Raw genomic sequence first — 248,524 nt, forward strand, 5'->3', positions numbered from 1 at the left:
AACCGTCTATAAATCAATTAATTCGCTCGCAAAAATTTCAAATTTTTTTTTCGAAAATGTATTTTTTTTTTAAATAGTTCTAATTTTTTTTTTTCGAAAATGTTTTTTTTTTTTTTTAAATAGTTGGAGTTGAGAATTTTGTAAAATTAAATTTAGGCCGGTAGGCTGAATTCAATTGAAGTAGTTTATTTAAGAAATTTAATTAATGAATTTGGTTAAAGAATTTAATGAATTAATTTGGTCAAGGAATTTAGTTAAGAAAATTGATTAATAAATTTAGTTCAGAAATTTTGGTTAATAAATGTAGCAATTACTTAAATTAGTCAATCAGTATTTTGTATTGAATAAGTTTTAAGCATTAAATTTTGGGAATTTATGATAATATGGAATTTCGGGAATTTAGTTGATTAGTAATTAAGAGAATTTTAGTAATTTGCAAAATTTGAATTAAGTTAACGTCCGATGGACGATTTTATATAGAATGGAGTGAGAGCGTGTGAGTTTAGTTACTTAGGAAACGTTGTATAGACGCCCGAGTCGGGGGTACAACGAAATAAGTTAGGAAATCGTTGCGTAGACGCCCGAGTTGAGGGCGCAGTCGGAAATAAGGTTTTGATTGTAGTTGGGATGTTATTTGGTAGTCCATCAGGCTGACGATGTAAAATTTATGGTATTCCGTCAGGTTGAGGAGGTTTATGAAAATGGAGAGTTAAGCGATGTTTAGTCTGTAAGATTTTGGGCAAGTGGCTTACGTAGATGAGAGGTTCTCACATTTTACTTAGTTTTAAGGAGAATATTCTTGATGGAAATCGTTAATTTTGTTATTGAATTTGAATAAATAATTTTATTTGTTATTAATAATTTTCTCAGTATTATTTACAGCCCTTTCGAACTTCTCACGACTTTGTCTTTCCCCTCTCATGATTCTCCGGTTTCTGGGACACCGTGTCTAAAATCCCAGTGGCGCTCTTATCAAAGAGGAAAGGGGTGACCAATTGGACCCGGGCTAAACACCCTGGTTACAATATATATATATATATATATATATATGCGCGATATAACTGGCCTTGTCTCTTCTCTAACTCCTGCAATTTTGTACAGATCCGAATAAAACGTAACATACTCATTTTTAGGATAACTTTCGTGATTAAGTTCGAAGATGAGCGATATCGGTCGATTAGCTTAGAATAACAATTGAATGCGATATCCCATCAAATTTTTGTAAATTGCATCTGAAAGCTTATTAAGTAAGTTTTAATTTGCACACTGAGATATTTTTCTTACTAAACAGTTTAGGAATGACAAAAATTTTAATTCTTCAAAATCCTCAAAAATTGGAACTTTTACTGTTGTTTTTTCTTTTTAGTATTCACCCTAATTAAAAAAACAAAAGTATTGAAAAGAATTGGTTTTCTAGTCAATACAATTCTTTTCAATACTTTCTTCTTTGTCTCAATACTTTTTTTTAATCAGGGCAAATTTTAATCAGGGGCAAACAATTACATGTGATCTGAGGCTTTTCTTATTTTCCTTCCCAAGGGGTGTAATATACTATTTTTTTTAGTAAATTAAATGCACATACACATGCTGTTAAAGTTTGAAATTGATTAACCTCACCAAACGTGAGATAACTGCCACTGAAAATGGTATCTTTACTCAGGTGGCATGCGAGAAAAGTGAGAAAATCATAAACTTTTATTGTTACATTAAAGATATGTCAAGAATATTATGAAAAAGTGACATCTATTTGAGTAATATACTTACAATTACCCTCGAAAATTAAAAAATAAAAACTCTTACTTTTAAATTTTATTTTTTCATATTTTTCTGTTAACAAATATGAAAAAAGAGCGTATAAATGACTACTCGTACTACACGGAAAAAAGTAAACTGTAAAATTCACTTTGATTCCGGTTACTTTTTACAGTTTCAAACTATACAGTGGACATCGGGGTGGCAAAAATGTAAATATTACAAATCTAAATGTAGAAAGTATAAAAGCTACAATTTATAATTTAATCCACTTTTATAATTTAGATGAAAAATATGAAAATATATCATGTAAGCAAACTATTCGTAACGTGATTGGTCAAATATATCATAAGCATGAAAATATATGCAAACCCGAAAATCAGACGCGCGCTTGCGCGCGCAAATTTGAATTCTAGTATATATTATATATTTATTTTATAATATAAAATTCATGACTGAGTTGAAGTTGGTTAGTATCGAAATATATCGAAATATCGAAAAAATATGGTCCCCGATTCCTTATTGGTCGAAATTAAGGCGCGCGTATGCGCGCAATTTGAATTCCTAGTATCTAAAATAAGTGATTAGTAGCGGTCACTATAGTAAATAACGACTCTTTCATCTTTAAAAATTACAGTTTCAAACAGTAAAAATTGCCATTTCAATGTGTATTTTATAATATCACGCCAAGTAATTTTTAAAAATAATAATAGTAAATAACAACCCTGACTATTTAAATTTTATAGTTTTAAATATTATTTTCGGATATAATTTATTAAATTTGCTATCGGGATTAACAAAAAAATTAACAATAAAAAAAACTATAAATAAAAAAATTTTTTTTTATTTTGTCTTTTTTTGTTTTTTGTTTAATTAATATTTTTTTTTTACATTTTTTATTTTCGGAGTTTTTAGAGGAGCTGGAGGAGGGGATAAGATTTCAATCACATTTGCATTCATTCATTGTGAAGAAGTTTTACGCTTGCCTTAAAAATAAATTCAGAAAAATATTGCCCTAACCGAGTTTCGAATAGTAACCTTAACGAACGCGATACTATCACCTAACCGCAACGCTATAAGAACGTTGGAGGGTGATTGTTGTCAAGAGTTTTATTAACCACGTATTTCTGGCTATCTTGGCAGTGTTGAAATCGGTGCTGTCCAACACGTGTTAAAAAAGTCATGCGCATTGGTAAAAAAAATACAGTCGAGTCGCATTATGAGCCCTCCTTGTGTCTCTCTCTTATTAACGCGAGTCTGGTTCAAAAACAAAGAAAACAAGCCGGACTCATAACGCGATTCAACTGTAGTACATGCTAATGCTCTGCAAGAGCACTAACGTTACAAATAAGGAGAAGGAGGAGGTCCTACACACTGGGAGAATTTAACGTTTGAAACAGTAAAAATTCTACTTTTAAAATGTATATTTTACCCGTCGAAGCACATCAATAATTACAGTTCCATCTTTAACGTTGCGTTTAAAATTTACCATTTTACTTTGTAAATATTGACGTTGCTTATATAAAAATTTACTAACTGTAGTTTATATTTTTTAAATATCATACGATCATTTTTTACATACGAAATTATAAATATCAAAGTCAAAGTTCTTAATTATTATACTTTAACATTTTCGACTTTCACATAGCGATTATTACTGTTTGAAATAGTATTTTTTAGCGTGTAAATAATAAATTGTAGCATTTAAATAATAAATATTACATAGTGACTAGTAAAATCACGATTTTACTGTTTGAAATGGTAATTTTTATCAGTTGATAAACAGTTTACTTTTTTCCGTGTACAAACATGTGAGGTTTTCTTTTTTACTTCCTAAGGGATGTAAACTATTTTTTTGTGCGACAAAGGCGGAAAGCGGCAACTTTATTTAGCGCAGCGGGACGAAAGTTGCCACTTTCCGCCCGGAGGGCAAAAAAAAAACATCACTTCAAATTAATTAAAAATTTGATTGAGGGTTAAATAAATACACCAATCAACTTAAAATTGTACTGTTGAAATTAATTTATTAAAAAAGACTATTCGGCAGCCAAAAAAGAAGTAGATTACACAATAAGTAGAAAAAAACACAACTATGATTGCCCTGATTAAAAAAAAGTATTGAGACAAAGAAGAAAGTATTGAAAAGAATTGTATTGACTAGAAAACCAATTCTTTTCAATACTTTTGTTTTTTTAATTAGGGTGAATACTAAAAAGAAAAAACAACAGTAAAAGTTCCAATTTTTGAGGATTTTGAAGAATTAAAATTTTTGTCATTCCTAAACTGTTTAGTAAGAAAAATATCTCAGTGTGCAAATTAAAACTTACTTAATAAGCTTTCAGATGCAATTTACAAAAATTTGATGGGATATCGCATTCAATTGTTATTCTAAGCTAATCGACCGATATCGCTCATCTTCGAACTTAATCACGAAAGTTATCCTAAAAATGAGTATGTTACGTTTTATTCGGATCTGTACAAAATTGCAGGAGTTAGAGAAGAGACAAGGCCAGTTATATCGCGCATATATATATATATATATATATATATATATATATATATATATATATATATATTGTAACCAGGGTGTTTAGCCCGGGTCCAATTGGTCACCCCTTTCCTCTTTGATAAGAGCGCCACTGGGATTTTAGACACGGTGTCCCAGAAACCGGAGAATCATGAGAGGGGAAAGACAAAGTCGTGAGAAGTTCGAAAGGGCTGTAAATAATACTGAGAAAATTATTAATAACAAATAAAATTATTTATTCAAATTCAATAACAAAATTAACGATTTCCATCAAGAATATTCTCCTTAAAACTAAGTAAAATGTGAGAACCTCTCATCTACGTAAGCCACTTGCCCAAAATCTTACAGACTAAACATCGCTTAACTCTCCATTTTCATAAACCTCCTCAACCTGACGGAATACCATAAATTTTACATCGTCAGCCTGATGGACTACCAAATAACATCCCAACTACAATCAAAACCTTATTTCCGACTGCGCCCTCAACTCGGGCGTCTACGCAACGATTTCCTAACTTATTTCGTTGTACCCCCGACTCGGGCGTCTATACAACGTTTCCTAAGTAACTAAACTCACACGCTCTCACTCCATTCTATATAAAATCGTCCATCGGACGTTAACTTAATTCAAATTTTGCAAATTACTAAAATTCTCTTAATTACTAATCAACTAAATTCCCGAAATTCCATATTATCATAAATTCCCAAAATTTAATGCTTAAAACTTATTCAATACAAAATACTGATTGACTAATTTAAGTAATTGCTACATTTATTAACCAAAATTTCTGAACTAAATTTATTAATCAATTTTCTTAACTAAATTCCTTGACCAAATTAATTCATTAAATTCTTTAACCAAATTCATTAATTAAATTTCTTAAATAAACTACTTCAATTGAATTCAGCCTACCGGCCTAAATTTAATTTTACAAAATTCTCAACTCCAACTATTTAAAAAAAAAACATTTTCGAAAAAAAAAAAATTAGAACTATTTAAAAAAAAAATACATTTTCGAAAAAAAAATTTGAAATTTTTGCGAGCGAATTAATTGATTTATAGACGGTTTACAGTCTTCAATGTACTTTATTCAGGGAATAAAAAAGATCAGATCTAAGAATTGTCACAGTTATTGAAAAGTCATTTCGCAATCATTTTATTTAAAAAATTTTTTTTAATTTATTTGACCAATTCAGTTTTAATTTTTGTACAATTAAAGTATAATGAAACAGATTCAAATTCAGCTAATTGCCAATTAAATCGATCTAACATTATTCGTTTAAAAGTTACCAGAGACACTCTCAAAAAATCATTTTAAAATTATAAGTGGATAGAATAGGTCCTTAGGAACTTAAAACATTGCTTTTTTTTTTGGTTTTTCCAAATTTTTATAAACTTACACTTTTCTTGACGATGCTAGATTATTACTGCATGAAAACATATGTATAAATTTATACAAAATAGTTTTCTATTACGTATGAATGAGATTTTAACACCGTAGAAAGTTTGAAAATTTTATACAACTCCATAATATTTACGCCTAAAAGTTTGTTTAGAATTATGAAATTTTTTAAATAGTATTACTTTTATAGTCGGTTTAGTTATTCATTTTTTTTTAACAAGAAATTGAGTAGAGTTTCATACAATTTTATAATATTTCACAAAATTCTATAAAATGAATACAGCAAAAATTTATCTAATTTTAAATTTCATTTTCCATGTTTCACTAACTTTATTTCAATATTTAGTTGTAACAGGGTAAAATTACCCTTAATCGATAAGTCACCGGATATCGATAATTATTCGACATAGCACTGGCGCGTCTCGATCTTCGGGCCTAAAGGGAGAATAGGCGGGGGTGAGTTTGGGTTAAAATAGGTGAGCCGTGCAGTGGAAAAGGGAGAAGTAGTGTGACCGCCAGACTGAGTGCCACGGAAATCAAGAAGGACCGATCCCCGGAGTAGTGACGAGACGAAGGAAGCCAACTACAACTAGGACTTCATCCTCAACGAGTGAGTTAGATCATCGTTTTGTTCGTCAAGGTATCAATTATTACTCTGTGGGAAAGAAGTGGACCGCGGTTCTTCCAATACCCAGTTACTTCTCCTAATTATTTATCAATTGGATCGTTAATCGACGAAAATTTTATTCAATAAATAGATCGTAGAACATTTGCTAGTTTTTGGATTGAGTGATTTTCATGGGGGTTTATACCCGGGGATCGCTCGATCGACCTGGCGGGGGAAATTTTTAATATCTAAAAGTTTTCAATCAATTAACTAACATCTAAGAAAATTCATTAAATTAATTTTTCAATAATTAACTGAGTAAAATTGATTGATTTTTGTCATTGAGAAAAATAGACAAATTTTTATTCGTGGAATTTTGGTCAAGCGTCAGTTTTTGTGTCGCATAAATTCCGATACCCAAGGTCAAGCAAAGACTTGACTAGCGAATGTTCTAGCAATTGAAATTGACTATTTCGACTCGTGTCGAATTTTTATAATTGATAATTGATCAGAAAATTGTTTACAATATTTTATATTAAGAATTAATTACTAAGATTATTATATTTAGAATTTATTATTGAAAATAAGATAGATCGGAAAATTTTTAAGTATTAATTGTGAAGAATATTATAGTAAGAATTTATTATTGAAAAACAATACCGATCAAGGAAAATTTATTAAGAAAATTATATTAGGAAATTTTTATCGAAATGATTATATTATAAAATTATTTTAACAAGTATAAATTTAAGTAAATTAAGGGGATTAGGTCCGTGAAGGAATTAAATTAAAATTACTGACACTTAATAATTATCGGCATGGATGTTAAGTCCAAGAAATCAGTTAAGTGAGTTAGAATTGTCATAGTAAAAGTTTAATCAGAATTAGTTAATTAAACTTATGTTAATAATTTTGAAGTGATTGTAAAGGTTTATATTGTGATTAAGTTAATTCAAGGCATTAAGCCTCTGGTTCTATAGAGATTAGTTCAAAGCTATTTAGAGATTGATTGTAAATAGAAAATTGTCGTTAAAAAAAATTTACCAATGATTGAATGATTGAATATTGTAATTAACTTTAATTCATTCATTCTATTAAAATTGTAAAATCAATTAAGCGAAGTGTGGGTTATGTGTGTGAAGAATTGTATGGGTTATGCGTGATAGAGAGTGTTAATAGTGTTAAATGCGGTAGTCCTGTGGACTTAATTTTAAGTTATAAAGTGTGTAAAGTTAGTTAGTTTTTGTCGTCCGGTGGACGTTTAATTTTAAGTTTAGTTTTAAGACAGGTGTGGGAGACCGTTTGTTCGAAAAAGCCCAATTAGTTTTAAGACAGGTGTGGGAGACCGTTTGTTTGAAAAAGCCCGTCTAGTCATCGTATCGTCATTGGAAGGTTCGTTTGTAAATATCGTTTATTTCGCAGTTATTCTCCGCTTCGTTAGATTATAAGTGTGTGAGTGAGCGCTTAAATTTGTTAAGTTTGAAAAATTTTTATTGTTAATAAATACCGGTATATTGTTAATTAAATTTTTATTATTCAACAGCACCTTCCTCCACTCTCTCTACCCTAAGATAAGTTTTCTCATCTCTGGACCGGTTCCAGGAACCGTGATTAATAATCCTGGTGGCGCCCTGATAATTTTTATTGTTGTTAGTTTTGTTTAGTTATTTATAAAATTGATTAAGGGCTAACCTGAGCAGGTAAAACTGTTACATAGTAAAAAAAGATTTCATTTAATTAAAATTCACTGAATAAATTTTATTTTAATTTTCTTGTTTATAAAATTTGATCGAATCAAATTTTAATTAACAATCAATCATTACGTTTATTTTATGATTATATCTTGTTTAAATAACATAATTTCTCAACTTCAACTATTTAAAAGAAAAACATTTTCGAAAAAAAAAAATTAGAACTATTTAAAAAAAAAAAAAAGGCCATTCGGCAGCCGAAATGGAAGTAGATTTCATGAAAATGAATGTAAAAATCTAAAGTTTTGGATGACGTTTGGTAAAACGAGTGCAACAGCAAATTTCATATTTGGTATAGCGGAATAGGACCTACTTTTGAGATAAAACATATAGTATGGTACTCAAATTGAAGCTTATTTAAAGAGCTTTTAGATGTATTTTACAGAATTTCAATAAGTTATCCCATTCAAAAGTTATTCGAGTAAGAAAGTAAAAAAATGTAAATTTTTATAATTTTGAAAATTTTATAATCCTGGCATTTCTGAATAATTTCAAGTCTACACATATGAAATGGTACTCAAATTAAAGCTTATTTGAAGAGCTTTCAGATGCAATTAACAGAATTTCGACAAGTTATTCCATTCAAGAGTTATTCGAGCAAGAAAGTGAAGAAATATAAATTTTTATGATTTTGAAAATTTCAAAATCCTGGCATTTCTAAATTACTTGACCGATTAAGCTCATCTACGAACTTGACTTCGGTATCTATCTGTAGAATAATTATGTTGAGTTTGGTAAAGATCCGACGCAAATTGGCGACGCTATCGTCGTGACAAGCCGCGTTATATCTGATATATACACTACTGGAAAAAATTAAGGGATCAAAAAAAAATTCCAAATTTTTCGGTAGTTTTCAACAGGCCGTAACTTTGAGAGAAATGGTCGTACAGGAAATAAAAAAAAAGGAAATTGTAGCTCCAAGTGTCTAGTTTTTGGATTAGAACTTCAAAATTTTGTAGCCTCCGCGGTTTCTGAGTAATCGTAGAAAAACCAGCAACAAAAAAATTCTCAAAATTTTTTTAGTTTTTTTTTTTTGGTCTACGGGCGTGGAAAAATTTTTTTAGCTTAACCACCATAAGGATCGGATACTTTGTTCATTTAGCTTTAATTTCTTTTTTAAACACCCTGATACGTCCACTCCTCGCTGAGATATCGGTCTTCAAATGGAAAAGGATCTTTTTGTCTTTGATTATCGATATCTCAGCAACCAATGATCGCACAGAAAGTTAAAGGTGGGTTTCAAGAACTTGAATGAATTCCCTTAACGACTGTCCATTGTTTTTTCGAAAAAAATTTTTTCTTTCCGTCACATGAATTTGAAAATGCAACAAAAAAAGGGCTTTTAGTGGTTTTTGGAAAATCAAGCGCTGGATCGAAAATATTGAGGAAACCACTAATGTTAAGTGTGCCTTTTACAGTTCAATATGTCCACAAAAACCCTACAAAGAATCAAATTAATCCAGCCAGCCGTTTTTTTGTTTCACTTGATCGAATTTTTGAAAAAATTAAAGGATCACGTTTTTTGCTCTGAAAAGCTCATAATTTTTAAAAATGAGAAACAAAATTGTTTTTTCGAGCTTTTTCCACATTTTTGTTCCAGAAAGTGCTTAAATTAAAAAAAAAAAAATTTCCAAAAAAAAAAAATTTTTTCGAAAAAAAAATTTAAAAAAAAAAATTTTTTTTGGAAAAATTTTTTTTTTAACAAGTTAAGGAAACTCAAAAAACCATCGCCCAATGATTTTTATCACCTTTCCACCGCTGCATTCCTTGATTCTACTGATCTCCTTTTAATTAAATTAATAAAAAAAGTTAATACTCCCAATCGAATTTCGATTTTTTTCATACGCTTTTCGGAGTTTTTTTTTTCTTTTCTTTTTATGAATCCTTAGCAAATCGCTTCATTCAACAGTTTTTTTCAAAACTAATCCCTCTGCGCTAAAAAAAATTTTTTTTAATTTTTTGGTCAAAATTGAAAATTTCTGACTTTTGATTCTTAATCATGGTTAGACGACATTTATCGGAGGTGGAAGTCGCTCGGTTAGTGACTCTTATCGACGAAGGTTACACTCAACATGCAGTTGCTATCCGGATGGGTGTAAGTCAATCTGTCGTATCTCGAGCTTATACCAGATACCAAGAGACGAATCAATATCATCGTCGCCCCGGACAAGGTCGCCATCGAGTCACTAATGCCCGCGATGATCGAACAATTGTTAGAGAAGTTCGACGACAACCTTTCGTCAATGCGAATATTGTCGCTCGAAACTTCCCCAATCGCAGACAACAGCAACAGCGACGACGGCATCAAGTGCGAAACATTTGCTCTCGAACAATCATCAACCGTCTTCGTGAAACTGGGTTACACGCACGACATCCTAATCGTGTACCCCTGTTGACAGCAAGACATCGTCGAGCTCGTTTAGCGTATGCTTACGATCATCGAAATTGGAACTTGAGGGAATGGACAAATGTTTTATTCACTGATGAGTCTCGTTTTAATCTGTATGGCAACGATTGACGTCCTCTCGTTTGGCGCCGTCGTGGAGAACGTTTTCGCCAGAACTTTGTCCGTCCAGTCGTTGCCTACGGCGGTGGATCAGTTATGGTGTGGGGCGGCGTTTCACGAAATTGGAGAACACCTTTGGTAATTGTACGCGAAAATTTGACAGCTAGACGTTACATCGACCAAATTTTAAGGCCCATTGTTCTGCGCAGACGACAACATCTGAGGTCGTTCATATTGATGCAAGATAATGCACGTCCACACACAGCCAACATTACCCGGCGCTTCTTTGAGTGGCATGACATCACATTGTTGCGACACCCAGCAATGAGTCCAGATCTCAACCCCATAGAGCACGTTTGGGACATAATGGGCCGTCGGTTGCGCAGAGAGTATCCAAATTTGCAGCACTTAGCTGCTTTGGAGCGCGCGCTTCAGCACATTTGGAATACCATTCCGCAGCCTCAAATTACCGTCTGCATAAACATGGCTGAACATTTGAGAGCCGTTATTGAAAACAGGGGTGGTAATACCCGGTATTGAACCAACAAAAACCTTCAGAGAATGAGTTTGGAGTCATTAAATACGGTGGAACTGACGAGCCACCGGGTCTCAATTCTCCTGAAATACCTTACACACACACACACACACACACACACACACACACACACACACACACACACACACACACACACACACACACACACACACACACACACACACACACACACACACACACACACACACACACACACACACACACACACACACACACACAAGCGTAAATCCGACCGCGCGACCTCCACGTGGTACGCTTTGGATAACGCTAATGCCGGCGGTAATTGTTTTATTAAACTTTTCAAGAGAAAAAATTTCAAAAAAATTTTTTTGAATTTTTTTTTTTTTCAATTTAAGCACTTTCTGGAACAAAAATGTGGAAAAAGCTCGAAAAAACAATTTTTTTTCTCATTTTTAAAAATTATGAGCTTTTCAGAGCAAAAAACGTGATCCTTTAATTTTTTCAAAAATTCGATCAAGTGAAACAAAAAAACGGCTGGCTGGATTAATTTGATTCTTTGTAGGGTTTTTGTGGACATATTGAACTGTAAAAGGCACACTTAACATTAGTGGTTTCCTCAATATTTTCGATCCAGCGCTTGATTTTCCAAAAACCACTAAAAGCCCTTTTTTGTTGCATTTCCAAATTCATGTGACGGAAAGAAAAAATTTTTTTCGAAAAACAATGGACAGTCGTTAAGGGAATTCATTCAAGTTCTTGAAACCCACCTTTAACTTTCTGTGCGATCATTGGTTGCTGAGATATCGATAATCAAAGACAAAAAGATCCTTTTCCATTTGAAGACCGATATCTCAGCGAGGAGTGGACGTATCAGGGTGTTTAAAAAAGAAATTAAAGCTAAATGAACAAAGTATCCGATTCTTATGGTGGTTAAGCTAAAAAATTTTTTCCACGCCCGTAGACCAAAAAAAAAAAAACTAAAAAGATTTTGAGAATTTTTTTGTTGCTGGTTTTTCTACGATTACTCAGAAACCGCGGAGGCTACAAAATTTTGAAGTTCTAATCCAAAAACTAGACACTTGGAGCTACAATTTCCTTTTTTTTTATTTCCTGTACGACCATTTCTCTCAAAGTTACGGCCTGTTGAAAACTACCGAAAAATTTGGAATTTTTTTTTGATCCCTTAATTTTTTCCAGTAGTGTATATATATATATATATATATATATATATATATATATATATATATATACATACATATATAAACTTTTGAACCATATGCATTTTCCGACTCAGCTCGACAAGTATAGTCGAAATATAGCAAAATTTTTCAAAAGTTCCGTCATGAGGGCCAATGCAATAGTTAGATTTCTATGAAATCTACTAAAAAAGTGCTATTCGGCAGCTGAAATGGAAGTAGATTTCATTTTTATTTATTAATTAAAATTACAATTAGATTTTTTTTTGCTAAAGAAGTTTTACTTCGGAGGAGTGTACTCTGCTCACATAATCTTTATTTTTTTATTGAATGATTGAGTAATTAGATATAAAATTATAAAAACATTCGATTTGTAACCCTTATATGACTTTAATTAATATTTTGCTTCCCTCTCCCTCTCTACGTGGTAAAAGCCTACTGGGGACCCGCCACGTAAAAGAAAGGGACGCATCTTAACACACAGTACCTCATGGGTGATGTAGAAATCTGTGTAATGACGAAGTTACTGGCTAATTCACTGCTTTATAGATGAATCACGTTTAACAACTTTATTTTCGACTCAAATAAATTTTTTTCTACTATTAAATTTGCTTTCAGAACGTTTTCATCTCTCAGATTTTACTGTTAAATAGAAAAAAAAAAAAGGAAAAGAATTATTGTACTTCCGTACTTTTCAATCAGTTTTGTATAGACAAAACGACTCCAAGCGTAAAATTTTTTAAAAATGATCATAAGATGGATATTTTTTGCTTCGGAAAAAAATAAATACACATTAATTGAAGCTTAATTTCTCAGCTTTCAAATGCATTTTACAGAAATCGAATATCTTGACGCATTCAAAAGTTATTTGAAGAAAAAGTAGTGAAAGTATCAAATTTTCAAAATTTCAGAATTTTGAAATGCTGTAATTTCTAAACTATTTAACCGATTAAGCTCATATTCGAACTTGACCTTCCTAATAATCTATAGAATAAGTACGTTGAGTTTAGTTCAGATCCCTTGAGAATTCTCCACGCTATCGTCGTGACAAGCCGCGTTATATCGTGGCACATACATATATAAAATTTTGAACCATATGTATTTTCTGACTCAGCTCGTCGAGTTAAGTCGGAATATAGCAAAATTTTTCAAAAGTTTTGTCATGAGGACCATTGCAATAGTTAGATTTCTATGAAATCTACTAAAAAACATTTTCGAAAAAAAATTTTCGACAAAATTTTTTTTTTTTCAAATTTCTCGAAAAATTAATCTCTTTGATTGGAAAAATAAAGATTTTTGAGAAAAAAAAATTTTTTTCACTGAAGAAATGAATAAAAATTGAAAAATTGCTCATAATGAGTGATTTTTGCAAAAACAAAGAATTTAAAGCTTCGGGGCACTACGAAAAAAACATTGCAGCGCTTCAAATTTTTCAGGAATGCCCATGTAGGAAAGAACAACGGGCCCAAGCTTGCCCCAGACTTGGCCCAACTCTGGCCCAAGCTTGTATGCCAGACTTGGCCCAGTCTTTGTTGCCATGACTGGGCCAAGCTTGTACGCCCGAGTTTACCCCGAGTTAACCCAAAGTTGACCCAGAGTTGGCACAGCCTTGGTTACCATGACTGTGCCAAACTTACCCAAATCTGCCAAATTAATTTTAAAAAGTAGAAAATCTTAATTAAATGAGCGATTCTCTGTTTCAATGTAGTACTAACGCAAGTTTGTGACGTGTAATTACTTATTAAGGTTTATCCGATTTAATGTAGAGAAATCAAGTATTTGACGGAACCGAGATTCGAACCCTAGCCGCGCGCTTGCAAGCCGATGCCTAACCCATTACGCCATTAAAACGACAGGTCGATCTAAAGCTTACCATTCTTATAAGCCAAATCTATTTAGAGGTAGATTTTTATGGTTAGTTATTTATATTGATTATTTTTTTTTATGGTGATGATATTTTTAAATATTTATTCCAATCAAATAAAATTAATTAAAAATTTACAAATATTTTCCTTAATTATTGAGGCTTGGCCCAAAGCTGGCGTGTCATGGATCGGCCAAGGTTGGGTTACCCAGTCCCGGGCCAAGGCTGGCGTGCCATGGAACGGCCAAGGCTGGGCTACCGAAGAAACGGCCGAGGTTACTTTACCCAGTCTTGAGCCAAGACTGGGACACCAAGCTTGGTACCCCAGTATTGGCCCAAGCTTGGCCCCGGCGTTCAACTCTGGCGACTCCTATATGGGATGTTGGGGGACACTTGGAGGTTGAAAAATTACCGACGATATCCCTTGTTCATCGATTTTATTCAAAGTTAGACCAAGTTATCCAAATATCCTTAATTATGCGAATTTTTGTCGTTTTTTCAGTTAAAATTTTCAATTTAAAAAAGATTTTTTTGACAAGAGATATTCACGGTATCTTATGAAGAATATCGTACAGTTTTCAAAACCGTTCTTCGATTTTCTATACCACCGTTATTTCCAGAGTTATTGATTGTTAAAGTGAAAAAGTACTTTTTTGCTTTGACTGACGATAACTCCGCGGCAAATCATTGTACAGACTTTTTGATTACGTCAAATTGAAGGGCATTCAATTTTTTAAAAAGCTTTTTAGCGAAACAATGGAAAAATTTTTTTGAAGCCCGTAGAGCTTTTTTAAGACGAGAAAAAATTTGGAAAATTTTTTTTTTTGTAGTTTTCTTAGGATTTCTGCAAGCCCAAACATGAGAAAAAATATTCATGGTCACATCTGAAAACAAGACACTTGAAGCTACAATTTACTTTTTTTTTTGCTATACGATTATTTTCCTCAAAGTTAAAGCTCGTTGAAAATCACCCAAATCACCCGAATTTTTTTTTATATCCCTTAATTATTGTGACTAGTGTATAGATATATTGAATTTCATGTATACAGTACTTAAAATTTTTTTTTATTGATTAGAAATCTACTTCTATTTCGGCTGCCGATTGCCCGTTTTAATGGACACTGAAAAAATATCAAAAATTGAAATTTTTTAAGTTTAAATTCGGCATGGAATACCTTACGTTTATATTAACGTTCGAATCCGTACTTGCAGAAGTACAATTACATTATTAGATCCATTGTGAAACAATTTTGGATCAAAAATCAAGCTTAGTTAGATTTATTAATTGTTAACTTTTTGTTGAATAAAATCTTTCAAAAAGTCAAAATTGAAGTACTTGAAATATTCGCATTTTACAAACCATTCGCACATCCTTACAATTAATAGATATTATTATGTATTAATAAATTATATAAATTAAATTTATGATTAAAGATTTTCATGCTCAAACTGAAGCATTGCCATCAGTTTCGGATGAGTTACCAGATGAGCGGCACGATGCAGAAATTTTTCGAGCAGTGTTTGAGTCAATGAAGAAGTGGGAATTACATAAAAAGAAATCTATGCGAAAAAAAAGAGAAACATCTCGAGTATGCTATGAAAATGTTGGGTGTTTTGAAGATACTGGACCATTTAGTTATTTAGAAATGCTTCCTTCACCACCTAAAGATGTCGGTACAAGGTAAAAATTCAGTAATTATTTACAAGTGCGGTCAACCCCATTTTGGGTCATAACTAGGCGAAAAATTAACATTTTCAAATTTCTTTTTGATTCTACTTGTTTTTACGGCGCACTTATGATAAAAAATGTCGTGAAAGAAAAAAAATAAAGATTTCGATAGCTTCTTTGTCTGTAAATATTTGAATAAATTTCGGCTCTCATGTTTTTAAATATAATTTCTATTTTATCTTTTTTTAATATTTTTGACATATTTTTTTTTTTTTGAAAAGTACATAAAAAAACGAACAATTTAAAAAAGAAAAAAAGTAGAATATAATAATTTTCTAAAAAATATATAAATTTTTTTTAAAAATTGTTAAAATTGTGAAAATCAACTTTTTCTGTTATTAAATTGTTCATTTTTTCATGTATTTTTCAAAAAAAAAAATATATCAATAAGATCAAATAGAAATTTCGTTAACAAAAATTAGGAAAACGGTTGACTCTAAAGGCCATTCCTGCAACTTCCCGCTCTTCAAACTCAAAAATATAATTTTCGTGTCATTTTGAACTTTCTGAGCTCAAAAGTTCGATAAAAGTTCAATAAAATTCTATTTTTTAAATTTCCAAATCGCAATCACTTTTGAATGAATGAACCGATTTTCACGTGGTGGGCGGCATACGACGCAGTTTTTGAAGCTTAATGAAGAACCTTCACGTTTGAATTGATCAAACCAGGAATTTCGGGGTAGTTTTTTGTTGACGATAATTCACGAACGAATCAACCGATTTTAACCGGATGGGCGGCGATCAACGTGGTTTTCTTAAGGTAGGAGCTGATTAGTTTTTAGAATCAATCGGTAGAGCCGTTTAAAAGTTATTCCAAAAAAACCACACATATACATATATGGACATCATCGCGGAAACATTCAGGGAAGCTTCCTAGGACCTCAAACCGTCAACATTAATTGAAAACTCGATTTTTGAAAAACGGGATAAAACTTATAACTTCATAACTTTTGCAAATTTTCAATTTTCTTAGCGGGAAGTTAAAAATAAAAATTAAAATGGTTGACCTCACTTGTAAATATTCACCAAAAATACTTATTCTGTATTAGTTATTTGTTGTGGTATTTATGCACAAATTTTCTTTGATTCAGATTTTACGTTTATGGAAGTCGAAAAGCCAGATCAGTACCGATGGAAGTTTCCGCTGACGATGTAGCAAATGATATAGCAAATAATGCAATTGATCCTCAATTACCTACAAAAATAATTGTTCACGGTTTTGGATCTGATTGTGACAATGTTTGGGTCTACGAGATGCGATCGGCACTTATGTCAGTACATGACTGCAACATCGGTTTGTATTGTGTACAATAAAAAAATTTCCCTTGTTATGATTTAGTTAATACTCAAAATTTTTAATCAGTGCTCTTAAAAACAAATAATAAAATTTAGTATGTGTTGACTGGAGCCCTGGAAGTGCGATACCGAATTATGTAAGAGCGGCAGCTAATACAAGACTAGTAGGAAGACAGTTAGCACAATTTGTACGAGGTCTCAATGTATCTCTGGATATGGTTCATATGATTGGATTTAGTTTAGGGGCACATGTTGCAGGTTTTGCTGGTTCAGAGCTTGCTAATGTCTCTAGAATTACTGGTAATTAAAAATTTGATATAAATTTATAAATTTTTCTATAACTGTAAGGTAACAGTTGGAAAATCGTGGAGCTAAAATGTGAAAAATGTAAATGATATTTACTATATGATTGACTTGATGATTGATCTACTTAAAAAGTTACATTTCAAGACCTGATACAGATTTAGAAAAATTTATACTTTTTTCAGATATTTTAATAGCCTAAATTTTAACCAACAATGAATCGTGGCTCGTTATTTGCGAGTTTCGACCTTTGACTAACTTCAAGACTATCATATATTTTAATTTAGAGGAAAAAACTATCATAATAAATGTATTTGTTCGAGTTTGTAGGTCTGGACCCTGCTGGACCTCTATTTGAAACTCAAGATCCACAAGTAAGGCTCGATAATATGGACGCTCATTTCGTTGATGTGATACACAGTAATGGAGAGCAATTAATTCTCGGTGGCTTGGGATCATGGCAGCCAATGGGTGACGTTGATTTTTATCCAAATGGTGGACGAATGCAAACCGGATGTTCCAATCTATTTTTAGGGGCAGTATCTGACTTTATTTGGTGTAAGTAAAATACTTTCAATAAATTATAACTTTCAAATATCAATTAAACCGAATTAAAACTATAGCTTTCAGTTTTATAAGCTACACAGAGAGAATTTTATATTAACCTTGACAATATTTGTTTTGTAGATTTTACTATCTTTGATAGTAATAAATTTTATAAAAGTTAAATGATAAATATAACGATTTAAATTATAATCAGTATGATAATAAAATAATTATTCCTGAAATAGACCGATCATACCATTTACTATCGAGATGGTTACATTTATCATCACAAGTGGTTAAAGCTACCAATTGTATTATAAACTGTTCAGTGAAAGTAAGCACTGAATTGATCAACAATATTATCAATAACATAATAATAATAATAATCTATAATATTATTAAGAGAATAACGAAAATTTTGTGGCCAGTGTATTTCTATGATAAATAGATTTATATGATAAAATAGCTCTTATGGTTAAATTTGGTATCGTTAGAAAAGTCGAGACCTGGAATTGTGCCTTTTCAAGGTTTTATATCATTCTCACCAATAGTCAATTTATGATGATAAGTATTCAAGCTGCATTCGAAAGTGTTCTATCTCTAGATACATAATTAAGAAATGACCTTGTATTTTGTGGACTATATATATTGACATATTTTAAGCTATAAGCTCATCTCAATGTTACACTTATCAAGGCCTTTCATTTAAGTACCCACATCAATTCTCTATTTTCATAAACCTCCTCAACCTGACGGAATACTATAAAATACCATAATTTACCTCGTCAATCTGACGGACTACCAAATAACATCTCAACTACAATCAAAACCTTATTTCCGACTGCGCCCCCGACTCGGGCGTCTATACAACGTTTCCTAAGTAACTAAACTCACACGCACTCACTAAATTCTATATTAAATCGTCCACTGGACGTTAACTTAATTCAAATTTTACAAATTACTAAAATTCTCCGAATTACTAATCAACTAAATTCCCGAAATTCCATATTATCATAATTCACAAAATTTAATGCTTACAACTTATTCAATACGAAATACCGATTCACTAATTTAATTAATTGCTAAATTTATTAATCAAAATTTCTTTTAGTTAATGGAACTAAATTCATTAATCAATTTTCTTACGTTACGTTACGTTGCGTAACGTAACGTAACTATTTGTTTGCTTAATAAGAAGTTTTGAGATAATATGAACTTATTATGTCACCCTATTATAGATATACAGTTTGTACTAAGTTATTGCTTTTAGATTTTAGTGGTTTTTTTTTTATATTATTAGGATTATTATGTATAGTCACCTTCTATAGATAAAAGGTGACTCTATAATTATTCTAAAACCACGGATAAATACGTCAAATATTTATTTCTGATTATTTATAGCTAGCTCAATTGAAGGAAGATCACTATGCAATCACCGACGAGCATATAAATTTTTCACTGATTCGGTTAGTCCGAAATGTCGATTTCCGGCATTTCCATGTGAAAAAGGATACAATGGTTTTCTACAAGGTGAATGTTTTCCTTGTGGTCCTGATAGACTTTGTGGCGATATGGGTTATTATAGTGACACTTCAAATGCTCGAGGACAATTGTATTTAATAACCCGAGAAGAAGAACCGTTTTGCGCTCTTCAATATCAAATAAAAGTTTACAATAGTCATGGAAAAAGACCTACAAAAAGTTATGGAAAGCTACAAGTTACACTTATTGGGTCTGGGTCTTTCAATGAGACTTTTACTATGACCCGAAAAGACGATGAAGAATTATTAGTTGGAACGATTCTTCATAAAATAGTTGTACCTCATCCATTCATCGTGAACTTAAAAGCAGTCGAGGTAAAAAAGTAGAATAATATTCAAACAGTAGTATTCAACTTATAAAATGATAATTTAATGATTTTTTCAGGTAAAGTATACTGCATATAGTGGCTGGATTTCATCTGGTCTTGTTTCCTGGAACATTGACAAAATCTCCGTCTTAGACAGTTTTGGTAAAAGCATATCTGTTTGCAAAAAAAGTCTTTCTCTCGAATCTGAAAATTCGGTTTATTTATCATTATATCCGGGTGAATGTAACATTCCCATAGAATTAGATGATTCTACGTCAAATAATCACAGTTTGTCATCAACAACTTTAACAAATCCCAAAAAAGATTTAATTGACAAAACATTCCATGAAAAAGTTGATTTACATAACATTGGGCCTTTTGTAAAGAATCAAAATTCTGAATCAGAAAATAAAGTTTCTGTGCAAATGTTATCGGATGAAAATAATTTTCCACAGACAAACTTGGGTCCATTTACAAAAAATCAAAATTTAAAAATGACATTAATCGATAAAACAAATCTGTTTAGTCAAAGTGAGAATCACAAGCTGATTCATCAAGACACAAATGAAGATAACTCTAAATTTTGGTCATCTGTTATTTATAATAATAGATCGAATTTATTAGGAAATCCACTAGTTGAAATGGGAAGAGGATTTTCTGATGCTGGATATGTTATTTCTACTTCCACCACTTCTTCTGTACCTACAGATTCAACACCGTCAATTAATTTTATAAGTGAAATACATGAGCCAGTATTAAAAGTCAATAAACATGAAACTGGTAGATCAATGCGGCTACCTGAGGTAACTGAACCACTTTTAAGACCTCGTATTATCAGACAAAATATTGAAAAATCAGAAGTGCCTAAAAAAAAAGTAGAAAATTCAAATTCAGATGCTGAGAATAAGAAAGAAATAAACAAAGGATTCACTGTCCAATTATTACCGGAAAAGCTTGCTAACATTTTAGAACAAGCGGAAAAATATGCTCGGCGTACGTTTTTGCCGCTTATATCACAATATACACCGAGTTTTATTGATGAACGCGGTGAAAAGCTAAGATATTTTCCTTCGTTGACGAACATTAGTGAAGACAATAGTTCATCTGAAAGTCAAATTGTTTCTACGACTTTACTGCCTACTCAAAATAACTATAAGGATTCACAAGATATAAAAATTATAGATGCAGCAAACAGATCAAAAAAAAATATTAATTTTGAATTTTTAGAAAAAACAGTCGATAATAAAATAATATCGTCTAAGTTTGAATTGTCAGAAGTATTAGGTAATAATACCAATAAAAATAGTGGGCTTAATATTGATAAGACACGAGACTTGGATAAATCTATAGACCAATCAAATAATTGGGTACCTATAAGTAGAAATTTATTTGATGGTCGATCCATAAGAACGAATACCGATAATTTGCCATTATTAGAAAACCCTGTTAAAATATTGGAATTTTATAATAAATCATCACTTGATAAGAGTATTTCTAATAATAGTATAAATAATTATGCTAATAATGATAGTAATAATAATAATAATAATAATAATAATAATAATAATAATAATAATAATATAGATTATAATTATCGTTATAACGGATGGATACCGATTAATAAACAATTGGACATGAAAATATTAAATAAAACGGAAACCAAAGATAAAATTGATGTCACTTCGGTTAATCGAAAAGTTACATTGTCTCTAGAGTCCAAGTTTGACAGCTTTCAAACTCGTGAATTCTATCCGCCATTAACTGCTTCAAATCGTACACTAAAACATTTATCAACTGATATAGCTTTGAACAAAGAAAATTTGTTTAAGATTTCAGAAGTAGCCGATAACAGTGAATCTATCAGAATCAGTCAACAAAAAAATCTTACACGGTCACCAGTTGTATCACCTATAGATGGACGTAAAGAAAGTTTATCAATAGTCCCATTTGTGCCGCTTATTTCTGAGATTGAAACTGAGCCAAAATCAACTATTACATCTAATGACAATTCATGAATTTCTTAATAGTCATGTCTACACGAGTATTTTTCAACTTCCTGTTAAGAAAATTGAAAATTTTCAAAAATTGGGAAGTAATTGGTCTTACGCCATTTTTCGAAAATCGACTTTTTATCAGATCTCGACGTTTAGAGGTCCTAGGAAGCTTCCCTGAATGTTTCCGAGATGATGTCCGCAGGTGTGTGTGTTACACATTAAAAAAAATTTTTTTTTGTAGTTTATTTAGATTTTTCAAAATCTACCAGTTTTAATCTGTTCGAATTGTAATAGAAATCTAAGTTTGGTCAAACCCGTTCGGACCGGCACCAACCGCGATCGAATCAGTCAAGCCGTTAAAAATTTATGAGAGGGCTACACACTATATATATATATATATATATATATATATATATATATATATATATATAAGAGAGAGAGAGAGAGAGAGAGAGAGAGAGAGAGGGGGGGGCATAATGACATCCTCAGGAAAGTCGTCGGGATCGCTTTCTAGGACCTCAAAATGTGGAGATCTGATGAAAACTTGATTTCTAAAAATCGGGGTGAAACCAATAACTTCCCGTTTTTCGAAAAGTTTCAATTTTCTTAGCAGGAGGTTAGGGTGGGATGGCCTTCAGGGTTAACCGTTTTTCTAATTTTTTTTGTTAAATACCTTATACTGATCTTAAAAGATCCTGAAATTTTTAGAAGGGTGATTTTTTTTTTCAAAAATGAATTTTTGAATTTCCAATAAAAATTTTTTATTAGTTTTTTGCAACTTTTAATTAAGATAAAGTTATGCAGATGTATAGAATGGTAATTTTGAGCGTTAAAAAATTCAATGCATGAAGTTGAAATATTAAATAATAAAATAATTATAACTTTTTAACTTCCCGCTAAGAGGATTAAAAATTTTCAAAAATCGGGAAGTTATTGGTTTTACCCCGTTTTGCAAAAATCGAGTTTTCAACAGATCTCGACGTTTTAAGGTCTTAGGAAGCCATTTCGAGGGTTCCCGAAGGTGTCACTATGTCTGTATGTGTGTTTGTGTGTAAGTATGTGACCCTCTTATAACTTTTGAACGGCTCGACCGATTGAAACGCGGTTAGTGGCATTCGATTAGATTCTACCAAACTTAGATTTCCTGAAAATTTGAACCGATTCGGACTGGTAGATTCCAAGAAATCTCAAAAAAACTGCAAAAAAAATTTTTTTTAAAGTGGTTTTTTTGGAACAACTTTTAAACGGCTTTACCGTTCGATTCCAAAAACTAATCAGCTCTCAACGTTGAAAAACGACGACAACCAACGCCAACCGCCTCAAAATCAGTTCATTCGTTTGGGAGATATCGTGAACGAAAGAAATCGAAAAAATCAAATAAATGGAATTTTTTAACAAAAAAACTCTAAAATCTTACATCTGATCAATTTATGTCAACATATTGTTTATAGTACTTAAAAAACTGCATCGATTGCTGCAAACCGCGGCTTATTAAATCAAAAGTTATAGCAGTTTGAAATAGAAAAAAATCGTTTTTCTTCAAACTTTTATTAGACTTTTGGGCTCGAGGAGCTCAAAAGTATCAAATAGCTTATTTTTGACCTTGGAGAGCTCAAAATATGACAATAAATTTTTGAACTCGAACAGCTCAAAAACCTCGCAAAAGCGGCAAAATTGCGAGCGCGTAATAACTGAAGTTAGCGGAAAGTTGCAGGGATGGCCTTCAGGGTTAACCGTTTTCCAAATTTTTTTTTTTGGTCATTATCGTAAAGTCATGCTTAACGCATGAAATAATTTGTCCTTTTCTACTTTATTTCAAGTTTTTGACACCACTTATGGTCCTATCAACATGGAAATAATTTGAAATTTGAGATTGAGAAACAATAATTTGCAGAAATTTGTATGGAAACGAATATTCAAAAGAACGAAAAAAAATTGATATTCTCATCTTATTATTTCTGGTTTTTATTGAAAATTAATGTTTGTTTGAGTTATTAGGCATTAAAAACTGTAATTGAATTGAAGAAACGGACAAAGTATGTCACGCGTTAAAAAAATAAGAAATTATATCATGTGTTAAGCCTGACTTTGAGATTATGTCCAAGAAATAAAAAAAAGGTTGTAATTAATTTATTATTTAATATTCCCACATCATGCATTTAATTTTTTAATGCTCAAAATTACAATACTCTGTATCTACATAACTTTATCTTAATTAAAAGTTGTAAAAAACGAAATAAAATTTTTTCTGGAAATTCAAAAATTCATATTTAAAAAAAAAAAAAACACCCTTCTGAAAATTGCAGTATTTTTTGAGATCAGTACAAGATACTTAACAAAAACAATGAAGCAAAAATGTTAACTTTGAACGTCATTCTTAACGATTTTCAAAAATTCAAAATTTGACAAAGTCGGCATTTGTCAATTTTTTTTTTCCAATAGCTCTAAATGACCTTTTTCAAACAAACAAAAGGTTATTCTTGTATCTAGAATAGCGTTCGAGATCCTCTAAATTAAAATACATGATAGTCTTGAAGTTAGTCAAAGGTGGAAACTCGCAAAAAACGGGCCATGATTTATAGTTAAAATTTAGGCGCGCGCGTAGCGCGCTATTTAAATTTCTAGAATTACGAAAACAAAATTGAAAAACTGTAAAAATTACAAAATTTGGAATTTGCATATCTTTTGAAAAAAATTTTTTTAATTTCTATTCTTTGGGAGAACTTCATTATATGATAAAAGAAAACTTCTGACTAAAATTTGTCCAAATCGAAAGAAGTCGATTCCAACTATTTGTCGATTTGACATGGAATGACCCACTATCCATTTTTTTATTTGTTTTTTTTTTTGTATTTGAAGAGTACAAAACATTAATAAAATTAAAAAAAATCAAATTTCCAAAAACTGCAGACCCTCAAAGTGGGGACTGGTGAAAAAATGACACATCCTGGTATGCAGGATATTAATCCTTCCAGTAACCTGAAATGGAATACAATTAATAACTAAATGTAATGACATGACTAAAGGCATATTCTGTCTTAACTAGGATAAAAATTTACGTATCTTTGCAATTTAACCAAACAGTACTTGAATTGTTGGTTTTGTTTGATTGTTATAATTTCTTATTAATAGTGTTGTTATTTCTAATTTAAATGAGTGCTACAGATTTATAATAACTAATAAAAATCTTTTCTCGAAAACAAACGTCTTTTGCTTCTTATAATGACGAAAATACAGTCTAAAGTCTGATTCGACATGTAAGATATTATATACTCTTTTACCCAACAAATAGCTAAAAATACCCAGGACCGATTATGCTCATTTTTCAACATTTCCACAGTAACATCTCGAAGGATAAATTCACCAAGTTTTATTAAAACCATTTTATACATAAGTTTCATTACTTCAATTTAAGAAAAATTGAGATTATGAGTAGGAAATCATGATATAATCACAGAAGTTTCTCAAAAGACTTTCCAATTATTCAATTTCTATATACTACTATGAGTAAACATCTCGCATTTACTTAGGTATTTTGTTGATAATGGATATGAGGTTATTTTTTTGTTACTGATCATTTTTTAACAAGTTCACTGTGGTTTTTTAGCTGAGTAATATGAAATGAGCGCAGTTATCATTTATTATTTTTCCTATGGTCTTGAAATCTATGAAAGATGTGACGCACTATTTTAATTATTTTTAGTGGTCATATTTGGTGAATGCTGCACCATCCAGGAGATTAAGCTGGTTCTTTCAATTTAGCTCGGTAAATCCTGTTTTTTTTAACCATTAGACACATTTTCCAAACTCAGAAGCACCTGTGGTCCATTACTTAGTATTAGTTCTGTAGTTCTGGTCTACATCCAGTCCAACGGATTATAAGAACCAAAAGCGTCACAATTTTCGCAGATAAGGTCCATGATTTCTTCAACTGATGAGTCCTTACGAGGGCTTAGCTGCTAAGTAGACGGCCGTTTTTTAACTTCCCATTATGGAATGTAATAATTTTCAAAAATAAGAAATTGTAGATTTAAACCCGATTTTGGGAATGCGATTTTTCATCAGATTTCCACGTTTTGAATTCCTAGAAAGCTGTTGCGACTATTTCCGGCTGGATGTCTAGCCGTGTGTGTGTGTGTGTGTGTGTGTGTGTGTGTGTGTGTGTGTGTGTGTGTGTGTGTGTGTGTGTGTGTGTGTGTGTGTGTGTGTGTGTGTGTGTGTGTGTGTGTGTGTGTGTGTGCGTGTGTGTGTGTGTTCAAACATGTAAAGATCTTATAACTGTAACAGAGTATCCGATCGAAAAGAGCTCATATTTTACAAATATCATAATTTACGGTTTTCGAAATTTAGAGTTTAGAAACGGTCAAATTTGAAGGTGGCGAAAAAACTCTGAACATAGGAATATACCCAAATTAATGCCCGCGATTGTATGTATGTATGTATGTACGTATGTACGTATGTATGTATGTATATATGTATGTATGTATGTATGTATGTATGTATGTATGTATGTATGTATGTATGTATGTATCTATCTATCTATCTATCTATCTATCTATCTATCTATCTATCTATCTATCTATGTGTTAAATATTAAATTATTTTCTATTTAAATTTAGTAAGCGCTATATTAGCATCTAATCAACATTGCTCAATCTTTCTGATGGTATCAGGTAGGTCATAAGAGAAAATAAATCAACTTCGTCATTTCTATTATAAAAAACCAAAGTATATTAATCCGTTATTCAATAAAAAAAGTAAATTAATCTTTTTTGTACTTATTAATTCAATCTGAGTTAATTTTAAATAACATTCATAATATTCGATAAACATTTATGCAGTTGAACCCATTGGTAACTTCTTATAACTTTTGAATGAGTCAGTCGAATCTGCTCTAATTTTCAGAGAAACTAAATTTATGGAAGTCCTTTCAGATGCCTCAAAGCGTTTTTTGATCCGTCGATCCGTTAAAGAATTACGAGAGATTTAGAAACGGCTTATTTTACAGTTCACAAAGTTTATAATCGGCTCATTTTACAAGTTTCTGCAGTAAGAATTGGCTAAATTCACGTACCTACAGATTTTTGTTTTTGGCTATTTTTTAAATGACTAAATTTATAATTGGTGAAATTTAAATTTCGCTAATTTCATTAATATCATTTTTTATTTGCGACTAATTTTACAAATGACATTATCAACTGATTTCCAAATTTAGAGTTAATAAACATTCTATTTTACAAACGGCTATTTTCAAATAATATTAAAAATATACTTAAATTAATGATCACGAATGTAGATTGACTCATCACGATATCTCGGGAACCATCGAACCTAGAAACTTGAAGTTTGGTGGGAATATTACTTTTGCCATGTACAGGTCAGCTAAGAACGGATTTTAAGAAATTCCACCCCCAAAGGAGTTGGCGGGGACGTTAATAATGAAAAATTTTCATTTTAAAACTATAGCAACTATCGACTCCAAATTTAGTAGAATTCTTCTGCAAGAAATGTAGAAATAATCTCTGAACGAATTTCACGATATCTCACCCCCACAGGGGGTTGCGGGGGTGGGTATTAACAATGAAAATTTTTAATTTCTGAGGTGTAGCTCTTATATGCTCCAAATTTGGTAAAAATTTGCTATATGTGAGGTAGAAATGATCTAAGAGCGGATTGTATGACAACCTACTTCTAATATGAATTGTGGGGGTGGGTGTTAACAATGAAAATTTTAAATTTCTAAGCTATAGGTGCTACATACTCCCAATTTGGTAGCTATCTTTTATATGTGATGAAGAAATAATTCATAAACGAATTTTACGATATCTCACCCCGAAAAAGATTGCGGGGGCGTTAACAATGGAAAATTCCCGATTTTAAACTATAGCTCTATAGGCTCCAACTTGGGTAAGAAATTTTCTGTGAGAGATGTAGAAATAATATACAAACGAATTTTACGATAGCTCACCTTACAGCGGGGTTTTGCGGGGGTAGGTGTTAACTATTAAAATTTTTAATTTCCAAACTATAGCTCCTATTGTGGCTAAATTTGATGAAAGTTTTCTATTTTCTGTATGTGAAACAGAAATGATTTAAGAGCGAATTTTACGACGAACCACCCGTAATAAGGATCGCGGGGGTGGGCTAACAATAAAATATCATAATTTCTAAAATATAGCTTCTAAAAGCTGTAAATTTGGTAGGAATCTTTTATTATTCACGAGATCATCTCAAAACATATTTTAAAAAATTCTACTTCCGATAGGCATTGCGGGGGTAAGTGTGTTAAAATCTAAAATTTTAATTTTCAAACTGTAACTTTTACAGTCTCAAAATTTAGTTGGAATCTTCGTGAATAATGTCAAGTTTAGCTGAGAATGGATTTTCTCAAATTCTAACCCCAAAAGGGGTTGCGAGGGCGTTTACAATGAAAATTTCTCATTTTAAAATAATAGTTTCTATGGACTCGAAGTTTTGTTGGAAGCTTTTATTTATAATGTAAAAACCATCTTGAATAGGATCTTACGAAATTCTTCCCCAACATAGGAGTGCGGAAGTGATAATTGTCAAAAAATTCATATTCTTCAAATACAGTTCCTACAGCTATAAAATTTGATAGAATCTTAAGAGAAACAGGAAATTACAGGGATGGCCTTCGATGTCAACTGATTTAAATATTCTTTTCTTCATGTCAATTATTATTCATTTTTGGAAGATAGCCATGGGGTTGTTATAGAGATTGCACATTAAAAGTTACAATAAATATTAGCTAGAATAATCACATCAATAAAAGGTACAGGCCAATCGAATAGAATTTAGAATCTGTGCAAGTTAAAACAATACTCCAATTAAATTTCAAGTCTAGATCTAAAAATACAATTCTATTATTCAATTCAATTATTCAATTCTAAGTGCCCAGCGGAGCGGATGGGTAACAGCTAGTATATAATATAAGAAATTAAGACATTCAATCTTCGTTAAGAGTCATTTTTTTTTGTTTTTTAACGTACTAAGAAAAAAAAATTTGGAAAATGGTTGACCCTGAAGGCCACCCCTGCAACTTCCCGCTAGCTCCATACCTAAGCTCTCAAAATTTCATTTATTTTATTTTTCAGCTCTTCCTTAGAGCTCAAATATTTGTTTTTGTGTTTTTTTGAGCTCTTCGAGCTCAAAGAGATGGCTGTTCTATACTTTTTAGCTCTTCGAGCCCAAAAGTCTAATAGAGGTTTCATAGAACACTATTTTTTGAATTTTCAAATTGCAATAACTCTTGAATGAATCAACTAATTTTCTCGCGGTTTACGGTATTCAACGCAGTTTTTTAAGCTCTTTCAAGAATCTTAGAGCGCAAACTTTTCAGACTAAAAGTTTCATCGAAATTCTGAAAATAACATTTTTTTTGACAACGATATCTCGTGAACGAATCGACCGATTTTGATTAGACTTTTAAAGTTAAGAATTGATTAGTTTCTGAAATTGATCGGCAAAGCCGTTAATAAGTTACGGTTCTAAAATAACCGTTTTCCAAATTTTATATTTTTGAAATTTCTTAAAATCTACTAGTCCGAATTTTCAGGAAATCTAAGTCTGGTGAAACTATTTGGAACCCCGCTTAGTTCATTGCAATCGGTCAATCCGTTTAAAAGTAATAAGAGGGTTACATACATGCATTGTCAATATCTTTTATATGCGGATGATCTTGTTATTTATTTACGCTGTAGTATTAAGGTCATGTCTGAATGTATTAGAAGTCTGAATGAAGATATTCCGAGTATTGCTGAGTAATGCTTATTGAATAAGCTAGATCTTAATTTATTTAAAATAAAAGCCATAATATTTGGCAGTGCGCGCAGACACACACACACACACACATACACACACGGATTTTTAAAAATTTTCCATTTTCTCAGCGGGAAGTTAAAAATTAGGAGAACGGTTGACTCTGTAGGCCAGCCCTGTACTTTTTCACTAAATCTATACCTTAAAATTGCATTTATGATGTTTTTGAGTTCTTTGATTTCAAAAATACAATTTATTTTTTTGGTTTTTGAAAAACGGGTAAAATCAATAACTTCTTGATTTTCTTAGCAGGAAGTTAAAAATTCTTCGAAAATTTTCTCTTCAGTTCAAAAAATTGCATTTCCTGTTGAAACATCTTCAAAGTTTTTAAGAAAATTTGTAAATCCTACATTAAAAAAGTATCATTTCAAGCTATAACTGAGGATACGATTCAAGTAATTTTTAATTAAATATAATTTTGAAACTTTTTGTTTTCGTAAGTTTGAATTATTTTTGCTGCCAGATCACGATAATTAATCAAAAGAATGTAAATATAAAATTTTCTTTTCTTTATACTCAAGATTACTATACTGCAGATTGCTTAAAAATGAATATTAATTGTTTTAATTGATAATTTCCAAACTTTATTATTTTTATAAATTTATTTAGTTCTAATATGATATAAAAAATATAAGGCCGCCTTAAATATTGACTAGACCATTTTTACAGTTTTCAAACAATGCATTAACTTCACATTGTCAAAGTTAATTTTTTTTTAACTGTTTTCAATTAAACCTTAAAATAAAAAGACTATACAATAAATGTTGTTATTACGACATTTAAATCTAAATACTGATAAACTTAATATTAAACGTGTATATTTTTTATTACAGATATGGAGTAATACACTAAATATTTCAAATGGTCAATGAACAATTAATAGAATAGTGATGAAAAAATATTTTATTGTAGCTTGTTTATAAGTCAATAAATAATATTCATATAAGAATGGTACGTCAGATAATAGTAGCAAGAAAATTTGCTCATATATTCTTCGTTCTCGTAACAAACTGATAACTAGGGGGTTAAGAGATACTTTAAAACTTTGGTAATTTTATTTACATTCTATTAACATCCTTTTTTGTAAACAATGATTGAAAATCGTTTAATAAAATGTTTTGCATCAACAAACAAATTTATTTAACTGCGATCAAGTTAAATGAAAATTGAGACTAAACAACAGCTAGGGCTTCCATTGAATAATTAATTATTAATAAAATTAACAATTTAACGTAAAATTGCATCCCACAAAAGTACTTCATTCGAGCTTTGATCGGGCAAAGTACAAAATGGTTACATATTATATATTAACTAATAAATATTGATCTATACAAATACAGAATTTTTAACTACTCAAAAACATTCATTTTATGAACAATAGTAATATTTGAGTCATTTTTTATCGAAAAGGGATAATTTATTTTTAACGGCGCCATCACAAATAACTAGTCGTTGAGCAGTAGAGAGGTTGCACGTTGGTAAACCGCCTTCAAAACTTGCTTTTAATAGATTTATTTTATTCGGAGCCTTATCGTTAGTATTTTTAGTACCAATACCTTGTTTTTTTTCGAAGTACTCGACTATTTTTGAAATAGTTGTGCTAGAGGAGCCAATACTGTTTAATTTTTCTTCCCAATAAGACGAATCTCCTCCACTAAGACTCGCAATATCTTCAGAAGAATCTGTAAATATTGAACTCGTTCGATGGTCGTCCAAGAGAAATAAACTACTGGCTGCAGAACTACTTAACGTAGATGTATGCCGATGATTAGATGATTCCGGGCTTGAATCCTCATCGATACAACTCCAGAATCCAGATTCACAGCTGCCTCGTCTCCGAAATTCCCAGCTTTCTTTGAATACAGGGTTAGCAAAGAAATAAGTACCTCCACCTGTTGTTATAACCTGGAAATAATAAATACGTTGTTAAACAACTTTGAGCAAACCATAAACAATTTAATTTCTGAGTACAAGTAAGAAACGTCTCCACTAAGTGTAATTCATAAGTAGAGATGTGCTGATTTCATAATATATTTATATTCTATTAGGAATGTCTCACAAGCTATTTCATCTTAATTTAAACTAAGATTACAAATAAATTATCGATTTGATGTAAAGAAGTCTAGATGTCACTGTGATTTTAAATTGTCTCACCTTTTTTTCCCATTTTCTTCTTGCAGTAGGGCTACTTGGTTCGGAATTAGGTTTTGTTCTCTCTAGAACTTTGGTAATGTTGACACTATTCGTTAGTTTAAATTTAGTATCAACGGTATCGACAATATTGGGTCTAATATCTTCAAGAGATGGAAGTTCAAGGCAGCTGGAAAAAAGATCTCCTAAGATTTTTTTAACTCCTCCTAGAGCTTGAAAAGGATTTGCTGTCATAGGTCGATAATGAGGATCACTTCGACTAGCAAGTTCAGCAACTCGCCTTGATGAGTGACACCGAGCTTTTTCTGAAGGAGTTGCATTATCAAAACTTCTAGCATCCGCCGAATGACTTCTTCGTCTAGCTGTCCAACGTTGAACACATCTACTTTCTCTGACATTATCATCAAGAGTTAATAAAGTTGTTTCAGCACTTCGTGGTATCGCATGATAATGAATTCTTGATTGATGATTATAATTCTTTATTAAATTCTCTAATATTATAACTATTTCCGGAAAAGTTGGCCGAGATTTGGGTTCATACTGTGAACACAAAAAAAGTTTAAGGTAAAAAAATGCTGTATGGATTAGATTTATTAAAATTGATAGTTTTTTACTTTCACTACCAGAATTCCGTAAATTTGAAGAAGTTAAGAAATTTGTTGATGTCAGTAATATTTTTAAAAATTTAATCTTCATCATAATTGTGATTTTAAGATTTTAAGAATTTATTCCAAATATTTTCAAAGTAATGTTTTCATGTTTGAATAATTGTACGTGAACGAAGGTGAACAAATATATTACTTAGAAAATAAATAATAAGGTAACAGTTGAAACTTTTAAAAAGTTTATTAAATCGAAATTCACTGTAGTTGAAAAGGTAATTCAAATGACATTCTTAGAAAATTTTAATTGATTTGTAAATATTTCAAAAACATGCTCTACGGTTACCGGTATATCGTCCGTGTAAATTTTATTTTAAATCTTTTTTACCTGATACTTATAATTATAATGTTTAACTGATTTAGAAGATGATGACATCCCTTGCATTTAAGCAGTACTTTTTATCCTAATAGGATTTAAGTTATTCCAAATTTTCTGTTTCATTAAAACATTTAATTTCTCATGTGAAAAGCTAAATAGTTAGTTAATTTTTTAATCAAATAGCCTTGTATAAATATTTTAAATAATATAAATCATTTATGGGGCATTCCATGTAGAATGGGAAAATGACTAAAATTTTTCAATTTCTCTAGTTAATTCTAATTTAGTCTTAATTTATTATAAAAAGTCTATATTTTACTAATTTATAAAGAAAATTTTTTTTAATCAATAAGAAAATCGATTTTTCTCTCTTAGTAAATTTTCAGTCGTACTAACTAGTATCCGAGTCAAATGTTGTTTAAATCGGCAACACGTTTTTTTTTTTTAATCACCTTATCAATTCCAGCGAGTGAATCAGTTTATTTAAAAAAAAAAAAATTACGCTTGATTCAAACGAAAAGATACGTTAGATTTTGTAAATTTCGTATTTGAATATAAGCTCATCACATGTCCTACCGGTCACGCAAAAAGATAGAATAATTGTTTTCCCATTCTCAAATCTGTCTTGTTCAATTGTTTTTCTTTGTAGAAGTAACAATAAACATGTTAAAAATGATTTAAACTTCTTATAATTGTCAAAAAATCCAAAATATAGTTTTGAGGTTTATTTGAAATATATCCCACCAGTCACATGTAATTGGTGGGACTTTGGGTTATAGTCAATGCATCATAGAATTTAGTTAAAGTACTGAAATTTACAGCTTTGTTTCTATTAGTGATCTTCAGTTAAATGATTAATTTTTTTTTAACTTAAATAATCACTAATTTGGCGATTTTTCTCGCCGAATTTTTTCGCGAGTTATCCTTCCAATTATCCTATAAGTGAATGTGAAACACTTCACGTAATAATTGCCGTAACTCTTATTTTTTCTCGCTTCACAAAATTATTTAATTTTAAAAATGTGGAACGCTTCACGATTTTGCGTGTCATCCTTATTTATGAATCTTCTCCTATTCTCACTTCATTTCTCGTATATTTTTCGGAGTACATATATATATTTCCTATTCTCCTAAGATTCATAACCCGATGAACAGGATAAAATACGGACGAGTTTTAAGAACAAATTTATTTCATGTTCTCTATTAATTAACATTCAAGTTTATCACTATCGTGTTGTCAGCATGCTTAGTCCATTATTTGTGTTCTTTTATTATTTATTCGATTTATCCTAAATAATTAATAGTTTAATATATAAGCAATGTTTCTAAAGTTAGAATAATATAAAAGCTTCTTAATAAACAACTTCATGTACGCATTTTGTACTTGTCCCACCAGTCACAATAAAAAAATTTTTTTAATTGTTCCTACGCAGGTAATCAGTCTAATTCTTCATAATATTGAATATTTGTAGGATAAATTTTGTATTAAGAGGAAAGTATTTTTTAAAAGCTTAGTGGTCTAACTGAAATTCGATTTTAAATATACCGCGGTAAGAAAGAAGGATTTTTCAATGTTCCACCAGTCACACTCAATCAAACGATAATTACGAGAAATTTAAAAAGTAATAGAGGTTTTTGACAAAATGATGTTGTTAATTAGTTATTCTTCTATATTATAGAATACATTTTACTAAAATACAAATTTTAGTCACATAATTGTAGTTTATAATTGATGGAATTCCAGAGTGAAATGTCCCGCCAGTCACTATGGAATGCCCCTTATTTGCATTAAATTTCAAAAATATTTATTTACAAAAAATTAGTATTTCTGTTACTTACGGTGCAACAATTGAAGGCAAGTTGTAAAAAGACAGGTGGTGGATCTGCGGGAGCACAAATTTCTGCTACAGCAAGATAATCAAGGCCAAAGTTATCTGAGCGCGGAAGAACATCAGGATCAGCAGGTACTCGTCCAATTAATTCACATACTACTATGCCAAAAGAAAAAACATCTGATCGGTGATCATACCACTGTCCTTTTAAACATTCCGGTGACATCCAATATGGACTACCAACTGTACTTAATCGATATCCCGAATTCGGGTCTGGAATTTTCGATGCAAGTCCAAAGTCCCCGACAACTGCTGTAAGTTTCTCAGTTTTTTCGTGACATTTGATTAAAACATTTTTTGACGTCAAATCACGATGGAAAATTCCTCGACTATGAAGATATGCCATACCTCGACCTATATCTTGAGCAAGATTCATTTTTGTAAAATGACTTAAAGGTAGATGCCTGGCCATAATAAGTTGCTCTAAACTACCATTGTTTATATATTCTGTTAATGCATGTAACTGACCCTCGTGGACACAAACACCCATAAATCTGAAAAATAATCAGTATTTTAACATTAATTAGAAAGCACTGATTCTCCTATTATCTTAAGGATTAAAAACATTTAAGAGTATATTCTAAATTTTGTTTTGTAAACTTAGTTATTTTCAAAAATAATCGAAAAATATATTCAGATAGATTACTTAAAAATAAACAAATAAAGGGTATAACCGGATGTATTGTAACGTTACATTTTAGATAGCGTTACAGTAGTAGTGTACTTGAGTAATAATGTGAGATTATGTTGTGTGAGTACGGTAATGTAATAGTATTGAGGACTATCGTGAGCGTGTGCTAGCAAGTTAGTTGTCTCGGGGATGTCGAATGAAGAAAAGGTGATTACCGAGGTGATTACCGCGGAGCGATTGAAATGTCGTCACCCCGAAGTACGGGAGTTAGGCAAGCTCATGCGGTAGCTTGCGGTTAACAGGCCTAGATTGCTGTATGCTCAAGGGTAATCACGAGTGCTGCCCAAGCTCCCAGGGGAGCGGAATTACTGGTAGGTCTGGGGCATAAGCTGTGTGAATAGGGAAATAAATATGGAGGTATGCGTGTCTGAGAGTAGCGTGAAAAGGAGTTGAGCGCATGTGGCATGAATGTAGTGGGGGTACCGTGAAAGGCAGTCTGGCTGAAGTAGTGAATGAGTAAGGAGTGTTTGTGTGTTGAAGTCCGGCTTGGGATCGGATTAAAAAAGAGTCTTGTGGCGATACTCGTAGAGGACGGACGTACCGTGGCTGCTAAGCAGCGATAAATGTGTAGCGAAAAGAAGGAGTTGGTTGCGAGCTCTCGTTGAGTGAGCATCGTGTTTGAGGGTCGAGTGAGTCTCTCGTATCGAAGCTGGCGTACCTCACGCCTGCTGTTACTGTAGACGAATGGCCCGAGCCATTGTTTTTGTTTCGTGTTCTTTTGATACTGCTTCCACGATATTTTAGATATCGATTTAGTTTTATTTTTCGACTTGGAAGGTGGAACTTAGGTTTAAGATTACCAATTGTATGCCAGGTACCGTTTGAGTCTTGTTTTGTAAGGAAAATACTTCCTCTGAAAGACCGAATCACGGCCGACTCTCCATAATCAACATAACTGAGCGATACCGAGGTATTCCGTAACCATCGAGGCCGTCTTTGGTCTTTTAGGAACATAAAAATTAAGTTATCGTATCCCGGTTGCCGATACCGGTGAAACAAAAGTCGGGGTTCCTAGAGGATCGAGAGATGGCTGAGATGGACAAAGTGTAACGTAGTGAATTATGGGCTGCCGTGAAGATCTAGCGTTAGGAAAAATCGTACGTTACCGTATATAGGAAATCTGGGTAATTATTCACAAGTGGGGTGAAACGTATTTTTGGCCATATCTAGGTGAAAAATGGACATTTTTTAATTTTCAACTTCCCGCAAAGAAAATAGAAAATTTTCAAAATTCGGGACGTTATTGGTTTTAGTGTGTGTGTGTGTGTGTGTGTGTGTGTGTGTGTGTGTGTGTGTGTGTGTGATCTTATAACTTTTAAACGGTTTGACTGATTTCATCGCGGTTGGCGCCATTCGGAAGGGCTTGACCAAACTTAGATTTTGATACAAATTGGAACGATTCGAACAAGTAACTTTTAAGAAATCTCAAAAAAAACTACAAAAAATTTTTTTTTCAAATGGTTTTTTGGAAATAACTTTTAAACGGCTTTACTGATTGATTCCAAAAACTAATCAGCTCTTACCATCAAAAAACCATATCAATTGCCGCCAGTCTGGTTAAAATCGGTTGATTTGTTCATGAGTTATAGTTGTCAAAAGAAAACTAAAAAAAGTGTTTTTTCGGAATTGCTGCGAAATTTTTTCGTTCGATCAAATTAAACTTAAGGATTCTTCATAAGGCTTCAAAAACTGTGTCGAATACCGCAAACCGCGTTAAAATCGGTTCATTCATTCAAAAGTAAATGTGGTTTGAAAATTCAAAAAATAGTGTTTTATTGAGAACACCTCTGTCAAAATTAAACCTCTATCAGACTTTTGAGCTGTAAATGCATAAAAAAGCAATTTTTTGAGCTCGGAGAGCTCAAAACAACACCTAAATTGTATTTTTAAGTTCGAAAAGCCAAAAAGCGCAATAAGTGCAATTTTGGGCACTTAAATATGGAATTAGCAAGAAGTTGCAGGGATGGTTTTTAGGGTCAACCGTTTTTCTAATTTTTTTTATGTTGCTTGTTTTTACGGCGAATTTACAGTGGTGATATCGAAAACATAAGAAAATTAATATTTCGATATATTTTGTGCCTTCAAATAATGATAGAAATTTTGGCTCTCATGTTTTTGGATAAGATTTTTACTTTATCTTTTTTTGAAAAGAACAAAAAAATGAGCCATTTTGATTATGAAATGAACCATTGGCTGGCGGCAATTGAGGTGGTTTTTGATGGTAAGAGCTGGTTAGTTATTGGAATCAATCAGTAAAGCAGTTGGAAAATTATTGCGAAAAAACCATTTGAAAAAAAATTTTTTGTATCTTTTTTGAGATTTCTCCAAATCTACCGGTCTAAATCGGTTCAAATTGTATTCAAAATCTAAGTTTTGTCAAGCCCTTTCGAATTGCACCAACCGCGATGAAATCGGTCGATCCGCTTAAAAGTTATGAGAAGGTCACATACACATGCACACAAACACATACACACCCAACACACACACACACACAACCCGTGTCGGGCTGCTGAAACTCACATCGGGCGCTTCAGGTGGCGGATAGGGAAATGCCCGGCAGAAATGTCAGGTACCGAGGAAATGAAATACTCGGGGTGTACCAAAACCTAGCAAACAACGATATGGAAATGTCACAGAACTTCCAAACATCGTTTACCGCACAGGGGAGGGATACCTTAGTGCCGGCGAGGGAAGGCGTGCAAGCGGGCCTGAACTCGTCGTTATCAAGCGACCGTTACGACAGCGGGGTGGACCCCATGGCTCTACTGTCTGGAAATGTTACAGGGAACACGAAAACAGCCCAGATGGAAGGGAACGGACAGCCGAGCAATGTTTCTCCAAAAAGTGGAGGACCTTTTGCTCTCTACAATACTCATACTTTCCGAGAACGAATTAGCTCTTTACCGACCATCTCCGGTCAACAACCGCCAATGGAACGGCTCGGTAGCAAGATCGAAGAGATAGTTGATTTCATCAAGAACAAAAAAAATCTTTATCATCAAATCCGTTAATTGGTTACGACTATTAGTACGTCATATAGACTGGCAAAAAAAACACCAACGACGTCGACCACAACTACTTAAACATCGGAACCACTGTCAACAACAACGGAAGCGGAACAGGCTTCGTCTGGATTGAGACTCCCACGACCTACTTGATGAGTTTCTACCTTTTACCCAACGATGAGATTAGTGTGTTTCGCCATAAGTTGGCAAACATACAGGACACCATCGGCAACTTTGATGGCGATGTCATCGTAGCTAGTGATTTCAACGACAAATCAGCTGAATGGGGTGCTGACTTCTCTGACACCAGAGAAAACAATGTAGCAGACTACGCAGCAAGACTTGACATAGTGCTGAACACTGGAACTACTACAGCCTTTATAAGACCGGGGTACAAGGAATCCATCATAGACATTGCGCTGGAAACTCCAAGGAGAGCCAACATGATTGAAGACTGGACTGTATCCGAAGGATACAGTGGCAGTAATTACCAGTATGTGATATTCAGAGTTGAAATGGCACTTAATTCGGCTCCACAACGAGTTCTTCAACAACGGAAGTGGAACGCCTGGAGGCATGATCCAGAGGCATTGTGAGCATCACTTGCACGGAGCTGGTCTACCCTGCAGAACAATCCGACTTCGGATACCTGCAAGGAGACGGAAAAGATAGTGCTCAAAACGATGAAGGAAATTGTTGCCGTATGTGACACCTCTATGCCGCGACTAAAAAATCGGAGTTTTACTGGCTGGCGTACTGGCGGACAACATATATAGCAGAACTTCACAAAAGATGCCATGAGCTATGTCGCCGCTCAACGAGAGCTGCGAAACGCTCACTGAACCAAGACTTATATTCGAACGAGTACAAGCAGGCTAAAAAAACGTTAAACAGAGCCATCAAAGCAAGTAAAGCGAGGTTGTGGAAAGAGATTTGTAACGATCTCGACAGTGACTTCTGGGGTAAAGCCTACCAAATTGTCGCCAAAGGACTTGGAAAGGCTTCAACAGAAGCGCCGAAGTCGCTTGCCTTAATGGACAGCATTGCAGCGGAGCTATTCCCCAAACACCCGCCGCGGGAGAAGAAATACATGATAGAGAAAATCATAAAGACACCAACACAAGCATGGTCTGGTAGCCTCAAAGCTCGTAAAAAATGTCTTCTCCTCACGCTAGACGTCAAAAACGCCTTTAAAAGCCCAAATTGGGAAGATATTTTAGACGCGCTGGAGTACAAATTTGACGCGGACCCAGAGAATCTGGCATTCGTCGACGGCTACCTTAAAGAAAGAAAGCTAATAATGGAAACTACGGAAGGCCCACAAGAATACACCATACCAGCTGGCGTACCACAAGGCTCAATAATGGGGCCCGATCTATGGAACGCGAACTACGACGAGCTCCTTGAAATTTTGTTGCCAAAGCAAATAGAACTAATGGGCTTTGCAGATGACGTTGCGGCCACGATAATAGTAGACAGCGTAGAAGAGGCCGAACTACTAGTTCGGGAAACCATTGACGTCGTCGAGACTTGGCTTGATAAGCACCACCTGAAACTCGCCAAGCACAAAACCGAGATGGTCGTTCTGACACGTCAGAAATGGTTCCCAAAACCATTCGTTGTGAACACGGGAGGAACAACATTGACATCAACAAGAACGCTACGTTATCTAGGGGTAATGATAGATGAGAAACTATCTTTCCGCAAACACCTCGATAGTGCATGCAGAAAAGTCAGCAAGACGGTATCTAGCCTATCAAGGATCATGGCCAACACGATGAAACCACCAACCAAAAAGAGAAGAGTTCTTTTGGAAACAGTTTATTCAGTACTGCTTAATGGAGTGGAGATATGGGCAGACATGTCAAAACAGAAGATCTACCGGCAAAAAATGGCAGCAGTGCAATGGCGAGGCGCTCTCAGGGTTGCCTGTGCTTACCGCACGGTTTCCGAAGCAGCTGTATTGGTCATTGCGGGAGTTGCGTCCATCGATCTAGTAGCGTTCGAGAGAGCAAAATTCTACGACGCTAAACCCAGTGGCGAACACATGAAGGAGGCAAGAACGAGGATAAAGGTTGTAACAGTTTTACCTGCTCAGATTGGCCCCTAATCAATTTTATAAATAAACTAATTAAATTAACAAACAATATAATTATCAGGGCGCCACCAGGATTTTTAATCACGGTTCCTGGAACCGGTCCAGAGCTGAGAAATCTTTTCTTAGGGTAGAGAGAGTGGAGGAAGGTGCTGTTGAAGAATAAATACTATATAACAATACATCGATATTTATTAACAATAAAAATTAACAATTTAAGCGCTTATAAAGAATTAACTAAATTTCACTCACACACACACTATAATTAGTTAAAACTTATAAACTATAGCCTAACTAACGGCTAATCAGGACCACTTATTAACTATAGCCTAACTAACGGCTAACCAGAACCAACGAGTCTCTCTGCGCAAAGACTGCAGTGCGACAGAGACCGTCTAGCCTAACTAACGGCTAACCAGAACAAAACCAATTTAATATAAGCCTAACTAACGGCTAACCAGAACTATTTAGTTACTCTGCACAAAGACAACAGTGTGACAGAGGTCGTCTAGCCTAACTAACGGCTAACCAGGACCAACTTAACACTATTAACACTCTCTATCACGCATGACCCACACTAATCTTCACACACATAACCCACACTTGTATGATTTTATTTTAACAAAATTGACTGTACTTAATTTCAATTAAAATTTTGATTTAATTATTCAATCATTAGTAATTGGTGAAACGATAATTCCAAATTTATAATCAAATCCCAAAATAGCTGAGTTAACTATTACAATTATTCAAATTCCGATGACCAATTTTAACTCTGTATTAAAGTATTAGATAGATTAAAATTCCTAATTAACTTATTGTCATGGTCTTAATAATATAACAATAATTATTTAAAACAAGAGGCTTAATACCTTGAATTAACTTTTGATAATTAAATCAATCATGACATAAATTTTTACGAGACGCGCCAGTGCTATGTCGAATAGTTATCGATATCCGGTGACTTATCGATTTAGGGTAATTTTACCCTGTTACAAGGTGGAAACGCATCAAGAGTAGCAGGTCCGATGGACATCGGGAGAGACGGGTAGATGGACAGCGCGTCTGATCCCAAACATCAACGTATGGTTTTCTCGGAGGCACGGGAACACGGACTTCTTCCTCACCTAACTATTGGCGGGGCACGGACAGTTTAACGCCAAGATGGGGCTACATCGCAGGCTGACGTGCAAAAACTGCCCGGACAGAATCGAAGACGCCGAACACACTTTCTTCGAGTGTGTAGGGTGGAAAGACTACAGAAACATCATCGAAGAAACTATTGACACCATGCTCGAAGAGCTCAAAAACAAAATCAATGGATTTTTAAGCTTTTATATATAAGCTTAGCGGGAAGTTGCAGGGATAGCTTTGAGGATCAACCGTATTTCTAATTTTTTTAATTTTGCTAATCGGTTTTTATTTAAGTACATAGAAATATTCAGAAAATTGAAAATTTTCAAAAATCGGGAAGTTATTAGTTTGACCCCGTTTTTCGAAAGTCGAGTTTTCAACGAATTTTGACGTTTTGAGGTCCTAGGAAGCTTCCCCGAATGTTTCCGCGATGATGTCCGCGCGCGCGCGTGTGTGTGTGTGTGTGTGTGTGTGGCCTTCTTATAACTTTTAAATGGTTTGACCGATTTCATCGCGGTTGATGCCATTCAAAGGAGCTTGACCAAATTTAAATTTTGGTTCTTCATGCGGACTCATATATGGATCTATTAGTTCTCACCGTACACAGTAATGCACGGTCGAGTAAGATTGTGTATGATCATGCATAGTCATGCTTGTTCTTCCGAAATAACGCATGCTTAGAAATACACGATTGAGTATTATCTAACACGATTGTGCATGATTGTACACGATCATGCATGATCGTACACGATCCCTGCATGATCACGCCTGATTCACACTTTATCAAGCACGATCAATCATACTGATTTTTTACCGGGCATTTACTACTGTCGAAAAGTTAATACTATTGTAAAATCTTTATTTACCATAAAAATACCATTTTAACATGACTAAAAAAATTTTTTTTAATTACATATTTCGACAACAAAACCATAAAATGCTACTTTTTGAAAAATTAATTTATCAAAAAAATATTCTTTTTTATTCTGTTAGTTTGGTTTTTCCAATCTTGTCGACGGATTTTTTTTTTCAATAGAACAGACAATATTTGGGTAGTCAGAGTTTTACATGCTTTAACCTTTTCTCGGTTTTGGGCGTTTCTCACAACTCTTTTCCCACTCGCGAGACAAGGGGATTGCAAGCAATCCGGTGAGCGGAGCGCAGGGACGTATAGTATAGTGATACGAGTTATCAAGGCTTTCATGTTAAAGGTTTACATAGTTAAGCCATAAAAATAATAAATACGGCCTTGATAAAACGGCTAAATATTGAATTCAAACGATTAAATATTTTGATACTTCGAGATTTATTAGTAAACGATAACCTTGAACCGTGAAAAAAAAAAAAAAAAAAAATTAACAAAATCTGTCGAAAAGTGGTTTCACGGAGGACCTTCATTAATTAATAAATATATTTATTATGTCTTAAAAAAATACTTTAACGAGCATAAGTAAATTGTATACTATGAATATTAGATAGAAAAATATTTATCAGTTTATAATGTCTTTATATTTTAAATGTTCTATAAAACTAATCAAATACCTGAGTATATTAGGATGATTGAGTTTGTTCATCAATTGAACTTCTTTCAACATATTTGGCCTATTCGCTGGTAGTTGATTCATTTTGAGAACCATGACTTGTCCTGTCACTTTGTGAGTAACCTGCAAGCATATTAATTTTTTATGTGGTTTGAAAGTTTTAAAATTAAATAGCTGATAATTTGCTCGAATTGCGGAGTATTTTTCAGGTTAAATAAAAGGAATGGGTAAATTAATATTTACATGGCTCAATGTACGTACATCGTACGCAAAATTAGCTGTAATGCACCGGTAGTTTTCTTGATTTTGCTCAAATTTTTAATTTCCTGCTAAGATAATCGGGAAGTTATTAGTCTTACCCGATTTTGCAAGAATCGAGTTTTCATCAGATCTTGAAGTTTTAAGGTCACGGGAAGCTTCCTTGACTACCCCCGCGATGTTGTCACTATGTCTGTAGACGCGCGTGCACGCGTGTGTGTGTGTGAATAGCTTATAACTTCTGAGTGACTTTACCGATATGAACCTTCTAAACGGCATTCTAAAGAGTTTCCTCATACTTAGATTTCTTGTCACTTTAAGCCGATTTGGACCGATGAATTTCAAGAAATTTAAGAAAAAAAATTTTTTGAAATGTGGTTTTTTTTGGAATAATTTTTAAACGCCTTTATCGATCAACTTAAAAAACTAATCAGCTCTTAACCTTAAAAAACCACGTTGATCGTCACTAATTCGGTCAATCGGTTGATTCGTTCAAGAGAAATAGTGAACGAAAAATTTCAAAAAATCTGGAAATCGGTTGACCGCCCAGGCCAACCCTGGAAGTTATATTTTGGCACACCCTAGTGTATATGGATGTATGTAAACTTCTCATAACTCTTCAACGGCTTGACCGATCGGATCGAGATAGATGGCGATCCAAAGAGCATTACTGCCATTGAATTTCGTAAAAATTTGAATCGATTCAATTTGCTAGATTTAGAGAAATCTCAAAAATAAAATTGAAAAAAAAAATGGTTTATTTAGAATAATTTCTAAATGGCTGTACCGATCAATTTCAAAAATCAATCAGCTTTTAATCTTGAAAAACAACGTCGATCGCTACCAATCCTGTCAAAATCAGTTGATTCATTTATGAGATATCGTTGGTCGAACAAAATTGAAAAAAATTTTTTTTTCGGAATTTCTATGAAATTTTTAATCTGACGAGTTGGCGATCCAAGATTCTTGAAAGAGCTCAAAAACTGCGTTGATTGACGTAAGCTGCGAGAAAATCGGTTGATTCATTCAAAAGTTATTACGGTTTGAAAATTCAAAAAATTGTGTTCTACGAAACCTCCATCAGACTCCTAAGCTCAAAGAGCTCCAAAGCATAGAAAAGCTATTTTTCAAGCTCGGAAAGCTCAAAATAACGCAAAAATTACGCTTCGAGCTCAAAACCTAAGTAAGTGAAATGTTGAGCGCTTAGGTATTGAGTTAGCGGGAAGTTACAGGGATGACCTTTAGGGTTAACCGTTTTCCTAATTTTTTTTTTTTTTGTTAAGAAGTGAACTTGGAAACAAAAATTTCAAAAAAAGAACGTCTCATTAAATCAAATTTTGAAAAAGTTATAACTATTTAAAAAATAAAAAGAGATTTTTCTGTCGTAAATCAAGCGTTAGAAAAGTTGATTCATTTTGATCTATTATATTCTCGCAATCCCACAAAAAAAAAACCCAATTTAGATGAGTTTTGATTCGTATAATAAACATGTAGGTAAAATTTCATGTGGAACTATTTTACAAATAAATTTATAAAGATTACCAACGCGCAATTTTGAATCAAATTTATTATTCATCATCAGTGTGACATTTTTTGTAGTAAAATATTAATTGGCGTTAAGCATATAATAAGTGGAATTTTATAATTCTCCAACGATTCATCAAGGAGTCAAAACAGAAATTATTTTTATTCGTTCTGAGTGAAGCCATGGTAAGGGAATATAAATCGACTGAAGCGTTAGCAGTGGTTACTTTCGGCGTTACTTGTAAAAATACCAGCAGAAATGTTTGCTGCATTCTTTTTTATTTTTTACCATTATACGTACTGGTTGATTCGTTCAACTAAAAAACAAAACTGCAACTACTACACTGATAGAAAGATTTATTAACTATCAATAATTTAATTTATTTGAAAACAATTATTTAATTTATTAAATTTTAATAAATATTTTTTAACATTCAATAAATATTTATTTGGAAGGAAAGTACATTTATTAATAGTTAACAAATATTTATTAACAGTTAATAAATATTTTATTGAGTGAATTTTTTTTGCTTGCAATGTCATGTGATATGAAGATTGCTTATAAACAAAAATCATTTTTAAAAATTATTTGTATGAATTATATTACATTATAATGTTTATTGTAGTATACCGAATCTTATCACAGCTCATAATCATCTTTTATATTTTTAAATACTAAAAACGTTAGTTTATTTAGTGATTTGAATTATTATCATATATGCCAGCTATAGGGTAATAATAAGTGTCAAAAGAAAATTGCTATTTTTGCTTTTGATTTTGCATAAATATTTGTTATCTGTTATCTGTTATCTATTCATTAACCATTAATAAATATTTACTAACAGTACAAAAATTTTACTCAAGAAATTACCTATTAACTGTAAATAAATATTTATTAAATTCTATGATGTTAAGAAATCATTTATTAACAGTTAATAAAGCTTATTAAATATAAACAAATCCTTCTATCAGTATATAAAACTATTACATTTTTTTTGTAACTTTTTTTTTTACTATTATTGATAATATTTATTTATTTTTATGTTGTTTGCTATTGACATACGTATAAAAACGTACTCTGACAACCTCCCGTAGTTCATATTTTGACTATCGCTGCAGTCACACTCATAGCGAATAGGGAATTGAACACTCTTCAAAAGAGGTTTCCTATGATTTTTTGATAAATTGAATCTTTTAAAAATTATTTAAGGTCAAAGTTCGATTTATACGACACTGCAGGGTTCTTAAACTTTTCTTGTGAATCTATTTGACTAATTGCAAAATTTTACTCTAACGTTGAAAAAGTTATTTTTATCTCCTAGTAATATGATTTAATATATGATTGATTCTTACATGTATACCCTATTTTGTTATAGCAGAGAATGAAAAAAGACAATTTGAAACTAAGATGTGTGGACTGTTCGACGAAAGCGAGATGTAGTATTGACTTAACAAGTTATTTAAAAGTTTTAGAACAATACTATTTTGACCGAATCAAAAGAAGTCAGCAATTTGTGTATAACCAGCCCAAACTGGACATTTTCTGGCTATCAAAATTCACAATAGCTTGAAAATATTTTGTCTTGATGGACTATAAAATTATATGCATCAAAACATGAATTTTCTAGTTAAACTATATGAAAAAATACTTATTATTTTGAGTTAATACCTTAAAAACTTCAGAAAAAAAACCTGCGCCGATTTTCTCCATAAAAAAGTCATCCAACCTATTAAGAGATAAAACAGCATGTTTTAATGCTTGACAAGATGCACCTGTTCTTCTTTTGGCATTATTTTCTTGGGTATGGTCGCTATTACATTTTTCAACCAGACACAGTGAGTTGCTTTCGAACTCTGTAGGCCTCCAGGGATCTCGACATTTTTCTCTATTTTCATATTTTATTCGGGAAGACTGTAATTCTGTAGGTAAATCTAATGGCAAGAAGTTTTGACAATTTGTCTGAATAGTTTGATTATATTTTTCATCTGCTGAAGACATTGATACTAAATTAGAATGAACTAAATGAAATTTTTGTTTATCTAAATTTGTTGGCTGAAGAATAATATTAGAGTTATTACTAGTTAAAGAATCATTATTATGAATTTCTGAGTTATTTTTATCACAATTTTTACATGAAATTTCATCAGATTTTATTGACATAGCTGATTTTGATTTCAATATCTTACTTATGTGTTCCTCTTTATTAATTAATTCAGTAGCACTAAGATTTTTGTTGACATGCATATTTTGATGTATTGGTAATTTTTTTGAAGTAGTTAACGACTCTTTACATGCATCAGCTGGTATATATAAGTAATTTAAACCAGAGGAAGATGTTTTTATTATCGGTTCAGGAGCACCATCAGGAAGAAGATATTTTGATCTTGAATCATCCAAGAGTTTCGAACAATCGATATTAATTGAGCATTTATGAACACTTGAATCAATTATTGAGGATAATTTCGGTTGTGAAATAATTTCATTAGCTTGATTAACATTCAAGTTGTTGGAAAACTGAATATGATTATTGTAAGCATTTTCTGATGTTAAACAATCAACTATAACTGGATTATCCTCTTTGGTTTTCCAAGCCTTTAATTTGTTTTCATTATTTACAGTCGTATTTTCATCCACTGAAAAACATGACAAACATTTATTTGAAGTTCTTAACCCTTGTTTCAATTGTAATACACCAAGAGATCCAGAAACATTTGTAGTAGACGTATTTCCTAACATGTTTTTTTCTCTTTTAATGCTGGAATTACTGTTATACGGTAAATTTATGCTGCACAATAAGATACTACATTGTAATCTTGTTTATTGATTATCTTATTAAGAAACAAACGCATTAGTTTACACAATAATTCGTATTAATAATCTCAACATTCATTTTCTACAAAATGTTCAAATACGAGTATCAAGTTTTCAGAATAAAATGGTAATAAAAAACACTTGATTACTCAACAATAACAATAGTCAAATTTAAGGAAGGCAGTCAACTCGAGGCTTATTTATTTTAGTTATAATTATTATTTAGAAAGTTTAAATTCACTCAAAATTGTCACTTGATCTCGATATAATCACAACATAAAAACTATTATTTGAAGAAATTATCACATTTGACACTTGTTAACGAATTATCTGAAATAAATCAATTTTCTTATTGTGACACCATGAATATTTTTTTGTAGAGTAATATGTTCGAAGATCAACTATATACGTACATTAATAAACAATCACACCGCATAAACATAGGAAGACGACGTAAATTTATTTAATATTAAATTATTAATGAATACATTTCAATTACAATTAAATATTCAAGTTTCAAAGGTAGTTAGAATATATTCAATATTTAGTATCGAAATTTATTGTCATCTTTTGTAATAATTAATTGACAATTTTTTAACTATAGAGAAAGTTGCTGACAACGCCAAACGGTGGCCATTAGATAAATGTAATAAAATGTGATAGGTAGTTGTAATATATGCGTAAGTTGAAAGATATTTTTTCTTGATTACTTACTGGGTAATTGATTTGGCTAAATAACCAGTAAAATGCATTTTTAATATTGGCACCTGTGTTATGCCTCGAGATGCATCCAGCAGGTGACACTACTAGCCAACGAAGTGCGAATTTAAATGTAATTTTGATTATTTTTAATTATTTTATCAATTTATAATTTAAATAATAAAGACTGTCCAAATTAGAAAGTTTAAGTTCCATGTTGTAGAATATTTATCATATAAAGTATATTTTGTTTCAAATAAATATAAGTTATTATCGAGTTCAAAGGGACATTGTAGTTGAATTCTAAGAAACCTTAGGTATTTGAGATTCAGAGGAAAAGTCATGAAAGACACGTCTGAAAAAAATTCTACGATCCCTTGCTTCAACGGCTAAATAATAACGTAACCAATATGTAACTAAAAGTAAGATCGTTAAATAACATATTTTTGTTAAACTTGCTTTAATATAATATTGCAATGAAATATATAAAAATTAAATTAACAACCCATATCCTGTAACCAACTTATAAATAATTATTCATTAATGTTAATTAAAGAATAAGATTTTCTAAAGTAGTATGATTAAATGATATTTATCTTTTATATAAACAAATAAATTATTTCACAGTTTTAGGAGAAAACTTGATCATAGATTGACAGAAATGGTAATAAGTTTAATCTAGTTTGCAAAATACATACGAATGTTAATGCATAATCCACTCTTCTAATATAGATGAAAAATATGAAAATACATCTGCTTATATGTAGTTCTACATTAGTGTACAGAGGGTGTTGTGATCAATTTTTTCGGATTCACAACAGAGCATATGGTAGCTTAGTTAACTTCCGTTCGTTCCTATTGTGTATTTGAGGGATTTGTTTGACGTTATCCCAAACCTAAAATTGTAGTCGACTATTTTTCCGAGAATAGTTATAGTAGTGACAAGATTTTATCTTTAGGTTTTTCGAAGTTGTATGTACTTAATAACATATTATTTGGATTTAGATTTAATGTGACGTTAACACAGAGGTGGTTTTTTTATATACGTTCAATGGTCGGGTGAATCTGATTGAGCTTATAATTACAATCAATTGTTTTGACATAGATGTAGGTGATACATATAACATTGAAATGAAAGCTTGACGTTTCATGCGGGGTAAATTATTAAATTTACCCGTATTGTACATTCAATTCGTATTTTAAGGTATAATATGATGATCGTACTATAAAGTGTTAAAAAAAATTTATAATTCTTAAATTAAAGTGAAAAATGTGTGGTGGTGACATGAGAAAAAGTTACCGAAAATGTTAACACGATCCGAGTTTCATTTCTTTTTTTGTTGATTCTTAAAATTCGAAGTTCATTCTTTCAAATGTGTACTTTTTTGCAAAACTATATTGTTATTAATCCTGGACATTGTTCCGTAAATGTGTTTTTTTTTTTTAAAGCAACAATTGAAAGCAACAATTTTAGTCGTTCAAAATGGCTGAAAATTTCTGAAACTAAGTTGCAATAAGAAAAACTGCAGTGATTTTATGTTGTAGAAGAAATCTTAGAGAATACATCAAAATGTCAAAGACGATATTGAGTTGATTATTGAAAAAAGAAAAACAATAGTGTGTGTGAGTGTGTGTGTATGTAAGTGGTGTGTGTATGTGTGTGTGAATGTGTGTTCGTATGTGGATGTGTGTGTGTCGCGTGCAAAGAAGCGAAAAGGAGAGTGTGACTGGTTACAGGGTGAAAGGTAAGTTTGTTTATTTTTTTTTACCTAATTAATATATATTGACATTAGAATAATGAGAAAATTCAATTTAATAAAATAAATAATAAAAATCTTTCGTAATTTACGCATCTACTGTAATTTTTATGGCATCTTATGGGTTATTTTTCTAATTCTGAAAATAATCTAACAGACAGCGTATATTAATAATGTCGATATACCCATCAGATTAAAGTCATATTACTATAATTATTATTATTTTTATTATTTATTCATGGATTTATTTATCATTGACTTCAACCACTTGGGCCTAGAAATAGGGCTTAAGTACATCACATATATATTTCGGTATATTAATTTTTCTTATATCTTATTATCGTTATATTATTTTATATATATCATTGCAATCTAAGATAGTGACATTATATATCTTATAAATCTAATGAGCATGTTAACTTTAAGACTTTAAACTTTGAAAATTTTATAACCTCGAAAAATTTTTAATTCTTTAAATTTAATAATATATAAAGTAATATATCATAGGGAATCTAAGGGTAGTCCTTGGTCTTTGCACTTCACCTGAAAATTCCCATGATTGCCTTGCAGACACTTGTAGTTCTTTAAGACCATCACGGTCGATTCGGCCTGTGTAGTACTTTTTCTCTCGTATAGTCTAGTCAACAAGAGCAAAAAGAACGACCAGGTTGAGGCGTCCACCTAAAATTACGTTCGAGGTGTCATTTTGTGCGGATTTTTATGTAGATATGTTTTACGGTTGGCGCCATATCGCGCAAACAATTAGTTTAAAAGTTATAAGCAAATTAGCAAAAAAAAAAAGAGAAGTTGGTTTCTTGTAAATATCTCGAAAAGTTCTTGAGATATCGAGGATTTGAAAAAAGATAAAAAAAGGGCATTAAATTTCCTAAAGATAAGTCCTATCTGCCCGGACTGTAGCACCAATTTTAGTAATTTTTATTAAAATGCGTGACTACGCGCACGCTTCAGTCAACTCGGGCGCCTAAACAAAAAAAATTATTTTAACTAATTAATTATGAAAATTTAGGAATGAAAAAAATCAGACACATGTTAGAAAGTTGAATAAACAACAATCTGCATTCAAAAAATTTTTATCGCAATTTTCTTAATTGTGCTTTTGTTAATTAACAAAATTTCTCAAAATTGAAGTAAACAATAAAACAATAATTCTTGAATCGGTAGTCACGAATTCTTTTTATTTTTTGGACTTGTTCATTAAAGGCTTTAGAAAAGATCCTCACTGGAAAAAAACAGAAAATTTTTTATTTGTCATTCTTTTACAAACAATTAAAAATAGTGAAAAATAAAAAACATAAATAAAACAAAATAATTTTTTTTTCAATTTTTTTTTTTGTTTATTTAGAGTCGCATAAACTACTAAGGTCATGAGCGACTTACTAGGGGGGAATTTTTGAGATTGGAATTCGTTTTTAACTTTTTTGGGCTCAGCAGAATAATACACTTAAATATTGAAAATATTCATTGGTGTACGCCGGACTCGAACCCGGTCCAATGCATTTTGGAAAGCAAGGGCCGGATCCTATAGGCTACTGCGCGCCTCAATTTGTTTCTAAAATAAACAATTTGTTATAAACAAATGAAATTTCGCCCTATATGTTTTTTAAATACTATAAAAATATACAGTCGTCGTCATTGATTTGTAACGGTTCGCAATAATTCGAGTAAAATAAAAAATTTTCAATTTAGACATCTCGCACTAAAAATTTAAATTAATAATGTGTTTAGAAAATAAAAGAAATATACGAAGCTATGAAGAAAATTCACATAAAATGAATAATTGTGAGCTCAGACAAACATAATTATAAAAATTTATCCAAAAAAAAAGTACTATACCTAGAGATAATTAAAGATAAAAATTTCCTGTATGGTAAATCACCAGAGAAATAATTTGAATGTTAAAAAATATATAAATAAAATATTTCAAATAAATTTGACGTTTCAATTAAAAGAACGTAAATGAAATATTATAGTCTCCTGATACTTACAGTCTTAAAAATAAACAATATCAAATAACTATAGCTAAATATAAAGACATTGACTAAATTATTAGTTCATATAATATAAAACTAAAATTGAAAAGGCCTGAAATTACAAAATAATCCATTAAAGCAATTTAAATTTCTGAAAAATGCAAATATAAACTGAAAATACAAATGAAATTAAAAAATTATAACAAACCTAAATTCAGACAATTCGAATAAAAGACATCAAGGTTATTTGACTTTTACACTAATAAACAACTCTGAAAATAGAAAAGCTTTACGAATGAACATTTCTGATTATGGACAAAAAAATTAGGAAAACGGTTGACCCTGAAGGCCATCCTTGCAACTTTCCGCTGATTCCATATCTAAGCGCTTAAAATTGCACTTACGACATTTTTGAGCTCTTCGAGCTCAAAAACATAATGTGTGCGTCATTATGCGCTCTCCAAGCTCTAAGAGTTTGATAAGCTCAAAATTCTGTAGCAGTTTCTTAAAACGTATTTTTTGACTTTTCAAACCGCAATAACTTCTGAATGAATGAACCGATTTTCACGTGGTTGGCAGCATTCCACGCAGTTTTTCAAATTGTATAGTATACTTTTGAACACCAACTGATCAGACCATAAATTTTATAAACATTTGAAAAATTCACTTTTTCCGAATTTTTTTCGACCACGATAACTAACGAACCAATTAACCAATTTTCACATTCTTGGCGGCAATCGACATGGATTTTTTGGCTCTAATAATTATTTTATTTCATCAATAACCATCTAAAAAGAAATATCGAAGTTATGTAAAAAAAAAAGTTTTTTCGAAATCTTTCGTTTTCGATAATTCTCGAACGAATCAACCGATTTTGACGGTGCTGGTAGCAATCGACATGGTTTTTCAAGTTTAAGAGCGGACTGGTTTTTGGAATTGATCAGTAAAGCCGTTTAGAAGATATTCAAAAAAAAAAAAACCATTTTTCGCAAATTTTATTTTTGAGATTTCTCAAAATCTAGTTGACCGAATTTATTCAAATTTCCATGAAATTCAATGGTACTAATACTCTTCAGATCGGCACCTTTTTCGATTCGATCGATCAAGCAGTTCAAAAGTTATAAGAGGTTCACATACATACATACGCACACATACAGACCTATGGACACACACACACTAAAGCTTTCTAGGGCTTTAAAACGTTAAGATCTGTTGAAACTTCGATTTTTGGAAAACGGGGTAAAACCAATAACTTCTCGATTTTTTGAAAATCATTGATTTTCTTAGCCGGAAGTTAAAAAAAAGTTTGGAAAATTCAAATGAGCATGCCTTAAGCGATCGTGTTATACACAAATTATTTAGATTTAATGTTTACATTACGATTTGTTAATTTTTTCATAAAGACTTTTGTACTTTTTTATACGTTTTTTATTAGCTTCATTTGTATGTTTGTATGTTTGTTTGTAACCGACTTCTTTGGGCGCGATATTGACCCACTTTAAATTGCTAGATTTCGTTTAAACTTTGTAGATTTATCGAGGATCGATGACAATACACTAATTTGATGAATTTATTCCATTTTTCAATTTGCAAAATAAGATTTTTGTTAATTTATATAATTTTCATATATAGTCAATAAGGCAGAAATTTTAATTTCCAACCATTATCTTTAGCCGATTCATCTAATAACAAATTTTCGAACACCAACTAGAATTTTTAATTCAACAAAGCATATAATAGTTTAAAAAAACTCAAAATAAAAAAGTTTTTATGAATAAACAAAACTAAAAAGTAGAAAATAAATAATAGTTTAAAAAATTAAAAAATACGCTTTTTATAGAAAACCGAACTAAAAAAATAGAAAATGAGTTTTAATAAATTTACATTAAGAATAGTGTTAAAAATTTCAACAAACATTAATAATAGTTTAAATAAAAAAAATGTATTTTATTTAAAAAAAAGCGTGGGGTGCTTTTTAAGATATTATAAAAATGATAATCACTCAACTCATGTCTGTCAATAGAATATTTATATCTATTGACCCATGCACCCCACGCTTTTTTTAAAATAAAATTCATTTTTTTTATTTACACTATTATTGATTTATATTTATTGAAATTTTTAACACTATTCTTAATTTAAATTTATTAAAACTTATTTTCTATTTTTTTAATTCGGTTTTCTATAAAAAGCGTATTTTTTAATTTTTTAAAACTATTATTTATTTTATTCGTTTTTTTTGTCTAAATTTTTCCGCGAGTGGTGTTATCTCATCTAGGTCGAGCTAAAAAAAATTTCAACAGATGATAAAACGGTTAGTATAGGGGTTAGTAATTATACCGTCATGTATGAATAGTTTCTGCTTGGTTATAGTTATTTCAATCCCATTTTATGAAAAATACTACATATGGCTTCCGAAATCGCAGAAAAAGTCACCAAACTGACAGTCGAAAAAATTAACTGTATTGAAACGGAATTATTTTGACACGCAATTTTCACAAGGGTTTTAGCAAATTTCTTAAGAAATAGAACAAAAAAAAAAAATTAAATCGTGAAAATGAATTTTGACAAAGTTGTAGTGTTATCAAGTGTTACGTCGAAAACGCAACTAAAATTTAATTATTTTTATCCTAGCCGTTAGGCTAATAGATAAGGATCTAAAGCTTTATGGGAAGGGGTTGAAGTTATAATATAAGAAAATGAATTCAATTTAATAAATATATTATAAAATTATCATACAAAGATTTGAATTATTAAAACAAACATAAAAATCTCAATTAAGAACTTACTTAAATGTCATTGTTACCGTTTCTTTACATAATTGAAATTTACTTTACTAACAATTGTTTTTGAATCTGACGCGTGGTTTCATTAAAACTTATAAAAACTTTTTCGATGTTAACACTAGGACGTCAGGACAACGAGAGATATTTTTGTTGAAAAATCGTAAAGGTGTCGAATTTTAGGGCGTTACTTATTTTTACTAGATGGGAGAAATAATGTCCAATTATTTTTCTATTTCCTTGAGCTCTTGCCCTCTCTCTTAGATTTTTCTATAATGTTGCATGAGTCCCCTCTACTTGGGTCAGAGTACAATATCGCTTCTCCTTTACTCTTATGCTCTATTATACATCTATGTGTTTGTGTATACGTAAGCGCATTTATGCATAGACAAAGACATACATGTGTACTATTTTACATTAAATTATTTACTGTGACCAAATTTTATATTAAATTAGTTAGATAAAAATTAATTTGTGCATAGATTACAAATTGTCATTAGTTTTTTAGATCTAAATTTTTCCTTTTATTTAAGTCGTTATTTTATTCGAAAATAAAAGAAAACATTTATTTATTATTTTTTTTTTGTTTAAACTTAAATTATAGTTATTAAATTTTGTTCCTTAAATTATCAACATATATATATTTTTTTTTCTTCTGTTGATACTAGAATTATCATAACATTCCTTTTTATTTTTTTCTTTTATCATTATTTACTTTTATTTTATTTAAACTATTGTTTATATATACATTTATTTTGTTATCGAAAACTTCTATTTCGGATCTCGACAAAGTTTAAAATTCTATTAGGGTATTTGTTCAGGCTCAAATCCCTTAGTATGGTCAGGCCCAACTAAAACTAAATTTTTCAAATAAGTTTCTTTTGAAAATGCTATTGATAAATTTGAAGATAACAAAATTTTAAAAATAAAATAAATGTATGTAATTAGTTGTAAGAACATAAAATTATTTATGAATAATTAAATTCTATTTATTATAAAATAAAAATGTCGGACGTTGAGTCCGACATAACACAAGCCCAGTGCTCATGTAAATACCACGCTCTTATTCATTTTATTCGTCAGGAAAACGAGTTTTTCCTGAGAAATCTTATTTAATCGATGAAAACATTTTTCTAACGTGTTCTGTAGTTATTATTATTTTTCTCAATATGCTTCTTATACATAATTTTTTTTGTTTAAATTATGAAAATCACGTTTTAATCGAGAGTAGAAGCATACCTGCGCGCTTCGTGCTTAAGGCATGCAATTCGAAAATCTCAATTTGGACTTTTCTAATAAAAGAAACCAAAAAAAAAAAAAATACAATATATATAAATTAAAAAATAGCTAATAGCTTAAAAAAACACGCTCTAATATACAACAAAATTAAAAAGTATGAAATAATTTTTTGAATCATTCAAAATTAGGATAAGTGGTTAATAAAAAACAAATATCCCTGCAATAAAAATACATGTGAGTGTGAAGTTAGTCAATAATCGAAACTCGCAAAAAAATGGGACCTGATTCCTGATTGGTCAAAATTAAGGCGCGCTATTCAAATTTCTAGTTTTTATGTAAATAAGTGTAGGGATCAGATAAAAATAATTATTTAAGGGCTATAAACTCTGCACCAAGAGATTATAAACGAGTTTTTTTTTTTTTCAAACACGCTCTGTGAGGTAATGTACGATTTTTCAATTTTTTGATCGATTTTTTAGGAATCTCTATTGAATTGGTCTTTTTGAATTTTATTATTGCTTTACGTTAGTATACTACATTAGTGTACTACATTACCTAAGATTAACAAAAATTACTTTTGCAACAAAGTTTTCCGAAGGAGATGTCTTAGTGCAGAGTTTATAACTCTTGAATAATTGTTTTTATCTGCTCCCCACACTTATTCACATAGAATTTTTTTTTTCTTTAATCATTCATTTTTTTTATTAATCATTCTAATTTAATTTTGAATTATAAAAAAAATTATTTCATACTTTTTAGCTTGGTTTTATATTAGAGTGTGTTTTTTTAAGCTATGGGTTATTTTTTAATTATATATATTGTATTTTCTTTGTATTCTTTCATTAGAGAAGTCCAAATTGAGAGTCAGAATTTCCTTGTCCATAATCAGAAATGTTCATTCGTAAAGCTTTTCTATATTCATAGTTGTTCATTAGAGTATAAGTCAAATAATCTTGATGTCTTTTATTCGGATTGTCTGAATTTAGGTTTTTTGAAGTTGTACTTCTGTTGGCGCGTTTGGATGAGAGTGAATTCATGATCTGCGCGCGCACGATGTCCCAAAAAAACGACATGATGAAGTTGGCTACAGAATAGAATTAATAATATATATTTCTTTAAACGACTAACTTAACTAGTGAGTAAGGAAACTGAATATACAGTACTTAGTACAGTACATTCTGTTTTAGTTACCACAAATTATTAAGTAAGTCATTAACACTGTTTTTGTTCGGATTCCATATTATCATAAATCACAAAACTTAATGCTTACAACTTATTCAATACAAAATACCGATTCACCAATTTAATTCATTGCTAAATTTCTTAACTAAATTCATTAACCTAATTTTCTTACTAAATTTATAACCCAATATTTTCATTAATCTATTCTACTAAACTCACTAATTCATTTCATTTCTTAATCTCTACTAAATAATACTTTAACAATATTTATTAATTAATTTTCTTAACACAGTTCCTTAATCAAATTAATTCATTAAATTCATTAACTAAATCAATTGAATTCAGCCCAACGGCCTAAAATTAATTTAAAAAAATTCCAAATTTCAAACACTACAAATTTAACAAGCCTCATTAAATTTTCAAACTACATAGATTTCGAGAATGATCTTCTCTATCTAAATTATACAATAACTTCTACTATTTCAAATTTTATCAAGATAATTTTAACTAAACAATTTATCATAACTAAAAGGCCTGTAACAAACTAACTGAATGACCTTGGCGAATAATTTACGTATAAAAGTAATAACTCATCTAGAAGTAACACCTGAGACAGTAATGCAGCTGAAACTAGCAGCCAAACTAATCAGCAGCCGTGTAAGAAAGTCAGGGTCGAAACGGAAGCAAGGTGCCCCGGGGCTCAAATTTTTTAGAACTTTGAATGATATGTATAATGAAATTAATAAACAAAAAATAATGACAAATAATAAAAAAAAAAAAAAAAACGTAGAAAATTTTAGAACCAAAAAATACCGTACTAGTTTCGAACTTCAAGTTTGTTTAAATTGGGGGATATCCCTGAGGATATTCAAATTAGGGACGAGTTAAAATGATCTAACGTATTTGGACCATTTTACTCCTCCTAAAAAAATATTTTGGGAGGAGTGAGAGGGTAAATTAAATATGGCGGGCGGTTAAATCGGGTCACTATGTTCCGGCATATATTTTAATTAGGACGGACATTTTCCGGAAAATTATAATTTGGGACAAGTCGGGAGGGTCCAAGGAAGTTAAAAAAAAAACATTTTGGGAGGAGTGAGACGATTTATCAATTATGGTGGATAGTTGAATATGAGCCACTACGTTAATGGCATATATTTGAATTGGGTCGGACTCATCCGGGAACTTTTCGATTTGGGAGAAGTTAAGAGGGCCTGAAAAAGTAAAAAAAAAAAACATTTTGTGAGGAGTGAGAGAGTAAATCAAATAAGGTGAATCGAGGAAACTTGGGTCACTTCTTTGATCGCTTTAATTGAAATTGGGACGGATATTTGAGTTTGGAACAATTTGAAAGGGTCCGAGAATGTCAAAAAAAAAAAATTTTTATAAGGAGTGAATGAGGAACTGAAATATGGCGGAACGTGGAGACTTGGGTAACTGTATTTATCGCGTTTATTTGTATTGGGAAAGATATTCTTAGGGATAGTTGAATTTAGGACAAGTCACAAACGTCAACAGAAGTAGAAAAAAAAATTTTATAAGGTGTGAGAGGGTAAATTGAATTTGGCGAACGATTGAAACTTGGGTCACTGTATCGCTTTCATTCATATTAGGATGAACATTCTTAGGGATATTAGAATTTAGGACGAGTCGAAAGGGTCTAAAAGATTAAAAAAAATTTTTTGTAAGGAGAGAAAGAGCAAATCTAATATGGCGGGCCGTGAAAATTTTTAGCACCGTGTTTCTGGCGTTTATTAAAGTTTGAACGGATATTTTTTGGGATATTTCAATTCAGGAAGTGTTGGAAGGGTGCAAAGATGTGAAAAAAAAAATTTTATAACGAGTTAGAGGGTAAATCAAATATGGCGACGGTTAATAGTTGTGTCAGTAGGTTTATGGCGTTTATATAAATCAAGACGTATATTTTCGTGAATATTTTGATTTAGGACAGTTTAGGAGGGTGTAACGGTGTAAGAACAAATATTTTGTGGGGAGGGAGAGGGTAGATCAAATATGGCGGACTGTCGAAACTGAGCACCGTGTTTATCGCGTTTACTTGGGTTGAGACGGATATTCTTAGATATATTTTAATTTTGGACGTGTCGAAAGGGTTCAAGGATGTCAAAAAAAATATTTTATAAGGAGTGAGAGGGTAGAGGAGGGTACCATAAAGCGGGTACCTCACTCAAAGCGGTGCTACCCCAAAGGGTAGGTGCTGTTTTATTGAGGCATTAAAGGCGAATGTCAAAGTATGTATTTGTAGTGATCATGGGAACACTCCTGAATATTTGAAAGTTCTGATTTGGTGTTCGAGTTTTGACCAAAAGTAATAAAATAGTAAATAAAGAAATTGCTAAATTTGTTAAAATTACGAATGAAATGTGTCATCAGATGATTCGAACACTATTACCCTTATGATAATATTGATGAAACCATATTATTTTGGTACCATTTAATTCTAAAGGACGATACAAGTTCGAATGGTTCCCTTTGTATTTTTGATTTTATAATTGTTTAGCAAAAAAACGTGTACTAGGGCAAAGCGGGTAGGGCAAAGTGGGTACCTACTTGCACTGCTCTGATTCAATTCTATATTTATTTTGTCATATTATAATATTATCAAGCAATACCTAAATGTAATAAAAATCAGAAATACATTCTTCATTGAAAATTTATTATCAATTTCAATAGAAAAGGGCTTATTTTGCTTAAAATTAATGAAATAAAAATAAGATCATTGTTTGAATAAATGCAATGTCTAAAAATATTTTTTTTTTTTTTTTTTTTAAATGTTAGTTAAATACACAATTTTATTATCAAAATTAGTTTTATCATTAGATTCATCTATTTGTAGTGCTTATCCACTTTGGGCTAAGGGGTAGGGTAAAGCGAGTTTTTAAATAATTTTTATTTTTTATTAATAAAAAATTTTTAGGCTCAAATTAAGACAATATTCCTATTTAATATTGAAGTTCGATTACTACTACGTCGGATAGAATAATATTCGTTATGAAGTCGAAGAAAAAGTAAAACTTCTAGGCCATTTTTGTTAGCTTACCCGCTTTAAGCCACCCTCCCTTAAATCAAATATGGTGGACGGTTGAAACTCGGGCCACTGTGTTTTTATCGCCTTTATTTAAATTGGTACAAATATCAGGTTATTTAAATTTGAGAAGAGTTGAAGGGGTTTAAGAAAGTAAAAAAAAATGTTTCATGGGCAGTGACAGGGTAAATGAAATGAAGCAGTCGTCGATACTTGGGTCGACTCGATCTTTTAGTTTTTCAATCATGATGGGACCTCCGATGCGGTATTCAGATTCTTGAAAGTAAGTTAAAAAAAAATTCTCGTAAGGAATGAAATATTATCAAAATTCCGCTGATATTTAAAACTTGTTTCACTCAGATTTGATTTTTGAAATGATTTTTTTACTTTTCATTGCTTCCATTGAGGATCTTATATTATTGAAACTATCACTTTCATTATAATAATTTATTTATTAATTTTATTAGGATTTTTTCGTTTTGCAAATAAATTGTACTTTTTTTTCTTTAATACGCTCTTTTCAAATGAATCAGTGGATTGTTATTAATTTCAACCAGTAAAACTTTCTGAATGAATCAGAGAACAGAATATTTATGTTTATGAGCGTAAGTATGTACATCGCTTTAATCATTAAAATGCATTGATTAATTCTAAAAGAGTAGATTTATTTATGTTTTTATTACAATCATTTTATAATTGTTACAATTATAACAATTATATATAATTTAATGCTTTTAACAATTATAAAAATTTTTTATTTATAATTATAAACAATTTTTTAAAATTTTATTCATAACATTGTGTACTTTTATGTACAATATTACTTAGACGCTCATAATTATTATAAAATTTCGCTTACTAATTTTTTTTTTTTTTTAAATAGAACTAAATTTTTTTCTAAAACTATGGAAGTAACAAAAGTTACAAAATTTTTTGGTGATTTTCGACCAGTTGTATCTAAGTACAATATGGTTGCTGACTTTTAAAAAAATCATTTCGTAGCTTCAGGATTCTATCTTTCCAATTTTTACGGATAAATCATGTTCGTAATTACGGTTTTAAGGAGGCCTCCGTGGTCTAGCCGCCTAAAATTAAGCTATTTTTAAAATTTTATTTCTATATGAAGGTAATGACTAATGCTTTCCAACTTTTTTTACACTTATTCTATTACTTATCAACTACACAAAAATAAAAATCAGGACAAAAAAATATTTTTTTTAAATTATAAAAATAGCGCTGAAGTTCTTCTCTCCAACAAAAAAACGGACCTGACTGCTGCAAGTCGATTGATCTCTTCCTCTGACCTGAAATAAAAAAAATGACGGATTTTTAAGTAGTATAAGTATAGTTATCGTCGGAACTAGAATGAAAAAAAAAAATATTTGACAAAATGGCGCGTAGTTAAAAGTACGAATCTGAAACTTGTTTTCAAAAAATTCTTTTAACTACGTGCTATTTTGTCAAATATTTTTTTTTTTTTCATTCTAGTTCCGACGATAACTATACTTATACTACTTAAAAATCCGCCATTTTATTTATTTCAGGTCAGAGGAAGAGATCAATCGACTTGCAGCAGTCAAGTCCGTTTTTTTTTTAGAGAGAAGAACTTCAGCGCTATTTTTCTAATTTAAAAAATAGTTTTTTTTTGTTCTGATTTACATTTTTGTGTAGTTGATAAGTAATAAGTGTAAAAAAAGTTTGAAAGCATTAGTCATTACCTTCATATAGAAATAAAATTTTTAAAAATAGTTTTAATTTTGGGCCGCTAGACCACCAGGTCCTTTAATGCAATATAAAAAAATATTGCAGAAAATTTTTTGTAAATCATTGTCTTGCTTTACGGTTTCAAATAATTTTTTTCTAGTAATTGATCATATGAATAAAATCAACTGTTAATTGAGGGGGAAAATACGTGTAGAAGGACGTTTCTATGCTGATTTTATGTTAATTTTTTAAAGGTACAAAAATTAATGTTATCTATTGAAACTATCAGGTTACTTCCTACATATATTGATATTCTTTCATATTTTACAACAGTATAACTTAAAAAAGAGCGAAGATATCAGCTGATACACATCGTAGGTTGTCATCCGACTTAGCAGTTGGTGTGAAGTATGGAACCCACAATTTTTATCTGAAATGAATGGCACAGAAAAATTACTTTTTTTTATTTAATTACGCTGAATATGAACCTCAATTATAAGCAATATTTTTGATTAAACTATTTTTTTTTAAATAAACAATGTATCAAAAAATGGTAAAAAACCACAACTTTTTTTCACAATCCTCAGAAAAATGAAAATTTTTCCTTTTTCTTTTTTTTTTGGAATTGAGGTTCATATAGAAGATATACATATAAAAAAGTAGTTTTTCTTTGCCATCGATTTCAGACAAAAATTGTGTCTTCTATATTGCACACTAACTCCTAAGTCGGATGACAACCTACGATGTGTATCAGCTAATATTTCTGCGATTTGTTAAGTAATATTTTTCTTAAATACGAAAAATACTCATAAATATATATATATATATATATATATATATATATATATATATATATAATAACCTGATACTTTCAATACGTAATATTGATTTTTTATACCTTAAAAAAATTAATGAAAATCAGCATAAAAATGGCCTTTTACACGTATTTCCTCCTTAAGCTGTCGAAAATCACCGACAAATGTGTAAATTTTGGTTGCTCTCTTAACAGTAAAAAATTTTGTGTCATTGCATCAAAAAATTTTTACGTTTAATATTTTACACTTTTTTGTGTTGATTTAACTCAGTAAATGTTAAATCAACATAAAAAAGTATTAAATATTTAACATAAAAATTTTTAACACAAAATTTTTTGACGCAATGACACAAAATTTTTTACTGTGTTCATTTTATCGAGAATAGTGTTTCAAATTTTTCAAAATTTTTTTTTATTTTCTTCTTGTCACGTAATGGTCGTTTGCTAATAAATATTTAAGAGATGCGCAATATTCAAATGTACTGTTGAAATAAATTGGCGGTTCAGTTGATTCGATCGGCTTGTCAATTTCTATATCTCTTTCTTCTCCTTCATTCGTATCAAAAAATATTTTCCGGAATTTTACTGTCGATGATTTTGCGCGTTCTAATTTTTTTTCATTACAAACAAGTTTAGCGATACCTTTTCTTGCGTTGTTCATATCACTTTCATCAAATGGACACAAGGAACTTGTAACGATGCAGTGAACCCAAGTAATTACATGAACGCCACAATTATCCCACGACTCTCCCGGATTGGTAGTTTGTAAGGGCACATCTCCTGGTTTCACAAGTTTCCATTCCTCACTAATCGATTGCTGATCTTCTTTCCAATATTCTTTTACTAATGTACAATAACCCTCAATTAATTTTTCCGGTACTTTTCTTGTTTTCCACATAGAATCAATATATAAAAATATCTTATGGTCTTTTATAGTAACTAAAAGTGTCCAGTGATTGTTATTATATATAGGCGAAACCCATATACCGTATGATCCCATTTTCACGCTTTCAGCCCAGCATCTGAATCCATTTCCTAATTTTTTTCTATCCATCAGATCAGTAGAAAAAAATGTTTCTAAAACTAATATTTTGAAATTTTTTAATCTTGCGATATCTTCAAATAATTTTAAGCTAGCATTTATTATATTGTCGTCTAATTTTTCATTTTTTTTTAATGTTTCAAAATTTGTTTTTGTTAAATGGATGCCATAAATAATTTTTTCGTTATCTGGAAAATTCTTTGGATATTGGATAGTGTTAGAAAATAGATTTAAATATGTGTCAGTTTTTTTGTGGTCAGAATATCTTATTTTAGATGCATGAATTTCATTTTCTGCAGTCATTTTATTTAACTCGTTGGTATCGTCACAGTTTTCTGTCATGTTTTGAATATTTTCTTCTGATTTAGTTTCAACAATATCCTTTTTTAATTTTTTATTTTTTTTTTCGCAGTCATAAGACAATTTTTTGAATCTTTGCTGCGTAAAGTATGCCCCACCTTTCGACCGATCCCACCCTTCGCTAGCAAAAATCCAATCGTCTGCATAATCTACCTGGTTTTCTTTTAATTCTAAATTTTTCCTTTTTTTTTCTTCATTCTGTCTCTGTCTTTCTGTTTTTAACGTATGTTGTCGTTCAGTTAATTTACCTTCAATTATTTCTCCCATTTTATCAATAAATCTTGGCAATAAAATACGTTTCTCCTTTTTGAAATAATTATTTTTAACGTCATTGAAAAAAGTCTCTGCAGTAGCGTTATTGTATCGTATAAAATTTACATCTTTATATTCCAATAAACAAAGAATTATCCCCGACCAAAGCAAATAAAATGGCATCAAATGTTCCATCACATAATTGATAAAATCTTCCGAAAAATGTATATTTTCAGTCGAGTTTTCTCTTTCTATGTCTAATTTTTTTACATTATCATAAACTTCATTAAATACCATCCAACAAGCTGATCCATGACGTAATTTTTTGTTTTCTTCTTTCGCATCCTTTGTTGCATCATTTTCATTATCTTTTTCATCGCAATCACTAACATCATTTTCATTATCCTCCACTTCCATGTTATCGTCATCGAAAGAGCTCTCATTATCATTTTTTTTCTTTCCAAAATCCGGTAAAATGTCATCTACAAACTTATCTAAATTTTCTGTACACCATTTATGACTGAAAACCATGCAACCATTGGTAAACACTTTTTAGCATCATCAATCGTCGTGCAGTATATGAGCTAGAAATCCAATGCAGAGCAATTTTTCTTGTGGTCGGCTTCATTTTGCAATCTTTAATTTTTCTTCTAACTGTGTTGATTAAATGAGTCGAGCATATATGGACAACGACGAAGTTAATATCTTTAATTGTTTTATTTGTTGCAATTTCATATGTCATTTCTAAATATTTTTTAATGTAAATTGATTAAAACCGAATATAATACCCTGAATACTTGCCAAACAAAAATCAGTTTCTACTTTATCAATTATTAACTTTTTATCTGTAAAATGACGAAAGGTATTATTAATTGTTAAGAAAAAAATAGATTGGTGATGAGCGTCATGTACAGAAGAAATAAACTCAGCTACTGGACAAGGTCCATACTCGTTGTGTTTTCCTGGTAGAGAGAGAACATAATATAAAATTCGTTTGCAGTTCAAATTTTTTATCGGTGCAATAATGGTTCCTGTGGCGTCAAAATGGAGGAAAACTTTTTCTTTTTGAGATAGTAGATATTTAATTTGGCGAACAGTATATAAAATTAAAAAGAATGGTTTAAGGGGGATAGCCACTGTAAAATTTCGGAAAAAAAATTTTTTTTTTTTTTTCATTAAACTGAAGTTTATATATTCAAAATTATGTATTTCAAATTTTATAGAAAAATTCCGAATAGTTTTCGAGTTATAGTCATTTTTATAAGAGCGCGTCGATTGACCGTTTTACGCGCGGCGCTTCGACGAAAACGTCGCCTGCTCGCTCCGTCTTTGATTCGTACGGGTTGGCGATTGTTTTCCCTCACGATTGTCAACCGTTACAATTATTTGACTTTTAACGTATATTTTTTCTTATTGTTGAGATACTGTACCTCATAGTTTAGTTGTTTTGTATGAATACACACTCGTTCTTTAATTTATTGAGTTTCTTAGTGTACTCGTTATTGTTTACTTACTTATTTTTTTTAAATCTTCTGATCTTTTTTTTTGTTTATTTAACAAAAAAATTTGTTAAATAATGGATCGTAAACAAAGTAAACAAAAATCTGATTGTACAATTGATTCGAGTATTAGCTACAAAATTATAAATTTTTTTTCGATATTTAATTTACTAAGTGGCTGTGTATCGTGTAAAAAGTGTGGTGGTGATGTAAACTTTACTGAGACAAGTATTCGAGGATTAGGTTTTAAACTAGTTGTGAATTGCAAAAAATGTGATCCAGTTTTGATAAATTCATGTCCACTCATCAAGAATGCGTATGAAATTAATCGCCGTTTCATCTTTGCAATGCGGATAATTGGTATTGGGTTATCTGGAGCTGAAAGATTTTGTGCTTTCATGGATTTACCACGACCAATGTTCCATAGCTTTTACGATCGTCTGGTCACACAAATCAGAAATGCAGCTAGAAACTGTTGTGATTTAGTGTTGAAAAAAGCTGCTAAAGAAGAAATCCAAGAAACCTGCAAGCATTTAAAATCCAATGACATTCCTGGAATTTCTGTCTCCGGTGACGGTAGTTGGAAGAAAAGAGGGTTTAAATCTTCATTTGGTATATCTTCTCTAATTGGTTACTTCACTGGCAAAATCGTAGATGTAAGTATGAAATCCAGTTATTGTAAGATGTGTGCGCTAATGAGCTCAAAAAAGGAACAGCTGAATACGATCAATTTATGCAAGACCATGCTCTAGACTGTCCAATAAACCATGAAAATTCTTCTGGACAAATGGAGGTAGATGGAATAAAAGAGATGTTTATGCGATCAGAGTTATTACATAACGTTAAGTATGTAAACTATATAGGTGATGGTGACACTAAAACGTATAAAAATATTTGTGATGCTAAACCGTATGGGGACATGGTGAAGATAAAAAAAAAAGGAATGTATTAATCACGTGCAAAAACGAATGGGCAGTCGACTAAGGGCTTTGAAGAAGCAACGAACTAACAAGAAGACAAAAACAGGAAAAGAAGAAAATACACAGAAAAGTTTAGGTGGGAAAGGTCGATTAACGGACAAAGCAATTAATGAATTTACAAAGTATTATGGTTTAGCAATCAGACGTCATTCTAATGATGTTGATGAGATGTATAATGCTATTTGGCAAACATTTTATCACAAGTTTTCATCACCCGAAGATCCGCAGCATTTTCTTTGTCCTGAAGGTGCAAATTCGTGGTGTCAATTTCAAAAAGCTGTGGCAACAAATACTTTGGACTCATTAGTTGAAAAACCACCACTTCCTGCAGATATTGCGGAAGCTTTAATACCGATTTATGAAGATCTATCGAATCCAGAGTTATTGGAACGATGTGTCGGTGGGTTTACACAAAATAATAATGAAAGCTTCAATGCATTAGTGTGGCAGCTCGCCCCAAAAACAAATTCTTCTTATTCCCTTATTGTTGAAATAGCTTTATATATTTCAACAATTACATTCAATGATGGGGCTCTAGCAACTCTGAAGATATTAGAGAATCTCGATGTTAAAGTAGGACCAACACTCTACTCATACTGCGCTGAGCGCGACGCTACTCGGGTTAAAGCTGCTGAAAGCCGCATGGAAACGGCCAGTAAAAAAATAAAAAAGTCAAGGTCAATACTAAAGATAAGGAGGAAGAACCCTCATATGGCCCAGGACTTGATAGTTTGATGTGAGTATGAATATTTTGTGAAAGACTAGATTTTAAAGTTGCGAGAATCTTCTTAAAACTTTACTCGCGTTTTTCTCAAAACGACTTTTTCAAACTTTCCGGTACTGTAACTTTCGTAAATATGAACCGATTCTCAATTTTTTTGTTTCCCCGTATTCGTCTACTTAGTGGCTATCGTCGCACGTAGGGGATTTTGAAAATTTTAATTTTTAAGATTTTTTAAGGCTGTTTGAGTCCAAAAATGAGGAAAAAAGACGAAAAAATTTTCAATATGGCGCCATTTTTTCTCAAATCAAAATTTTCAAAATCCCCTACGTGCGACGATAGCGACATTCCTATAGATTAAAATGCCGTTTGGTTTTTTTGTTTCAGATAATCCGTTTTTGAGTTACAGTACCGGCAATGGAGGGGGAAATTTTTTTGGTGCTCTACAAAAATGTTTATAACTTTGTGATAACAAAATATTTTTGAATAAAAATTTAGGAGAATTATCCTCAACATATACTTTATAAAACAAAAAAAACCCGATCCCCAAATTCCTTTATTATCCTAGTAAAAAAAATTCCCGAAAATTGCCTATTTTTTCCAGCGTCACAGTGGCTATCCCCCTTAAAGCTAATATTTTGGATGTAACCTGCGTATTTGTCATGCGGTCGCAAAGTTTCGTATTTGTCCTGTAATTTTTTTATATACATCATAAAATTGTGATCCAAGTCATTACTAGCTCTGTTTTCACTTGAAATTTTTTGAAGAATTGTACTGCTCAGCGCGCGATTACGGTTACCGGCTTTTAGGCATTCTTTGTCTATGTTTTGTAACATATTTAACTTAACTACTTCGGGTTTTTCTTTTTCTAATTTAGCAGCAACTTCTTCAAGCTCTTCTCCATTGCAAAATCGGCGGTGTACATCGTTCGAGTCATGTTTGATTGTTCCACATATTTCAACATGGATTTCAATGTCAGTAAAAGGTGCTACAATTGGAGTATAACTAATAAATTTAAAATTTGTACATGAACGATTTTTGCACTTTGCTTTAGCAATGAAATATTTGTTATTTTTTATTTTTTTTTCATAGCACTTATTTTCTAAAAATTTAAAAACACAAAGCTTCAATTTTTCATGACTTTCTAAAATTTTATTAAAAAAATTTGTCCAGCCCGTAGTCAAACGAATTCTTCCGTTCCAATACTTTTCCCAAAAAACAGAAGGAATGATTATTTTATCAAAAAAAGTATAAGATTTTTTGTATGAAGTTATGGGAGTGTCAGTAATATCATTCGGATTAATTGTAGTGTCATTTACAGGGGATGATCTACTACCTTCGATAATTTTAGGAGGAAATCGACAAATCTGCATTTAAAAGATCATAATTATTATTATTATCGTGGATAGTTGCAGTAGGGATATCCGAATTATCATCTTCAACTGGATCATTTTCACTATTCTTAGGTAGAACTGTTGGGTGGGATAGAATAAACCCATCAGCGAATTGAATGTCGAGTTCTTCAATATTAATAGATAGATCAGAATGATCAAAATCAGAACATTCGGTGATCATAACATGCGGACTATTAGTTGAAGATTCTAGGTCAATTAATTCATTTAATTTATTAGAATTTAAAACTTTATCGCAATCTAAATTGATATTCTCCCCGAACGGTTCCTCTGTACTACCATCATCGAAATTCAGCAAGTTACTCTGACAATTATCAAGATCAGGAAATTCGCAGGTTCTTTCATTCTCATTAATCACTAACGGTTTAGAATCAAAATTATCAGATAAATCATTTAATTCATCAGAATTTAGAACTTTATCGCTGTTTAAATTAATATTCTCATCAGACAGATCCACTCTAACGGAATCATCGGAATGCAGCAGCTTGTTATTCTTTATATCTTCAGAATTCACTGTAAATTGAATGATTTATTAGATAATTGTATACAGTTATAAACAGCAATAGCCAGAAAAAATTAAAAAATTTTTAAATTTTAGAATTCGTTAGTAGAAATAAAAAATTTAGTTATTTTTACCGTGCTATACATATGTAATTTAATTAATTTGACAAATTTAAATTAAAATTTCAATAATTTTTAAAAGGTTAAACCATAAAATGAGCCTACCCGACCTTCAATGAGGTTACATAAGCTCGAAATACACTTTGAAAAGTTTGATAGATCGCGTCGGCTCAATTTACTCTTTCCCACTGCACACAGTTGCTTCACAGGACTCTATATACTCGTTAAATGAAAAAAAAAATATAGCATGTGTGTGATTTTTCAAGACATTTTTTCTCTCATAAAAATCCTCAAAAAACATCGGAATAAATGATCAATTATTCCAACAAGTACACTAGTCACAAAAATAAAAGGATATGAAAAAAAATTCAAAATTTTTGAGTGATTTTCAACGAGCTGTAAATCTGAGGAAAATTATCATAAAGTAAAAAAAAAGCAAATTGCAGCTCTAAGTGACTGGTTTTTGGATATGACATAAAAATTTTTTATTACGTCTGGGTTTTGAGTAATCCTAAGAAAATTACCAAAATAAAAAATTTCTAAATTTTTTCTCATCTAAAGAAAGGTCTACGGGCTTCTAAAAAATTGTTTTTTTGTTTCCTTCTAAATTTCTTGTAGAAAATTTAATGCCCTTTAATTTGACATAATAAAAAAGCCTGTACGATGATTTTCCGCGGAGTTATCGTCAATCACGGCAAAAAAATTGTTTTTTTTACTTTAATGATCAATAACTCTGAAAATAATGATCGTATAGGAAATCGAAGGAGAGTTTTAAAAACTACGTAATATTCTCTATGAAATGACGTTAATGGCTTTAAACGAAAAAATTTTTTTTTAATTGAAAACTTCTACTGAAAAAAAGACAAAAGTTCGCATAACTAAGGATATTTGGATAACTTTTGACAAAATGAATGAACGAAGAATATCGTTGGTAATTATTTAATCTTGAAGTATCCCGTAAAATCTATAAAGAATTAAAAGTGCTGTGATTTTTTTTTCCTAGTGCCTCGAAGTTTCAAATGCTTTGTTTACGCAAAAATCACTGTTATGAGCAATTTTCTCATTTGTATTAATTTTTTCAGTGAAAATAAATGTTTTTTCTCAAAAATTTTTTCTGTCTCGATCGAAGAGATCGAAGAGATTAACTCTTTAAAAAATTTAGAAGAAAATAAAAATTTTTTTTATTTTTTTCGAAAATTTTTTCGATTTTCTTAAAAATTTTCTAGATTTTTTTCGACTGCTATCTTACCAAAGGCAATAGCATTACCTTAAGCGTACCTCGTAGAGGTTGCTTGGTCCCATTTACGCACGAACACACATACACGCACACGCGTGTATTTGTGTGTGTGTGTGTGTTCCTGCGTAAATGGGACCAAGCAACCTCTACGAGGTACGCTTAAGGTAATGCTATTGCCTTTGGTAAGATAGCAGTCGAAAAAAATCTAGAAAAATTTTAAGAAAATCGAAAAAATTTTCGACAAAAATAAAAAAAATTTTTTTTTTTCTAAATTTTTTAAAGAGTTAATCTTTTCGATCGAGACAGAAAAAATTTTTGAGAAAAAACATTTATTTTCACTGAAAAAATTAATACAAATGAGAAAATTGCTCATAACAGTGATTTTTGCGTAAACAAAGCATTTGAAACTTCGAGGCACTAGGAAAAAAAAATCACAGCACTTTTAATTCTTTATAGATTTTACGGGATACTTCAAGATTAAATAATTACCAACGATATCCTTCGTTCATTCATTTTGTCAAAAGTTATCCAAATATCCTTAGTTATGCGAACTTTTGTCTTTTTTTCAGTAGAAGTTTTCAATTAAAAAAAAAATTTTTCTTTTAAAGCCATTAACGGCATTTCATAGAGAATATTACGTAGTTTTTAAAACTCTCCTGCGATTTCCTATACGATCATTATTTTCAGAGTTATTGATCACTAAAGTAAAAAAAACAATTTTTTTGCTTTGATTGACGATAACTCCGCGGAAAATCATCGTACAGGCTTTTTTATTATGTCAAATTAAAGGGCATTAAATTTTCTAAAAGAACTTTCGAAGGAAACAAAAAAACAATTTTTTAGAAGCCCGTACACCTTTCTCCAGATAAGAAAAAATTTAGAAATTTTTTATTTTGGTAATTTTCTTGGGATTACTCAAAACCCAAACGTGATAAAAATTTTTCATGATCATATCTAAAAACTAGATACTTAGAACTACAATTTGCTTTTTTTTTGCTGCTTTTTTTTTTGGTGTACGATCATTTTCCCTTATCCCATAATTTTTTTTAATCGTGTATTATAAAATTTTTTAATTTTTTCGGTCTGAAAAATTACTTAGACTTTTATTCTTACCTTCACCATCAGAAATTTGAGTATCACATTCAATATCTTTACAATTTAAACTAACAGGAACAGATGCAGTCATTCACAGTGCGATTTAAAATCAATCGAGAAATTATTTCTCGATTGTCTCGCAAACGAGTAAAACATTTATCTAAATGTTTTATAATTGTTTTATCGATGGACTTTTGAGGCAAAATTTCTTTACATAAAATGAATAATTCAGAATTTTTTAATTTTCTTGAAACAGAAAGTAATTTTTTAATCACATCGTCCACATTATTTACAGAATATAATTTTATAATTGCATCTGCACTCACTTGATTCGTAAATTTCATTACGAATAGAAAAATTGAAACATATGTGCAAAAAATATTAATAACATAAAGAAAGAAATTTAATTACAAATAGTTTTTGGCGAACTCACTAACACGTAAAATATAACATAAGACGAAACGTCGAAGACACAAAATATATATATTTATATAATTAAATACAAAAAAAAACTTTTTGCAAATTTGAAAGTCGTATATCGAGATATGGGGATAATCAATTAATACTCACTAATGAAATAAGTTTATGTTTATTTATATAACCATAGAAACTAAACAAAATGCTATCGAAATATATACCTGTCATATAAATACAAATTTAAAAATAAATTATAACAAAAAAAAACATTGAAGTAAACAAAAGACTGCTTGACTTCTTACTATACTGCTTGTATGATAACTTGAAAAAATTTAATAATCGAGTAAAAATGTAAACATAATAAACTCAAACAAAGATATTTAGATATAATAGCATAACATGTTATGTACCTGAAGTTCTGAATTTATTTTCAAATTTCTCAGTCTTTGGGGTGGCTCGAAGGGTAGTTCCGGGAAGTTATCGGCTTGATAATTTTTATATTCCGTGGGGAAGTAAAAGGAGTATTTAAAAAAATCACAGCTCCAAACGACCCTTTGAACTATTCTTTTTGAATTTTTTTGAGATGTCTGTCTTAGGGGTGGTTGAAGGGGTAGTTTTGGTATTTTGAGAATGCAATATACTATTTTCCGGGCTTTTTAACTTATTTTGAAACTGAAAAATAATTTTCAGTCTTAAAAACAAAAAAATTTTTTTTTTGATTTTCGATCATAAAAAAACGTTTACAACTTCAGGTACATAACGTGTTACGATACCATGAGGGCGTATGAAAAATTTTTTTGTTTGTTAACCGATTTTTTGATCTTGATCATGCAAAAATACAAAAAAAAATTTTCTCAAAATGAAAATTTTCTTTTTAGAAAATTAAATTTTTTTTTTAAGTCGAAAATTTTTTTTTATTGCATTTTTGCGCATATTAGTCCTATGTATGTCGATTCCCCTAACAAAATTTTTTTTTTACGCACTTATAGCTCCCAGAAGTAACCTCGTATGTCATCAGGACATTTATTTTTCTAATTTCTGTATAGTCCTGGTAAAAATACGTCGATTTCCAAAACCAAATTTTTTATACGCCCTTGAGGCTTTCAGCGGTATATTTTAGCGCTATACACCCTTATGGCATTTGTAACATGATATAATCGTCTATAATACTATATACCTATTCAGTAAAAAATTATGCGTCTATGCGTCAAAAAATTTTGTGTTAAAAATTTTTATGTTAAATTTTTTAAACTTTTTTGTGTTAATTTAACACAATAAATGTTAAATTTACATAAAAAAAGTGTTAATTATTTATTACAAAAATTTTTTACTGTGTATACAAAATATATAGCCTATTAAGTAGCACAATACCAAGTTTTTTATCAAAAAAAAATATCTTTAGAAACAAATACTTCATTCTCAGTGTAAGTTTCAACAATCCGCCATGATTGATTTATTCTCTCACTCTTGATAAAATTTTTTTTCTAGTCTTCCGTTGACCCTCATGACTCGTCCCAAATTGAAATGTTTTTAAGAATATCCTTCCCGATCCAAATAAACACGATAAACAAGTTGCGCAAAATTTCCACAGTCCACTATATTTAATTAACACTTTCCCCGCCCCCACAACAAATTTTTTACTTACACCGCTGGACCCTTCTAAGTTTAAATTCACTCTGCTAACTTCGAAACTCGCCCTCAATTCGAATATCTCTAAAAATATTTGTCCGAATTCAAATAAACGCGGTAAATACAGTAACCCAAGTTTTCACGAGCGTCATATTTGATTGACACTCTCACTCTTTATAAAATATTTTTTACTGAAGTTATTAATTACCACGAAAATCTGAAGATTCTTCTCCCAAAAAAATTTGTCGAGGGAAAACCACGATTCTTACGAGTATTCAGTATCGCCGAGAACTCACAGAAAATAAAATCAACAAAAAGCAAAAAAAAAAAAAAAAAAGACCTCAATCAAACAAAAAAAAAAAATAAAATCAAAACCGAAGCATTTGAAAAAAAATATTTACAATATAAAAATCATGATTGTCATTGTCTTTATTGTAATTGAGTTTACTTAGAATCATCGATTCAGTGTAAAAATTGTCTCATGATTTTTGCGCAATTATTGAAGAAGATTATTCCGACAAATATTTCTATGATCATTGCGAATAATCGTATATCGACGTTCTAATGAGCAAATCATCTAACTCCATTTTAGAGAATCTTCCATTTGTACGAAACAATACAATTTATTCAAAATTTATTATCACTTTAATAAACTTTAATAAACCATTTAATAATAGAGGTATCATATTTTGGTTAGGATGATTCAAATAATTTATAATTAGACTATTACTATATCAAAATGTTAAAAAATAACCCTCTAAAAAATAAGAAGTCAGACAAATTGCTAATTAGACCGTCGATATTAAATTATCTTAAATTTATTTCCAAATTATCGAAAATGTACAATTCATGTTTGATTCAATGTTGAATTTTTGGTAACGTTTTTTTAAAAATTACTAAAAATTTTATTTTTAAGCTCTTCATTATTTTTGAAGGGATGATAATTGATTTCCTTTATTGCACTTAGAGGTTTTAAACCTACGTAAAAGAAAACAAACAGAGATGATGTTCAGCAATTAATTGGTTAAATTAATTTAGATTATTTGCTATAACAAATTGTCTTTAGATGGAGCTTTTAAAATGCGTAATATCTTGAACCAGACCGTTTGTTTTTTATATATTTTTATCAACCCAAAATTAGAATCATGAATTTTCTAGAATAAGACATACGTGGAGGAACTCAAATAGGACTTTGAGATTGGATTTCTGCCTGACGCAGAGGATATCATAATCAATAGTTAATAATATCATTAAATTACTGGTTTGATTGCAAAAAAATGTGTTTTCAATTTTTAAACAAGCTATGTACTTCAATTTTTTGTTAAATTTTTCAGTTCAACTGAATTTTTTCCTAACACATTTAAACTCAGATAAATACCATCCTAACTGAAATAAATGGCATCCTAGGACAATTTCGTCTCGCCCAACATTTCAATGCCCCTAAAAATATTCGGCCTGATTTAAATTGAAGCGATTGACATAGTGACCCAAGTTTGAACGATTTGCCATACTTCATTTACCATCTCACGCCTTACAGAATATTTTTTTTGTCATTCTAGAATCCATTCAACTTGTCTCAAATTGAACTGTACCTAAAAACGTCCGTTCCAAATCTGATATATGTCGTAAACATCGTGAATCAAGTTCAATCGTCCGCCATGATCCATTAACCCTCTCACTTCTTCCAAAATATATTTTTTTTTGACATCGTCGGAGTCTGTCGACTTGTCCCAAATACTAATATCTCTAAAACATATGTCCAGATTCATATAAACGCAATAAATACAGTTACCCGATTTTCAACTATCCACCATAATTCATTAATCCTCTCACTCCTCCCAAAACAATATTTTTTGACTTCCTTGGACCCTCCTCACTTGTCCCAAATTGAAATTTTCCAGGAAATTTCCGTCCTGAGTAAGATATATGCCGGGATTTAGTGACCCGATTTAACCGTCCGCCATATTTAATTTACCCTCTCACTCCTCCCAAAAGATTATTTTTGACATCCTCGGAGTCTGCCGATCTGTCCTAAATACAAATATCTTTGAGAATGTATGTCCCAATTCAGATAAAGGCAATAAATACAGTTACCCTATTTATAACTATCCACCATAATTGATTAATCCTCCCACTCCTTCCAAAATATTATTTTTTGACTTCTTTGAACCCTCCTGATTTGTCCCAAATTGAAATTTTCCACGAAATGTCCGTCCTGAGTAAGATATATGCCGGGATTTAGTGACCCGAGTTAACCGTCCGCCATATTTAATTTACCCTCTCACTTCTCCTAAAAGATTATTTTTGACATCCTCGGAGTCTGCCGATCTGTCCTAAATACAAATATCTTTGAGAATGTATGTCCCAATTCAGATAAAGGCAATAAATACAGTTACCCTATTTATAACTATCCACCATTATTGATTAATCCTCCCACTCCTTCCAAAATATTATTTTTTGACTTCTTTGAACCCTCCTGATTTGTCCCAAATTGAAATTTTCCAGGAAATATCCGTCCTGAGTAAGATATATGCCGGGATTTAGTGACCCGATTTAACCATCCGCCATATTTAATTTACCCTCTCACTCCTCCCAAAAGATATTTTTTTGACATCCTCGGAGTCTGCCGACCTGTCCTAAATACAAATACACTACTGGAAAAAATTAAGGGATCAAAAAAAAATTCCAAATTTTTCGGTAGTTTTCAACAGGCCGTAACTTTGAGAGAAATGGTCGTACAGGAAATAAAAAAAAAAGTAAATTGTAGCTCCAAGTGTCTAGTTTTTGGATTAGAACTTCAAAATTTTGTAGCCTCCGCGGTTTCTGAGTAATCGTAGAAAAACCAGCAACAAAAAAATTCTCAAAATTTTTTTAGTTTTTTTTTTTGGTCTACGGGCGTGGAAAAAATTTTTTTAGCTTAACCACCATAAGAATCGGATACTTTAATCATTTAGCTTTAATTTCTTTTTTTAAACATCCTGATACGTCCACTCCTCACTGAGATATCGGTCTTCAAATGGAAAAGGATCTTTTTGTCTTTGATTATCGATATCTCAGCAACCAATGATCGCACAGAAAGTTAAAGGTGGGTTTCAAGAACTTGAATGAATTCCCTTAACGACTGTCCATTGTTTTTCGAAAAAAATTTTTCTTTCCGTCACATGAATTTGAAAATGCAACAAAAAAGGGCTTTTAGTGGTTTTTGGAAAATCAAGCGCTGGATCGAAAATATTGAGGAAACCACTAATGTTAAGTGTGCCTTTTACAGTTCAATATGTCCACAAAAACCCTACAAAGAATCAAATTAATCCAGCCAGCCGTTTTTTTGTTTCACTTGATCGAATTTTTGAAAAAATTAAAGGATAACGTTTTTTGCTCTGAAAAGCTCATAATTTTTAAAAATGAGAAAAACAAATGGTTTTTTCGAGCTTTTTCCACATTTTCGTTCCAAAAAGTGCTTAAATTTTCAAAAAAAAAAAAAAATTCAAAAAAAAAAAATTTTCAAAAAAAAAAATTTTTTTTTGGAAAAATTTTTTTTTTAACTAGTTAAGGAAACTCAAAAACCATCGCCCAATGATTTTTATCACCTTTCCACCGCTGCATTCCTTGATTCTACTGATCTTCTTTTAATTAAATTAATAAAAAAGTTAATACCCCCAATCGAATTTCGATTTTTTCATACGCTTTTCGGAGTTTTTTTCTTTTCTTTTTGTGAATCCTTAGCAAATCGCTTCATTCAACAGTTTTTTCAAAACTAATCCCTCTGCGCTAAAAAAATTTTTTTAATTTTTTGGTCAAAATTGAAAATTTCTGACTTTTGATTCTTAATCATGGTTAGACGACATTTATCGGAGGTGGAAGTCGCTCGGTTAGTGACTCTTATCGACGAAGGTTACACTCAATATGCAGTTGCTATCCGGATGGGTGTAAGTCAATCTGTCGTATCTCGAGCTTATACCAGATACCAAGAGACGAATCAATATCATCGTCGCCCCGGACAAGGTCGCCATCGAGTCACTAATGCCCGCGATGATCGAACAATTGTTAGAGAAGTTCGACGACAACCTTTCGTCAATGCGAATATTGTCGCTCGAAACTTCCCCAATCGCAGACAGCAGCAACAACAACAGCAACAGCGACGACGGCATCAAGTGCGAAACATTTGCTCTCGAACAATCATCAACCGTCTTCGTGAAACTGGGTTACACGCACGACATCCTAATCGTGTACCCCTGTTGACAGCAAGACATCGTCAAGCTCGTTTAGCGTATGCTTACGATCATCGAAATTGGAACTTGAGGGAATGGACAAATGTTTTATTCACTGATGAGTCTCGTTTTAATCTGTATGGCAACGATCGACGTCCTCTCGTTTGGCGCCGTCGTGGAGAACGTTTTCGCCAGAACTTTGTCCGTCCAGTCGTTGCCTACGGCGGTGGATCAGTTATGGTGTGGGGCGGCGTTTCACGAAATTGGATAACACCTTTGGTAATTGTACGCGAAAATTTGACAGCTAGACGTTACATCGACCAAATTTTAAGGCCCATTGTTCTGCGCAGACGACAACATCTGAGGTCGTTCATATTGATGCAAGATAATGCACGTCCACACACAGCCAACATTACCCGGCGCTTCTTTGAGCGGCATGACATCACATTGTTGCGACACCCAGCAATGAGTCCAGATCTCAACCCCATAGAGCACGTTTGGGACATAATGGGCCGTCGGTTGCGCAGAGAGTATCCAAATTTGCAGAACTTAGCTGCTTTGGAGCGCGCGCTTCTGCACATTTGGAATACCATTCCGCAGCCTCAAATTACCGTCTGCATAAACATGGCTGAACGTTTGAGAGCCGTTATTGAAAACAGGGGTGGTAATACCCGGTATTGAACCAACAAAAACCTTCAGAGAATGAGTTTGGAGTCATTAAATACGGTGGAACTGACGAGCCACCGGGTCTCAATTCTCCTGAAATACCTCACACACACACACACACACACACACACACACACACACACACACACACACACACACACACACACACACACACACACACACACACACACACACACACACACACACACACACACACACACACATACACTCACACACACATACACACACACACACACACACACACACACACACACACACACACACACACACACACACACACACACACACACACAGAGAGAGAGAGAGAGAGAGAAGCGTAAATCCGACCGCGCGACCTCCACGTGGTACGCTTTGGATAACACTAATGCCGGCGGTAATTGTTTTCTTAAACTTTTCAAGAGAAAAAATTTCAAAAAAAAATTTTTTTTTTTTCAATTTAAGCACTTTCTGGAACAAAAATGTGGAAAAAGCTCGAAAAAACAATTTTTTTCTCATTTTTAAAAATTATGAGCTTTTCAGAGCAAAAACGTGATCCTTTAATTTTTTCAAAAATTCGATCAAGTGAAACAAAAAAACGGCTGGCTGGATTAATTTGATTCTTTGTAGGGTTTTTGTGGACATATTGAACTGTAAAAGGCACACTTAACATTAGTGGTTTCCTCAATATTTTCGATCCAGCGCTTGATTTTCCAAAAACCACTAAAAGCCCTTTTTTGTTGCATTTTCAAATTCATGTGACGGAAAGAAAAAATTTTTTTCGAAAAAACAATGGACAGTCGTTAAGGGGAATTCATTCAAGTTCTTGAAACCCACCTTTAACTTTCTGTGCGATCATTGGTTGCTGAGATATCGATAATCAAAGACAAAAAGATCCTTTTCCATTTGAAGACCGATATCTCAGCGAGGAGTGGACGTATCATGGTGTTTAAAAAAAGAAATTAAAGCTAAATGAACAAAGTATCCGATCCTTATAGTGTTTAAGCTAAAAAAATTTTTTCCACGCCCGTAGACCAAAAAAAAATACTAAAAAAATTTTGAGAATTTTTTTGTTGCTGGTTTTTCTACGATTACTCAGAAACCGCGGAGGCTACAAAATTTTGAAGTTCTAATCCAAAAACTAGACACTTGGAGCTACAATTTACTTTTTTTTTTATTTCCTGTACGACCATTTCTCTCAAAGTTACGGCCTGTTGAAAACTACCGAAAAATTTGGAATTTTTTTTTGATCCCTTAATTTTTTCCAGTAGTGTATCTTTGAGAATGTATGACGCAATTCATATAAAGGCAATGAATACAGTTATCCAATTTTCAACTATCCGGCATAATTAATTAATGCTCTCACTCCTCCCAAAAGGTTTTTTGTTCACTTCCCCTCCCGACTTGTCCCAAATACAAATATCTTTAAGAATGTATGTCCCAATTCATATAAAGGCAATAAATACTATTACCCTCTTTTTAACTATCCACCATAATCGATTAATCCTCCCACTCCTCCCAAAATATTATTTTTTGACTTCATTGGACCCTCTTGACTTGTCTTAAATTAAAATTTTCCAGAAAATGTCCGTCATAATTACGATATATGTCGGAATTTAGTGACCCGATTTAACCGTCCGCCATATTTAATGTACCCTCTCACTCCTCCCAAAATATTGTTTTTTGAGATCCTCGGAGTCTTCCGACCTGTCCCTAATACAAATATCTGTGAGAATGTATGTCTCAATTGATATAAACGCGATAAGTACAGTTACTCAATTTTTAACTATCCACCAAAATTGATTAATCCTCCCACTCCTTCCAATATATTATTTTTTGACTTCATTGGACCCTCTTGACTTGTCTTCAATTAAAGTTTTCCAGAAAATGTCCGTCATAATTAAGATATATGCCGTAATTTAGTTTCACGATTTAACCGCCCGCCATATTTAATGTACCCTTTCACTCCTCCCGAAATATTTTTTTTTAGACATCCTCGGAGTCTGTCAACTTGTCCCGAATACAAAAATCTCGGAGAATATCTGTCCCAATTTATATAAACACGACAAATACAGTTACTTAATTTTCAACTTTCCACCATAACTGATTAACCATTTCACTCCTCCCAAAATGTTATTTTTTGTCTTTATTGGAACCTTCTGAATTGTCCCAAATTAAAATTTTCCCGCAAATGTCCGTCCTAATTAAGATATATGCCGGAATTTAGTGACCCGATTTAACCGCCCGCCATATTTAATGTACCCTTTCACTCCTCCCAAAATATTTTTTTTTAAGATCCTCGGAGTCTACCGATCTGTCCCAAATACAAATATTTTTAAGAATGTATGTTCCAATTCATATAAAGGTAATAAATACAGTTACACTACTTTTAACTATCCACCATAATTGAGGAATCCTCTTACTTCTCCCAAAATATTATTTTTTGACTTCCTTGGACCCTCCCGACTTGTCTAGATTCAAAATTTACCGGGAAACGTCCAATCTAATTAAAATATATGCCAGAACGCGATAATCACAGGTGCCCATTTTTCAACCCACCATGATATTTGATTAACCTACACATTATTTTTCTTAATTCGTTGCACCTTTTTAACTTGTCCTTAATCTTAATATCTCCGGATAAATCCGTCCTAATTTAAATAAATGCGATAATCACAGGGATTCAATTTTCAACTGTCCGCCATATTTGAATGGTCTTTTTACTCCTTACATAATAATTTTTTTTTTTAATACGTTAGACCATTTCAACTCGTCCCAAATTCATATATCCTCCAATTCAAACAAACTCGAAGTTCGAAACTAGTACGGTATTTTGTGATTCTGAAATTTTCTACGTTTTTTTTTTTTTTTTACTATTTGTCATGATTTTTTGTTTATTAATTTCATTATATATATCATTCAAATTTCTAATAAATTTGAGCCGCGGGGCACCTTGCTTCCGTTTCGGCCCTGGCTTTCTTTCACGGCTGCTGATTAGTTTGGCTGCTAGTTTCAGCTGCATGAGACAGTAGCGATCATTAATTTACAAAAATTAATTACAATTGTTCCAGCCTCTCAATTTACCAATCTAAGGTTTGGCCTAAAATAAAAGCAGTACTTAATGGACTGTTTCCAGAAGGACTCTTCTCTTTTCGGTTCTTGGTCCCCTAGTGTTGGTCATAATTCTTGCTTGGCTAGACACCGTCTCGCTGACTTTCTTGCATGCACTGTCAAGGTGTTTGCGGAATAGGTTCTCGTCTATAATTGACTCTAGATACCGCAGGGCTCTTGTTGACGCCAGTGTTGTTTATCCCATGTCCACAGCGAATGGTTTTAGGAATCATTTTTGACGTGTCAAAACGACCATCTCGGTTTTGTGCTTGGCGAGTTTCAGGTGGTGTTCATCAAGCCAAGTTTCGACGGCGTCAATGGTTTACCGGAATAGTAGTTCGGCCTCTTCTACACTCTACTATTATCGTAGCCGAGAATACCAAACCAAGTACGAACACACGGATAGTAAATTCTGCGACGAGTGTAGGCAACAGGGGATTGGAGAAAGTGAGAAAGTGAGGAGTCAGTGAGCTTGGCCGTGTTTTGGTTATGGTGAGAATGGGACAAATATACGTGCGAGTATAGCTCTTTTGAGCCCAGGTATCGGCCTCTTCGGAGGTAGGCGAAAGCCTCACCACATATTCTTCTATTATCGTAGCCGCAACTTCGTCTGCAAAGCCAGTTAGCTCTACTTGCTATGACGGCGGGATTTCAAGAAACTCGTCGTAGTCCGCGTTCCACAGATTTGGTCTCATTATTGAGCCTTGCGGAACGCCCCCCGTTATGACGTATTCTTGTGGCTCTTCCATAGTTTCCTCTATTAGCTTTCTTTCGTCAAGGTAGTTGTCAACTAGTGCCAGATTCTTTGTCTCGGCGTCAAATTTGTGCTCCAGAGCATCTAAAATATCTCCTCAAATTCGCGCTAATAAAGACGTTTTTGACGTCTAATGTGAGGAGAAGACATACTTTACGAGCTTTGGGGCTACCAGACCATACTTGTTTTGCTGTCTTTATGACTTTCGCGATTGCTTCTACTGTCGATCGACCTTTCTGGAAGCCATGTTGGTTGGTGGCAAAGCCTCCAGCACGGTCAATGACGTTGCGAAGTCTTCCTTGTATAAACTTCTCCAGAAGTTTTCCAGCAATGTCCAGTATGCAGAGTGATGCGAAAATCGCGTCAAATTATGAAAAATATCTTTTTTTTTTTTATTTTTTTTTATCTATCATTACTTTCTTAATTTGTTTATTTTTTTTTAAAGATGGAACGGTAAAAAGATTTTTGATGAAAATCTGAAATTACACAAACTTCATCATTAAACATCTCCAGGAATTTTGATTTCAGTGACTTGGTTCTCAGGACCTTTTTTTGTAGAAAATTATATTTTCTACAAGTGTGTGCGTGTGTGTGTGTGTGTGTGTTTCAAATTGCTTAACTGGGAGAGCTCTTGACGCATAACCAAACAATCCGGGTTTTGATTTCCGGTCTGGACTATCCAGATGATATTGCCGGTTTTTGAAAAGCTACCCCTGAGTGGTGCATTTATATGCTTTATCCTTTTTTTTTCTCTTTTCTACGTTCACCATTAAACTTCAAATTAGCTATTCAAATAGCTCAATCATCATACACATCAAGTCTTTGAGATATGAAAGCTTTTTATCGATTGAAAAAATGAGCTAATAGTTATAAATAATTAGTCTGGTTCTTGAACATTAAATTTAAAAAGTATTGCTTTAAATAAAAAAAAAAAAAAATAATAACAACATTTTTCATTTGTTTAAGGGAATGTATGACATGTTCATCCAAACTCAACAGATCAATAGTGTAAACAACAACACCGGTAGCAGTAATAATATTACTGCTCATAATAAAAAGCGCAAATTGGATTATAACGTTAGTCATCCAACGATTCAACACGCATTAGTTCAATCGTCTGGTGACTATCAAGTGGATAGTAATATTTTGCAACGATCTTCAGTAAGTGGTACAAGCGCCGCTTTCGTCACGCTGCATAATAATGCACTCCAAAAAAGCCCTAATCAGCAAACTTTGATGCGAGCATCCACAATTAAGCTTTTAGATACGTACCAACGTTGTGGTCAAAAGGTATTTTTTTATTTTAAAATTTTTTAGTTTGTCAGTATTGAAATTCAAAATGTAAAAACTAAATTTTTTTTTAATCTCTATATTTTTGGGTCTTGATTTTATTGTTCAACTGTTCCATTTTACCAATTTAAAAAAGTAAATGTAAAAGTAAATCAATTACTTTAACATTTAACTCGAGTAGTAAGTAATTTTTACACTGGATTAAAAATTTATCATGCTTAACACCTACTGTTCAAATTGATTTTTCGATTGAGAAAAATCAAATAAACAGACATTTATGGACGTTTCCATGAAAATCACTTTTCTTACCATCTTATTAAAATTTTGAATACACGTACTTTGAAGTGTTCTTTTACGTAGAAATTTTGCAAAATAGTCCCGGTGGTACTAAATTTGTAATTATTGACTATTGAAATTTGCATATTTGAGAGGCACACCTAGTGTGACAGCTTAAAAAAAAAAAAAAAGGATTTTTGAGAATTAAAAAAAAAACCACAATATCAATTGTTTTAAAATGTAAAAGGTATATTTATACATATTTTCAAAATATACAGTAATATTCATAGAGAAAAAAATTAAATATTTTTCAAGTAACACGCGATTTCAGACGACACTAAAAAATAAATAATAGTTTAAGAAAACTAAAAAACACGCTTGTTATAGAAAACCGAACTAAAAAAATAGAAAAAAAAATAAGTTTCAATAAATTTAAATTAAGAATAGTGTTAAAAATTTCAATAAATATAAATTAATAATAGTGTAAACAAAAAAAAATGTATTTTATTTAAAAAAAAAGCGTGGGTAGTCTAGTCAACAAGTGCCTTTTAGGTCAAAATTTTTTCGAAGGCTCGGAAAAATGTGATTGAGGTGTCATTCGATTCGTTATCACATCTAGAAAGTTGGTGAAAAATTTGAAGATGCGCTCGCAAAAATTACAAAAGTTATAAACAATTAACTAAAAAAAAAAAATTAGGAAAACGGTTGACACTACAGGCCATCCCTGCAACTTCCCGATGGTTCTATATTTAAGGGGTTATATCCACTTGCGAGGCAGAAAAAACGCGTTTTTTTGTGAATTTTTTCCAAAGAGGCATTTTATTTTATACATTAATGGAAAAAATGTACTTCAACAGAATTTAATGTATTTTAACAATCAATGGTTTATTTAAAAAAATATTGGATCCCCTAGCTCCTGTAGATGATCTGCGGAGAGACCTCCAAAAAAAGGTGCTTGGCGGTGAACAAGATATCTCTGGTTCAAATTATCTGAAAACCAAAAACCAAAAATATTTAGTTTTGTAATAAATAAGTACAGGTAATGATCGAAGGTCTAGTCAAAATTTTGATTTTTGACAAAATGGCGGCCGTTCAGAAAAAAAAATTCAGTTTTTCATGCAAATTTTTCACTTAAAAGTGGCTTAAAAAATTGAAATTATTGTCCAAAACCTTATTCCTTCGATCATTACCTGAAAAATATATCTGAGTAAGTCGTGTGAAAATTTCAAACCGATCGGTTTAGCGGTTTCGGAGAAATTTTGTTCACCGACTCTGAAAACACGGTTTTGAGATAAACGCGTTTAAAGTTTCGGGAACGATTTACACTAAATTAAAAATTTTTTTTTTCAACTTACATCATATCATCTATTCCAGCACCATAAGAGGAACCCTCTGCTTCATCGTTTGCCTCCAAAATGTTTAACTGTTGTTGTCTACGAGCCATTCTTCCCTCGCGCGTCGACCCTTGCGCTCTTGCGTCCGAAATTGAGATGCGCTCTGCGTCCTCTTTACTCACGTAGGAATGAGCATTGGGTCCAAGTGATAATCCCATAGCACTCATATAATAAAGTAGAGATGTTTTACCTTCATTAAAGACCCCGGCTGCAATGTTTGCAGCTATTTCCACAATTTTAGAGCCAGCTGGAATAATTTTTGGAGTTATTTTCCATATCAGCTGATTATAACTTTCATTATTGTTCTGGGTAAAACCACCAACGCATCGTTCCAATAATTTTTTGTTACTTAGATCTTCGTAAATTGGAAAAATAGCTGTTGCAACATCAGGTGGTAAGGCCTCATAATAAGGCCTCCCATCTCCCGAGACTGTTAAATCACTCGTATGTTCATCACCCTGCTGTTCAGACGTGGCATCCATTTCCTCAACACAAGCTTTTTTTAAAAGTTTATCTGTAACTACTGACACACATTCGTGGATGCTTTTAACGATCATATCATATGAAGTTTGTAGCAAAAAAGCTGGCATGTCCATTAGCCATGAACCTGAAGTTCTGAACGTTTTTTTTTGAACGAAAATCAAAAAAAAAATTTTTTTGCTTTTGAGACTGAAAATGATTTTTCAGTTTCAAAATAAGTCAAAGAGCCCGGAAATCAGTATATTGGATTCTCAAAATACCAAAACTACCCCTTCAGCCACCCCTAAGACTTAGACATTTAAAAAAAAAAATTCAACAAAAATAGTTCAACGGGTCGTTTGAAGCTGCGATTTATTCTAAACACTCCTTTTACACCCCCACAGACTACAAAAAATAATCAAGACAATAACTCTCCCGGAACTACCCTTCGACCCACCCCAAAGACTTAGAAATTTTTTTAAAAATTCAAAAAAAATACTTCAAAGGGTCGTTTGAAGCTGCGATTTTTTTTAAACACTCCTTTTACACCCCCACAGACTACAAAAAATAATCAAGACAATAACTCCCCCGGAACTACCCTTCGACCCACCCCAAAGACTTAGAAATTTTTTTAAAAATTCAAAAAAAATAGTTCAAAGGGTCGTTTGAAGCTGCGATTTCTTCTAAACACTCCTTTTACACCCCCACAGACTACAAAAAATAATCAAGACAATAACTCCCCCGGAACTACACTTCGACCCACCCCAAAGACTTAGAAATTTTTTTAAAAATTCAAAAAAAATAGTCCAAAGGGTCGTTTGAAGCTGCGATTTCTTCTAAACACTCCTTTTACACCCCCACAGACTACAAAAAATAATCAAGACAATAACTTCCCCGGAACTACCCTTCGACCCACCCCAAAGACTTAGAAATTTGAAAAAAAATTCAAAAAAAATAGTTCAAAGGGTCGTTTGAAGCTGCGATTTCTTCTAAACACTCCTTTTACACCCCCACAGACTACAAAAAATAATCAAGACAATAACTCCCCCGGAACTACCCTTCGACCCACCCCAAAGACTTAGAAATTTTTTTAAAAATTCAAAAAAAATACTTCAAAGGGTCGTTTGAAGCTGCGATTTTTTTTAAACACTCCTGTTACACCCCCAAAGACTACAAAAAATAATCAAGACAATAACTCCCCCGGAACTACCCTTCGACCCACCCCAAAGACTTAGAAATTTGAAAAAAAATTCAAAAAAAATAGTTCAAAGGGTCGTTTGAAGCTGCGATTTCTTCTAAACACTCCTTTTACACCCCCACAGACTACAAAAATAATCAAGACAATAACTCCCCGGAACTACCCTTCGACCCACCCCAAAGACTTAGAAATTTTTTTAAAAATTAAAAAAAAATACTTCAAAGGGTCGTTTGAAGCTGCGATTTTTTTTAAACACTCCTGTTACACCCCCAAAGACTACAAAAAATAATCAAGACAATAACTCCCCCGGAACTACCCTTCGACCCACCCCAAAGACTTAGAAATTTGAAAAAAAATTCAAAAAAAATAGTTCAAAGGGTCGTTTGAAGCTGCGATTTCTTCTAAACACTCCTTTTACACACCCACAGACTACAAAAATAATCAAGACAATAACTCCCCGGAACTACCCTTCGACGCACCCCAAAGACTTAGAAATTTGAAAAAAAATTCAAAAAAATTGTTCAAAGGGTCGTTTGAAGCTGCGATTTCTTCTAAACACTCCTTTTACACCCCCACAGACTACAAAAAATAATCAAGACAATAATTCCCCGGAACTACCCTTCGACCCACCCCAAAGACTTAGAAATTTTTTTAAAAATTCAAAAAAAATAGTCCAAAGGGTCGTTTGAAGCTGCGATTTCTTCTAAACACTCCTTTTACACCCCCACAGACTACAAAAAATAATCAAGACAATAACTCCCCCGGAACTACCCTTCGACCCACCCCAAAGACTTAGAAATTTTTTTAAAAATTCAAAAAAAATACTTCAAAGGGTCGTTTGAAGCTGCGATTTTTTTAAACACTCCTTTTACACCCCCACAGACTACAAAAATAATCAAGACAATAACTCCCCGGAACTACCCTTCGACCCACCCCAAAGACTTAGAAATTTTTTAAAAATTCAAAAAAATAGTCCAAAGGGTCGTTTGAAGCTGCGATTTCTTCTAAACACTCCTTTTACACCCCCACAGACTACAAAAAATAATCAAGACAATAACTCTCCCGGAACTACCCTTCGACCCACCCCAAAGACTTAGAAATTTGAAAAAAAATTCAAAAAAAATAGTTCAAAGGGTCGTTTGAAGCTGCGATTTTTTTGTATATATATATTTCATTATAATAATTTTTTTCCTCACCTTAGAGCTTCGGCGCCACTAAACGATAGCAGAATTTTCTGTTTTTTATTATTTTGTTTTTTATCTCTCAATTTAATCAATTTTGTTGTGAAAAGTAAAATTATGAGGCGTGCACTATTGGATTTTCCAAAATTTTGTTATCTACATTACAAAAAAATGAGCTCTCGAAAGAAAATTTTCAAATATAATTCGGTCAGCAGTAATGCGACCAAAAAAACATAATCTGAAATCTAATCTTTATATTGGTTAAGATATTGACTACAAGAAATTTATTCATTCGTATAAATATTAAAAAAATTAGCCAAATACTATAAGTTCAGAAATCGGTCAGCAGTAATGCGACCAAGAGTACTGGTTTTGTAGGCATTAACAAAAAAAAATTTTAGAACAACTTTTTCGGAGGAAACAAAAGTTAAATAGAGACGAACTTGGTGAGTAATTCGGTCAGCAGTAATGCGACTAAGAGTGTATTTTATTTTATATGATTCATTTTAATATTTAGCAATAAACGTAACGGTAAAGTTTGAATCATTAACTAAGAATGATACAAAATGTGATCACGCAAATACACTGTATTTTCTTCGGTTAGCTGAAAAACAACCAATTGGCAAAAAAAAACAACGATATATAACATTATAACAAAGTTATTAAACCATTGAACACTTACCTTACGTAGAAACAAGTAGTACGTACAAAAAATCTAAAATCGTCAGGAAATATTAATCTTCGGTAATAAAATCATTCAAAATTTTTCATTAAGTCAATTTTTTAACATAACTAGAAATAGTATGAGAATATATATCCGAGAAAAGAGTCGGAATGAATATAGATCGATGATAATAGATAAAAAAAAAATAGGGTGGGACACTTGATAAAGGATATTAGAATGACACATAATGTTCGATCGATGCATATCGAACAAACAAAATAAATACTAACATCCCTTATTAAAAATATGGTGGCCTCCACGTGGCGTGTCCTGGGCAACGACCAAAGAACTACAGAACAAGAAATGCAAAAGGATTAAATAAAATTGCATGAATATAAAGCGCAAGAGTCTTGTAATTTGCAAAGTTCGAAATTCATTGGCTCGGCTAACACCATCACATATTAACTAAATCTTCAGTAGAAGAAACCAACGTTAGTAAACGAGCAAATAGTTGCAAATCGGTCGCTTCTAGGAAAGTTAAGAGTCTAACAATTTTTGTCTAATGACGTAAAATAGTTGTCCGCGTAGTTCAAAAAATCGTAGCTTCAAACGACCTTTCAAACTATTTTTAAATTATTTTTTTCCAAATTTCTAAGTCTTTGGGGTGGGTCGAAGGGTAGTTCTGGGGGAGTTATTGTCTTGATTATTTTTTGTAGTCTTTGGGGGTGTAACAGGAGTGTTTAAAAAAAATCGCAGCTTCAAACGACCCTTTGAAGTATTTTTTTTGAATTTTTAAAAAAATTTCTAAGTCTTTGGGGTGGGTCGAAAGGTAGTTCCGGGGGAGTTATTGTCTTGATTATTTTTTGTAGTCTGTGGGGGTGTAAAAGGAGTGTTTAGAAGAAATCGCAGCTTCAAACGACCCTTTGAACTATTTTTTTTGAATTTTTAAAAAAATTTCTAAGTCTTTGGGGTGGGTCGAAGGGTAGTTCCGGGGAGTTATTGTCTTGATTATTTTTTGTAGTCTGTGGGGGTGTAAAAGGAGTGTTTAGAAGAAATCGCAGCTTCAAACGACCCTTTGAACTATTTTTTTTGAATTTTTTTTCAAATTTCTAAGTCTTTGGGGTGGGTCGAAGGGTAGTTCCGGGGGAGTTATTGTCTTGATTATTTTTTGTAGTCTGTGGGGTGTAAAAGGAGTGTTTAGAAGAAATCGCAGCTTCAAACGACCCTTTGAACTATTTTTTTTGAATTTTTAAAAAATTTCTAAGTCTTTGGGGTGGGTCGAAGTGTAGTTCCGGGGAGTTATTGTCTTGATTATTTTTTGTAGTCTGTCGGGGTGTAAAAGGAGTGTTTAGAAAAAATCGCAGCTTCAAACGACCCGTTGAACTATTTTTGTTGAATTTTTTTTTTTAAATGTCTAAGTCTTAGGGGTGGCTGAAGGGGTAGTTTTGGTATTTTGAGAATCCAATATACTATTTTCCGGGCTCTTTGACTTATTTTGAAACTGAAAAATCACTTTCAGTCTCAAAAGCAAAAAAATTTTTTTTTTGATTTTCGTTCAAAAAAAAACGTTCAGAACTTCAGGTACATCATTAGCCCACAAAATTGAGTAGCACCGTTCACACCTAACCCAAGGGTTCTCATCACAAATATAAAGCGTCGATTTATTTCATACGAGTGTTTGACAAAGTTACAAGAGTTTATACTACGAGGACTACATTTATCACATAAGATAATAATTTTAAAACCAAGTCCACGTTCTGATGCTGTTTCGAATTTTACTGGCTCATGGCAAGTTTTACACAATACATATTCACTAATAGCCGTAAACACAGTTATAAAATTTAAAATTCTATATTCAACTGACGTATCGCGAGTTACACATATTTCCTCTTGCGCTTTAAATTTTTTTGCTGAGGCGCTGAAACTGCTCTCATCATATTCCACGGTTTTCGGATTAAAAACGTTCTTCCGTTTCTTCCTTCGAGACAAAATTTCATTGGAATTCCTACGAGTTTTTCTGCTAATTTTACGAGGCATTTTTGACTTTAATTAATTTAACTATACACACTGAGAAATATATAAACTGAGCACAAACACAACTTGTCCACGTGAAAGATCACTTCTAGCTGATGAGTTCACATATTTTTAACCTAAAATTCCTCAACATAAGTTTCAGGTATAAAGTAGATCTTTTGTATTATTATATTAGTGTCTCAAACACAATATAAATCGAGAACAAAAGGATAGAAGCTACCAGAAACAGCTACTACTCCGGCTCGTGCTCCGCCTACTTTCGAACGCTCGGAGACGTTCTTACTAATACGCTCATATCTCCGAAACTAATTGTCGGATCGATTTGAAATTTTCAGAGAATATTCTTGAATATATGTACATTAAAAAAATGAAAAAAAATCGATTTTTTGAAAATCACAAGTGGATATAACCCCTTAAGCGCTCAAAATTGCATTTATTACGTTTTTGAACTCTTCGAGCTCAAAAATATAATTTTCGTGTCATTTTGAGCTCTCCGAGCTCAAAGAGATAGCTTTTCTAGGCTTTTGAGCTCAAAAGTCTGATAGAGATTTAATAAAACACTATTTTTGAATTTTCAAATCGCAATAACTTTTGACTGAATGCACCGATTCTCACGTTCTTGGCGGCGATCGACGCGGTTTTTAGGCCCCATAAAGGACTTTTAAGTTCGAATTGATCGATCTAGGAATTTTGAAGTAATTCCGAGAAAACACTTTTTTTGGTTTTCTTTCGACAACGATAACTCACGCACGAATCAACCGATTTTGATTTTCAAAACGGCATTCGAGGTGGTTATTCAAGGTTAAGAGCTGATTAGATTTTGGAGTTGATCGAAAAAGCCGTTTAAGTTATTCCAAAAAAACCACATTTAAAAATAAAATTTTTCTTAATTTTTTGGGGTTTTTTTGATTTTTCTCAAAATCTATGAGTCCGAATCAGTTCAAATTTTCAGGAAATCTAAGTTTGATGAAACTCTTTGGAACGCCACTAGTTTTGTTCAATTCGGTCGAGCCAGCCATTCAAAAGTTATAAGCGGGTCACATACTTACACACACACACACACACACACACACACACACACACACACACACACACACACACACACACACACACACACACCGATTTTGACCGGATTAGCGACGATCGGCGTGGTTTTTCAAGCTCTCTGTAAAAATTATAAATATTTATCCTGAAATTTCGGGAGTTGAGACTTTTTTTTAGGAAATTTCCTCCTTTTTTTGGAACTTTTTTCAAATTTTGGATATCTCAAAAACTTTTTGAGATATAAGCAAAAGACTAAACCCCCTTTTTTTTTTTAGTTAATTGTTTATAACTCTTGTAATTTTTTCGAGCGCATCTTCAAATTTTTCACAAACTTTCTAGGTGTGATAATGAATCGAATGACACCTCAATCATATTTTTCCGAGCCTTCGAAAAAATTTTGACCTAAAAGGCACTTGTTGACTAGACTAGGGGTGCTTTTTAAGATATTATAAAAATGAAAATCACTCTACTCTTGTCTGTCAATAAAATATTTATATCTATTGACCCATACACCCCTCGCGTATTATGTTTAAAATTTGTCGGGGGTTTTCTCTAACGAGAAAAAAATTTCCTATGTTTCAGCCTTTAATATGCAGCGGTTCTGGAGTTACGATTTTTTGAAATTTTCAAATAAAATTTTTTTAACTTTTTTATTAATTTTTCTGATGCAGAAAACTTTTTTCATTAAAATTCAGGGAATATCGTATCTTGTGATATTAATTTTAATTTTTGTGGATCATATTCAGAAATATGTATCTAGAGTTTTGTATGAAAATTCCGAATATTTTTCGAGTTAAAGTCATTTTTTGTCAAATGATTTTACACGCGCGGCACTCCGACGAAAACGCGTTTTTCTCGAAACTACTATTTTTGAACTGATGAGAACTGTAATTTGCATAAATATAAACCAATTTGTAACTTTTTTTTTTTTTTCATATTTGTTTATTCAGTAGCTATTGTTGCATGTAGGTGATTTCGAAAATTTTGATTTTTAAGATTTTTTAGGACTGTTTGAATTTAAAAAAACGAAAATAACTTTAATATGTCGCCATTTTTTTTTAAATCCAAATTTCCAAAATTCCTTACGTGCAACGATAATCATATGCATACAGATTACAACGCTGTTTCTTTTTCTTGTTTTAGATAATCCGTTTTTGAGTTAGAGATCGCACAGTGGTTGGGAAAATTTTTTTGGTTCTTCACAAAAATGCTAGTAACTTTGTAACAACATGATGTTTTTTGATAAAAATTTAGGAGAATAGTCTTTAATGTATACTTTATAAAACAAAAAAAAACCCAATCCCCAAGTTCACATATCATCCCAGTCAAAAAAATTCCCAAAAATCACCTATTTTTTCGATCCTCACAGTGGCTATCCCCTTTATAATCGAATTAAAGTTGAAATATTAATTTCTCTCGCTGTTCGGCGCAAGGTACTTCTAATTTGACTTGTTTTTCTGAAAGATTAGAGTTTTTTCATGTACTTGAAGTTTCGAACGTTCAACTGAACGAATTATATAAATTGTAAAAAAAAATGATCTGATCCCAACTCAGGTCGGAATAACCTTCAGACTGACATAGAGGTACTCATCGGTAATCATGGAACAATGTAAAAAATATTAAACCCCTGTTTTAGGTTGTCAGACCAATAAAACTCACCCTCCTATACCATGTAATTTAGGAAAGTTATTTTGACTAAAACATTTGAGCCTAGAATAAAATACGTTAAAAAATAGTCGAATTCCTTGAAAATAATGTGTGATTTTCGATATTTTTCTAAAAAAACAAACCACCCCTACGACCCTCTCTTAGATTCTGAGTCGTATTTTTTACTGATAACAATTTAAAAAAATTTTCTAAAAATTCATGTAAACTATTTCGGTTTTCTAAGAAACCATTCCGACCATTTTCGAATTTCGGAACCATCCCTGAACCTCCCTTAAATTATTAAGCCGTGTTTCTCAATATTAACTGTTTTTGAAAATTTTAAAAAAGTTATTGTAAATTATTTCGTTTTTATAAGAATCCATTCCGACCATTTTCAAGTTTCAGAACCACCCCTGAACCTCCCTTAAACTGTTCAGCCGTGTTTCGCACTATTAACAATTTAAAAAAATTTTCTAAAATTTTATGTTAACTATTTCGGTGTTTAAGAATCCATTCCGACCATTTTCGAATTTTGGAACCACTCCGAAGACTCACCCTTAGATTATTTAGTTCTTTTTGCTACCGTTAACAATTTAAAAAAATTTTCTAAAATTTCATTTCAAGTACTGCGGTGTTTGAGAAACCATTCTGACTATTTTCAAATTTCGGAACCATTCTCAAGACTTACCGTTACATTATTTTGTCGTATATCTTACTATTAACAATTTTTTTAAATTTATTTATTCATGCGTACTTTATATGAACTAAAAAATTTGGAAAACGGTTGACCCTGAAGGCTACCGCTGTAACTTCCTGCTAATTCCTTAGCTAGTTTCTTGAAATTGCGCTTTTGACTTTTCTGAGCTCTTCGCGCTCTAAAATACAATTTTTATGTGCTATTGCGCTCTTCGATCTGAAAGTGTTAGCTGATTTATGTTTTTTAGCTCTTCGAGCTCAAAAGTCTGATAGAAGTTTTCTAAAACACTATTCTTAAAATTTTTAAACGTTCATTACTTTTAATGAATGAACCGATTTTCATGCGGTTTGCAACATTTGACGCAGTTTTTTCATTCTATGATTTACTCTTAACGCAAATTGTCTAGACAACCAATTTTGGAGAAATTCGAAAAATTCACTTCCGAATTTTTTCAACAACGATTATTCACGATCGGTCAACCGATTTCCATTTTCTCGGCGACGATCAACGTGGTTTTTTAAGCTCTAAAAATCATTTCTTGTTATCAAAAACGATCAAGGATGAAATGTCGGAGGTATGTAAGAAAAACACCTTTTCCCAAATTTTTTGTTCATGATATCTCACAAAAGAATTAACCGTTTTTGATCGTATTGACAGCGGTCGATGCATTTTTTTCAAGCTTATGAGCTGATTAGTTTTTGGGATCGATCAGTAAAGCCGTTAAGAAGCTATTAAAATAAAACAGTTTTTCGAATTTTTTATTTTTCAGATATCTCTAAATCTACTGGTCCGAATTACTTCAAATAGTATAGAATATCAAGGGATAAAAAAAACTTTTTTGATTGCTACCAATTTTGTTAAAATCGGTAAAGCCAGGGAATAGTCGGGGAAGCTTCCTAGGACCTCAAAACATAGCGATCTGATGATAACTCAATTTTTAAAAAACGGGGTTAAACCAAAAACTTCCCGATTTTTTTAAATTTAATTTTCTTAGCGGGAAGTTGAAAAAACCATTCCGACCATTCTCAAATTTTTGAGCCGCCCTTTACTTCCACCTTTAAATTATTTGGTCGTAATTTTTACCATTAACAATTTCGAAAAATTCTCTAAAAAATCATGTAATTTACTTCGGTGTTTGAAAAGCCATTTCGATTATTTCCAAATATCAGAACCACCTCTAACACCTATATTATTTGCTTTTATCTCTTACAGCTTACGATTACGAAAAATTTAAGTCAATTATTTCGATGTAGAAGATGCTGCATGAAAAATTTCCGGATTTCGAATCAATTACCTATAATTACTTTTTTATCAAAATTAAAATATTTAAATAATAACTATGACTATTATTTTTGTATAGTAAGATTTTTTTTTTTTTTTCAATGAGTAAACTTTATTATTAATTTGTTCATCATTTTTTATTTCATAACAAAGATTCTGTGTTACATACATTGAAGTTTTCGATTCTGATTATTCCGTAATTTTCACATTATTTTTTATTGAATTGTGGTTAATTGATAATATACATTACATTTTTATGATTTTTTTTTTTTCACCAACAATGTGAATTATTGACTCATTCTATTTTATCTCCCGCTATGCTAACATTCTTTTATTTTAATATGGAGAGTTGAATTTAAGTTACGTTTTAAACTATTATTTTTCACATTAAATATTTTTTTTCGACAAATGTTTTAGAACTAAATTTTATATTGTAGATTTCTTTTATTACATCAGTCTTACTTTGCATTATATTTTTAAATTTTATTATTCTAATACTTATAATTCAATACTTGCTTTATAAGATGTATCAATATGCGATTTGATAATTAAAACTACTTTTTCTTTAATGTCTTATGTTTTTATTATACTAATTAGATAATTTGTTACTAATTATTTATGTAACTTCACCAGGATATTTTTATTTTCAATATTAATAACTTTGAAAACGAAAGTCTTTTTTTTTATTATTACGTCTCATTCACTTTTTATTTTTAGATCCATATCATTTATTGGTTCATATAAAATCTTTATTCAGAAATGTTATTTTTCATCGAAAATTTATCACAAAACTTGATGTTTGTTCGAATTCTTCCATTTTTTTGTAGATAATTATATTTTTTGAATTTTTATTTTTACCGATGTTATTGTTAGGAATCATTCAATGTTTTTGTCTATCTGAGGTATAATATAACAATAATATAACAACTATATGGGAACAATTCTTAACGATCTTTTAATAACATTACCGTGAAAATTCCCCGCTAATTCTTACCATGAGTGCATACTTTCGGTGAGACGTCTAGAAATTGATTAAAATTTCACAATGCAAGTCTAAGAAATTTACAATCCTTTCTTGAATATTTTGAAAAGCCCGTAGTAAAATTTAGAACATCACTATCTAAAAATTTATCCAAACTATTTTATTTTAATGAAAAGAAAAAATTACTTCATTAAGTTATTTTTATGAGATTATGATTGTTCTATGAACAGATAATTATTTCATTCTATGCATCAATTTTTCAATTACTTTATTAAGGATTAATTATTTAAATGATCCATAGTAAACGAATGCACGTTAGGTTTGAACTTATGTCTTTGAACCTTTTTTACGGTTGACCTGCATTGAACATGATTTTTAATTCAATCGGCAATTATTGGACTTCACTATTTAATTGTCAAATTCTAGTTCGTAAAAAAATTTGTATGTTACAGCTTTAGGTTAAATAATTTTAATTAAAGCTTTGACATTTTTACCGTCAAGATATCTAACAATTACGTTTGGATGGCTTCAATTTGAAATGCATGGTCTTCTTTATTTCACTATGGTAAATTTCTTTCGATATATCTTTGCTGTAGCTAACTTCATTCGTTATTTAAATTACAATGGGCTATTGGAAAATTTAGAAACAAAGATCAAAAGCTTTTATATGCACCACAGTGGTAAGTTATTCAGATGGAAAGTTATAATTAATGGCAATTTTTCACAGTGTTAATTCTCTTGAACAATAAAATAATTCTATGATAATTTTTATTTATAGTAACTATGATAATCATAATTTACTGTAACAAATTTGCGGACTAAATACGGAGTGATTTGGAAATGAATGTAGATTAAATGATTTTTTATTTAAATAATTCATTAAATTCGCTTCGTGGAATTTTAAATACTAAAATATTGTTAGATTTCTGTAAAAACTTCTATCTTTTCAGTTTTTTTTTTTCAGAAAATTTTAAATTTTCGATAACTTATTTTTTATTAATTTAAATTAAAATTTTCTTTAAATCCGTGATAGAAAATATAATTTTTTTTTATTCCGGTCGAAAAAGTTTACTTAATGAAAAAATAATCTGCATTATTTTTTAAACTGATCAAACAATGTTTCTGACGAAAATAAAATTTCCCCTATGAAGTTTGTTTCAGCTAAATAGTAAAATTTTTTTTTCACGCGTTCATTTTCTATTTAAAAGTTTTGTAAAATACGAAATTTTCAGCCTATTATAATCAAATTAAGTTCGTTTACAATTTATCATACATGACAATTTTTCACCATAAAGTATAATGAAGTTTCACTCGCTCATAAAGATAAGGATGAAACCTACATAGTCAAGATCTATGCACTATATAGGTTATGACCCAGAGATCGGGAAAAAGGGTCTAGCGTAGCGAGGTGGGACTGAGTCGGAGAGAGAGGGCCGATGGCTAGTGCAGGACAGCTGAGGAGTAGGGCGCGGAAGAAGGGACGAGGAGGGAAACGACGGCAGTTATCTACTCTTCATCTTTCATGTTCGCCTGATACTTCGATGGGCGTATTGTCTCGGGAAATTATTATTTAACATTGTAAATAATCCGGTTTTTCTTTATTTAAGTTGTTGTTTATGAGTGCAGTATTATTATTCTAATTATTAATAATGATAATTTACGATATTGAAAATATTATTCACCAAAGACTTGTGAAAATATTATTATTTAATTTAGGTTTGATCATAAATATCTAAAATTATTTGTTTAAAACAAGTAAATGTTTAATAGTTTAGTACCAATGTTGAATATCTAGACGGGTTAATTATTAGTTTAGTTATAAAAGTATTATTTTGTCTACGACGATTATTAATTGTGATTATATTTCTTGAGTCAAAATTTATTGAAAAAAAATTAATGTAATTAATTTTGGAAACAAATTATTGTAAATTTCCAATTTATAAAAGAAATTATTCTAAGTCCCAAGCCGATTTAGTATGGGAAAGCAGCGAATGAATATAAAATGAACGAAATGACGATTATTATTTAAAAGAAAAATATTTTATAAAAGGAATTTTCTAAGTCCCGAGCAAGTTTTAGTATGGGAATGTATTCTGTTGAATTTGTATGTAATTTGTGGATATTTGATTGTCAAAGTGAAAAGTAAAACTCAGAATTTGACGAACCGAATGAATATAGAATGAAGGAATGCCAATTAATTTGATAGTTTGTAAATACCGTATAGATGGCAAAAACGATCATTCCGGTTCACTGTAAGAGAGTTTTTGGAAAAATGATAAAGCCCAAAAACTTTTCACGAAGGAGCGAGTCTTGTGACAGAGTGTTATTGAGGGAATATTCTTCTATCAATAACAGCTGGAGGGACATTACCTTGGTTCGTCTAGAACACTGGTAAGTACCTTTTGAACTCTCAACAAGATTTGACTTCCCCGGATTTTTGATCCTCTGTCGAAAATCCGGTAGGTAATCACAAGCCGTGTAGGTGGGAGCGGAAAGGATACTCTCCATCCGCTCTCGGGGTAGAGATTTAGGCCCAGGGTGACGGCTAGTCTCCTGGGGAACGGGTAACCAATTTTTGGAGTTTTAGTTCGCGATTTTGACGCTCACGAGAGTGAGAATGCGTGAGAGTTTGTTTTGTACAGACCAGTTTTGATCGGGCCGTGATACGCGTGCGTTGACCGACGTCGTGAAGTCATTTTTTTTTGTATTATTGTCGTTAGATTTAGTTGTTGAGGTTTGATAACCAAAAATTGTACTACGAGAGTTTTGTTATTTTTTTGTTGTAACCTTTTTCATTAACCTATTGAATTGATTTTGATAATTAAATGAATATTTTGTTTCTCTATCATAACCTGTTTGACATTTTGAGTTTATTTATTTAGACGTAGTTATTTATAGTTTATTTATAAGTAACTGAGTTCTGCTGGTTTTATTTCACATGGTGTATGTGCGATATTTTCACGAAATTTTCTTGGATCGAAATTATCAAAAGTTTCATTTTTATAGATACATTGCAGATAATACATACAAAATACTCCACAATTTTCGAGGTCACCATCCGGCTGATATGGTCTTCCAGTTGGTCCCGTGGTTACAGTCCAGTAAAAATCTTTAAGTTTTCGGAATGGACTTGTGACATGACAATCCTTTACAAATGACGTAAATGCTTCTTCTACTCTAGTAGTATCTGTACTAACCAAACGGGGATCAAGTAATATCAATTGTTTCAAATTTATATCAACGACTAGCAGCCGCCAATGCGAATCGTAACAGTATGGTAAAAGTAGTTTATTGCCAATATCTTGATTGCGAGTATAGATTGATGATTTATTCACTGTCTTTATTTTTGAAAAACGACCAAGTACTATATTCAATAAATCTGTAGGTATATATGTTATATCACACCAATTTGTCATGAAGGTGGAAGCAAATGCGTCAATTATTTGTCCATCAACCCACGCTTCATAATCAGCAACTGAGTGAAGTTGGAGTGGTGAGATTGTAAATTCTTTCAAATGAAAGAATACCTGCTCATTAGCAGAATAATGTGCAAATTGATGTTTTGAAGAATTCGACATTAGATAATATTTAATATCATTAACTAATCCGTTGACTAGAAACTGTAATGCTTTAGGACTTGCTGTTACTGAAATGATGTTAGTTTTGTTGCGTTTTATTTTCTTCTTGTCATCTTCATTTGGTTCCAATTTCCTTTTTCGACCTTTTTTTCCAGTGGTATTTTGAGAATTAATTCCTAATTCTGATTTTGACTCAGTTGCACCAATCTTTTTATCGACGTTAATCATATTCTCTCCTGAAATGTATACACTGCGTGTTTTCCTCGGTTTTACTAGGTTGTATTCTTTTTTTGATCGTGCCCATATTTCTTTTGATGTATGATCATCAGCAGGATCTTTTGTAGGTGGGTATTTAGCGAATTTCACTGTTTCATCCGTTCTCAATTTAAACAAATATTCTTCTTTTATTTAACATTCATTATGAGCTTTCAATGCTCTTTTTGCATCACCAATAGTCATATCTTTTCTATTCTTCAAAATTTTTTCTTTATAAATTCTGTTGTGTGATTCTACGTAAGCATTCGACACTCTTGAAATACTTTTATCGACTAAATCTAGCATAATTCCAAAGTAAATAGGCGCAAATGCCATAAAAGTTTCTAATATATATTGAAGAAACTTTGGTGTATGATATGTATTTGTTACGTCTGTTAAATTAATCTCGGTTGAGTTTAATGATTTTTGTATTATGTCGACATAACTTCCGAATCGGATATAAAATGGTGATTGACTGAAAATAGAATTTGTAACTTTTAGCTGGACGGAGTCTTTAGTACAATCTTCGTTCGATTTTTCTAAATTAATGCTTTCAGTTTCTTTCAAGAGATCCTGTAAGTTCGATTCATCAGTTGAAAATTGTTCAAGCTCATGTAATGCATTCTCTGCTGTAACTTTATCTTTTTTTAACAATATTGTTGCTATGAATTTAAATATTTCATCTAATTTTTGATTTCGACACAATATCATCTTACCCATACATTTCATTAGAAATGTTTTTATATTTTGAAGGCCCAAATCTTTTATTTCAATTGCCACTCTGTGCATGGCATGGGCGCAACAAGATAACAAAAAAGTTGTGGCTGCAGGTTTCTTTTTTGGATCCACATAGTAACCGTAAGTATCTTCTAAATATTGTGATATGTTCATTCCATTATAGACCGATAGAACACTATGTATTGAAGGCCAACTCCAGTTAGTAATTACGGCCTTAATCGGTGATTTAGTGAAGTTTTGTTTTACTACATCGGCATGTTCTCGTAAGAAATTGGTAATAGATCTTTCATCTTGTTGACTAGTAATCATTTGAGCAAGAGGAACGGTTGATTTTGTAGCTCTATACACTAATGCATAATAATAAAGTCTTTGGCAGTTCAAATCTCCCGGAACTTTGACTTTTGCACCAGTAGAATCCAAATGAAGCACAGCAGGAATTGCAGGATTTATGACTTCTAACTGACTTTCAGTGAATAGTATTATTGATAATGGCAATTGAACAGTCCGAACAAATTTATCTTTGTAAACGTCATCATCAATCCACTGTTGTACAAAATCTTGAATATCTAAGCTTTGAAGCTTACGTCGATTCATAACTTTTCTTTCGGAATTAATTTTATGAATGGTGTGTAGTTGAAATTCCTTGTTGGTATAACCATTTCTTTTAAGTTCATCGCAGCATTTATTGCGATTTTCTTGATATATGCTGTAACTTGAACGATATTTTGTCAATTTATGCAGCTGTTTTCTTCGTTGCCCTCGAACTTGAGTAAATGGTTGGTCATGAGCTTTGTGGACAAATTCTTTGTCTATATTACATGATATATCAACCTGGATGTATTCAGCATCTCTTTCTACAACCTGAAACAAATATTTCGCTCCATGACTTCTAACCTTCCAATTAGCATATCCAACAGAATTATCTGAATTTTCTCGAAAGCCTCCATAATACTCCAATGGACAGTTACATCCCAAGTCTGTACGCATATACTGGTTGATGACCTTCAACAATTCAATGCTCATTAAATTTTGTTTCACAGCTACTCGTTCTGTCAAAAATGAAACTTCCCCTAAGTAATATTGATACGTAGTTTTTGATCGGAGTAATTTTTCATCAATTTCTTGAGTATTAGTCGGTTTATTTTGTGTTTTTTCGTCGCAAGATGGTTTAGATTGACGTTTATCTTTTGTATCATCGAAATCATCATTTTCATCATTTGATGAAATATCATCACTGTCATAATCAATAGCGTTCGAAACTGAAATACTATTACCGGTGTTACTATTGTTAATATTATTATCATTATTTATGATATCGTTACTATTATTATCTAAAATTATGTTATTGTCAAGAGATTTGAAATTATTAGAATCATTGTTTGAATTTTGTTCCGGATTAATAGTGGGATCTAAATTTTTAGCATTATTGTTGTTTGCAGATTTTAAGACATTCTATGGACCAACAGTTGTGTTATGAGAAAATTATTACTATTTTCTATATTAACGGGAGCAATATCAGCATCAATTATAGTGGGGCTACTTTTACGAGAGCTTGTTTCGATAGGCATAGATTTTAAATCATTTAATATACTGGAATTTGTAGCATGGGAATTAATATTATTCATACTTTTAGTGTCAACAGGGGCAGTATCAATACTAATTTTAGCGGGGCTGCTTTTACTAGGACTTGTTTCGATAGGAATAGAGTTAAAATGATTTAATGTGCCGGAATTTATATCATCTAAATTTATATCATAAATATTTTCAGTGTCAACAGGGGCAGTATGAATACTAATTTTAGCGGGGCTGCTTTTACTGGGACTTGTTTCGATAGGAATAGAGTTAAAATTATTTAATGTGCCGGAATTTGTAACATCTAAATTTATATCATAAATATTTTCAGTGACAACAGGGGCATTATCAGCAGAAATTTTCGCGGGGCTGCTTTTACTAGGACTTGCTTCGATAGGCATAGATTTTAAATCATTTAATGTACCGGAATTTTTATCATAGAAATTTATATTATTAATACTTTCAGTAACAACAGGGGGATTATCAATACGAACTTTAGTGGGGCTGCTTTTAATAGGACTTGTTTTGAAAGGCATAGATTTTGAATCATTTAACGTTCCGGAATTTGTAACATGGGAATTTATATTATTAATATTTTGAGTGTCAACAGGGGCAGTATCAGTACTAATTTTAGCAGGGTTACTTTGACTAGAATTCGTTTCAAAAGGTACTAATGTACTGCCAGAAACAGCCACGCGGCTTTTCTTTGTCGAAAAATTATTATCAACAGTACCACTTGTTGAGGAAGCAATAACGGGTTTATTTTTAGAACAATTTTTTCTCGAGTTATTTTTAAAAATGTTAGTGTTAGAAGGAGTGTCATTTGAAACATCAAGTTTATTTGGAACTTTTTTGTTTTTGGTAATTCGATTCAATTTGCAATCATTTTTCATTGAACAATTTTCATAAAAGAAATTTTGTGAAATTTTATTTGAAAAATTATTGGAATCTACTTTTTTGGCAAATTCAAAATGACCATCATGATATGGTTCGATAAAAATTAAATTTATGCAGTCATCATCATTTTCAAAATTATCCGGAGGAAATTGCATGATCAATTTATTATTGTGAGCCTCTTTCTTAGATTTACACGTGAATACTTTAACTGGAATATTAAAAATTTGGACAAATATGAAAATTTCAAAAGGAGTCGCAAATTCTTTAGGTGACATGATATCTTCTATATTTTTCCGGGGTTTTATAATTCGATTTACCATCAAAATTCAACTCTGCCAATTTGTTTTTCAAAATCTTAAAATTTTTGACTACATGTTCTACAACAATAAATCTTAAATGAAGATGTTCATTTTCAGTATCAAATAAAGCTTGCGAAATAGCACGGTAAAAGCCAAGTTTTTCGCAATTAAATTCTAGATTTTTTAGAGTAGGTGCGAGTACCAAAAAGTACTTTAGTGACTTTAGTAAGTACTTTAGTTTAGTAATAAAAATGTTCCTTTTATTACTAGAAATATGTAAAAAATAAAAAATGAAATCGGTTGATTTTTCAGCTTGCTAGCTCAATTTGTTTATAAAATTTCGATTGTTAATAACTGATAAACTATCAGTTTGACGGGAATTTACCTAAAAGCAAAATTGTAGATTTTTTTAAGCTCTACAAATTTTATGTGAAAACTTAACTCGCCAAATTAATAATTTCAGAGATATTTAATTTTTAATTTACGTTTTTTTTGTTTGCCTATTATTTATAAACAAATTGAGACCGCCATTAGATACTCGTAAGAATTTCATATTTACCTACTTGATATCAAAATTTCAAGAAATTATAATTTTTCGATCTACTTGTAGTTAGCATAGCCAAACTGGGTAAAACTGACTAATTTCTATGGGCTATATCTAAAGTTTTTCGCGGTAATTTTACATAGAATTTTAACGAAAATTTTCATCATGGTGGTTACCATTCTACCTGGAAATAAGATTAATTCTTTTCTCTCTGCGATAGAGTTTTCCTTATGTCATAATATAATTAATAGAATATACTTACCATAAATAACAAATATCAGCTGTAACAAATGGCAAAAATATGATCATTAATTCTTTACATAGAAGCAAATATACATAGAAAAAAAAAAGTGTAAAATAAATTTAAAATATTAAAAATATAATTTTAATTGTCCGATCTTTTTAGTTCCACAAAAAAAAATGCGGGAGTACAAAGTACACGTGTCAGGAGTAGTCCATTGAAAAGTTACATTTGGGGTTGCATTTTTTAGAGGACGTAATTTTATTTTTTTGATGTGTAGGGGGGGTCAATGTAAAGCTAAAACCAAGTTTGTGGGGTCGCCACCCTTGTCCCACGGCCGCCATCTTGAAAATAGGGGTTGAAATGGTTTTTACGATATATCTTTTAAACTATTTATTTGATAAAAAAAAGTTTGTTAACATTTTTTGTTGCAAATTAAATTCTCTACAACTTTGGCCTAGTAACTTTTTGTCGTACTATAAATAAAAAAGTTATAAGCGAAAATATTCAAAAATTCGACAAAAAAATTTCTATTTTTCGGAATAACTTTTTTTTTTTATCAATTTTCGAAAAAATTAAATCAAACCATTTTTGTAGATCGAAGCAACATTTTTTCATTAAGGCAATAGCTAAGGTTTTACAGCGCTCCGAAGTGAGTAATATTTTTCAGTACTTTTAACTATACCTATATTATACAATGTTTTTCAATGATTCGTACCGGTCAAGAATTTTCCGGAAAATGGAAACATTAAAATTTGGGCAACTCTAAGTAAAGAAATCACTAAATAAAAAATTTGGATAAATAATATATTGGAAATAATAAAAAAAATTATTTGTAAAAAAAAAAGATGATTTAAAATTTCGATAATAAAAGAGGTAGTAATGTAAAAATTCAGTTACCAAAAAAAATAGAATTGTTTCAAAAAAGATAAGCATAAAATTAAAAAATTTTAAAACAAGATATCCGTGAAATTAGACAAACCATAAAACAAACACGTAAAATGACGGAGATTTAAAAAAATGGAAAATAATAAATTTAAGCAAGTCAATAAAAAGACAATTGAAAAATTTAGAAATTTAGAAAAATAGACAGTTCTAGTTATTTGTAAACTTAATAAAATGGACATCTCTAAATATTTACAAATATAAATTCTTACAATTTATTATAACAATGATGATTAAAAACGTAGTAATCATACGAAATAAGCGCTAAGAAATTTAAAATACAAAAGATAACTAAAAATTAATTAATTTTCTTGTAACTGCTGCTCCTGGAAGCTTACAGTTATTTTTGATCGATTGTCTTTTAATTATAAAAACACACCAAGATTTTGCTTTTAATCGAGGTAAAAAATTTTTTTTACTTCCAGGAACTACCAACAGTTTTTGTGACCGCTGCTCCAGGAAGTTGTAAAGTTATTTTTGACCAATTGTCCTGTAAAATATATACCTAGATTAAAAGCAAAATTTCTGAAATTTCTGTAGGTTTTTAAAATAAAAGGACAATCGATCGTAAAGAATTGTATAACTTCCTGGAGCAGTGGTTGCAGGAGCTGTTGGTAGTTCCGGGTCTTCGAAAATATTTTTTACCAAGATTAAATCAAAATTTCTGTGGGTTTTTAAAATTAAAGGACAATCGATTAAAAATAACTGCACAACTTTATGGAGCAGCGGTTACAGGATCTGTTGGCAGTTCCGGGTACTTGAAAATATTTTTTACCAAAATTAAAAGCAAAACCTTGGTGTGTTTTTAAAATTAAAAGACAATCGATCAAAAATAACTGTATAACTTTCTGGAGCAGCGGTCATAGGAAAATTAATTAATTTTTAGTTATCTTTTGTATTTTAAATTTCTTAGCGCTTATTTTGTATGATTACTTCATTCTTAATCGTCTTTGTTCTAAGTTGTAAGAATTTATATTTGTAAATATTAAGAGATGTCCAATATCAATGATATCTAATTTTACTGGTTTATGTTTAGAGATGTCTTTAGTGATTTCTTAACTTAAAGTTTCCCAAATTTTAATGTTTCTATTTTCCGTGAGTTTCTTGATCTGTACAAATCATTGAAAAGCATTGTACGTGTGTACCAATAATGTGTCATCAGTTATTGTTTTTTTTTTTTTTTATTTTGTTATTATAATTTTTTTAATTATAAATTTAATAATATTGCAAAATTTATAATTAAAAAAATTATAATAACAAAATAAAAAAAAAAAGAATAATAACTGATGACACATTATTAGTACACACGTATAATATAGGTATAGTTAAGAGTACTGAAAAATAGTACTCTTAAAATAGACTACCTATCGGCAGTCAACGTCCCACGAACGATGACCAACGGGGTTCTGGTATTGAAGGACACGCCTGCCCACACCATGACTGATCCACCATTGAAAGCTGTAACTGGTCTCGTAAAACCATCCCGATCTCGTTCTCCACGACGGCGCCAAACGAGAGATCGTCTATCGCTGCCATGAAGACAAAATCGAGATTCGTCAGTCCATAATACACTGGTCCACTGTCTACGACCCCAATGGTGATGATCATGAGCATAGGCCAATCGGGCTCGGCGATGTCGTGGAGTGAGCATAGGCACGCGATTTGCGCGTCTAGCGCGTAGTCCTTGCTCTCGAAAGCGATTTCGAACCGTCGATGCCGATATGTGTTGTTGGGGAGGACGTTGTCGACGATTGCGAAATTGATGAGCGATCGTGTGGGCATGCGCAGTAGGGTTTCGACGAGCATCTCGAATGATAGCTCGATCATCACGCTCGGTAGTGATTCGTAGTCTACCTTGACCCGGACGACGATCGTAACTTTGAGTCGCGTTAAATCGGGCATAGGCCCGACTGATAACGGACTGGCTCACTCCCATAGAAGCTGCTACTTCCACCTGACTGTAGCCCTCTTGAAGGAGGGTAACAATGCGAGCCAGATCTGTGGCAGCTAAATGTCGACGAGGCATATCAAAAGGTGCTTATCAAAGAAAAGCTTACATAAAATTCACGTAAGGAATTTAGGCTAAAAAGAAAACGTAAAATTCAAGTTTTGTGTGAGGAAAAGCCGAACTCCGCGGGGGTATATCAATTTGTTTTTATTGAATTTTTAAAATGAGATTTAAAACTAAGGCAGTTGTAGCGGACAGACAGAAAAAATTGAATTAATTTTTTTGACAATAGTGAAGCATTCTGAAGACGATAAAAAAAAATTAAAAAAAAATTTTTGATAAAAAAATTTCGAAAAAATTTTCGAAAAAATTGAATTTTTTTTTTTTTTTTTCAAATTTCTTGAAAAATCAATCTCTTTGATCGAAAAATAAAGTATTTTGAAAAAAATTTTTTTCAATGGAAAAATGAATAAAAATCACAAAATTGCTCATAATGGTGATTTTTGCGAAAACACAGAATTTGAAGCTTCTGGGCACTATGAACAAAAAATCGCAGCGCTTTGAATTTCTTAGGGATTTTAGGGGACACTTTGAAGTTAAAAAATTACCAACGATATCCTTCGTTCATCCATTTTATCCAAAGTTATAGCAAGTTATCCAAATATCCTTAATTATGCGAATTTTTGTCTTTTTTTCAGTCCGAGTTTTCAATTCAAAAAAAATTTTTTCTTCAAAAGCGGTTTACGTTCTCTTATAGAGAATAGTGTGTAGTTTTCGAAACCCTCCTTCGATTTCCTATACGGTCATTATTTTCAGAGTTATTGATTTCCAAAGTCAAAAAAAACCTTTTTGCTTTGATTGACGATAACTCCGCGGCAAATTATCGTACAGGCTTTTTGATTACGTCAAATTAAAGGGTATTAAATTTACTAAAAGAGCTTTCAAACGAAACAATCGAAAAAATTTTTTTGAAGCCCGTAGACCTTTTTTAAGACGAAAAAAAATTTCGAAAAATTTTTTTTCAGTAGTTTTCTTAGGACTTCTCCAGACCTGACGATGACAAAAAATTTTCATGGTCATATCTAAAAACTAGACACTTGGAGCTACAATTTGCTTTTTTTTTTTTTTTTTTCTGTGCGATCATATTCCTCGGAGTTACAGCTCGCTGAAAATCACCAAAAAATTTGGAATTTTTTTTATATCCCTTAATTTTTGTGACTAGTGTATATCGATAGATTTTCTGAAATGTTTATTTATAAATGGGACCACCGTGAGTTAAAATTAACATAGTTAACGGTAAAAAATACGACTAAATATTCTAAGGGTGGGTCTTAGAGATGGTTCCGAAACTTGGGAATAGTCGGAGTAGGTTTTTGAACACCGAAGTAGTTTACATGAATTTTTAGAAAATTTTAAAAAATTGTTAATGGTGATAAACATGGCTTAACAGTTTAAGGGTGGGTCAGGGGTGGTTCCGAAACTTGAGAATAGTTGGAATGGTTTCTTAAACACCGAAATAGTTTAAACGAATTTTTAGAAAATTGTTAATGGTGAGAAACCCGGCTTAATAGTTTAAGGGAGGGTCAGGGGTGGTTCCGAAATTTGAAAATGGTCGGAATGGTTTCCTATAAAACCGAAATAATTTACATTAATTTTTAGAAAATTTTTTTAAATTGTTAACGGTAAAAAATACGACTCAGAATCTAAGGGTGGGTCGTAGGGGTGGTTTTTCTGTAGGAAAATATCGAAAATCACTTACACATTATTTTCAAGGAATTCGACTATTTTTTAACGTATTTTATTCTAGGCTTAAATGTTTTATTCAAAATAACTTTCCTAAATTACATGGTATAGGAGGATGAGTTTTTATTGGTGTGACAAACTAAAACAGGGGTTAAATATTTTTTACATTATTTCATGATTACCGATGAGTACCTCTATGTCAGTCTGAAGGTTATTCCGACCTGAGTTGTGACCAGATTATTTTTTTTACAATTTATATAATTCGTTCAGTTGAACGTTCGAAACTTCAAGTACATGTTTTTTCTACAAAATATATGGTTTTCACGATGTGCATAAGATAAAAGTACCCATCATGGGACCATGTCCTTATTTATGATTCACTGCTGAACTATATATAAAAAAAAAAAGAATCCCTGAACTGTACTTAAATATAAAAATTTTTATTAATACATATTTTACTAAGTTGCAAAAATAATCAACAAATTTTGCTGTTTACTTATTAGATATTTTAAAAAAAATTTCTAATTGCTGGTTTCATAATCCGTACTCCAATTCACGACTAAAAAGAAAGAATCGATGATGACCATAGAATTTTTCATTTTAATCAAGTAAAATTGTTTTTGTGATATCTATAAAAGTATTATACACCAATTAAAAGCTAATGAATGTCAGATTTCGTTTATGCATGTATTTTTATATTATTTCTTACGAAAATATTTTATTATCGGCTGTCTCAGAATACATAGTTATGTGCTTGAATGTCCGGGTATATGAGACACTTTATTCGGTGTATCGCGCAACATGGACACATGTGTTCTATCTTTTGTGGCGGTTTAATGAGAGAGTGGTTAGTTTCCGTAATTTTTATTAATATAAATTCATAATTAATAAAAAAACAATGCACACATGTAGTGTAATATATTATAAATGTACACAGCTTCAAATTACTATTTTTAAGTAAGTATGTCATATTAATCTAAATAAACTTGGAAATCTAACCTAAACATAATGTTAGAATGTTGATTTTTCAAGCTAATTTTTTACATGTTTTATTTGAGTAAATAAAATGAAATTTTTAAAAATAATATAAATATTCATTTGTACCAAATTTCAGACTATTATACAACGACTAATTATTAGAAAATGTTTCATAAAAATGCCAAAAAAGCAAACTGAGTCAACGACCAAAAGGCATTTAAAATCGAAAAATAGAAATGTAATTATTTCTAATAATATTCATCACAATTCGAAAAAAAAAATAAAAATAAAGGATTGAATTATGATAAAAGTGATATCGAGAAAGCTTTAAAAGCCATCAAGGACGCAGGACTCTTTATAAAAAAAGCTGCTGCTGCATATGAAATTTTAGTAGTTACATTAGGAAGGAAAAAATTTTGCGACCCTGAGAAAATGAAAAAAAGAACAGGCCCTGAAATAATTTTATCAAGCAAAGAAGAAAATGAGATTGTTAAGTGGGTGCTACATCGAGCATAAATCAGAGCACCAGTTACAAAAACTGATTTATTAAATTGCATTTATCAGTAAGTCCAAACTAATTCCAAAAAGACGCCCTTTACAGATGATCGTCCTGGCCGCCACTCGTACGAAGCATTTAGAAAACGACATCCTGAACTATCAATTAGGAAACCTCAACAATTAAACACTAGGAGAGCAGAAGTTAGTAAAGGAGAGTTAGAGGATTGGTTTGAAAACATCGAAAAATATTTAAACAATAAGAATTTATTGAATATTTCTCCCAATAGACTATAATTGTGATGAAAGTAGCATACTTTTATGTTCCGATGCTAGCTGGAAACGGAACTTGAGCTGTATACACGGTTGCAGATGGAGCTAAAGAAGCTTTAACAGTACTGCTCATGTATAATGTTGAAGGTGTTCGTGCTCCTCCTATGATTATGTATTCGTACAAGAAAAATATACCGAAAAAAGTTGTTGAGAATACTCCAACAGGTTGGGGTATTGGAATGTCAGATAATGGTTGGATGACAACGAAAACATTTTACGAATATATAACAAACGTGTTTTATCCATGGTTAGTCCAAAAAAATACACAGTTTCCTGTCATTCTTTGCATGGACAATCACTCATCACACTTGAACTTACCGCTGGTAACTTTTTGTTGAGAAATGCAGATTGAATTGATTATGTTACCTCCAAACTCCACTCATATATAAGTGGAAAAGTCAACAAAGAGAGATACATATTAAAAAAAATTTTCCTTTTGCTCTTCAGTTGACTCTAGAAAATATAAAAAATTCATAGAAGGTAGTTAAAAGTGATTTTCGAAGAACAGGGCTATATCCATTTGATGCAAGTGCCGTGGATTATGATGTTTTAAACCAGGGTAAAAAATCGAAGCAAAAACTCGAAACTAACGACACAAAATATTCAGATGAGGCTATTGAAAAAAAAAACAATTTTTAACACTTTTTAAGAAAAATTTACCAGAGGAGTTAGTTTCGGATTTTAAAGAAGCAGCAATTAATGGATCATACACCGGTGATATAGAGAAAGAAGCTTTGTTCGATTACTGGTTTGGAATTTACAAAAAATCGACGGGTATTTAAAACGAATAATTGCATAAATTTAATTTACAATTTTCAATTATATACTTATACATTTTTTTTTACTATATTAACAATCGATATTTATAAGTAATTTGATCAAATTTAATACTTATAATTTATTTAAATATGTATGTTTATTTATTGTTTACAAGATTTTTACAGTTTCTCGTGTACAACAATCTTTTGAGAGACGCATGTATCAGTGTATTTTACAGTAAAAAATATTAACGAGTAGAATAACAATATATGAGGATATAAAATCAAAGTTTAAGATAAAAATGGAGATAAAGATAAAGATACAGAAGAGAGAACACTAGTTTCGAATGGCAAAAAAAGTAACTATAAGTGGCGAGTTTAGGTGTGGTTAGGAGACATACGACGGCTGGAAACTGCTGCGATGAACCTTGCAATATTTTCCATGTCATCTCTGGTGTGAATGTTGAGGATCATCAGCGTGCGGAGATTGACTGGGTACGATTCTATGTAGTTGTTTAGGAAGCGGACTCTTAGATCATCGTAGGCTTGGCAGTGGGATAGAATATGGTCCACTGTTTCAGAGTCTTTCCCATATGCTCTACAGGGAGCTTTGGGGGAGATTGAGAGGCAATGCTCTGAGCATAAGACCCGGCAGTTATGTATGTTGGCGAGGCAGAGCTGGGCTATCGTTCTGGCTAGGTAGACTGGACATCTTACTTTCAGGTATCTCGGTGTCTCAGTGTTTTCACGCCAGATCAGCTGTAGTTGAAGAGAGGAAAATCGTAGGTAGCTTTCAAAGTCCTGGCGGCGTGCCTGATCGGTGTTGGCTTTTGTGAATCTTTTCTGGTGCTTCTCCCAGTATTCAGGATTGAGGTTGATAAACATGTCGTTTATGCCCACTGACTTACGAGTGATGTCAAACTTGGCCACCCAGTTGTACTTGGTTTGGCAGTTTGGATTTTCAGTCAGTTTGATGAGGTTATAGAGGCAAATATAAAGCTAGCGGTCTGGACTCATCTTTAGTATTCGAACAATCCATTTCCAGGTTAAAGTCAGTGTTGTTACCGAGAGTCGTACAATGCCTGTTTCCAGTCTGGTCATATATCCTGATGTATTGCGTGGTAGTTGGAGGATCTTCTTGAAGTATTCCGCCTGAGCACGGTCAATTTTTTCTAGGTGGTCAATCCCCCAGGATTCGGCTCCATACAGTATGGTGGGTGTCACCAGGCTGTTAAAGAGTTTATTTTTTGTTTGCCAGGTGTCGGATCCGGCTTTGGCAAGGATTGAATGAGCCGCTCCCGTTGCTGCTCTGCCGTTTTTGATGGCATCCTCAGCTGCCATTTTGCCATTTGTTGCCGCATTTATTATCATACGTAGATATTTGCAGTGGTTGGTGGTCGAAAGAGTCTGTTCCTTATAGGTGAATGCCTTGTGCTCAGTTTTTCTAATCCTTCCTGATCTTCGACAGACCATGATCTGAGATTTTCCGGTGTGGACAGTTAATTTATTTTTGTCAAAATATTCTTCAAGTGCAGAGAGTGTTCTTTTGGTCTCGGTTAATGACGAGGCGGGGAACACTCCATCATCCGCCAACAGCAAGGCAACCAGAGTTTTCGATCCTATATTTAGCCCTTGGAGTCCTTTAGTTTTGAGAAAATCTGGGAGATTAGCGATGTACAGGAGGAAGAGCGTTGGGCTTAATTTGTCTTCTTGCAGGACACCCTCTGTAACCTCAAACTCCCTAGATAGGTTGCCGTTTATTCTCAGTCGGATTCTAGTTAGGTCGTAAATAGCCCGTATTGTGCGGATTATTTTGCCGCTGATTCCAATTTCAAATAATTTTTCCCAAAGCAGCTGGTGGGGCACTGAGTCGAAGGCTCTGGTAAATTCGATAAAGATGTTGTAAATCACGCTGCCTTTTGTCTTGATTTTAGTTTGCACCGAGGTTAGTAGGGTGAATATTTGGTCCAGGCAGCTACGACCTCTTCTAAAGCCTGCTTGTTTTTTAGGTAGAAGCTTGAGGTCTTCAATCCATGTGTTCAGTCTTTTTTGGATTAGTGCTGTTAGTAGTTTGAGCAGATTATTTAAGAGGGAAATCCCTCTGTAATTGGCTGGTTCATCTTTAGAGCCCTTTTTATGGATGAGTGCGATTGCAGCTGTCGGCTAGTCATGCGGGATTTTCTCCGTTTCCCAGATTTTGTTAATCAGAGCGACTACATATTTTAACCAAGCAGGGGGTAAATGTAGTAAGTGCTCGTTCAGAATTCCATCCGGCCCAGGTGATTTGCTTTTCTTGCTTCTGGAGATCTCTTTCTTGACTTCATAATAAGAGAAAGCTGAGTCCAGATATGGGTAACGAGGGTCTAGGAAGCTGGTGGTGTCTATAGTTCTTGGAGGGAACATTTTCTTGTAGAAGTTCTCCTATGTAATGGTGGGTATAGGGTTTGGAGGTTGTGATGGTCTCCGTAGTTTTTTCACTGTTTGCCAGAATTCGCTGGGTCTAGATGAATGTGCAATCATGTCTCTAATAGAATGTCTGTAGGCTGCTATTTTGTGCATCTTGGTCTTTCTGAAGTTTTTCTTTAGTAAATGGAGAATATCTAGGTTTGGTTAAGAGAACCCTTCTCTTCGGCAAAGTTTCTGGTGCTTAGACAGGCTGGAGTTCAGGAGTCTTAGTTCAGCATCTTCCCAGGGTTTGTGTTCGGGTCCCCTGCTAGCTTTGTTACTTATGGTGACTGGTAGCCCTGTCGCTGCGGCTGCTTCGTAAATTGCCTCTTTGAGATTGAGTACTAGCGCGTCTATACTCCATTCATCGGTGTTGGTAACAAGGCGTTGAGAAAAATACAGAGCCTCATAGAAGTGTACGGCGTAGTTTGGGTCCCATTTGAGCTTCCTTGTAGGGATACAAGCCTCTTTGTTTGTATCCCTGTGACGGGGAAGTGATCTGAGCCATAGGAGTCGTCTTTTACATGGAGTGATCTGATTATTTTGGCTCCCTCGTAATTTGTCCACATCAAGTCGGTGACGCTCGTTCCTCGTGGGCAACAGAATGTTAGTTTACCTTCACAGTCTTTAGGCATTCTTCCATTTAAGAGAAAGAAATCGTTGCTTGACATAAAACTTAAAAGCTGGAGACCACTTTTGGTTGTCACGGGATCTTGTGACGATCTTGATGAGAAGAGGTTTGTTCCGTTGAGAATTTCCGGGGGAAAGTCTCCATCCTTGTCGCTGAGCCTTGCGTTCAAATCTCCGCCAAGGATTGTGAGAGTCCCTGGATGGTTTTGCTCGCAGCTGTCTAGAATAGTTTGGAGGTTGTCTAGGGCCTTTTCCAGGCCCAAGCCGGGTTTGAAATAAAGTAGACCCAGAATAATGTTGTGTCGGTGCAGTTTGGTGTTGATGATGATCCAGCAGTTAGTGATATCAATTACTTCGGTTGTAATATCTTCTTTTACAAGCATAAGAAGACCTCCACTCGCTTTCTTTATTTTCCTGTTTCTCCGCATTGGACCAGATGCTTTTATAGCCCTTTGCCCAATATAATTGACTAGATGGGGTTTTGATCAGTCATGTTTCTGAAATACCAATGAAGTAGGTTTTCTCCGGGTACTTTAGATTGTTGCAGTTATCATACCCTCTGGAGTTCCAGAACAGGATCTTATCACCACCTAGGTGGTGGTTCTCTCTTCTGGGTTCTATTAGTTTTTTGGAGTGATTGACAATGTTTTAGACTTGTCTTGGTGTGAGTATGATTTACTCTCCACCCAAGTCTTGGAAATTCGATCCCAGTTGAGTGTTTTTCCATTCATTATTATTCAGTTGGCTCTGACTCTGGGGTTGTTACCTTTATCTTGCTTTTCTTTGAGGTTTTTCCTGAGCTCGAAGGCTTCCAGACTTTCTAGTGGTGTCAAATCGTTATCTATAAATATGCGAGAGATCCCGAGAGCCGTTTTCTTTGTCTTCATAATCTGGACTTTGTACTCCGGTTTGTCGAAGTGAACTACATATCGGTCTTTTGCCCTGCTTATCTGTCTGATATTCTTGCATTCTTGTTTGGGCACACTAAATGTAGTTTCTAGAAAGGTAGCGACGTCCTCGGTGGTGTTTGTGGCTGTAAGACCTTTGATAACGATGTTCTGGCGACGAGATTTGCTTTCCTGGTCATTGATGAGTCTGGAGAGCCTGTCCATTTGTGCTTGGATGTCCTTCTTTTGCCGCTCCAGTGTGAGGGGGTCGATTGCATTTTCAACTGTCTCTAATCCGGAATTAAATGGAGTTAACATTCTCTCTAAAGCATTTGTATTGGAACCAAGCTTACCAGATTCGACTGCTTGCAAGCGTTTTCTTATCTCTTCTTGCTCCGTCTTCAGCGTATTTACCTTTTCTGCAGTCGCCGCGAGTTTTCCTTCTAAAGATCTTAGCTGGGTTTGGACTGAGTTTGTCGATTTCGCTATCTTGGCTTGGACCTGCGTATACTGGGCTTGATTTGCTTTGAACAATGCGATAAATTGTTCAGCCATCCATTTAAAGGAGTCCTGATGCGATATTTGATCTAAGTCCGGCATGTTGAGTGTAGCTGGTACGGACTCCAGTTGTGTGGCCGAGGGGGTGTCCCCTTTTTGGTTAGGTGCGCTTGTTTTGTCCGGTGACATTTCTGAAGTTGAGTTGCGGCGCTTCAAGTATTTGGCAGGGTTTAGTTCTGAGCCTTGGGTGTATTCAGAAGGTTTCCTCGGTCGCTTGTAACCGGACAGGAGTTTATCGATGTCACCCAGAGAGTTGGCTCTTTCTCTTAGCCTTAAATCTGCTAGGGAAGGACGGCCTTTTTTACACGCTTTTTATTAGCTTCACTTGTATGTTTGTATGTTTGTATGTTTGTAACCGACTTCGTTGGGTGCGATTTTGACGAACTTTAAACGGCCAGATTTCGTTCAAACTTTGTAGATTTATCGAGGACCGATGACAATACACTAATTTGATAAATTTATTCCATTTTTCAATTTGCAAAATAAGATTTTTGTTAATTTATATAATTTTTATCTATAGTCAATAAGGCAGAAATTTTAATTTTCCAACCATTGTCTTTAGACGATTTATCTAATATCAACAAAGTGCATGCTGGTAAGTTAGTTGCCAAATAATAGTTTAAAATTTAAAAAACAAGCTATTATAAATAAACCAAACTAAAAATAAGAAAATAAATAATAGTTTAAAAAAACTAAAAAACACGATCTTTATAGAAAACCGAACTAAAAAAATAGAAAATAAGTTTTAATAAATTTAAATTAAGAATAGTGTTAAAAATTTCAATAAATGTACTTAATAATAGTGTAAATAAAAAAAAAATGTATTTTATTTTAAAAAAAGCGAATATATAGATTCACATAAGATAGAATGAGCGTGTTTGGCCGAAGTAAGTACTTACTAAATGTAGTAAGTCACTCACTATTCTTACAAAATTTTCGGCCGGGACACAAAATAAGTGCTAACGCAGTAAGCATAGCTTAGTATACGACGCCATATTGCTTATTGTTGATGTAAACAAAACGGACAAGAACAGACCTTGATTCACTAAATTATCGATATTATCCACTGGGTCGTTTAATATTTCTTCCAATAAAATATTTCTCATAAAATTATCCATTTACAAATATTTACTTGAATTAAATTATATTGCTAAATTTAGTACTTTCAATTATATTCAGTATATGAGGTTATGTACGGGATATAACGCAAACCAGTATTTTGTGTTATGTTGAGCCAGTAAGTCTGTCCTGGCCGAAAAGCGCTATAGTCAGCTTGTAAGATTTTAAATTTTTTTATGCTTACTGGCTTACTAAGTTTAGTAAGAACTTACTTCGGCCAAACACACCCAATATTTATAACTATTGACCCATGCACCCCACGCTTTTTTTACAATACATTTTTTTTTTATTTACACTATTATTAATTACATTTATTGAAATTTTTAACACTATTCTTAATTTAAATTTATTAAAACTTGATTTCTTTTTTTTTAGTTCGGTTTTCTATAAAAAGCGTGTTTTTTAGTTTTTTTAAACTATTATTTATTTTTACCCTTCTTTGGATCTATAACTGTCGGTGAAGTTGGAGTAGTACTAGGGGTCTTCAAGGTGTCAGGTTCAGGATCTTCCTGTTGCGTAGTTACTGTGAGCGCTGAAGTACAGTTGGAAGTCTTGTGAGTAAACATGACAACCTAACCTTGCATAATGGTCTCGTGTTACATTTGAGTACAGACACGATGTTCAACTCCAATTTATTTTAATATTTACAATTTTTTTGTACAATTTATAATATTCGAGATCAAATTCCAAGTTCAATGAATTCAATTTTTTTTTTTTTTTATTCATTTTCTACTATTGTAAATACAATTTTTTTTTTTTTTTTTTTTGTAGAAAAGTTGGATGAATAATTTGTTATTAATTATATTTGTCGTAAATGTATACATTTTTTTTAATAGGTGATACCCCGAAGCAAAAACCAATAATCAAGAAAATGGAAATTCTAAATGACCGTAGTATTCTTGATGCTTTAAAAAATAGATCACGCATGAATCGAGGTGATTTGTGTACAGATATTGATTCGAGTATTAATACTGGTATTGATTCCGGTATTGATCTTTTCAAAACAAATGATCAAGAAGGTTTGACAGCTGAAGTGCACACTAATTTATTGAGCAATGTACTTATTGAACCATCCATTGAATTACGAACAAAATGTAATTGGAAATGATTTTAATTATAAAGATATATATGAGCTTACAGTCTAAATAGGTAATGAAGAACCAGTTCGAATAATTAATGAAGAATTGAGTGATACCAATACAACAAAGGCTGACTCCTTGTAACGGAGACGTAACTGATCGCTATAATGAGACAATTGCTATTGATATCAGTAACGCATATTTACTCTCTCAGAATTACGCAAACAATGTACAACTGATAGTTGAAAACCATTCTACTAACCATAATCATCAGACAGGTATGTAAATTTTACAATGTGTTAGTTATAATTCAATAACAAAAAGTTATAAATTTAAAAATTTTACAGCACTTATGAAAGAAAATTTGGAAAATGATTGTGAAAGAAGTAGTGGACAAAGTTCTAGCAGAGAGGAAATTTTATCAGTTACTGTAAGAAAAGGTAAAGCAAAACTCTTTTTGAAAAATTATTTATTATGAAATAAGTTTTTGATGAAATTATTATAATTTCAAATTTTAGATAAAACACCACTTGAAGAGATCTTCACATCGCCGGTAGAACATTTACCTAAAAAAAAGGACTAGAATTGAAAAATTGGGTAAATCCAAACTACCTTCAGTAGGAACCTCTGATGAATGGTATAACCTTCAATTAGAAAAAGAATATTTAAAAAAAAAAGCAAGAAGAAAAAAAAACAGAATAAGAAAAAATTACAAGAAAAAAAAATTATTAATAGAAAAAGTAAAAGAAATCCAGAAAAGAATAAGAGAAGAAAAATAAAGTTCAATTCAAATTTTTTGTGAATCAATTGTTTGACTGATGAAAAATTGATAATTTGCTGTTGAACAAATGTTTCAATTACATATTTTGTAAAAAAAAAAAAAATGATCTCATAGTAATAAAAATTAAATATAAAAAATTGTTTTATTTCTTTTTTAGCTATCTCAAAAATAAGGACCTCTTTTATGAAACACTAGGGTCATATGTCTTGAAGCTGTCTCATTAAAAGGGTCATAAAGGTTGTTCCAAAAAATTGCATATTTTTATTTACTTTTGTGTAAATAAAGAGTATTAACATGAAATATCTATTAATTAATCACAAAATAATCATCTAATGCTCATTAAATTGTATTTTTCTCTGAAATACATTTTTAAATAGTAAAAATGTTCGACCTACCATGAAATATGCCCCATAATGGGTACTTTTACCTTATTTTTTGTTCAATCACAATTAAATTAAACGTTATATCCGCTAAGCGTTATACGATTATTCGTGATAGTAAAATAATTTTCTGTTGAATATTTAGAAATTTCAAACTGCTCGCTAAAAAATTGACTTTATACGATGCAGATGGCACTCACATCACTTTCTATTTATTTTCTTTTCATGAGTATGTGTTGAGTAATGTCTTTCTGCGGTTGCTTGACAGCTTGAAGTTACACACAAATATAATTGTTTAACTTTATAATTATTATTGCACTTTTTTGATTACAATGAGAAAGCGTATAAGATTGAAAGTGAATTGTTGTAATTTGTTTAACGAGCTACGTAAGTGACTAATACGAGGCACTTTACCTCACATGTATAACCTCTAAATGAAATCGATTAAGTCAGTGGCTCAGTGTTTAATATCAATCTTTAAAAACTAATTATTTAAAATTTGTGGATAAAAAATTAGGAAAACTGTTGACTCTGAAGGCCATCCCTGTAACTCGCTAATTCTATACCTGAACGCTAAAAATTGCACTTATGACGTTTTTGAGCTCAAAGATGCAATTTTGTGTTGTTTTGAGCTTTGTAAGCTCAGGGACATACCTTTTCTATACTTTTGAACTCTTTGAGCTTAAAAGTCTGATAGAAGTTAGATAAAACACTATTTTTTGAATTTTCAAACTGCAATTACTTTTGAATGAATCAATCGATTTTCACGCGATTGGGAGCATTCGACGCAGTTTCTTAAGCCTCATGGATAATCTCTGAGTTGAAAATTATCGAACTAGAAATTCCAGAGTAATTCTGAAAAAATATTTTTTTTTGGTTTTCTTTCGATCATAATATCTCTCGAATGAATATACTGATTTTGACCGAATTGGTAGTAATCGGCGTAGTTTTTTAAGGTTAAGAGCTGATTAGTTTTTGAAATCGATCGGTTGAGCCGTTTAAAAATTATTCCTAAAAAAACCAGTTTTACAAAAAAATTTTTTCACTGTTTTTTTGAGATTTCCCAAAATCTTTCATTCCGAATAGGTTCAAATTGTATTTAAAATCTAAGTTTGGCGAATCTCTTTTAAAAGGCGCCACCCACGATGAAATTGCCAAACCGTCCAAAAGTTGTAAGAGGTTTACATCCACATACACCCACCCAAACACACACACACACACACACACGCGCGCGCGCGCGTATATGCATACACTAAACTTAGATTTCCTGAAATTTTGAACCGATTCGGACCGATAGATTTTGAGAAATTTAGAGAAATCTAAAAAAAAAATAGGAAAAAAAAATTTTTCGGAAGTTGTTTTTTTGAAATAACTTTTAAACAGCTTTATTGATTGATCCCAAAAACTAATCAGTTCTTAACCTTAAAATACCTCGTTGATTGCCTCCAATCCGGTCAAAATCGGTTGATTCGTTCAAGAGGTATCGTGAACGAAAAAAAACCGAAAAAAGTGTTTTTTTTCACATAATTTCGATATTTCTTTTCGGATCGTTTTTGGTGAAATGAAATAATTTTTAGTGCTCTACAAACTGCGTCGATCGCCGCCAAGAACGTAAAAATCAGTTGATTGGTTCGAGAGATATCCACGAAGAAATATTTGGATACAAGGATTTTTTCAACATTACTCCGACATTTTTTGGAATAACTTTCAAACAGCTCGACCGATCGATTCCAAAAACTAATCAACTCTTAACATCAAAAAATCACGTCAATCGCCGTCGGTCCAGTTAAAATTAGTTCATTCATTCGTGAGTTATCGTTGACGAAAGAAAACCGAAAAATTGTTTTTCCCGAATTACTCCGAAATTCTTGGTTCGATCAAACTAAATTTACAGATTTTTTATAGAGCTTAGAAAATTGCGTCGAATGCTGCCAACCGCGTAAAAATCAATTTATTTATTCAAAAGTTACTGCAGTTTGAAAATTTGAAAAATTGAGTTTTATGAAAGTTTTATCAGACTTTTGACCTCGAACTCTCAAAAGCATAGAAAAGTTGTCTCTCTAAGCTCAGGGAGCTTAAAATAACACATAAATTGTATCTTTGAGCTCGGAGAGCTCAAAAACATCATTAGTGCAGTTTTAAGCATACTTGACATAAAATTAGCGGGAAGTTGCACGGATGGCCTTCAGGGTCTATCGTATTTCTAATTTTTTAATCAAAAAGAAAATCGATTTTTCTCTCCTAGTAACTTTTCAGACGTACTAACTAGTATCCGGGTCAAATGTTGTTTAAGTCGGCAACACGTTTTTTTTTAATCACCTCATCGATTCCAGCTAGTGATTCATTTTACTTAAAAAATAATTCAATGTAGAAAAGAATTAAGTTTGATTCAAACGAAAAGATACGTTAGATATTGTATTGTTACGTTCTCGCAAATTTTAAATTATATTTAAAATCAATTAATTAATATTTTAATTAATTAATTGTTACCCGAAGTATTTCGTAACGGAAATACCTCGAGATAACAGATTTCTAGAACGTCAACGCAGCCCAGTAGACTAAACAGTCTACGTTGTGGGATTTGGACTGCGTTGATGTTCTCATAGGGTAACCTGAGATGCAACGTTGCTAAAATTCATTATAAAACTCATTGTAATTATTATTGACATACATTCTGTCTTCAGACTTCATCTGAGGCAGTCAGTCCGAGGACTCAGCAGAGGAGCAATTTCTGCTGGTCCGAGGCTGAGCCTGTCAATTTCTTAATAATAAATTCTGTTAATTGTTAATCAATTATGGAAATTTATTGAAACCCTTCACCCAGGGGTGAGAGCGCTTATCAGCGTTCCACCCTGGTTCCTTTACCTAGAGCGCTAGCCAGTGTTCAGGTATCCTATCCTCTAGATATCCAAATTATTACCCCCAAGGTGTGAGCGCTTATTAGCTGTTCTCACCCTGGTGAAATCGCCCAGAGCGCTAGCCAGCGTTCAGGCACTCTAACCATTACCTACCTGTAGGCAAGTAAAACAAAAGTAAAATATTAAAATATATATTTTATAAATAAAAATAAAATTATTACATTATAAAAAAGTATTTCGCGGAGGAATCAGTGACATGACCCACCTGGAGTCTATCGACTTCCTAATGAGGTCAAAATCTGGATTTAAATAAATTATTAAATAAAAAATTAATTACATCCAAAATTTGGGATCGTAACAGTATATTTCGTATTTGAACATCTTATCACATGTCGCACCAGTCACGCAAAAATATAGAAAAATTGTTTTCTCATCCTCAAATCTGACTTGTTCAATATTTCTTCTTTGTAGAAGTAACAATGAACATGTTAAAAATGATTTAAACTTCTTATAATTGTCAAAAGTATAGTTTTGAGGATTATTTGAAATATGTCCCACCAGTCACATGTGACTAAAGGGACTCTGGCTTATAGTCAATGCATCATAGAATTTAGTTATGAAATTTTACTGAAATTTACAGCTTTGTTTCTCTTAGTGATCTTCAGTTAAATAATTAATTTTTTTTCAACTTCTTTTTTTTTCAAGAATAATCACTAATTTGGCGATTTTTCTCGCTGAATTTTCTCGTGAGTTATCCTCCCAATTATCCTGTAAGTAAATATGCAACGCTTCCCGTAATCATTGCCGTAATTCCTATTCTTTTCCGCTCCACAAAATTATATAATTTTAAAAATGTGGAACGCTTCACGATTTTGTGTGTCATCCTTATTTATGAATCTTCTCCTATTCTCACTTCATTTCTCGTATATTTTTCGGAGTACATATATATTTCCTATCCTTCTAAGATTCATAACCCGATGAAAACAGGATAAAAAACGGACGAGTTATAAGTACAAATTAATTTTATGTTTTCTATCAATTAACATCCAAGTTTATCACGATCGTGTGGTCAGCATGCTTAATCCATTATTTGTGTTCTTTTATTATTTATTTTATTTATCTTAAATAATTAATAGTTTAATATATAAACAATAATGTTTCTAAGGTTGGAATAATATAAATGCTTCTTAATAAACAACTTCATGTACGCATTTTGTACTTGTCCCACCAGTCACAATAAAAAAATTTTTTTAATTGTTCCTACGCAGGTAATCAGTCTAATTCTTCATAATATTGAATGTTTATAGGATGAATTTTGTATTGAGAGGGAAGTATTTTTTAAAAGCTTAGTGGTCGAACTGGAATTCGGCTTTAAGCATACCGCGGTAAGAGAGAAGGATTTTTCGGTCCCACCAGTCACACTCAGTCAAACAATAATTACGATAAATTTAAAAAGTAATCGAGGTTTTTGACAAAATGATGTTGTTAGTTAGTTATTCTTCTATATTATAAGATACATTTTACTATAGTACAAATTTCAGTCACATAATTGTAGCTTACAATTGATGGAATTCCAGAGTCAAATGTCCCACCAGTCACTATGGAATGCCCCTTCTACAATTACTTCTATCGGTGAAATCATAGTTTCGGGAAGTCACTGACACTCAAGGCTTGGCCCAGGTCTAGCTCGAGACTTGGCCCAATGGTTGGATATTTTCAAATTAAGCTTTGGGAAGTTAACAGTGGACCAAATATAAATTCAGAACTAGCTTGGTGCTTTAATTGAATCATAGAAAAAATTTTTTTAATGATGAAAATATTAATTTTTTATGAAGAAAATCTTACGCTAAAAAATGCTTCAATTATTCATTATTTATAGTCAGATTATCTTAAATAATAGTAACAAAATTTCTTTAAAAAATATTATTAAATGAAATTATAATAAGTAGTTACTTTTCTATAAACAAAAAGTTATAATTTCTTAATTTAGATGTACTCAACTATGATCATGTATATATTTTTGGTAATAAAAAATTTCATTACTACGTTGATATTGAATGAATTAAAAAAAAAAATACATTTCATAACTTTATTCTGTCAACAATTTATATTATCTAAACAATAAAAAATTTTTAGCAGTTATAAGTTTAATTTTAGTTATGTAACATCATGTAATAAAGCAAAATGACTGACTGATGTTTAAGTAACTAAAACTAGTCTATTGATATCACTACTACGGGCAGTGAAGTCAATAAAGTTCAAGACCTTCACGTTAGTGGATCAGGTTCGATTCCCATTGTGAGTAAAGATTTTTTCAAGGTAATCGCGAGCTAAGATAACGTAGGGCTAATAATAAACCGTTATATCACGAATACAATTAATATTAAGTTAAATTCTTTAATTACATTCGTATTTTTTTTAGTCCTGGCAAATTAGTTCCCCAAGGCTTGATCCGAGCCCTGGGCCATATGTTTCCCAAGACTCGGCTCAAGCCTTGTATTTTGATTCCCCTAGGCTTGGTCCGCGACTTGTTTTTTAGATTCCCAAGGCTTGGGGACATAGTTATCATCTTAGGCCTGGACCGATCCTTGGCACAATGTTTAGCCAAGAATCGTGCCAAGCCTTACCCAAGACTGGTGACGCTTGGCTCAGGCTTGGTCCAAGCCTTGCCCAGTTATTTTTTCCTACCTGGGATAGATCGTAAAAATTACTAAATAAGAAGTATAGCCCACTGTTACTATTTGATTTAATAAAAATTACGATAGTAAAATAGTAAAAGTTTCTTCAATTTTCTTTCGTGTACTTTTTCCTTAGTAGTCATACAATTTATAAGAAATAATTAAAACCATTGACAAAAAATTGTACATAGACAGAATCGAATTTTGCATCCTTTTGCAAAAATTGATCAAATAAATATAGAATTAGGTGCATACATCTTGTAAAAAAAAATATTGATATTTATTAAATCCTAACATAAAAACATTATCTGCTGAAAGTTTCAGTAGTTTTACTGTAAAAACAAATTTAATATATTTAATGGTTAATCCAATGACCGTCTTACTCATATGTTTCTTTAAGTATCAGCATTTTTGTCGATAATTTTCCAAGAATGATGCCAATTATTCATTTCGTAAGATAAATTGAGTAGTTTGAAAAGTGATATGAAAACCACCCATTGTTTACATAATCTTAGTTGAATCTAGTTAAAATGATTTTATCAATAAATTTGCAGAGAAAAACTTGGTCAAGAGAAGGTAATGACGTCCTGGCAGTTCAATCTGTTAACAACTCAAATCAAGTAAGTAGTACGGTTGTATCTCAGCGTTATTCGCAGCAACAACAATCATCGCATTTTCAATCACATCAACAACAAACACAGGCAACACAACAGCATAAACAAAACAACATGACGTCTCACAGTAAACAAGTTGGTGCTAGCGGTAATGGAGCTAGTAATCCGCAAAGTGATGGAGATTACCAATTAGTGCAACATGAAGTTTTATATTCTACAACCCATCAATATGAAGTTCTTGAATTCCTTGGAAGAGGTACTTTTGGCCAGGTGAGTTACTTAGTTTTATATATATATATATATATATATATATATATATATATATATATATATATATATATATATATATATATATATATATATATATATATATATATATATATATATATATATATATATTTCTTGTGATCTTCAAATTCATCTAGTACAACCATATTACACTTATACAATAATATAAATAGATGTATACCGAGAAAACACTTGAATTAAACCAAATTTCACATTCTAAATATCACTTCATGTTGCTATTTTGAAAATAAAAAAAAAACGGTTTGGAAAAAATTTTACGTCGAAGTCCTGATGTCACCCCAATTTGGATGTTCCAACGATTACTCCCGAACTAATTAATATTTTGAGACCGGGCTTTTTTGATCCGATTAAGAATTCCATAAACTAGCTACTTTTGTTTTTTTTTTTTTTTTTTTTTCAAATTGAATTTAAAAAAATTTTTTTCTATTGCATGCTTTAAGCGCGACGGTAGGAATGCTCTGCTCTCGCTTAAAAAACAAGATCCCGCGTTTCATCACAATAATTTGTATCTCACAGACATAATATGCATATAAATACTACAAAAAGTACAATGTCAAATAAAAAAATGATCATTGCCCATTTAAAGAATTTTTTAACACTTATTCTTACATAATTTTATAAGAGAAAAAGTGTTTTTTATGCGCTCGTAATGCATATTTTTATAAGTCACTGTAGGGGTAAACACTATAACGTTAATAAAAATCAATTTTTACAATGTTCTTTTTTTTTTAATTGATTCATTATTGATTTGCAAACACATGGAATACAAACTAAACCTTGACCGTTTCGTCTAATTACAATAAATTTTTAATTTCCTGCTACGGTAATCTGAGATTTACAAAAATCGGAAAGTTATTAGTTTTACCGCGTTTTTCGAAAATCTAGTTTTCAACGGATCTCCACGTTTCGAGATCCTAGGAAGCTTCCCCGACTATTCTCGCGATGGTGTTTGTATTTTTAGTGTGTGTGTGTGTGTGTGTGTGTGTGTGTGTGTGTGTGTGTGTAAACCACTCTAACTTTTAAACAGTTCAACCGATTTCATCGCGGTTGACGCCATTCGAAAGGAGTCAACTGAAATTTTGGATTTTCAATACGATTTGGAACAATTCGGGCCGATAGATTTTGAAAAATCTCAAAAAAACTGCAAAAAAATTTTTTTCAAATGTAGTTTTTTTTTTAATAACTATAAAACGGCTTTATCGATCGATTTAACACATCAATCAGCCCTTAACACTAAAAACCCACGTCGATCGCCGCCGAGCCGATCAAAATCGATTGATTTGTTCGTGAATTATCGTTGACGAAAAAAATCGAAAATAAGTGTTTTTTTTTTTTAATTACACCGAATTTTCCGGTCTGCTCAATTTGTGTTTAAAAGTATATCATATAATTTGGGAGACTGCGTCGATTGCTGCCAACAACGTGAAAATCGGTAGATTTGTTCGTGAGTTATCGGTGTCGAAACAAAACCGAAAAAAGTGTTTTTTCGGCATTACGCCGAAATTTCTACTTTGATCAGTTCGGTTCTAAAGAAATTTTATGATGCTTAACGAACTTAAATGAAGTGAGTACTTAGATGGGTGATCGCTTAGTCAGCTCTGGTTAGCATGTAGATCTCTACGCTCTTGGAGAGGGTACTACCAATTCGACAATCGATCAAGAAGAGTTTTTTTTATCGATGACCAGGGCCAGGAAGTTGGCACTTTTTCTTGGTTCAAAATTGAGGTTAAATATACGAATACTCATTTAAAAAACTGATAACGTCCTGGCCCTACATCGACGATGACTTAGCCCCGCTTGACTCTACTGGAACATGAGTTTTCTTTGTAGTTTCTCTCAAGGTCCGTAAGTAAATTATCGAAGAAAGAAAGGCCTTTGCATGGTCGTCATTTTTGTTCCTTTTTCTGTATAGTACTTACACTGATAGAAAAATATTCTTGATTCAAGAAACTTTTTTTCCTCGAAATTTGAACTCTTGAAACTAGATATAGATATATTTTCTTTAAGAATTTTTGTCTCTTGGTTCAAGATAGGCGATAACATTGATTCAAGATGTTACCGACTTGTCTTAAGAATAGCTTTTTTTGAGTTATTAATTTATTTACATAAGTTATTACATAATTTATTTACATAATTTATTAATAAGTTATTACTTATTTACAAGAAATAATTTTTTTTCGGTATAACAATTAAAGTCTATTTAGTTTTTGAAATATAATTTGATTAATTATTTTAAGTTTTATAAACGATAATATTGTTTTGGTTGAAAAACTAAATGTATCGATTGAAGATAATATAGCTCTTAAGCGAAGAAAATCTAAATCAAGACAAGAAATTCTTAAATCAAAATAATCATTTGTCTTCAGAAATAAATTCTTAGATCAAGAAAATATCTCTTGAGTCAACATAAATTTTTTATCAGTGTAGGTTTAACACTACAGTGTGAATATGTGAAGATGGCAGTCGCTAAATTTGTCCTAACTAAAATTTTCCTTTATGCGAAGATCTTCCTATCTTTAATATTCTATCTATGAACCTTAGCTTCCTCATGTCACTGTCCTAAAAGCCTAGGAAGAGGTGTGAGATAGAGCGAATGCGGTGCAGGAAGCACAAGTCAATCCACAGTCGCAATATATAGAGGCAAAAAAGTGTGAAGCGAATATGTGATGTTGAAAATGATTATTTAGAGAGTACAAATGTGTTTTGGAATGGTGAATGTAAACTCACGAAGCAACATAAAAAGACTCTCAGTTAGGAGAACATAACCTTTATAAAAAAAATATTAGATTAAGAGCGTTACTAAAAAGAAACTTTATAAAACACTGATGATAAAGTGATAAAAATAAAATCTAATTATTATAATAAACCGAAAGATGGATAAACCAACTTTGGCTTCGCTAATATTAGTAAGAAATACAAGAAGTCATCGATTATATTTATAAATTATCATATTTTTTCAGGTTGTGAAATGCTGGAAAAAAGGAACCAATGAAATTGTTGCTATCAAAATTCTCAAAAACCATCCTTCCTATGCTCGCCAAGGACAAATTGAGGTAATAAATAAAATCAATTCTTCATTTCTTGATATTTAATGTTAATAACTTATCTACTTTCAAAATCGATTAATAACAATTAATGACTTACACCATCTGAAATTTACTTTTTTTTCTTAATAGGTCTCAATTTTGTCACGTCTCAGTCAAGAAAATGCAGATGAATTCAATTTTGTACGTGCTTATGAATGTTTTCAGCATAAATCTCATACTTGTCTAGTATTTGAGATGTTAGAACAAAATCTTTACGATTTTCTTAAGCAAAATAAATTTTCACCCTTACCACTCAAGTACATAAGACCTATTCTTCAACAAGTTCTTACGGCTTTGCTCAAACTGAAGGTAAGTAAATAAAGTGACGGGGTTGCAACTAAAAAAGTATAAATGATTAAAGTATAGTATATTACACCCTTTGGAAAGGAAAATAAGAGAAGCCTCGGCCAACAATTACATGTGATCTGAAGTTTTCTGTTTTACTTTCCAAAGGCTGTATACTATTTTTTGTCCGACAAAGGCGGAAAGTGGTAACTTTGTTTAGCGCAGTGGGACGAAAGTTGCCACTTTCCGCCCGGAGGGCAAAAAAAATATTTTTACAGTTAAAACTACACGGAAAGAACAAAAAGACACTGCATATCCTCCCATATTATACTTCGTGACATCTGTGGTGAAAAAAAATTTTAGATAATAGCAAATATACTTCAAATTATACTAAATTATTTTTGGATTATACTCCTTGAAATCTCCAATTCAATTGAATAATTTTTCAATTACATTGAGACGTCACTTTTAAAATATTTCTTATAACATCTTGCCCATTTGCAAAATTTCTGAGTCCAACATACATGCTTTAAAAGAAAGTTATTTATCAAATAACTTTGCCAGAAAAATCATTGATTCAGTTGCAAAAAACTCTATTATTTTTTTAAAAAAAAAATTAAAAGCTACGTTTAATTAATGTATTGTAAAACGATGGATATCAAAATTTATGTTGCTCTGATTTGAAAAATGTTTTTATCGGTGTCGTCATGTAAGCTTTATTATTACTATTATTTAAATTGTTTGAATTTTGAAATATAATTCTGAAAAAAAATATTAATTTGTTTTAAATAATTTATTTTATAACCTGTGATATATCTAATATTTTTTTAATGTTTGATAATTAATTGTAGACTTTACTTTAAGACTCAAATTTTGCAACTTGTTGCTAAAAAAATCGAGCTAAAAAAATATTCAAGTTATGTCTTCATGTTTTGAATGATGTCATTCATTGCGGTATAGACTCAGAAATTTGGATTGCAATTTTATTATTAAAATTCTTAGCCTAACATTTTTAAGTTAAAAGAGTCTAAGAAAAGAAACAAAAATTTTTTAACTCAAAATCATCGGAAAAATTGTGGTTAAATGATCCTTAAATATTTTTTGTGTATGTAATAATTATTTAAAACAAAATTTGACTATCCTAATATTTAAAATACATAATAGATATGATGATGCTGAGTGCGCAGGCGCTAAAAAAAAAGCAGCAGAGTGATCGTGGGCATTATTTAAATTTCGACCGAGTATATTCAAATGTAATTCAAATCAATGTAATTTAAATCACACGAGATATTTTTTCGGATTATATGCCGTATTATCTTACGCGGTATAACCCGAAAAATTATTCGATTAAATCGGAAATTACACGGAGTATAATCCAAAAGTAATTTAGTATAATTTGGAGTATATTTGCTTTTATCTGAAATTTTTTTTCACCCCAGATATCACGGAGTATAATATAGGAGGATATGCAGTGTCTTTTTGTTTTTTCCGTGTACTTCTTTACAAAAAAAAAGTTTTTCTCCTAAAAATAAACATGTTGTTTTTTGTCACACATACCATGTATTTTCTCTCCTTAAGAATACGAAACGTTTTTTTAATTATGCAGTTTTTTTATTAATCAATTTTTACAGCAATTAGGTTTAATTCACGCGGATCTGAAACCAGAAAATATAATGTTGGTAGATCCAGTACGCCAGCCTTATCGTGTAAAAGTTATTGATTTTGGGTCTGCCTCTCACGTTTCAAAAGCAGTATGCAATACTTATTTGCAATCACGATACTATCGTGCCCCAGAAATAATTCTTGGTCTTCCTTTCTGCGAAGCGATAGACATGTGGTCCCTCGGCTGTGTTGTTGCTGAACTATTTCTTGGTTGGCCTCTCTATCCTGGAAGTTCTGAATACGATCAAATTCGATACATCAGCCAAACTCAGGGCTTACCTACGGAACATATGCTTAATAATGCTAGTAAAACTACCAAATTCTTCTATCGAGATATGGATAGTACGTATCCCTTTTGGCGATTAAAGACTCCTGAAGAACATGAAGCAGAAACAGGAATAAAATCAAAAGAAGCAAGAAAATATATTTTCAATTGTTTAGACGATATTGGCCAAGTTAACGTGCCGACTGATTTGGAAGGGGGTCAGTTACTTGCTGAAAAAGCTGATAGACGAGAATTTATTGATCTTTTGAAAAGAATGCTAACTATGGACCAGGTAGTAATATCTATTTCTCAATATATCTATATTTGTTTGAGTTCTATGCTTAGCAATATTAAAAGAAACATTTTAACTGCGTTTAAATTTCAGGAACGGCGTATAACACCCGGTGAAGCATTAAATCATGCATTCGTCACACTAGCACACTTGGTAGATTATGCTCACTGCAATAACGTGAAAGCTTCCGTACAAATGATGGAAGTTTGTAGAAGAGCAGGTGATTTTACCACAAGCCCAACTCATCATCAACCTCCGTCAGCACCTCAACCACCCCCAACTTCTCTAGTAGCAAATTTCGTTCCAACTACAAATGGTAGCGCAGTTACTCTTACATTCAACAATCAACTCACAAATCAAGTACAGCGATTAGTTCGAGAGCACCGGAGTGCTCAAACAGGTTATGATAATTTATATCAGATATACAGTAACAGTAGTCGAAGGGCCACGCAATATAGTGGATCAACTAATGGGTCTAATAATGGAAGAAGTGGGGTTCATGATTTTTCACATCAACTTGTACCAGGAATTTTATGTCCACCTCCTGGATACCAGACGATGGCGAGTCCGACAAAACATGTAGTGGTAACTCAGGTATAAATTCATTACACAATTATTTTCTAGATTTTTTTTTGTACATCTCAGATACAAAATACCCAGAATACATTAAGTGCGATCACTAGAAAAAAAAATTAGAAAAACGGTTGACCCTAAAGGCCATCCCTGCAACTTCCCACTACTTTCGTAATGAAGCGCTCGAAATTGTACTTATTATGTTTTTGAGCTCTTCGAGCTCAAAAATCTAATTTTCGTGTAGTTTCGAGCTCTCCGAGCTCAAAAGTTTGATACGAGTTCAATAAATCACTACTTTTTAAATTTTCAAACCGCAATAACTTTTGAATGAATGAACCGATTTTCACGCGGTTAGCGGCATTCGACAGAGTTTTTTAAATTCTATGATATACTTTCAAACACAAATTGATTAGATCGAAAATTTCGGTGTAATTCGGAAAAAACACTTTTAGTCGATTTTTTTCGTCGACGATAACTCACGAACGCATCAACCGATTTTGACCGGCTTGGTGGCAATCGACGTGGTTTTTCGATGTTAAAAGCTGATTAGGTTTTGGAATTGATCGGTAAAGCCGTTTTAATGTTATTAAAAATAAAACGCTATTTTTGAATATAAAAATTTCCAGAACTTTTGAATGAATCAACTGACACTCCCGCGGTCAGCGGCAATCGGAGTAATTTTTTTAATTTCTGTAGAAGGTCAAAATTTCAGTGACAAAGCAGTTTTTGAGCTCTTTAGAATCTGAAAAAAAAAATTTCTATTATATTGAGCTTGATTTTTACGCAGTTAGCAGTGATCGATGTAGTTTTTTAAGCCCCATAAAAAATTAAGAACGATAAAAATTGATTTGATCGATAATTTCGAAGTTATTACAAAAAAAACACTTTTTTCGATTTTTTTCGTCAACGATATCTCACGAACGAATCAACCGATTTTGACGCACTTGAGCTTGATCGACGTAGTTTTTCAAGGTTAAGAGCTGATTAGTTTTTGGTATTGATCAATCTAGCCGTTTAAAAGGGGAAAGGGGGAGCATTCATCTAATACACTTGTCAATAAAGATATTAATATATAATCAATCATGTTACTACTTTCTTTTGAAAAAAAAAAAAAAACTTAATTTAATTTAAAGTTATAAATATATTGTAAATTAACTCTGATTTTAAAAATAAAAAAAAAAAAATGAAACAATAATCATAAAATGCGTAGAAAAAAAGATTAAGAATAAAATCTGTTTGTGTATTTTTTCAAATAATTTTTTGTTCAATAATGAATTTATTTATTTGAAAATATCTATCACACTAACAAATATTTCTCGTTTTTTTTTCTTTTAATTTAAATATTAAACAAGTATCATTTCATTAAAATAAATATTCATTTTCTGTAACTAATTTAATTTCAACCTAAAATCATTGACACATAACAAAACAGATACATTCATAACAATCACAAGTAAGGTTAGCCTTGTACAAATAAGCAATAGAATGAGCGCGACTACCGATTTTCGGACTTTCTGCCGCCTCGTGTCTTGTTGTCAGTGCATGAATACATTTTTTCAGCTCCCCGTCGTAGAGCGCATGCGTGACTCGACTACGGCATAAATTTGAGGCTTTCTGCCGTAAAATCGCAGCAAGAACCCCGTACTTTCGACTAGCGTAGTAAGAAAACTTTTTAAATTACGCGTCTTCAAATAACTAAGTTCTGAGTGGAATTTGAAAAAGAACTTCACGAAGAAATTAAATGAATAATAATAACTATATCTATAGACATTCAAAATTCCCATTATTCCTAATAATATATAAAATTTTGAATTCGGGACAAAAAATATTTTAACTTATTTTCACTCTAAAAATGTTTAAGATCTCCATATACCGGATCTCGAAATTGAAAAAAAAAAAAAAATTATTAAGAAAAAACCCGTGGATTTAAAAAAAAATATGTAACGGATTCCAGTTGTAAATTCAAATATTTATAAATGTTCAAAAGCTTATAGTTTGGTCACAAGTGGACCAAATGACACCTTTTTTTCTTCAATTTCTTCTCTCTTTCTACTTATTTTTGTGCCTTTTACAAATAAAAATTGAAATTTAATTTTTTATTCTCAATTATTCATCTTATATTTCTATTTTCAATTTAAAGATTTGGTGATTGTTTTTTTTGACAGTCACTATAGCTCGGGGTGTGAAATTATCATTAGATTATTTTCTACTTAGTGGATATTATTTTTTTTTTTTTTAGAATAAATCTAAAGCAAAAAAATTTTTCAAAATATTTTTTTTAAAAATGTTAATTTTTGGATAAAAAATTTGGAAAACGGTTGACCTTAAAGGCCATCCCTGCAACTTCCCGCTAACTTCAGTTATTACGCGCTTGCCATTTTGCCGCTTTTGCGATGTTTTTGAGCTCTTCGAGTTCAAAAATTTATTGTAATATTTTGAGCTCTCCAAGCTCAAAAATAAGCTGTTTGATACTTTAGAGCTCTTCGAGCCCAGAAGTCTAATAAAAGTTTGATGAAAAACGATTTTTTTCATTTTCAAACTGCTATAACTTTAAATTTTAATAAACCGATTTTCACGCGGTTTGCAGCAATCGATGCAGTTTTTTAAGTATTATGAAAAATATGTTGATATAAATTGATCATATGTAAGATTTTAGAGTTTTTTGTTAAAAAATTCCATTTATTTGATTTTTTCGATTTCTTTCGTTCACGATATCTCCCGAACGAATGAACCGATTTTGACGCGGTTGACGGTGATCGACGTCGTTTTTTAAGGTTGAGATCTAATTAGTTTTTGGAATCGATCAGTAGAGCCGTTTAAAAGTTATTCCAAAAAAACTACTTTGAAAAAAAATTTTTTTGCAGTTTTTTTTAGATTTCTTGGAATCTACCTGTCCGAATCGGTTCAAATTTTAAGGAAATCTGAGTTTGGTGGAACCTAATCGAATGCCACCAACCGCGTTTCGATCGGTAGAGCCGTTCAAAAGTTATAAGAGGGTCACACACACACACACACACACACACACACACACACACACACACACACACACACACACACACACAGCATCGCGGGAGTAGTCAGGGAAGCTTCCTGAGACCTGAAAACATCTGATGAAAACTCGATTTTGGCAAAACGGGGTGTAAACAATTACTTCCCGATTTTTGAAAATCTTCGATTTTCTTCGCGGAAAGTTAAAAATATTTTACAAGTAGAAATGGTATATTACACACCGAGGGAAGTAAAGTAAGAAATGTCTCAGATCAGATGTAATTGTTGGCCGAGGCGAAGCCGAGGTCAACAAATATGTTATCTGAGGATTTCTTATTTACTTCCCGAGGAGTGTATGCTATTTTTTTGCTCGACGAAGGCAGAAAGTGGCAACTTCGTTTAGCGCAGCGGGCCGAAAGTTGACAATTTTACCTGTGTGTGTGTGTGTGTGTGTGTGTGTAAACCACTCTAACTTTTAAACAGTTCAACCGATTTCATCGCGGTTGACGCCATTCGAAAGGAGTCAACTGAAATTTTGGATTTTCAATACGATTTGGAACAATTCGGGCCGATAGATTTTGAAAAATCTCAAAAAAACTGCAAAAAAATTTTTTTCAAATGTAGTTTTTTTTTTAATAACTATAAAACGGCTTTATCGATCGATTTAACACATCAATCAGCCCTTAACACTAAAAACCCACGTCGATCGCCGCCGATCCGATCAAAATCGATTGATTTGTTCGTGAATTATCGTTGACGAAAAAATCGAAAATAAGTGTTTTTTTTTAATTACACCGAATTTTCCGGTCTGCTCAATTTGTGTTTAAAAGTATATCATATAATTTGGGAGACTGCGTCGATTGCTGCCAACAACGTGAAAATCGGTAGATTTGTTCGTGAGTTATCGGTGTCGAAACAAAACCGAAAAAAGTGTTTTTCGGCATTACGCCGAAATTTCTACTTTGATCAGTTCGGTTCTAAAGAAATTTTATGATGCTTAACGAACTTAAATGAAGTGAGTACTTAGATGGGTGATCGCTTAGTCAGCTCTGGTTAGCATGTAGATCTCTACGCTCTTGGAGAGGGTACTACCAATTCGACAATCGATCAAGAAGAGTTTTTTTATCGATGACCAGGGCCAGGAAGTTGGCACTTTTTCTTGGTTCAAAATTGAGGTTAAATATACGAATACTCATTTAAAAACTGATAACGTCCTGGCCCTACATCGACGATGACTTAGCCCCGCTTGACTCTACTGGAACATGAGTTTTCTTTGTAGTTTCTCTCAAGGTCCGTAAGTAAATTATCGAAGAAAGAAAGGCCTTTGCATGGTCGTCATTTTTGTTCCTTTTTCTGTATAGTACTTACACTGATAGAAAAATATTCTTGATTCAAGAAACTTTTTTCCTCGAAATTTGAACTCTTGAAACTAGATATAGATATATTTTCTTTAAGAATTTTTGTCTCTTGGTTCAAGATAGGCGATAACATTGATTCAAGATGTTACCGACTTGTCTTAAGAATAGCTTTTTTTGAGTTATTAATTTATTTACATAAGTTATTACATAATTTATTTACATAATTTATTAATAAGTTATTACTTATTTACAAGAAATAATTTTTTTTCGGTATAACAATTAAAGTCTATTTAGTTTTTGAAATATAATTTGATTAATTATTTTAAGTTTTATAAACGATAATATTGTTTTGGTTGAAAAACTAAATGTATCGATTGAAGATAATATAGCTCTTAAGCGAAGAAAATCTAAATCAAGACAAGAAATTCTTAAGTCAAAATAATCATTTGTCTTCCGAAATAAATTCTTAGATCAAGAAAATATCTCTTGAGTCAACATAAATTTTTTATCAGTGTAGGTTTAACACTACAGTGTGAATATGTGAAGTTTGAAGAACTGCGTCGAATGCCGCTAACCGCGTGAAAATCGGTTCATTCATTCAAAAGTTATTGCGGTTTGAAAATTAAAAAAATAGTGATTTATTGAACTCCTATCAAACTTTTGAGCTCGGAGAGCTCAAAACTATACGAAAATTAGAATTTTGAGCTCGAAGAGCTTAAAAACGAAATCTGTGCAATTTTGAGCGCTTAATTACGAAAGTAGCGGGACGGTGCAGGGATGGCCTTCAGGGTCAACCGTTTTCCTAATTTTTTTTTTTTTTTTTATTAGAGTAAATCCAAAATAGAGAATTTTTTTAAAAAATTTTAATTTTTGAATAACCAACAATTGCGAAAAATTTCAATTTTAGAATAAAAAAATGTGAAAAACGTCAAGTGTTGGATAAAAAAAAAAATTTTGAAAAAGTATTGAAAAATTCATATTTTAAAAAAATTTTTTTTAATTATCCATTTTTATCCATAGAATACGAAACAAATTACCAAAAATTGATAGGCTAAGTGGATGAATTTTATTGCCGATTTTCTATTAGAGCAAAATTTAAGTTAACATTTAAATTGCGACAACTAATTTACTTTTAAAAACGTGAAACTAATCAATTACGTACGATTCTCATATATATTAAAACTTTGTGCAGTGAAAATATGTGAACTTAGCTGAATTTAGAATAGAATTATTTTTTTTTCCAAAATCTAAATTTTTGAAAAAAAAAACCATTTTTCTGAGGTTAATATTATTATTATTTATTTTTAATTTTTAAATGTCAACTTTCCATAAAATTTGTTTTTTATTAATTTGAATTTTTGTGCCTAAGAACTACAAGATGGCAAAAAATATAATAATAATCAACAAGATGATAAGTATAATAATGCAAGTATTTTGAATTTCAACAAAATCCGTAGTATGATCCCGAACCGATACACGGCATCCCTATGAGAGAAGCTGTTGAGTATTTACCTAAATTAGCCTACCACCACGCCATCTTATGGTCCGTTTATGTCAACTTACCTCTCCGCGGGACCGCGGGGGCTTGATTTATCACGTGATCATCTGTAAGCGCGGCAACTGCCGCGTCTCTCGTCATAGCGGCGCTCATCAGTAAGGACTCCACCGGGATGCCGTGTATCGGTTCGGGATCATAATACATATTTTGTTGTAATTCAAAATACTTGCATTATGTCCCCTGTAGCCGATACACGGCATCCCTATGAGAGACTTGTTTGGTTTCTACTGGTGATCACTCAACGCTATGTGAGGCTGAAAAAAGCTCGAATTATTAATATGAATAATATCAAGGGCAAAATGTGGAAAAATTTTCGTTTCTTTACTTTCCTTTATTGCTATGACTAAGGATACATATTTTTATTAATTAGAGCACCTTTGGCTTATAACTTTAATGTGCTGAACTGAAACTCTTATATAAATATAAATATATTAATTTGTTACGTGCTTAAACGGTAGACAGGGCGTCTTGAGTACCTCAAGTATGCTTATTAGTTTGTAAGTTCACTGCCTTGAAGTTCTTTAACAGTAGACCAGGGTTGTCTTTTTGCTTGGCCACAACCTGGCAGCAGTAGTGGTTCCAAAAGGTCTCGGAACATCTCCAATTTCCCCGTTCAAGAATCTCCTGAAGAGGGGGATTATCTCAACAACCTCGGGAGGCCACTGCTGATCGGACGCTTCCTGGAGTAGCGTCTACTCCCACTGCTTTCAGAACCGACTTAATCCAGCCTGTTATCACAGTGCGTGAAGCTGCCTTGACTGGACCAGTCAGAGTGATAAATAGCTCCTCTAGCTCTGTTCCCTGCCTTCTCTCTTCCGATTTCTTTAGTAGAGCTCTTACCCAGGTAACCGGACATAATCGTATGTTCTCGTTTTTCGAAATCTTCCAACCAGATTAACGAAAAGATGCTCGATCGTTCTTTGAACCGAAGGCTGGCCAGAGAATAATCTCATCCCCAAGATTGTCTAAGTGATCCGGCGAAATCTTCAGTAGAGTTAGGTCATGAATGCGACGACCTGAGGCCAACAGAAGTAATGAGGCCGTGCGTCTCGAGATTTCGAAGAAAGTGAGCTGTAGTGGGCTCGTTGACAGCCAATCATACAGGATCTGTGCATCCCAAATCGGAGCATGATCTTCTCTTGGTCGTGATAACGATATTCCTTTTAATACCTGCCTGACTAGGAAATCTGATGACAAGCTCGTGAAATTACCGCCGGAGCAGAATGTTGATATTGCAGACTTGTGGACCAAGATAGTGCTGGGTACTAGCTTGTCCTTGATGCACAGACTTGCGAGGAACCTAGCTAGTTCGTGTCCCCTAGGAGCACCCGGGTTAACACCTGTCTCACTGCATCACTCAAGCCACCTGCGAATGGGAGCTCTATAAGTCTCGAGAGTTGACTGTCTCCAGCTGTCTTTTATTAATTCTTTCTCTTCTTGGGACCAGTTTCTGGCCTGGTTTCCCCACACCCAATCCTCCACGCTTGTAGAGTAAGTCTTTCTATCTCCGGCGGAGGTAGGTTGGTTGCTAGATCTACCAGGACCGACTCCAGTCTCTCTATGGTTATCGGAGGCTCCAGGCTCCGACTAGCTAAACCCGACATCCAGAATGTCTTCTCCCACTTGGGGGCGATTATGGGAAATTCTCCCTGATATGAGTTGAGATGTGCTAGAACTCTGAGCATGAGATTGGGCGGTGGAAATATTCAAGCTCGTTTGTACACCCACGGGCGGCTGAAGGCGTCTACATAGCAAGCGGATTGATCTCTGCAGTCGATCGAGACATAGGTCTTGACCACTCTTGATCTTCTTGAAGCAAAGAGATCTATTTCGGGTTCTTCCCACCCTCTGAATATTTCTCTTGTTGCTGACGAGCGCAGATGCCATTCTGGGAGGCTTGCTTTTCGAGACAGGCGGTCTGCAATGCCGTTGTAACGACCTGGTAGGTAAAAGGTAGACAGGGTTATGTTCTGATTGTCTACAAGAGCAAGGAGTTCGTAGGTTAAGTCGAGCAAATCGATGCACTTGGTTTCGCCCTCCTTTCGAATATAGGCGACTACTGTCTGGTTGTCCGATTGTATCAGAATGTAGGCATTTTGAAGCTTCTGAGAGTGCTTCCGTATTGCCTGTATCACTGCAAATAGTTCTTTCTTGTTCGAGTGCCAGTATTGTTGGGACCTCGACCAAGAACCTACCATCAGGATCTCGTGAGAAAGTTCGTGACCGACCCTTTGTGCAGTGGTGAGCTCAGGGCCGCTGCTCCCTGCCACCACTCTAGCTCTGTCACAATCTCCTTGCTGATTGTCAGCTGTTCGCGCGGACGTCCCTGGCTGAACTGGTTGCTCCTCCTTTTGAGTTGACGACAGTGAAGACGACCCCGGAATGTTACGAAGGTCGCAAAATTTAGGCATCCTAGAAGCTGTTGGGACTGCTTTAGCGAGCAGGTTCCCTGCTGTTTGATCTCTTGGCATAGAGCTATTATTTTTTGAGTTTTCTTCTCCGGAAGACTCATCCTGTTTTCCCTCGTGTCCCACGTGATCCCCAGGAACTCGAGGATCTGACTGGGCTCCAGAACACTTTTGTTGAAGTTTAGCTTCCAACCTAAGCTCTCCAGCAGTCTTATCGCCGTCTTTATTTGCGTCGTCAGGCGCTCCCTGTCCTGATTTACGATCAAGAAGTCGTCTATGTACACAACCATCCTCATGCCTAGTGAACGAAGGATTTCCGCAATCCAGTTCGTTATTATCACGAAAGCATGGGATGCAGATGAGAGGCCAAAGGGCAAGCACGTCATCTGTAATAGCTCCTTGCCGAATATGAGGCGAAGGAAGCATCGATGCGATAGTGCCACCAGGATATGAAAATACGCCGGGGACATATCGATTCGGACCATCTAGTCTCCGGGTTGCAGGAAGTCTGGAATGTGAAGATACGAAATTAAACTGAACTCTAGTCTCTTTATGAACCTGTTGAGGTGGCGTAAGTCGAAGATTGGTCTCCATGACCCGTCTGATTTTTTTACCAGGAACATCTGGGAAATAAAGCTTGGACCTAGATCCTTGGAGGACTCCAGGATACCTTGAGCCTTGAGCAGCTCGATCTGCTCCCCCATCTCGCTTGAGTCGGTTGTCTTGAACTTGGAAGATTGCCAATGAGGATTTAGGCTTGGCTTGTCTGCAAACGGAATGTGATAACCTGAAATCATCTTGAGTATTACTTCGGGGGCTCCCAGCTCTTGCCATTTGCCCAAAAATTTGACGAGCTGGCCTCCAGAAAATATTTGAGGATTCATATAGTCATTTTTCGGATTTCCTGCGAAAGGAATGCGTACTTTTGGCTCTAGAAAAGTCCTGCTTGGGCTTAAAGTTAGAGTTTTTACCTGGTTGATGAGGTGTTGCGCTGCTTCTAGCCTGAAAACTCTGTTTTGAGGGAGGTTGGAATCTTGGTCTTGATGAGGGCTGAAAAGATCGGCTCGTGCTGCTTTGGGGGGTTTCTCTCCTCTGGAATGCCTTTTTCGGTATTAAGCTTGGTGGAAGGCTTAGCAATGATTGTGCTCCCCCTAGAGAAGTTATTAGTGACGTCAGCTCTTCCTTCGCAAAGAGGAACTCGGGGCTTGGTGGAATCTTCTTCAGGGCCACCCGGACATTTTTTACTGGGATTTCTGCCAAGATTCGTTCTCTTCTGTTTTCTATGCATTCAGCTCTATTTCCACAGATTACCTGCAAAACTTGTTCAAAATTATTAAAAATTGTTGAACCTGCACCGAAATTGTCAGTTACTACCTTGGTGAGGTCCTATTTAGTGAGGACTGCCTGGTTCTCAATTATCCAGTTAATAAGGTCAGCCATAATATACTTAATATTATCTCTTTGAACTGGGAGGACATGAGTCAGTCCAGCCATGACTTGATTCGCGGATAAAAAGGTGCCCTTACCTTTATCAAGATAGCATAATTCATTGTTAACTTTGAGCTCTGTGAAACCAGGGGTACGTACCAATTTTTTGAGCACCTCTGAGTATCTCACCTCCTTCCATTCACTGGACTCGAAGTGTTGTAAAAAGTTAACTTGACTCACTCGTTCCTCTGTTGTCACCTGAGAGATTTTCTTCTCGTCAATAATAGTCGATCATTCGCCTAGCTCTCGTAGTGGGGTCGACTGGGGCTCTTCGTTCTGCGTAGGTATAACCTGCGGTCCCTGGGGCAAAAAACGAGGCATAAGATTAGTGAGAAAACTTAACTGACTCCTCATGCCTTCTACGTCTTCCTCTAAACGTGTCTTTTTTGCCGGATGACCTTCGCCGGGCTTCTCACCGACTTCACTCATTGCTTCGTCTGGTTTAACAAAAATAATAAATACACTTAACAACACTGTTTTCGGTTTAAATAATAAATTGCTTCGTAATAATTACGCTTAAAAATAATGTTTTCGCTTTAAGTAATAGGCACCGGAAAAAAGGCGTGTGTCAAGATGGCGAAAACTCAACGCTATGACGAGAGACGCGGCAGTTGCCGCGCTTACAGGTGATCACGTGATAAATCAAGCCCCCGCGGTCCCGCGGGGAGGTAAGTTGACATGAAAGGACCATAAGATGGCGTGGTGGTAGGCGAATTTAGGTAAATACTCAACAGCTTCTCTCATAAGGATGCCGTGTATCGGCTATAGGGGACATAATATTAATATTTAATATTATCATAGGTATCAATAGTGCTATGATATGCTATAATAGGTATCAATCTAAGACTTTTCACGACAAGTGGTTATATAGTAAAGCGATATATATTGGAAATTTTAATTTATCATATATTAATTAAAAAAATTAATTAAGTATGAAATAATATAAATTATTCTATTATATGGAAGAGAAATAACATAAAATAAAGAAGAGAAATAAAATAACTTCTCAAATGTTAGGACTAATTGAAATTTCAAATTTCTATAAACAATTCTGTAAATTTGAAGTAGAGTAAAAGATTGTGAAATGATAAAGTAAAATTACATTTTTAATATAATTACTTAGAATTTATTAAGAAACTTGAATAAAAAAAAAAAAAATTAGTACAAACGATAAAACTATTAATAATTTAATTTGTTTGAAGACAATTATTTAATTTATTAAATTTTAACTGTTAATAAATATTTATTAAATCCTATGATGTTAAAAAATTATTTATTAACAGTTAATAAAGCTTATTAAATATAAACAAATCCTTCTATCAGTGTAGAATTGATAAGAAATATTTATTTTTAATATCGTCAGACTGAGTGAACAGTAGGACCTCAGGGTCTAATGTAGGTGCTAGTCGGACTACTGGCTCTAAATAGGTTTTATTTCGGTCTACTGGGCTCTAAACGGGCTCTATTCTGAACTAAAGGGAGCAATATCGGCTTTAAATTTCGACTCTGGTCGATGTGTTTTTTCAGAGTTACGTCGAAATAACTAATTTGATCATTTTAAAATTGAATGTTCTTCACGAGGCTTTAAAAACTGCATCGAATGCCGTAAACCATGTGAAAATCGGTTGATTCATTCAAAAGTTGTTCCGGTTTGAAAATTAGTGTTTTATTGAATTCCTATCAAACTTTTGAGCTCAAAACAACACGAAAATTATATTTTTGAGCTCGAAAAGCTCAAAAACGTAATGAGTGAAATTTTGAGCTCTTAAGTATGGAATTAGCGGGCAGTTGCAGGGATGGCCTTTTAGGGATAACTGTGTTCCTAATTTTTTTTTCATTCACTTCAGTATAACTCAGAGTAATAGTCTATTATAAATTACCGTCTAATACAATGTAATTTTATTAAAAAATGAGTGAATTCATTAACAGTTACCGTGTTGTGCCCTTTTATCATGCATTTTGTGTGTATTTAGTCGACAGTAGACCAATACAGAAGCTTGTTACTTTTTATCATGGTTTTTGTGTGTTTTTATTCGTCATTAGATAGACACAGAAGCTTGTTGCCGTGTTAGTCTCTTCTATCATGGATTTTGTGACCAATTTATTAGGAAAACTGCAGTTAAACTGTCATCGGTTGAATTGTCTTGCGTTTGAGATGTTCTTTGGTTGAATTGTCCTTCGGTTAAGTGTCGCGGTTGAAATGTCGTCGGTTGACTTGTCGCAACACCCACATACATGCATACATACATACTAAGGTGGATCAAAAAAATCTATTTTTTTTTTTAACTTTCGACATTGAAAAGTTGATTCTCAGGCACATCTAGAAAATGCTCACCAAATTTGAGCACTTAATATTATGACTCTTATGAAAAAGATCATATACTCCCTAGATTTTTAGTTCTTGACCTAAAAAAAAATATCTGACATAAATAAGTTCTCAATTACCAAATTTAACCGTGCCCAAATCGAGTCACATTTCCCATTCATATAACATCGGAAGTTGGAACTTTTTGGAATTAATTTTTTTGTATGAAATTGAATGCTTTACAAAAAAAGTTCTTTTATAATTTTTCGATAGTCAATCCTTTAAAAGTGATTTGTGGCTTAAGTTGTGTTTATAGTTATCATCACAGTTTTTCAGTCTTGCTATGAAGTCTCATGTGTTGTAGCCATTTAATTCATCTATAAATGTTCCAAAAATTTCATTAAAAAGATTAATAGTTACAGTAACGTTAACAATCCGATGTATCGAATACATTCTTAATATTATTGCCGCTCATTTGTATTTTTTCTGTCTCTATTCACATTTATTTATTTAGCAATTTTCAGTCGCATCATGATAAGTATTTTTATTTTTATGAATAATTTGCACTAAATATTGTTTTTGTTCTTTTCCATGAATTAAAATATTGATGTATTCTTGAGTTAATCAAAGCGCTCTACTACAATTGTAAATTAGTAACGATGATAAATTAAAAGATAAATATTTTAATAATTCACCACCAAAATTTTAATCAATTTACTTTATCGTTTTTGAGCAATTAATTTTCAAAATTGTATATTTTACATGCAGAGGTTTAGAGAGATGGTAAAGTTACTAGGAAATTTTCCGTACCATTCGAGTGATACAAATAATTTCATACTAACTTCACCATCTCTCTATACATTTGCGTGTAAATAATGCCATTTCGGAAATTGCTGGGTTAGGAAGAAGTCCGTGTCCCCGTGTTTCCGAGAAAGCCAGACGGTTATGTTCGGAATCATGTGCGCTGTCCATCTACCTTTATCCCCGGTTGTTTATCGGTCCTGCCACGCATGTAACGTTTCTTTCTCTATCTTCGCTCGTGCCTCCTTGGAGTAATCACCATTTATTTTGGCGTCAAAGATTTTTGCCCTCGTGAATGCTAGTAAGTCAATTGGTGTGGCTCCTGCTATGACCAATACGGCTGCTTCTGAAACCGTGCGGTGAGCACAGGTGATTCTGAGCGCTTCTCATCATTGCACTACCGCTATCTTGCTCCGGTAGGTCTTCTGTTTAAGGAGATCTGCCCATATCTCCGCTCCGTAGAGTAATATCGTGACTACCTCTAGAAGCACTCTCCTTTTTCTGGTTCGTAGTCCCACCGTGTTGGTCATGATTTTCGACAGGTTGGATATTGTTTTGTTAGCTTTTTGTAAGCTTTTTCTTGAACTTTGAGTTTAAATAAAAAACCTAAAATAAACAATTGCTACTAATGCTCAGTATTACTTAACATTTGATTAGAATCAAAATAAAATAAACCGACTAGTTTAAGTAAAAATGAAAAAAAAGCTTCTTCCAATCTTTGAGTTTCAATAATAAAAAAATTAAAATAAATAATTGGCATAAATGTGTAACCGTGGGGTTTTCCCAGGTCCAGTTAGCTACCCCTTTCCTCTTTAGAAAGGGCGCCACTGGGATTTTAGACACGGTGTCCCAGAAACCGGAGGAGCATGAGAAGGAAAGGACAGGGTCGTGAGAAGTCCGAGAAAGGCTGAAAATAAGACTGAGAAAATTATTAGAAAATATAAATGATTTATTCAATCAATCTACAAACTTAACAATTTCCTTAAAACTAACTTAATTGTGAGAACCTCTCACCTACGTTGACCCTTGCCAATTTATTCTTACAACTTAAACTAACTTAATCGTGAGAACCTCTCACCTACGTTGGCCCTTGCCAATTCTTCTTACAAATAAATAACCAATTTTCTTAACCTCGTCACTCCGACGGAATATCCCAATATCTTAATTTCCTCGTCAACCTGACGGAATACCATACAATACCAACTAATTACCTCGTCAACCTGACGGAATACCAATTAACATAATTTACCTCGTCAACCTGACGGAATACCAGTTAAAACCTATTCCCGACTGCGCCCCCGACTCGGGCGTCTACGCAGCGGTTTCCTAACTTAATCCGTTGTACCCCCGACTCGGGCGTCTATACAACGTTTCTAAATACTCACTAAATTCCATACAAAATCGTCCACCGGACGCTAACTTAATACACACCTTCTCTAATTACTCAAATTTCTTCGAATTACTAATTAACTAAATTCCTTGAGTTTTACGCTTAACATTTCTTTAATACAAAATACCAAATTCACTAATTTAATTCATTACCAAAATTTCTCAACTAAATTCTTTAACAATTTTCTCAAAAAATTAATTCACTAAATTTACTAAATTAATTAAATTCAGCCCAACGGCCTAGAATTAATTTTACAAAATTTCAAATTTCAAATTCTACAAGTTTAACAAGCCTCATTAAATATTCAAACTGCATATATTCCAAAGTGACCTTGACTATCTAAATTACACAAATGCTTCTACTATTTAAACTTAATCAAATAATTTTAACTAAATAATTTCCCATAACTAAAAGGCTTGTAACAACTAATTAATTGACATTTATGAATAATTTACTTATAAAAGAATCTACTAAATTAAAAGTGACATCTGAGACAATAGCGATCATTAATTGACAAATTTTATTACAGTTAATTCGGCCTCTCAATTTTCAAATTCAAGCTTGGCCTGAAATAATTGTAATAATAATACCTGACTTAACTTTTACAACTCTCCAAACGTTGAGTGAAGTCCTGGTGGAAACGAGCGAAATCAGCGGCTGGTTGGTCTCTCTCTCTCGTCTCGAATAAACTTTCCGGCTCCAAGTAATGGGTTCCCAATTCCGGATCGTAGATTGACTTCCTTCTTGATGGTCCTGAATCTCGATGACAGAATTTATTACACAGCACTACACTGACTCACTGTTTTGCCAAAAGCCTCACTGTCTCAAAGCGTCACTGGCTCAAAAGGTGTTACTTGTTCCAAGGGCAGGCTCAAAAAGTGTTACTTGTTCCAGGGCCTGGCTCAAAAAGCCTTGATGTTTCTTTTGTCGGATCTTTTATAACCCTTGACTCCGAGTTCTCGAACTTTCCTATTGTCAACCCCGCTTCGTTTTTTGGGGACAGCAGTGGGGACTTTCGATTTGCACGCCCGGTGACAAGTCTGAACTACTTGTCAAAATCGAACGGTAAGGGAAAACCCTCATTTATCGAGGCGTCAATAAAGTGGTCGATAACGACCATGAGAAGTTCAGTTTTCCCTGTCACAAATGTTAAGTATCACTTAAGATTTGACTAGAATCGAAGTAAAATAAATTGATTAGTTTTTTTTTTTATTTATTTAATTCAATCGACCTTAGAACAAGTGTTCCCTAAGGGCTAAGTACTGAATGTTACATTAATAGTGAGCAATTTTTATTAATTAAAGTAAAACATTTTTGAATTAGTTTTTTATAAATTAAAGTAAAAAACTTTAGAATTTGTTAGTATAATTATAAAATAATTACAATAATTACAATATGTTAAGATAAGAAAAGATAACTTTCTGCAAACTTTCAATCGAAATATATAAAAAACTTCAATAAAGTATTGTCATAAGTTTTCTGTTAAAGAATTTAACCATAATAATTTTGGTAATCGTTTTCCTAAAATACAATTTCAAGTTTTCCTCACAATATTCCCAGCTTTAGAAAACAACCTTTCAGCTGGTGCAGAGGTGGCCATCTCTGAACTATGTTTCAGAGCCAAATCCGTTAATTTTGGATGCATTGGATACATTGAGATGATCTACCTTAAGATTTGATAACGGTGCCGCAATATATAAGTCTAGCTCTGTATTTTTGGTCGTTGAGGTGTTTATTGCCATTATTTTTTTATGGTGTACCTGCCATATATCTTGTCCGTTGCGGCCACTTCTGATGAAACAGATGATTCAGAATTGGTCACCGTTAGAACATCATCATTTCTTCCGTTCAAACTCAAACATCGGTTTGTATAATTGATGGTTTTCGACAAGGATAATGGCTCATCTAAATCAATTTTTTTCAAATCTAGGATCCAAAACCGTTGCTACCGAGAAAAGGTGAATATTTCAGATGTTTTGAAATCTTTTGATCAATTCCGTTTGCAGCGAATATTTTAATTGGTTAGCCAATTCACTATTTATCGTTGTTGCATCTAATAGAGTTCTCAAACACTTAATAATAAGTATGACTTTGTAACCAGGGGGTTTTGCCCAGGTCCAGTTAGCTACCCCTTTCCTCTTTAGAAAGGGCTCCACTGGGATTTTAGACACGGTGTCCCAGAAATCGGGGAAGCATGAGAGGGGAAAAGACAGGGTCGTGAGAAGTCCGAGAAAGGCTGTAAATAAAACTAAGAAAAATTACTTATAACAATTAAAATGATTTATTCAATCAATTTATAAACTTAACAATTTTCTTATAAACTAACTTAATCGTGAGAACCTCGCACCTACGCTGGCCCTTGCCAATTATTCTTATAACTAAATATCCAATTTTCTTAACCTCGTCACTCCGACGGAATATCTTAATACCAATTAATTACCTCGTCAACCTGACGGAATACCAATTAACATAATTTACCTCGTCAACCTGACGGAATACTAATTAAAACCTATTCCCGCCTGTGCCCCCGACTCGGGCGTCTACGCAGCGGTTTCCTAACTTAATCCGTTGTACACCCGACTCGGGCGTCTATACAACGTTTCTAAATACTCACTAAATTCCATACAAAAATCGTCCACCGGACGCTAACTTAATACCCACTTTATCCGAATTTCTAATTCTCTAAATTCCTGAAATTTTACACTTAACATTTCTTTAATACAAAATACCAAATTCACTAATTTAATTCATTACCAAAATTTCTCAACTAAATTCATTAACAGTTTTCTCAATAAATTAATTCACAAAATTTACTAAATTAATTGAATTTAGCCCAACGGCCTAGAATTAATTTTACAAAATTACAAATTTCAAATTCTACAAATTTAACAAGCCTCATTAAATATTCAACTTACATATATTCCAAAGTGACCTTGACTATCTAAATTACACAAATGCTTCTACTATTTCAACTTAATCAAATAATTTTAACTAAATAATTTCCCATAACAAAAAGGCTTGCAACAAACTAACTAATTGACATATGTGAATAATTTACTTATAAAAGAATCTATTAAATTAAAAAGTGACATCTGAGACAATAGCGATCATTAATTGACAAAATTTTATTACAGTTAATTCGACCTCTCAATTTTCAAATTCAAGCTTGGCCTGAAATAATTGTAATAATAATACCTGACTTAATTTTTACAACTCTCCAAACGTTGAGTGATTTCCTGGTGGAAACTGGCGAAATCAGCGGCTGGTTGGTCTCTCTCTCTCGTCTTCAATGAACTATCTGACTCCAAGTAAAGGGTTCCCAATCCCGGATCGTCCATTGACTTCCTTCTTGATGGTCCCCAAATCTTGATGACAGAATTTATTACACAGCACTACACTGACTCACTGTTTTGCTAAAAGCCTCACTGGCTCAAAACCTAGCTCAAAAACGTTACTTGTTCCAAGGCCTGGCTCAAAAAGCCTCGATGTTTCTTTTGTCGGCTCTTTTATAACCCTCAACAACGAGTTCTCGAACTTTCCTATTGTCAACCCCGCTTCGTTTTTGGGGACAGCAGTGGAGACTTTCGATTTGCATGCCAGGTGACAAGTCTGAACTACTTGTCAAAAATCGAACGGTAAGGGAAAACCCTCATTTATCGTAGCGTCAATAAAGTGATCGATAACGACCATGGGAAGTTCAGTTTTCCCTGTCACAACTTTACTGGCTGTCACATATTTTTTGGCGCGCATTTCTTTAGTGACATTGTGAAAAGGTCCTAAAACTTTTTCTATCTCTGTGAGCATAATAATTTTGTTTGCTTGAAGAATTTAAGGTGCATTTGGATGTTTTAATAAAATAGTTTCTATTGTACTACTCATTATTACAAAACGTTCACTATTACAAAAAGTATCAAAAGAAAACGGCTATTTTTGCTTTTTATGTTAAATAAATATTTGTTAACAGTTAATAAATATTTGATAAATCATATGATGTTAAAAAATTATTTGTTCACTATTACAAAAAGTATCAAAAGAAAACGGCTATTTTTGCTTTTTATGTTAAATAAATATTTGTTAACAGTTAATAAATATTTGATAAATCATATGATGTTAAAAAATTATTTGTTAACAATTATTAAAGCTCATTAAATGTAAACAAATCCTTCTATCAGTGTATATGTAATAATAATATTTATTATTGCTCCGTAATAATATTTATATATGCTCCGTTGCTTTAGAATTTATTACTATTTTAAAATTAAGAAAATAATAAAGGTAGAATCAGAATTAAGAGATAAAATTTTGATGGAATCATTTATTTAGTATATGGAACTATATATTGCTGGAGGGCCTGGGTAACAATTTTTAAACTTGACAAAGCTATTAATTTTAGTGAAATTTAATTTTCTTCTATAAGTTAATACAGTTTCTATTATTTAATTCGCAAAATACTAAAGATTAAAATATTATTAATCATTGGAGTAACAGACTCTTAGATAAAAAATTAGGAATACGGTAGACCCTAAAAGCCATCCGTGCAACTTCCCCCTAATTCCATGCCTAAGTGCATAAAACTGCACTAATGTTGTTTTTGAGCTCTTCGAGCTCAAAAATACAATTTATGTGTTATTTTGAGCTCTTCGAGCTTAAAAATCTGATAGAAGTATCATAGAACAATATTCTTTAAATTTTCAAACCGCACTAACTTTGCAATAAATCAACCGATTTTCACGCCGTTGGCAGAATTTGATGCAATTTTTTTAGTTTCATGATGAATTTTCAAGTTTGAATTGATACAACTAGGAAATTTGGAGTAATTCCAAAAAAAACACTTTTTTTGGTTTTTTTTTGTTCATGATATTTCTTGAACGAATTGACCAATTTTGACCGGCTTGACGGCGATCGACGTAATTTTTTCATGCTAATAGCTGATTAGTTTTTGAAATTGATCAGTGCAGCCGTTTAAAAGTTATTCCAAAAAATGTCGGAATTATGTTAAAAAAACACTTATTTCCAAATATTTTATCGAGAATATCTCTTGAACCAATCAACCTATTTCTACGTTTTTGGCGGCGATCGACGTGATTTTTTAAGCTCTAATAATTATTTTACATCATTAAATACGATCCGAGAAGAAATAACGAAGTTATGTCAAAAAAACTCTTTTTTCGATTTTCTTTCGTTCACGATATCTCTCGAACAAATCAACCGATTTTGACCTGATTAGCGATGATCGGCGTGGTTTTTCAAGCTTAAGGGCGGATCAGTTTTTGAAGTTGATCGATAGAGCCGTTGAAAAGATATTTCAAAAAAACCACTTTCAAAAATGACTTTTTTCTTATTTTTTTTTTAGATTTTTCAAGATTTCTTAAAATCTATCGGTCCGAATCGGTTCAAATTCTCAGGAAATCTAAGTTCGAGGGAACTCTTTAGAACACCGTTTAGTTCGTTCCGATCGGTTCAGTCGTTCAAAAGTTATAAACGAGTTACATAGTCACACACACACACACACACACACACACACACACACACACACACAGACACACACACATGTAAGGCCGATAGTTTGAGACATGGGGTTTTCTGTGTGAATATATGTACCCAATGAATCCAAAAGTCTGCTGCGATAAAAATTTTCATTTATATATTTTTATTTTTCAAATTATGAAGAAAATTGTTACTTTGAGGACAGTCCTCAATGTATTCAATACGTCAGCGATTCGTCCCCATTCTATGCAAATAGGATAACGCATAATTTGAGGACAGTCCTCAAACCATCGTTACTGTGTGAGTGGATACTTTGAGGTCAGCCCTCGAACTATCGTTATTACTGGGACAGATCGTTCGAGGACAGTCCTCAAACTATCATTAATAAGACTTTTTTAAAGAAAATTTTTCTCTTTAATTCATGTCAATTCATATATCAAGTCAAACAATGATGTAAAAAATTTATAAATAAATAACAATAGCTTATCATAGTGTATAAATAAATTATTTTTTCAATTCCAGTAGAAAATGCCACGTAAAGTTGTTTGGGCTAGATTGACGTAAAAATTATTAAAGCACTTTTTGGAAGAGAATTTGTCTCTCTATAATCATTATCTATTCACATATAAGTCGAACAATAATCTAAAAAGTTCATAAATAAATAATAATATTTTTTAACTAACGGCATGACGGCCGAGCGGGTTAAGACATTAGTTCGCTCGTACGTCTTGTCGCGAGGCCAGGGTTCGAGCCCTGACAATTATTAGAATAGTACCAACACCAACCGTCGGGGGTCGCTCCAGTAGCCGAACTGTACCGGCATGGGTTTTTTCTGTGATTTCCCCATGTCACTATTCCAATAGCCTATAGAAAGAGGTGAGGAATAGCGTCAATGCAGTACAGAAAGCCCAAATCGGTCCACAGCCGTGTGATTATATGGAAGTTGAAAGCAAGGAGGACATAAAATGTGTACGAAATTATAAACGTCGATAATAAGGATAAAATCGGACGTGCTAAGGTCCTAGAGAAGTGATAAGTAATAAAAATTGAAAGTAACAATCAGCCTTGTAAAAACCAAGAACGGTATACAAGTAAAAAGTGGATTATTATTATTATATAATACTTTTTAACTTTAAAAATTCCAATCAAAAATGCCGCGAAACTATGTTCGAGCTAGTTTGAGGTGAAAATCACTTGACTACTTTTTGAAAGAAAATTGTTATCTCGCCAATTATTGTTAATTCCCTTCTATGTAAGACCATAACAAAAAAATGTAAAAAAAGTTCGGAAAATCCAAAAATGCACGCCTCATAACGATCATTCATTTTTTAAGAAAAAAATTATTTGTGTAATTGATTGAAAAAAAAGAAAAAAAATAATCATAATTAAGTAATTTCTCACAGCGTATTTTTTTTTTTAAATATCAGCGCCCGTTTTCCTTGTCATATGCGCACGCAGTCTAAAAAAATCTAGCTTGATCAAGTGGTGCCATAGTTTTACGTGAGGGAAATAAGAAAACTTTGTCTGGCTTTGTACGTGTATATCGTAGTGAATTTTAATGGAAATTCAATTTGAAAAAAAAAATACGTAAACTAGGCTACTGATATGAAATATGCTTCATAACTTTTATTCTGTTACATTGACGTAAAAATCATCTAAGTTTGTTTCGAGAGAGAATTTTATTCTCTATTATTATTTTTAATTGCTTTATCAGTTTAACCATTGTGAAAAATTTGAAAAAAATAATATTAATTTTTGTTCACTTATGAAGTTCTTGCCAAAAATGCCGCGTAATTTTGTGTAGGCTTGATTGACGTCAAAATTTTTAACTCTTCAAATTTCCGTTGAAAATGCCGTTTAACTTTATTTAGGTTCAATAGACGGAAAAATCAGTTAATTACTTTTTTGAAGAGAATTTTTAACTTCCCGCTAAGAAAATTGAAAATTTTCAGAAATCGGAAAGTTATTGTTTTTATCCCGCTTTTCGAAAATCGAGTTTTCATCAGATCTCGACGTTTTGAGGTCCTAGGAAGCTTCCCTGACTATTTCCGAGATGGTGTCTGTATGTATGCGCGCGCGTGTGTGTGTGTGTGTGTGTGTGTAAATTTCTCATAACTTTTGAACGGCTTGACCGATTTAAACGAAATTGGCAGCAATCCAGAGAGTTTCTTTGCCTCCAAATATTTTGTACTATTCAAGGTCATTCAGACCTATAGATTTTCAGAAATCTCAAAAATAAAAAATTTGAAAAACTGTTTTTTAGATCGGTCAGTTCCAAAAACTAATCAGCTCTTAAGCTTAAAAAACTGCATCGATAGCCGTTAACGCGATCAAAATCGGTTAATTCGTTTGTGAGATATTGTGAACGAAAAATTTAGGAAAAGGTGTTTTTCTAACATAACTCCGACATTTCTTCTTGAATTGTTATTGATTCAAAAAATTATTTTTAGAACTTAAAAAACCACGTAGATTGCTGCTGAGAACGGGAAAATCGGTTGATTGATTCGAGAGATATCGTTGACGAAAAATTTGGGAACAACGATTTTTTTAACATAATTCCAATATTTATTTTCGGATCATTTTTGATGTGTTGATATAACTATAAGAACTTAAAAAATCAAGTCGATCTTCTACAAAAACGTCGAAATCGATTAATTGGTTTGTGAGTTATCTTAGTTGAAAAAATACGGAAAAAGTGAACTTTTCAAATTTCTCCAAAATTTTCGGTTTGATTAATTCGTGTCTAGTAGTAAATTGTAGCATTCAAAAAACTGCGTCGAATGTTACGAAAAGTGTGAGAATCGTTTCGTTTGTCCCAAAATTGTTGTGGATTGAAAATTAAAAAAATTGTGTGTTATCAAACTTCTATTAGACTTTTGAGCTCTTGAAGCTCAAAAGCATAGAAAAGCGATCTCTTCAAACCCGAAGAGCTCAAAATAGCTCATAAATTGATTTTTTGAGCTCAAAGAGCTCAAAAACGTCATAAGTACGATTTTAAGTGCCTAGGTATGGAATTAACGGGAAGTTACCGGCATGGCCTTTAGGGTCAACTGTTTTCCTAATTTTTTTCTTTACAATGATTTTTATGTAACATATCTGTCAAACACGAATCTCAAGAGTTTAAATAAGAATCATAACATTTTTTAACTTCTAGAATTCCTATTTTTTCTAAAATTATTTTCAATTCACATATCAGTCAAACAATAATCTAAAAAGTTTAAAATCAAATCAAAATATTGCATGCCTTAATTGCGAAACGCGCAGATATGCTCTACTCTCGCCTAAAAATCGTGATTTCGATTAAAACGTGATTTTCATAATGTAAAGGAAAAAAAATATGGATAAAAAGCATATTAAAATAAATAATAATAACTACCGAACACATTAAAAAATTTTTCTTATCGATTAAATAAGATTTCTCAGAAAAAACTCGTTTTTTCTGATGAATTAAGTGAATAAGAGTGTGGTATTCACGGGTGTAATGGCTTGACAACACTACAACTTTGTCAAAAACCACTTTGGCGATTTAATTGTTTTTTTGTTTTATTCCTGAGGATGTTTGTCAAAACCCTTGTCAAAATTGCGTGTCAAAATAATTCCGTTTCGATGCAGTTAATTTTTTTCGACTGTCAGTTCGGTGACTTTTTCCGCGATTTCGGCAGCCATATACATTTATTTTCATAAAACAGGATTGAAATAACTATAAACAAGCAGAAACTATACATACATGATGGTATAATTACTAACTGTTTTATCATCTGTTAAAATTTTTCTTTAGCTCGACCTACAAAGGGGATAATACTATTCGCGGGAAAATTCAAACAAAAAAAACAAATAATTTTTCTGACGATTTAAATAATTTGTGTATGACGTGAGCGCTTAAGGCATGCTCATTTGGATTTTCTAAACTTTTTCTTCCCTTTACAAGTCCAGCAAAAAATGCCACGTAACTTCGTTTGGGCTAGATTAACGTAGAAATCAGTACTTAATGATAGAGAATTTTTTCTCTATAACTATTAATAATTCACATATCAAACAAATAATAATCTGAGAGGTCGAAAAATGAATCATAATAATTTTTTTGACTTAATACTTAGAAATTAAAAGAGAAGTTTTTTTCTCTACAATTATTGTCAATTCTTTTATGAGAACAAAAAAATCTGAAAAAATAAAGTCAAAATTTTTATCACTCATTGATTTTTAGACAAACATCCTACGTAACTTTATTTGGGCTTGATTAACGTAGAAATCATCTCAGTACTTTTTAAAAGGGAATTTTTTTTCTACAATTATTGTCAATTCCCTTATTTCAATTCCCTTGTAATGTTTCGAAACATTACAAAAATATGTGAAAAAAAAAAAAATCAAAATTTCTTTCACTTATTAAGTTATAGCGAAATATACTACACAACTTTTATTCTGCTAGATGGAAGTAAAAATCATCTCAGTTTGTTTCAAAAGAGAATTTTGCTCTCTATTGGTATTTTCAATTTCTTTCTCAGTTAAACCATTATAAAAAATTAAAAAATAAAGAATTTTTCTTTACTTTAAGCGTTCCTTCCAAAAATGCCACGTAACGTTGTTTTGGCTAGGCTGGCGTAAAAATTATTCAAGTACTGTTTGAAAAAGAATTTTTTACTCTATAATTATTGTCAATTCATATATCAGTCTAACAATTATCTAAAAAATTTATAGATAAATCCTTATATTATTTACTCTCGAAATTTCAGTTGAAAATACCACGTAACGGTGTGTGAGCTAAATTGACGTAAAAATTAGTCAAGTACTTTTTGATAGAGAATTCTTTACTCTATAATTATTGCCAATTCACATATTAGTCAAACTATTACCGAAACATTCGAAAAAAAAAATTAGGAAAACGGTTGACCCTGAAAGCCATCCTAGCAACTTCCCGCTAATTCCATATCTAAGCGCTTATAATCGCACTTATTAATTTTTTGAGCTCTTCGAGTTAAAAAATTTAATTTTTGTGTCATTTTGAGCTCTCCGAGCTCAAAAATCTTATCAAAGTTCGATGAAACACGATTTTTTTGATTTTCAAACTGCTGTAACTTTTGAACGAATCAACCGATTTTTACGTGGTTGACGGCGATCGATTAAGTTTTTTGAGCTCTATAAAAAAGTTCTGATAAAAAAAATTGATCTGATAGAACATTTCGGAGTTATTACAAAAAAACACTTTTTTCGATTTTTTTCGACAACGATATCTCACGAACGCATCAACTGATTTTAAAGAATTTGGTGGCGATCGATGCGGGTTTTCAAGGTAAAGAGCTGATTAGTTTTTATGTTCGATCGGTTCAGCTAATTCGAAGATATTTTGAAAAAATGAAAAAAAAAAAAAAAAAACGTTTTTTCCACTTTTTTTGCAATTTCTCGAAATTTACCGGTCTGAATCGGTTCCGACTTATAGGAAATCTAAGTTTGGCGAAGTCCTTTCGAATGACACCAACCGTGATAGAATCGGTCAAGCCGTTCCCCTTTGATATTTTGGGGTAAGACGATAAATTTGATTTTCATAGAATTTTTTAACTGAAGCTTAGTTAGGGCACTTCCGCTGAAAATTCAAATTTTCGCCGGAAGTGCCCAATTAAACCTCCTGCTAAAAAATTCTATGAAAATAAAATCTATTGTCTTACCCCAAAATATCTTAGGAAAGGCCTAAACACAGCTGATTTCAAAAGCGGAACTGAAAATTCCAATTTTAAAAGGTCCATCAAGGAAGTTACATTTTGGCACACCCTAATAATTATATATGATCATGTACAATTATATATGGTCATATATCATTATATGTAAATAATATATAATTATATATAAGCATATGCACTTAACATAAATTTTTTTACCGGGTGTGTAATTCTTATCATCGATTTATTAAAAATCGATGTTTACTATTAATAAAATCGATTGTAAAAAATCGACAATGAAAAAAAAATAATCGGTTAAAATAAAAATCGATTATTTATTCACTTCCCTAGTCTGACGGCTGCGCGTCAGTTTCATCATCTGGCTTGGGACTGCTTCTCTGACGTAGTTGAACTTAATTCCGACGTTTTTGGTCTGATCGAGAAACTTTCTCGCCATTGTTAATTTAATTGCGCTCTGATTATTACAATAAATTTGTCCCTTTGAGAGGTGTGGATGCTTAACTCGTAAATAAGTCCTCTTCAGTATACTGACTCTTTAGTAGCCTCTGTAAGAGTCTGACAGCTTCCGTTGTTGACAATGCCACTGTTCTCTGTTTTCTGGATTTCCACTTTAATGCGGCTCCTCCCAGGATGAATGCGTACCCTGTGTACGACTTCGACTGAAACAACAAATATCTGGCCATGTCTCGAGCAGCGTTCTGCTCTTTTCTGTTCTGAATTTGAAAGGCTTCTTCGTCAACTTGCCTCGTTAATAGACCTCGCACGGCAGCCCGCCTCCTTTTACCGGCTTTAATCATGTCACTCGACCGTTCGACAGATCCACTACGGCGTCCATGTGCAAATGGCCAAGTCTAACATGCCATATGTTTGCTTCTGACGAGTACGACTCCTCCGTCTCAGCGTTGACCTGCTCTCCAGCTTCTCTTAGGTATTACAAATCTCCAACCCGATCTGCTATCATCTTGATGTTGCCTTCTAGGTCTCTGATGACGGTTCTACCTTTCCCAAATAGGACGTCCCGGTCGTTTAGGGTGATTTACGAGACGGAAAATAGATTAGTCCTGAGATCTTTTACTACTAATGCATTATTCATTTTAACATTTACATTACCTTTCTGTTGCTGCTGTCAGGTACACTTTCCCTTTTGCTTTCGCTGTCGTCGATGCGGTGTTGGCCATTTTGAGCGTTGTACACTTCTAAAGATCCTCCATCATCTTCTCGTTCGCGCACATGTGCGTCGTGCAGCCGCTGTCCAACCACTATCTCGATGTAGATGTCACATTGTTGACCACTTCTGTATTTGCGACTTCGATGCGCAGGTTTTCAAAATTTGCGCTGACGTTTTTCGCCATGCTTTTTGGACGTTGCGGGCATTTTGATGCCCAATGTTCAAGGATACCACATATGTAACATGGGTACCTCTTTTTCTGCTTCGGGTTATTACAACGTTGATTACCGCTTTGCTGATTTCCGGCATAGAGAGTGTTGTTATCGACCGCTGTATGGGAGGCGCGTCGACTTTTATTTTCTTCCATAATTTTCCCGATGTACACCTCTATATTCGGCAGTTCGTCCACGGACCTTATTGTATACCTAAAGTTCTCGTAGTTTGGTGATAGACCTTTGAGTATTAACACGACTAGCATGTCATTGGGAATATCAATCTTCATCCGCGCCAATTGCTCTACTGTACTTGAAAATTTGTCTAGGCGTCCTCTGAAATCGTCATCCTCGTTTATCTTGAATGACGTAATGTCCGTGAGTAATTCTAATTTTCGCACTCGACCTTTTGAGGCATGAATCGACTGGAGCTGTTCGCAGGCTTCCTTCAACGTAGTACAATTTGAAATACTTCTCAGCTCAGCTTCACCTACCGACAAGATAATTTTAGCCAAAGCTTTTTCGTCATTTTTCTTGTACTTGTTCAGCGCGGTCGTCGCTACACGATCAACAGATACAGCATCTGGTACCGAGATGTTACCGCTATCGTAGCTGCACTTGTCGTGTCTTAACAACACGGCCTTCATGCAAATTCATCATACCTGGTAGTTTGAGCTATTTAGTAACTTGAATCTCGATGATTATTTGGCGTTCATATTTTGGGGTTAGATTTTGCCACGCGGTCGAAACTATTTTTCACTTTCTGCTTTTACTCACTTAACTCTTTCTTTTATTTCATATCACTAAATTTTACCTATTCAGCACTGGGCCCATAGCCTATGGAAGATAGGCAAGATTTGGTGATGTAATTAGTGAAAGAGTTGTATAAATTATATTTGACGTCTATTGAATTAAATTTTATGTCTAAGTATTACACGAGATTTACATTTCTATGACTTGTAACGAAATGAATGTGTATAGAGAATAATCATGCATACATGTACGTGTATCGGCGCAAATAGCACGCATCGCATGCGTGATGGACCGACGACTAGTGTAGTGTGAGTAGTGTGCATGTAAGTGTTACTATCTCCAACACTAAGTAATCCTTATATAAAATTGAGATGAAATGTATGTGGCATCAAACTATTCGTAACGTGATTGGTCGAATATATCATGAGCATGAAAATATATGCAAACACTATAGTAAGGCGCGCGCTTGCGCGCGCAAATTTGAATTCTAGTACGTAAGAAAAATAAAATAATAGTAAGATAAAAAATAAAGAGCTGTTAACTCAAAGAAAGGCGAACAAAAAGTGACTGCTAATAATCATAATAATAATGAGGTATCCAAGCGACGCGTATTAAATGTTATGTAGCGACTAGACCGCCTCTTGGTTCCTCGTAGTGAACAAAATATAAATGATTATGATAAATGTAGAAATTGTTTTGATAAAGTTTTCTAACATTTTTTTTTCTTTTTAACTTTTAGTTGCAAAACAAAATACTGTATAAGCTTAGATTTATTTATGTTCGTGTTTATGAAGAATATGTTTAAAAATCGTATTGAACTTGTTAAGCAATAAATCACGTAATTTTCATTTTAAAAATCAAATTTGATATCGGCGAGTGTTTGAGATGACCATTTACTACTAATTTTTTTTTTTTAAGTTTCAATAAGGTACATGTTTATCATTAGATTATTTGTATGATACTAGCCTCCACAATCGCAACAAGCGCCATTACAAATTCAACCGTCGATTATTTCTCAACAAGCAGTTGCTGCAGCTACGGCAGCTGCGCAGCAGCAATATACGGCAGTCCCAGTATCTATGGTAGAAACTGGACGACAAATGCTCCTTACGGTAAGTACAGTAGTAATTACTTTGAATATATCTAAGAATAAAATAATATTTTCCTTTTCAAAAATTTTTTCATATTTCAAATTGAACGTTTCTCTTATATATATATATATATATATATATATATATATATATATATATATATATATATATATATATATATATATATATGTGTGTGTATATATATATATATATATATATATATATATATATATATATATATATATATATATATATATATATAGAAGCTGTTCTATAGATAGATTGACTCATCACGATATCTCGGGAACCATCGGACCTAGAAACTTGAAATTTGGTAGGAATATTACTTTTGCCTTGTAGAGGTCATCTATAAACGGATTTTAAGAAATTCCACTCCCAAAAGGGTTCGCGGGGGAGTTAACAATGTAAAATTTTCATTTTAAAACTATACACGGAAAAAAAATCCTATGAAAAATTACGATGATAACATAGTAATCGAGGACTAGACTTTCAGTATGTTGATTTTTATGATGCTGCCGTATACAGAATACAATTTGAATTATTGAAAATTACGATGTTATTTAGTAAATTCTTTTTCCGTAAGAGCGAGTGAATAAGGACGCATACTATATGTTTTAATAAAAAAGAGACAGAGTCCAGTAGTTTGCGACGCCACCACCGAAGGACGACCAACTACTGTATGGAGAGTCTTATTATGTAACTGAACAGAGAGAATAGATATTCCCTCTGATGGCGTAAGGGGATAAACCTTGAGCCTATGGCGGAGAGGATACCGGGTTCGACTCCTCGGTGACACAGGATTATTTTTTCGGTAAACTCAACTTCTTTTTCATTTGAGTGATAGAAATTTAAGATGTTGCATCGTCTAAATTATAATGTTTGAGTTCTGGTCCAGCACTACAATGTTTTATACTGAAAATTACGATGTTACCATCGTAGTTTTTCATAGGATTTTCTCTCTGTGTAGCTACTATCGACTCCAAATTTAGTAGGATTCTTCTGCAAGAGATATAGAAATAATATATGAACGAATTTTACGATATCTTACCCCCACAGGGGGTTGCGGGGGTGGGTATGAATAATGAAAATTTTTAATTTTCAGGCTAAAGCTATCACGAATTTTAAATTTTGTAGGGATTTTTTATAAGTGATGTAAAAATAATTTCTAAACGAATTTCACGACATTTCACCCCACAGCGGGTTGCGGGGGTGGGTATTAACAATAAAAATTTTTAATTTTCAAGCTATAGTTCTTATCGACTTCAAATTTGATAGGAATCTTCTTTAAGTGATGTAAAAATAATTTATGAACAAATTTCACGATAGCTCACGCCACAGGGAGTTGCGGGGGTGGGTGTTGATAATGAAAATTTTTTATTTCTGAGGTATAGCTCTTATATGCTCCAAATTTGCTAAGAATCTGCTATATGTGAGGTATATATGATCTAAGAGCGGATTTTATGACAACCTACTTCCAATATGAATTGCGGAGGTGGATGTTAACCATGAAAATTTTAAATTTCTAAGCTTTAGGTGCTACGTACTCCCAATTTGGTCGCTATCTTTTATATGTGATGTAGAAATAATTCATAAACGAATTTTATGATATCTCACCCCGAAAAAGATTGCGGGGGCGTTAACAATGGAAAATTCCCGATTTTAAACTAGAGCTCTATAGGCTCCAAATTGGATAGGAAATTTTCTGTGAGAGATGTAGAAATAATATACAAACGAATTTTACGATAGCTCACCTTACAGCGGGGTTTGCGGGGGTAGGTGTTAACTATTCAAATTTTTAATTTCCAAACTATAGCTCCTATTGTGACCAAATTTGATGAAAGTTTTCTCTTTTCTGTATGTGATGCAGAAATGATCTAAGAACGAATTTTACGACGAACCACCCGTAATAAGGATCGCGGGGGTGGGCTAACAATAAAAAATCATAATTTCTAAAATATAGCTTCTAAAAGCTGTAAATTTGGTAAGAAATTTTCATTATTTACGAGGAGATAATCTCAAAACAGTTTTAAAAAAATTCTACTTCCGATAGGCATTGCGCGGGTAAGTGTGTTAATATCTAAAATTTTAATTTCCAAACTGTAACTTTTACAGCCTCAAAATTTAGTCGGAATCTTCGTGGATAATGTCAAGTTCAGCTGAGAATAGATTTTCTCAAATTCTAACCCCAAAAGAGATTGCAGGAGCGTTAACAATAAAAATCTCTCATTTTAAAACAATAGTTTCTATGGACTCGAAGTTTTGTTGGAAGCTTTTATTTATAATGTAGAAGTCATCTCGAATAGGATCTTACGAAATTTTTCCCCAACATAGGAGTGCGGGAGTGATAATTGTCAAAAAATTCATATTCTTCAAATACAGTTCCGACAGCTATAAAATTTGATAGAATCTTAAGAGAAACAGGAAATCATAGGGATGGCCTTCGATGTCAACTGATTTAAATATTTTTTTCTTCATGTCAATTATTATTCATTTTTGGAAGATAGCCACGAGGATGTTATAGAAACTGCATATTGAAAGTTACAATAAATATTAGCTAGAATAATTATATGAATAAAAGGTACGGGCCAATCGGACGGAATTTAGAATAAGTGAAAGTCAAAACAATACGCCAATCAAATTTCAAGTCTAGATCTAAAAATATAATTCTATTCAATTCTAAATACAATTTGTCTGAAATTATCTAGTTCTGGTTGGCTACAGATATTAAAACTATCATTTTTATTGCAATTTACATTAAAAATATAATGTGTGAGGCGAGATGAAACAAAACGATTTCAGACCGAGTGATGCCAGCCCTCGCTTCGCTCGGGCAGGCAACTGCATTCTAATGTGAAATTGTTTTGTTTCATTCCTAGTCACACAATATACTATTGGGAATTCTTTTATTTTTGAATAACTACTGTTTTATTTTGCATATTTTACGACACGTTCAATTTATTTTAGACGTTATTTCTGTTTCTACCATTTAAGAAATATTGTTTTTTACATGAAGCTTATTTCACAAATAGAAAAATGTACGATTCTTAAATTTCAGAGTTTAGAATTCATCTAATTTAGAGTTGGCAATAAATCCCTTAACATAGAAATCGACTCGAATTAATGAACTCAATTGTATAATAAATAAATGTTACATGTACAAATTTTTTTTTCTCATACTATACTATCTCAATAAGATTTCAATACTAAATTCAATTCCTTACTCTTATGTATCTAATCGTTTTAATTTTAGAATGCAGTTCAAACATCTTGGCCTACTGGAAGCCGACAAATGACAGCTATAGTACCATCATGGCAACAATTACCACCTCAGCATGCAACGATTCAACAACCAATTCTCAGTGATACTAGTGATTGGGGACGACCTCTAATCGTAGATAGCTCCTCAATATTACAGGTAATTAGTCATTATGCATAGCTCTAAGTTTAAAAATGGTGAAAAGTTTTAGAGATGGCATGCAAGGTGAACTTTGTTTACAGATTTTTTTGCGACTGTTTGATTATAGCTTGAGATAAACATATCAGTACATTTTGATTAAATTTCCAATAATAGAATAAAGTAAAGTTATTTTCGAATCAATATAATTGATTTGTCAACGCAAGAGATATTTTACTTACTTCAAAACAAAATAACTTCACTCAAGAACATCGATGTTTTTGACTTCAGACAATTAGATTGCAGCGTCGCGTGTTGAATGATACCAAAATCGGAATTCGAGTTATGTTTTCGGTTCGAGTATTTTTTTCTGTGTGGATATATCAAACTATATCAAATTATTTATGAAAATATCAATTTTTTACGATCTTTTGACACATCTGTTAACGGGGATAGCCACTGTGAGAATAAAAGAAATCGGTGATTTTCGAGAATTTTTTGACTGGGATAATAAAGGAATTCGGGGATCAGGTTTCTTTTCTTTTATAAAGTATACATAGTAAATCATTCTTCTCAATTTAAAAAAATTAGGAAAACGGTTGACCCTGAAGGCCATCCCTACAACTTCCCGCCACTTTCGTAATTAAGCGCTCAAAATTGCACTTATTATGTTTTTAAGCTCTTCGAGCTCAAAACCCTAATTTTTGTGGAGTTTTGAGCTCTCCGAGCTCAAAAATTTGATAATAGGCTTAATAAATCATTATTTTTTTAATTTTCAAACCGCAATAACTTTTGAATGAATCAACCGATTTTCACACGGTTAGCGGCATTTGACGCAGTTTTTCAAATTCTATGATATACTTTCAAACAAAAATTGATTAGACCGGAAATTTCGGTGTAATCCGAAAAAAACACTTTTTGTCGATTTTTTTCGTCAATGATAACTCACGAACGAATCAACCGATATTGACTAACTTGGTGGCGATCGACGTGGTTTTTCGATGCTAAGAGCTGATTAGTTTTTGGAATTGTTCGGTCAAGCCGCTTAAAAGTTATTGAAAAAAAAACCACATTTGAGAAAATTTTTTTTCGTAGTTTTTTCAGATTTCTGAAAATCTACCGGTTCATATCGGTCCAAACCATATTCAAAATCTACACACACACACACACACACACATCATCGCGAAAACATGCAGGGAAGCTTCCTAGGACCTCAAAAGGTCAAGATCTGATGAGAACTCGATTTTCGAAAAATGGGGTGAAACGAATAACTTCCCGATTTTTGAAAATTTTCAATTTTCTTCGTGGGAAGTTAAATATATCATGTTATTATAATACTATAAGTATTTTTGAGGTGCACCAAAAAAATTTCCCCCATCACGGTCTCATCTCTAACTCAACAACGGATTATCTGAAACAAATAAACTAAACCGCGTTGTAATTTGTATGCATGTTGTTATCGTTTCACGTGAGGGATTTTGAAAATTCGGATTTGAAAAAAATGGCCACCTATAAAAAATTTCTTTGTTTCTAAACTTCCCGCTAAGAACATCGAAGATTTTCAAAAATCGGGTTGTCTCTGTTTTTACCTCGTTTTGCAAAAATTGCGTTTTCATCAGATCTCGACGTTTGAAAGTCACAGAAAGCTTCCTTGACTACCCTCACGATGTTGTCACTATGTCTGTCTGTATGACCGTGTGTGTGTGTGTGTGTGTGTGTGTGTGTGTGTGTGTGTGTGTGTGTGTGTGTTTTCCAAAGAGGTACGAAAAAAAGATCTTCAAAAGACACCGCTATCGTTAACTCTGCTGCCCATCTTACGCCAGATATCGATGGTCGGTAGTGTGGAAATTTTTACCCACTAAAAAAAAAAACATTCCTCTTCCCCTCTCCCCATAGATGGTACGGGGAGGACTGGATTGGAACCGCGTTAGCATTACTTCAATCCAGTCCGTGCTGCATCTCACGACGGCTACTCCTGGCTACTGGTCCCTTTCTGCGATTTTTTCTTTCAGAAGGCGCCGCGCGTAAACTGCAACAGCTGACCAGTTTTCCTCTTTTTCGATCATATAAGTCACCAAGCTGGAGGGGGAGAGCCTGGCGCCTATGATCTCTTCGATGCTGCTTCTGTAGTCTTTCCACCGAGGACACTCGAAGAATGTGTGTTCGGTGTTGTCAATTTTGTCCGGGCAATATTTGCATGTCGATTTGTCCTGTAGTTTCATCCTGAAGAGATAGTCATTGAATTGGCCATAGCCTGTCAAGAGCTGGGTCAGAAAAAATTCCGTGTCCCCGTGTTGTCGAGAGAGCCAGACGTTTATGTCCGGAATCAGGCGCGCCGTCCATCTGTCCGTCTCCCCTGACGTCCATCGGTCTTGCCACTCCTGTTGCGTTTCCTTTTTTATTCTCATCTTTGTCTCCTTAGAGTTGTCACCATTTCTTTTAGCGCCCTAGAGCTTGGCTCTTTCAAACGCTAATAAGTCGACAGGTGTAGCTCCCGCAATGACCAGTACCGCTGCCTCTGAAACCGTGCGATAGGCACAAGTAACTCTCAGCGCACCTCGTCGTTGCACCGCCGCTATTTTGCGCCGATAAGTCCTCTGTCTAAGTATGTCTGGCCATATTTCCGCTCCGTATAGCAGTATTGAGTGGGCTACTTCCAAGAGCACCCTCCTGTTTTTGGTTCGTGGTCCTATAGTGTTGGTCATGATTCTCGACAGGTTGGAAACTACCTTGTTGGCTTTTGTGCAGGCGTTTTCATGGTGTTCTCGGAAGGACAGCTTCTCGTCGATAACTACACCTAAATAACGCAGTACCCTCGTGGATGTCAGTGTTGTCCCGCCCATGTCTACGACGAACGGTTTTGGGAACCACTTTTGTCGGGTCAGGACGACGATCTCAGATTTTTGCTTGGCGAGTTGCAGGTGATGTTCCTCCAGCCAATTTTCGACGACATCGATGGTTTCCCGGAATAGTAGTTCTGCCTCCTCTGCACTGTCAACGACTATCGTAGCCGCGACGTCGTCTGCAAAGCCCGTGAGTTTCACCTGTTTCGGTAACGGGATTTCCAGAAACTCATCATAGTCTGCGTTCCAAAGGTCGGGCCCCATAATTGAACCTTGCGGCACGCCAGCCGTTATGTTATGTTCTTGTGGGCCTTCCGTCGTTTTCGCTATCAACGTTCTTTCGTCGAAATAGTCGTCTACTATTCTCAGATTTTCTGGCTCCACATCAAATTTGTGTTCTAAAGCATCTAGGATGTTACCCCAGCTCGCACTGTTGAAGGCGTTCTTGATGTCCAGTGTAAGAACAAGACACACCTTGCGAGCTTTGAGGCTGCCAGACCATGCTTCTCTAGCTGTCTCTATGACTTTCTGGATCGCACCAATTGTTGATCGTCCTTTTCGGAAGCCATGTTGGTTACTGGCAAAGCCTCCGGCACGGTCAATATCGTTTCGTAGCCTGCCCTGAATGAGCTTCTCGAGCAGTTTCCCAGCTATATCAAGCATACAGAGTGGTCTAAATGACGATGGTGTTATAGGGGTTCCCTTCCCTTTGTCTAACAGGACCAATCTCTGCCGCTTCCAGACCGTAGGAAACGTGCCGGTTGCCAAACACGCATTGTAGGCACTCAGGAGTATGTGCGGGTATTCCAGGGCTACAATCTTGATCACCGAGGCTGGGATGCCATCAGGGCCTGATGCTTTCCCAATCTTGATGGTTTTTGCTGCTTCTTTGCAGTTCTTTGATTGTAAAGGGTGTTGTTTCGCCAGTTTTTACATATCGTCTCTTTTCTCGCCGTGGGTGGTCAGGAAACAGCTCTGCCACGATGCTGTTCATTAAGGCAGGAGACTTCGGTCCTTCTGGAGAAGCCTTCCCAAGTCGTTTAGTGACAATTTGGTATGCCTTACCCCAAAGGTCATTGTTGAGGTCGTTGCAAATCTCTCCACAATATCGCTTTACTCGCTTTAATAGCTTTATTCGAAGCCTTTTTGGCCTGCTTGTACTCCATCGAATATTTATTTTGGTCAAGAGAATGCTTCGCAGCTCTCCTTGCTCGTCGACGTAGCTTGTGGCATGTTTTTCGAAGCTCTGCTATCTCTTGTGACCACCAGTATGCCGGCCTATGGGAGCCTTGCTTTTTCAGCCGTGGCATTGAGGCATCACACGAGGCAACAATCAGTTCCATCGCTTTTGAGACTATTGTTTCCGTCTCCTTGCTGGGACTTGGAATCAGGCTACTCCGTTCAGTAGACAAGCTCTAATTCAAGGATGTTCGCAGTGCTTTTTCATCAAGCTTCCTAGCATTCCACTTCCGCAGTTTATTGTCATGCCGCGAACGCGGATTGGGTGCTCGTCCAACATTAAATGTCACATACTGATGATCACTGCCACTATATTCTTCGGATACGGTCCAGTCTTCAATCATATTCGCAATCCTTGGGGTCGCCAACGTAATATCAAGGATAGATTCCCGGTATCCTGGTCTTCTGAAGGTCGTAGTAGTACCGGTGTTCAGCACTATGAGGTCCGTTCTTGCTGCGAAGTCCGCTACTTCGTCTCCTCTGGTGTCCGAGCATTCAGCGCCCCATTCAGCCGATTTCGCGTTGAAATCACCAGCTACGATGACTTCTCCGTCGAACTTGCCGATAGCGTCCTCTATGTTTACCATTTTCTGGCGAAACACACTAATCCCTTCATTGGGTGAAAGGTAGACGCTTACAAAGTAGGTCTTGGGGGTTTTGATCCAGACGAAGCCCTCTTCGCTTCCGCTGTTGTTGACGGTGACCTTTTTCGAGTTTACGATTCAGAATGCTGCCGTGCCAGATTTATCAGCGAACCATGTTCTATCCTGAATATTCAGATATTGTTCGGAGATAAGGCAGATGTCTATCTTGTCTTCGAAGACACGTTGGCGCAGCAGGTTTTGCGCTAAGGCGCACCTATTCAGGTTGCCCTGTAGTATGCGTGTCATTTTTAACCTCGTGGCTTCTGCAAGTGCTGTGCGGAATGCCTTGCAAACTCCGGTACCAGGAATATGGCATAGACCATCTTTGGCATCTTTGTCCGGAGTGCAGAGGAAGCAACTTGGCTTCTCAGTGCAGTTTACGGCCTTGTCATTTTTTCCGCCACATTTGTAGTAGCATGCGCTTCTGTCTGGTCCCGAACATTGCTGTGTGTGGTGACCGAACCAGAGACATTTAAAGCATCGGATTACTTTTGCAACTTGGCGTATACGGCAGTTAACCCAGCCGATCTTTATACGGGCCTTGTTGAGGGCCTTAGTCGCATTGGCTTCGTCGATCTCGCAGAATGCTGCTCGATTCCCTCGTGGTGTGAGTTTTGTCAAATTTACCCGTTTGATCTCTAGGCTGTCAGTAAATTCACGCTTGAGTGCTTCACGGACTTCGCTCTCGGTAGAGATTTCATCCAAGTCAAGGATCTCGATCGTTGTTGTTGGTGTTAGCGTCTTGACCGTGCCGATGTTTGCAGTGGCTGACTTAACTTCATCGGTGAAAGCCTTGCTATCCTCAGTCTTTCGAGCCATTTCAAGGAGAACACCTCCGTGCCTCGTCCTTTTAATAGACCTTATGTCTACTCCAGTCGCTGTCGGGCTAACCTTGGCCTTGATTTCCTTGAGGAGATCAGCGTACGTTCACCCTTCAGCTGGTTGGACAAGCACAGCCTTCGTTCTTGTTTTTTTCCTTCTTGGTCTCTTTGAGCCACCGTTACTTAGCTGGTTTTGGGCTTCAGTAGATTTTGCCCCTGGCTCCTTTTCTCTTTCCTTCTATTTCTTTTGCCGAGTCACTTTGATCCAAGCATTATCCCGGGCTGGCTTGTCAATTTCAGAGGAGGGGCTGGGTGTAGACAGCGGCCTCTTCTTTTTGTTCTCTTTTCCTTGCTGTGGTTTCTCAGGAGTGACCAAAAACGCTTGTGGTTTTGTGGTCATCTCCGGAAATGTTTGCGTGGTTGTCGCCGACATCGATGCTGGTTTGTTGGCCAACTTATATGCCGTGGCAATCGACGCTACTAATTTTCTGAGTTCATGATGGAGATTTCTCTTATCCTTTATGAACTCAGTCAACTCTTCGATCTTGCTACCGAGCCGTTCCATTGGCGATTGTTGGCCGGTGACAGTCGGTAGAGAGTTGATCCTCCCTCGATATGTGTTAGTGTTGACGGGAACAACAGGTCTTCCACTTTTTGGAGGAACGTCTGTTTGCTGTGCGTCTACTTCCATCTGAGCTGTTTCAGTACTCCCTGTAGCATTGCTAGGATTGCTAGACGGCAGAGTCATGGGGTCCACTCTGCTGTTCAAACGGTCGCTTGATAACGACGAGTTCAGGCCCGTTTGTACGCCTTCCCTCGCCGGTACTGAGGTATCCCTCCTCTGCACCGTAGACGATGTTTGAATGTTTTCCGACATTTCATATCATCTTTTTTTGTTTGCTAGGTTTTGGTCCACCCCGAATATTTTATTTCCTCGGTACCCGACGTATCTGGCGTGCAGGTATGACGAGCATTCCCCTATCCGCCACCTGGGGAGGCGCCCGATGCGGGACCCAGCAAGCCCGACACGAGGTGTGTGTGCGTGGTTGTTTGTGTGTGTAAACCTCTTATAATTTTTGAACGGATTGACCGATTTCGTCGTGGTTGACGTTATTTAAAAGAGCTTGACCAAACTTAGATTATGAATATAATATGGGTCGATTCGAACCCGTAGATTTTGAAAAATCTGAAAAAAACTACGAAAACAATATTCTTCAAATATGGTTTTTTTGGAATAACTTTTGAATGGCTCTACCGATCAATCCAAAAAACTTATCAGCTTTTAACATTAAAAAACCATGTTGATCGCCGCCAAGCCCATCAAAATCGGTTGATTCGTTCATGAGTTACCATTGACGAAAAAAATTGAAAAAACATGTTTTTTTCGAATTATACCGAAATTTCTGGTGTGACTGGTGCGTGTACCGAAATTCTTAGTTCGATCCATTCAAACTTAAAAATTCTTCATGAAACTTAAAAAACTGCGTCCAATGCTGCCAACGCGTGAAAATCGGTCCATTCATTCAAAAGTTATTGCGGTTTGAAAATTCAAAAAATAGTGTTATATTAAACTGCTATCATACTTTTAAGCCCGGAGAGCTAAAAATTACACGAAATTAGTGCACTTTTCAGAGTTTAATTATGAATTAAGCGGGAAGTTGCAGGGGTGAACTTTAGAGTCAACCGTTTTCCTAATTTTTTTTTTTTTTTTTTTTTTTTTGAAATTTCACAGTGGCTATCCCCCTTAACATTAAAACCGAAAGGAAAAAAATTTTTATTCATTTATAAAAAATCTGAACAAAATCGAATGTTGATTGTAAATTAAGTAAAAATTTGCGATCACATCTTTATGATTCTAATACCTATCGATAGTTAAAACACTCAATTAATCAATTTTTGTTCGTAAGGACCAGCGGCCTGTATTTCCCGTAACTGATGTTTACAATACGAGCACTTTAATAGACCATCCTTCACAAACTTGGAATAAACGTAGTGTAACAAAACATCATCAGCATCATCTCACCGTACCTCAGCAATCTCAACATCGACATGACCATAAAAAAGAAATACAACAACTGAGTCCGGTGAAAAAGAGGGTAAAAGAAAGTACACCACCAAGTAGCTCCAGGAGATTTTCACCATCAAATGGTCAATGGCAACAAACAATTCAAACTCATCACATTGGAAAACACCTTATCGCTCACAACGGCGAGCAACAACAAAATTCAGTCGCTAAACAGCAGACTATCACTATTCGCGATACTCCATCTCCTGCGGTATCAGTTATAACAATCAGTGATAGTGAAGATGAAACAATTGGAAAGTGGTGAGTTACATCAATAAATTAATAAATGTATAAAATTACTTAGCAATCTAGTACAAAAAGTATTTGACATTTTGAAGAAGAAAATCATTATTGACACTTCAACATTTGAAAATTGAATTTTTGATTGATTATAATTTAACGTTTCGAGGTCTGCAGAATATATAGCTTAGAAAATATCGGTAATTTAGGAAAGACGTGTTAGTGAATGGAAATATATAATTTGGCGGATTTTCTCACTTTCGGAGCATTCCATGCAAAATGGGAAAATGACTAAAATTTTTTAATTTCTCTAGTTAATTCTAATTTCGTCTTAATTTATTAATAAAAGTCTATATTTTACTAATTTATAAAAAAAAATTTTTTTAATCAATAAGAAAACCGATTTCTCTCTTCTAGTAACTTTTCAACCGTACTAACTAGTAGCCAGGCCAAATGTAGTATCAATTCCAGCTAGTGACTCATTTTTTTTAAGAAAAAAAATTAAATGAAGAGAAGAATTACGTTTGACTCAAACAAAAAGATACGTTAGTTTTTTTATATTTTGTATTTGAACATACGCTTATCACATGTCCAACCGGTCACGCAAAAAGATAGAAAAATTGTTTTCTTAGCCTCAAATCTGACTTTTTCAATTTTTTTTCTTTGTAGAAGTAACAATAAACATTTTAAAAAATGATTTAAACTTCTTATAACTGCCAAAAAATCCAATATAAAGTTTTCCGGATTATTTAAAATATGTCCCACCAGTCACATGTGATTGGTGAGACTCTGGCTCATAGTCAATGCATTATAGAATTTAGTCAAAGTACTGAAATTTACAGATTTGTTTCTCTTAGTGATCTTCAGTTAAATGATTAACTTTTTTTTTAACCTAAATAATCACTAATTTGGCGATTTTTCTCGCGAGTTATCCTCCCAATTAACCTGTTACGTGAATGTGAAACGCTTCACGATTAATAATTGCCGTAACTCCTATTCTTTCCCGCTTCATAAAATTATTCCATTTTAAAAATGTGAAACGCTTCACGATTTTGCGTGTCGTCCTTATTTATGAATCTTCTATTCTTACTTCATTTCTCGTATATTTTTCAGAGTACATATGTATTTCCTATTCTCTTAAGATTTGTAACCTGATGAAAACAGGATAAAAAACGGACGAGTTTTAAGAACAAATTTATTAATAATAATAATCCACTTTTTACTTGTATTTATTGGGCATACTTTTACAAGACCGAGTAGATGGCAGCCGTCGCTCGTCGACTTTACCGCCGTCTTATGGGTACACTGTACCCATTGGAACCCAGCGCATCAATGTCACTAGATTATTATCAACGTCCTCCATTATTATCACACATATATTATCAACGTGTTTTTCTTATAATCACATCTCTGTTCTTCACACTTTAAAATTTTTGTACATAACTTTATTCTCCATGCAGCTGTGGATCGACTTGTGCTTTCTGTTACTGCATTTACCCTATTCCTCACCCCTTTCTATCGGTTGTTGGAACAGTGGCGATGGGGAATTCACAGAGAAAGTCCATGCCAGTACAGTTCGGCTACCGGAGCGACCCTCGATGGTTGGTATTGGAACTATTCAAACAATCGTTAGGGCTTGAACCCTCGCCTCACGACATAATGTGCGAACGAACTAACGGGATAATGACTTAGTCCGCTCGGCCATCATGCTGTTTTTGAACAAATTTATTTTATACTCTATTAATTAACACCTAAGTTTATCAAGATCGTGTTGTCAGCATACTAAATCCATTATTTGTATTCTTTTATTGTTTATTTTATTCATCCTAAATAATTAATAGTTTAATATTTAAACAATAATGTTTCTAAGGTTGGAATAATATAAATGCTTCTTAATAAACAACTTCATGTACGCATTTTGTACTTGTCCCACCAGTCACAATAAAAAAATTTTTTTAATTGTTTCTACGCACGTAATCAGTCTAATTCTTCATAATATTGCATGTTTATAGGATGAAGTTTGCATTGAGAGGGGAGTATTTTTTAAAAGCTTAGTGATCGAACTGAAATTCGACTTTAAATATACCGCGATAAGAGAGACAGATTTTTCGATGTCCCATCAGTCACACTCAGTCAAACGATAATTACGAGAAATTTAAAAAGTAATCGAAGTTTTTGACAAAATGATGTTGTTAATTAGTTATTCCTCTATATTATAAGATACATTTTACTATAGTACAAATTTTAGTCACATAATTGTAGCTTATAATTGATGGAATTCCAGAATCAAATGTCCCACCAGTCACTATGGAATGCCTCATTTCTCATGAGATCATCTCAAAATGGATCTAAAAAAATTCTCGATAGGGAATGCAGGGGTAGGTGTTGAAATCTGAAATTTTAATTTTCAAACTGTAAGTTCTGCAGACTCTAAATTCGGTAAGAATCTTCGTGTATGATGTCAAGCTCAGCTACGAATGGATTTTCTCGAATTCTAACCCCATAAGGGATTGCGGGGTCGTTAACAATGAAAATCTTTCATTTCCAAACAATAGTTTCTATTAGACGTGAAGTTTTGTTGGAACCTTTTATTTATAAGGTAGAAATCACCTCGAATAGGATCTTGTGAAATTCCTCCCCCACATAGGAGTGTGGGAGTGATAATTGTCAAAAAATGAATATTCTTCAAATACAGTTCCTATAGATATTGAATTCGATAGAATCTCAAGAGAAACAGGAAATTTCAGGGACAGCCTCCAAAAGGTCAACGGATTAAAATCTTTTTCTTTCTTAATAATTATATTTTCTTACAACAATCGTCTCTTTGGCAGCAGCAAAAAAGTCATTGTAAGGTTTCCAAAATTTAATTTTACTTGAAGTTATTCAGTCAACGGACTAAGAATTTTACATACATTTTATTTTTGTTGATCACATAATCGATGAATTGTTTTTATTACGGGATCGTAGGAATGTAACGGATTGAAATGAATGCATTTTCTAAACACTTGAGATGTGGAAAATGAATTTGATTACTTATTTTAAAAGAATTCATAAAAAACATGTACAAATAATTTTTTATGAATACTCGATGTCACGGAGGAAATTTTATTTAACGGCAAAATTCGTTGTACTTTAAGCTAGATAATTATTATGTCAATTATTATTCATTTTTAGAAGAAAGCCACGAGAATGTTAGAGTGATTACACAAAAAAAGTTACAATGAATATTAGCTAGAATAATCCCATGGATAAAAGATTCAAGCAAATTCGATCGAATGTGGAACCTGTGCAAGTCAAAATAATACTCCAATTATGTTATTATATCTGAAATACACCTGGTATGGTTATTATATCTGAATCAGACCTGGTATGTTCTGATATGGCCATATAAAAATTTATGATGTAATCATATCAGGTCTGATATGATCTGATATACCCATGTAAAATGTTTGATAGGTCCTGATATGACCTGATATAAAAATTGGCCATATCAGGCCTGATATTGCTTGATCTGGCTTAATATAATTTGATCTGGGCTGATATAATTTGATATATCTATATATAATTTGTTGATCTATTCTGATATGGCCTGATATAATTTGATTTGCCTGTTTGTAATTTTTTGATGTTCTGATATGATTTTATCAGGCTGGATATGACTTGACAGAATCATATGTGACCGTTCATGCATTCGTTCTATAGAAATATTTTCGGATCTGACTTAATAGTATCAAATAAAGCCAAATCTGAGTGATAATTCTGTTATACGGTCACTAGGTTTTTTGAGTCTAAGAATCGGCGAATTTACATTTTTTATTTTTTTTAATAAATTTATTTTTTGGCAGATTTACGGTATAAATCATAAAAATGCTATAATATATAAATTTAAAAAAAATCTTAAAAGTTGCTCTAAAAACTTTTAAATCAATTTTGTACTTTTCAATTTGTTCAGAAAATTTTTTTTGATTGAGGAATTGATACTCTAGAATTTTTTACTTATGAAGTTAAGTTTTTTATTAATTAAATAAAAATTAATTAAATTTATATATTTTTCGATTTGCTCTACATTTTTAAGAAACTTTGGGGAAAAAAAAAAAAAAATTCTGTTGTCATAGAACCAATCGGTTACCGTTTTTTATCCGGCTTAAAATTTACAAAAAGTAAAATTTTTTTCATTTTCCAAATGCAATATGAAATTAATATTATTATTATTTTTTTTCATGCAATATTATGCCAAATAAAGAAATCTATTGTGTACGATTTGTATATTTATCATGAATTGTAATTTTCAGTTATTTATTGCTGATTGCTAATTTGTGATTTTGGATTTTCTGAATTTTAATTTATATTCAAATCGAACATCGATTAAAAGATAATTTTATATTACAGTCCTCAACCAACTTCACGTGCGACACAGAATTCTCAACCAATCCATTCAATCACTGTTCATTCTCACAGTAATTCCCATAATACTTCTCGAGTTTCACGTAAAAACGTTATTAGTTGTGTAACTGTCGGTGACAGTGATGGCGAGGTGAGTCCTGGTAGAGCACATGCATATTTGCATCAACAAACTCATGTACCCCAACTTCCACAAGTTCAACAAACAACTCAACACATTAAGCATGAACCACAGCTGCAACATCACGTTAGGTTTGTACTATTTTGTTTTCATTACTTGATTTGTTAATGTCCACAAAAATATGTTGATATATATTTTTTCAATTATATAGCTCCGGCTATTCTCAACAATCCCAAAAAAAACGATTATTAGCAAAAGTTCAGTCTGAGTGTAACATGATAAATATTGCGACAAAACCTGAACCTGGTGTGGAATACTTGGCTCCTCACCCATGTCATGCACCATCATGCAAAGAAGCTCCAACTTATCAGGTACCTTTATTTTTAAATCAAATTAAGAAAAAAAAGTTTTACAATAAACCCAAATATTTAGGAAGTTGAGTAATATTTCCATGGTGTTTCCAAAATGATTATATTCTTACAACAACTCCAGTAAATAATTATTAGATATGATCTGACTGGATTGCATACTAATATGTACGATAATGCTCGAAATGATAATTAATTATAGGCTTGATCCTAAAGTAAAATTGAGACGAAATATATGTGAAGTCTATTTATTCGTAACCATAAACATAAAAATATATATAATTCTATACTCACATTCAGGTGCGCGCACATTAAGTCTGATAAAATTTATGAAGTTAACTTAGTATGAAAATATTGGATTTATGATCTTCAATTCCTTGCTGATAAAAGCTAAAATTCGCGCAATTTAAACTTTTGTAACTTATTACTTTTATTAGTTTATAGTAAAGGTAAACTTTTATTTGGAACGAATACAAATGCGTTTTGGGAACTCGAAGATAGCGATTTTTTTCTAACTCACCGATTCGATAAGGAAATACTATTAATCTTGATATGCAAACAAATGTTTTGGAATTACATTCTTGAAAAGTATAGATTGAGCTGTGATAGATCTCAAATGAGCTATATATAAAGAATATCGAATAAAATTGAATATTTCGATATCAATTTGAGAATGTTAATTTTACTGAAATTCATACTCTACTTAAATCAGTCATGAAAAAGTGTTAAATTGTTTAAATACGTTTAACATTTTTCCTTATTTATTTGGCGATATAATAAATAATTCGTGACGGGAAACAGTCGATTCAGAATTTTAGTTGTTAAAAACTAGTAATTTAGTTTGAAACGTCAGTATAAATAATTTTTTTTAACTTATAAGAGGTTCGTTCTTATGATCTATAGCATCCAAAAAATTTGAATTTGGTACTTACATGGAGAAAAAAATTAGGAAAACAGTTGACCCTACAGGCCATCGCTGCAAATTCCTGTTAATTCCATACCTAAGACCTTAAGGTAGTACCCTCGCCAGAGTCGTTTTCTTAGGATTTTTTAAGAATTTTGGCAGATTGACGTTCATATAATTCTGCATCGATTGGCGCAATTTGAAAATTTTTGACCATCTAGTTTCAGAGATATTTAATTTCAAATTTTGAGTTTTGAACGCTCTTATAAATTACGGTATACGGGATATCAAAAAGTTTTCCTACAAACATTTTTATATCTCAGAAACTTTTCTTAAGATCTTTTTAAAAAACTAGAGTGACGTTAATTAACAACTAAACAATTTTTTAAAAATAATTTCATTGATAATTACCATACAGTTTCAGAGATATGTATTAGTAAGTAATGAATAATTTACCAGACTTTAGCCGAGGAAGGGATACGTTAATAAAGCTATGGCAACAACGCAAGTTTTGTGAGCCGCGAAAAAAGTATGAGACTCACATGCGCTGAAAAATTTGAAAAGTTTAATGTACGTAAGGTGTAATATTATAGTTATCAATTTTAAAAAAATATAATATTTAAAAAAAAATAACAATGATTATTTTATGAAAATAAGTATTTTTCTATACTTATTAAAAATTTTTAAAAGTAATAATATACATCAATCTTTGATAAGTTATAAAAATAATAGTCAGATGAAATAATAAAAAATAGTAAAATTTTAAATTAGTTAATACATCAACACAAAAAATTTAATTACTAATTTTTCTGAAAAAACAAAACAATACTGTCAATTACTTTTTTTTCAGACATTGTAATTATATTTCCGAATAAGTGTATGGAAATAAATAATTAAACGCATGTATCAAAACAGAGGTTATTCTACAGCTGGTCTAAAACACTAGAGTGTAACCACTATAAAATATCTTAACGCTCATGCAGTGTTGCCAGACTTTTCAAACGATCAGTTTCTCGTTGGTGATTGGCTAAAATAAGTACATAAACAGCAAAAAGTTTTAGGCTTGTCAATAATGACTCTCAAGAATATGTACCCTACACTCCAACATAAACTTTTGACTATGAAAGTCGCGAAGGTTCTACCTTAACATTTCAATTATTTTGTTTTTGAGCTTGAAGGGCTCATTTTAATTTTTATGTTATTTTAAGCTCTCCAAGCTCAAAAAGATAGCTGTTTTATGTTTTTGAACTTCTGGCTAGAATTATATTTATTAGTAACAAATAATATAAAATCATGTTTTTATTTGAATTATAATTTATGAGGATAATTATCCAAATTTTTTGTTAGTTTTTTTTATGTTCTCTACTTTAATGTTTTTATTCAATAAATAATTTGAAATTCATCAATTAATAAATTTAATTTTTAATAGATTTTTTATAAATTATTTTGAAATCATTATTTATAAATGTTGCTATTCAATTGATAGATATTAGTAAGTGTATAGGTTATGTTAAATAGCGCCGTTGAAAAATATAGTATAGCGATTCTAGCCGCTTAAAGTATTGCAACTGGAGCCATTCAGTATTGCTAATTGATTCTGTGGGAAGAGATTTTGTAGTGGTAACGATCTAGTAGATAGCTTCAGTAGCAATATTTTTTTCTCCGTGTATCACCTCAATACAGTGTGGCCAGATCGTACGATTTTTTTACCCCCTCTTTTGCGTAGTTTACATGTATGCTAGGCGCGCTCGACGATGTAGAGGGGGTAAAAAAATCGCACGATCTGGCCACATTGCCTCAATAGGGTACAAATTGTTCCCAAAAACTGATAGAAACTATGGATATTCGAGCGTTGAAAATATTGACGATTCTACTGTAATACTTTAAGGTTTGGTTCCCGTTGTAAATAGCGCATAGTGACGTATTAATCTACAAATATACTCATCAGATCTAAATAGATACGCTTCCGCTAATTTATTTCAACGCTTAGACTAATATATGAACCGACAAGTACTTGAAAGGATATTTATTAATTGTAGAAGAATTTCAAATTATATTTATAAAATATTTCAGAATCTATAAATAGTACATATTTAAAATCCTGTTTTCCCTACTAAATCATTTTTGGATTATATTTTTTAGGATGATGCCTATGATATGCATAACTACTTATTGCAGTATGTAACCACCAGCAGTGCACATCCACATCTTCAAGAACAGCATATAGTATATGCAACTGGTGCCGAAAAACGCGTTTCTTGGCCAACCAAAAGAACAGAATATAAACATGAATATGTACAGCCTCCAGCTGCACACTCCAGAGATCACCAAAAATGGACAGTTACAAATCCAATACATCAATATAGGTGAGTAGAATAGTTCCTGCAAAGAACCAGCATTGATCATGTGAACAAATTTTTATTTGTCATGTATCTAGTTATTTACATACACAGTTCAAAACATTGCTATATGATAATGATTTTCGGAATATAATCTTGTGGGAGTTTTCATGCGATATTTAGTTTGTGCTATTGCTTTTTAGTAGATTTCATAAAAATCTAACTATTGGATTGGACCTCATGACGGAACTTTTAATAAATTTTACTATATTTCGACTATACTCGTCGAGCTGAGTCAGAAAATGTATATAGTTCAAAAGTTTATATATGTATATATATATATATATATATATATATATATATATATATATATATATATATATATATCGGATTAGCGTTGGGTTGAGAAGGGCGCATACTATTACTATTATCTTGAGACATTTTATTATTTAAACACAATATCAAGATGACACAAACATCGTACAATTTTATTAATACACAACTATAGTTTCTTGTAACAACGTTTTACTTTTGCGTAGCACACACACACACACACACAATATTATCTAATTACCACACTAAAAGTATAATTTACTATTATTATTTAATTATTAACAATTATAATTTATTTAACACACTGAACTAGCAACATGAACAATATTAATAAAATTAGATATCGTTAATGTTAAATATTAGAAATAATAAAATGACGACAGACTTGGATAAGAGAACGAATCCACGGTCAGAAGGACAGCAATCAGTTATCGCTCACTGTTGATAGAGAACTAACTATTCTCCAAACTTATTCTTCAATCCGTAGCTGCTTCAGGTAATTATTCTGAAAAAATGTACAAGCTACGTTTTGCAATTGTACATTCCGAAAATATACACTCGGGTATTGCTGTCCCTTGATCGTGGCTACGTTAGACTCGCAGATGTGATCTTTTGAATCCAAGCCTACCGTCATAAAATACTTGAAGAAAATTTAACTAAAATTTCCTTAGCGGATTAAATCATAAAAATTAAAATTCTAAGTTTTATTTTCTAGCTATAAACTAAAAGTGCTTAGGATTTTCCCATCTCTTGGGAAGAACCCAGCTATTCTCATCTCCCTAATGTATATATATATATATATATATATATATATATATATATATATATATATATATATATATTAGGGTGTGCCAAAGTGTAACTTCCTTGGAGGACGTCTTAAAATTGGAATTTTGAGTTCCGCTTTTAACAGGGGTTGTGTTTGAGCATTTTCTGTGATATTTTGAGGAGAGAGGATTTATTTGATTTTCATAGAATTTTTAACAGGAGATTCAATTGGGCACTTCCGACCAAATTTTGAATTTTCAGCGGAAATGCCCAAACTAAGCTTAAGCTGATTTAAATCAGTTTCTGTGTTATATTGATGGGAAATCTTTACACACCTTGATCGAGGACTTAATATAGAAGACCTAAACTTTCAGGGATTTATTTTTTTTTGGGTACTTGCAACAAAATTTCATGATAAGACCGAGAAAAAAAAATTACAAAAACGGTTGACCCTAAAGGCCATCCCTGCCACTTTCCACTAATTCCATATCTAAGCGCTTAAAATTGCACTTAGACATGTCTGAGCTCTTCGAGCTCAAAAACATAATTTATATGTTATTATGAGCTCTCCGAGCTCAAAAAGTTAAATATTCTAAACTCTCAAACGAATCAACCGATTTTGACGGGACTGGTAGCAGTCGAAGTGGTTTTTCAAGTTAAAGAGCGAATTAGTTTTTGGAATTGATCGGTAGAGCTGTTTAAAAGTTATTGCAAAACAACCACATTAAATATTTTCGAAAATAGTCAAGTTATTGGTTTTATTCCGTTTTTCGAAAATCGAGTTTTCATCGGATCTCGACACTTTGAGGTCCTAAGAAGCCTCCCTGAATGTTTTCGCGATGATGTCCGTATATCCGTATATCCGCGCGCGCGCGCGTGTGTGTGTGTGTGTGTGTGTGTGTGTGTGTGTGTGTGTGTGTGTGTGATCCTCTTATAACTTTTAAACGGCTTGACCGATCAATTCCAGAATCCAATCAGCTCTCAACATCAATCAACCATGTTGATCACTGCCAGTCCGATCAAATTCGGTTGATTCGTTCGTGAGTTATCGTTGTCGAAAGAAAACCGAAAAAAGTGGTTTTAATAGGTGGTCGATAATCATCATGAGAAGTTCGATTTTCCCTGTTACACATTTATTCAAAAATTACTGCTCGGAGAGCTCAAAATTACACGACAATTATTTTTTTGATCTCGAAGAGCTTAAAGACGTAATGAGTGCAATCTTGAGCGCTGAATTATGAAAGTAGCGGGAAGTTACAGGGATGGCCTTTAGGGTCAACCGTTTTCCTAATTCTCTTGATAAAAGGTAACATACTTATTCTTAAGACTATTTCTGAGGTTGAGTTTTAAGATGAGCGAAATTGGTCGATTGGTCTAGAAATGAGAGCAACTCAAAAATTTACAAAAATTTGAACTTTTACCGTATTTCAATGCAATGGAAATCGAACGCAATACCTCATTTAATTTTTCTAAATTGCATCTGAATGTCCTTGACAAAATTTTCTGATCAGACTATATCAGGCTTGATATGGAAATTGGCCTTATCAGACTATATATGCTTTGATAGAAGTATATCAGACTATATACCCGCCCAGGCAAAAAAAATTGTATTTAATTATATATGAAAAATGGCCGTATATAATTATGTATGATTATATAGAATTAGGTGTAATTATTTTCATCGGAAAAAAAATCGGCGTGTGTGTATAATTATAAAGATATTTGATTTACTTAGTAGCATTTATATTAGATTTAGGCGTAAATGATTAATGTTTATTATTATTTGCCAATAACCAATATTTTAATTTTGTTCTAATCGTTTTATTTTTATATGTAAGAGTTTTTAGATGATGAGGTAATTTATTGTAGTATTTAATGGCAACAAAATAAGAATTTTTACATCTTTTTTTTTACTCTAGGTATACTGATACTTTTTACTTGATACTTAACCATCGCGGGGATAGTCAGGGAAGTTTCCTAAGACCTCAAAACGTCGAGATCCGATGAAAACTCGATTTTCGAAAAACGGGGTAAAACCAATAACTTCTCGATTTTTGAAAACTTTCAATTTTCTTATCGGGAAGTTAGAAAAATATGTGAACAGAGTTAGTGAAGACTTGTTTCTTCTGTCGGAGCGTGCTAGATGGCGTTAGCAAAGATTTCCATTCTATCTACGGAAATTCGAAAATGTTACTAATAACACGAGCACTTAAAGCATGCACATTTGGATTTTCCTAACTTTTTTTTTAATTTTCCACGAGATAAAAATTATAATATTATTTAAGAATTATAATATTATAATATTATAAAATTATAATATTAAAAAGAATGAGTGGGTATTAAACTTTTCAAATTAATTTTCATTTTCTTGAATTATCTGCAAGAACAAAATTACAATATCATTTAAGAATTATAAAGAATTAGTTGTTATTAAACTTTTTTGAATTTTTTTTTTATTCTCTTGAATTCTCCGCGAGACCGAAATTATAATATTAGGACTAAAAAGAATGCTTTCGTTCTAATTTTTTTGAATTCTATTCAATTCTCCCCGAGAACGAAAATACAGTATTACTTAAGAATTAAAAAAAAATTAGTTAGTATTAAACTTTAAAAAAAAATTTTTTTTTATTCTTCGCGAGAACAGAAGTTGCTTCATTATTTCAAAATTAAAAAGGACAAGTAAGTATTCGAAAAATTGAATTCTTTTCTTTCCTTTCTAATCTTAAAATGATGATAATTGTTTCGTCGGACGAAGGACAATTAAAAAGAATTCTTTTTAAGTTCGATCTTAATTCTCCAGAGGATTAAGTGTATTGAAAAGTATCAAATAGGCTTAATAATGTTGGGTTCTTCAATCCTTTTCAATTCTTTTTTTAAACAGGGCTGACTGACTATTCGATGCAATAACATAGAAACTTGCGGCTTCTTTACTCTTATTCCACACGTTATGTACAAAAAATTTTATTTTTTAAAAATTTCATATTTTTGAAGCTGATAAAAATTTAAAGAATAAATTATCATATATTATTGTTAAAAAAAAAAAAATTCTCACTAATTCTTACTAAATTTTCGATAAACAACGTCACATCTAATCTACTTTTTTTAAATTACTTTCTGAATTCTCAACTCCTTTGACTTATATATATTAATTGTATTGCATCGATAAGTTATTTGTATGCATAAAATACACAAGCTGAAAATTTGACTTTTACGTTGAGTATTTTAGGCCGAACCAGATGGTGAATTCAGCGTCGCATCCCAGTCATAATCACAGCCATCATGGACATCCAGCACATCTGAGTCCGGGTGGTAGTGGGAGTGGTCGTAGTCCTGCTGTTGGTCCGGTAGTTGGAAGTACTCAACATTTAGGACAACCACTTTATCAAGAGTATGCACATGTGCGTTCACGCGTACCACCTCCTGTCTATGTTACCGCAGCACCATCACAGAATTCAACAGCAATCCAGCAACAGCAAATGCCTTCCTTCCAGGGATTTACACCTGGGTGGGTACCTAGACACCTAGTCGATAAATGCATGTGTGTACCGATTTCTTATAATACATAATATACTAAATTAAAAACTTAATAGCAGTACAAGTTTTCTTGATTATATTAAAATTTCTGACCGATAGCGCATAATCACTAAATCGTTTCTTTGCAAGAGAATTAAGTTTGAGGAGTTAGGTTATAACAAGAAAGAACTCACGTCGATCGACAGCGAAGTTATCATGAATTTCAGGTCTGTTTAACCCCTCCCCCCGTCCTTGTCACAGGTTGGCACATTTTCAGACCCCCTCCCCTTTGATGTGACGTTACACATTTTTCAATTTTATCCATGTATTTAAAAATAATCAAAAAGAAACAGTTACTTTCATTCTTTTCTTATAATTATTGAATAATCATTCATAAAATCAACATAAAGTCAAATATTTTATACAACAATATTGTTGTATAAAATTAGACTAATTATGTTAATTAGAATCGGAAATCGATCATCTTGTTTCCATGGGCTTCTGACCCACTCCTTTATAATAGTTATTACTGGTAAATCAAGTGCTTCATTTTCGTTTTTAATTTGAACGTCAGGAAAAACGAGTGAACGCTCGCCGACGATTTAAACTTACTTAGACTCGTACTATTCAGAACTCTTGAGAATTTTAATATTTCATTTGTATTACAACGCCGCTTTAGAAGTTAGATGTTGTTACGTGAGAGATAGTCTCATAATGAGAGTGCTAAATTATTAATAAATATAAATCGAGTTCATAAATATTTAAAGTTTTTTATTCACACAAAAGTTTTGCGTTTGAGTATTTTAAATTTTAACATGTGATGTCACAAAGCTTTTGACCCCCCTTGCCCTTTGTCATACAATATCACATTCTGGTGATACCCCCCCTCCTTAAGGTGTGACGTTATTTATGGATGACCCCCAATCGAACTTTAAGATTTGTCAGATTTACTTCGAATAAGTTATTTTAGTGTTATTAAAGCATATAAAATAAAGCATATAAGAAAAACTTAACTATAATACTTAATTCCACTATGGTTTTACTTAGATAAAATGTGGTACTTAAGGATTAAGGTAGTACTACCGGTTTCAGAATTGACGTTCAGAATTTGATGAAACTTGGCATATAGGTACTTAATAATATCTTATTTAACCACTTTAATTTTTGGAGGCCTACCGAGAACTAAAAAAAAGATGTTAATATTTACATATTTTTGCCTTTACCATTAAGCCTTATTGAAAATGACAGACTTTATTTTATTTCACAAAATTGGACGTTCAGATTCTTATAAAAATTAAGACAACGAGAGAAAATAACATCTATAACATAGTTAATAACAATCCATATGATTTCAGAGAATGTGAGAATATTTGTTGTTACGTTCTCGTAAATTTTAAATTTATTTAAAGTTTTATAAATCTATTTTAAAAATTATTAAATAATTATCTAAATTATTTAATTATTATCCGAGGTATTTCGTAACGGAAATACCTCGAGATAACAGATTTCTAGAGCGTCAACGCAGCCTAGTAGACTAAACAGTCTACGTTGTGGGTTTTGGACTACGTTGATGTTCACATAGGGTAACCTGAGATGCAACGTCGCTAAAAATTCTTATAAAACTTATTGTAATTATTATAGCAGATACATTCAGTCTTCAGACTTCTAGAGCAGTCAGTCCGAGGACTTAGCAGAGGAGCAATCTCTGCTGGTCCGAGGCTGAACCTGCCAATTCCTTGATAATAAATTTTGTTAATTGTTAAACAATTATGGAAATTTATTAAAACCTCAACCCAGGGTTGAGAGCGCTTATCAGCGTTCCACCCTGATTCCTTTACCTAGAGCGCTAGCTAGCGTTCGGGTATTCTATTCACAAAATATCCTAACTATTACCCCCAGGGTGAGAGCGCTTATTAGCTGTTCTCACCCTGGTGAAATCGCCCAGAGCGCTAGCCAGCGTTCAGGCACTCTACCCATTACCTAACTGTAGGCAGGTAAAACAAAAGTAAAATATTAAAATATATATTTTATAAATAAATTAAAAATGTGAATTATTAAAATATATATAAAAAGTACTTCGCGGAGGAATCAGTGGCATGACCCACCTGGAGTCTATCGACTTCCTAACGAGGTCAAAATCTGGACATTTAAATAAATTATTTAAATTTAAAAATTAATTACACCCAAAATTTGGGAACGTAACATTTGTTAATAAAAAAATTAGGAAAACGGTTGACCCTGAAGGTCATCCCTGCAACTTCCCGCTACTTTCGTAATTAAGCGCTCGAAATTGCACTTATTATGTTTTTGAGCTCTTCGAGCTCAAAAATCTAATTTTCGTGTAATTTTGAGCTCTCCGAGCTCAAAAGTTTGATAGGAGTTTAATAAATCACTATTTTTTAAATTTTCAAACCGGAATAACTTTTGAATGAATCAACCGATTTTCACGCGGTTAGCGGCATTTGGCGCGGTTTTTCAAACTTTATGATACACTTTCAAACACAAATTGATTGGACCGGAAATTTTGGTGTAATCCGAAAAAAACACTTCTTGTCGATTTTTTTCGTCAACAATAACTCACGAACGGATCAACCAATTTTGACCGGCTTGGTCGCGATCGACGTGGTTTTTCGATGTTTAGAGCTGATTAGTTTTTGGAATTGATCGGTCAAGCTGTTTAAAAGTTATAAAAAAACCACATTTAAAAAAATTTTTTTTTCGTAGTTTTTTTGAGATTTCTGAAAATCTATTGGTCCGAATCCAAACCATATTCAAAATCTCAGTTTAGTCAAGTCCTTTCGATTGGCGTCAACCGCGATAAAATCGATCAAGCCGTTCAAAAGTTATGAGAGGCTTACACACACACACACACACACACACACACACACACACACACACACGCGCGCGCGTACATACAAACATACAGAATCGCGTGAGTAGTCAGGGAAGCTTCCTGAGACCTTAAAACGTCGAGATCTGATGAAAACTCGATTTTGGAAAAACGGGGTGAAAACAATAACTTCCCGATTTTTGAAAATCTTTGATTTTTTTAGCGGGAAGTTAAAAAATTAAAAATTTATCTCGGTCTCTTTTTCTTCACCGCGATTTAGTATAGGGAAATCTACTATATTCATCGAATAAGTTTAGGTCTTGAGATTTGACTCTTGTGGAAATGGTAGTACTACATTAATAAGGTTCTGAGTAAAAATTTGGATTTAGGTGAATTAATAAAATAAAATTTTTTACATTTCTTCAAAAATGTAAATTTATTTACGTCATATTTTTCTGTTTTTCAGGTCATCTCCTTTAACACTATATGAATCCAGCCGTACTTTACCTCCACCAGCGCATCATAGTTCCACACGTCCATTGCTTACGAGCCATGCGACTCATCCACTACCTGCTCATATGCAGCCGACTGCGGTATACGGTTTAGCTCCTTTGTCACCTACTAAACATCAGTATCAACCATCTAGTCTCTGGTTCACTGAGTGATTGAAATCATAGAAGGTTGAAAAAATCTATTTTCGGTACATAAAATTGTGACTGAATACGTTAGGTATCAAATATACAGAGAAAAGAAATTATTGTGTAGAGGAATAAACATTTCTTGACTCAAGATAATCATTATATAGATAATAATTATTTTAGGTGTAGTAAAATTTTCTTGAATCAAGTAAATTGTTTTTTCTGTGTAATAATTTGATGAATTCAAGGTTTTTTTTCTCGTTTCTTCAAAGAAATGGATGTTTTTCATAGCTTTCAAATTTTTTAGTTTTAAATTATAGCATATTTTTACTCGATAAAAAATTTTTTTAGATTTCTTCAATTTTTGGGTTATTTCGAATCTATGATAATCTACTTAAAGCTAGTGTGATCAACATAAATTCATGTAGATTTGATAATCAAAAAAATTTATAAATTTCTCTATCTTAGTAAATTTACTCTGATTGGTTCTACAACTAAATGTTCACAGAAAAAAAAAAATATCTGTAGGCAAAATATTCGTAGAATTTATATACGCATGATAAGATCACTTTGTGCAAAAATATCCGTATGACAAAATAACCGCGATAACATATTTGTTGGAGACTTTGTACTTCTATAATTAGACTTGAGAATAAAGGTGTAAGATACAAAAATTTTTAAATGTTGAGTTTTTAAAAATATAATTTTCAAAATTTTAAATGTGCTTTTCTATTATAATTATAAAATTGGCATAAAACATTCAATAGTGATGTTTTGAAATGTACAACATTTACGATCAAATCGTGATAAAAAGAATCAAACATATTTTCTTAAACTTAGCACATGTCAAGACGATAAACTCTCGAACTCAAAATCTATTGCGTCGGGTTTTTTTTAAGAAAATGAGAATTTTCCCGATGACGCACGGGGCACGGGTCTATGCATATACACCCGTGCAGATATATCACACGCACGGAGCACGGGTACGAGCACGGATACAATGGACGATAGACCCGTGTCCCGTGCCTCATTAGGCGAATTCTCTCACTCTTTTTTTTAACTTTCACATCTAATCCCCATACATAAATCACTAAGTGACACTATCAAGTTGAAAATTTTAAGATATTTCTACGAAAGTAAAATTGCCGGATTTTTTGTCTAAAGTTAGTATTTAACTTCTATGTGGTACCAAAAGCTGGAAAACATAATTTAAAAAAATGATCTGCAAATATTTTGATGCGTAACCATTTTGATCAAATGACTGATTTAGCCCTGTTTATAAATACTGATTAATAATTAAAAAAGATGAAATTCGAAATTTTTTCAATCATTTCAATTCTTTTGTTTGTATGTATAGATATACAGTTTGCATGAAGTGACTGCTTCTCAATTCTTTTTAATCAGTATTCTTAACCAGGGAGATCTATTTTAATTTAATTAGATATAAAATAATCTAAAATTTTAATTGATTATTATATCAACAAGCGCTTCAGTAGATTAATTGAAGTATAAATAAAATCAATGTATAGTTAAATTTACGTTATTTATCAAATGTGATCTAAATTCATCTAATTTGTCAAAATAAATCTAAGTAAATTTAAATAGGGTCAATAAGGATTAAAGTTTACATCTATGTAAATCTAAAGAATTTTTTCCAAGTTCTAATTATTTCACTCATCTATATTACAATTTAACAATCCGTCCTGTTTAATGAAAATTTTATCTTCATTGACGACTGATCAACATTTCTTTAAAGGAAGTCTAGTTCGTACACCAAAAAAAAGCTTGAATTATCTATCTTTTTTCCAAGTATAGTCTATATTTTATTTTGAAATTTTGAGGATTAGAGAACACAAAATACCCTGACAGTTTTTAACCCAAATACCTGCCTTAGAATGGGTAAAAATTAACATTAAATAAGCGTGTTCAGCTGAACTAAGTCCTAAGTAAACTTGGTAAGATATGTATAGTATAGTAGATAGATATATGTATAGCTGGGAATGCTTTGACTATACTTAAGCTAACTAAGTTTACTCAAGACTTAGTTCGGCTAAACACACTCAATGACAAATGTCATTATATTATTGAATAAACTATCAATAGTATAAAAAATCATATAACTGTAATAATTTAAATACGTTTGTTCGTAACATAGATAGTAAGAGATTGAAAAAAAAAAAAAAAAAAAAATTATTTTTGTGATGCACTGCTAGTTTTATTGAAACATAATTGAAATTGAATTCTTATTGAATAAGAATAGTTGCGAAAATCAGATCGCAATTTTATATTTTTTAAATCAATTTCAGTTTAAAAAAAAAATATTATTTTTTCTGTTATAATTTTAAGCGACCCAAAGTTGTAGATATGATATTGTTGGATTCTGTTACTTGAACAGTTTTTAACAAAGAATTCAAACATTGAATTATAAGGAATATATTGATATTGAGATCATGTATCTAAGTTACTTAGGCACATGTAACTTTATTCGTATTGCCTGAATCGATACGTATTACTAATCAGACCGAATTAGCACTAAAGATTAATATTATTAAGGCTTATGTTTAAAAATTATATTTATGTGGTTTAATATTGTGTATTAAATTATTATAATTTATGTAAGTTCCTCTTTTCTTAGATGAAAAATTATATTGATTGTTTCTCACGACTTAAAAAATAATGAAATGAATCAACTTTATGTTAATTATTTTGAAAAAAATTAACTTTTACGGAGCCACAGATATTTTTTTAAATATTTCATTATGATTCTTAGTTGTAATTAAAGTTATATAATTTTTTTTCCATTACAATAGAATTTTTCTTCTCTAATAGGTCTTGGGATACGTGCCAAATACTCTGTCTTGATTTATTGTTAGATTCATCAAAATTTTATACTTTCTATAGGTTATGGTTTAACCTAAGGATTGAATTTTAAAATCAAACAGAATTCTGTTTATTTAGATGTATTGTTTTCATTTATCTTTATTCACAGCAGAAAAAGTAATGATTTAAAAATTATCAAAATTTTTTATTATTTCTAAAATAAAAAATTTATCATTTTAATGAATTCACATTTGCTTCATAATTTAAAAATAACTGTCTGTACTTTAATTAAAATGCAAGCTTATTTTCGAAATTTCTTCATTCTTTGATAAATAGTTTATTGTAATTTTTGAAACATTTATGAAACTAGTTTTAAAAATTTGCTATACTTCGTTATTCGAATGGTTAAAATAATGAGCAAATTTAGCTTACTGTAAATACAACTATAAGTGTATATTTTGACTATAAAATTTGACTTTAAGTTTCCATTACATAAAAATTATCATGAGATATTTTCTCAAAATCTTGAATAAAAAAAAAAAAAAAAAAAAAATCAATCATCCCAACTAAGGAAAATCGAAAACAATATACCACATTTAGTTAAATGTATTAAACAAGTTATATCGCAAAAAATATGTTATCACCTCAAATATCTGCAAACCTTATATTTTTATAATTATCTTCGATGAAACTATTATAGATTTTTGAGTATAAAAGCTGTACCTTATGGAGACCAGCTACAATATTTGTTATTAAAATTAATTGGTTTGTATAATAGAATAACTTTACTAGTATAATAATATAATACTTATTTATTTAATGTATTTGCGACTTTTAATACTATACAATGTATAATATAATTTTAATTAAACAGAAAAAATAGACTTGAAATTATTAAATATAACCGAACTTGATTCAGTTCAGCCAAAATTTCAGTAAATTTTTTATTTTTGTAGATTGACTAGGACTGATATAGATTCACTAAGATCGATAACATAATTGACTTTAGTATTTTGTACAATAGTTTATATTTGTTACATATAAATAATTTAGACTTCTTGAAAATTTAGATCTTAGTATATCTATGAAATTTCTAACTCCATAGGACTCAGTTATCATTTTTAAAATATCTTATAATCATTGTAAACCACTATTGAGTAGTTATTTGATATTTAATTACTAAGAAAATTACGATAAAATCACTATTATCTAAATCATGTCTATTGTAATTATTTTCATTGTAAAATTTTATTTACTCAAAGAATATTATTTTAATTTATCACATTAGTTTATCATAATAACAGATTTATTTGCGACATATTAATCATAAGGAACGAATTTTGAATAACGTGTATTCAATGAAATGATAGTTAAATACTCAATAATTGTACATAAAAAAAATTTTCTTATATATTTAATACAGTCTGAATTCATTGCATTATGAAATGAATACATGAACGAAATAAAAATGAAATAGATATTAAGGACGATGAAATACAAAAATTTTAATATAAATACTTAATTTACAATATTTGTAAATATTTTTGCCACAATAGAATGTAGATAAACAAAAAACATAAATTATTTCAATTCTGCTTTTTCTTTTCTTGAAAATACAATTGATATCTCCAATACTATGGATAATGTTTATTCCCTATCACCAGCAACTAGTTCTAGAAAATTATTTAGTTTAGTGTTTAATTTATCAACTCTAAGAAGACGAATATCTTTTATATAAATTATCACAAAAAAAAAAAAAAGAAAACGGTTGACCCTAAGACTATCCCTGCAACTTCCTGCTAATTCCATATTTAACCTCTTAAAATTGTACTTATGACCTGTTTGAACTCTTTGAGCTCAAAAATACAATTTATGTGTTATTTTGAAATCTACAAGCTCAAAGAGTTAACTGTTTTATGCTTTTGAGCTCTTCGAGCTTAAAAGTCTGATAGAAGTTTAATAAAACATAATTTTTTGAATTTTTAAACCACAACTGTTTTTGACTGAATAAACTGATTTCTACGCGGTTGGCAGCATTCGACGCAGTTTTTTGAATCCGTTGATACAACTTTAAACACGAATTGATCAGATCGAAAATTTTGGAGAAATTAAAAAAATTCACTTTTTCCAAATTTGTTTGACAACGATAACTCACGAACGAATCAACCGACTTGACCGGCCAGGCGGCAATCGACGTAGTTTTCCAAGGTTTAGAGCTGATTAGTTTTTGGGATTAATCAATAATGTATTTAGAAATTATTCCAATTATTCGAGACGGACGTAGACATTAAGTCTATAAAACAGACGAAGCACGGAGGCGTTCTCCTCGAAACGGCTCGAATGACCAAAGATAGCAACGTTTGTACCGAAGCGGTAAAGTCAGCCACTGCTAATATTGGTACGGTCAAGACGCTATTACCAATAACAACGATCGAGATCATCGACGTTGTAATGCTAACGCGGTTCCGATCCAGTCATCTCCGTACTATCTACGGGGAAGGAGAGACGATTTTTTTTTAGTGGGTAAAAATCCCACACTATCGACCATCATTTTTCAATAATAGCGGTGTCTTTGGAAGATTTTTTTTCGCTTCTCTATAAAAAAAATTAGGAAAACGGTTGACCCTAAAGGCCATCCCTGCAACTTCCCGCTACTTTCATAATTAAGCGCTCAAAATTGCGTTTATTACGTTTTTGAACTCAAAGAGCTCAAAAATATAATTTTCATGTAGTTTTGAGCTCTCCGAGCTCAAAAGTCTGATAGAAGTTTAATAGAACACTATTTTTTGAATTTTCAAACCGCAATAACTTTTGAATGAATGAACCGATTTTCACGCGGTTAGCCGCATTAAAATTGTTGTTTAAATTATTTAGCTAAAAGTAGAAAATAAAATACAAGTAAATTTCGTCAGAAAGAAAAATCGTCAAAAGTTCGAAAGAGAGTCGGCTATCTTGTCTTGCGCTCAAACTTTGAGTTGAAGACACTCAAGATTGAGACTAAAATCTTAGTCGAAAGTAAAATAAAATACAATTAGGAAAACGGTTAACCCTGAAGGTCATTCCTGCAACTTTCTTCTAAATCCATACCTAGGCGCTTAAAACTGCACTGATAATGTTTTTGAGCTCTTCAAGCTCAAAAATACAATTTATGTGTTATTTTGAGCTCTTCGAGCTTAAAAATCTGATAGAAGTATCATAGAACAATATTCTTATTTTGAGCTTTCTTAGCTCAAAGAAATAGCTTTTCTATGCTTTTGAGCTCTTCAAGCGGAATTGATCGGTATAGTCGTTTAAGAGATATTCCAAAAAATGTCGGAGTTATCATAAATAAAAACCCTTGTTTCCAAATATTTCGTCGATGATATCTCTCGAACCAATCAACTTATTTTCATGTTCTTGTGGACGATCGACGCCGTTTTTAAGCTCTAATGATTCTACTTCATCAAAAAAGATCCGAAAAGAAATGTCGAAGTTATGTAAACACATTTTTTCGGTTTTCTTTTGTTCACGATATCTCTCGAACGAATCAACCAATTTTAACCGGATTAGCGGTGACCAACGTGGTTTTTTAAGCATAAAAATTTTTTTTCTTATTTTTTTTCAGATTTCTCAAGATTCATGGGTCCGAATCGATTCAAATTCACAGGAAATCTAAGTTGAGAGAGAGAGAGAGAGAGAGAGAGAGAGAGAGAGAGAGAGGGTAGTTTTGGGTTATTTCAATCTTATAGAAGCCATAGAATAAAAGATTTAATTTTCTTGAATTTTCAACACCCCTTCTCTGCTTTTTGTGGATGGAATTCTGTAAAATCCATACTGAGTTATATTTCAGATGACAAAAAGTAATAATTTCGCCTAACCTTAATTCTGTTGGAGCTGTAGATAAAAAGTTTAATTTTTAACTTCCCTGCATTGTTCTTCGTCGATTTAATTTCTTAAAATTATTTCTTTGTTAAACTCAAAATTCAAAAAATAATAATTGTACTAAGTTTCAACCCTGAAAGAGTTGTAGCTTGTAAGCTATTAAATTTTTTTTATTAACGTCTCTCCGCAACCCTTCTTGCGGAAGAAGTTTCGTAAAATTGGTTTCTTAGCTGATCTCTACTCGGAAGAAGAAAAATTCCCACCAAATTTCAAGTCTCAAGGACTGGTTCGAGAGATATCGTGATGAGTCAATACATAGGTGGAAACCTTTCATATCATAATAATGCAATTGAATGTAATTTAATTTATTAACTGTCTGTAGGACAATGTCTCCCAACAACCAGAAAAAACATAAAGTGTTACAGAGTGAGTGAGAAAATCAAATATTAAAATGTAACAATAATGTAATGGAATAATGTAATAATAACAATATAATAATAATACTAATAATAATAATTATTATTATTATTATTATTATTTTGTTATTAAATGCTCAGGGGGGTTATCCCCGGAGTCCGATTCTCCGAGGGCCCAGCCTGAACTCCATCCGTTACTGCTGGACCACTCCGCACAACAAGGCGGTTAGTGATCACAGCAGGCCAAAGTCATTTCCCTAAGTAGACGGAGGGAGCCTAGTATAACAGCCTTCTGCATCCTAACTGATGACAAGCTTGACACGGTAACCTGGGTAAAGTTTGCCAATTTCAAACAGGAGATCCTGATATATTTGTCTTTTGTGCTCTTCTTTGGCTGAGATGTTGTATTCAGCCGGGGCCGAGAACTCAATGACATAAATGTCACGAGTTGCCTTGTCGAAGAGCACAATATCAGGTTTGTTGTGATCTATCCATCGGGTTGTTGCAAATGGCATGTTCCAATAAATTTTGCAACTGTCATTCTCAACAACCTGGGGAATATCTCCTGGCAGATAAGGCAGCACTGGTGTCACGTCAATACCGTAGCAATGACGAAGATAGTAGTACAGTACTCTCAGGGCAGTATTGTGACGCTGGATATATGCACCTCTCGCCAGCACAGGACATGCCGACAAAAGGTGCATAAGCGTCTCCGGATGTTGTTTACACCTCCTACAGGAAGTGTCCAGAAGCTGCCCCTGGAGCACCTTGCTACGGTACTCTAGAGTGTTAATGACACCATCTTGGCAGGCAAATATGAACCTTTCCGTCTCGAACATCAGGCCAGCTGACTTTAAGAAGGAAAACGTCAGCTGGGTGGACAAGTCGTGATCACGCACGTGTTTAAAGAACACGCTGTGCATGGACTTGTCCATCAGTTCGCCAAGAAGTAATTTTTCCTCAGCGTTCCTGATGACGCTCTTAAATTCCTCCTTTCGGAGTTCCATAAGAGCGTTTATTTCTCCAAGACTTAGGGTTCTTGCCGCATATATTGCCGCCGTATACAAGAACGACCCCTTATGCGCATTTTCATATTAATGAACAATTTGCATAAGAAAGTCATCCTCGTCTGCAGTAAAATTGACAACTTCGTGTGTTAAACCCAGGACCAAACGGTCGTGAAACCGCTCCAAGCTCTGCAAACTCTCTCACCGATGGACCGGTATAATCTGGCGACTGATGAATTGGGGTGCATGCTCCGATTCATATTGATAATCTTACGGGTTTTGATGTCAAGATCTCGTAAATCTTTTCGGGCCCATTTCAGGACACCGAAAGAGTATAGTAAGACTGGGACAGCGAGCATGTTAGTGGCAGAGACTTTATTTTTGCCGGAAAATTCGGAGGACCAAATTTTCCGGAGTCTAATTGTCTTAAGATGCTCCCATCTACCAACTCGACATCATCACCCGTATCAGAGCACTTACCCCTCGCCAGGTGTACGACCGCACACTTGTCTAATCCAAAAGACATTCCGACATCTCGTGTGTACTCTGCTACGATGTTAAGGGCGGCCTGTAGATGATCTTCATCAGCGCTATAAAGCTTCAGATCATCCATGTAAAACAAATGGGTAATCGAATATTTTCGATCACCCGGAGGCCCCACAGAGTATCCACGAGTTTTACGGAGAGCAACAGATATAGGCAGCAGTGAAATGCAAAACAGCAGAGGGCTCAAGGAATCGCCTTGGAAGACCCCTCGTTTATACTCTACAACTCCGGTAACGTGCAATGCGTTTCCACTTCCAATGTAAAAACGCGTTCGCCAGAGCTGCATTGTACGCCGAATTTCAGGATTCACCCCCAGGCATTTAAGTAGATATAAAATCAACTCATGAGGAGTTGAGTCAAATGCCTTGCAATAGTCAATCCAGGCCATTGACAGGTTGCGTTGATAGTAGATCGCATCTTGTAAGACACATCGATCCACTATCAAGTTCTCTTTGCAACCTGACATGCCTCTTTTGCTGCCACGTTGTTCATATATCTGTTGCCATACAGGTTCTATCTCCTGCAGGATACGGTTATTTAAAATTTTTGTAAAAATTTTATAAACCGCATTCAAGCAGGTGATAGGCCTGTAATTCTTAGGGTCAGCCCAGTCACCTTTTTTGGGTATCAGTACGGTTTGCCCTTCTACAAGCCAGTCTGGAATCGGTTCGTCAGCTTTAATGTACGATGTGAATATGCGGGCCAGATGGAGGTGGGTAGAAGTAAACTTCTTCCACCAGAAGACATTAATGCCATCTGGTCCCGGGGCAGCCCAATTTTTGCTGCCATTGAGAGCTGAACGAACTTCATACATACTGACTGCAGGGCTCGCTTCACCAGCATTCTGTCGACGGTGTTCCCGGCAGAATGCTTTGAAGTCGTGCAGAGCTGGAGTATTGGCGTTCACGTTTGGTTATTATTATTATTATTATTATTATTTTTATTTTTATCATTATTATTATTAGTATTTTTGTCATTCCTATTATTTTATTGTATTATGTTATATAATACACTTACATTCTATACTTGTAAAAGTGGTCTCTAGGAACTTCACTGTCTATCTAACGGCATTGGATAAATTATATTTATTTATATTATATTTATATTACATAGGATTTATATTATACTAACCTACCCAGCTCGCTTCGTCGGGATAGATTTTGCTTTATTTTGAACGCAGGATAACCGGCAAAGTTTGACGGAAGTCACCAGCAAGAAGAATAAGAGCATCTCCCATTGGTTGGTCATTTCCTCGAAAATCACGAAGGGTTTTGTCAAGCGCTTTGAGTGATTTCTTATGGGCCATTGTGCATTCATCCCAAATAATAATTTTACACGTTTTGAGGACTTTACCCATGCCAGAATTCTTGTCAATATTGCAAGTTGGTGTATCCGTTAAGTTTAAATTTAAATGCCATATTTGGTTTCGCTGGAAAAGTCTTGGCCTGGAGTTGTGCCTTTTCATGGTTTCATGTCACTCTCACCAATAGTCAATTTATGATGATAAGTACTTAGACTGTATTCGAAAATGCTTTATCCCTAGATACATAATTAAGAAATGACCTTGTATCTTGAGAACTATTGACATTTTTATAGATATAAACTGATCCCGATGTTACACTTATCAAGACCTTTCATTTAAGTTCTCACATAATTTTTGTCATATATTGATATATATTATATATAATAGGGTGTACGTTGTAACAGGGTTGACCGCTCAGATTGGCTCCTTAATTAATTAATTAACTAAACAAAACTAAAATTATTAACAAAAGGGCGCCACCAGGATTTTTAATCACGGTTCCTGGAACCGGTCCAGAGCAGAGAGATTATCTTACAGGGAGAGAGAGTGAGGAAGGTGATCTAAAATAAATAAATTTTTATTTAACAAAATTAGCCGGTATTTATTTATAACAAATCAACTTAACAACTTGTGCACTCGCACCTACACTACTCACTTACAACTAACTTAACACTACGGCTTACAATTACCGGAGGATTTCGGGCTAAACCGGCGACTCCGACTTAGTGCTAGTCTTCTACTCGGCAAACCATCAACAAGCAGAAAACATCGCACCAAGATTTGATTACCCTACTCGACAAACCATCAACGAATAGGGGTCGTCCAAAATTAACTAAATTGCGCTGTCCACCGGACTCTCACGCTCTAAGATTTGGATCGCTCTACTCGGCAAACCATCAACAAGTAGAGTTCGTTTTACACTCTCTATCACACATTACCCACACTTATCTTTACACACATATCCCACACTTCTCCACACACATACTGATTTACTTTATTTTATTTTTTGAACATTACAAAGAAATTGACAAAATTTTACTTTTGCGAATTACTACATTGACTCAACAAATTCAGTCATCAGCTCATAATTAATTTTACCGAATATTTTCAATTTAATTCTCTAAAAACTGAATTTAATCCGACTTATAAATTTATTCAAAATTAGTCACGAGTTTATTTCTCAACATAAAATTAATCAAATTTTTGTAGATTTTTTTCAACAATTACAATAACGAATCTCGGACTTATAATCCACGTTGCTAAATAAATTCTTAAGAATTTTTCCGATGACGAAATAAAATTAACAGGATAAAATTTTTCCGGAACTTAAATTCAATATAAAATTTCCTCGTGAAATTTCCCAATTAGTTAATTAAAATTTATTAAATAATAAACAATTATTTTCAGTTAATTAAAATCATAAAGTTTTAACCAGGTCTAATGAAACAATTTCTCAATAATTAACATTTGATAAAATATTTGCGCGTTCAAAACAGACGCCAATTTTTATGCTAGCGCATGATGACTTTTGTGACCTTGGGTATACGTTTACTGCGTTGCACGTTTTAAGAATTTCTATTCGATGTTATTTTATTAAATAAAACAGTTTTATTTTATTTATTACCAGGATATACAAAGATATATACATACCCTGATTAAAAATATTGATTGAAAAGTATTGGGAATCAGTCACCCTATGTGAACTGTAATCTATATATACATGAAAAAGAATTGAAATTATTCAAAAGTATTCTAATTTCATTATTTTCAATCCTTTTCAATCAATATTTTTAACCAGGGTACATACACAATACATTTAATATATAATACGCAGTGCATGTACCTATAGAGCTGAGAAACAACACCTGTACATAGGCCTGGCTATTGACTTATCCTAAGAAAAGAACATAACTTATATTAGCATCCCTCAACATATAAATAAAGTAATATAGGACCATGTCGTAAAAAAGGATCTTTAATATTAAAAAGTATATAAAAACAAAAAAAAAATACGTAAATATATGATAACAATACAATAGTCTAAATTTGTAAAGTGGTAATCATCCAGTATTTCAATTTCTTTCTTATTATTTTGTTATTTAGAGTTAGCGCTTTTAGATGAGCAGGTAATTTATTGAAATATTTAATCGCAACAATAGTGTACGTGAATTAAAACGCAACAGTTGTACGTGAATCAATTTTTTCGGTGTTCGGAATTAATTATGACTAATCAATTGATAAAATTTTATAACAATTAACACCACAAGGTCCTTGAGGAGTCCTCGGGTATAAACCCCCTTGAGGTACTCTCAACGAAAGTAGCGAATAAAAAATTTCAATTAATCAACTACTGAATTATAAATGTTAATTATTGAGAAAAGTTAATTATAAGATTAAAATGAGAAGTAGTTGGATGAGCCGAGTATATGACCCCGCGGCTCATATATATAAAAAGTCTCAATACCTAGTAAGATTTTTGAATTTGAAGAAGACTCCTTTGATCCAGTTGTTTTCCTCCTTTGGACTTTTCTGTCTTGATCACTCAACTACTTCTGCCGGTTGGAAAATTGTTTGCTCGCACGTAAACCCCAAAATACCCCCACTTAATGCTAATTGGGTCCCGAAGATCGAGACGCGCCAGTGCTATGTCGAATAATTATCAATATCCGGCGATTTATCGATCAAGGGTAATTTTACCCTGTTACAACATTATTTCCCAAGTTGATTTTTTTTTCGCTGCCGCCCCCTGGATTTTTAGTTCTTGACTTCACGTAAAACGAAAAATGATTAAGGTAGTTGGGTCCTGCAAGGTGTATTTCAATAAAATTAAGAAATTTTTAACTTCCCGCTAAGAAAATCAATGATTTTTAAAAATCGAGGTTATTGTTTTTACCCCGTTTTGAAAAAATTGAGGTTTCAACAAATTTTGACGTTTGGAAGCCCTAAGAAGCTTTCCTGACTATTTTTACGATGATGTCCGTACGTCTGTAAGTATATATATACACTAGTCACAAAAATTAAGGGATATAAAAAAAATTCCAAATTTTTTGGTGATTTTCAGCGAGCTGTAACTCCGAGGAAAATGATCGCACAGAAAAAAAAAAAAAGCAAATTGTAGCTCCAAGTGTCTAGTTTTTAGATATGACCATGAAAATTTTTTGTCATCGTCAGGTCTGGAGAAATCCTAAGAAAACTACTGAATAAAAATTTTTCGAAATTTTTTTTCGTCTTAAAAAAGGTCTACGGGCTTCAAAAAAATTTTTCGATTGTTTCGTTTAAAAGCTCTTTTAGTAAATTTAATACCCTTTAATTTGACGTAATCAAAAAGCCTGTACGATAATTTGCCGCGGAGTTATCGTCAATCAAAGCAAAAAGTTTTTTTGACTTTGGAAATCAATAACTCTGGAAATAATGACCGTATAGGAAATCGAAGGAGGGTTTTGAAAACTACACAATATTCTCTATAAGAAAACGTAAACCGCTTTTGAAGAAAAAATTTTTTTGAATTGAAAACTCGGACTGAAAAAAGACAAAAATTCGCATAATTAAGGATATTTGGATAACTTGGTATAACTTTGGATAAAATGGATGAACGAAGGATATCGTTGGTAATTTTTTTACTTCAAAGCGTCCCCTAAAATCCCTAAGAAATTCAAAGCGCTGCGATTTTTTGTTCATAGTGCCCAGAAGCTTCAAATTCTGTGTTTTCGCAAAAATCACCATTATGAGCAATTTTGTGATTTTTATTCATTTTTCCATTGAAAAAAATTTTTTTCAAAATTCTTTATTTTTTCGATCAAAGAGATTGATTTTTCAAGAAATTTGAAAAAAAAATTTCAATTTTTTCGAAAATTTTTTCGAAATTTTCTCAATTTTTTCGACTGTTGTTTTACCGCCGGCATTAGCGTTACCCAAAGCGTACCACGTGGAGGTTGCTCGGTCGGATTTACGCTTCTCACACACACGCGCGCGCGCGCGCGTGTGTGTGTGTGTGTGTGTGTCTTTGTCTGCGTGTTTGTCTGTTTGCAGCTGCCAAATGACCTCTGTACGCACGGCAGTAACTGCTCAGTACCGTGTATTGCCACCTCTGTTCCGAATCACAGCTCGTAAACGCTCTTGCATGTTGATGCATCGTCGAATATCACGTTGCGAAATTCCTTGCCAACAACGTAACAACGCTTGAGTCAACTGATGAAGATTGTGCAGTTGCGGATAGTCTCGCCGCAATCGACGCCCAAGCATGTCCCAAACATGCTCAATTGGGTTCAAATCAGGACTCATTGCTGGATGATTAAGCGTTGTTACGTTGTTGGCGCGGAGAAAAGTTCGCGTACGAACTGCAGTGTGAGGACGAGCATTATCCTGCATCAAAATGAACCGTCTTGCCCCCATGCGTGTGCGCATAGGCAGGACGTGTGGCTCCAGAATTTCATCGACGTACCTATCGGCAGTCAACGTCCCACGAACGATGACCAACGGGGTTCTGGTATTGAAGGACACGCCTGCCCACACCATGACTGATCCACCATTGAAAGCTGTAACTGGTCTCGTAAAACCATCCCGATCTCGTTCTCCACGACGGCGCCAAACGAGAGATCGTCTATCGCTGCCATGAAGACAAAATCGAGATTCGTCAGTCCATAATACACTGGTCCACTGTCTACGACCCCAATGGTGATGATCATGAGCATAGGCCCATCGGGCTCGGCGATGTCGTGGAGTGAGCATAGGCACGCGATTTGCGCGTCTAGCGCGTAGTCCTTGCTCTCGAAAGCGATTTCGAACCGTCGATGCCGATATGTGTTGTTGGGGAGGACGTTGTCGACGATTGCGAAATTGATGAGCGATCGTGTGGGCATGCGCAGTAGGGTTTCGACGAGCATCTCGAATGATAACTCGATCATCACGCTCGGTAGTGATTCGTAGTCTACCTTGACCCGGACGACGATCGTAACTTTGAGTCGCGTTAAATCGGGCATAGGCCCGACTGATAACGGACTGGCTCACTCCCATAGAAGCTGCTACTTCCACCTGACTGTAGCCCTCTTGAAGGAGGGTAACAATGCGAGCCAGATCTGTGGCAGCTAAATGTCGACGAGGCATATCAAAAGGTGCTTATCAAAGAAAAGCTTACATAAAATTCACGTAAGGAATTTAGGCTAAAAAGAAAACGTAAAATTCAAGTTTTGTGTGAGGAAAAGCCGAACTCCGCGGGGGTATATCAATTTGTTTTTATTGAATTTTTAAAATGAGATTTAAAACTAAGGCAGTTGTAGCGGACAGAAAAAATTGAGTTAATTTTTTTGACAATAGTGAAGCATTCTGAAGACGACGAAAAAAAAAAAAAAAAAAAAAATTTTTGATAAAAAAATTTCGAAAAAATTTTCGAAAAAAATTGAAAATTTTTTTTTTTCAAATTTCTTGAAAAATCAATCTCTTTGATCGAAAAATAAAGAATTTTGAAAAAAATTTTTTTCAATGGAAAAATGAATAAAAATCACAAAATTGCTCATAATGGTGATTTTTGCGAAAACACAGAATTTGAAGCTTCTGGGCACTATGAACAAAAAATCGCAGCGCTTTGAATTTCTTAGGGATTTTAGGGGACACTTTGAAGTTAAAAATTACCAACGATATCCTTCGTTCATCCATTTTATCCAAAGTTATACCAAGTTATCCAAATATCCTTAATTATGCGAATTTTTGTCTTTTTTCAGTCCGAGTTTTCAATTCAAAAAAATTTTTCTTCAAAAGCGGTTTACGTTCTCTTATAGAGAATATTGTGTAGTTTTCAAAACCCTCCTTCGATTTCCTATACGGTCATTATTTCCAGAGTTATTGATTTCCAAAGTCAAAAAAACTTTTTGCTTTGATTGACGATAACTCCGCGGCAAATTATCGTACAGGCTTTTGATTACGTCAAATTAAAGGGTATTAAATTTACTAAAAGAGCTTTCAAACGAAACAATCGAAAAAATTTTTTTGAAGCCCGTAGACCTTTTTTAAGACGAAAAAAAATTTCGAAAAATTTTTTTTCAGTAGTTTTCTTAAGATTTCTCCAGACCTGACGATGACAAGAAATTTTCATGGTCATATCTAAAAACTAGACACTTGGAGCTACAATTTGCTTTTTTTTTTTTTCTGTGCGATCATTTTCCTCGGAGTTACAGCTCCCTGAAAATCACCAAAAAATTTGGAATTTTTTTTATATCCCTTAATTTTTGTGACTAGTGTATGTCAGAGAGGCAAGAGTTATTGTTGTAGATTCAGCATCTTGTGATTTACTCATTTATATTGTTACAATTAATTAATATTAACAATTACAAAAGATCAATTATTACGAATGAGTAGATAAATTCGTACTAGGTTAAGTTAATTCAGGCCGCAAACAATATTAATAATATTTTGCGATATACCGAGACTTAGGAAATAACGAATTCGCGATCACCAGGACGTCCGTTCGATCTCGATCTCAAAGCAAGACTGTCTTTTCAAAAACTATTCTCAAATAGTCTGCCTGCTGCACATTTCTCTTTTCCTTATTAATTTTATGATAACCCTATCGTCCTGGGATCCCGACTACGTTGACAACCATGTGCCTACCTAGGCCTAAGCCTACCGTAATAAAACATTTTAGTTATATCTTATTTTACAAAAATTTTAAAGTAACATTACATTTCCTAAAATAACTAAAAAATAGAAATATCCTAAAGAATATTCTCATCGCTTCGTCAGAAAATACTCCGCTGTACTTTACTCTCCGACATATATATATATATATATATATATATATATATATATATATATATATATATATATATATATATATATATAGATATATTGTTGAATATATTGGATTTTGATCCAATTATTGAGTCCACATCTTTTCCGGTGAACTACATTCCGGTTATCAAACTTGTATACGGCCTGACGAGCTTCAAATTCGAAAATAATGCTGTGAAGCGGGAAAGAATAGGAGTTACGGATAATTATTACGTGGAGCGTTCCGTGTGTGTGTATGTGTGTGTGTGTGATCGTGTGTGTGTGTGTGTGTGTGTGTGTGTGTGTGTGTGTGTGTGTGTGTGTGTGTGTGTGTGTGTGTGTGTGTGTGTGTGTGTGTGTGTGTGTGTGTGTGTGTGTGTGTGTGTGAACCTCTCATAACTTTCGAACGCCTTGGCCGATTTGATCGCGGTTGGTATTATTTGAAAGAGCTTCGCCAAACTTAGATTTCCTAAACATTTGAACCGATTCGGACCGATAGATTTCGAGAAAATGCAAAAAAAAGTTGTTCTTTTTTCCTTTTTTTCAAATATCTCCGAATTGGCTGAACCGATCGACTTCAAAAACTAATCAGCTCTTAACCTTGAAAACCCCCATCGATCACCACCAAAAACGTCAAAATCAGTTGATGCGTTCGTGAGATATCGTTGTCGAAAAAAATCGAAAAGTGTTTTTTTGTAATAACTTCGAAATTTTCTATCAGATCAATTTTTTTGTTCTAAATTTTTTATAAAGCTTAAAAAACTACATCGATCGCCACCAACTGCGTGAAAATCGGTTGATTCATTCAAAAGTCATAGCAGTTTGAAAATTTAAAAAATTGTGTTTTATCATATTGTGATAAGACTTTTGTGCTCGAAGAGTTCAAAAGCATAAAATAGCTATTTTTTTTAAAATTAGTTATTATTTAGAGTCGGTTTTAACTGCTGTGGTCATATCGCCGACTTTAACTGTTGGGAGTGGTACGTTGAGGTCTTTTTGGATTGTGAAAATCTTAAATCTACGCGGCAAAGGTCGAATATCAACCAAGATGGTTTCTAAGACCAGCTTGGAATTCGAACCCACGCCTGGCCGGTGAGCCAGTCCGAGTGATCTATAGGCCTTATGGCTTAGACCACTCGGCTAACATCACCGGTTCATTCAAAAGTTATTGCGGTTTGAAAATTCAATAAATAATGTTCTGTAAGACTTCCCTCGCAACCTTACAGCCATTCTGGAAACACTCTGGAAACAGAGTGGAAATAGCTTCATTCCGTTTTCAGAGAGTTTCCAGAGTGTGTTTGTTACATTTGTCCATCGTGTTTCCAGACTGAAACCATAGTAGGCTCAGTCGATATCCAAAATGGAAGTAGTGAAGCTGGGGGGTGATACCGACATTACAGGAATCTGTTTACCAACAGAGGGTTCGTGTCCATGCTAAGTACCGTTTGTCGATATGGGTGACCTGTTTTACCGACAGTTTGAGGATATGGTCGAGGTTTTGCAGGTGGCGCTGGTGGTGAATTCCGCCGCCATCTTACTGTCCGCCATTTTTAAAATTTATCCGCCATTTTGAATTGTGAATCCGTCATTTGAATCCGCCATTTTGAATCCGTCATCTGGTGGCTGCTATCAGCCATTTGAATCAGATTTCCGCCATCTGGTGGCTGCTATCTGAAATCCGCCATTCTGAATCCGCCATTTTGAATTTGCTATCTGAAATCCGCCATCTGGTGACCGCTATCCGCCATTTTGAATTGTGAATTCACCATTTTGTTAAAAAATGCACCTGTGATCTAACCATCAACTATAGTTGCTTAGATCACAGGTGCATTTCATTGTTTATATTCCGAAAAGATTAATATATTCAAACTGCATGTATGACGAGTACATGCGAGAAGATACACCATCTGGTGAGGTTTTTGTCAACCTTAGGTTTAAGCCTGTTCAAGGTCATACGCAGTTTTCTTTGTTCTCCTGCGTAGTAGATGACGTCATCAGATAGGTTTGAACCTGTTCAAGGTCGCGTAACTGCGTAGTTTTCTTTGTTCTATTTCTAACTGCGTAGTAGATGACGTCATCAGACAGGTTTAGACTTGTTTTGTGAAAGGGGTGGGGGAAATTTCCACGAACCAGATGACTCATTCTGTTCTAGAATTTTCTAACTGCACAGTAGATGACTCATTCTGTTCTAGAATTTTCTTACTGCGCAGTAGATGACGTCATCAAACCGGTTTCGAGGTAGAGGAGTGGGGGTAACTACGCAGTATTTTCTGCCTATATAAGCAGCTCGCTGAGAGCGTACTTCATAAAAAACGAAGTACATCTCTCATGATTAAACAGTATTCAGTGTTATATAAAATATAGTGAAGTTTAGTGTTGTGAAGTACGCGAGTATAGTCCAGTGTGCAAAAATTATTGTGTGCATAAACTGTAGTCCAGTGTACCAAAAACTATCGTGTAAATTCAGTGTGTGTATAAACTATTGTGAACATAACCTATAAACAGTGTATATAACCTACAAACAGTGTATATAACCTATAAAAGTGTACATAACCTATAAACAGTGTATATAACCTTCAATATTGTGTAAACAGACAGTAGTGAAGTGTGCGTCTTCCCAAGATGGCTCAACCTAACCTCATTGAGGCTCTCAAAAACTTGGTGGACACTATTGCTGTCTCATATGCTGATCTGTTAGGAGAGCAGCTCACTGATAATCATCGTCAAAGGTGTTTAAGGGTGTGCAATGAAACTATCCAGTACTTCAACACTATATTACTCGATCCTGGAACATCAATTCAAGTGAGACGAACTGTTCAAGCACACATCAACCAACTCAACTGGTTTGCCGATCAGTTCTCCAGACTCGGTAACCTAGTTGTTGGTGGAGATCTTAACCAAGGAGTCAAATGGCGGGACTTGGAAAACGCTTTCGCTGGTAACATCCAGACTGGATGTATTATCAACCAGCATCACAAAGATCCAGCATCATTTCTCCAGGCCTCACGGGACATCGTCATCAACAAGGTGCAGAGTGTCTTGAGAGATCTGGCAGGGTTGAAAGTGAATGTTGAACTCTTTTGCACATTCCGGAAACATCAACAAGACATAGAAGAACGAAAATCTTTTGTCACCAAAAGTCGCGAGATTCTCCTGCCACATCTCTTCAGGATTGGTTTAGTCAACATGTCTACGACAAATTACTACAAAGAATCGAAGATTTTGAACATGAGGGTTCTGGATGGAGTCTGCTTGGACCGAACAGCTTGATGGTGACTATGTCAAGATTCGCACCAACCCAAGTTGGAAACTCCACCTTCGTTAGATTGCCAAAGGATATTGTCAAGAAGAATGCGTCAATGCTGCGTTACATCCACCTGTTCTCAATCCAGAACTACCTGAAGAATATCAACACTTTAGCATCAGATTGAACTATGAAGGTATAGAATTTCCAATTAAACTTAATGACATTCCGAAATTTGAAAAAATGAATAATCTTAGCATTAACGTATACAGTATAGAGTCGGAATTTACGAGTAAAAAGTCTGAGAAAAGTGTTATTATTCCATTATATTTAAGTAACTCTGAATCAAAAATACCTGCAATTCATTTATTGATGATTAAAAAAAGTGTAAATTATACAGATAATTTAGATCATATTGAGTCAGTCTATCACTTTGCATGGATACATAATCTTTCCGGATTAATTACTAAACAAATAACTAAAGGTAAACATAAATTGTACTTTTGCGATCGTTGCTTGAATCATTTTAAGCATCAAAAAAGTTATAAAGAACATATATCTGATTGTTTCAAATCTAACAAAATCCGCATGGACTTTCCGAACGAAAAAAACCGAGTTTTGAAATTCAAAGATTTCAAATCTAAAGATCCTGTACCGTTTGTAGTCTATGCAGATCTTGAATGCATACTGAACCCCAGGAGATGATGTCAAAAAAGTTCACAAGCATGTTCCACACAGTATTGCTTACTATGTACATTGTAGCTATGACAATACATTGTCTAAATTTGAATTGAACCGTTCTCCAGATTGTATCAACTGGTTTGTTAAACAATTAGAATCATTAGCTATTGACTTTGAAAAAATTTTAAAGAATCCCATCAAAATGAAACCTCTTACCAAAGAACAACAAGATAGGCATAATCAGGCAACTGTTTGTCATATCTGTGAAAAACCTATAACATCTCCTAATGATAAAGTTTATGATCATTGTCACTTCACCGGGAACTATAGAAACGCTGCTCATAAATCATGTAACGTTAATTATCAGAAATCTACCATTATCCCCATTGTCTTTCATAATTTATCCGGCTATGACTCACACTTTATAATTAAATCCTTAGCTACAGTATTTGAAGGTGAAATTTCATTACTACCGATCAATAAAGAGCGTTACATTTCTTTTACAAAATCAGTTAAAAATACTTCAGTCTCTTTAAGATTTATTGATTCATTTAGATTCATGGCTTCCAGTTTAGAGAAATTAGCTTCATACCTTGATGATAGTGATAAGAAAATTACACAATTACACTACCCAGACCCTGATAAATTCAAATTAGCAACACGTAAGGGTGTATTCCCATATGAGTACATTGATAATATTGATAGACTTGATGAAAAACAGCTCCCTGATCAGGATTCATTTTTTTCAAAATTAACCAACTCTACCATTTCTGATAATGATTATGCATTTGCTCAAGTAGTTTGGAATGAGTTTGATATTAGTACTCTCGGTGAATACTCAGATTTATATTTGAAAACAGATGTACTTCTTTTAGCTGACGTGTTTGAAAATTTTAGATTGAGTTGTTTCAAAACATACAATCTTGATGCCATACATTTTTATACAGCACCAGGTCTTTCAAACTCTGCAATGTTGAAGCATACTGAAGTAGAACTTGAACTGTTAACTGATCCTGAGATACTTCTTTTCATTGAAAAGGGTATTCGTGGTGGGGTATCGATGTGTGCTAATAGACATGCTGAAGCTAACAACCGGTATATGGGCAAAGATTTTGATTCAAACAACCCCGAAACATACCTGATGTACTACGATGTAAATAATTTGTATGGCGCAGCGATGAGTATGTCTTTACCCCAGGGTAAATTTGAATGGGTTGAAAATGTAGATAATGTAGATCAGTTTTTCAATGATGATGAAAGTGTAGGCTACATCCTTGAAGTAGACCTACACTATCCTGAGAAATTACATGATCTACACAAAGATTTGCCTCTCTGCCCTGAACATTTTATACCACCTGGCAGCAAACAACAAAAATTAACAACAACTCTGTATGATAAGACTAATTATGTAATACATTATAAGAATTTGAAACAATGTTTAGATTTAGGCTTAGAACTTAAGAAAATACACAGAGTCTTGAAATTTGAACAATCAGACTGGCTCAAATCATACATTGATAAAAATACTGATTGTCGAAAAATAGCGAAAAATGATTTTGAGAAAAATTTTTACAAGTTGATGAACAACACGGTTTTCGGAAAGACAATGGAGAATGTTCGTAAATACAAAGAAGTTTGGTTAAGAACAAAGTGGGCGGGGCGTTATCAGGTATCAGACCTGATTTGTAAGCCAACCTTCCACAGCGTAACTGTATTTGATGAGGATATAGTCATAATTGAAATGAAAAAAGCTAGAGTTGTTTTTAACAAGCCAATCTATGTAGGCTTTAGTATCTTAGACTTATCCAAGACTTTTATCTACGATTTCCATTATAATTATGTAATGAAAAATTATGAAACGACATCTAAATTATTGTATACCGATACAGATAGTCTTATTTACCAATTTAATGTACCGAACGTATACGAAGACATCAAACGTGATATCTCAAGGTTTGATACCTCTGACTACCCACCCCAAAATGTCTTCAACATGCCGTTAGCAAACAAAAAGGTCCTGGGGCTTATGAAGGATGAGAACAATGGAAAAATCATGTCCGAGTTTGTGGGTCTCAGAGCCAAGCTCTACGCCTTCGAGATTCACAATCCTGAGAAGGAAAGAGATAGGATCAAGAAACGGGCAAAGGGTATCGGAGGATCTACCTTGAAGACAATCACGTTTGATGACTTCAAACGATGTCTGTTTGAAAACGTATTATTAAGAAAAGAGCAGTACATGATAAAAAGTAAAAATCATCAAGTACACACAATAAAGCAGGAGAAACTTGCTCTCAGTTGGGGTGATGATAAACGTCAACTTATTGAGGCTAGCACTGATACCCTACCATGGGGTTACAAGGGGCCACTAGTTTTTAAGAAAAGAAAGATTGTGCAAGATAATAATAATGATAATAAGAAGCAAAAATTACTGTAAAATTAGTAATATTAAAAAACAATGTAAATATAGTTTTAAGGTTTGTAAATAAAAACAATATATAATTTGTGTTTTACATATTAGATTTATTTATCCAACTATTATGCTTAGTATCAAATCCTAGCCATTTAACATAGTATTTATTTCACGTTTTCTAATTACTTTTTCAACAAGATATACATCTGGATATTTGACTTTGCTGAGTTCTTCATTGTAAAATCCTCCTTCAATTGGTTGATCCTGATAGTCCACGAGCTTGTACGTCGTTGGATTCGTGTTCTGCACCGACTTGATTGTGAAGATTTCTGTTGTCCAGTTTGGTGTGTATCCCTTGTCAAACACATGCTTGTACTTGCTGATTCGGACTTTGTCTCCAACTTTAAACTTCTTCTGTTGTGATTTGACTTGCAGTGGTTGATATATGTTTTCCAATAGTTGTTTCTCCTGAGCAGCGGTAATATCAACAGGTTTCATTTTGATGGTACTGTGTTTGGTGTTGTTGTAAGTATTCACCAAGTCATCAAGTATATCAGTCCACTTGTAGCTGCCACGAACTGTAAATTCTCGCCACATTTTATTCTTGAGTGTTCTATTGAAACGTTCACATATGGATGCTTTGAGATTGCTGAATGTTGAATACAGATTTATCTTGTGCTGCTTCATCAGATCTTTAAATTCTTTGTTGTAAAACTCTTTACCCTGATCAACATGGAGATTCTTAGGTACACGACCTTGCTGGAGTACAGACTTCATATCACTAGTGACATCTACACCACCTTTTGATTTAATTGGAACTGCCCAGGCATATTTAGAAAATATATCTATGATTGTAAGCAGATACTTGTGTCCTTTATTGACTGTCGCATATGGAATCATCTCAACCAAGTCAGCTTGCCAAGTCTCGTCGAGACCTCGGATGTCAACATGACGACGTTTATAGTTCCTGCGAGCCGGTTTGTGAAGCTCATTAGCTATCACTGTCTTTTTGTCGTTCATTGAGTTTCTCAGTGAGATATTTGATATTATTTTGGTGAGAGGAAAGTACTGCTTTAACTTCCTCAATAGATGTCTGCAAATTTCCCACAGCAGCCTTCAGTATTACTATTTCAGAGTGTAAATGTGAAATAATCTCTTTCTGTTCACTGTCTATACTTTTATTCAGTTCAGACATCTGTCTCAGTACAAACTGCACTGTCGCCGCATCATGTTCATTTGAAGGATTACCGAGATTGCACAGCCTTTTATTCTCAATGTTATAGTTTCCATCAGAAGTTACATTGAAACCTCTACCAGCTGGCCCTCGTTGACCTAAGTTATTGTCCAGTGGACGTCCAAATATATCGATGCTCATAGTTGTGAACACTTTGACTGTCAATGTGTGAATGATTTAATTTTTCAGAAGCTTTTAATATATAACTCCAGCCTCCCTAAGCTCTTCAATAATTGACATGATTTCATTCGTGTGACTTGGATTTCCAGCAGCTTGAGATGCCATAAGTAGTCGCAAACGATCAACTAGTTCATTTGGATCATCCCAGTAAACATAGTCCATTGGTAATCTCTGTTTTCTTGCAATCATATATTTTGGTAACCCTTTACCGAACTTGGTGATAAAATCAGCAATGTATTTATTGAACTTGATTGTTGTATCTTCATAAATGGTACGATTTGGATCATAATTTTTCCTATGAGCGTTGGTATGTTGAATTATGTCCAAGTACTTTTTCTTATCATCTGGGGTGATGAGTGCATCCTCTGGTGATTTTCTAAATAATAATTCCAACAACCCAGGAGTTATTGGATAATTTTTTTCTTTGACAGTTATTGTATCATTTGCAAATGAAATAGGTGAATCACCCATATGCATTTCACCGCGTTTTCTGCGTACACCATATCTCATATCATTATCTTTATGTTTTTACTTAAACGTTGTAGATAATTAGTGAGAAGAGGATTTCTACGAGCTGGAGTACTTGTTGATGGTGGTGGCTGAGTAATAGCAAGTGCTGTATTCTCAAATGAACTTTCATCATCTGTTATTAAACTGTTGTATACTTCTGGATCATCATATAAAGATTTTTCAACCTCTTGTTTTTCAACCTGTGGTTTTTCTTCTTTTTTAATATTTTCCCCTTTCAACTTTGAAGATTCAACTATACTCTGGAGTGGTGTCACAATAGGCTTGAACATTTCCTCCATAGCTTTCTCAGCTGTATCTTTACCCAACTTCAACATCTTGTGCTTCCGTCGGATGGCATCACTGGCTTGAGATATCTGATGCAGAATATCTTTCTGCTTTGATATTTCTTCAGGCTTCATGTTGACAGGTTAACGTCTACAGCATGTATGACTATCACACTCTAAAGTACCTCAATTTATACTAATGAAGCAGTCGAATCCTTTGCGATACCTACCACTGTTCAATTCACTGTCTTTATCTATTACCACAAACCCATATTTATTCCAACATGCCGAGCATAAATCTCTGAATGAGTTGTACGACATGTCTGTATTGACATGATCATTATAAATATGCTTCAGATTCATTTCATCTTGACGGAATAGCACGAGAAAGTTTGCATTATCTCTAATCAGATGCTTCGGTATTCGTGTATAAGTTTGACAGAGATAAAAGCTGTCTACATCCTTGTGTCGACCCATGCAGAAAAAAGCCTTGATGTGATCTTGTTTTTCACAAGCAACATCATCAAATATCATCAGGGAGTTAGGTTTAGCATCTTCAGGCTTGATTACAGCTTCATGTTCACTGAATGTGAAGAACCCAATACCATCAATCTGTTTAAGCAGCGTCTCCAGGAACTGATACTTTGGTTGGTTAAGAGACTTTGAGTAAAGATATATATTCTCAAACCTCAAACCGTTTGGATGTACAATAAGGGATAGTAGAGCGTTGGTCTTTCCACAGTTTGATGGTCCGCAAAACACTGCACGGATACTGTTGGGAAGTAAAGCACCGTGTCGTTTGAGTTTCGCACCGGTTCCTTGAACAATTTGATCAAAATTGATAACTGGCAACTGAGCTCTTGGTTTGCTATCCATGACTGCTGATTGTATTCTGAGCTCAAGAGGTATATATACCGGCTTATATAGATAAGCGAGTCAGTCTTTGATGTGACATGTCTGAGAGCAGACATGGTGAAGGTTTATTCAACAACATAATCAATAAGCTTCCACTTGAACTTCACATACCAGGATATCAGTATTGTGGTCCGGGAACAAAGTTAGCTAAGAGGTTAGCTCGAGGTGATCCAGGCATAAATCCTCTGGACGCTGCGTGTAAGGAACATGATATAGCTTACTCGAAAAATCGTGAAAATTTAGAAGCCCGTCACGAGGCTGATAAAATCCTTGCTGAGAAAGCGTGGCAACGATTTCAAGCAAGAGACGCTGCTATTGGTGAAAAAGCTGCTGCTTGCAGTGTGAATAAAATCATGAAGTTGAAAAGACGTTTCGGTATGGGTCTTAAAAAAGAAAAACCTATTACAAAGCGTAAGACAATTAAAAGAAAAACAATGAAGCGTAAGACAGTCAAAAGAAAGACAACCAAGAAGAAGGATGTTGCTCTGAGACAGATTGTTGATGAAGCTAAAAAGTCCATGCAGCCTGGTGGAGATCCAGTTAAAACAGCTCTTGGAGGTGCCCGCAAAGCTGTCAAGAAAGTTGGTGGGAAGAAAAACGTTCGATTGCCTCGTATTCTACCAGTTCCATCAAAGATTGGTGGAGTACTTCCATTCTTGATTCCCCTGTTTGCAGGGTTATCAGCGGTTGGTGCTCTAACAGGTGGAGCTGCAAGTGTTGCAAAAGCTGTGAACGATGCCAGCGCAGCCAAAAATCAATTAGCTGAAAAGAAACGTCACAACTTGAAGATGGAGGAAATAGCTGTAGGTAGAGGATTATACCTCAAACCTTACCGCAGTGGTATGGGACTTTATCTGAAACCATACCCAGAAGGAGCTTGCTGCAAGAAGTCAAAAACCAGTAGAGCTACCACATCGAGCACTGACTAACATCGACTTATTAAAGTATGCCAAGCTGCTTAAAATTCCAAATTTTCGAGGAGTTTTTATGAGAAATGATTTACCAAAATCTGGACCAAAGACAAACGAATCAGCAATAATAAATTTAGATGATAAACTTGGACTTGGAACTCACTGGGTTGCATACAAGAAGAATCATAATCAAGTAATTTACTTTGACAGTTTTGGTAATCTACAACCTCCACAAGACTTGATGAAATATCTCGATGTAGGTAGCGTAAAGTACAATCATAAAAGATATCAAGACTTTGATACAATCATATGTGGACATTTGTGCTTAAAATTCCTGGCTGGACAACTATAAATTGAAGTGAGTCGGGACAACAAGCGTCAGTCATGGCAGAGTCATTCACCTTGACACTATCCGGAAACTCCTCCATACTGGAGGCAAATTATTTTCCGCCGATTGAGCTATCACCAACAAAAAATTATGTACTTGGACTCGTTAAGCTCCTGACATTTAATTCAATACCAAATATTGATGTTGGTGCTTATAAATTTTATGTGTCATCAAAAAGATCCAAAAGAAGTACAATCAAGAGATTTCAAGAAATAACTATACCAACAGGGAGTTATGAAATTAAAGATATTGAAACTTATATAAACAAGACATTACCTGAACTAAGTTTCACTTTAAAAGCAAACAACAATGAGTTGAGAAGTGAAATAAGATGTGATCAATATATAAATTTGAGCCTGAAGATTCCATTGGATCATTACTTGGATTTACCAACCGCGTGCTTGAACCTAACACAGCACATAAATCTGATTTACCAGTCAAATTATTGAAAATCAATGCTCTGAGAGTCGAGTGCAATATAACTACTGGATCGTACATTAATGGTGAGAAGAATCACACAATCCATGAATTTTTCCCGAGGGTTCCAGCAGGATATAAGATAGTGGAAGTGCCAACAAACATCATTTACCTACCAGTCGCCGTACGAGCAATACACAACTTGAGGCTCCGCATTGTTGATCAGGACGGGAGAATAGCAAATTTCCGTGGCGAGACTATAACGATAAGACTGCATATAAAAAGTCTGTAATGGGTATCGTATATGAGACAAAGACTGGTAACGGGTATAAAAGGATTGCAGGATGTCCAAAGATTATCAGTCATCTTCGAGCTCTGAAAGTGTTGACACGTCAAAACGCAGAGTTCCTAAAAAGTCTAGGACTAAAATTACGTGGAAAATTCACAAGATAAAAATAAATTTTTGTTGTCTAGCTTGTGTGATACCATGGCGGAAATCTTAGATATAAAAAAATCAATTATTTTCGATGAGTCTATTGCACACTATGAAGCTCATTCACACTTACCATATGCATCATCAACATTCAACAACAGTGATGAAATCAGGATTGCTGTTCAACATCAAGATCTGTGCTTGCTCCCAAGCAAGAGCACATTACATTTTTATGGAAGAATGAGGAAAGCTGATGGTACTGCTGTAAGTGCTACTACGAAGATGGTCAACATGGCTGTTTGTCATATGTTTGAAGAGATACGTTATGAACTCAATGGTGTAGAAATCGATAGATGTAAGAATGTTGGTATCACCAGTGTTATGAAAGGATACGCTTCTCTGAGTCCGGGACAACAAAATATTCTGGAAAATGCTGGTTGGATTGTTAATGAAGATGACAACAAGCTGACTGATAATAGCGGTTACTTTGATGTCTCAGTACCGCTGAGTTTCATTCTTGGATTTGCTGAAGATTATCAACGAATTATCGTGAATGCCAAGCATGAATTGATACTGATCAGATCAAATACTGATCAAAATGCTTATGTTGTTACCGTTGAGAATGAAAATGCTTCAATTACGATTCAAAAAATTGAGTGGATTGTACCATACATAACAATGTCTGACAAGCAAAAAATTATGGTGCTGAATTACATAACCTCCGATCCAGCTATCCCAATCAGTTTCCGGACTTGGGAATTGTATGAGTATCCACTGCTACCAGCTACCAACAAGCATATTTGGGTAATCAAAACGACAAATCAGCTTGAGAAACCTCGTTTTGTTATCCTTGGATTCCAAACAGCAAGAAAGAATCAATCGAATCAAAACGCAAGCGAGTTTGATCACTGTAGCATAAGAGACATTAAGCTGTTCTTGAACTCTCAGAGTTATCCATATGGAAATTTGAACCTCAACATTGTGCATAATCAGTATGCCTTGATGTATGATATGTACACAAATTTTCAAAGTGCTTACTATGGGAAAGAAGCTGAACGGCTATTGGCTAAGAAAAAATTTCTAAGTACAGCACCTCTGTATATAATTAACTGTTCCAAGCAGAACGAGTCAATCAAGTCTGGACCTGTGGATATACGCCTGGAATTTGAATCATCAGCACAGTTTCCAAATCAAACTGCTGCTTACTGCTTGATAATTCACGACCGAATAATTGAGTACAATCCCATCAGCAGCACTGTGAGAAAACTTACTTAATGGTGCAGTTTGACCCCAAGCCCACCATACATTACATGTATGTATGGGACTTTGCATCCAGACAAGCGAGGAAAGGACCATGGGAACAAGCAGCAAGAGACGGAGAACGATTTCGCCGACGAATACAACAAATCAATAACATTATTGATCCTATACTAATCAATAAACTTAATGTAATTAAAAATAGTAAATAAATAACAATGTTTTTGTAATTTAATGTTTTTTAATTACAAACCTTACTAGAATAAGTATAAAAAATTATTTAGTATAAAAGTTAAGTATAAAACAATTATTTAGAATAAAAGTTAAGTGCACATATCAAAACACAATTCTCTCACAATTTCTGTAATTGTTTTCCCAGAGTGATTAATAAGCTTGAATTTATTATAATTGGCCCCAATGTAGTGTCGATTTAAAGTATTGCATAAGATTAAAAATTTCATTTTAAATATCATATCAGGATTGTTGAGATATTTCTGGTTGGTGGTAGCAGGGAAGAACGTTGAAAAGTGGTTTTCCAGATCGATTTCAACGTTGAGTCCATGATCTGTCATAACCGTTCTAATCCCAGTTAGCTTGTAAGTTTTTCCCACCTCAAGTTCACACATCCTCTTGAACATCAACGGGCTTGGAGTTTTATCTTCAACTTTGACACGCTTGAAAGTTGTTGATCTCTCAATTTCATGCATTGTATCGGTAACAGGATGTTTACGGTACGGTGCCATGATTGAGATTTCTTCAGCAGATTTCAAGTAGCAGATTCCAGCACGAGGTAGCAGATTTCAACAGGTGGTAGCAGGCTTCAGAAAACAGTTTCAGAACAGCAGATTTCAAAAGCTTGATATTTTCTAACACACAACACTATGGTACTTCACTCGTACTTCACTTCGATGAAGTATGCTCGCGGCGCGCTGCTTTTATAGCAAGGTAATGACGTCATCTACTGCGCAGTTGGAAAAATTCTAGAATAGTATGACTCATAATCTAAAAATAGAAACTGCGCAGTTATGATAGATGACGCACAAGAAGTTTAACATAACCTGAAATCATAAGTTAAATGGTGGGAAAGCATAAACATAACCTGTAAAATGAGTTAAATGGCGGGAAAGCATAAACATAACCTGTAAAAATGAGAGGACGTCATCTACTACCCAACAGAAATAGAACAAAGAAAAACTGCACAGCTACGAGACCTTGAACCGGTTCAAACCTGTCTGATGACATCATCTACTACGCAGTTTAAAACTCTACGACGTAGTTTGAATAACCAATCAAATTATTAATTAACCAATAAGATTATCGAGTGGTGGGGGTAAAATCCAGAGATCGGGTTATAAAAAGGTTGAATTGATTGTAAGAGTCATCATTCAGTCACTCTTCGTTGTCAAGAGCAGTAAAAATGGAGATCATTCTAGACGTTCAAGGATTCAGAGGAGCTGATAATCGCTTCATTGTTAAGGAGTTGGCCTCAATAACAATTCAACATGATATTGATAATCTTGAAGAGTTGTCATACACACTATTTCAACCGCCATATCACTGGAAAGTGCTACCAGCCAACTATCAACGTCTGAATACCTGGCTGATTCGAAATTATCATGGAATCGGTTGGAACGCTGGAACAACTTCATATTACAAGCTCAAAGAAGTTCTTAATTATTTAACTTGTAATAAAAAAATTATTTATGTCAAAGGTATCGAGAAAAAGTTATGGGTTCAAAATTTAATTGATTGTAATAATAAAATTGTAATCGATCTCGATAATTTCAAATGTCCCTCTCTAAAAGTATGAAAATTTGTAACAATCATTTTTGTAATTATCATGATCGTTTATCTGATTTATGTGCCTTGGAAAATGTAAAAATTTAAAAGATTGGTTTGTAAGCACTCAATAAATCTAAAATAAATGAATTACAATTGTTATTATTATTTCATCCTAACACATTTAATTCAGAATAGAATTAATTATTGTTAGTTATTAAATTCAAATAATTTTCCAACACTACTACTGATATTAATACTTATCAACAGATGGCGTAATGGTTTTTGATTTTTTAATTATGATAATCAATAATCAGTTTTTGTTTTCTAAAATTTTATAATTAATATTTGTTTAAATTAAAAGTCATGCATTATTTTATATAACCATTTAAAAATAAAAACTGAGTATTGATTTTCAAAATATATAGAAGATTTTTGGATTTGACGATACAGAGCACATCAACCCCATATTAGTTTATCAAATAATACATAACTTTTAATTTAAATAAATATTAATAATATTAATAACAAAATATTATAAACTAATAATAATTATTTATCTTTTATTTAAATTAAAAGTCATGTATTATTCTGTATATGTATATATAACTAGAAAATTTTTTTAATATTTATGAATTGACAGCTTTCACGCTCTAAGAATAAACTGATAGTAGATGGCTCTAGTACAAGAAGCGCGAAATTCAAACTATCATTATGATAAGTAACTTAAAAAATTATGATTAAGTATAACTTATTGAATTTGAATTATAAATATTAATCTTAAATTAAAAATGTGAGGAATTATAAATAAAAATAATGAATTATTTATATTGAAATCCAATATTTTATTGATTAAATAATTCCACTGGTCATTTTTACATCAAGACTAGAATTAATAAATTCAAATTTATTATATTTTCCACCATGGAAACGTAGAAACAGATAGTTTGAATCTATTAATTCATTCAAACTCTTCAGGAAGTTATCATCTTTTAAATGTTGAATAGTTCTAGATGGTAGATAAATGTTAAATTCATCGTTTAGATTGGCAACAATCCTAGTCCCATACTGAGTTGTAATAGCTTTGATACCATTAATCTTATATTCTCGATTAAACTCCAAATGAATCATTTTTTTAACAGGAAGAATCCGAGTAAGACAATTAACCTCATTTATCTTGGTAAAATCCATGATTGATAGCTGTAAAAATTTTTAATTAATTAAATGATTCTTCATTCAATTCATATTTTAATTAGACAGTAAATGAATACTTACAATTAGTAATACTGATAGGCAGAAGATGTATATCACCAATACTTCACTACTGTCTGTCGACAACTGGTACTTCACTGGAGACGTGTACTTCGTTTTTTATGAAGTACGCTCTCAGCGAGCTGCTTATATAGGCAGAAAATTCTGCGTAGTTACCCCCACTCCTCTACCTCGAAACCGGTTTGATGACGTCATCTACTGCGCAGTAAGAAAATTCTAGAACAGAATGAGTCATCTACTGTGCAGTTAGAAAATTCTAGAACAGAATGAGTCATCTGGTTCGTGGAAATTTCCCCACCCCTTTCACAAAACAAGTCTAAACCTGTCTGATGACGTCATCTACTACGCAGTTAGAAATAGAACAAAGAAAACTACGCAGTTACGCGACCTTGAACAGGTTCAAACCTATCTGATGACGTCATCTACTACGCAGGAGAACAAAGAAAACTGCGTATGACCTTGAACAGGCTTAAACCTAAGGTTGACAAAAACCTCACCAGATGGTGTATCTTCTCGCATGTACTCGTCATACATGCAGTTTGAATATATTAATCTTTTCGGAATATAAACAATGAAATGCACCTGTGATCTAAGCAACTATAGTTGATGGTTAGATCACAGGTGCATTTTTTAACAAAATGGTGAATTCACAATTCAAAATGGCGGATAGCGGTCACCAGATGGCGGATTTCAGATAGCAAATTCAAAATGGCGGATTCAGAATGGCGGATTTCAGATAGCAGCCACCAGATGGCGGAAATCTGATTCAAAATGGCGGATAGCAGCCACCAGATGGCGGATTCAAATGGCTGATAGCAGAAACCAGATGACGGATTCAAAATGGCGGATTCAAATGACGGATTCACAATTCAAAATGGCGGATAAATTTTAAAAATGGCGGACAGTAAGATGGCGGCGGAATTCACCACCAGCGCCACCTGCAAAACCTCGACCATATCCTCAAACTGTCGGTAAAACAGGTCACTCATATCGACAAACGGTACTTAGCATGGACACGAACACTTTGTTGGTAAAACAGATTCCTGTAATGTCGGTATCACCCCCCAGCTTCACTACTAATGGATATGTAGTGAAACCATAATGAATACATTTTGAAAACAGAGTGTTTCCAGAGTGAATACATAATGATAATAGAGTGTTTTCAGAGTGAATACGTACTGTAACCAATATGTTACCATAATGTGCCCAGAGTGGATACATTTTGTCATCTTAAAGTTCCCATAATGGTTACATACAAAACCCATTACGTAACCAGAGTGGATCCATGTTGTTATCAAAATGTTCCCACAATAAGTACAGATAAGAACTATAATGATACCCAGAGTCAATATATATAGTGATGTCTCAATCAATGTAAAGAGTGGAAGTACTTATGTTAGGTATTTAATTTAGATACTGAAAACAGGTTATACGCCCGATAAATATTATAACCCCATGATTAATAAGAAGTAATTACATATCGATTCCGTTACCCGGGTAAAAAAAATTATATATAATTTTATAGAACCATATATAATCTATATATAACTTCATATAATTTATATATAACTATATGTCATTAGATACAATCGTGGTCATTAATTTAAGTATGTTTTTAAGTTTACGGGTAAATAGCCATTTTTAAACTCGAACGTTTATAAACTATAAATTTGAAAATTAGTTGATAATGTCATTTATAAAATTAGTCGCAAATAAAAAATGATATTAATGAAATTAGCGAAATGGAAATTTCACCAAATCAAAATTCAGTCATTTATAAAATAGCGAAAAACAAAAATCTTCGGCTACGTGAATTTAGCAAATTCTTACTGCAGAAACTTATAAAATTAGTCGATTGTAAACTTTACGAATTGTAAAATTAGCCGTTTTCAAACTTCTTATACCTTTTGAATGAGTCAGTCGAATCTGCTCTAATTTTCAGAGAAACTAAATTTATGGAAGTCCTTTCAGATGCCTCGTTTCTGAAAGCGTTTTTTGATCCGTCGATCCGTTAAGGAATTACGAGAGATTTAGAAACGGCTAATTTTACATTTCACAAAGTTTATAATCGGCTAATTTTACAAGTTTCTGCATTAAGAATTGGCTAAATTCACGTACCTATAGATTTTTGTTTTTCGCTATTTTTTAAATGACTAAATTTATAATTGGTGAAATTTAAATTTCGCTAATTTCATTAATATCATTTTTTAGTTGCGACAAATTTTACAAATGACATTATCAACTGATTTCCAAATTTCGAGTTAATAAACATTCTATTTTACAAACGGCTATTTTCCAGTAATATTAAAAACATACTTAAATTACTGACCACGATTGTATGTTCGTTTTTAAGGTTATATACAGGGTGATTCAGAATGACCTTCACAGCGGGAAACTGTAGACAGAGGAGTCGATTCTAAAAATAAAGTTCCTTAGTCGCTTTTCGATATTCTCAATAGTTTTTGAGTTATTCAAAATGTAAATTGACCAATCACAGACAAGCTTTAGAAATTAAAAAAAAATAAAAAAGAATAATAAATAAGTTAAGTAACACTGCCACAGCAGACTTCAAGTTAAATGATATTTATTTAATTTGAAAAGTTCGATTTCTCACAGAAAAAAAAACAAAACGTGCAATTACAACCTAGAACGTATTTGTATATTTTTTTTTATCTTTTCCTTTTCACAGAAAACATTATTGATTTAAGATGATGCAATTATTAAAAATATAACTTCCGGAGAATTGACAAAATAAATTACGTATTTTTAAATATATAAACTTCAACCAAGAATAAAGAAAAAAATTTTAACTAATAAAATTGTCTTACTGAAATAATAGCAATTTCAAACAGACAAAAATATAGATATAGACAATACATAAAATAATTATTGAAAAATCTCTGATTTTGCTTGCTCGGTCTCGCTCAGGACTTCGCTAAGCGCTTGATGTACGTCATAGCATATTTGCGAGACTCTTAGCGAGACGGCCAGCGAGATGTCCGGCGAGACGTCCTGCAAAACAACTAGCGAGATGTCCAGCGAGACCGCCTGCGAGATGTCCGGCGAGATGACCGTCTCGCTGGATATAAAAGATGTCGTCCGACTTAGACACCGACATGACTTAAGTTTATGCTATATCGTAGATAACGTCGTACGACATCAATTTCGACATCCTAGATAAATGTTTAAATGATTTTATACTTGATAAATAGATAATATTTTTTTGAATTAATCTTGGAGACAATCTCGGATTAAATCATAAATGTCGTTCGACTTGGACACCGACATAACTCAAGTTCACACTGTGTCATAGATTACGTCGTACGACATCGATTGCGACATCCTAGATAATTGTTTAAATGATTCTATACTCAATAAGTCGATATTTATTCATAAATTAATATATCTATACATCTATCTATTTACTATCTATTCTATATAAATAAAAATAAAATGCCGCATGTATGTCCACGCATCACTTAAGAACGGTTGGACCGATTGAGCTAAATTTTTTTTGTTGTTTTCAGAATTTTTAGGAGAAGGTTTGTATGTAAAAAAATTTTTAAAAAATTCCCCCTCAAAGGGGATTGAAGGGGCGTTAACAATGAATAATTCTCGTTTGTAAACTATAGCTCCTATAGCTCCCAAATTTGGTAGAAATCTTCCGTAAGAGATATATAAATAATCTATAAACGAATTTGACGATAGCTCGCTCCACAGGGGGGTCGCGGGGGTGGATATTAACAATGAAAATTTGTAACTTTCAAATTGTAGATCCTACAGACGGCAAATTTAGGTGGAGTCTTCTATATGTGATGCGGAAATGATCTAAGAGCGGATTTTACAACAATCCATCCCCAATAAGGATTGCGGGGGTGGGTGTTAGAATATTAAATTTCCATTTCCACACTGTAACTTCTACTACAGACTTTAAATTTGGTAGGAATCTTTTATTTGACGATGAATAATGCAAAATTCATTACTTATGATTTTATTAATTTTAGTTATTGCTCTATATTAATTATTATTGTTCGAACTTAAAAATTAATTGATCATTATAATAAAATAAAAAATTATAACAAAAACTTTAGTCATTTTGACTGAGGCTCAGCGAAGCGGACCGGGTCACTGGTAAATAATAAATATCAAACAAATAAATGAATCAATAATATTTAATTAAAGAAATCTTTGAAACAATCTGGACTCGAATTAAATATGTCATTCGACTTAGACACCGACATCACTCAAATTTACACTGTGTCGTAGATTACGCCCTACGACATCAATTGCGATATCCTAGATAATTGTTTAAATAATTTTATACTTAATAAATGGATACTATTTTATCTATGACACAGTGTAAACTTAAGTGCTGTCGGTGCCCCACGATAGGATATCTTTATGATTCATGAAATTCTGAATCGATTGATACCTATATTGTGGAATTAATTTTTTTTTGTTAAATAATGATTTGTTTAAACAAATGGAAAAAATAAGAAAAAAAAAGTTCCCCACACGATAGGATATCTTCACGATTCGTGAAATTTGGAATCGTTTCATACCTATATTGTAGAAATGATTTTTTTTTTGTTAAATAATGATTTGTTTAGACAAATAGAAAAAATTAAAAAAAAGTTTCCCACACCATAGGATATCTTCACGATTCGTGAAATTCTGATTCGATTGATACCTATATTGTGGAAATGAATTTTTTTTTGTTAACTAACGATTTGTTTAAACAAATAGAAAAAATTTTAAAAAAAAGTTCCCCACACGATAGGATATCTTTACGATTCATGAAATTCTGAATCGATTGATACCTACTTTGTGGAATCGATTTTTTAAAAGTTAATTAAGACTTAGAAAAAAAACAAAAAATTACAAGAAAAATATAAAAACAGAAATTACTCCGAGTTTCTGAGCGGCCGCTTACTATTGTTATTATTTGCCTCACATTATTTCTCTCATTTTTCTCCGTCAGCGATTGAGGGGAATGGCGCATGCTCAATTCCTCAGGTCCCGACATCGAAACCCCGTAGAGCTCATATTTTTTTAAACTAGTCATCTGTAATTTTGTATTAAAAAAATTTTTTTTCAGGTCAATTCTTTATTGCCGAAAAAATTTAATTATGCAAAAAAAAATTATTTTTATTTTATTTTAACTATTTTTTATTGCATAAATATAAAAAACTGAAAATTATTCATAAAAATTCGAAAAAATTTTTTTAAGCTTAGCCAATTTTTTTGCTTATAAGAGACAGTAAAAGCTTTAATTTAAAAAAAAAAAAGTAAATCGATTGATTTTTTGCGGAGTTACAGCTATTTGTTTATGAGCGCTTGCGCGGAACCGCGTTTTTTTTTCATTAAAAAATTAATATCTCGTAAAGTATTGGTTGTAGAGACATCGGATTTGGCTCATTTTATTTCTTATTTAATTTTCTAAATTTCATACACAATATGTCTCGACTACTTTTGCGTTGTTTCCGAGATATTTTAATTTGAAGCTCAACGCTAAAATGCTATTTTTTAAACAAAAAAAAAGCAACACTTCCCACATACACACAAATGTTCAGAATATTTTTCTGAGTGTTTTAAAAAAAAAAAAAAATCCAAAATCGGACCATTTTGTCGAAAAGTTTTTTGCTTCGATTGCTAATTGTTTATCTGGGTAGACCTCTATAGCCATGAAAGTGATGACTTAAATAACCGATAACATAGGTTCCGATGACTTGAATTCCTATAGCCCAGATTCCGATTACCAAGATTCCGATAGCCAAGATTTTTAATTACCAAGATTCCGATAGCCAAGATTTTTAATTACCAAGATTCCGATAGCCAAGATTTTTAATTACCAAGATTCCGATAGCCAAGATTTTTAATTACCAAGATTCCGATAGCCAAGATTTTTGATTGGATATAATCCCATTAACCCAGAATCCCGATGGAGTAAAATTCCAAATGCATCTGTGAAAAAATTTTTATTCAGATAGGTGGCGCTATTTTATTGCAGCTCATATTTTCCATAATACTTTAAGACTGTTTACATCAAACGACAGCACATTATAAGGAGTAATTTAAAAAATTTTTAAAGTTTTAAAATTTTGATTCTAATTCCGTATAGAACTAATTATATTTGTAATTAATTAATTAATTAATTTTAAATAATTAAATAGAAAGGTATAACACCAAATTAATAATGAATTTTTTTTTATTTTAAGATTTTTTAATTATTTTAATATAAAAACTAATCACTCAAAATTTATAAAATTTTATTTTTCAAATATACCATAGCTACTATTAACATTTTTATTTTTTTAATTAGTTCATAAAATAACTAATAATAAAATATTATTTTTTTAATTTCATCCAAAAACACCTGATGATAAAAAAATATCAATCTAAAATTTTATCTTAATAATTAAACTGGAGGTCACTAGAATTCATTATTAAAATATAATAAAAATAAAAATAATTAATAAAAACTATTCTAAACAGGCCATTTACGACCAATGATTCGTCGAGGGCCTCCCAGGTATATTGTACGAGCAATTCTTCGTAATTTGGCTCATCGTCGAGCTCCAACGACCCAATCGGCAGCCCACAAGTCACGCAATGCCCAGGCTTAACCGTATCGCAGTGCTGGAGTTGGGAATGAGAGGAGTGCGGGCGATCGTTAAGCAGAGAAGAGACTAAATTTACTGCAAGTGGTGCTGATAAATGCGCTTCTTCCAATTTCAAGTGCTCGTAACTATCAACTTGCTCGGAGGAGTGTCCCTTTGCCGGAATGTCGACTGACTCTTGGCCTTTAGCGAGTCCGCGGTACAGTCGCTTAACAATTGACCCAGGCTGAATATTGATATCTCGGAGGTAATGATCATAAGGGAGGTTATCGCCTGAGTGGACAGGAATCACAGCAGGCTCAGTCCCTGTCAGTATAACACCACTGGCTTAACTGGTGAACCTGGAATTGTTACTTACACCCTTCACTGCTCCTCTTTGCTTTTTGCCTCGGTTTTTACGTACGTAATGCTTACGTCGTTGTCTGTTAGTTGGTCCAGCTGGTGCACCTGGATTTTTAGCGTCGAAATTATGCAACTCCAGCACTGCGATACGGTTAAGCCTGGGCATTGCGTGACTTGTGGGCTGCCGATTGGGTCGTTGGAGCTCGACGATGAGCCAAATTACGAAGAATTGCTCGTACAATATACCTGGGAGGCCCTCGACGAATCATTGGTCGTAAATGGCCTGTTTAGAATAGTTTTTATTAATTATTTTTATTTTTATTATATTTTAATAATGAATTCTAGTGACCTCCAGTTTAATTATTAAGATAAAATTTTAGATTGATATTTTTTTATCATCAGGTGTTTTTGGATGAAATTAAAAAAATAATATTTTATTATTAGTTATTTTATGAACTAATTAAAAAATAAAAATGTTAATAGTAGCTATGGTATATTTGAAAAATAAAATTTTATAAATTTTGAGTGATTAGTTTTTATATTAAAATAATTAAAAATCTTAAAATAAAAAAATTCATTATTAATTTGGTGTTATACCTTTCTATTTAATTATTTAAAATTAATTAATTAATTAATTACAAATATAATTAGTTCTATACGGAATTAGAATCAAAATTTTAAAACTTTAAAAATTTTTTAAATTACTCCTTATAATGTGCTGTCGTTTGATGTAAACAGTCTTAAAGTATTATGGAAAATATGAGCTGCAATAAAATAGCGCCACCTATCTGAATAAAAATTTTTTCACAGATGCATTTGGAATTTTACTCCATCGGGATTCTGGGTTAATGGGATTATATCCAATCAAAAATCTTGGCTATCGGAATCGTGGTAATTAAAAATCTTGGCTATCGGAATCTTGGTAATTAAAAATCTTGGCTATCGGAATCTTGGTAATTAAAAATCTTGGCTATCGGAATCTTGGTAATTAAAAATCTTGGCTATCGGAATCTTGGTAATCGGAATCTGGGCTATAGGAATTCAAGTCATCGGAACCTATGTTATCGGTTATTTAAGTCATCACTTTCATGGCTATAGAGGTCTACCCGTTTATGATGGTTAAAAATGTTAAGCAGTGCTACCTACTAGCGACTAAGCTTATTGCTAAAAAAATAGATAAAACAGGCCGTTCTAATTGATGTAGTATTAATCTAATAGATGGCGCATACATGGGCATTTTTGCCTTAAATAATTTTTCATAGCATTACAGGGCTCATAGTGAACGTATATGTTTTACATTCATAATGCAGCTAATAAGTGCTCTATTGCTCGAGGAATATTATACTCCAATAAATGATTTTACTAATTGTGAAATAAAATATACAGGGTGTCTCTGAAGTGGCGGGAGTAATTGTTGGGGTCGATAGAGAAAAAAATACTGAATCGAAAGTTCCTGAGCCAAAAATTTTTTTGGGCCATAGAATTTGAGTTATGAATTAAAAACGATAGCCAATCAGAAGCGCGCTATTCGAGAAATGAAAATGAGCGGGGAAGTAGAGGAGACGCGAGAGTGAGATGCTGCAATAGCAGCTTACTCGCTCACACAAAGCCGAGCATGAGAGGGGATTGTGACGCTATGAGCCGAGTACGTAAGTGTGAATGAGTGGATGATGAGGTCGCAAGCGGACGGCTTAATGTATGAGTGTGTGTCCGTGTATCGCAGCATTATTGGAGGCGTTGTAACGCTGAATTAAAGCTAACCGGGTACTCTAAGACAGAGGAAAAATTTTAATTTTTATTTTTATTCGAAAAAATTTAATAAAAAAATAAAAAGGCCCAAGATTTAACCAGACCCACAGAAACGGAGAGTAAATTTTTAATTCTCATTTATTTTGCTGGGGATTATTTTCAAATACAAAAAAAAAAAAAAAGGCTAAGATTCAACTGGAATCCAAAAAGAGATGGATGAAAAAATTTTATTTTTTATTTTTAATCAGCAAAATTATTTTTCTTTAAAAAAGAGCCCAATCTCGACTGGAGCAAGAAAAAATGATTGAAAAATTTTATTATTAATTTTCAATCAACAAAATTATTATAAAAAAATAAATGGGCCCAAGTCTCAACCGGACCCAAACAAACGGATAAAAATTTTTATTACTTACTTAATTTGCTGGAAATTATCTTTAAAAACGAAAAAATGCCCAAGACTCGATCGGATCCAAAAAATAACAGTACAAAAATTTTTCCTTATTTTCAATCAGCAAAATTGTTTCTTTAAAAAAGGCCCAATCTCGACTGGAGCAAAAAAAAATGATTAAAAAATTTTATTATTAATTTTCAATCAACAAAATTATTTAAAAAAAAATAGTCCGCAGACTCAACCGGACCCAAACAAACAGATAGATAGTTTTAATTACTTATTTATTTTGATGGGAATTATTTTAAAAACGAAGAAAATCGCCCAAGACTCGACCGGACCCAAAAAAAAAAATAAATTGAAAAATTTTGTTTTCATTTTCAATCAGCCAAATTAATTTCTTTTCGAAACAAGGCCCAATCTCAAACAGACTAAGAGAAACTAATTAAAAAATTTTATTTTTATTATTAATCAAATATTATTTAAAAAAGAAAATAAGCCACAGACTTAACCGGACTTAAACAAACGGATAGAAAATTTTTATTACTTACTTAATTTGCTGGAAATTATCTTTAAAAACGAAAAAATGCTCAAGACTCCATCAGACCGAAAGGGAGATGAATAAAAAAATTTTACTATTCATTTTTAATCATCATAATTAACTTTTTTATAATAAAAGGCTCAATTTCGACCGGACCCAGAAAAAATGATCCAAAAATTTTATTTTTTATTGTTGATCATCAAAACTAATTAAAAAAACAAATGAGGCCCTAGACTCAACCGTAGCCGAATGAACGTATAAGAAATTTTTATTTTTTCATTTGAATTGGAAGGAAATTATGGAGAACGAAAAGAATGGCCAAGACTTGTCTCGACCTCGAAAAGACATTGGAAACTTTTATTATTTACTTTTGACGAATAAAGAATGATTTTTAAAAGAAGGCACAAGAGTCGACTGGACCTAAGTAAAAGGATTGAAGAATTTTTTTCTTGATTTTGTTAGCAAGCGTCAATAAATTTAAATAATTAGAAAATCACCAAAATTCAAATTAAAATTATTAATTAATAAATTGACTAGCAAAATCTCGAATAACAAATTAAAAAGGAATTGCCCTCAAGACGTGATAATTTTTTTATTATTTCAATTAAAATTAATGATTGATCAATCTACAAGTACAGTCTAAAATCAAAAAATTAACAAGAAATTGTACTCAACTACTGATAATTTAATTATTTAAATTAAAATTATTAATTAATCAATTGACATGTAAAATCTGAAATACAGAAATTACATTCGTCCTGATGGATTTATTATTGTAATCGAATTTAGATGTCGAAAAATTGACAGGTAAAATCTCAAATGAAAAAATTAACATAGAATTGTTCTCAAGTTCTGACAATTTGATTATTTTGATTAGAATTACTGATTGATTAATTGACTAGTAAAATCTTGAATAAAAGAATTGAAAAGAACTTGCACTCAAGTCCTTGATATTGTAATCAAAATATTTACTCGAGTAATTGACCGGTAAAATGTCAAATGCAAAAATAAAAAGAAATTGCAATCACGACCTGATAATTTTTATATTTTAATTAAAATTATTTTTTGATTGATTAACAGGTAAAATTCCAAGTAAACAAATTTGAAAAAAATTGCACTCAAAACCTGATAATTTCGATATTTTGATTAAAATTATTTTTCAATTAATTGACAGGTAAAATGTCAAATAGAAAAATAAAATAGAAATTGCAATCACGACCTGATAATTTTAAAATTTTAGTTGAAATTATTTTTCAATTAATTGACCGGTAAAAAGTCAAATAAAAAAATTAAAGAAAAAATCAGTCCTCAGTCTTAATAATTCTGGAATTTCAATTACAATTATTTCCTATTCAATTGACAGTTAAATTTCCAAGAAAAAAATCAAAAAGAAATAGCAATCACGACCTGATAATTTTGATATTTTAATTAAAATTATTTTTCAATTAATTGACAGGTAAAATGTCAAATAAAAAAATAAAAAGAAATTGCAATCACGACCTGATAATTTGAAAATTTTAATTAAAATTATTTTTCAATTAATTGACAGGTAAAATGTCAAATACAAAAATAAAAAAGAAATTGCACTCAAAACCTGATAGTTTCGATATTTTGATCAAAATTATTTTTCAATTAATTGACAGGTTAAAAGTCAAATAAAAAATTTAGAAAGAAATTGCAATCACGACCTGATAATTTTAAAATTTTGATTAAAATTGTTTTTTAATTGATTAACAGATAAAATTCCAAGAAAAAATCAAAAAGAAATAGCAATCACGACCTGATAATTTTGATATTTTAATTAAAATTATTTTTCAATTAATTGACAAGTAAAATTCCAAGTAAAAAAATTTAAAAAAATTGCACTCAAATCCTGATAGTTTTGATATTTAAATTAAAATTATTTTTTAATTAATTGACAGGTAAAATGTCAAATAAAAAACAAAAAGAAATTGCAATCACGACGTGATAATTTTGATATTTTAATTAAAATTAGTTTTCCATTAATTGACAGGTAAAATTTCAAAAATTAATTAAAAGAAACATTGAACTCAAGTCCTAATAATTTCGATATTTTAATTTAAATTATTTTCTAATTAATTGACAGGTTAATTGTCAAATAAAAAAATTCAAAAATAATTGCACTCAAGTCCTGATAATTTTCATATTCTGATTAAGATTATTCATTAATTCATTGATAGGTAAAACCTCAAATAACAAAATTCCTTTTCTGTACTAAAATTATGAACTTTATTATCAAATTCTCAAAAATAAAAAAAAACAATAAAATAACAAAAATAACAAAAATCTGTATAATAAAATTGATTGAGAATTTGTAAATTAAAAAAAAAAAAAAAAATCATTAATCCATAAGGTTCTCAAAATGGCCTCCATTCCTTTCTAAGCACCGATGACACCGCTCCAAAAGGTTTTCCCGAACACACTGCAGGATTTCCGGCGTTATTAGTTCTCGTGCAGCCATGATCCTTGCCATTGTTTCCATTTGATCTGCAGGTTCATCAAAATATACCCCTTCCTTCATGAAACCCCACAAGTAGTAATCGAGCGGAGTCAAGTCTGGTGATCTTGGTGGCCATCTCACTGGACCATACCTCCCCAGCCACTGTTGGCCATACTGGGCATTTAAGAAATTGGTTATGTCCCCAGATGAGTGGCACGGCGCACCATCCTGTTGAAACCACGTCGGTTGAGGATTAACTCCTGCTAGAAGCTGGGGTAAATTTCCTCCCAAAAACAAGAGATACTGAGCACTCTGTAATAACGAAAAATTTCGACTGTGAAAGTGAGAAAATCAGGAGTTAAAAATTTCTTTAATTTAAACCAAAGGAAATTTTGTTAAAAATTTTAAAAATAATTTTCTAAAATTTTAACAGATAAAACGAAGTTTACTCGTAGGGATTTTTCCAATTTTAATGAAAAATTATTTGAACGAATTTTTCGAAATATTTTCGCATCAACAACAGAAGTTACCCCAGAAAATTTTCCTTTATTTTAACAAATTAAGAAAGAAAAACTCTTCCAAAGAATTTTTATGAAAAATTAGGTATTATAAAGAATTAATTTACAAAAATAAAAATCTTATTTTCAAACACAAAAATATTATTCGAATAATTTCAATATTTGCAAAGTGTCGAAGAATTTTACATTGAAGTTTTAACGGTAAACTGAGTGGAGAAAATTTTCTGAAGCGCGAAATTTTTTAATTGTGTAAATTTTTAATTAAACTTACGTTCATGGTTTCCGGTAATTCGTATAGTAGCACAGTGTCGCCGATTATTCCTCCCCACATGTTGATTTTCCACTTGTTCTGAAAATTACGGTTCACCGTCATGTGAGGATTCTCCTCCGCAATTTGTAGTAAGCCAAAGATTAGTTGCAAACAGAAAGGATGGAACCTCTTGCACGTAGTAAAAAGCATGAAAGTCATCAGAATTATTAATCGAATGAGTACTAGAGGAAACTAAGTAGTAATAGTCGACCTTAAGACCGCCGAATTTTTACATTCACGTTTGCTTAATAAAAGGAGTAAAGTGTAATGATGTGAATGCAAACTAATAACATTAAAGTAAAGTTATCCTTGAACTGCCGAAACACCTGTAGATTTTTTTGAAATGATTTCTTTGCTAAGAAAAAGGGAAACTAAAATATCAAAATTACTAAAACGTGAATGCCATTTCTTTTTCATATTTTCTTCGACATTTTACCTGTCAGTGAATAAAAAGAATATTTAAATTGAAATATCAAAATTATAAGGACTTGAATTCAATGTTTTGTTAATTTATCATTTGACATTTTACCTATCAATTAAGTGATAAATAATTTAAATTAAAATATCAAAATTATCAGGGCTTGGGTGCGATTACTACTTAATTTGATACTTGGGATTTTACCCGTCAATTCATTAGAAATTTATTTCAATTATAAGATCAAAATTATGAGAACATGAGTGCGATTTATTTTTAATTTATTATTCAGGATTTTAACAGTCAATTGATTGATAAACAACTTTAATTAAAATATCAAAATTATCAGGACCTGAGTTCAATTTTTTTTTAATTTATTATTTATTTACCTGTCAATTAATTAAAAAATAATTTTTATAAAAATATCAAAATTGTTCGGACTTGAGTTCAATTTTTTTCTTAATTTATAATTTGACATTCTACCTGTTAATTCACCGATAGATAATTCTAATAAAAATATCAAAATTATTCGGACTTGAGTTCAATTTTTTTCTTAATTTATAATTTGACACTCTACCTGTTAATTCACTGATAGATAATTCTAATAAAAATATCAAAATTATTCGGACTTGAGTTCAATTTTTTTCTTAATTTATAATTTGACATTCTACCTGTTAATTCACTGATAGATAATTCTATTAAAAATATCAAAATTATTCGGACTTGAGTTCAATTTTTTTTTAATTTATCATTTGACATTTCGCTTGTTGATTAAGTGATTAATAATTTTAATAATAATATCAAAATTATCAGGACTCGAGAGCGATTTTTTTTTAGTATATTTTTTTACATTTTACCTGTCAATTAACTGATAAATAATTTCAATTAAAATATCAAAATTATTCGGACTTGAGTTCAATTTTTTTTTAATTTATTAGTTGACATTTTACCTGTTAATTAACTGATAAATAATTTTAATAAAAATATCAAAATTATCAGGACTCGAGAGCGATTTTTTTTTTCAATTTCTTATTTGACATTTTACCTGTCAATTAATTAAAAAATAATTTTAATTAAAATATCAAAATTATTGGGACTTGAGTTCAATGTTTGTTTTAATTTATTTTTTGACATTTTACCTGACGATTAATTGAAAAATTATTTTACAGAATAATTCCCAGCAAAATAAATGAGAAATGAAAGTTTTCCATCCGTTTGGTTGGGTCCGGTTGAGTCTTGGGCAATTCCTTCTGTTTTCAAAAATTATTCCGAGCATAAGAAATAAGTAATAAAAATTTTCTATCTGTTCGTTTTGGTCCGGTTGAGTCTGGGGCCTATTTTCTTTTTTGAAATAATTTTCCCGGGAAAAAATGATCAGACCTGATCAGACATGAACAGGCATGAGTCTTCAGCCCTGATCAGACATGAAAAATGACCATGCCTGATCAGGCATGAATTGACCTGATCAGGCCTGATCAGACATGGTCAGGTCTGAAAACCCATTACTATTTTTAATTAATTATTTTGCTTAATTTTATGGTTGTAGTACTTGATAGAGTCGTACGCAATTCTCTATAATAAAATAAAAAAAAAAAAATAATTACATATTATTGTAAGGATGTAACACCAGCGGTCAACCATCCAACTACCAACCATGCTCAATGCTGTTTAACTCTGGTGTTATCCGTTTGCCTTGAATTTCCCGCCTGCTGTGCTGCTATATTAGATGTAACAATTCTATGAAGTACATAGAGTATCGAATAAGTTTATGATAAATATAATGTTAAAATTGGTTTTATAATATATTTTGATAGTCCTAATTTATTTATGTAACCGAATCTCATTATAATATCACATTTATTTAAATAATATAATAAGTAATGATTTTCATATTAGGCAGGAGCAGAGCAGACCATAACATCCCATAGAAAATGTAATAAATTTTTTTATTACAAAATTATTTAAATAAACGTAATGTTAAAAATAATTTTGCACTTTTTGTGATGACCAAAAATTTTTTTCGTCAAAGAAAAATTTTTATCATATCTCTGACTATAGTCAGAGAGGAACAGTCATAAACAGGCATGGTCAGACATGAATAGACATGAACAGGTATGAACAGGCCTGAGCGTATTTAACACTTCAGACATGAACAGGCATGGACAGGTCTGATCAGGCATGGAGAGGTCTGATCAGGCATGGACAGGCCTGAACGTATTTAACACTTTAGACATGAACAGACATGAGCAGGCATGGATAGGTCTGGTCAGGCATGGACAGGCCTGATCAGGCCTGAGCGTATTTAGTACTCCAGATATGAGCAGGCATGAACAGAACTGATCAGGCATGATCATGTATAACTTCAGGCCTGGTCATACATGAACAGGCATGATCAGGTCTAATTTCAGGCCTGATCATACATGAACAGGCATGGTCAGGTCTGATCATTTTTTCCCGGGTTGTCAATTAATAATTGATAATAAATTTTTTCAATCAGTTTTTTATCGTCTTGTCAAGATTAGGCTGATTTTTGTTCAATAAATTTTTGTTTGTTATTGAAAAGAGAAAATAAATTTTTTTGCATTCTTCTATTCTTGGCTCTGGTCGAGTCTTGGGCATTTTTTTCGTTTTTAAAAATAATTCCTAGCAAAATGAATGGGAAATAAAAGTTTTCGATCCGTTTGTTTGGGTCCGATTGAGTCTGGGGCCTATTAATTTTTTTTTAAGAATAATGTTGTTAATTAATAATTGATAATAAAATTTTTCAATCAGTTATTCGAAGTCTGTTTGAGATTGGGCCTTTCTTTTCAAGGAAAATTAATCTTGGTGATCAAGTAATAAAAAAGTTCTATCCGTTTATTTGGGTCCTGCTGCGTCTTGGGTCTATTTTTTTTTTTTCTTAATAATTTAGTTAATTAATATTTAGAAATAAAATTTTTCGATTTATCTTTTTTCGGGTCCGGTCGAGTCTTGGGCAATTTTTTTTGTTTCGAAAAATAATTCCCAACAAAAAAAACAGGAATAAAAGTTTTCTTTCCGTTTGTTTGGGTCCAGTTAAGTCTGGGGCCTATTTTCTTTTTTAAAAAATTTTGTTGATTAAAAATTCATTATAAAACTTTTCAATTATTTTTTCTTGCTCCAGTCGAGATCAGGCCCTTTTTCAAAGGAAAATAATTTTGCTGATTAAAAATAGAAAAACAAAGATTTTCAATTTATTTTATTTCGGGTCTGGTCGAGTCTAGGCATTTTTATCGTTTTCAAAAATAATTTCCTGCAAAATAAATAAGTAATAAAAATTATTTATCCGTTTGTTTGGGTCCAGTTGAGTCTAGGGCCTCATTTGTTTTTTTAATTAGTTTTGATGATCAACAATAAAAAATAAAATTTTTGGATCATTTTTTCTGGGTCCGGTCGAAATTGAGCCTTTTATTATAAAAAAGTTAATTATGATGATTAAAAATGAATAGTAAAATTTTTTTATTCATCTCCCTTTCGGTCTGATGGAGTCTTGGGCATTTTTTCGTTTTTAAAGATAATTTCCAGCAAATTAAGTAAGTAATAAAAATTTTCTATCCGTTTGTTTAAGTCCGGTTAAGTCTGTGGCTTATTTTCTTTTTTAAATAATATTTGATTAATAATAAAAAATAAAATTTTTTAATTAGTTTCTCTTAGTCTGTTTGAGATTGGGCCTTGTTTCGAAAAGAAATTAATTTGGCTGATTGAAAATGAAAACAAAATTTTTCAATTTATTTTTTTTTTTTTGGGTCCGGTCGAGTCTTGGGCGATTTTCTTCGTTTTTAAAATAATTCCCATCAAAATAAATAAGTAATTAAAACTATCTATCTGTTTGTTTGGGTCCGGTTGAGTCTGCGGACTATTTTTTTTTAAATAATTTTGTTGATTGAAAATTAATAATAAAATTTTTTAATCATTTTTTTGCTCCAGTCGAGATTGGGCCTTTTTTTAAAAGAAACAATTTTGCTGATTGAAAATAAGGAAAAAATTTTTGTACTGTTATTTTTTTGGATCCGATCGAGTCTTGGGCATTTTTTTCGTTTTTAAAGATAATTTCCAGCAAATTAAGTAAGTAATAAAAATTTTTATCCGTTTGTTTGGGTCCGGTTGAGACTTGGGCCCATTTATTTTTTTATAATAATTTTGTTGATTGAAAATTAATAATAAAATTTTTCAATCATTTTTTCTTGCTCCAGTCGAGATTGGGCTCTTTTTTAAAGAAAAATAATTTTGCTGATTAAAAATAAAAAGAGTCTTAGAGTACCCGGTTAGCTTTAATTCAGCGTTACAACGCCTCCAATAATGATGCGATACACGGACACACACTCATACATTAAGCCGTCCGCTTGCGACCTCATACATCCACTCATTCACACTTACGTACTCGGCTCATAGCGTCACAATCCCCTCTCATGCTCGGCTTTGTGTGAGCGAGTAAGCTGCTATTGCAGCATCTCACTCTCGCGTCTCCTCTACTTCCCCGCTCATTTTCATTTCTCGAATAGCGCGCTTCTGATTGGCTATCGTTTTTAATTCATAACTCAAATTCTATGGCCCAAAAAAATTTTTGGCTCAGGAACTTTCGATTCAGTATTTTTTTCTCTATCGACCCCAACAATTACTCCCGCCACTTCAGAGACACCCTGTATATCATTTATTTACAGAATTTAGAAATAATTGTGCAATAAATAATTTAACAGTGGTTTAACAGTAGTGTGAAAAAAAAAATATTTATGAATAAAATTGGAGTGCAAAAAATTGCAATAATAATAATAATAACACAAATACAAATAATACAAATTATACTAGTAATAATAATAATAATGATAATAGTAACAATATGAAATAAATAAATAAATAAATAATAATAATAATAATAACAATAGTCAACAGGTTACCGAAATCGGTGATGAAGAAAATATTATTTATTAATATTTTTTACAAACATATAAAATAATGTAATTATGAAATTTTAAAATATCCTTTTGTGATGTTTAAAGTGTACAATTTTATGAACATTAAAGGAGATTTCAATAAAATTTCTTTAATTAGATTTTTCAAAGACCTTTCCTATTTGCAAGTAAAAAAGTGGGTGTATAAATTAAATAATTTACAACAAATAATGCTCCAATAGTTACAATCTACAATAAACACGTGTTTTCTGTTAAGGTAAGAATAATTAATCTAAATTGAGCTTTTTTATAAAGTAAAAAAATTACAAAAATTACTATTGACAAAAAAAGATAAAAGTTTTTAGACTATGTAAAATAAACCACAAGGCAAGGTCGGCCCGATAATCTAGTAAAAGAAATATAAATATGGTCGATACTCTGCAAAGATTTTGAAAAGAGTAAGAGCAGATACATAAATCTAGTGAACCCATCTACACATAAGAACTTTAATTCGTTGTTTCATTAAAGATAAAATATAGTTGGCTTGGTACTTTTTATTAAAAGTAAAAATATTAATAACTACCGCGGTCCACCTTGCCACAGATAGCTCGAAATAATATATAATAAATTCAATATTATCAATCAGCTGCTGAGTATGTGTTACAAATAAAGGCGTATGAATATTATTCCACGAATTTATAAGCAAAAATAAAACGATGTAACTCATTGAAAATTAAATTTTACCGGTATCCAGCAGAGTACTCAATAAGACTACAAGTCGAGCAATCTCTTGACACGGATGGCACGAAATGTCATTGTGAAAATCAAATTTAATAAATACAATCCCGAGTATTTGTTATAATTAAAAGCGTGTGAATTATATCCCCCAACTGAGAAGCACAATTAGCACGAGAAACTCATTAAAAATTGAATTTTACTAATATTCAGCCGAGTGATCATTAAAATTAAAAGTTCGGCAATCTCTTGGCACGGATGGCACAGGATTTCGCATCGAAAATTTAATTTAATGAATAGAAATCGAGTATTTGTTATAAATAAAGCTGTGTGTATTATATTCCGCCAACTTTTTAGGAACCAATAGCCCAGAGTGAAATTGAAAATTAAATTTTACTTATATAAAGCTGAAGGTTCAATTTAATTACAAGTCAGACAAGCTCTTGGCACGGATGGCAGAGAATTTTATATCGAATATTTTATTTAACAAATTAAATTCCGGATATTTGCTATAAATAAAGCTGTGTAAATTATTTTCCACCAATTTACAAGCACCAATAGCCCAGAGTGGAATTGAAAATTAAATTTTACTGATACACAGTCGAGTGCTCAATAGAATTACAAGTCAGACAAGCTCTTGGCACGGATGGCAGAGAATTTTATATCAAAAATTTTATTTAACAAATAAAATTCCGAATATTTGTTATAAATAAAGCTGTGTAAATTATTTTCCAACAATTTACAAGCACCAATAGCCCCAAGTGGAATTGAAAATTAAATTTGACTTATATTAAGCCAGAGGTTCAATTTAATTACAAGTCAGACACGCTTTTGGCACGGATGGCAGGGAATTTTATATCAAAAATGAAAGTTTTTAAATAAAATATCGAGTAGTCGCTATATATATACACGGGTATGAATTATATTGCACTTATTTATAACCACAATTTGCCTAGAATAAAACATCATTTACTTTGGATGTGTTGGTTTACATGATATCTATTATTTATTAAAATTACATATTATTGATGCCTCGATTGTTTAAGAAAATAAAAATAATTATGGTGAATAATTGATCGGAATGTCGTTGGCATGGATGGCACTGAATTGTCCATATCAAATGCCGTTTTGTTAACACCTGTTCACGTATATATTCGTAATTTTGCTAGTCAATTACTTACCTGTGTCGTCTTAGCTAATTTATTGCTCCAGAATTATTCATCACAAATTTATTGAAGTTCATAACTGCCTAATCATTTTAGTATAAATTTTTTCGAAAAAATTTTTTTTTTTTTGAAAATTTAAGCACTTTTTGGAACGAAAATGTGGAAAAAGCTCGAAAAAACTATTTTTTTCTCATTTTTAAAAATTATGAGCTTTTCAGAGCAAAAACGTGATCCTTTAATTTTTTCAAAAATTCGATCAAGTGAAACAAAAAAACGGCTGGCTGGATTAATTTGATTCTTTGTAGGGTTTTTGTGGACATATTGAACTGTAAAAGGCATACTTAACATTAGTGGTTTCCTCAATATTTTCGATCCAGCGCTTGATTTTCCAAAAACCACTAAAAGCCCTTTTTTTGTTGCATTTTCAAATTCATGTGACGGAAAGAAAAATTTTTTTCGAAAAAACAATGGACAGTCGTTAAGGGAATTCATTCAAGTTCTTGAAACCCACCTTTAACTTTCTGTGCGATCATTGGTTGCTGAGATATCGATAATCAAAGACAAAAAGATCCTTTTCCATTTGAAGACCGATATCTCAGCGAGGAGTGGACGTATCAGGGTGTTTAAAAAAGAAATTAAAGCTAAATGAACAAAGTATCCGATCCTTATGGTGGTTAAGCTAAAAAATTTTTCCACGCCCGTAGACCCAAAAAAAAAACTAAAAAAATTTTGAGAATTTTTTTGTTGCTGGTTTTTCTACGATTACTCAGAAACCGCGGAGGCTACAAAATTTTGAAGTTCTAATCCAAAAACTAGACACTTGGAGCTACAATTTACTTTTTTTTATTTCCTGTACGACCATTTCTCTCAAAGTTACGGCCTGTTGAAAACTACCGAAAAATTTGGAATTTTTTTGATCCCTTAATTTTTTCCAGTAGTGTATAATTATATATAAGTATATATAACTATATATAATTATACACGATTATATATGGAATTGTATATGAGGTTATATATAATCATATATAATTATATATGACTATATATGGAGTAATATACAGCCATGCAGGATTATATATAGTTCCATATACAATTATATATAAATATATATAATTAGATATAATCATACATGATTATATATGGAATTGTATGAGGTCATATATAATTATATATGATCATACATGATTATACATGGAATTGTATATGAGATCATATATAATCATATATGACTATATATGGAGCAATATACAGTCTTGCAAGATTATATATAGTCCCATATATAATTATATATGCTTATGTATAATTACCATATATAAAAATTTTTTTGGTAATCACAAAAGTGTAAAATGATGTTCATAATTACGTTTAAATAATTCTGAAGTACAAAATTTGTTACATTTCCTATGAGATGTTTTGGTCTGCTCTGCTACTACCTAATAGTAAAATCATTATTTATTTTATTATTTAAATAAGTGTTATATTATAATGAGATTCGGTAAATTAAATAAATTATGAATTGTGACTATCCAAATATATTATAAAATCAATTTTTATATTATATTTATGATAAACTTATATGATACATTATGTAGATCATTGAATCATAAATATCTAAGACAGCAGCATAGCAGACAGAAACTTCAAGGGGCACGGAGATCACCAAAGTTAAGCAGCATTGAGCAGGGTTAATAGTTGGATGGGTGACCGCTGGTGTTATAACCGTAAAATTGTGTCTAAACATTTTTTTTTTGCATTTTAATTGGTTATAGAGAATTGCGTAGGACTATATTAAATACTCTATCCATAAAATTAACCCAATAATTAATTAGATGTAATTAATATATACTTAAATATTGTTATATATAATTATATATAAACATGCATAATTATATATGATTATATATAATTATATATGATTATATTTGGCCATTTTTCATATATAATCATATATAACCAATTTATATATAAATATATATAATTATATATAAATATTTTTTCTCGGGTTACTACTGGCTTTTTCATTGTAAGTTTGTCGATGGTCTTGAGGGAACTCGGGCATGATTTTTGGGCATGAATTATTTTATCGCCACGTGGTTTTTTTTTCTCCATCTCTTGGTGGAGCTTGATTGCATTTTCCAGAAGGAGTTGTCGTTGCTTAAACGGTCCATCCCTACCGATAATCTGTAACAATAAAAAATCGAAACTTATTAAATCGTTAATTGCAAAAATGACCACCATACATAAAATGGTCAAAGCAAAAAACTTCGAAAATTATGAAAAGTGCTAGATAAAAACAATCGACATTTCTTTTAATTCGAAGTACATATAAATAACAGCGATATGTGGTCACAGGGAGAAGTTGCTCCATGACCAGAAAATGAAATAAAAAGTAAATAAAAACTTCAGAGTAGCCCGAGATAAAATTTAATAAGACGAATAGTTTAAGAACAATAGAAAATATATAATTTCGTCAATCTTCTAGTAATAAATTCAATTTTATAAAGTCAACAATATTTGTTTGATTGAATGTGATAGTGAAGAAAATTATAAGAGTAATTTGAAAATAATTAACAAACACTACAATGTTAATCAAAACATTATAATATTAAGAATTCATCGAAAAAAGATACTCTATGTTTGTTTCAGTTAAACCATTTAAAGAAATACAATTTTTTGTATTAAAATATTCCGACATCATTGTAACTTACCATTGGTGCATGGTTATGATTCAAATGACACTCATTAACCTGCAGTGTCTTTTTATGAGGAGAAGTGCTAACTGATAATCTCGCAGGACACGTATCTCTGTAAATAATAAGTGAATTCCTTAAATGATTTTATATTTACGTTGCATAAGCTCATTCACACCAACAAAAGTAGTATACAATATCAAGAGTTAAAAATTGATAAATTTCAAGACTTTCATCTTTTGAAATGAAGCCAAAAATTCTGCATTTACGAGAAATTTCTGAAACTGAAACGAGCTTTTGATCTAGCAATTTACCGCTTGATTATTTATCATTTAAATCTATCAGAATGGTGTTTTAAAATTAAATTATTTTTCTCTTTAATGGGTTTTAAATTATTAACATCAGAAATAAAACAAAAGTTTAACTCGTTACTTCGAATAAAACTACAGATAAAGAACAAATAACAAAACCTCAAAATTTGAATCAAATACTTACGCTGAATCGAGCTCGTTCTTCTCACGAGTAGAGCATTTATACTTGATACGATCGTAAATCAAGTACGGATTGAAATCTACGTAAGACCTCTTCTTATAAATTTTGATTAATGAATCACTAGTGTGAACATTGAACTTGTTCTGCGTCGTCTCCTGGTAATTTAATAACCAACGATTCAACATTTCATACGACGAAAATTTTTAGGGATTCCTTCAGCGTTTTCAGCCTTTTTTTTGCAATAAATAATATTATTATTGACAATAAAACTATAAAAATGATAATAATAGACCGATACTATTTTGAAAATGCGAGAGTCTCAAAAATATTTGGTTCGCAGTAAAAGAAAATAAAGAAAGAGAGAGAAGATTATGACCTGAGGGCAGCAGCGACGCCTAGTATAAAGAGCGCCTAAATCAAAGAGTTTTGGATAAAATTTTACTCTGGGTCATTTGTGCTTAAAAATTGGTGAAATATGATTAATACCCGTGTATTTAGAAGAAAAATTGAACATTTTATGAATAAAATTTCATTTTTGCAATAAAATACCGTGCCATCCGTGCCAAGAGCTTGTCTGATTTGTAATTTCATTAATACTCAATACATCTAATTTTTATTAAGTAACTCTGAACCATATTTGCTAATATATTGGTAAAAATAATTCACACGCTTTTATAATAGTAAATAATCAGAATTTTATTCATTACATTCAATTTGTAATATGCAATGTCGTGCCAGATAATTGCCAGAGTTGTATTGGTATTTAGTGCTCGGCTGGATACCAGTAAAATTCCATTTTCAATAAGTAACTCTAGGCAAATTGTGCTAAAGAATTGATAAAATATAACTCTGTTTAAAAATATTCATTAAAAAAATTAAAAAAATTCGCTGCAGTCAAATTATATATCGATAGATATATACTGAGCAATTGAAATCAATTGAAATTATTGAAAAAATTCAAATCTCATGATAGTGAATTTTTTTCAATGAATATTTTTAAACAGGGAATTCACACACTTTTATTTACAGCAAATAATCGGCATTTAATTCATTAAACTAAATTTTTGATATAAAATTCCCTGCTATCAGTGCCAACAGATTCTCTGACTTGTAATTCTATTGAGCACTCGACTGTGTATCAGTAAAATTTAATTTTCAATTCCACTCTGGGCTATTGGTGCTTGTAAATTGGTGGAAAATAATTTACACAGCTTTATTTATAGCAAATATCCGGAATTTAATTTGTTAAATAAAATATTCGATATAAAATTCTCTGCCATCCGTGCCAAGAGCTTGTCTGACTTGTAATTAAATTGAACCTTCAGCTTTATATAAGTAAAATTTAATTTTCAATTTCACTCTGGGCTATTGGTTCCTAAAAAGTTGGCGGAATATAATACACACAGCTTTATTTATAACAAATACTGATTTCTATTCATTAAATTAAATTTTCGATGCGAAATCCTGTGCCATCCGTGCCAAGAGATTGCCGAACTTTTAATTTTAATGATCACTCGGCTGAATATTAGTAAAATTCAATTTTTAATGAGTTTCTCGTGCTAATTGTGCTTCTCAGTTGGGGGATATAATTCACACGCTTTTAATTATAACAAATACTCGGGATTGTATTTATTAAATTTGATTTTCACAATGACATTTCGTGCCATCCGTGTCAAGAGATTGCTCGACTTGTAGTCTTATTGAGTACTCTGCTGGATACCGGTAAAATTTAATTTTCAATGAGTTACATCGTTTTATTTTTGCTTATAAATTCGTGGAATAATATTCATACGCCTTTATTTGTAACACATACTCAGCAGCTGATTGATAATATTGAATTTATTATATATTATTTCGAGCTATCTGTGGCAAGGTGGACCGCGGTAGTTATTAATATTTTTACTTTTAATAAAAAGTACCAAGCCAACTATATTTTATCTTTAATGAAACAACGAATTAAAGTTCTTATGTGTAGATGGGTTCACTAGATTTATGTATCTGCTCTTACTCTTTTTCAAAATCTTTGCAGAGTATCGACCATATTTATATTTCTTTTACTAGATTATCGGGCCGACCTTGCCTTGTGGTTTATTTTACATAGTCTAAAAACTTTTATCTTTTTTTGTCAATAGTAATTTTTGTAATTTTTTTTTACTTTATAAAAAAAGCTCAATTTAGATTAATTATTCTTACCTTAACAGAAAACACGTGTTTATTGTAGATTGTAACTATTGGAGCATTATTTGTTGTAAATTATTTAATTTATACACCCACTTTTTTACTTGCAAATAGGAAAGGTCTTTGAAAAATCTAATTAAAGAAATTTTATTGAAATCTCCTTTAATGTTCATAAAATTGTACACTTTAAACATCACAAAAGGATATTTTAAAATTTCATAATTACATTATTTTATATGTTTGTAAAAAATATTAATAAATAATATTTTCTTCATCACCGATTTCGGTAACCTGTTGACTATTGTTATTATTATTATTATTATTTATTTATTTATTTATTTCATATTGTTACTATTATCATTATTATTATTATTATTACTAGTATAATTTGTATTATTTGTATTTGTGTTATTATTATTATTATTGCAATTTTTGCACTCCAATTTTATTCATAAATATTTTTTTCACACTACTGTTAAACCACTGTTAAATTATTTATTGCACAATTATTTCTAAATTCTGTAAATAAATGATATATATTTTATTTCACAATTAGTAAAATCATTTATTGGAGTATAATATTCCTCGAGCAATAGAGCACTTATTAGCTGCATTATGAATGTAAAACATATACGTTCACTATGAGCCCTGTAATGCTATGAAAAATTATTTAAGGCAAAAATGCCCATGTATGCGCCATCTATTAGATTAATGCTACATCAATTAGAACGGCCTGTTTTATCTATTTTTTTAGCAATAAGCTTAGTCGCTAGTAGGTAGCACTGCTTAACATTTTTAACCATCATAAACGCCCTTTATGATTCTCTATAGGATATCTTTAGTACAGCAGGTTCACCAACCTTACAATTCAATAGTTCCTTATACCTTCTGCATTTTGTCCCTCCCTCTATGTTATGTCGAGTTCACCAAAGTTAGCCCCTCAAAAATTATTTTTTTTTCTATTAAGTCGTTTGTTCTTAATTGTTCACTGTTAATAATTGTTTGTTCTCTATTTATTTATTTAAAAAAATTATTTAAAAATATACCTCTAAATTAGCCCCCTATTAAAATTTTTCCGTCAACAATGACTCGTAAATATTTATTTTCGATTGTTCGTACATAAAATTCATTTGTTCTCTTTCGAAATTATTCAGTTTTTGTTTAATTAACAATTTTAATTAGTTAAATATATGTATGCAAAATATGTGTACTGCGCATGCGTCAACTATATGCTTAAACTTTCAACGCGGTTTTAATAGTGAAAAAAACAATT

General features: G+C 32.6%; 6 protein-coding genes and 2 long non-coding RNA genes across 21 annotated transcripts in view; 4 read left to right on the forward strand and 4 right to left on the reverse strand.

The window, feature by feature from the left end:
* The window catches only part of LOC141535354 (uncharacterized), a 24,814-nt gene extending 2,604 nt beyond the window's left edge, over nucleotides 1-22,210 (forward strand). Inside the window, exons 2-8 of one of the 3 annotated variants that reach the window (XR_012480577.1) lie at nucleotides 15,558-15,804; nucleotides 16,944-17,146; nucleotides 17,245-17,448; nucleotides 17,782-18,009; nucleotides 19,399-19,853; nucleotides 19,924-22,042; nucleotides 22,135-22,160. Coding sequence is in view for 2 of the 3 variants with exons in the window: in XM_074255243.1 (XP_074111344.1) it covers nucleotides 15,558-15,804; nucleotides 16,944-17,146; nucleotides 17,245-17,448; nucleotides 17,782-18,009; nucleotides 19,399-19,853; nucleotides 19,924-21,861 (3,275 nt within the window). In the remaining variant the exon portion in view is untranslated. Of the gene's footprint in view, nucleotides 1-15,557; nucleotides 15,805-16,943; nucleotides 17,147-17,244; nucleotides 17,449-17,774; nucleotides 18,010-19,398; nucleotides 19,854-19,923 lie in introns of those variants that run through there. The other 2 variants (XM_074255243.1, XM_074255244.1) reach the window with 2 other exon arrangements.
* An 8,354-nt stretch (nucleotides 22,211-30,564) lies between these two features.
* On the reverse strand, nucleotides 30,565-48,388 carry Cdi (serine/threonine kinase). The gene is made up of 5 exons (XM_074253718.1): nucleotides 46,621-48,388; nucleotides 43,171-43,292; nucleotides 34,651-35,197; nucleotides 31,834-32,370; nucleotides 30,565-31,584 (listed from the first exon to the last, which is right to left on the reverse strand). Exons 1-5 carry the CDS (start codon nucleotides 47,686-47,688, stop codon nucleotides 31,072-31,074), a joined length of 2,787 nt encoding a protein of 928 aa, XP_074109819.1. The 5' UTR covers nucleotides 47,689-48,388; the 3' UTR covers nucleotides 30,565-31,071.
* Nucleotides 48,389-49,326: 938 nt separating this feature from the next.
* Hipk (Homeodomain interacting protein kinase) lies at nucleotides 49,327-192,482 on the forward strand. Of its 9 annotated transcripts, none has more exons than XM_074255239.1 (16): nucleotides 49,328-50,207; nucleotides 83,943-84,266; nucleotides 126,417-126,482; nucleotides 126,564-126,746; nucleotides 129,746-129,838; nucleotides 129,962-130,180; nucleotides 131,788-132,378; nucleotides 132,469-132,969; nucleotides 161,502-161,648; nucleotides 164,899-165,063; nucleotides 172,497-172,915; nucleotides 177,284-177,547; nucleotides 177,628-177,787; nucleotides 180,831-181,054; nucleotides 185,355-185,666; nucleotides 188,938-192,482. In XM_074255239.1, exons 2-16 carry the CDS (start codon nucleotides 83,946-83,948, stop codon nucleotides 189,134-189,136), a joined length of 3,864 nt encoding a protein of 1,287 aa, XP_074111340.1. In that variant the 5' UTR covers nucleotides 49,328-50,207; nucleotides 83,943-83,945; the 3' UTR covers nucleotides 189,137-192,482. The 9 variants fall into 9 exon arrangements, with proteins under 9 accessions (XP_074111342.1, XP_074111340.1, XP_074111335.1 ...); XM_074255234.1 differs by having other exon boundaries at nucleotides 49,328-49,666; nucleotides 49,912-50,207; nucleotides 126,417-126,746; XM_074255233.1 differs by having other exon boundaries at nucleotides 126,417-126,746.
* On the forward strand, nucleotides 65,776-67,018 carry LOC141534661 (uncharacterized). The gene is made up of 2 exons (XM_074254146.1): nucleotides 65,776-66,784; nucleotides 66,881-67,018. Exons 1-2 carry the CDS (start codon nucleotides 66,206-66,208, stop codon nucleotides 66,890-66,892), a joined length of 591 nt encoding a protein of 196 aa, XP_074110247.1. The 5' UTR covers nucleotides 65,776-66,205; the 3' UTR covers nucleotides 66,893-67,018.
* LOC141535355 (uncharacterized) lies at nucleotides 117,806-120,062 on the forward strand. The gene is made up of 4 exons (XR_012480578.1): nucleotides 117,806-118,640; nucleotides 118,923-119,443; nucleotides 119,513-119,605; nucleotides 119,684-120,062. It is a non-coding gene; the product is annotated as an uncharacterized LOC141535355 (long non-coding RNA).
* Nucleotides 192,483-221,288: 28,806 nt separating the features above from the next.
* Nucleotides 221,289-226,750, reverse strand: LOC141533992 (uncharacterized). 2 transcript variants are annotated; one of them, XR_012480368.1, is made up of 3 exons: nucleotides 226,648-226,750; nucleotides 221,743-221,955; nucleotides 221,289-221,667 (listed from the first exon to the last, which is right to left on the reverse strand). It is a non-coding gene; the product is annotated as an uncharacterized LOC141533992 (long non-coding RNA). The 2 variants fall into 2 exon arrangements; XR_012480367.1 differs by lacking the exon at nucleotides 226,648-226,750 and having other exon boundaries at nucleotides 221,743-222,026.
* Nucleotides 226,751-228,135: 1,385 nt separating this feature from the next.
* LOC141533988 (uncharacterized) lies at nucleotides 228,136-229,578 on the reverse strand. Of its 3 annotated transcripts, none has more exons than XR_012480363.1 (3): nucleotides 229,407-229,578; nucleotides 228,763-228,984; nucleotides 228,528-228,665 (listed from the first exon to the last, which is right to left on the reverse strand). XR_012480363.1 is itself a non-coding variant. In XM_074253110.1 (2 exons), the coding sequence occupies exons 1-2, from the start codon at nucleotides 228,865-228,867 to the stop codon at nucleotides 228,151-228,153; spliced, it is 609 nt and encodes a 202-aa protein (XP_074109211.1). In that variant the 5' UTR covers nucleotides 228,868-228,880; the 3' UTR covers nucleotides 228,136-228,150. The 3 variants fall into 3 exon arrangements, 1 of the variants encoding a protein (XP_074109211.1); XR_012480362.1 differs by having other exon boundaries at nucleotides 228,561-228,700; nucleotides 228,774-228,984; XM_074253110.1 differs by lacking the exon at nucleotides 229,407-229,578 and having other exon boundaries at nucleotides 228,136-228,665; nucleotides 228,774-228,880.
* Nucleotides 229,579-243,422: 13,844 nt separating this feature from the next.
* On the reverse strand, nucleotides 243,423-245,286 carry LOC141534439 (uncharacterized). The gene is made up of 3 exons (XM_074253788.1): nucleotides 245,077-245,286; nucleotides 244,600-244,696; nucleotides 243,423-244,072 (listed from the first exon to the last, which is right to left on the reverse strand). The coding sequence occupies exons 1-3, from the start codon at nucleotides 245,256-245,258 to the stop codon at nucleotides 243,788-243,790; spliced, it is 564 nt and encodes a 187-aa protein (XP_074109889.1). The 5' UTR covers nucleotides 245,259-245,286; the 3' UTR covers nucleotides 243,423-243,787.
* Nucleotides 245,287-248,524: the final 3,238 nt, after the last annotated feature.

The sequence above is a fragment of the Cotesia typhae genome, unplaced genomic scaffold (genome assembly GCF_013202065.1).
Source record: "Cotesia typhae breed Kobodo isofemale line unplaced genomic scaffold, CoteBio_Ctyphae scaffold_13, whole genome shotgun sequence".
Lineage (NCBI taxonomy): Eukaryota > Metazoa > Arthropoda > Insecta > Hymenoptera > Braconidae > Cotesia > Cotesia typhae.

Bases quoted from the DNA above. Each gene is read 5' to 3' on its own strand.
- Cdi (XM_074253718.1), bottom strand. From the start codon at position 47,688: ATGTTAGGAAATACGTCTACTACAAATGTTTCTGGATCTCTTGGTGTA. The intron at 43,293-46,620 runs GTATTAACTCAA...ATATGCTTGCAG, and splicing joins TTTTTTCTGAAGTTTTTAAG to GTTACTCACAAAGTGACAGG. The intron at 31,585-31,833 runs GTGAGACAATTT...TATTATTTCCAG, and splicing joins GAAGAAAATGGGAAAAAAAG to GTTATAACAACAGGTGGAGG.
- LOC141534661 (XM_074254146.1), top strand. From the start codon at position 66,206: ATGGATCGTAAACAAAGTAAACAAAAATCTGATTGTACAATTGATTCG.
- Hipk (XM_074255233.1), top strand. From the start codon at position 83,946: ATGTATGACATGTTCATCCAAACTCAACAGATCAATAGTGTAAACAAC. The intron at 130,181-131,787 runs GTAAGTAAATAA...CAATTTTTACAG, and splicing joins CGGCTTTGCTCAAACTGAAG to CAATTAGGTTTAATTCACGC. The intron at 161,649-164,898 runs GTAAGTACAGTA...TTTTAATTTTAG, and splicing joins GACGACAAATGCTCCTTACG to AATGCAGTTCAAACATCTTG.
- LOC141533988 (XM_074253110.1), bottom strand. From the start codon at position 228,867: ATGCCCAGGCTTAACCGTATCGCAGTGCTGGAGTTGCATAATTTCGAC. The intron at 228,666-228,773 runs GTAAGCATTACG...TTATACTGACAG, and splicing joins ACCAACTAACAGACAACGAC to GGACTGAGCCTGCTGTGATT.
- LOC141534439 (XM_074253788.1), bottom strand. From the start codon at position 245,258: ATGTTGAATCGTTGGTTATTAAATTACCAGGAGACGACGCAGAACAAG. The intron at 244,697-245,076 runs GTAAGTATTTGA...TATTATTTACAG, and splicing joins AAGAACGAGCTCGATTCAGC to AGATACGTGTCCTGCGAGAT. The intron at 244,073-244,599 runs GTAAGTTACAAT...TTATTGTTACAG, and splicing joins ATCATAACCATGCACCAATG to ATTATCGGTAGGGATGGACC.